The sequence below is a fragment of the Arvicanthis niloticus genome, chromosome 20 (assembly GCF_011762505.2).
Source record: "Arvicanthis niloticus isolate mArvNil1 chromosome 20, mArvNil1.pat.X, whole genome shotgun sequence".
In the NCBI taxonomy this organism is placed as follows: domain Eukaryota; kingdom Metazoa; phylum Chordata; class Mammalia; order Rodentia; family Muridae; genus Arvicanthis; species Arvicanthis niloticus.
Window position 1 is genome coordinate 43038808 of NC_047677.1, and position 284989 is coordinate 43323796.

Here is a 284989-nt window from a genome sequence, read left to right on the forward strand (position 1 = left end):
GCATCTACCGACACAGGGTACACCAGCTGGCCAGGGAATAGCAGTGTACCACACACTGGGTAGCTTAATGTCTAGGAAAGTTCTCTTTCACATTTCTACAGACCAAGTCTCTAAAATAACACGTTGGGCAGACCGGTTTCTCCCTAAAGAATCTGCTGCAGCCTCTGACCCTTGACTTAGAGGTCATTCTCTTCTGCTTTTGTTCCATCTTTCCCCCCTACCCCACCCCTTTTTTTAAAGAGTAGGTTTCACTCTGTAGACCAGGCTAGCCTCAAACTCACAGAGATGATCCCCCTGCCTCTGCCTCCTGAGCACTGGGATTAAAGGTGTACACTACCATGCCAGGTTCCTATCCCTGACTTACCCACCTTTTAGTTTGAGACAGGGGCTCCCTCCATGTTGCTCAAAATAACTTTACTCACTGTGTAGCCCAGGCTATGCTTGAACTCAAGATTCTCTTACCTCAATCTCAGTGCTGTGGTTACAGGTATGCATGCCACCAAACTTCCCTTTGTACCAGTGAGGCAGGACAGAATGGGAAGATTTATAGGGACGTGGGCTGGGAGAGGAACTCCAAGTTCTTAGAGTCTGAGACGCAAGAGTCCCAGCACCAGTGGCCTTTGCGATGAAAGTTGCCAACACAGAGATAATATTCCTTAGGCAGAGGGAGATTTCATGTTAAATAGCAAGGAACTAGTCCTAATTCCTGGCTCTATTATGACCATGGGTCGGGTCCCATCCTTCCCCTAGATGATTTCTGGGAATCTGCCAAGGGAGACTTTTTTGCCTGCACTCCTGAGACCTAGAGTCTTAACGTATCAGCTGTGAGCATGTCAGGTGTGCTCAGGAACCACCCTGTCATCTCCTTCAGATCCCTTCAGCAACCTTTTGAAAATACTAGATCCAAAACCCGCCACAATGGTGCGTGGGGTTATTCTGAAAATGGGAAGACTAGAGATGTCCACACTGCGCTCTTGGCTCTGACTTACTCTCTCCCCAATGCCTTTCTTCCTCTTAACTTTTTTTTTTTTTTCCCCCACGAGATGACGCGGGAGACGGCGGGACTCGAACCGGCACACCAAGAGACGGGGCGCCCTCTGCGGGCGGGAGCCTTAAGGGCCGAGCCACAGGCGGTTCGCTTCCTCTTAACTCTTGTACTTAAAATATAGTTTAATCTCTCTCTCTCTCTCTCTCTCTCTCTCTCTCTCTCTCTCTCTCTCTCTCTCTCTCTCTCTCTCTCTCTCTCTCTCTCTGAGACAGGGTTTCTCTCTGTAGCCCTGGCTGTCCTGGAACTCACTCTGTAGACCAGGCTGGCCTCGAACTCAGAGATCCACCTGCCTCTGTCTCCCAAGTGCTGGGATTAAAGGTGTGAGCTACTAACCCCCAGCTACAACCTCTTTTTAATAAATCACAACTCTCCTTCACATTGGCTCACCCTGAAATCCCTTCCTGCATGGAAACCCAACGATTTCGTTTTGTGCTTGGATAGCTTTATGAAGAGACTCCTTCAGACTGCTATGGGCTACAAGGTTAAGCTGTGACTATGTCCCTGCTGCTATTAACTCCAGTCAAACTGGGTTAGGGTCACCTTGAAAACCTCACTGAGGTTGTGTGCTGCAGTCCTGGGGGTTAGGACCTCAATATGTGAGTTTCCAGAGGTGGGAGGTATGGCAGGACAGGGTTTAGCCTGTGATAGTCAGTTATGGGCAAGGTGTGCCCTGGGAAGAATGTGATCCTGATCTGAAAGTCGAATTGTGTTCTCCACAGGACACTGGCTTCTCTAAAGGTGAGGCCGCTGGTTTGGCAGGTCAGCAGGGCGGGGAAGCCTTGCCTAATTGTGTGTGGTGGTGTGGGAAGCTGACCCTTTGGGAGAAGGAAGATCAAGTCAGAACTGATCACGAGATTAGAAGTCATGTGGTGAGATTAACGTCTGTATAAAAAAAAGAGGAAGAGTTTGGTTTTGTTTTGTTTTGTTTTGGTTTTTGGCTATTAGGAGAAGCAGCTAATTACACTTCTGGGTAGCCAGAGTTCTTCTTGAAGACTCCCCTCAGGAGAAGCTGGATCCTGAGCTTCCTTGAAGGAAAGAATTTGAAGATGAGTCCACTTAAAACAGAGTTACTTTGGTAGCGCCTTTAATGCCTGCCCCTTGGCAAGCTGTTAAATCCTTGTCTCCAAGCAAACCGAACCAAAACGCACAAAAACGTTAGATTTATTAAGAAAAGGTTGTAATGCAGATTGAATACTAATATTAAGCTAGTCTCTCTCTAGTTAGGCATAGTAGCAGCCCACGCCTTTAATCCTAGCACCCACCCGGGAGGCAGAGACAGATGGCTCTCTGTGAGATCAAGGCCAGCCTGATCTACAGAGCAAATTGCAAGACAGTCAGAGCTGTATAGAGACTGTCTCAAAAAAAAAATTTCTCTCTCTCTCTCTCTCTCTCTCTCTCTCTCTCTCTCTCTGAGGCAGGGTCTCTCTCTGCTCTCTCTCTCTCCCCAGTAGTAGTACATATGAAAGGGGAGGTGTAGGCTTCTCAGAGGGAGCATGGAGAACTGCATCATGGGAAAAACTTTAATGATAGGAGAATGATCCATGTTTAAGAGATAAAAAGAAGGGCTGGAGAGATGGCTCAGCTGTTAAGAGCACTGACTGCTCTTCCAGAGGTCCTGAGTTCAATTTCCAGCAACCACATGGTGGCTCACAACCATCTGTAATGGGATCTGACATGCTCTCTTCTGGTGTGTCTAGAGATAGCAATAGTGTACTAACATTAAATAAATAAAGTAAGAAAAGAAACGGGCGGTGGTGGTGCACGCCTTTAATCCCAGCACTTGGGAGGCAGAGGCAGGCGGATTTCTGAGTTCGAGGCCAGCCTGGTCTACAGAGTGAGTTCCAGGACAGCTAGGGCTACACAGAGAAACCCTGTCTGGAAAAACAAAAACAAAGAGAGAGAAAGAGAAAGAGAGAGAGAGAGAGAGAGAGAGAGAGAGAAGAAAGAAATGAGTGGCTTTTCTAGGAGCAGGGTTTACTCCTTCTTTCTGTCTTCATGTGGGATTTTCTAGATGCATCGTGGGAGAAGCAGGCAATTCTACAAAGTTAGCAGTCATTTCAGCAGGCATTCTCTTTGGCCATGTCTACCCTGACTAGCTTGGGTTTGTTAGAATGGTCTGCTATGATACAGCATCTTCCGATGTAATGCATCATTCCCAGGCACCTTGAAGGTCGAGCAGACAAGTCCCTCTCCAGGAATGGATCTGTCGGCACTTTGATCTCACACTCAGAAGCCTGCAGAACAGGGAAGGGATTTCTGAGGGTTAAGATGCTTCATCAAGCTGTATTCTGTGATCACAACCCCGGCTGGGCACTGGTCGGAACTGCTGGCCAAACACAAGGCCAGAGCATCACTGGTTCTATTGAAGAGGAGTTATAACCGTCCTTATGCCGATTCAGGGAGCATCCCAGTGGCTGGGAGGCTGTTGCTCAAACATCCTCTGGGTGTTGTATCCTGGTTGCACTTAAAAATGCAAGGGCACAGATTCTGTGTCATATCCAAATGCATCTCCCTCCCTTGCCCTCCCTAGTTCAACCACTTATGCCCCTCCTCCCTCACAGGGGCAAACTTCCTAAATAGCAGGAGGAACTGGGCATGTCACTGGGCATGGTGATAGTCAGATCTCTGTGAGAAGCCAGTCTAGCCTACATAATGAGTTCTAATCCAGGCAAGTCTACATACTGATTACAACAAACCAAGCCAAGAGGAATTTTCCCTCCACAATCCCATCACAACTTTAGTTTGGGTGAATCAAAAGACCTTGAAAGAATGGACAGGGAGGGACTGGAAATTAGTCATTACTGACATGTGCTTGTAAAAATACCTTCCTGGGTGGTTGCAAACAGAAGGTTTTCTTAAGCCATTACCAATCATTAGGTACGTGGCCACCGCCGTTGCCGGGCGGTGGTGGTGCACACCTTTAATCTCAGCACTTGGGAGGCAGAGGCAGGTGGATTTCTGAGTTCGAGGCCAGCCTGGTCTACAAAGTGAGTTCCAGGACAGCCAGGACTACACAGAGAAACCCTGTCTCGAAAACAAACAAACAAACAAACAACAAACAAACAAACAAACAAATAGATACATGGCCGCCATATCTAGTGTTTCCTGACCATTCTATTGCTGTGAAGGGACACCGTGACCAAGGAAACAAGCAAGCAAACAAACAAAAAGCACTAGGGGCTTGCTTACAATTTCAGAGGGTAGGTCCATGACCATATAGCATGGAGAACGGCCACAGGCAGGAATGGAATGGGGCTGGAGAAATAATAGCTGAAATCTTACATCCTTATTGAAGGGTAGAGGGCAGAGAAACACTCGAACAGACAGATGTCAGATGTTGGATCCCATTACAAGTGGTTGCTGGGAATTGAACTCAGGACCTCTGGGAGAACAGTCAGTGCTCTTAACCACCGAGCCATTTTTCCAGCCCCTCATGTAGGCTTTTGAAAAAACCTCAAATCTTAACTCTCAGGGACACACCTCCTCCAACAAGGCCACACCTCCTAGTCCTTCCCAAACAGTTCCACCAACCAGGACCCAAACACTCAAACACATGCACCTATCATTCAAACCACCATAGACTCCTTAGGTGAGTCTGTTGTGGCCCAGCTGAGATCCTTGAACATCGGTATCCAATAAGTATCCAATCCCTTTGGAACCTCAGAAATTGAGAGCAAAGGGTCCCCTTAGTCTAGCTGTCTTTATAATAGAGTCTTTGCTTCTGGGAACCCAAGTTTCCTGTTAGGAGCATCCTGGAGTCCACAGGCCTGGGCCACAACTTCTTAGACCTCATTGCTTTTTTTTCTCCACATACTTTTGTTTTGTTTTGTTTTGTTTTAAGACAGGGTTTCTCTGTATAGCCCTGGCTGTCCTGGAACTCACTCTGTAGACCAGGCTGGCCTCGAACTCAGAAATCTGCCTGCTTCTGCCTCCCAAGTGCTGGGACTAAAGGTGTGTGCCACGACTGCCTGGCCTCCACATACTTTTGATTTGCCTGGACTGAAAGGCTGGAGAGATGGCTCAGCGGTTAAGAGCACTGGCTGCTCTTCCAGAGGTCCTGATTTCAATTCCCAGCAACCACATGGTGGCTCACAACCATCTGCAATGGGATCTGACACGCTCTCTTCTGGTGTGTCTGAAGAGAGCAACAGTGTACTCACATACATAAAATGAATAAATAAATAAATAAATAAATAAATAAATAAAAAGGGTGCAATCCTTTGGGGAGAAGGTTACTTCTTCTTTTTCTCCCATTCTTTTCCGAGGAAGAAGAAAAGGCACAAGTTGCAGATTAAGGTGGGGAGGGATGAGGCTAGCTGCTGTAAGGATTCCTTAGACCCTAAGGACCAAGGGAACAACCTCAAAGGCAGGATGAGAAAGGGGCACTGGGGAAGTGGTTGGTGTCGATTCTTTCGCTCAGCAATGATTTGTAACCTCTGACCTCTTTTTCTTTCTTTCTTTCTTTTTTTTAAGATTTATTTATTTATTTTATGTATGTGACTACACTATCACTCTCTTCAGACACACCAGAAGAGGGTATCAGATATCATTACAGATGGTTGTGAGCCACCATGTGGTTGCTGGGAATTGAACTCAGGACCTCTGGAAGAGCAGTCAATGCTCTGAACTGCTGAGCCATCTCTCCAGCCCCTCTATTCCTTATTTTCAAAATGGTTCACCTTTTCTGGAGCTGGGATTAAAGCTAGGGCCTTGGTATGCATCCCACTAACTGAGCCTCAATACCCACTGCCTCTTTCTGATCTGCTCCCTAAGCAGTGGGGTCCCTCTTTTCTCTTCAGAGCAGATCTGGTCCCTAGTACTCCCATCAAGATACTGTAAACTTTACATGCTGGCCTGTACCACTAATCTGTGAACCTGGTGTGTCCGTGACCACAGGAGCTCCAAAGTGTAGGTTTGGAGATGGGCTGGGGGCTGGGGTAGGGGGAGTAGACTTTCCCCAGGACAGAGAGGATTGCCTGGGGCGGTGGGGGGTGGGGAGGTAGCATGAAAAGAGGGAAGTCAGAGCAGCAGCTTCAATCAAGTCTGATGTACCCATGGGTGGCTCTAAGAAGGTGAACATGAGCTCAGAGATCCCTGGGATACTGACAGGTGGCTCAACTCTGGGGCTCAGAGTTCGGACAGCCGGGCACGCGACTGAACGGTCTGGGATTCCACACAGGCCATGAGGCTGGAGGAGTCCACCGGATCTCGGAGGGAGGGTCTTACAGCACTGGAGCTGGGTGGGGGCTTTTAGACAACAGCATTTAGGAATGTCACCCATGAGAAAATCAGGGCCGTAGGCCAATGGGTTGGAACAGTGTGGAATGAATTAACCACACTGAGAAGCGTATCCCAGATGATATGGCTTGGTGCTAACTCGGATGTGCAGAGGACATGGTCGCCCATGTGCTGCACTAACATAGAGAAGAGGGTAGGGGTCAGTACCACAGAGCTCTTTTCCCTGGAGGGGCGTGGCCCGAGTGAGGCCCCGCCTCCAGCTCGCCGTAGCGAAGCCGGACTCTTAGTTCGCTGAGGTCCGAACACTGCGCCTGCGCGAAGGGACCGGCGAGCAGATCCGGAGCTAGTGGCCTGGACTGCCGGAGCCCGTAACACCAACTGTGCCCCCACCAACCACGGCCAGCCCGACATGGAGGGCGAATGCCGGGTGCTCTCTATTCAGAGCCATGTAGTCCGTGGCTACGTGGGCAACCGGGTGGCCATGTTCCCTCTGCAGGTACATGCTCCGCCACTTATATAACCCAGCCGGGCCGCTAGTGTGCAGGGCGGCGGGTTCGCGGCGTGGCCTCCCCTACTGATGACCTTGGTCCCCCTGCGGCCACCCTGGGGTTCCCATCCGGAACTGGGAGCGCTATGGACAGAGCCTGGCGCACGCAGGCTGGGGGCGTGTAGTACTCTGGAGAGCCTACGGTAGGGTAGTGCATGTGGCACACCTCTGCCCGACAGTGGTACACCTAAGGGTACCTGCTGCTTCAGGTTGCCTGGCCAACCGTGGGCCGGGCAAATCAAGTGATAAAATGCTGAACTGGGAGGATCCCTCCCCTGGGGATTCGGACAGCCTCTTGGTAGACACATGATCGCTCCCTGCTGAAATTCAGGTTCTGCTTCTGCCCACCCTGTGATCCTGGACAGGGGGAGGCTGAGTAAGGTCGCTGAGCCACACTGTGGGTTCGATCGCTCCTGGGGTGGCCTGTCATCTCTGTCATCTCTGGGATGGGGCTGGAACCACAGCCCTACACCTCCTTCACGCTTGCTTCTGTTCCTAAGAGACAGCACAGTTTGCTGAGTTTGGCTTTGGAAACAACCTGTTAGAAGGGCTGTAGCCTTGTCGTCTTCCCAGAGCCTCTCTCCTGTGAGGTGTGTAACGGATGAGGCTGTCTCTGATCATTTCTAGCAGGTAGTGAGTGCTTCCTGCTTGTGACCGGTTGGTTGCCCTTGGAGGGAACCCGGGTGCAGTGGGCATTAGTTAGAATGGGGGCCAGAGGCAATGTCAGGCTGACGGGCTGATTCCTTGCCTGGCTGATTCAGCAGGAAGGTTGGGCTGGCCTGGGCATCCAGGTGGTGGCCTCCTGCAATGTACCTTTTTGTCTGGTTACTTAGCAAGGTGGCAGGTCCCCGCTCCCCGTTCCACTCCTGTCCAGCCACTATAGTGACTCTTGGGAGATATTAGGGTGGAACAGCTGGCTACCATGGACATGCAGGAAGGATCTGGAAGGAAGACAGGTGGCCAGAATGGCATCTAAGGACAATGGAGGGCTGTCCTGAATCTGTCATGCTTGCCAGAAAAAAATAGAGCAAATGATTGTTATTGTACTACATAGGAGATCAACGTCTGTAGGCAAGGGCTGTTGCTGAGTGTTTGAGCCCCTATTGGTTGATAAGCAGAGGTTCACCCACACTGTCTAGTGTACCCATTCTTGTTGTACCCAGAATGCACCACTCTGGTGCTTCATGCTTTTTCCTTGTTATATATATGTTATGTGTATGAGTACATTGTAGTTGTCTTCAAACACCAGAAGAGGGCATCAGATCCCATTACAGAGGGTTGTGAGCCACCATGTGGTTGCTGGGAATTGAACTCAGGACCTCTGGAAGAGTAGTCAGTGCTCTTAACTGCTGAGCCATCTCTCTAGCCCGTGCTTCATGCTTTTAACCATTGCTCTCTGAGCTTCAGTCTCTTCACCTTGGGCAGAGGTGTGCAGGCCTGTGAGGCCCTGTATCTGGCATTGCTTGCCTCTTCTTCCACTTGCTGGTTCTCTTCCTCCACCTAGCACACTGTGCCTGGGTCCCCTGGCCTCTGTCCTCTAGACTACACCAAGGACTCAGTGTCCTTATTTAGGTTGAATTTATGGGGTTCCAAATACAAATGAAGGGAGCTCTTCTTAGCTTTCACCTCTAGAGGTGGTGCTTAAGGACCTGGGACTCCATACTGGTCCATGTGGGACTCTGCTACTCACCACACCTGCAGGGCCCTGGATAGGGAGGGGGAAACAGAAATGGAGAAGGACACTCTAATATAAAAAGCCTCAGGGAGCACAATGGGGCTGGCGCTGGCAGAGGCTGTGGTAGCCTGGGGCCAGCACTGTCCAGTCTTTGAGCGGCTGTTTCAAGAGGAACACCCCCCAAGTCCGGAGCTGTGCTCACTGGAGGCAGGGTGTGTATATTCTTACTGGACAACCTGGAGTGGGGAATCTCATTCACATTACTGAATATTGGAGGCAGAGCTAGAGAGGGAGAAGGTAGTCTTGGGCTGGGTCCCTGAACTTTGTCCCACTGCTAATCCTGGAAGGCCTCCTGGCAGAGGAGGCCGACTTGAGACTGACCCAGGTGCCCACTGGTCACACCATCAGGTGGCTGTCTATTCACACCAGAGGACTAGCTGGGGATGTTTCTGGACCTCCCCTGCAGACCCGTACCAAGCTCTAGATTAACTGGTACTGGGACTTCCAGAGTCCCTCTTGCTGGGCCTGCCTTATGCCTGTGGCTGGGGAGGACTCTCTAGCTTCTGCCATGTGTCACAGACTCACACACCTGGACCATCAGCCCTGGCTCCCCAGTGCTCCCTGCAGAGTCTCCTGGGCTCACCCTTCCAGTCTCCCACAGGCACCTGGGAAAAACAGACCCCCAAGGAGGCAGCAGAACCTTGCCCTGTTTTCATTTCTGCTTCTTGGCCCCAGGCCAGGCTATAGTGGCCAAGGGTGTCATGTGACCAGAGCCACAGGAGGTGGCTACCAGGTGGAATAATTCAAGATTTGCAGAGCAGGGAGAGGGTAAAGGGACAGTGGGGACAGGCTCCTGGTCTCCTGCCCTAACCCCTTCTCACTCAGCTCTGCCTCAGGGGAGTGCCTGGGAAGAGGGGATTTCCTGCTGGTGTGGCTCTAGCCTGTAGGGTGGGCAGGGAAGACAAGGGTGAAATCCAGTGTCTCTTGTTGCCTCCTCCCATCTGCTGGGCACCACCTTGTCTTGCTTCCTAGTTGTCTGTAGTTCTGAGGACTGAGCCCAGGGCCCTGGGAGTGTTAACTAACACTGAGCCTCTGCCCTTAGTCCTCTCTTCCCTCCCTTTTAAAACAATGTCTCCTCTTGTATGCCTGGCTGACCAAAGGTGTGGGGATTAATGATGTGTGCCACCATGCTTGGCTTCCTTGTTAAATGTTACTGGGGACAGAGCCCAGGGCATTTCTTACATAAATACATCCCCCTGTCCCCAGGTATACCTTCTATCCACTTCCTCCTGCAAGAGGCAAGCTTCAATAGCTTAAGGGTGTGTGAGCATGTGTGAGCATGTCCTCACATGTGTGAGCATGCACAGGAATGCACATGCATGTGCTGTGGGCTTCCTGCCTGAGTCCTGTGTGTATCTGCTGAGCCTTCCTGGCACAACGATTTCCCACCATGTTTCTCTCTCTCTCTCTCTCTCTCTCTCTCTCTCTCTTTCTCTCTTGATTTGTGTGTATGAGTGCTTTGCCTGAATGTTTATCTGTCATGAGCTTGCACAGTACCTGAGGAAGTGGGGAGCCTCCATGTGGATGCCAGGAGGTCCTTTGCAAGAATAACAAGTGCTCTTAACCACTGAGCCAACTCTCCAGCACATCCCACCCCTTTTATATGTATGTGTGGTTCGTGTTTCTATTCCATCTGCCTTCAGAGATGACTGTACCCTGCCTTCAGAGCAATCTGAAAATGGCCAAGTTTTAAGGTCTAGAGAAAGGCTGCAGATTTGATGTCTAGATGTCCCTTTGTAAAGGAAAGGAAGTGGCAGGGACTCAGGTCCCCAAGCTCTGCATATGGCTGTGGTCTTCTGAGCCATGTGGCTGTGACAGAGGAGTCATCTGGAGATGCCTCTCCTGCCCTGGCTTACCCTGTCTCCAGGAAAAGCAGTCTCTTGCATAGCTTAACTGAGGACAGCCCTGAGGCAGACAAGGCTTGGCCCACCCAGTGGCTGTGAGGTCCCATGGGTGAGAGCCAACCTATCCCCACTCACTCTGGGACATGAAGGGAGTTCATTCTGGGGACAGTGTGCAGGACGCCCTATGGTAGAGTGACCCTAGACCAGAGCAGGGGCAGAGCTCTGAGGCAGTGGCCTCTAGGGTGAACTAAGGCCACATTTTGCAACTCATATGGGGTCAGGATTGCTGTTTTGGCAGTCAGTCCTCCGGAAGCTCAGCCACTCCCAGCTGTCTGAGCCAGATGTGAGAACTGGCCAGCTGGGAGATGAGGTAATGGGATATCTCCTGTCCCTCTTGCTTCTCGGTGACCATCCAGAATGTATATTTGGGTTATCCAGTCTCAGAGTGACCTGGCAGGCTCACACACTGACAAGGTCGGCCTAAGGCTATAGCAGTGAGCTCAGCACAGCCCACTGCCCTTAGGGCTTCTTCACTGTGCAAACCCAACACAGGCAGACCCCAGCAGCTACACATGGTCCCTGGCTATGCCTGCCTAGCACTGTAATCCTGGCAGCCAGTGCTGTGAGCCAGGTTGGGGTGGATGCAGGACCTGGAGTGAGCTGGGTAGGAAGGGAGATGCTGTGTGTGATACTAGCTGTCTGGAAGCAGTTCAGCACGGACAGCAGAGGGCGTGGCTTGCCTGAGTCGGGAGGCTGATCAGTGAGCAGTGGTGGGAGGCAGGAAGGGATGTGTGACTTTTGACTGTTAGAATGCTCAGGGTGACAGCAGTCACAAGATGCTTGCCCAGCCTGCTTGCTGATTCCCATCTGTGAAAGGTTTAAGCATCAGCCTGGGACTGGTTGTCCAGGGCTGGAAACACCTGTGAGGCTCAGCCCGCCCCCCCCCCCTCCTCTCTGTCCTGTGTGTGGAAGAACCACACTGGAATATTCCAGAGCTCACCCTGCTCCTGCTGTGCTGAGCAGCTCCGCCTCCCTTGGGAGAGATTAGCTGAGCTGTTCCTCTAAGTGAGCCACGTCTGTGTGCGAGGCTTCAGGCTGCCTGTGCCTCTTTGCTGGAGGCTTGGTGATGCAGCAGTGGGGGCGGGCAAGGGGCTCCTGGATGTGCATCACTCGCCCACCGTAGCCACCCTAGCACAGGACACGTCACTGCTGGAGAGGAGGGGGCGTGGCGGGGGCGTGGCCTGAGGGTTGCAAGAGGGCTAGGGGGAGGAGCCTGGTCTGGCAGCCAAGGGCTGCATGAAGCTGGAAAGGCGAGCTTCCCTTCTTGTGTTTTGACTTTCACTTTCCTCGGTGCCTCTTGCACTCCTCTGGGGGCGTTGGTGTCCCTAACAGTAGGAGTGAAGAAGTCTAACAGGCTGTAGTGGGGTGCTTTACCTCCGGGGACAGCCTGAGGCTTCTCCACAGATAGTGCTGTCCAGTTGACCCAATTGCAAGTCTCATTCATAGGCAGGTCATGAAGCCCTGCCTCCTGCTGGCCACGCTAGGCTGAGAGGCAGAGCCAAGACACAGAGTCTATAACCAGACTGAAATTCACCTATTAAGCTAGGCAGGACACTGAAACTCAGGAATCCTGCCCAGAGCTGGAATTGTGGGAGAAAGCTCCCGAATACAATACTGACTGCATAATCACCCCAGCTTGGCCTCTTTTTTAAAAAATAAAAGGTTTTCACACTGAGTGATGACTTCAGGTAGACTCTGAGGTCCACAACTTCAACTTGGTTTAGTGAGCGGCTGGGTGCTGAGGATGAAGAGCTGACCACACGGAGACTCAGCCTCTGCCCACAGTGTCTCAGGAGGCCCGCGTGTCCCTTTTGGATGATTGCCATAAGCCTTATGAGAGGCCATTCAGAGCAGCAAGCGGCTCAATGAGGTTGTTCTTGGGGACTTCAGCCCTGACTTGAGACGCTCTTTCTCTGGTTGACAAGGAAGGAGGAAGAGTTTGCTAGCTCTTGGAGTTTGTGGTGTGGTAAGACTGCTTAAGTTGACCTGCCCAGCTGGGTCTGGCTCTCATACCATCAGGGGTGAGTTGGAGACTAACATGGCTTTGTTTCCTAATCTGGACAGACAGATGCTTGTGGAGGGGAGGGGACACAGGGGGGTTCTTTGACCACCAGTGAGCCCCCTGGGGTGCTCCATGAATCCTTCAGTGCACCCAAGCAAGGGGGAGGGGCTGTCTCCGCCCTGGCCTTTTGGGCAATTTTCCTGAGTTACTGAACAAAGGAGACCCAAGTTCAGGCATGTGTGGCCCTGAAATGCAAACATCTGGTTGGCTTGGGCAGGTTCCTACCCTGTGGCCCTCCTGCCTGGGGGTATCTACCCCCTGGCTGGTCTCCTTGTTACCCTCTTCAAGTTGGGACTCTAGTCATGGAGGGGACCTGTGCTCTGGGTTTTAGGGGGTCACAAAAGACACTGTCACACTCTTCTTCTTGTCCTGCAGGTTTTGGGATTTGAGGTTGATGCCGTGAACTCTGTGCAGTTTTCAAACCATGCAGGTAGGATTTCAAGGTGGTCACCATGGCAGACCTGAACATGGCCTGTAACCTGGCCCTGGGGGGGAATTTGCCACTCCTTGAGGTGGGTGGGGGTTGGGGGATGGGTCCCAGAAGGACCACTCTGTGCAGGGCATACCCTCACACCCTCACACCATGCTGATTTGCATGCCCACTGTTCTGGAGCTGGCAGATGGGAAACCTCTCTTTGCCTCAGCTTCCTCCTGTGCTAACCTGGCAGTCATGGCACCTGCTGTGGCAGGGAAGCTGAACAGGTAAGTCTCAGCGTGTGCCACTGTGTCCTGCTGTAGTCAGCTGGTGACCTGCATGCTTGTGTGCTTTTCCACTGCAAAACCTTGTGCATGGGAGAGCCCCATGTGGGTCTAGACTCAGCACCAGCACCAGGGGAAGTGTGTGTGTGTGTGTGTGTGTGTGTGTGTGTGTGTGTTCTGGGAACCCAAAGACAGCACTGCTTATTGCTAAAGGGAACTGTACTCAGAAGCCACTTGAATTGTTTGGTATAAGTATGAGCTCCCCACAGCCCTGACCTGTGGCCTCTGGAGTCCATGGTGAGTGTAGCTCTCCTGTTCTCTGTGCTGGCAAGAGAACAAAGCCACTCTGGTGTTTAATAGTGCCTGTCCTGACATTGTTCTGAGCACAAAGGGGACTTTGGGAGCTCAAAGTGTCCCAGAGCAGCCCAGCTGGTCACCAGCAGGATGTAAAGTCTCAGAGAATTTAGCACACTTCTGAGTGTAATGGGTTTTAGACAGGGAGGGAAGATGGGAGCCTCAGGAGCTGAGAGTGGGCCTCCATGGTCGCTGGCTGCTCAGTACTGGTGCCTGTGCCTTTGAAGTCCCAGATGGCCCAGGGCCTCCAGTGAACTGGGTGGCCCCCATGGACTCTTACTGCTGCTTTGAGCACTGTTATGTGTGTTTAAATGAGATGGCTTGGATGTTGAGCAGTGGGGGTGAATTTAGTTCTAAGTGCATGCTGTGTGGGATCACCATCATTCTGGGTGGGATCACTGCCATGACATGGGGGATCACAGTCATGCTGTGCTCCAGTTGGTGCTCCATGGGCACTGGAAACACCTGAGAACCTTAGCGGGGCTGTGTGTGTACCCGGAAGGCCGGAGATGCTTTGGTGATATTCAGGGTATCAGTGGTTGGCCCCACATGGCATCTATATTTCTGTAGAGTGGGTGCCCAGGTGTTCTCCATCTCAAGAAGGGTCCCAGATACCTGGGGTCCTGGGCCACATCAAGCAGAAGGGCAGGTTGTATATCTTGGCCAGACTCATTTCTTCTTATTCATGCTTGTCCCTTGGTAGATTTGACCCAAGACATATTTTGGCAGGGATTTAATTTGTGGGAGAGAGAGAAAGAGTGGGAGGGGACAGGGTGAGCCCTTACCTGCCAGGGGTGTCAGGTGACTGTGACCCAGCAGCTTACCTTTGGCTAGAAACACATAAGAGGAGACTGGGAACCAAACTGGGCTCAGGGGTAGGGACCGTGTGGGCTGCCCTGAGATGTGTTGAATAGAGAAATAACGAATTGTGTGCCCATGACTTCCTATCCATGTCCCATCTCCTGGGACACTGGGTCTCTACTGTCCCGGACTGATTTGATAGGAACCAGGCTTGGGAGGGTACAGACCAGTGTTCAGCCCCCACAGTGTAGAATCAGCGTTGGTTTGGCTGTTAGGATCCTACTGAGGCACTGGGCCCAGAGCATCCAGTCTGGGGTCAAGGCCAGCCCTCAGAAGACCAGCTCACTGGGTCTCCTCAAGGAGGGGATCTGGCTGTCATCAGCTGAGATGGCCACCAGAGAAGCCTGGGCTCCCCTCATCCACACTTAGCGTGTTTTCTTCCTGCAGGCTATGCCCATTGGAAGGGGCAGGTGCTGAAATCCCAGGAACTGCATGATCTGTATGAAGGCCTCAAGGTGAACGGTGTCAACAAGTATGACTACGTGCTCACTGGTGAGTGTCCTGAAGGTCCTGGGGCAGGGTTCCCATCCTGCTGGTGACAGGGATAGGCCCAGATTCCCCTTGCTGGGCTCTTCCCGGGTTCCTGCCTTCCTTCTGGAAGGTAATGGTGTGCCCTAGGCACTAATACACCTTAGCAGCATCCTGAGAGAGGAAGGAGCGTGTTGGAATACTGCCAGGTAGTTTGGTTGAGGTTGACGTGCTTCTTCCTAGAACATATTCATCTGTCAAGATTTAGGTTGTATATTCTAAGTGTTGAGTCTATGTATTTAGTGTGTGTAGCGTGTGCGTTTTCATGCTGGAAACAGACACCATTTGACCAAGGTAACTAGTGTAAGAACAAGATTTTTTTTTTTTTCGAGACAGGGTTTCTCTGTGTAGCCCTGGCTGTCCTGGAACTCACTTTGTAGACCAGGCTGGCCTCGAACTCAGAAATCAAGAACAAGATTTAATTGTGGCTAACTTACAGTTTCAGAGATTCAGTTTAGTATCATCAAATTGGGAGTATGGCAATGTCCAGGCAGACATGGTGCAGGCAACACTGAGCTGAGAGTTCTACCTCTTGTTCTGAAGGCAGCAAGGAGAAGCCTGGCTTACACATGGCTAGGAGGAGGGTCTCAAAACTCATCAGCACAGTGACACACTTCTTCCAACAAGGCCACACCCACTCCAACAAGGCCACCCCACCCCCAACAAGGCCACACCCACTCCAACAAGGCCACACCTCCTCATAATGCCACTCCCAAGGCCAAGCATATACCAATCACCACTTTGTGTGTCGGTGTCCACACAACTGCACACACACACACACACACACACACACACACACACACGATGCCACAGCATGCGTAGGGAGTTCAGAGTACAATTTGTGGGTGTTGGTTCTTTCAACTGTGTGTGTCCCAGGGATTGAATTTAGATTTTCAGATGTCACAGCAAGCATTTATACTCCATAAGCCATCACAATGGCTGCCATTTAGTTTCCTGTAGCAGGTTAAGAGTGCCATGTTTTGTTTTGGCTGGGTGTGGTGCTACACACCTAAAATCCCAACTGTTAGACAAGTGAGGCTCTGTAAGGGCTAGCCTAGTCCACATAGTGAGTTCTAGGTGAACCAGAGCTTCATAGTGAGACCCTGCCTCCAAAAATAAATGATTAAATAAAAGTTTGTTTATGTATATACATGTTTTGTGTGCATATACATCTACACCCCAGAGGAGGGCACTGTATCCCCTGAGAATACAATTATAAACAGTCGTGAGCTGCCATATAGGTGTTGGCAGTTGAACTCAGGACATCTGGAAGCTTAGCCAGTGCTCTTAACCACTGAGCCAACTCTCCAGTCCCTAAATAAAAAAGTTTTAGAGACACAGGGCCTGATGAGATGGCTCAGTGGTTAAGAGCACTTACCACTCTTGCAGAGGACCCAGGGTCAGTTCCCAGCACACACACACACACACACACACACACACACACACACACACACACACGATAGCTCAAAACCATAGGTAACTCCAACACCAGAAGCTTTGACACCATTGCTGACTTCTGAGGGCTCATGCTCACAGCCAGTGATGGACATACACTCAGGCACGCACACATACACATAAAATAAACATTTTTTTGGAATGATATGTCTTGGAGATTCAGTTATGTGTCAGTTATCTATTCTCCCATCCATCCAAGCACCTCACGTACTTCTGGGATCTTCCTGTCTTCCCTCCTTTGGGAAATTTCTGTTTTCCCTAACCACAGCATCTGGCCTGTCCCTGCACAGATGCATGCTTGATTTGATGGTACCTGTGACAGGAGATGGTCTGGTGGTCATCGTGCCTTGTTTTGAGTGGATAAACCTGGATTTTCCCTCCCAAGGTTACACGAGAGACACATCCTTCCTGGCCATGGTTGTGGACATCGTGCAGGAGCTGAAGCAACAGAACTCCAGGCTCATGTACGGTGAGAGCTGAGCCATGTTGTCCTTTTCCACAGTGTGCCCCAGGCTGCTCTTACCCTTGGGTTGGGATGGTTCAGTCTCCTGTCTTCTGGTCACAACCTCTAAGGAGGAGTGAGTACAGGCCTAGCAGAAGAATTGGGTGACCCTAGGGTCCATAAGAAGGAAGGGTCAAGGCCAGCGGTGATGCAATGCTCCTTTAATCCCAGCACTTGGGAGGCGGCAGATAGAGAGGCCATTCTCTGTGAGTTCAAGGCCAGCCTGCTCTACAGAGTGATTTCCAGGATAGCCAGGGTTGCACAGAGAAACCTTGTCTCAAAAAAAAAAAAAAAAAAAAAAAAAAAAGGCTTATATATGGTGAGAATGAGAGGTCTGATCATAAAGGGGATGTAGGTTGGGTTGATGCCCCCAGCAGGGTAAACTGTTGTGGGGGTTGAGGGGTGGTGACAAAGTGCAGACAACATATCTAGTTTGTCTGCATAGGATGGGTGGCATTACCCTGGCTACCAGGCAACACTAGTCTATGCACCACATGGAACAGACACAGTGTTACCAGATTCGTAGTCCAAGGCTGGATCCTGAGTGCCAGTCTCCTAAGTGTGCACAGTGGACCTGTCCCCGAAGGCCAATAGCCCATTGCTTTGTCTGTGCACTGCACTGTGGGCCAAACAGAATGTGCTTGAACCTGGGAAGATACTGTGAGACCTGGGTTTAGCATTCTCTCAGGCAAGGTGGAGGGCATGATGCCAGTCCAGGTGACCTGAAGTAAAGTGTTCTTGAGACAAAGGGGTGAGCAATAGTGAGTTAAATGTGAAATTACCCCAAGGACCTAATTGTCTTGGCAGAAAAGTACAAGATTCTAGGGAACACATTGTTCTGTCTAACCGTATGCATTGTAATATATATTTTTTAAGATTGAGGGACTAGGGGGCTGGAGAGATGGCTCAGTGGTTAAGAACACTGACTGCTCTTCTAAAGGTCCTGAGTTCAATTCCTAGCCACCACATGTGTTGCGGTCCGAGCTACCCCACACTTGGGGGCCAAAAATGTTGGGGACCGCTCTATCAGTGTTGGAACCTGCACTGCCAAAAGCCTTGGGGGCTAAGTTGTTAGAGCCCACACTGCCCCAAACTGCTCCGGTCTGCAGGTCGGGGTTCAGCAAGAGAGAGAGTGAGGACGGACTCGAAGAATGGAGACCAGACAGAGTGTGATTCAATCCTGTTTATTCTTCAGTCTCTCTTCCTAGTCCAAGTCCCAAGTCTTGAGTTCCTAGTTCCTAGTTCCTAGTCCCTAGTGCCTCCAAGCTCCAAGTTTCCAGTTCCAAGTTCTAGTGCCTAATGCCTAAATCCAAGTTCTTCCTCCAAGTGCCAAGTGCCTAATACCTAATAATAATTGCCTGTCTCGAGTCTCAAGTGCCTACTGTCTAATGCCTAGTTGCTTTCTTCTGTCTCAAGTGCCTAATACCTAATAATAATTCTGTCTGCCTCTGCCTTTTATATGTCTCACTTCTAAGCCATGCCTTTAAGTCACGCCTTTAATCATGCCCTTAGGTATAGTCTCTGAATCTGATCTCTAAGTCATGCCCTTAAGTCACACACCTTTAAGTCTCACACACCCAAGGGAAAATCCTGGGTATCTAAAGCAAGATATTATCAGAGTGTGCTCAGCTGTTGTAGGCTGTTGCAATCAAGTCTCTTGTCAGGGTAAATGGCTCAAGATGGCTTCAAGGATGATAGCCGCCTTCTGTCGGCTCCCCACACACATGGTGGCTCACAACCATCTGCAATGTGATCTGATGCCCTTTTCTGGTGTGTCTAAAGAAAACTATAGTGTAGTCATATACATCAAATAAATAAATAAAAAAAAAAAAGAAAGAAAGATTGAGGGACTAGGGATGTGGCTTGGTTGATAGAGCCTTGGATGGGGCTCAGCATATGTGAAGCTCCCGGCTCCATCCCTAGGACCACAGAAACGGAATGTGGAGGTCTACACTGTAATCCCAGTACTCAGAGTGTAGGAAGTTCAAGGTCAGCTACATAGTGAGTTCAAAGCCAGCCAGGGCAAAATGAGACCAACGGTAATACTTTTCTTGCAGACGCTCAGAGTTCAATTCCAAGTCCCTACTCTGGTGGCTCACAGCTGCCTGTAACCCCGTTACAGGTGATCTCATGCTCTGACCTCCTGTTCATCTGCACACATGCTGCGTGCACATACATACATGCAGGTACAGATGTACATACATATAGGCACAGACTCATACACATCAAATAAAGCTTAAAAATTAAAAAAAAAAATGAGATACTTGCACCATCTAGGATAGTGTAATAAAAACGCATAAAAGCAGTGGCAGAACAGAAACAGCAAGTGTTGGTGAGACTGTGGGAGCTCGGAGTCGGCACTGCCACTGCTGATGCGAATGTGAAATGGGCGGTCGCTATGGAAACCTGTCTGTCGGTTAAGAGAGAGAGTTGGATGTGGAGCTGGGCATGGTGTGCGTGCCTGCATTCTCAGTTACATGGAAGGCTGAGGCAGGAAGATTGTATGTCTAAGGATATCCTGGGCTACACACTGAGACCCTGTCCCAAATAACAAAGTAAAAGAAAATGCAGACTGTGCATATCTGTCGTTGGAAGCCACAGCAGCTGCTGACCAGATGTTCTATCCCCGCAGTGTGTGACCCTGTGATGGGCGACAAGAGGAACGGGGAAGGCTTCATGGTGAGTGGACGCACACCGCTGTTAACCTGTGGTCTGTCATCTGCTTTGAACCGAGTGTGGGTCCCCTTCCCAGGTAAACCAGTGTGGCCCCCCCCATACAGGCAGGTGTGCACCGTATGTGCCTGCATAGGCTACCCACATGTCTCTCTTCTGTACCTGATAATGCTGGCTGTAGGGTCCCTGAAGAGCTATCCTTCATGCTTGGTGGCACGGTGATATGTTCCAATAACTTTTTCCCAGAGTACCTAGATTCAAGATACTGTGTTAGGTTCAAAGAAGCAGAAGCCCTGTAGCTAAGCTAATAAGTTTTGTCTGGTTTTGTACTTGGGCGTCTAACCCAGGGCTTCTCACATGCTAGCCAATTAAATGGCTTGCCAGTGAAGTGAGTGCCTGACACCAAACATAGTCCTTTGAGAGCTTTTCGTGATTCCATGATCAGACCCGAGTCTAGGGGGTTACACTGTGCAGGTGGCCCCATTTATTATTATTTTCCATTTTCTGCCAGACAGTAGGTGTCCATCTGGGTAGAACCTTGAATCTCCAGGTTCCTCAGCAACTGGAAGCAACTCAGAACCCTGGACCACACACCAGTGCTGAAAAGCATCATGGGAGCAAACAATTATTTCTGTGTCACGTGGGACTCAGATGTCAGGAACCAGACAGTGGGCATCTGTAATCCTAGTTACTTGTGGGGCTGAGGCAGGAGGAATGGAAGTTCGAGGCCTGCCTGAATCCAATTTTTTTTTTCCCCTTCCCTTCTCCCTCTTGCTCTGGGCCCCACTCGATCCAACCCTGCTTTCCTCTAGCCCAAAGTACATGGTAGCTGTCTTCAGACACCCATATGAGGGCATCAGATCTCATTACAGATGGTTGTGAGCCACCATACAGTTGCTAGGATTTGAACTCATGACCTCCTGAACAGCAGTCGGTGCTCTTAACTGCTGAGCCATCTCACCAGCCCCTGAATCCAATATTTTTTCTCACTGTATCTTTGATTTATTCAAATAGACTATCTCTATTTGCTCTCTGGAATTTAGCAGATTTTAATAGTTTATACAGCAGGCTTCTTTTCTTCTGTGAAAAGCATAGTCTAGAGAGAATTACACAGGGGTTTTTTTTTGTTTTTTTGTTTTTGTTTTTTTTTTTTTTGAGACAGGGTTTCTCTGTGTAGCCCTGGCTGTCCTGGAACTCACTCTGTAGACCAGGCTGGCCTCGCACTCAGAAACCTGCCTGCCTCAGCCTCCCAAGTGCTGGGATTAAAGGCGTGCGCCACCACTGCATGGCATCCAAATTTTAAAGAGACACTTGGAGGTATAGACCATGCTTGCCTGACAGGCACAAGGCCCTGGGTCGATCCTCAGCATGAAAGTAATAAGAAAAAAAGTTAAAGATAGTTCTGAGCTGGCTTTGATAAGTCACACCTGTGATCCCAGGACTTGGAAAGGAAACAGGATTGCTGTGAGTTCTAGGCCAGCCTGGGCTACAGAGTAAGAAGCCAAATGGGGCTTGGGGGTGGGGGAGAGGTACTGTTTTGTGGAATTCTTCACTGATAACTTAAATCAACAATGAGATGACCAGGAGTGGGTTGGGTCACAGGCATGTCTTCCATGGGGATGAGACACCCCAGAACTCAGGCTACCAGAGCTAGGTGGGCCCTGGTCCCAGCTGGCAGAGCCTGAGGGCCTGTTGTTGCCTAAGTCATCCTGTGCTGTCCTGGGTTTAGCTCCCTGTCTCCCTTCCTCCCTTCTTGGTTCTGGTGAGCTGAGGCCTTCCCCTTTTGCCCCAGGCCCTTCTCTTCCTTGGTGACACCCTTCTCTGTCCCTGTCACCCCTGACTCGGGTCTGCGGGTCCTGAGTTGTGTATTTCCTCATGGTGGCAATGTCAGGTGTCCCCTCGGGATTTGGGCTTTGCGATTGTCCCCCGCTGGTCTCCTTCCATGTGAGTGAGCCTCCTCCTTTGTCTCCTGTGCTCTCCAGTATGTGCCCCAGGACCTGCTTCCCGTGTACAGGGACAAAGTGGTTCCGGTGGCAGACATCATCACTCCCAACCAGTTTGAGGCTGAGTAAGTAACCACATGGCCAGAAGGACCAGATGCCCGGGAGCCCTGCATATGTCACATGTGCCCTGGCAACCCCACATCTGCCCCTCATGCCCCTAGGTGGCCCTTAGAAAGCCTGGCCTGCACTAGACTGATCATGTCACCCTTGCCTGTAAACCTGGACCCTGACCCTGCACTGGGTCCACTGCCTGTCGGGAATGGCGCGCACTCTTTCCCTCTCGTTCTTGGTCCATGATCTGTTGGCCCACAGTGGCACCCTGCTGGTGAGATGCTCCAAGGAGGGAAAGAGGAGGTCATCCATGTCCAGCTGAGGGCTGATGTGGCTGGGATTCTCAGGTGGAGCTGCGGGCCCCAGGTCTCGCTCAGAGCTCAGCACACATGGCCCTGATTAGCTAAAGAGCCAGCTTCCAACAAACTGCCAGTTACCCAGCCTGGCAGGGCACAGGCCTCTCTGCTTTGTGAGCAGGATCTTGAAAGCTGTGTATGCACCCACTGCTGGCGGTTGTTAGACCGAGCAGCTGAAGGTTCCAGCCCTGAGTCCTTCCCAAGTAAGGGATGGCATCTCTTTGAGGGTCCTGTGCTGTCAGCCAGTCAAGGCAGGCGGGTGGGAGTGTTGATCAATGGGGCCATCAGAGTTCTAAGAACATTGGTTAGCTGATTGTTGCTGTCGTGGGGGTCACACTCTGGGTGTTGTAAGTGGCCGTTTTCCAATGGTGATATCTATAGGAATGCAGTTTGGAATCTCATCATGCATGTAATTTCCCTTATGACTATTGGTTCTCAACCTGTGGGTCATGACGTTTTGGGGTCGCATATCAGATATTTACATTACAATTCATAACAGTAGCAAAACCACAGTTAAGAAGTAGCAATGAAATAGTTTTATGGTTGCGGGTCTTCACAGGAGGAGCTGTATTAAGGATGGTAATGATTAAGAAAGTTGAGAACCTGTGCTTATAACACATTTGACCTTCCCAATGTCTCCCAGAATGTCACGGCCGCCTCACCTGGTTCTCATGGCCAGTATGTGCTGTGATGGCTCCCTGTAGGCCTGTGGGGATGTAGGTCAGGCGTCAGCATGGCTGTACTGTAGAGTCTGGCTCACCCCTCCTGTCTGGGTTCCAGGTTGCTGAGTGGCAGAAAGATCCACAGCCAGGAAGAAGCATTCGAGGTAAGGAGAGCTTCGCACACAGCCCTACTCACGGGAAGGAGACAGACCCTGTCTTCAGGAAGGGATGAGCATCTGAGGGATACTGACCTCTGACCCCGGGTGTGATAAAAACAACTTGTCACTGACTGATACCTCTGTCAGCTCTACTCTCAGTCCACCATATGTCTGCGACCTGCCGCTGCCATAGTAGAGTTCTCTCACAGCTCTGGGGTCTGAAAGTCCAAACTGCAGGGGCAGGCAGGGTGTACCCCCTCTGTGGCCCCAGAGGTCCTGCCTTTCACCTCTAGCTTCTTCTGTGAGTGTGCTGTATTGCCTTGTGGCTTCAGCTGCCTAGTGACACAGTCTACTGTCACCATGTTTTATAGGACAGAAGTCATCTTTCTAAGATTCTGAGTCTGCTGCCCACACAGCTGTGGCCTCAGCTTACAGTGTGTCTTTTCACAAATCAGCCCAGAGCAATTACTGTGTGTGTAGTGAGTGCCTACTGTGTGCCAGGCACTGTGTAAGCTCTAGACATGATCTCATCCATTGAGCCCCACAGCCCGAAGTGTGCCAGCCACCTGAGTCACCATCATGTCCCAACACTGTTCTGGTTACCTTCAGTCCACACCATCATACCCAGAAACAAGCAGCCGCCAGAAAAGAGCCACCCAGGAGCCTGTGGTGGCAGCTCCTCACTTGGCCTGGAAGTTACCTGTGTCCAGAGTTGATAAGACATCATCTATTTTTGATTTTGGGGTTTGTTTTGTTTTGGTTTGGTTTGGTTTGGTTTGGTTTGGTTTTTCAAGACAGGGTTTCTCTGTGTAGCCTTGGCTGTCCTGGATCTCACTCTGTAGACCAGGCTGGCCTCGAACTCAGAAATCTGCCTGCCTCTGCCTCCCAAGTGCTGGGATTAAAGGTGTGTGCCACCACTGCCCTGTTGACATTATCTTTTTTCTAAAGACATACCTATCTGTATCTTAGGCATGTTTTCCTGTCTGTGTATGTGTGTACCATGTGTGTGTCTTGTATCCTCAGAGGCAGAAGAGGGTATCAGATCCCTTGGCACTGGAGTTAAGGACAGTTGAGAGCTACCATGTTGGTGTTAGTTACTGACCCTGAGGCCTCTGCAAGGCAGGTAGTGCTCTTAAGTGCTGTTCCATCTGTCCAGCCCCTTGATGGGTAGCTTCAGTGTGAGCAGCTCCACACACCAGTGTGGCCACCCTGTCAACTCTGTGTCCTTAGAGACTACAGTGTGGCTGGGTGGTGGTGGCGGCGCACGCCTTTGATCCCAGCACTTGGGAGGCAGAGGCAGGCAGATTTCTGAGTTCCAGGACAGCCAAGGCTAAACAGAGAAACCCTGTCTCAAAAAACCACTCCCCCACCCCCCCAAAAAGAGACTACAGTGTGTGTGGTATAGAGTCCCGGTTTGTGGTCTCCTTCTGTGAGTGGGCGGTGCCTACATTCGCATCCTGATCCACTTGTATAAGCACTCGAGGGTGTGCCCTCTGAAAATGGCAATGCAGACTGAGGCGTCTGTCAGGTTTAAACCAGCTTGAGCCAGGTGTCAAGTCTCACAGTACTTAAAAGAAAGGTGCAGTGAAATCTCTCTTAGTTCAAGACCAGCCTGGTCTACATACCAAATTCATGTCAGCCGGGACTTTATAATTTAATATAATATAATGTAATATAATATATGACCCTCTGTCTCAATCAGTAAACAAACAGTATCAAGCAAGCCAGCTTAGAGAGAAGCTTGATCCTCTTTGGATAGGATGAACTTCCTGGGTCCTAAGGAGTTGGGGTGCGTTCCCCAAGCTTCCTCATTCTCCACCCTTGACTCTCAGTGGTATGGCTGAAGGTGGCTGTGCCCTGGCTTGGCTTTGTGTCTGCAACGTTCCAGGTTCTCTGGAAGCCCATCAAGCATTCTGGGCATGCCTGGCTGCTCAGTCTTTAGTTGTAGAGAGGACAGTGGCCTACCAGGGCCTGTCCTCCTGTCTCTCGGGAAGCTTGATCATCAGGAAGAGCCATGGTGTGTGGATGTGCTGACACTCTCCCTTGCTGCCCGCAGGTGATGGACTTGCTGCACTGTATGGGTCCTGACACTGTGGTCATCACCAGCTCTGACCTGCCCTCCCCACAGGGCAGCGACTACCTGATCGCACTGGGCAGCCAGAGGATGAGTAAGTGCCTGTCCTATGTGCTCTCTTGTGCTTCTGGGCCCATTGGTTTATATGGCCCATGGCATTCAGGCGTCAGAGGATGCTTGGGGCTCAGTAGAGAGAAGCTCATGCTCGGTCAGCAAGGGGCGGCGGGAGTTCCTCTTGCCCCTCAGGAGAGTCAGGCAGACCGAAGGCAGACTCAAGACAGGCCTCTGTGGAGCCAGATGGGGCTGGATGGGTTATTGGGGACATGACAGACTCACCCACCCTCAGTCACTGGATGCTCAGGTATCCATGCGGTGCTTGAATTAGCAAGTTCTCATGTCTCCTGAGCTACCATCCTGTGGCCTATTCCAGAGGCCAGCTGTGTCTGGCTTCTGCAGCCCAAGTGGCCAGAGGGTGAAGATATCTGTTGGGCTGTGGTGATTCCTTATACAAGCAGCACCTGAGTGAATTGTTTGAACAGTGTTACAATGCACAAAGCTGAGCCACAGGCTGACAGGATCCCCAAGTTCACACCCATTGCTCCAGTGAGCATTCTGGATGCAGAAGGGTGTAGGGATGTGTATCTGAATGTTACTGCACTGCACACATGCGTGAACACACTAGTGCATTCAGGCAGTCCCTGGCACACTGAGTGTGTACCACTGTGCTGGTGTCATCTTCTAGGGACCAGTGTTTCACTCCCCTTTGGGACAGTGGAGGCAGTGAGGGTTGGTAATGACAGTCCTGACACATGGAGTCCCAGAGCTACTGAAGGATGCCACACCACTTCTATGTGACCTTCTGAAGGATGGGCAGTGCTGACCTTCCTGTCACTTCAGAGATGTGGGGACAAGTGGGCTGACAAGTTCTTTCTGTAGGGGTCACCCTTGTCTGGCTGAGAAGTTTCAGACTCAGTGACCTGGCTTATGTCCTTCCCCAGGGAAGCCTGATGGCTCCACAGTGACCCAGCGTATCCGGCTGGAAATGCACAAGGTGGACGCTGTCTTTGTGGGCACCGGGGACCTCTTCGCCGCCATGCTTCTGGCGTGGACACACAAGCACCCAGACAATCTCAAGGTCAGTTGTACCTGTTGCTCCTCCCCACAATTCCCTCTGCTCTCCTGGTACAGAAATAGTGTACTATGGTTCTAACCTTCAGAGCGAGGACAGGGGTGTTGGAAGATACTTCATCTGCATACTTAGGGGTTAGGGACTCTAGGGGAAAATCTTATAAGGTCAAACAAGGAATGAGGCCAGATAACTGTGTAGGTAATAAATCCTTACTAAGGCTGACAGTGGGGTAGCCAACTTTCTAGTGCCAGGTTGGGAAAAGGGAGGGAGCCAACACCTGCCTTCCTCCTATGAGATATTAGGGTCGGCACTCTCCTTAACCATTCCCCCATGTATCCTGGCCTTTAAGGTCCCACAGCATAGAAAACACACAAAGTAAAAGAACACAAGGGCTGGTGAGATGGCTCAGTGGTTAAGAGCACTGATTGCTCTTCCGGAGGTTATGAGTTCAAATCCCAGCAGCCACATGTTGGCTCACAACCCTCTTATGGGTGTCTGAAGACAGCAACAGTGTACTTACACATAGTAAATAAATAAAAAAGAAAAAGAACACAAAGTTGGAACAGTTCCTACCCCCAGTGTTGACTGTCCTAGCCCTGAAGATGGCTACCCACAGCCTTGATGTCCCTCACTGTGAAGGACATGGTTGCATAGCTGGGTGAGGGCTGCCCTTCCGTTAGACTAGGAGGGGGAAGAGAGGATCAGCAGTCACCTAGAGGAGGCAGTTAGATGTGAGGACCTGAAGTGGGTTCCCTGGTCTGTCCCAACACCCTCCTACCCAGGTCTGACCACATCTCTGACTCCTTGTCTTTATGATGGAGAGGGAGACAGGCTCTCAAGTGTGGAGTCCTTTGAAAACCCCGAATTTAAGCCTAGCATGCTCACTCCCTTTTCCCTGTAGTGGCTCTCTGCCTCCTGCCTCCCTCAGGGCAAGCCAGACTTGCCCTGTTTAATTGGCAGCAGTCGGGGTTCCTTTGTACAGAGCAGCAGAAGTTTGGCAGCTCTCATCCAGAGAAGCCTCACTGTGGGGCTCTAAAGTCCAACCCTGGCTCTTCCAATCCCTGTCAGGGAACTCGAGTGTCTGGGTATTAGCAGAGTCCCCCCAGGCCTCAGGCCATGAGCTCAGGGTGGGCCAGAGCTCTTTCCTTTTTACAGTCTAAAACTAATTAATCCCAGGAATTGTAGTTAAGCGCCTGCTGTGTGCCAGGTGTGCCCAAAATTGACAAGTCCCAAGGTCAACGATGACCCATCCAATGATGCATCTCAGTCCACAGGGAAGTAGTTAATTAGCATACAGTACCTGCCTGGCTCTCTCTCCACTGCTGTAACAAAATACCTGAGATTCTTTATAAAGAGGAAAGGTCTCAGAAATGTCTGCCCCATATGAGCTTGCCTTGTTGCTTTGAGGCCTGTAGCTATGCATCATGGTGGGATCCAAGAAGCAAAGACCTCCCATCAGGCCCCACCTCCAGAAGCTGTCATCCCTCCAATAGCACCCCAGGTAGAGGGCCTAGCCTCTAGCATGTGTTATGGGGACCCTCCAGGTACAGCCTGATGCAGAAGCATCTGACTGGGGGCTATCCTGCAGTCAGGCCAGTAAGAGCCCAGTGGTGTCCAGTGTGGGTGTGAGGGACAGTGAGGCCAGCTCCCTGGCAACTGAGATGCTCAGCAGGTAGGCCACAGCCTCTGTCCTCTCCACAGGTGGCCTGTGAGAAAACAGTGTCTGCCATGCATCATGTCCTGCAGAGGACCATCCAGTGTGCAAAAGGTACCTGCCAGTGCTCTGCCTTCCTTGGGGGTAGTCCCTGCCTAGAGGTGGGCAAGAGGGAGGGGGAGCTCTGCCTCCCAGCCTCTGCCTCCTGCTGCCTGTTAGAAGTGAGGCAGCAGGGGGCAGTGTGGAGCCCTTCCTGAAGCAGGAACTCAGAACTGTGGGAGGAGGATGTCTCAGGTTCCATGCAACCTGCTCTGACCTTCCCTGTGTTCTGTAGCCGAAGCAGGAGAAGGACAGAAGCCCAGCCCGGCTCAGCTGGAGCTGAGGATGGTCCAGAGCAAAAAGGACATCGAGGACCCCGAGATCGTCGTACAGGCCACGGTGCTGTGAGGATCATGCACGCTCGCCCTGACACGCAGCGAGCTGAGGTGTCTGTCTCCATCCCTGTGAAAAGCTGTAACGTCTGCCTTAGAGCCGTGACTGAAACTTGACATTGTGTTCCTTCCTGAGGGTCGGGTCTCAGCCAGTCTCTATCGTGAAAATGTGCCATTGTGCTATTTTTTTTTAAAAAATGACAAAGCCGTTGTAGAAATATGTGATTCAGACCCATGGCCCCTTCCCCAAAGGCTCTGGGCCTCTGACTGCCTCCTGTTGCCTCATAGGTATGTGGAAGGTAGGTGGGGGAGGCCTGCCTGCTGCCTCTGGATCTTTCTTTCTGTTGGCCACTAGCTGCCATTGTCCCATGTGTCTACACAACCCCTGATTGTGTATAGACTCTGCTCCCTGTGTCTTTAAAACCGGGTTAGGTCTTAACCGTTGGCATCTGAAGAATCCGCCAAATATCTTCATTGCCATTTTGGTCCTTCCCTTGTTCCTGCATTAGAGTTTCTGTGTGTCTCTGCTGCTCTTTGGGTGACATCTCGAATGTCAGATATATGCAGCTGTTGGACTGTGTGGAAAGGTTTCCTATTCTCATGGCTGGGTAGGCTCACAAGCATGTGGTCACTGACAGGAACCTTGTAAGGAAGCAGAACATTCCAGAGCATCTGCAGCCACCTGGGCCTCTGCAGGTTCTCCTGTCACTTGGGAGCAAATTCTAGGAAACTGACCAACATGGTGTTGGGCTGCTGAGCGCAGGGCAGCTTGGGAGTTCAGGGAAGTTGTCCACACTGGGCTTGTGTGAGTGCTCACCCAGGCCTGCAGGGCTGTCCGCTGGCCGTGGACCTGCCACATGCTGCTGGACTGGACATTGCTGAACAGGGGTTTGGACAGACAGGGAAGGAGAGGCAGAGATGCCTCCTGCCCCCTGGTGGCATACTTAAGTACTGGTTTCTCTCCTCCTCCACCCCCTTTTCTGTATTCTGTGCCCACTTTATTTTGAGGAGCAAGAGGCCCTTACGTGAAGCCAGTTAGCTGTCTGCCTTCTTGGAAGGTCTCTACAGATCATATTGGCATTGTGCATGCAGGGGTGTCCCTTACACCCCAGCTGGAGACTGTGATATGTCCCTTTGCCTATACTGCTCAAGGGTGAATTTCCTGGCTCTGCTTCCCAGAGCTTAAGGTCCCTAGTCATGTCTGTGAGTTTGGGCTTTTCACTCACGATCTCTCTACCCACACCCATCTCCCTGCTCCTCAATCCTTGAGATGTGTATCCTCTGAGAAGCCTAAGGAGAACTGGGAGGCTGAAAGAGGTGGAGAATAGATCCTGCCTCCCTCTCTCCCAGAAGCATAGTGCCTCCATGGACCTCTGAGTGCCACAGCCTGTCACCCCATTAAAATTCCCCAGATAGAAGAGATGCTGGCCCATGTCACCTGAACCAGCCCATAGTCGGAGGTGCCTGTTAAGCTATTTACAACTTTGAAGGAAGCAGAAAACTGGTCTCTCTCTCTCTGTCTGTCTCTCTCTCTCTCTCTCTGTCTCTCTCTGTCTCTCTCTCTCTCTCTCTCTCTCTCTCTCTCTCTCTCTCTCTCTCTCTCTGTTTCTTTCTCTCACTGACACACACGCGCACAATGTAACTTTAAATGTTATTTTGACCATCAGTACCCCAGGCCAACATTAGCTAGCTCTCTGCTTGCCATGTGTCCAAGCCTGGTCCCAATGTTGCACCCCTGACCCCACAAAAAAGGAAAGCAAAGGCAGCAGGTTAAAGGTGAGAATGAGCCTCGGTTTCCCCAGGCTTAGGACAGAACAAGCCCACCACTGCCTCACAGAGAGCAGAGAACCCCTTGCCGGCAACTAGGGAAAACGTCCTTTTCTCTTCCAGTGTTGAGACTGAACTGAGAGAGGTGGCCCAGCTGGCAAAGTACTTGCTAAGCAAACACGAGGACACAAGTTCGATCCCCACCACCCAAGTGTGGCTGTGCAGGGAAGTAGGGAGGTGGAGACAGAGCATCCCCGGGGCTCACCTGACAGCCAGTGTGTTCATATGGGTGATCTCAGGTTGGATGCAGAGACCCAGTCTCAAAACAGAAAGTGGAGAGCAATTTAAAAAAAGACCCCACATGTTGAGCACAGGCTTCACACACAAGAAAGGGATAATGGCAGGCATGGGGCTGAGGACAGCCTGTGTGGGAGAGATGAGGAAGTACCCTCTGGCAGAGTAGAACTGCGTGTGGCCATTTTATATGTCTGAAGAACCACAACAGGAAGTCTTAGCCCAGAGCTGATGGGGGTGGGGAGGACACTTTCTTGCTAACAGCTGGCTGACTTCTGTGTGTCCCCCTCCTCCCATCCCTCCTCTGAGAACTTCCTCTAACCCTGGACTTTGGTGTCATCTCACTTGTCCTATCTGCTTTGAGCTAACAGGACAGGCACAGAGGCTGTGTCCAAGGCATGTGACTAAGAGGAACCCATTAGTGCTTTGAGCTCGGGCACTGGCCCTGGGCAGAAGGCTTTCCAAAGAACTGTCTGCAGCCCTGCCAGCCTGCAAGCAGAGGCCCTGGCCCCCCAGTATCCAAACCAGGATTGGCTTTTACTTTCACTCTCCAGAGTTCAGTGATGAAATAATGTGTTTGGAGATGAAGCCCAGTGTTGCCTGCTTCCTGTTGGGGATTTGATTCTGTCTTAGAACTTCTCCTTCAACCTCCTGGCAGACTAAGAAGGAATTCCCAAGTATGATTCTTCTTACATCTCTGCCTGCTCCTGTTAGATAATCCTCGGCCTCTGTCTACTTTTGCAGTATGTTAATGGTTGTGGAAATGTCCTTTTCTTTAACTGTGAGAGCCCACTTTTTAAAAGCTGCTCGATTTTTCAGTGGGAGTGGTCTTGGCTTTGTTGAGCAGAAGTGGGGATTTGAAAGTTGGGGACCATGCGCCCCACAGGCTGCGTTCTGGTATGACGTCACCACCACCATCTGAGATGCGATGTGTTAGATGAGGCTTTAGAGGTCAGGCTGTCTCCTGTCCTTGTTGAGGAAGGCAGGGCCTCTGGAAGGTACAGGTTGTCCAGAGCAGCGCTGAGGCTTTGCTGTGTTCCTGGGCAGCTCCTGGGACAAAGTACCCAGCTCCTGTTACTTCAGACCTTACACTGTAAAGTGAAGGAAAAGAGTAGTGAATGTATTTTTGTCTCCAAGCTCTCTGCTTCCTTACATCCCTTTAGGGAAATCACTAACTTGAAATTTTAAGCCATACTTAGGTGGTTCTTACATGCCAGATGACCACAGGCTGGGCCTACGTGCCTGTGCTAGCCCCTCCATGCACCTTTCTTCTGTGGCAGGGTATACACCTGGACCAGAGGGGGCACTGGAGTTTGAGTTGAGTGAACAGACAGGGACCCAGGCTTTGGTGGTGTGCCCTTCAGAGGGTGTCCCAGCCCAGTGCCCCTTTTTATTACTGCCATCTGGGGTGCCTCTCTTCCAGTCATCCATGCAGCTACCAGCACTGAGAGGCCCTGGAAAAGCATTTTCTCTCCATGTGACAAATGGGTGCTGACCACGGGACCCACCAGTGGATGCTAAGAAAGGGTGTCCCCGCCCCCAAGGGGCAGTTCTGTGTGAGGTTACAACAAATCTGTAGGCTCTGTAGGGACACCATTGAGCTAAGGAAGGTTTGAACCTGGTCCAGCAGGTCGGAATGAATGGCACTCCCCAACCCCCTGAATGATGGAGACGTGCCCTGGGGTGGAGGTGCAGCTGGACATGCATGTGCCAGACCTGTTGCTTGTCCACACTTTCTGTGACAGCTGCAGATGGCTGGCAGGTTCCAGTAATGTGGAACCAGAGAGGCTCCAGTAATGTGGAACCAGAGAGGTTACTGCCTCGACTTGCACACACTCTCAGCATCCACTAGCAGGGGGCGCAGTGGTGCAGGAGCAGTGTCAGAAGCCCAGGAAGATACTGGTACCAGCAGATTAAACAGCAGTCATCCTGCCAGGAGATTTGGTTGGTTGTTTTTTACTGTGTAAATCTTTCTGTTAGGACTCAGACTTAGCATTGTGCAACACCTCACAGTAACTGAGAGCTCAGTGAGTCCCCAGTCCTGCCTGACAATCCCGGAAGCCATTGTTTGGTCAGCATGACTAGAATTGATGGTTTGTAAATATCGGTGCATTTTGCAATGTTTGTGTTTTCTTGATGCAGATACTTTCTTTTTTTCTTTCTTTTTTTTTTTTTTTTTTTTTTTTTTTTTTTTTTTTTTTGGTTTTTTGAGACAGGGTTTCTCTGTGTAGCCCTGGCTGTCCTGGAACTCACTCTGTAGACCAGGCTGTCCTCGAACTCAGAAATCCACCTGCCTCTGCCTCCCAAGTGCTGGGATTAAAGGCGTGCGCCACCACTGCCCGGCGATGCAGATACTTTCTATGGAAAGATTAATATAAAATGATTTCTGTATGCCATATTTTCCCTTCACCGCACCCTCGTGTGTTTAATTTGCTTAAAACCTGAATTTAATGTGTAATTTTAGATTTAACAGTATTTAATTTTTATATGCTCATGGAAAATTTTTACCTGGCATGGTGATACGCACCTACAGTCTAGTACCCTAGAACTGAGGCAGCAGGATAGCTATGTAGTAAGACAGCCACACTTGAACACCCTCCCCCCCCCCCCCCACACACACGGAATTACCTCTGGAATTATTTTTTCTTTCCTTTTTCCTTTCTTCCTTCTTCTCTCCCTCCTTCCTTCCTTCTTTTCTTTTTAAATTTCTAGTGGAATAAACACAAATTTAAGATTCTCTACTATTGAGCCAGGCAGAGAATGTCCCCAGAGCAGGAGTCTTCATCTCCCACGTATTGCCTTCCCTGCCTGTGGCTGGGCTCTGCCTGTGCCAGCATCTCCTCACTCCTTCCCCTGGCTCACTGTCAGGCAGGTTCTGGTCTTTGTGCAATAGGATACACATTCCAGGTGGAAAGGTCTCCCTGTTGCCATGGGATCCCCACCCTGTCCCTGTCAGCTCTTGAACAGCCAGCTAAGGCTGCCTCTGCCCTGAAGCTACAGATGGGTGGAAACAGGAGAGAGCCTGCTACTCAGACTTCCATGGCTGGAAGCTCCCAGAAGGCCTTGGGTATAACCTTGGCCATACCTCACTGCCCATCCTATAGGCCAGCAGGCCCCATGAAGGCAAGCTGAGGTGTTGGGTAAAACCATGTCTGCACCTCACTGCCTGCCTTACAGGGCTAGGCAGTCCCCCAGACAGGCAAGTAGAGCTGCCTTCAACCTTAGTGTGACCTGGGCTGGTGCTCTGGAAGCCTCTGAGCTACACTGTCACTGCAGACCCGGTTCACGCCTGACATGAGGAGGGTGACAGGACACAGTAGAGGACGCAGAGGCCTAGCACATCCTTCTCCCTCATACACCACAGAGCAGGATGGCCGAGGCAGTGTCCACTCAAAGCTCAGGCCTGAGCGATTGCCATGAGACAGCCAAGACCATTTCCTGGATGATGGTGGTGTGTGTGACGTCAGTGTTTTGTGAATGAAGGTGAATTCTTCATGAACAGAGCTCTTGAAGGATGAGACACGGGCGATATCACAGATGCTCTTAGCTTCATAGTTGCCCTTCCTGATGCAGAGGGATTTTGCCCATGTGTTGCAAACCTGGACCAATTGGAGGATGGGCTGCACCTGTGGGGCTGGCCCGACCCTACTAGTCCTTCCCAGAGACCACACTGCTGTGGAGGCCCCTGGCCTTTAGAGCAAAGCACAGTTGTCCCCACAGTCCCTGCTGCGCAGGAGGGGCATGCTCTGGGCCCAGGTGGTCTCCAGCCCCAGTCCCCCAGCCCTGTGTACTGTCCCCTTGTCCCCTATCAATGTGTTTGTGGACATGAGCACCTCTCAGCACTGTGTAGCTGTGTCTGTTTTGTGCTGGTCTGTTGTCTTCTCTGACTATCCACAAATAAATATTTTCATTGTAGTTGTGTTGGTGTGGTGATTTCTCCCCAGAATGCTCCTTGTGGTTACTGCTCAGAAAGTGTGGCAAGGAAAGTGTGTGATCGGTCCCAACTATGGTGGCCTGCAGCTCACCCTTCACTGTCTCAATCTTCACAGTCTCAGGGGACTGTCTGGTGCTTTAGGGCCAACCCTGAGGCTTCCAGCTGGATTCAATGAGGGTGGGTACTTGGAGATGAAAGACCTGCCTAGCTGCTCCTTGCAAGGATCTGAAGACCAGCCATTGGCTAAAGATCCAACAATTAAGTTGTGTAATGACCCCTACTGTTCTGCAGGTCAGGGTTTAGCAATAGAGAGAGAGTGGGGGGAAGAAGGGGAAGAGACGTGAAGAATAGAGACAAGCCAGAGGATCTATAGTCAAGTCTCCTTTACTGTCTCCCACAGACTATATTCACAACTGTAACTGACCACCACACCTACTACTACTACACCACACCCTTACAAGGAAATCCTGGGTATTTATAAGCACAAACAGGAGAACACAGGTGAAAACATTTTACCACGTGCACCATACAGCTGAGTTCACTAAACAGCAAAACAAGCTATGTGGGATAAACAATATATTTATCAGAGTGTGCTTCAGCTGTTGTAGGCTATTGAAAAACAAGTCTCTCATCAGGGTATATGGTTCCAGATGGCTGCAAAGTTGATAACTGCTTTCTAGCCGCTTTTTTTTCTGCTTAAAGTCGGCTCCCAACAAAGTTGTTAGTGAGTTCTGGTGCCACGTGGCTCCTTGACCTTTGACATTGTTCAAAGGTCAAGTTTGGGAGTACTGTGACCATAACTATCCCACCCCTTAGGTGTAAGTCCTTGGAACAGTTCAGCAGTGAGTCTGAAGGCAAGGAGGGGCGCAGGGAGAAGAGATACCTGAGTGCTTATCTTGTCACTTATCTCCAGAGAGTATGTGGGGCTATGGTGAGACTGCCATGGACAAAGCAGAGACATAACCTGTCCATTGACTGCTATACTGCTTTCCATTAAAGGACACATCAGTTTTCAAATGGGGCATCAATGTCACCTCCTTCTGAAGGTACCAGGTATAAGAGATCACCACCTTTTCTGTATACACCAGTGAAGCATCCTTGGTGTCTTGTTACAGTTCCATTGTTGTGAAGAGACACCATGGCTGTAGTGGTTTGTATACACTTGGTCCAGGAAGTGGCACTATTTGGAAGTGTGGCCTTGTTGGAGTAAGTGTGTCACTGCGGGTGTGGACTTTAAGACCCTCGTCATAGTTGCCTGGAAGCTAGTCGTCTCCTGTTTGCCTTCGGAACAAGATGCTTAACTCTCAACTCCTGCCTGGATGCTGCTATGCTCCCATCTTGATGATAATGGACTGAACCTCTGAACCTGTAAGCCAGCCCCAATGAAATGTTGTCCTTTATAAGAGTTGCCTTGGTCACGATGTCTGTTCACAGTAGTAAAACCCTAACAAAGACCATAGCCATGGCAACCCTTGAGGTTTAGTCCATTATTGTTATGGAAAAAAAAAATTACAGCATGCAGGCAGACATGGTGCTGGAGAAGGAGCTGAGAGTTCTACATCTTGATCCAAAAGCAACAGGAGACTGTGAGCCACACTGGTCATGGCTTGAGCATATGAGATCTAGAGCCTGCCTCCACAGTGACACACTTCCTCCAACAAGGACATACTATTTCCAACACACACCTCCTAATGTGCCACTGCCTCTGGGCCAAGCATTCAAACACATGGGTTGATGGGAGTCATTCTTATTAAACCACCCCACTTGGCTTGTGGCCCTTCCTCTATGTTTCAGATCAGATGTTTCAGATCAGATGTTTCAGATCAGCAGCATCTTCCATCTTTCATGACTCAGACCCCTGGTGGGGTCTTATGCAGTCTGTTGCCTTCATCTCTGTGTGAGGAGAGCCTGAAGGCCTGGCCAGTGCCTGCTAATTCAGGCTTTCCAGACATTTCCAGGGTCTTGCCTGTCTGCAATCCCACTTACACTACCTCAGAGAGCCATCAGGAGCAGGCTAAGCTGGTCAGTGACACTGCCCCACTCCAGAAGCTGACCCAGGCCATCAAGGCTTCCCTGCATCATGGCTTTACCCACACAGGAAGTGTCTCCCTGCCGTGTCCAGAACCCAGCCACGGAGGCAGGAGAGGACAGAGGGTCCTGGCACCACCTCTCTGGTTCCTGGTTGCAATATCACATAGCACATCACAGTGGTTGACCCACTCAGAATGAGAAGTCAGGGTATGGCTGTAAAACCCAAGTGGATAGATAGCAAAATGAATTCTAGATAGATGTCTGTTTCCCTGGTGCTCCTGAACCTCAGGGTTGTTTCTGGTTTTAGTTTGTTTGTTTTGGTAAGAAGGTCTTTCCAAACATCACAGTTAGAATGAGGACAGGCTGGATTGGACCCTGCCTCATGTCTGGTGTCCTAACAAGAACGTGGCCTGTGACTAGTGCACTGCAGTCCAGAGCCATGGACTGCACCCCTGAGTTCCTTGGCCCCACCTCTGGAGGACTAGATCAATGGGTTCCTTTCAAACAAGGTCCCTGTGGGGACACAGCAGTCCCTGAACCAGGACAGGGCACCTGGAAGGTCTAGCCTGAGGTCTCCCTCCAGTCTCCTCACTGGGGAGAGTGCCGCACATCTGGGCTGTATTTGGGGCACAACTGAGGCCAACATCAGAGGACTGCACTTGGTCCCTGCAGATGTGCCTGCAGCTGCTGGAGCTCCTGGATCACCCTTGCTCAGATCAACCAGAAGAATAAGCTGTCCCCATACCCCAGGATGGCCTTTCTGTGGTTGTGGGCATGAGCAGAACCTGGTAGGTAAGGCCTCAGGACAGGCTTCAGATAGAAGCACCTCAGACCCTGGTATTCAATCTGAGACAGTGACCCAGGGTTAAATAGGTCCCTGAAAGGATGTCTCCATCTTAACAGCATGGGCCTGTGTACATGACCTCATTTAGAATGAGGCCGTTGATGGGGAAAATTAGTGGTCGCATTGGATTAGGTTGTAGGGTTCAACTGTGATTGGTGTCCCTGCAGAAGGGAAATTCGGAGACACAGGAGTTAGTTAGGATGTGGAGGCAGAAGACTGGAGGAGGGCAGCCCAGAGCCAGGACAGGAGCAGGAACACCAGTGTGTGTGTGTGTGTGTGTGTGTGTGTGTGTGTGTGTGAAAGACTGGTGTGCACAGGAAGCATAGCCTGATTTCTTAGGCATAATCACTTCTGTCTCTCCTGACGACCTGTGGCCCTGACATTCAGCCTTGTCTTCATCAGGCCTAGGGATGAGAGCCTAGCCTCATGGGATATGAGAGGATATTGCCACAGACAGACACGTGACTCGTGGCTACAGAACTGTCAGCTCCAGTCCCACACAGCAGGAAGCCACACCTGTGTGTCCTAAGTCCAACAGGTGACCCCCCAGTGACTGGGAGTTACAATGCTCCAGGTCCAAAGCCAGAGACCATCTTGGGATATTTTCACCTGTGTAACGGCAGTGTTTAACCTACCTCTGTGTGTGACTTGGTGTTCTTGGGGTTCCAAAGATGCTTGACAAAGTTAGCTACCAGGACATCTATATGAAGCCAACTCCACTAAGCTCTCTTTCCCTCTTATGTCCTCCCCAGGACCTTTCCTATCTTAATTGTAAACAAACAAACAAACATTAAAAAAAGGAAAAAAGAAAACTCACCATCACTGCCACCACCAACAGCAGCAACAACAACAAAACAATCCGTACAATGCTGGTACATGCTTTTAATTCCAGCACTCAGGGAGGTTGAAGCAGGTAGAGCTTTGAGTTCAAGGCTAGCCTAGTCTACAGAGCAGTTCTAGGACAGCCAGAGCTACATAGAGAAACCCTGTCTATAAACAAAACAAAACAAAACACTCAGAGTTTTTTTCTATTGATCTCACCCCCTTTATTAAAAATTTTCATTCCAAATTTTGTTACCATGCACCTTTTTATGTAGCCTGGAGTTTGGAGGGCAGCAAGGTATCTCAGTGGTGTAGGGCTTGTCAGGATTGTAATATATATAAATATATATTATATATATTTATATTATATATTATATATAAAAGGTATATATATATTTATATTATATATAAAAGGTATATATATATATATATATATATATATACCTGGTGTCCTATTGGGATTGTAATGTACTGTACATATACCTGGTGTCCTATTTGTATATCGATGCTGTACATTCCTGCTGCTGTAAGAACATACTCAAGACTATCATTGATTTAAATAGAATTTCCTGTCTTCAGAGCTCTGGGAGCTAGGAATCCCAGGTGAACAGGCTCTGTGCCTGGTCTATCTGTCTCCAAGATGGTGCTTCTGTGGTCTTCACATGGCTTTAGGAGAAAGGTGAAAGCAGCTTTCTGGAACCTTTGATGAGTCTACTAGTTCCATCCACAAGTCTGTAGCCCTCACTTCTTCATATGACCGCTGGACATGAAGTTTCAACATGTGAATTTATTTATTTTATGATTCTGGGGAAATCAATAAAGCCAGCTTATTCCAGGAGACCGAACTCCTCAGAGCTGGTCTGGCATCCACACTGTGCTAAGTTGGTGGTCACCCCATCAACATAAAACATGGTTGCTGTTTTAAGAGAATAAATAGTTTATTCTATGGCTGGAGGGATAGCTCAATCAATAAACTGTTTCAAAAGCACAAGGAACCAAACATGGCGGTATAAAGTGGAAACTTCTAGTTTCTTTGGAAAGCTACTTATGCCAAATGATGGTTTGCTGGGGCACACAGGTGAAAGGCTGCTTTCCTGAAGCAGACACAGGTGAAAGCATGTTTGGATACAGCAAACATGCGAAAGGACCCGGGAGGCAGGAGTATGAACATGACCCCACAGACAGTGGGAGACGAGCACTGAGCTTTGGTTTGGGCTTTGGGTTGGTTTGCTCCGCCTCGCTGTTCTTTGCTAATGACACACATGGATTGGTTCTCGCTCAACTTGTGATAACTCTGATATCGAGAGAAACGCACACAAGAACTGCTTGTGAGTTTCCAGGAGCGGCTTGCTGCTTCCACCGCCTTCCCTCAGGACAGTTGGTGAGCCTGGCGTTTTCCTCAGGATTGAACTATAGCTGCCTGGTTTCTGCTTGCTGAAAGGACTGGACTGTAGCTACTAAGTCACATTTGGTGTTTGCTACGGGACTGAACTGCTGTCAAAGAAAATCAAGCTCACCCAGAAGAACTACTGCTCCCCCATATCCTAATAACTTTTCTCTTCCCCTACCTCTGTGTGGTAGGCTAGGGATTAGTCTTGTTCTGTCCTGGAGCTGACATCTTAGAAGGTTGTGAGCAGCCCACCTGGTGGATGCTGGGAAATTATAAAGCTCCCCCCCCCCTCCTCTGCTGCTGCTGCTGCTTTTTTTGTTGTTGTTTTCTTTTTTGAGACAGGGTTTCTCTGTATACCCTTGGCTATCCTGGAACTCACTCTGTAGACCAGGCTGGCCTCGAACTCAGAAATCCGCCTGCCTCTGCCTCTCAAGTGCTGGGATTAAAGGCGTGCGCTACCACTGCCTGGCATAATCAGCTCTTTTATAAGCAAAATGTGTGCTTGACACCTGAGCAGTTGCTCCTTGCTCATACTGTAACCCAGGCTAGTCTGGAAACCACTATGTAGTCCAGGCTGGCTCCCAACTCTTCACAGTCCTCCTGTCTCTTCAGCATCTTCTGGCATGATAAGGTCTGACTATGTAGTCATGGTTGGCCTGGTCTAGATTGCAAGTTCAAAGCCAGACAGGAATACATGGTGCTCTTGGACAGTGCTCTTGAGGAAGACATTCAAGGCTATCCTCTGGCCTTTATATGCATGTGCATATGTACATGAGAGCCCCTCTCCCCTCCACACACACACTTAAGACATGAATTAAAAATAAAAGAGGAGGGCTGGGCGGGGTGGTGCACGCCTTTAATCCCAGCACTCAGGAGCAGAGGCAAGCTGAGTTTAAGGCCAGCCTGGTCTAAGTAGTGAGATCCAGGACAGCCAGAGCCATTGTGATGGCTAGTCTCAGTTGTCAACTTGACGATATTTGGAATGAACCACAATTCAGAAATGGTTAGCATACCTGTGTTCTGAATCTTCAGGTAGAAAGAAAGAAAAGCTTAGGTCAAGGCATAGTAGGTAGTACCTGCCTTTAATCCCAGCGCTAGGGAGACCGAGGCATGCAGATTTCCGAGTTCATGGTCAGTTCACAGAGCAAATTCCAGGACAGCCAAGCTTAGTCAGCGAAGGAAACCATAGAAAACAGAAAGCTGGTGAAGATGTATTGAACGAAGGGGGCCATGTTCCAGCCGCAGCAAGCCAGTCAGCAGCACCCTCCCTGCTCTGCATCAGCTCCCGCCTCCAGGTCCTGCTCTGCTTGAGTTCCTGTCCCGACTTCCTCCAGTGATGAACTGTGATGTGGAAGTGTAACCTGTTGAATAAACCTTCTCCTCTCCAACTTGGTTTTTTAACATTTATTTATTTTTATTTATACACGTACACTGTCACTGACTTCAGACACACCAGAAGAGGGCATCAGACCCCATTACAAATGGTTGTGAGCCACCATGTGGTGGCTGGGAATTGAACTCAGGACCTCTGGAAGAGCAGTCAGTGCTCTTAACCACTGAGCCATCTCTCCAAGCCCCAACTTGTTTTTTGTCTTGGTGTTTTATTGCAGCAATAGAAGAAACCCTGACTAGGACAGCTGTATGTATAGAGAGACTGTTTCAAAAACCAAAACCTAGCCGGGTGGTGGTGGCGCACGCCTTTAATCCCAGCACTTGGGAGGTAGAGGCAGGCGGATTTCTGAGTTCGAGGCCAGCCTGGTCTACAGAGTTCCAGGACAGCCAGGGCTACACAGAGAAACCCTGTCTCGAAAAACCAAACCAAAACAAAAAAACAAAAAACAAAACAAAAAAACCAAAACCAACCAACCAAATAAATGGATAAATACAAGAGACAGGAGCCAAGAGGCCTGGCAACTTTCCAGTTAAAACTTTTCCCTTTTCTCTTTAGTTGGGGCCTCTATTGCTATGACAAAAAAAAAAAAAAAAATTGCAAAAAGCAACTTGGGGAGGCCATGGAGGGGTGCTGCTTACTGGCTTGCTTTCCCTGGCATGCTCAGCCTGCTTTCTTATAGAACCCAGGACCATAGAACCCAGGACCACCAGCCCAGGGATGGCTCCACCCACCATGGGCTGGGCCCTCCCCCATCAATCACTAATTTAGAATATGTATTATAGGCTTGCTTAGAGTCCAATCTTATGGAGGTGTTGTCTCCACTCCCAAATGACTCTAGCTGTAGAAAGTTGACAAGAAACAAGGTAGCAGGCCTTTCTATTGTCTTTTCTTTTGGAAAGCTGTTTGTGGATGGCTGGACCTGAACTTGGAAAACATGACTTTCTTCTTTCATCTGGCAGCTGCCAACACTTATCATGTGATAGCCTTGTTTCTCTCTCTCTCTCCCTCCCTCTCCCTCCCTCTCTCTCCCTCTCTCTCCCTCTCTTTCCCTCCTTCTCCCTCTCTCTCTCTCTCCCTCTCCCTCCCTCTCTCCCTCTCTTTGAAAACCATAATAAAATCACCCCTGGTCTTCAAAACAAAAGAGAGAAAGGAAATAGTTTATTTTGAGCCAAATATGAATGCACATGTTCCAGAACTGTGGTTCAAGTTACTCTGAATGACATGTTCGCCTCCATGGAGAAGGGTCCAGGACCCTTGACAATTACAGAAAAGGAAGACAAGAACCTGTTATTGGTGGCACCACATTTAGAAGACAGTGATTTCTAGACCAACCTGGGCTAACAACAAAATCTTGTGTTAAAAATTGAAAGGCAGGACAGGATGGCAAGTGTGACCCCCTAGGCTTAACTCCTACCACAACCAAGACAAGCTTTTGGCCAGGTATTATGGGACAAGCCAGTAGACCTAGCACTTGTGAGAAACAGGCAGGAGAAATCACGTGAAGCTGGAGACTAGCCTGGTCTGCCTGTCAACCTGCAGGTCAAATCAGTTATATAGAGAAACTGTGCCTTAAAACATATCAAGAAAGCACATCGTTTAAATTACAAGAGCTTGTAAATCAGATTAAAGTAAAATACCCACAAAGTACTAGTTAACTTAGAGCAATTCCAAGGCTTCAGGATTGGCTGCCCTCCAGGTTCATTCCAGCCCCCAGCGGGGCAGCATTCCTGCATACCCAGAAAGCTGCTGCAGAGACCTGCAAAGGCTAAAGGAAGCCCAAACTCTCCTGCTGGAGGAGCCAGCCCTTCACTGGGGCTGGAGGGATCTGAGGGTGAGAGCCCCAGCAGCTGGGGTGGCCTGACACCCTGTCTGTGCCAAACTCAGTTGGCTCATGAACTTGGAAACCCACCAGGGGTCACAGGCATCTCCTAACCCCTCAGGGATGCAGGTGGAAGGCCCTTGGGAGGGGACAGCTCAGCCCTATCACTAATGCTGTGCCAGCACAGCACCTGAAGTTTCCCTTCTCCCTCCACTGCCTCTGTTCAGCAGGTCCTTCTTTTCTCTGATGCCTGAGTTGGGTCCCCTCCCCCAAACATCTCTCTCATGAGGTCTGTTCTGCAGGCTGCTGGGCACAGGACCCTGGCAGGATGAAGGCAGGGACATGTTCTGGGCAGGACATCCTCATGGACAGGGGACAGAATGAGACAGGACAAAAGCTCTGAATGTCACTTACATGGCAGTGCCCTGGATGGACGCCAGGGATGGAATGAGGGTGTTCTTAGTCAAGGAGACCTTGCACTTCAGAGCTAAAACTAGGAATGCTGTGGAGGTCAGAGGACACTTTGTGGGAGTTGATTCTCTCCTTCCACCAAGTGGAAGGATGGGGATTGAACTCAGGCTTAGCTGCAAGCACCTTTAGCCCCTGAGGCATCCTCCTGGCTTTATTTTGTGAGTCAGAATCTCCCCATGCAGCCAATGCTGATCTCCAGTGAATGATTCTCCTGCCTCAGCTTCACGAGTGCTGGGGTTATAGGTGTGTGCTTGCATGACCAGAAATTTTTTTCTCCTCTTCCTCCTCTTCCTTTGTGACAGGGTCTCACTGTGTATCCTAGCAGGCTTACAACTCACCAGGAAGACCCGGCTGGCTTTGAACCCACAAAGCTATGCCTGCCTTTGCCTCCTATGTACTGGGATTAAAGATATGAGTGGCAAATACATGTGCCTATTGCGGTGACTTGGACACTGCAGCAGTCACCTATGTGCCTGTTTTGGCGAGGAGAGGCTGGTGGGAAGCTGACACAGCTGACTGGCTTGTGGGTGACTGGGAAGAGACAGCAATAGCACTTTGAACAGTGGGTAGGGAGTGATAAGGCTGAAGAGGGCTTGCGGCTAAGACAACCTGAACTTGGCCAATCCTGTCTCCAGAAAGCCACCACACAAACACACCTGAATCCTGCCCCATCCCGGGCCCCCGCTTTGCAGCTTGCTTCTCAGCAGATCTCAGCACATAGTAATTTAAGACAGAGTCAACTTGTGTGACTGCCTTAGGGAGCAAATTGCATTCTGGGAAGTCAGATGAGTGACAGGCCACTGCGCTGCAGGGCAATCCATATTGCCCACCCGCTGGAAGGTACAGCTTAAGTAGGACTGCCATGTGGTCACTTCCGGTTGAATACCTCTTCAGCTTTTGTTCCTGAGACCTGACGCTGAGAAATAACGACAGGATTTAAAGATTGACGGACCCCGAAGCATTAGTCACCAGGCGATGAGTAACTCCAGGAAGAACTGAAGTAATTTTTAGCCTGGGTTCAGAAAGGCACCGAGTCCCAGGAACAAAAGGCATGTTCTGAGCCTGGGAGGAATGCCAGCGCTGTGTCCATCAAGACGCAGGTGGTCCAGCACCTGCTTGGTCCTCCCTCCTGCACAAGTCAGGGACACATGATCTGCTTCCTCAGTGAAACTTGTCCCTGTGGAGAGGTGGGTACAGCTGGCTGCTGGGGCAGTCCCCCACTGCAGCCACTAGACACAGAGAGTGAGGCCAGCTTTCCTACCTCAGCCTGGCTCCAGGACCTTGGCCTGCCTTCCTACAGCTGCTGCATCCCTATCTGCTGTCCGTGGACTAGTGGCTTCTGTGTGGTCTGGAAAGCCTGACTTACTGGAGGAGATTTCCTGGAGGGGTTACTATGGAAACAGCTCCATGTTTCAGAAAACCCACAAGTCCCTGTTGAGAGCTGTCCACCACATGCAGGGGGTCAGGACATCTAGGAGGCCATCCTGCCTAACAGGAAGGGAGGTCAAAGGCTGCCTACTCCCAGGTCGCTCTTTCCTCTTCTCTCCTTCCTCTCTCTGGTCCTTTATCCTTTCTCCTCACCTCTTTCCTCCTCCCTCATCTCTTTTTCTCTTTCTTTTTCTGAGACAGGTCTCACTCTGGCTCTGTAGTCCATACTAGCCTGGAATTCATGGCAATCCTTCTGCCTCAGCTCCTGAGTGCTGAGATTACAGGTATAGGTCACGTGCCCAGCTGCCCAGCACCCAAGCACTCAGGTGACCCATGACATTGTCAGGGTAGAAATGTGAGGTGATGGAGTGGTGGACACTTCAGTAGTGACCTTTCCTTTGTCTGTCTACTCCCTGTCATCTCCCCCAGCTACCAAATCAACCTTTCCCCTGCCTTCCTGGGTCCTCAAGTCCAGCTGTTCCTTCAGCTGGGACCCAGTCCCACCTCTTCCTGCACCCTCTCCCCTCCCCAGAGGCCACCACTGAATCCTGGAGTCTGGCAGTCTCTGAAGTGTCAGGCTCCTGCATGTTCCCACAGCCTGCCTGACTGCGCTGTACCTGGCCAGCCCTCTGTCCTCTGCTGCCCCGGGGCTTTATGCTGTTACCCCTCTGCACACCTTGCCTCAGGGTTCCCTCTGTCCCCACCCCAGCTTGTCACTGATTAACATCCTTTCACCTTTGGGGCATAGAGCAGCCTTGGGCCTTTATCACGGCTGTGAGCCACATGTGGACTGGTTCCCTGTGACAAGTGCCTGGGATGCAGGGGCATGTGGGTGTCTGAGACTGTGGCAGAGTCGCTGTGTATCGCCTCAGCTTTTATATGAATCACACGTTGAAATGCTGACTTTTCGGTATTTCAGAATAAATTTCAAGGAACATAGTTTGCCTCCCCCACTGTCCCTCAGGATAATCTTACAATGATGCCCAGGTTAGTCTTGAATTCATAGGTTCCAGGATCCCCCTGGTTCAGCTTCTTAGGGGCAGGAGACACAGGTCTATGTTCCTGTACCCAGTTTTTTTTGTTTGTTTGTTTTTTTTGTTTTTTGTTTGTTTGTTTGTTTGTTTGTTATAAAGTGTGCCCACTAGGCAATTGGGTCATGCCTGTCATCCCAGGACTTGGAAAGCTGAGACTGGAGGGTTGCCACAAGTTGAAGGTCAGCCTGGGCTACATAGGGAGTTCTGGGATAGCCAGGGCTACATAATCAAAGTGTTTCTAAAACCCTGAGTGAGTGAGCAAGTAAAGTATCTACCATGAAAATGGAGGGCCAGCAGGGGCAGTGGCTTGAGACTGTGACTCCTGTGGCATTGCTGGGGTCTGTCTTCATCCTGGGGAGCCTCTGTCCCTAGATCCTTAATGTCTTTCCTGTGTCTCTTGGTGCTTTTCACTGGGCACTTGGCAGGACCCAGATGTGTTTGCCCCAGGATAGCCCGATGAGGCCCTCTGTACTCACCTTCTACAAGAAGGGCTGTAGCTGCCACATGTCATCATGCCTGATGACCAAAAGCCCGATGACAGCTGGTATTCTCCTGCCTGAGAGGTGCCCTGCCCAGTCCCAAACAGTCTCTAGTGAATACAGGAAACCACAACAGAGCTTCTGGCAGCTTTCAAGGGCTCAGAGAACACAAGTCCAGTTACTTTCTCCCTGCAGCTTTGAGGGTTTTTGTTTGTTTGCTTGTTTGTTTTTGAAACAGTTCTGATGTAGCCTGGGGTAGCCTGGACTTAAGATCCTGCAGTCTTAGCCTCCCTAGTGCTGGGACCACAGACTCAGCTGCACTGTGCTTTTAAACTAAACTTTGGCTTGGCTCAGGTTTCATTTGCAGAGACACAGTATGCAGTTGGGAATGAATAACAGCAAAATTCCCTTCATGGCTCTGGGTACTTGCTGTACTAAAGCCTCTCCTGGCTGCAGCCTCAGGCTGTCCTGACCTCTCAGGTCCTAGGTTATATCCACAGCTTCAGAGCGGTCAGGTGAGTTTGTCCAGGGCATCTTGGGAATGGTGCTTTGTTGGGATGTGCTGTGTGCCCACAGTGCCTGGCTCCATGCCCTGACTGGGTGAGGACAGGCTCCTCGGTGTGTTCCTAGAGATCGTGCTGGCCTGTGTTACTCAGGGCTGCTCTGACCTGCCAGGGTTGCCTCTAGGGATTCACATCCTGAAGCTGGCAGGGTGTGTGTCTGTTCCTTACCGAGAAGTGAAATAGAGGCTTATTCTATGCTAGGTTCCTGAGAAAGCTGGAGCTGTCTGATAAGCAGGCCATCAGCAAGGCATTTGCTACAGAAAGGTCATGACCTCTGCTGGCCCACTTGCACCACGTGGGGCTACCAGAGTCCACCCAGTGGGTTATAAAGTCAGTGAGACTCATCAAAACGTCCTAGGTGTCATGGTCAGTGACCATCACCAAACTTTGGAGGCTGAGGCAAGGATGTGAGTTTGAAGCCTGTTTGAGTTGTATAAGGAAATTCTGGCACAAACCAACCCCATCCTCCAGGAAATGCCCTAAGGCAAAGTAGGGGACTCCTTCCTGGCTGAAGAGAACTGCTTTGGGTCTGATGGGGACAGGCTAGTTGGTCTGTGGCCTCCTGGAGTTACACTGCAATCCATGCCAGTCTAGAGAAGGCTCAACAATGTGGCAAAATGTGTCCCCTTTCCCTCTCCAGTGGGCCCTTCCTCCTTTTTATACAGTGAAGGCCAAGTGTGACTAAGGGAATCTCTTGCTCCCACTTTAAGATACACAACCAGACAACCCCTTAGGATTGTGGGTGGTATGTGGAGGGGTGGGAAATCTGCTCATGACTGCCTACAAACTAGCTCTCCACTATAGCCTAGCCAAGACTTATTTAAGACAGTATATTGGCACACAGTCCTGGTACTCCTTATGTAGATCAGGCTGGCCTCAAACTCATGAGAGGTCTGCCTCCACTTCCTAAGCTCTGGGACGTACTATCTATCACGTTAGGTCCAAATGAGTATTTTTGTTGTATGAACGGTTCCTGGTTTTCTGAATACTATGTCTCATGGAGGAGCCTTCCAACCTCCGTTTGGCACAATCCTTCCCGAGGCAAGCTGATAACCTGGGTCTCCCTCGTCTATGTGTCATTTTCTTCTGACTTTGAGTTTTGACCACGGCTATGGTGAAGATGGGGAATTGGACTCAGGACACAGATCCTCTGCTTTAGACAGTGAATGGCAGTGAGCTGTCCCAGGACAGGTACCTGTCGTGTCCTGCTTTCAATAACAACGGATGACTGAATTTTCCAGACCCTGACAGATAGTTATTCCCAGAGAGGTCTATTTTGATATACACACAGTCAACATCAAAGACCAACCTGAAGTTAAAAAAAAAAAAAACATTTCTTTTTATTGATCTTGGCTTTGATTTGTACCAACAAGCCCTGGAGACACCAATACAATTTGATCATTAACAAACAGTACTGCGGCAGTTAGAGAAAACATAGACCCACTTCCCAGGCAGTCAACTGCTTCCCAATCCCCCCGCCCCCTCATGCTCCTTGTGCTTCAGTTCAGAAAGATACTGTGTCCCAGCACTAGACAGGCTGAGGCAGGAGGACCACCAGTGGGGGCCCATACGGGATAGGATACATAATGAGACTCTTTTTTTTTTAAAGGAGAAAAAGTAACTTTGAAACTAAATTGTGCAGAACTGACCACATCCATATTAAGGATGGAGATAGTCTTTTACCAAACTCTAGCTGGGTCGCCGGCACTAAGATTTGCGTCTCTGGACTCGAAGAAATTTACCAGCAATTTCCCTTGAGAATCTGCATCAAGGACCAAGATGGCATAATGCAATCCTTCATGTGCTTTGTTTCATGAGAAATAGAATCTTTTCTGCCAGGCATGGCGGTGCCCACCTGTGACCCCAGCACTGAGGTCTCATCCTCCATCTCGGGAGCAAGTTTGGTAGGAGGTGTGCTCTGAGGATACTCGTGTCACTGTGGTGAAAATGGTGTGAGGTTGATTCTACGACTGCTGCCTAGTGTCTTGCTCCACACCAGTGGGCTGTATGACCTACTTGGCTATATTAACTTATCTTTAAAACAGGAAATGGCTGGGTACGTTGAATTTTTTAAAGAAGCAGCTAGGTGTTTGCTGCCTTGACCCTAACCGTTCTACACAGGTTTTAGTTTTGAATGTTTAACTGTCGAACTGAGCACGCTGCAACCATGCAACCCCAAGTTACACTGCACATGACCTACTGTGACATTAGCATATCACCACCTCCATTTCTACGGCCTAGAGATATACTTTATGACTGAGCAGGCAGAGGATAAAGTCACCACTTCATTCCTATTGGGAATGGCATTCAGGAGTCAGCTGGTTCAAGACTTGACCCCTTGACTGTGTGGAGTGAAGCCAGAGGCAGGTGCACGATCTCTGCGATCCCAGTGGTAGTGAACTGCCGTCCTCCACTGAGGAGCAGCAGTGAAAAGTAGGGCTCCTGCACAGGGCGCACAGAGTAGGACATACCCGGGGAGCACAGCAGGCAAACCCATAGGGCTTTGAGTGCTTGAGATCCAGGGCCTTGGTTCTGCCATGTCAAGCCTGCAGCTCCTGATGGTAAACCATCAGGTAACCCCGAGGCCTCTCCAGCCCTCAGACCCAAGGTAGTTTCCTTAAACAAGAACAATCGCCAAACAGGCTTTGCCCTAAAAAAGGAGCCCAATTTGTTTTGATGGAAGTCTGGGCGGCTTCCCTGGCTTCTAGCACTAAGCTAGAACTTATAAAACCCGTGGAGGCAGGTAACAGGCAGCTATGAGTGCACGCACTCCTGGGCAGCCAACTTCCCTGTCAGGCAAGAGCCTGGGGTCCAGACCCCACTGGTGCAGTCAGGGGAGTCCTGGGAAAACAATGTGCTAACGTGAGCAGCCTGGGGGCCACTGGCCCTCCTGAAAAGACACTTTGGGCTTGCTATAGAGGTAGGAAGACAGAGACAGGAACAGGCCAGGCAGAGGGAGAGCCACACAGAGAAGTGGCTTTCCCCCACCTCACACCTGTCCACCCTCTTGCTGGTCACCCGTAGAAAAGCTACATTACTGCCCATTGGATTTCAAGAGCCATGGCCAGGAGAGACAGCCACACGCCTGCAGTTGGGCCTGAAGCTGACATGCGTGCACAAGACAGACTGACACTGCAGATACCCAGAAAGGCAATCTACTGTTGCAGGTGCAGCAATGGGCACCGAGGAGGGGACTCCATGTACCAACAGCACTTAGTCCTTCTGGTGAGGGTGTGCGAGGACTCAGACACGAACCATGGGCAGCAAGTCTAGCAAGAGAGGCCTGCAGTCCAGTTCAGAACATTGTCCCACTCATGAATATTTGTAAAATAATTAAAAAGCACATTCAAAAGTTATAATTTATAGAACATCCAGTATAAAAGCAGTCTTCAAAAAGGGATTCTGGCTCTCAGAAGAAGTCCGCAGCCCTCGGCCTTCTCTTTGGGATGGTGGCTGGGAGCTTCATGGTCGATAGAGGAGTGCTGGCCGGGGAGCTCGTGGGGGTCTTCAGCACTCCGTGGAGTGGCCTCTGTTCCGGGTTGAAGGCCACTCTGGAAAGACCCGTGGGGCTGACCAGGATACTCTTGTCTGTCTTCTTAAATTCTGTCCCAAAGCAAAGTAAAGGCTATTTACTTATTTAGTTGGCTGTCATGTCTGTCCCTTCCAGGTATGCAGGGCTCATGGCTTACCTTCCCCAGGCCCCAGAAATGCAGAAGACACCTAGATACAGCGAGGGGAGCAAGTTCCAGTTTGGGTCCTGGGTTTGCTGTGGACTGTGTGTGCATATGCATGTGTGCTCGGCAGTGACTGCCAGCTGCCTGGGACCTGTCTTCACCTCCAGCTCTATAGGCTGGGCTGCTTAGCTTGAGGAATTTGCTCTTCACTCCTTCCCGCACCCTCTGCTCTCTCTAAACCCACGTGTGCTCACTCATGCAAACAGAGTGTTTGCTCACACCCATGTCCACACAAATAAGGTCTTAAATTCATGTTAAATTTAACTCGGCACTTGAGAGGAGGCAGGGGTTGTGAATCTTTGTGAGTTCCAGGCCAGGTGCAGCCACATACTTAGACTCTTCAAAACCAAACAAACTATAAACCAACCACACCTTCTTACAAGAGCCCTTTGCTTCCTCTGATCTAACAGTGAGAGCGGTCCACTATTTAGTGGGCAGTGCAGCTCCAGCTGAGGCAGCTATAGCTAAGGAACCAGGGTTTCCCAGCCTCTGAGACAGAACCAGAGAACACCTGGACAGATGCATCTCACCACACCCTTTTCCTGGTGGCCTAAGAAGATCCCAAGTAATCTCTCCCAACCTTAAATCTTAGCATTGAGGAGGCAGAGGCAGGTAGATCTCTATGAGTTTGAGGCTAGCCTGGTCTATATGATGAGCTCCAGACAGCCAAGCCAGGGTTACATAGATATTCCCTGTCTCCAAACAACCCCCCTCAATCAATCAATCAATCAATCAAATCAATCAATCAATCAATCAATCCTGCTTGCCTGCCTGAAATCTTTCCCTTTCCTCAGCAACCCACATCAGATCTGTGAGGAAAGCAACCCTGGCATTGCCTAACTCACTGACCCGGAAATAGACAGGAAAAGACGATGATCAACGATCTCTGGCTGCTGGGGAACCCCAGCCAGATTCAGCTGGTTGGTCCCAAGGAAGTTTTCCAGAAGGCCACCTACTCACCTGCAGTCATGTTTCTGTTCAGCCCAAAGGTGACTTTCTTGGAGCTGGAGGGTGTTTTATTCAGCTGCAGAACAACAAAGGAATAACCATGATGACACAGGTGCTCAGCCTCCTTGCCTGGCAGAACTTAGCCAGGGAAGGCCCTTGCAGTGTTTTTCCTGACCTGCACACACATAAAGGCTAATGGGACAGCATGCTGTAGCCTAAATAGACTTCAATACCAGACTTCTGCCCATGACCTTCACAAACTATTTTTAAGCATGCACAGATTTCCCAAATTAGACACTGTGCATTCCCAGTGAAAAACAGAGAAGAGGGGTAAGGATGTTCAGAATCCCAAATTTATCATCCAAAATGATAAGGATATGTCAGTAACACCTTTCTTTTTGTCCCAGAATTAAAAGAGTTATTTACTATCAGTGTAAACGATGTGACCCAGGGTGTGAACTGCCAGAAGACAATGTTCTGAAGTCACTTTCCTTCTTCTACCTTGCATTCTGGGGATTATACTCAGGTCCTCAGACCTGGGTGGGAGGTACTTTTACCAGCCAAGCCATTGGGCAGGCCCGGCATTTCTAAGCTGTTCTAAGCTGAACCTGCAGCTCACATACAACTGATTCAATTGGGTTTAAAATGGGGTCAATGGGCAATGGGTATGAATTGACAATCTTCGTTGGAGATCGCACCCAAGGCCTTGATATGTGCTAAGCAAATGCTCTACCACTGGGACCCCACCATAGATCAAACCTCTCAACACTGTGTAAAGGACTTCAAGTTGTCTACATATCCCAACTGTCTGTCCTAGAAGCTGGCTCACTGTAAGAGCTGGGCCCTTCCCGAGTATGCTGCGACGTTCTCCCATCTGTGTGTGCCTGGGCAGGCTGTCAGGAGGACGCTGGGCTCTGCCAGCCCCGAGCCCCACCTTACCAGGTGGACTGGAGCACTGCACCACAGAGCTCAGCACACCTGGCTTCGTGTCCCCGTGGAGGGCTCACCTGGACAGCAGGACCTTGGGGACGGGAGGCAGAGCTGTTCTTGGCTTTCCTGAAGAACAGGGGCTTTGGTAAAAAATGAGTGTCAAACTTCACAAAGTCGTCCTCTATTTTCAGTGGCTTCTTCAGAGTCCTGTTGATTCCCTGTGAGAAGGATGAGAAGCTGAGAGAAGAGTCCTATCCTGGCATCTTGCCAGGCTCGCACCAGGACAGTGTAGTGAGGAATCGCTGGAGGCTGACCCACCCCAAGCTCCTTCGCCCACAGCCCAGTGTCCTCATCAGCTCTGTCAGGGACTCTCCTGCTCAGTGGAGCAGGACCTCACTTCTGGCACCATGCCGTAGGGATGCTGCTATCTTTTCAGCAGTAAAGTCCCCCCCTTCCCCTTTTCTAACTTTGTGTTCTAACACAGGGCCTACAGTCTTAATAATTCTTCCTTTCAAGGTCCACCGGCTAAGTCAGAACTCATTTTTCTATTTGGGATCAGACACTATGTGGGCTGTAAGTCTGGTGTGGAGGATACAGCTGCTATGTGGCTCTGCTCAGGGGTCCCCACATCTGGGGAGCTGAGTGCAGAGCCACCATGTTGGCTGTTTGGTTGGAGCATAGTGGTGCTTCCCTTGCTGAAGCTGAGGCCGCCTTCTGGCACAGCCCAAAACAAGCCCCGCCCAGGAGCAGACAGCAGCCACCTCCCTAGACCCCAAGTGATTAGCAATCATCCCAGTTCCAAGACCGCTTGCCAAGGGCACGAGAGTCAGGCTATGAGGAAAGAGGTGCCTCTTCCAAGGGCAGGGCGGGAGGCTGAGATGATGTGCAAGCCGGCCCAGTGCTCTGCTTTCCCTCAGAAATCCTTGACTGTCCATGAACTCACCTGGCCAAGGATGGGCTTCAAAGTCACAGGCACTGCCAAGCAGTGTATGTAAGGACTGGTGCTGAACAAGGCCAGACATCTCCCCATAAAGGCAGAGAGTCACTATCTCGGTGGCTTGTGGGCCAGAGCAATGAGCACATGCTGCGGTGTTTGCTACACGTGCAGCCCGGCAGAGGCAGTATGCTTCCTAGACAGGCCACGAGGCAAGAGCTCGGGTCCTTTACAGCTCTAAAAGTCCACAGAAAAAGAAAATCCTTAAATTAACCCAAACGTTCTAAGAGCCCCTTGCCACAGGGGCTGCTGGGCAGTGGCCCAAGAGGGCAATGTTGGGGGCCTGACTCTGACAGCTTCTTAGCTCCATGCCTGTCCTTTCCTGTCCTAAGGGACATCGGGTGGGGGACAGGTGACAGCACTGAATGGAGCAGCTGCACCTGGCCACTGAGGCCGGAGCCTGTCATTTGCTTGTTGGTGAGAGCGGTTATAAAGCAGTGTACCGAGCACTGCTTCGCTGAGGTGTGCCTCTCCCTCTGCCCTATCCCTAGTAGACAGCCAGCGAGTCCTCCGAGCACAGCCACTGAAGCCCCCCCCCTGAACTCTGGGCCCTTCCCGTCTTACCAGAGCTTGGTTCTGCCCAGCGCTGGATTCCAACACACCGTTCGACGTCTGCTTCATTTTTTCCCTCTTTTTTGAGACTGCTGTTTTTTGACTGGACAGATCACAGGGTTCAAGGGTGCTGGATGCTATCTTCTTTTGTAACCTCTTGCACCAGGGCTGGGTAGTCTGGCCATCATTCCCCTCCACTGAGCTTGTTGGGGTACCTGCCTTCTGTACAGTGAGGTCACCACTGCTCACAGGGGGAGGTCCCAGTTTCCGTTTCCTTTTCCGGGCTTGGATACCTTCTGGGGAAGAAATGTGTGCAGCAGAACTCTGAGGATGGCTGCCGACAGTGTCATTCTTTGACATCTCCTCCTGAGGTAAAGCGGTAGATTTCCAGATCTCTCTGTGGGCCCTCAGGTTCTTCCTTTTCGGCCGCTTCCTTTTATTGCGGATGGGCATGACAGGAGTAGGTTCGGAGCTGTTCTCCCCGATGCTGGACACGGCCTCTGCTGTGGGCTCAGTCCCGCATGCTTGTGGGGCCTGCCTCTGGGCGGCGTCAGGCTCCCTGTCAGCACTCGGTACTGTGGGCGTGGCAGCGGCATCCAGGCCCTGAGTGTCAGGCTGGAGGTGGTTCCTCTTCTTCCTCTTCCTCTTCCTCTTGTGAATGTGGCCTCCACTGTCCTCTTCACCAGCAGGAGAGACCGTGCTTCCTACAAAAATGCAGACCAATAAGCAGAGCCCTGCTGGTGACCACTGGCAGCCAGGGTTTTGTTTTGTTTTTTAAAGACAGGGCTCAGGTAGCTCAGATTGGCTTCAAATCTGCCTTACAGCCAAGGCTGCTGTAGGAGCCCTGGTCCTGATGCCCAGCTCTCACGAATGACAGGATACAGGTGCACAGCATCACAGCACACTCCTTTAGAGGCAGGCTCTCACCACAGAGCTGCTCAGGTGGGCTGGGCAGATGGCTTAGGAGGTAAAGTGCTTGCCGTCAAAGGAAGAGGACTTGAGTTTGGATCTACAGAACCCATGTTAAAAACTAACTATGGTGGCATGCCCCTGTGACCCCGAGAACCATGAGACCAGTGTCTACACAGAAAATAACAGAACCTAGAGAATCTGTGGGTGCGGTGCTGCTGGCATAGCACCCCAGCACTCATGAGTTTGAGGGAAACCCAGGCTACATAAGATGGCTCTAACTCAAAGAACAAACCTCCCCCCCTCTCAACCCAACCAAACCGAATTACAAAATACAAATGACCTCAAGGGCAGAGTTACCCGGATGTGAGTGGGAGGTGACCCTCGTCAGCCCTGACTTCGGGCTTTGCGGCTTACCTTTCTCCCTTTCTAAGGCAGCTCTCTCTAAAAGCTTTTTTCTTTTCCTCTTGTGCCTTCTCTGACCGAGGGCTTGACCATTTTCCTCAGCAAAACTGAGTTGAGCACCATTGCCTGTAGGTTCCAAAGGCATAGGTCAGCTTCCAAGGCCTTTTGCATCTGTGGCAACAGCCCAGGCCCCGGGCCCCTCCCTGAACCATCCAGCTAAGACTTCTGAGCCTGACTTCAGCTCCATCACCTGCACTACCGGGCACTTTCCCAAACCAACTCAAAGGCTCCTGACTAGAATACACACTGGACAGTGACTGGTGGAATTCTCAGTCTAGTCAGCTTTACATCCCCAGTGGCCCCATCCAGTCAGGGCACAAGGAACAGAAGAGCTAGCTCACTGGCCGGCTCAGGTTTAAGCAAGACATGCGTCCCAAAGGAAAATGAAAGGTACTGAGACACCCGAATTTTCTTTTTAACAAAGGATTTTAATCTTCCTAGGCCAGTTTTGCCGGCCTGTATGTTGTACATCATGTGTATGCCTGGGGTCTACAAGGGCCAGAAGAGGGCACTGACTGGATCTCCTGGATCTGAAGTTATAGGCGGTTGTGAGCTACCATGTGGGTTCTGGAACTGAACCTGGGTTCTCTAGAAGAGTGGCCAGTGCTCTTGACCATGGAGTCACCTCTGCAGCCTTCCCTTCCCCCATTAAAAACTTAATTTTAGAAAAGCACCAATAAAATTTTAAATAAATACCACACAGGTATTCCCCCCCACAGGAGGCGCTGGATGGATGGAAAGTATGCACAAAGGGTCTTGCACTGTGGCATTTTCCAGGGGACTTGCTTAGGTGTGCCAGGTGAGCCCAGTGAGGGCGGCCGCCCCAGGAATCACTTTCCCTACACACCACGTCTCACATCTGCCAGGGCTGCCCGGGGTGGGGTGCATACTGGGTGATCACATCTGGCAGGGCTGCCCGTGGTGGGGTGCGTACTGGGTGATCACATCTGGCAGGGCTGCCCGTGGTGGGGTGCGTACTGGGTGATCACATCTGGCAGGGCTGCCCGTGGTGGGGTGCGTACTGGGTGATCACATCTGGCAGGGCTGCCCGTGGTGGGGTGTGTACTGGGTGAGAACAAGTCTTCTTACCTTCAGAGAGGTCCTGGAACCTGAAAAAGAAAAGAGCACACGGAAGTTCAGAGAGTTCACAGCTCAGGTTTTGAACATAAAGCAGGAATCTGGATTCTCAGTGCTTACCCTCTCTTCCACGGAAAGGTGAGGGGACAGGCCCACCTAGGGATTTGGAGTCAGGAAGGAAGAAGCCTAGGACAAAGGTGCCTTCCATTTTATCAGCTCTGCAGAGGACACAGTGGCACACAATACCAAGAGACCCAATGTCTTTCTCACTTGTTTCTGAAGGCTTAACACGCTGCTATATTCAGAGGTGTGCCCAGGAGGGTTCTCTTTATGCAGCGTTATCAGACCAAATTACCAAAGTTGAGGATATGAGAGATGTACATGTTGTTGGGGAGGGTCACTGGGGTGGTAGGCCAGCCCTAGAAGCCACACTGGAGTACCTGGCACGCCTTTAGAGGCCTAGCTATAAAACATGAAACTTACGGATGCCATCTTCTAGGGTATTCTTTAAGAGCCATTTTTTATGTTTGCATGTAAGAACATTGCATGTAGAGGTCAGAGGTTGATACCAGGTATCTTCCTCAGCCACTCTCCACTGGGCTCTCTCATCTGAACTCAGAGCTTATCAATTTGGTTAGTCTAGCTTGCTTGCTAGCTTACTCTGGGAGTCCCATCTCTGCCTCCCAACCAAGTGAGCTGCCTTGCTGCCTGGAACTTCATGGGCGCTGGAATTAGATATGAGCCTTCACACCTGCCAGGCACTTCCATAAGTACTGAGGATCCAAATTCTAATGTTCTCTCACACCGTGGCAAGTGCTTTACCCATTGGGCCACGTCCCTAGCTCCTTTCTAAAGGCATTCATAACATAAAGGATCACGCTCAGACCAGTACCTGCTAACCCCAGCAAAGGACGTGACCAGACAGCTGCTATGCAAAGTCAAAGTCAGCCAGAATACATCAATTGGCTTTCTGACTAGTCACCTGTATGTCACTGTGGTCCTAAAGACACCGATGCTGACTTATAAGATAATGGATTATCTGACTTTTTTGGTACAACTCTGCTGGAAGGCGAGGGTGAACATGACTTAACTGAAGCCCTGTGTACCTTGGCATGCCAACGGTGACATGAGAGGAGCACGCTGGCACCATTGCCCTACGGCTGTGTGACATGCTGAGCAGGGCCGCCTCTTCGTTTGCTATGTGGCTATGAATAAAGTGACAAAGGATAAAGAAGAAAAAGGAGGCAGGGGTGAGGTGTGTGTGTGTGTGGGGGGGGGGAGGGCGGGGAGAGAAGGCTGGAAAGGTGGCTCAGAGGTTCCAGAGGACCTGAGTTTAGTTCCTGGTAACCCCCACTGGGTGCATCACAACTGCCTGTAACTCTAGTTCCGTGGCACCACTTTCTTCTGGCCGCTGTAAGAATGCACATCCAGACACACACTGACACATTTAGCAGTAAATACATCTTTAATGTGGGAGAGCGCTGGCGTGGCCACAGGATCTCACTTGCTACTTACTTTCTGACTAGTCTGCAGAGTCGCTTCCTGTTGAAGGGCGGGGTGCTCTCCGAGTTGGCTATTTCCAGGAGTCGGTCAGCAACAGCCTTATAGTCAAACTACCAAGAAGAGACAGCAAACATGAGCATCAGTGAGACAGCCTGGCCTATCTGAGTCACCTAGGTGTTCCTGTCTTCTCCAAACTGGGGTCTTATGCCCAGAGCAAACTCTGCATGGTGGGCTTCTTCTTACGTGCACCCTGGGTTCTCAGTCTTACACGCTATAATAGTCTTTACTATTTCAAAGCACAATTGTGTATGCATGTGTGTAGTGGCACATGCCTTTAATCCCAGAAATTGGGGAGCAGAAAATCTTTGTGAGTTCAAGGCCAGCTGGTTTACATGGCAGAGTAGCCAGGGCTACATAAAAGACCTGGTAACCAACCAACCCACCCACCCACCCTCAGCTGGCGCAGTGGTGCACAGCTGCTTTCCCAGCACTTGGAGGGGCAGAGGATTGTTGAGTCCCACTCCAGCCTAGACTATATAGCAAGATTCTGCTTAAAAAACCCTCCCCCATACTAGGGCTGGTGTTACTGCACAGAGGAAAACAGACAACAGTGCTTAGAAAATGGGGTTCAGTGTCTTTCAAAACCCACTTCATTGACTATCATTTCTGATAGGATCTTTCTGTGTAGCCCAGGCTGGCTTCAACTCACAGAGACCTGTCTACCTCTGCCTCCTTGAGTGCTGGGATTAAATGTGTGCACTACCATGCTTGGCTTAATTGTTTTTTTGTTTGTTTGTTTTTGTTTTATCTTTTGAAACAGGAATTTACTAGGTAGCCCAGGTTGTTCTTGAACTCGAGACCCTCCTATGTGCTGACAGTCCATGTGTGCAATACCATGTCAGCCTAAAACCCCACTCTTTCAAGTTTGTCCCCTACAAGCTCATTCTAAGAACGGTGACATTAATTACAGAAGAGATTATAAAGGACTTTACATTTTAGGCCCTATGGCTTAATGAGCTCTGACCCTAATTCTCCAGCTGAGCCACCCCAGGTCAACCCACATTCTATAAAAAGCAAAAGCTGCCCCCACCTGGAGTGGTGACCCTGAATCTTTCAAGGCTGCACAGACATCTCTTTCTCTGCTGCCAACGACCCCATCTCTGAGGCATTCGTCCAGTGCTGCCAAAACACACCAAAGACAAAGACACAGTCTTGACATTCAGTCCCTCCAGGCTCTGGGTTCAATCCCATTACCAGGGAGACCACCAGTGACTGCTGCCCCAGGAGATACTTGAAATTAGTCTCTTAAAAATCCCAGCCTTTATTTTATATGCAAAGCTCAAAGTTTTGTCTGCAGTACCATCCCCACCTCTATAAAACAACTCAAGACTGCTGGCAGGAAGTGTGTGCTCCTGACTGCACGGCAGCTCTCACAGGCATGGGCTAAACACCTCACAAAGGAGGTGAACGTCTAGAAGGGACAGAATCTATTGGACTTCGAGTGGGTGGTGTTGGGTTTCTGCCCGGGGACCAACATGTGTCTCTTATATACCGTGCTTTATTTTTTTGGGAGGCCTATATTCAGTGAGATGCCAACACAATGCTTGATGAAGACTTAAAACCAGAAACAGAGGGGCCAGTAGGCTTAGTCAGGCAAGTACAAGGGGCCTGGGTTCAACCCTCAGAATCCACATAAAAAATGATGGGCATGGCAGTACAGGCTTCTTGGCTGAGCACAGGGAAGCAGCAACAGGTGTGTCCCTGGGACTCAACAGCCAGCCAGTCTAGCCTGTTCAGGTATCTTCCAGGCCAATGAGGAACCTCATCTCAAAATAAGGGGTGGGTCAAAGCTGAGGAGTGAGTCCCAACGCTGACATCTGGCTTCCACACGAAAGCATACACACATGCATGTGCATGCACACACACAGACAAAACTGGTATATACAAACAAGCAAAACCCAGGCAGCCAACCAACCCAGCAGAAAGGAAAGAGTGTAAGAAAAAGTCTCTCACCAGCCTTCTTCCCACCGACCACCTTCCTACAGGCCAGCTCGTTTGCAGGGAGGCCACCACTATCCTCTTTGGTTTTCTGCTCTTCCACAGACTCTTCAGGTACAAAGGCAGACTGATGTACAATGACTTCAAAAACACCCCTTGCTACAGTCTGTACCAGCGTGTGGCTGAGGGCAGAAGCACATTGGAGAGAATGAGATTAAAGCACTCGGCCTGGAGCCTGTGCAGACGGAAACACAGTGAAGAACAGCCAGGGTAAGTGTGTGCACATGCATGTTCCTGCCAACTGTTAGCAGGGACTCAGACACTCCTGAAGCAGGGCCACTCAAGATTCACATGCCACAGGACAGACAGACAGACAGACAGAAATCTGGTATGGGAGAGCATCCTAGATAGGCAGCCAAGCGCTGTTGACAGGGGCTAGAACCTCTGCTTTCTGAGCAGGATCTTGTGTAGTCTGGGCTGCCTGCCACTGTGCTGCATGACAGAACCCCACCCTTGGGCACCAATAAAAGTACTGAGAACACACGGGCCAGAGCCACTTACTCCTTAGTCTTGGCAGCAATTCTGCAGAATGGATCAATTAACTTGAGGTTCTGATCCGCTAAGAGCTGCAATTCAGACATAAGACAGAGAGAAAGTGAGAGAAGACAGCCTTTTCTCTTCTCTGACATGTTCTAGAACAGGAAGCACCTGTCCCTCTCACAGGTCACACGAAAGCCTGTCCAGGCAGTCCCAGACACACCGTAGGAACTGCCCAGGGCCTCACTCTGGCTTTTCTGGGTGTCTCAGTACAGAGACCCAAAGCACCACCAACTGGTCAGGGCTAAACTGCAGCACTCAAGTGGTTTTAGACACCTGGGTGTGACACCTGCCTAACAGAAGGCCCTGGCTAGCTACAGAACCACAAGGAAAATATGAATTCTATATGGATGCCGACTAAGAGCATGAGACAAAGCCATTCTTTATATTTAAACTTCATTCATTCGTTCGCTGATTCAGTGTAAGTGTATATGTGTTGTTCCTCTTAAAAAAAAAAAAACTTCATTTCTAAGTTCTTTTTATTTATATGTAAATAAATAAAACATTCACTACAGAATGTCAAAGTGAGCAGGAGAAATCGTTTATATTCCTAAACTGAGAAAATCATCTCTATATAAAAGTGTACCTTTTCTTTCTAGCCTTTTGTCTATTTATATTGGGTAATCTGTATAGTGTTATATAGTGTTATCACGCTGCCTTTCCTACACAGCTTTGGGAATACTCAATATACCCTGCCTTTTCTTTTCCCATTGGATTCTGTGAGTTGTTTTCAACTTTCTCTGCAGGGGGAGGAGGCAGGGTCTTGCTATATAGCACAGGCCGCCCTGGAACGTGAGATTTACCTGCTTCAGTGTTGAGATTATAGATGTATACCACCAAGTCTGAACATGGGGTCTTGCATTCCTAGCTCAAATGACTTTCCTGCCTCAGCTACTCCAGCAGCTGTGTGTGGCTCAATCCTACTTTGGAGGTAATATTTCGCAGGGTGGTGGTGGTGCACGCCTTTAATCCCAGCACTTGGGAGGCAGAGGCAGGCAGATTTCTGAGTTTGAGGCCAGCCTGGTCTACAGAGTGAGTTCCAGGACAGCCAGGGCTACACAGAGAAACCCTGTCTCGAAAAAACAAAACAAAACAAAAAAACCCCAAAAAATAGAGGTAATATTTCTAGATAAACGCAGAGTGTACAGTTCTGTTTACAAGTCTACTAGGTGTCTGGGACGGGGTCCCAGGAGGGGAGAAGTCACTGAGAGGCTGCTGTTTCTGATAGCACCCATAGCAACCCTGGGCATTGTAGTCCCACCCCACTGCTGGCTGGGCAGCACTGCTCCTCACCTCTCCCCCGCCCACCGTGGAGAGCTCATCCAAGTACACATCAATCAAGTGGGATCTCACTCCATCGGGAGACTGACTCTCAGGACTCAGGATCTCCTTCATCAGGATGTCCAAAAAAAGTGTGATTTGGCTGAAAAACAGGAAAAAAAAAAAAAAAAAAAAAAAAAAAAAAAAAAAAAAAAAAAAAAAAAAAACAACCAAGCACACAGCTGTTTTTTAAAAGACATACACTATCACCAATACCTCCCTCCTTCAAAGAACAGACAGACTCAGTAGTTTACTGTTCATACAGCACAGCAGTCAATGGGAGGCCCCACGGGAAGAAACAGTTCCTCTATCAGCTACAAGTGACTGTTTCAGGCCCGCTGCTGGCTTTAAACTCCCTGGGACCAGCATCTATTTACTTCTCATAGTACTAAATATGGCAGACATAGATGAGCCAATTCATGTTTTTGATGACCTAAAACCTCAGAGGACCCTATCAGTCCATAAAGATGCTGGGAGGGCGGGGGGAAAGAAGGATCAAAACTAGGGCCTCATACCCATTAGGCAAACGCTCTACCACTGAGCCATCTAGCAACTCTGACATGCTTTAAATGTCACCACATGTCAACGTAAATAGTTTACCAACCTTTCTTCCCAGGCATTCCGCTTGAGAACTTCAAAGGACTGCCTCAGGACCAGGCGGATCAGCTAGAGGTTGATATTTTTATAATAAAAGTAAAAAGTAGTGATCATCTTGGCAGAATGAGGACCCCAATTCTGGATCCCCAAAGCGAGATAATATCTTTAAATCTATTCAACTTCTGGATTAACAACATTAAGCCTGACAGTGGTATGTGCCTGTACCGAAAGCCAGAAACCAGCCTGCACAGCACACAGACTGCCTCCACAACCCCTAGAAAACAAACAAAACCAATATAAGACACGTCAATGTTCCCTAGCCTCATTCCCCGCAGCTCAGACAGGGACAGAGGCACCTTCAGCATATGACTGTGATTCTGCCACACCATGCCTGGACTTTCATCATTTTCTTGCTTGCATGGAGGCTAGGTCTGAAGATAGCCAGGCAAGGCAAGTCTTGTCTGAGACCCTCACACCCAGGTTCTTGGGTGTGGGTCACTTTCTTCCCAACAGCCTTTCTTTCTCTTAACTCCACTGCTTACAAATCTATAAAACCTCTTAGCAAGCTGGGTGGTGGATGCTTGGGAGGCTGAGGCAGGAGGATCACTTAGTTTGAGGCCAGCCTGGTCTACAGAGTGAATTCGGGACAGCCAGGGCTACACAGAGAAACCCTGTGTTGAAAAAGCAAAACTAACCAGTCAACCATCCAACGTTCCCTCCCTCCCCCAAAAGAAACCCTTTTTATCAAACTCTAACTCAGCTTCAAAAAGAAAAGAAAAGGTGCCAGGTAGGTGCACTGGCGCCAGGCTGCACCCAGCTTTCTGCTGGTCTTCAGACAGAACACTCTGTGTGTAAACTCTTCAAGCCAGCGTGGAGGATGCAGCACCTTACCATGTAGTACTTGTCCAGCCGCAGCTTGTCTATCCCTTGCCACTCTCGATTCATGGTCTGCCAGAAGGTCTGAATGAACAGGTGCTCTGCAGGGACAGGAGGCTCTCAGTGCTCTGCTGCCGAGAGCACACAGCAAGAAGGAAGACGGGAAACACAGCTAGTTCTCTTTATATAGCTATCTCAAGAAGTCTTGGACAGGTGGAGCTTGGCCAAGGGCTAACTAAGCTCACCGATTGCTTTACAGCTACATAAAGACATTACAATAGACCCACCAGCATCTGTCAGAACACTCCAAAGCGCTGTTCTTTATCCACCTCAAACCCACATTTCTGTTAAGTGTTCCCTGAAGGCACCCTGTGGCCCTTCCTACCACATCTTCGTCCAACCAACCCCAGTCTAGTGACAGCGGTGAGGAGCAGCCTTACAGCGAGTGCAAATGTAGGCTTTTCTGATGTTCTGTGCCATCTGGTGACACACAGCACATTATTCAATCCACAGACTCCTTATTTACTGATTTTTGAACACTCCCTTTGAATGTAGGGTCTGGCCGCTCCTCAGGCTGGCCTGGGACCCTCATATCTCCTGCCTCAGCCTTCAGAATGTTGGGATTAGAGATATAATAATACCATGCCCAGCACAATTTATTAACAAACGCAATCTTTATTATACAACAAACACAGACTCTTATGCAGAATCTTAGGTGTTGTAAGTCAGCCAGAATTCAGAGTGTGTCAAACAGAACTGACTGCTGTCCAGCTTCAGAAATCTGCACCTTTTCTTTTAGGTAGAGAAGGGTTACCTTACACTTTTATTACAGTGGTTCACCATCAAGACAGCTCTAATTTTGGCCAGTGTCCACCTGCCAGGCATGTACTGGCAAAGGCGTCCCAGCTTCTAAGTGTGAAAGTAAGCTGAATTAGGAGACTTTGGAGGAGAGCTGACCAGCCTCTGCAGTGTCATACAATCTCTGTTCAACACTAGAAGGACTCTCTCATGTCACAAATTCCCAGAAGACCAGAAGAAAAGCAATGACTATGTTTCCCAGGTAAGCTATCAAACCTGCTACCAAAGAAGTCAGAGCCAGGAAAACGGCAGGACTTACGAGCCTCCGAGCTGTTTACAACGTGGATGAGTTGGGAAATAATGTTCGCTAGTTCCTCCTGCAAAGGTGGGTTGGGGAAAAACATCAGTTATTAGATGGTCACACTGATAAGGGTACTGTGGGCTGCATCCACCTCCTGCACTGAGAAAGCCTGTGCTCTTGTTCTAGGTCTGTGGCTGACAGCCCAGGTTTTATTAAATGTGTAAATCCAAACTTCAATCAACTACTGGGCTAATGTCATATGTTTCTGGAAAAATGCTAAAACTATGTTCAAGAAAGCATCTCTGGTAAGAGGGTTGAATGATTCCAGGAAAATAATCTCCCTGCCACCCCCATCCCTTATTTTGGAGACAGGATTTTTCTACACAGCCCCTGCTGACCTGGAATAAACTCAGCAGGCTTTGAACTCACTGAATCTGCCTGCCTCTACCCCGAGCTCTGGAATTAAAGGTGCGCTACCATGCCCCACTCCATTTTTAAGATGCAAACTAAACTGAGTATACCATGAGTACAGAGCACAGAGCCTCCATGCTGGTGCTTGTGCAGTGGGGTCTGTATCCAGTCTCCTATTAGGCCTGGTCAGAGGAGGGCTGGAATGCCAACAGACTCATCAAGGTTGTGCTTTGGGCAAACTGCTTGTGACGCAGCAGACTCCATTCAGTAGAACCAAGTGGCTGAGCCTAGGAGGAAGCCTTCCATTTTCCTGCTACCTGAAGCTGGGAGCCCTTCCTGGCACTGCTCCCGTCTTCTATGCCCAGCGTTCCTTATTTGTCTTGAATGAACTCCAAGACTTGAAAATGATGTTCCTTTTTGCTGGTTCTCTTCCTCCACTAAAGCTGCTTGTTGCTCCCTCTGAATATAATCTTACAATATTTTGCTCTGCTATCCCACTCAAAATATGTTCAGTAGAATCAGCAGTGAACTGAGACAAGTCACTACATGTCCTGAGAAAAGTAGCAAGGTTTCACATACAAGATAAGTGCGAGCCAGGACTCTACACTGTGGCTCGTGTGTTGTGACCCTCACTCCCTTGCTACCGAGGTAGGTCTAGTTTCAGATATTAGAATAAAATTCTTCTACAGTAGTATGAGTGGCAAGCTCAGTGGGCAGGAATAAAAGCTGGCATGTGCATTCTGGGCACCAGGGCATCTCATGGTGCTTTAGCCACAGGGCCCGGGTGCAGAAACTGAAACTCAGCAGGTCACTGACCGCCTTACTTATGCACCAGGCCCTCTGGGACCTTCACTAGCCCACTGCTGTGCTTCTGACCATGCATTATCAACAACAGAAAATAAAACAGAAACGTTAAGAACGTCATGTAAAACCTACCATAGAAGCTATGAAATGACGAGAGCAATAGGGGATTATGACTTAGCGTGTCCGATATGTCTGAAAGCACAGCCTAAGTGCCCGCCGCCCCTTCCTGAGGGGACAAGAGCTGAGACAATGGCTCCTTGAAGCATTTACTTCCATCTGTTTGGGGATGGCAGCGGATTGGCGGAACGTAAACGGTCAAGTCTCTTATCCATCGTGGCAAAGGTCCAGGACCATGACGAGGGGACTGCGTTACCTGCAGAAGGGGCTCGTCCTGCACCCACATGCAGTAGAAGAGTCCTTTCCATATTTTTAGGAGTTCTTCCTGACTGAAACTTCCTGCAGGAGAAAACAGCACAAGCACCTTAGTTTACACTCTTTCCTTAATGTTTACAGTCACTATACAAGTGGCAAACCTACTACGTACATTCCCTTCCTCTGCACACCTTTTCCTAGACCTGAAGTACATCTCATGCTAATGGCTTACGTTCCAAGCAAGCCCGTGAAGCACCACACATGCATTGTTTGTTATCAGCCAAGGGAGGGTGGCCATGGGGGCAAGTCCTTATCTGCATGTGAGACACTAAAACTAACCCATGTGCCTGGGATAGCAGTTGCTGAGCACACACACGGCCTTGAACTTAGCCCTTGAACCGACAATAGAAGAAAGGAAGTTTCACTGTCTTCAGGAAGGAAAACCACAAATCCTATAAAAGATGCAAGAGTTTCCTGTCACAGAGTGTCCCTAGCAAAGGGCAGGACCATTCCTGATCCACCCCCAAAGACAGAAGTCTAGGCCAGCCTGAGGATGGGTCTGCTGCAGTGTACTTTTAAAAGGGTCCAGCCATGGGTAAAAGTCAACCATGCCTCATCTTCTGAATGTGCCAGCCATCACTTCTTAGGCAGCTCTTAAAATGGTCTTCGCCTGTTTTAAGTGGCATGCCCTGGAGGGGTCACTGCTCTGACCAACCACTTGTCTCAGGGCTGCCGGTTCATGGCCTACAGTTTCCTGGTGTCAGAAAGCAAAAATGACAGTGAATGATGAGGCTAGGGGACAAGGAACACCCTCGGCTCTGATGTGCCACACACAGTCTCTATCTATGTGACTGAGAAGCAACAGAAGTCTTTTCAGCACCACACTGGAACAAACTAGATGAATAAAAGCAAGACTTTCCTTTTTGCTGGTTTGTTTCCTTAATTTTTGAGACAGGGTCTTGCTACTTACCTCAGACTGGCCGAGATCCTCCTGTCTCTGTTTTCCACCTCACACAACTCAAGTATGTATTTGAAACCAGTGTGCTTATTAACTCTAAAAGATACTTTTAAAATGGCAAAGAACCATCGCAATAGACTCATGCTCCTATAGTATACTCACGGCCAATTTTATTTTATGACTGATTTAAGAGCCATCTCTGGGCTGGGGAGATGGCACAGCAGGTGACACCATCTGTTATGCACCAGGACCTGACTGAATCTTCAGCTCCACATAAAAGCTATGAGTGCTTTTGATTTCCAATGGTCAACTCAGCCTAGCAGAAACACTAAGCTTCAGGTTTAGTGAGAGAACCTGCTTTAAGGGAACAGGGTAGAGGAATCATGGAAGCTACCCAATATCCTCTATGGCTTTTACACACCCTCCCAATGCTCTCCCCAAAAGGTTTTTAAAGAAAGGTTTTTCTCCTGTCAATACCTTTGTAATGTTGCAGTTTGATTCTTTTGTGGTAGTTTTCTACTTAAAATGAAGACAGAAAGTATGGGAGTATATACCTTTAATCTCAGTACAGATGCAGAGTTCCAGCCGAGGCTACTTAGCAAGAGCATCTCAAACAAACAGTCCCCAGTCCCCAACACCAGGGTGACAGAAACCTTAGTGTAGTTCGCTAATCTAAGCACATTTCCTTAAGCGAGCCCCACACACAGCAGATGTGCTAGCCGGCCTCGCTCCGATAATATAAATATGGCACAACCCCCAGCACCTGGCTAACTGCAGCCACAACTTTCTTGTCATGGTAACTTGCTCCAATTTAATCATGGCCCAGGATTACACATGTCCCTAGAGAACTGTGGTTTTGGGTGAGGACTGGTAACTTCTGACATTGCTTCGGATTCCTTGGATCAGACCACACCAAACCATGAGCGGGAACTTATTACAGGAAATCAGCAACACAGACCAGTCGAAAGAATCATATAAAACCTGACCTGTACCTTTGAGTACTGGCATACAGAACACCTAGGGGGCAGAGATACGAGTTAAATAAGACTAAGGGGTTGCATTTTACAAGACTAATGGCCCACATTCTGTAACAAATAAACAGGATGGGTGGGGGGGGCACAAGACCAGCCAAAGGAGTCTTAAAAGATGGTGAGAAAAATCCAGCAGACTGAATAATTTCATGACATCAGACTTTATATTTGTATGATTTTCCTGAGAGTCTTACTATGTAGCCCAGGCTGGCCTCAAATTCTTAAATTTTTCGGCCTCCACTTGTGAGGACCCCTGGGCCTGGCTGAGATCTTTTTTATGACAGTCTTTTAAGGAGGTGAGGTTCTGTGGTTGTCAGAACAGTCCTTACCTTTGGGGACTCCATGTTGTAAGGTGAAAGGAAGTGACACATGAGGAAGGCTGGGCTGGCCGTCCAGTGAGCCACAGGGATCTGCCTGTCTTTGCCTCCCCAGAGCTGGGATTATAAGTGTGTGCTACTACATTTGGCTCTTTCTTTCTTTCTCTCTTTCTTTTTTTTTTTTTTGGTTTTTCGAGACAGGGCTTCTCTGTGTAGCCCTGGCTGTCCTGGAACTCACTCTGTAGACCAGGCTGGCCTCGAACTCAGAAATCTGCCTGCCTCTGCCTCCCAAGTGCTGAGATGAAAGGTGTGCGCCACCACCGCCTGGCTGGCTTTTTCTTAATATGGGTTCTGGGAACAAAACTCAGGTCTTAAGGCTTGCAACTGAGCGATCCCCCCAGCCCTCATCCTGCAGCTTTTAAGCCATGGGAGCCGACTCCTAGCAGAAAGCGCCTATCATCTTTGCAGCCATCTCGGACCATATACCCTAACAAGAGACTTATTTTCAACAGCCTACAACAGCTGAGCACACTCTGATAAACATCTTGTTTTTCCCACATATCTTGTTTTGCAGTTTAGTGCCCCCAGCTGCAAGGCCACGGCACACTGATATCCATGCCTGCAAGACGCACGTGGTATTCATGCCTACAAAGCTCGTGGCAAAGCTTATAAACACCCAGGATTTCCTTTCAATAAAGAAGACTAGAGACTTGATCAGACCCTCTGTCTTATCTCCATTCTTCGAATCTCTTCCATCCCCACTCTCTCTTGCTAGACCCTGTTGTTTGATCCCCTCAGACCAGAGCACTTAGCCCCCAAGTGTGGGGCAGTGGGGTCCTCTACAGGTAGTGACCCTATATGGACTCCTGCTAAGTGAATGTGGGGCCATGAAAAAAAATGCCAACAGTAAAAGCTTTCTGAACGCATAGCACAATTAATTCAAATTAAACACACAATGAATCCAGGGTGTTGCTGGCAGTGCTAGCGTGTGTATGTGTGTGTGTGTGTGGCCCCAGTTCTGAACACACACACATCCATTTTGTACTTTGTATGCCATCATGGCACAATGCCAGTGAACGCCACCTGCAACATCTTCCCTCAGATTCTTGACAACTGTAGGTGACAAACTACAACTTTGTACTCTCCACACAGTTTTCGGCTTTTAGACAAGTGTAATGGTTTAACTGCTGAAAACAAAGACTTTACTGTTTCTGCATGGTTCTTTCAGAGCATGTTCCATCAGATTGTTTAAAAAGTCAAGATGGTGGTGGTGGCATACACCCTCACTCATAGCACTGTGGGCTGGAGGAAGGTGGATCTCTGTGAACTGGACACCAGGCTGGTCTACAAAGAAAATTCCAGGAGTCTCTCTATTACGTAGCTCTGGTAGTTCTAGAATTTGCTAGGTGGTCAAGGCTGGCCTTGAACTCAGAGATCCACTTGCTTCTGCCTCTGGAAGGCCACCAAGACCAGCATAAGCAAGCACTTATTATTCTTATTCTGCATATTGTTCTCATTTTCAATAGGTGGCGAAGGTATATATGTACCAGAAGTTTTAAAAATAAAATTCTTTGATGTAATTATTAGTAAATATTTTGTTCGTAAATCTAGTTTATAAATGAATAGATCTGTATATTTAGTTTCTCAGGTAAAAGGGGTTGTGACTTAGAAGAAAAATTAAGAAGCCCTGTTCTGTTCAAGTCCCCCATTCTGAATATCTACTTCAAAAATATGTATAAGAACCCTGTTTTTACCTAAGAGTTTAGTTGGTAAAAATAGGAACTGATTTTAAAGACCTTAAAGAGGTATGGAGAAACACTGACTACCTGATCTCCTTTCCTTACTGAGGTAAGTATCTGAAGCAGCTTTATTTAATAACTGCGTTCAAAGCTCTCTTTTCTTCTTGGTGATAACTTTCTGAGACACTGGGAGTGAACGCAGGGTCCTGCACACTCCAGGCAAATACTCTGTCGATAAGTTCCTTTTCCTCTGCCCTTTATTTTGTGATGGTCTTTCTGTGTAGCCCAGGCTGGCCTGGAACTTACAATCCTGCCCCAACCTCCCAAGCTCTGGAATCACTGGTGTGACTATCATACCGGAATCACTGGTGTGACTATCATACCTGTCCAGGAGAAGCCTTTTTCTTTTTTCTTTTTTTGAAAAGGTTTCACCCTGAGTTCGAGGCTAGCCTGGTCTACAGAGTGAGCTCCAGGACAGCCAGGGCTACACAGAGAAATCCTGTCTCAAAAAACCAAAAGAAAAGAAAAGAAAAAAAAGAAAAAAAAAAAAAAAAAAAAAAAAAAGGTTTCACTATGTATCTCTGTCTAGCCTAGAACTCACTATTTAGACCAGGCTGACCTTAAATTCAGAGATATACACACCTGCCTCTGTTTCCTGAGTGCTGGGGTTGAAGGTGAATGTCTGGTTGAGGACGAATTTTACATCTTTATATAACCTAGTTTCTGACAGACAACAGTTTAGATTTAGTTATCCTAAAAAGAATGTCACAGATATAAAAGGTATGAAGACACAGGATATACCACTGCATTTTGAAAGACAACATCCAACAACAACCCTCTCCATGCAATGAACACAGGCGCTGTCTGGAGGGCGACACTGTATATTCCAGAGCACACCATAGTCAAAACACACACACATCTCCCTCTTCTGTAACTGTCTGGTGGAGAACCTTATGCCATCAGCAGGAAAGGCACTTTCACAACACCTACAGTGATTCAGCCACTACTAACCATAAGTCCAGTCATCTTATATGAAATCCAAAAGGAAGCTGGGGCTGGGGAAATGGCTTGGCAGTAAAGGTACTGGCCACACAAACCTGGTGGCCAGAGTTCCAGCTTTTGAACCCATGTGAAAACCAAAGGAGAGAACTGACTGACGTTTCTAAATGTGCGCTGTGGCGTATCTACCCCCTCATCGTGTGCACACTAATATTAATAAAGAAGAGGGCCGGGCGGTGGTGGCACACGCCTTTAATCACAGCACTTGGGAGGCAGAGGCAGGCGGATTTCTGAGTTTGAGGCCAGCCTGGTCTACAGAGTGAGTTCCAGGACAACCAGGACTACACAGAGAAACCCTGTCTCGAAAAACCAAAAAAAAAAAAAAAAAAAAAAAGAAGAAGAAGAAGAAGAAGAAGAAGAATAGGAAGCAGCGACACAAACGAAACTACCACAGGGTTGATTTTAAGATGTGCCATAGTTTTATGTTAGTGTTAAATGTTTAAGGATGAGAACTGCTCAGACCGGCAGGGACTGCCCGCTTGGTTCATTGCTCTATTCCCTAAACCAAGAACAGTGTACACAAGAGAACATGGCGCTTTGTGTTTGCTGCATTTATGAATGACCGTATCAGGACTCACTAGCCACCATAACTAAAACACAGTGACCGTTTCATGGCAGTAAAAACCACAGAGCTATTTATTTATGCTGCTGACAGACATAAGACAGTAAGTCTCTCAGAGATTCACTTCCCTCTATCTCCCGAGTGCTGGGGTTAAAGGCATCCGTCCCAGGCTTCCATTGTGCCTCTTTAATCTGCCCCCCACAAATGACCCAGGTCATTTTCCTAAAGCAAATCTCATTTTACCATGGCTTCCCTTGAAGGCCACAGTCTGTCAGACATGGTGTCCTCACCTGCTCTTCTAATTCCTCAGTAGTCAATTAAACTCTTGTAGGCTGAACGCATCAAGCACACTCTTCTCACCTCCTCCCCCTTGCATTAAGGCTTGTTCTACAAAGAATCCCACCCCTTCTGCCCTAGCAGTATCATATCTGAGAGAAATCCTCCTTCACTCTCTCTCCCGCCTCCCTGTTACCTCTAGAACTATAAAATATGTGTCCCTTTTATAGTGCTTAGATACATGAGGGGAGGAAGGGCTATTGGTTTTGAGACAGGATTTCCCAGAGCCAGGACTGGTCTCTACTAGCTATACTGAGAATGAATGACCTTGTCCCCAGATAACTTTGTTTCTGAACTCTATGGTTTGTATCCTTTCCCCCCAACAACACTGTAAGCTTCCCTCTGTCTTCTTAGCCAGCTTGGTCTCCAGAACAGGGCTGTAACACAGAGAAATCCTGTCTCAAAACCCAAAAACAAACAAACAAACCAACCAGTGAGAGCTCACAACTTTAATCCTAGCACTTGGCAGGAGATGTCTCTGAGTTTGAAGCCAGCCTGGTCTATAGAGTGAGTTCCTGAAGAGCCAAGGCTACACAGAAAGACCCTGTCTGGGGGGTAGGAGGTGGGGATCCAAACAAAAGGCACAATGGCATTAAGGGAATAGACAGGCCAGAAATCAGGGTAAAATAAAGGAACTTCTGGTTAAGGCAGAGCAATTCAGGTTATTGAGAAGGCAGGACAGAGATACAGTTCGTGCGTGTGTGCATGTGTAGGATGAAGAATCCAGGGCAACGTAGTAAGAAAAATGGAAGAATGAGATGCGCAGCCGTGGAGCAGCAGGAGAGAACAGGTGTTTGGAGGGGGAAGTAGATGCCATGCCATTGTTGGTACTGAGGCACTCAAGGGACAGCCAGGGGGTAGGCTAATAGCACTAATCTGAGCAGAGGACAGCAAAGATCCGGCTAGGCCAGCAAGTTAGGTTTAGGGACTACCAGCATGTGAATATAGGAAGCCTAACGATACGAGAATAAACTGAATTTCTCACACTCACACACACTCACACACACACACACACAATTAAGAAAAAAATATTTTAGTTTTTTATGCCTTTATTAGACTTCTCAAAAAGTCTCTTCCTTTTTTGGGGACAAGGCCTTACTTGCTCTGTGGCCCTGGCTGCCCTTAGCCATCCAATGCTGGAATTAATGGTATGTGCTCTCATCTGGGGCAGATTTCAATGAAAAACCATTTTTAAAAAAGAGTTAGCAGCCGGGCAGTGGTGGCGCACACCTTTAATCCCAGCACTTGGGAGGCAGAGGCAGGCGGATTTCTGAGTTTGAGGCCAGCCTGGTCTACAGAGTGAGTTCCAGGACAGCCAGGGCTTCACAGAGAAACCCTGTCTCGAAAAACAAAACAAAAAAAGATTTAGTTTAGATGTATGAGATTTGCCTGCTTCTATGTATGTGCACCACGTGCATGCCTGATGTTAGCAGAGGTGAGGGCAGGGGTGACTCCTTTCCAGGAGAGGGTTGTGAGCTGCCATGTGGGTAGTGAGACTTGAACCGATGAGTAATCTCTCCCGGCCCTCCAGACTTCAATTTTAAGCAGATCTAGCAACATGTAACTCAAACTTTAGCCAACTGGATGTAACCTAAAACCTCCACAGTAGGCTGCAATCTAGACTTTACGGATCCACTCAAGAGTTACAGAGCCTATTCTGGATCACTTAAACAAATCCTTGCAATGCATTCCACGGCAGTTAAAATTCAAACGAAAAAGCCGGTGATGTGGCCACACTGCCCCCAGGTTCAATTTTATCTCAACATGCCTTGCGCGCCAACTGATTTCTCTGGCCCAGGGCACACTTAGATCTCTCTTGCGTCTGCCTGGCTGGCTTCCTCCTGTCAAAAATCAACAGAGCACAGGAGGCGTCCTTTAGAGGAACTTTCTCCTGCACTTTTCCACACGACTGTTGCACATTCCCGCATTCACACACGCTCCGCTGCATTGCCATGAGTCCTGCCACCACACTGGTAGAGTTCCTCTCAGGGCTAACTCTCTAACGCACCCCAGCGCCTACAGGCATTATCCAAGGAAAGAAACGAGAAACACAAACGAGTCTCGGCGAACTGGGCCAGTGGTGAGCTCGGACTCAGGGCCAGGAGCTCCGCCGCACAGCCCGTAGCAGCGGCGCCCGCGCCCACTGGCGCGACCCTCGCCGCGCGCAGCGGCGCGGACCCGGGCCCTTACCTGTGTCGCTCTGCGTCCTTGCGCTGAGATACTGCCGCAGCTTTCTCACGGCGCGGTCGCGGACGCCCTTCTCACTGGAGGCCAGCCGCTGGGCGAACTGGAACTCGGAAGACTGCATGGCGGGAGCCATCGCACCCGCTTCAGCATCCCCGGGTTGCGCGCGTGCCGCTTGCTGCCAAGCAATCTGGACTGCGCCTGCGCATTGGCGGCGGCGCGCGGGTGATGGCGTCACCGGTGCGCCGCGCGCCGCTCGCCGCGCGCCCAGGGAGCCCGCGTGGCCCCTGTGCGAGTAGGCGCTGTAGCATCGCTGCTGAAGTACGTCCGGTGGGTGGTCCAGGTTTAGGGCGGCTGACCAGGCGGGTTAGTTGGGGTCAGATCTCCTCCAGCAGGACACCTACGGCTGGTTTGATGCAGTTTTAGAGTCTAAGCACAGCTGACAAAGGTCTGTCGGGGAAGCGGCTATCCTGCCACCTCCATTCACCCAATGTCTGTGGAACTCCGCGGGCTTCCCTGGGCAGACTTGAGACCCAGAGGGAAAGCTGTCATCTAGGCAGCCCGAGGCTTACGACAGCACAGGGACAGGGGACCCCCGCCCCGTTTGCCCCAGGATAGTGCCTTGATTCCTGATGCAACATTATAGAGGGAATGGCCCACCTCCCAATGTCCTGGGACAAGTGCAGAGGTGCAGCTTTCTAGGACAGGTGCAGGATTTATAGAGAGAGAACAACCCATCCCTGCAGCATCAAAGGCACTTACAGAGGTGTGGTGTGGTGAGCAATCCGTTCCTGCAGCAATCCGTTCCTGCAGCGTCCTAGGCTAGATCTCGGGGTGTGTAGTGGCTAAGAGAGCAAGCCTCCCTGTCGCGTCTTGGGACAGATGCAGGCTTGTTGAATGGGGAGTCAACAAACCCATACCCCACAACGTCTGGGTCAGGTGTAGGGATGTCCATTGTAGGGGAAAAACTTGAGGATCTAACTGGAAGGGAACTTGGCTCTGTCTTTTTTTTTTTTTTTTTTTTTTGATTTTTCGAGACAGGGTTTCTCTGTGTAGCCCTGGCTGTCCTGGAACTCACTCTGTAGACCAGGCTGGCCTCAAACTCAGAAATCCGCCTGCCTCTGCCTCCCAAGTGCTGGGATTAAAGGCGTGTGCCACCGCCCGGCTTGGCTCGGTCTTTAAATCCTCCTGCATTCAAAACACACAGTTCTGAGCAGTGGGTAGTGAGGTTTGCTGCAATGAAACACCAGGGCCAAAAAGCAAGCTGGGAGCGAAGGGTTTTTTTTTGACTTGCATTTCCGTATTTCTGTCACCATGGAAGGAAGCGAGAACCAGACCTCAAACAAGGCAGGAACCTAACTAAGGAAATGCCTTCAGGCCTGCCTACAATCTGATTTTAGAGACATTTTCTTTACTGAGATTCCCTCCTCTCATGACTTTAGCTTGAGACATAAAACCAGCCAAAGCGGGAACATACTAAACCCACATGAAAGAAGACTTTTAACTAACTTAAAAGTCTTTAAGTTGTGCTAACTTTAGGGACATCCAAAACTCTAGGCCATCAAACATATGAGAATTATTAGATTAGTATATTTTTCCAAGCTTTGGTTATTTAATTTTGATCACTCCCCCACCCCCATGTAGCCCAGGCTAGATTTTCCCCTTACTATGTAGCAAGTTGGTCTTGAACTCCATTTTCCACCTCCCAAGTGCTGGGATTACAGACATGTACCACTACATCTAGCTTCAAACCTCAGTCTCCTGACCAAAATAACTTCTGTGGATGCGAAAATACATCTCTTAACACAGAAGAGCCTGGGGCCAAGGGGCAACGAGGCTCTCCCTGCCCGGTTTCTCACAGCGCGTAGGTTTGGTTGCAGCATCCTCTCCTTAAACAGGGAACGACGGATTCTGCGTGACACTCAGGCCTCACTTTGCAGGTGACAAGTCTGAAACACAACGGAAGTAGGAGAGCTGCAGTAGAATCCGGGTCCCTTTCATCCCTGGACCCAGAAGCCCGAGAGTGAAACGCAAACTCGGGGAAATTTGAACCTCACGGCTCTCCGTATGGTCGGCCGTCTTCAGATTCCCGCGCTTTTTTGGGTGCGTGTTAGAGAGTTCCGCGCAGGCGCACGAAGCCGAGGCCACGGCTATGGCCGCCACGGTGGGCGAGGGTTCCGACATTGAGGAGGCCTGCCGGGTCAGTGGGTGCCCCACATATGGGAGCTGCTGATGGTTACTCCCCTCAGGGCGGGTCCAGTGCCTGAGATGTCCCTGTAGCCCTGAGGAGGCCAGGCCGGGAGCCGCGCGAGGGCGGGCCGGGGCCCGGGACACGAGGCGCGGTTCCCAATCATATGCCCAGGCCTTCAAGTTAAAAAGTCAAATTAAAAGCTCAGGTCTTAGGCCGGGAGGTTTCGGGGAGCCAGAGCCGAGGACTCACTTCTCTGGGTTCTGCCTCTGGTGTCTCTTCACGAGAGGGCCTGGTTGATGCCTACTCCCGGTGGACGGCCTCGTGTGGTAGCGTGGGTGTTAGGAGTCAGCAGAGGCCAAATGCAGCCGCAGGGATCCCATCCTGGAGCAGATCAGTTTGGGGCGCATTAACTTGCAGGCGGTAGGAATACGAGTTCGGTTTTCCCCCTTAAGTATTTCCATTCCTTCTTCTGCCATATTTGTTGTTACCGAATCAGAAGCTTGGTATGTTGCTCAGGCTGGCCTGCATCGCTTGGGCAAGCCTCAGTCTCCTGAGAAGGTAGGACTATGGGGGTGAATCACCACCCTTGACCCCGTCATTAAGGCCCTCAGTATGTAAAGCCCATACACACACACACACACACACACACACACACACACGCACGCACGCACGCACGCACGCACGCACAATACAAATCTATATTCATGTATATGTAACAGAAGGGATATTAGGTGCCAGGGGTAGTGGAAGAGGCCTGTAACCCAGCTCTAGGGAGGCAGAGGCAGGCACACTGCCGAGTCTACATAGTTCCAAAACAACCAGGGCTACACAGTGAGACCCTCCCTCTCAAAAAGCTAACAAAACCCTTAACACACACACAAACACAAAGGCACATATGTAAACACATTTGTGAGGCAATTATGAATGTAAGACGCATGAAAGAAGAGGCAGCAAGTTGATTCGGGATGCTAATTTTAGTCATTTGACGAGAAATACTACAACGCTAAGATCTACTTGTTCTTTTAGCACACAGAATCTAAAGAAGAATTTGTTAAAGTCAGAAAGAAGGACCTGGAACGGCTGACCACGGAAGTGATGCAAATACGGGACTTCTTACCCAGAATACTAAATGGGGAGTTACTGGAAAGTTTCCAGAAATTAAAAGTTGTAGAAAAAAGTGAGTCTTAACCTCATGTATGCTGCTTGTCTTTATGTGGGCAGGGGAGTCAGCTTTCAAATATTGAGCTAAGTCCAGGATTGCTAGCACTTGTCTGTCCAGATGTTTGACATTTGAGCAACATCTCAAATACTGATCCGGGACCCTGTTAAATATTTTGGGAGGTATTTGGAGCTTGAGTCAGCACCTTCCCAATTGGGGCTGGATTGCAATTTAATCAGCTTTTGGTGGGTAAAGGTAATTTCTCCAGTCACATTTGACTGCCCGCCCTCATAGTGTGCACCCCAAAGGCCCAAGTAATGTTTTGAGCTGTAAGTCCAAATAAGAAAGTATCTTTTCCCCCAATTATTTATTTACTTTACATCCTGATCGCAGCCCCTCTCCCATGCCAGTGTGGTGTGTCCTGTCATCCTGAAGGTATTGTCTTCTACCCCTCCCCCACCAAGAAAGTCTCTTTACTCAAGAATGTAGGTTTCTGAGCCAGACTTGATGGTGTATGTCTGTAATCCAGTACTTAGGTGGCGGAGGTATAAGGGTCAGGTGTTCATGATCATTCTTACCTACATACTAAATTCAAGCCTAACCTGAGAGTCAAGAAACAAGCAGTACCGTGATCTCCTTGGAAGAGGAGAGGGGCAACCAGGTTGCCTAAATAGCAAGCTAATAGGGATTGGAATATAGGTTTCTAGTTTGTGCATATGTACTTGGCCAGTTAACCAGCCCTATTCAGTTAGAAGGGTGAAGCAGGTAGAAGTTTGTGAAGCTCACAACTGTCTGGAACTCCAGTTCCAGGAGATTCAGTATTCTCACACAGACATGCATGCAGGCAAAATACCAATGCATGTGAACTTAAAAATAAGAAAAGAGAGGGGTAAATGGTTATGGTTACACAGAACCCTGCCCCATTCTTTCGAGTCTTCTGAGCCATTAACTTCTGCCTTGTACTATGTTCTGGGAGGTGGACCCCCTACAGACTGGAATGGGCAGGGCTGCTCAAAGAAGGCCTCCAGTGAACAAAGAGAGAGGGAGTGGGTGGGAGGGGCGCCAGACTGCCCTCTGCCCCTCTTGGTGGTTGGGTTGCATTCCTTCACAACAAGTGCCCCTCCCAGGGGCCTTCTCCACAGTCTACCTCTCACTGGGCTCCAATAACATGCTCTCCCAAGAACAAGTGACAGGGCTGTTGCCATTCTCTGGCTGTGTCACCGTTCTTTGTGGGGGCCTTACTCCTTCTGTCGCCAGTTATTGACTTCCTAACTGCCTCATTCTGCTCTCATGCTCAGCTGGCAAATTTTGAGACCAATTAGTGTCTGTGCATTTATTTCCAGAAAAGGGAAATGCTGCCTGGTAACAGAGTGCATTAGCCTGCTGGTTGCTTGTCTCACTGTAAAGCCATGAACCGGTGGTCTGCAAAACGTAGCAGGCTTTCATTCGTCAGGGATTAGACGCTAGTCTCCTTCCCAAGGCATTCTGGGGGCCAAACATGAACCTGGTAACTTGATAAGGTCAGACTGCAGGAGCTGTTTACTTGAGGTTTGTGGCCTTCCTGGGCTGTGTGTCCCTTCCCCATTTGTCTCTGTGATGTCTTCTCTGTCTCCTTTGCCTGTTCATCTCTCTCAAGACCAGCGGTGCTCACCCTCCCTAATGCTGCAACCCTTTAACACAGTTCCTCATGTTGTGCTGACCCCACCCCCCGCCCCAAACTTAAAGCTATTGCGTTGCTGCTTCATAACTATGATCTTGCCGCTGTTATGAATCGTAATGTAAGTATCTTTGTTTTCCATGTGTCATAGGTGACCTCTGTGAAAGGGTCTTTTGACTCCCGCACCCCCAAGGGGTTGTGACCCACAGGTTAAAAACTGCTACTCAAGAGCCTTTAGACAGTGCAGGTGCTTGAGGCCCAGCCTTGTCCTATTTCATCCTAGTCTCCCCAAGGCAGTCTCTGTACACATGTAGCTTTAGTCATTTTCTTGATGCCAGCGGCTACTGGATACATCCATTTCTCCAGCATCTGCCTTACCCTGACTCTTACTTGGCATCTTTTCTCACTTGTTCCTTGATCATTCAGACTCTAAATGTCCATCCTAAGCTAATCACGAAGCAGATCTGTATCTGACTAGATAAGGTTTATATCTCATTGACCATATATCAGAGGAATGGGAGGCATCTCACCAGGCCTTGGGGCCAAGCTTGAAAACTTAGGTGGTGTGGGAATGAAACAGTGTTTTATGTTATTCATTATATCCTGAATTCTCTGTGTATCCCAGGCTGGCCTCCAACTGTAGATATCCTGCTTCAGCCCCCTAAGTCCTTAGGCAATGTTTTGACAGCTCATAGCGAGGTGGGGCTTTGTGTAAAGAGACAACTAGAGGCTGAGCAGGAAGTGGACCCCGTCTCACTCGCTTGTAAACAGTGAAGTTCAAATAACTGTAGAGCACTGTTTAGACATGCCTTACCCGCACCGCGGAGGCCAGTGGGAAGTCAGGCTGTGTTTGTGTGCCACCGTAGCTCTTCAGGCCAGGTCAGGCTTTTCCTTCTGAAAGTGGAGGAGCCTTCAAAATGAATTCGATGAATAAGAAGTGAGTGGCCACTCCAAGAAAGGGGCATTGTGACATGTTCCAGTTAATGGGAGACATAACATTTTCTGTTTACTTGGCAGCTGGCTCTCTCTGTGCCTGCTATGGTAGCCTGACAAATGGCAGAGCATGTTTCCACTTAGTCAGCAAGATCATTTTTACTGTCTTCTGCCTGACTTGGACTGATCCCCCTGTGCTGCTTCTCACTGGCCTGCCCTGGTCCTCTCAGAGAACAGTCCTAGACCAGACACCTTGGAGCTGTACCTCCGGTGAGCTCTGGAGATGCCTTCTGACTTTATTAGCCTGTTGTCATCTCTGCTGTTTTGGTGGGGTCCTTGTACTTACCTCCTCTAGGCAGGGTCTACTGTTCCTAGCCTGGTCATTTTTGTCTGGTTCTATCATTCTACTGCTGGAGTTAAGCCGTTACAATAGCTGCTCCTTGTCCGTAGGTTAAAGACCAGCTAGCAAATGGCTGCTATGAATGCTAGGACCTAACTAGACCTTCCTGTGCCGGTGAAGCCTTTGTACTGATGGGTAAGCCTTGCCCAGAGCAGCTCTGACTACCCAGACATAAGACTACCTAGAAGGTGTTGTAGAACCTACATCTAGCTTTTGCTCTTGAATTCTCTTTCTTTTTTTTTCTTTCTTTTTTTTTGACAAGGTCTCACTTGATAGCCCTGGCTGTCCTGGGATTCTCTATGTAGATCAGGCTGGCCTTTCACTCACAGAGATCTACCTGTTTTTGCCTCCCACGTGCCTGAGCAGATGAGATAGGTATCAGATAGCATGCTGAACTTGATTCTGAGTTAGCATGAGTCCTGCCTGTGAGAAGCTGGGTAGGTAAGCAATGTCTTGTCTAAGCATCTTTAAAGAATCAACACTGAGGAAAAGGCACACTTTTTTTTGTAAAATATTATGATTTTATATGTCTGAGCATGTAGCTGGAATACGTGTGTGTGTGCCATGTGCCTGAGGAAATTAGAAGAGGGTGTTGGCTCCTCTGTTACTGGAGTTACAGTTGTGAGCTCTGTATAGGTGCCGGGAATTGAACCCAGGTCCTCCGAAAGAGCTACTCTCTTAATTCCTGCAAAACACCATTTATTTTAAGAAGGAAAAGGAAAGACGTGTGACAGTCACAAATGGAGTAAGGATTGTTTTTTGGATTCATCAGATGGTTTTCCTGCTTGTGGAGGACTCACAGACAGTAGAACAGTGGAGGTGGGATGTTTATGGAGGATGGGAGGGGTGTGGGTGAGGTCAGAGGCGATTGGAACCTCTAGATGGACTGACACTAAAATTCTGATCAAGTGGTGTGTTTTGGGGGATGGCTTGAATCTGAGCATCAGATGAGTTAGAAGGCTTGGTGGGGTGGAGAGTATCCCTCAGGGCAAGTCCTAGACTCCACTGAACTCCCTCTGACCAGATGGGTGGGATCATGAGAAAACATGATAGGTTCTGGTGATGAAGGAAAGGCACAGCCTTGTAGGTCGGGATCAAGCATGATGGGAATACGGATGGGCAGGACATCTGCGACATCTGTGTCCTACATGCTGACCAGCATTTCATTGTGTTTTCTGCAACAATAAATTACTCATCTGAGAACATTAGAGCACTTGCCTGGTTACATACCTGCCCCTGAGTAAGATCCCTAGGACACTGTTATTTCTCTCCCATAAGTCTCCGAGGATGTGGCAAGTTTGAGATGACTTAATCATTCTAAATGGTTTGCTTGGTACCGGTATTGTAGGAATTGTGGAGAAAGTGTTTTCCAGCTGGGAAGCTTCTTGAGCTCCTAGTGTGCTGGAGACAGTGTTCTGGCAGATTCACAGCCCAGCAGCTTCAGTTGTGGCTCAGGCACTATCACACAGCAAGCTTGGGATAACCTTGACTTGAGGTTTACTCAAGTCAAGCTGGAAAGTGTAAATATAAAATACTCCGTGAAGACATCATCAGTACTGGTCAGTGTTGAGCACTGGAGGAAGGGTCAGGTAAAGGAGGAGTCCTGCACTGTTCTTGATTGTGTTGAGGTCTCAGTTGAGACGGAGAGTGAGAGCACTGGGGTTTTCGGTTATCATCTGAGACCATCCGGCTCATAGGACAGAGACCATGACTGAGCTCTTCTATAGTTGTCTATAATACAGTGAGGACGGTAGAGAGTTAGCTGAGTCCTGGGCAGAGCCAGCGTCAAGGAGCAGAGCCTTCAGAGGTTAAGGAGCTTGTTTGGTAGTTCTAGCAGGGGGCACAGCTATTTATATGTCCTTGGCCGAAGAATGGTCTTCCTCGATCAGGGAAGGCTGTCCTCTTCAGCTGGATATTTAGGAAGGGATGCCCATGGAGTGGTGAGGAAGGACGTGCCTGTTTACCCAGCCAGATGACCATCCAGAGGGTGCGGTAAAATACCAAATCCAGACTGTCCTTACATCCAGGAGTCCTGTGACTTCAGATGGGACAGGATGGTTGGGATTTTTAGATACTACTAGAACATCCTGTGAGCTTGAGGATCTCAGTCCACAAGGGCCCTCTACTGGTTACTACAAGAACCTACAAGTACACCAGATGGTTGTCATTTTGGGGAATAATAGAAAAAAAAAGAAAGAAAGAAAAACAAAGACAGAGTAAGGGGAGGTGTTCACAGATGGCACCTAACCATAAAATTCCAGAGGGTTGGCTGGGGGAAGCCAAAGCAGCTTTATGAAGGAGTAGACTTAGGGGACAGTTAAGAGGCATCCTAGAAGTAGTTTATTCAAGAGAGAGGGGACAGCATTTGGTATGGTAGGCAAATGGATTTTAGTTCAGCATGTTGGAAAGTGCAGGTTGTGCAGTGTGCAGTCCACCCACCATGGAAATGAATTTAGACTAAGTTATTTAGGTCAGACTAAAGCAGTATTCAACAAGTAAACGTGTGTGGTCATCTTCTGTGGCTCACTGGATTATTCTGTGCACCTGAGATCCTTAACAGATCTTCTGGAATAGTGGCCCAGAGTTTGGTCTTTAGCTCTGGAGCCCTTGAGCTACTGCAACAGCTTATTTCTGGGAAACTTGTTGGATGTAGACTCATTCTGGAGGTGTCTGTTTGCTTTGGAGAACCATGTGAGTAGGAATGCCTCACAAAGGGCTGACAGTCTCAGGAAACCCTGGCAAGTTGCAGAGGTATCTGTCAAGTATTTTCCTGAAAAGATATCTTCAAGTATAAGTATAGTCCCCAGGTCCTCAGAACGGGACTTTGGAAAAGGGTAAAATGAGGCCTGTTGGGCTCTAGTCCAATATGAGGTTCTTGTCAGTAGAGTTTTAGATGTGGTCACAGAGAGGTCTGTGGAGATATAGGGCGTCCAGAAAGGGGAGAGAGTGTGAAGAACAGGCCGTGTGCAGGTGGAGGTAGGCTCTCTCAAAGTGCTTCCGAATCCAGGGAATGTGGGGCAGAAAGAGGCAAGGAACAGGTCTGCCTGTCAAGGTCTCACAGTGAGTTTGGCTCTGCTCACACCTGCACTTGGGTTTGGAAGTCTGCAGACCGTGAGACATACATTCCCTGTACTGGGAAGGGAGTACACCACCCAGACCTCAGCTCAAAGTAAAGATGGAGCTTGTCAGCATTGCACTCATTTCTCTGAGGCTTCCCGAGCGCTGGGAAGGGAAAAGCTAACCGTTAGTTAAAAGTATTTGTGTTTTCAGACAGCTCTTGTGGTTGAAAAGTATTTCACATTAATGGAAAACAACTGAAGACGTGCTATAGACATGCCAGGTAACGAGAAGAGAAACTGGACCCCAGTGTGATCTGAATGTTTTTGATCTGCATTCCAAAAACCAGCTACCAACACCACCAAAAAATTTCAAACTCAAACCTATCAGGCTATGTGTGGCGCACAACTGTAATCCCAGCCCTGGGGAGGGTGAGGCAGCTGGATTCTGGAAAATACAGTGAGACTCTGCTCTAACCCCCACAAACAAAGCCAGAGCTATATAAAGGTAGTTGTTCCAGGGTACTGCTGTTGAAATAGTCTGTGGCATAGATGGCTTCCCTATATTCCTAGTCTGTCTAGTGTGCCACCTTCTACCCACTTATGTCACCAGAGATTCTCCTGTTTTGAGTGCCAAAAGCAGTTAGGCTGGGTAACAGACACCCTGTTTTCATATAGAGTTTGTGTAAGATGTTTCTGTTCTGTGTATCAATCATTGCATTGTCTATATTATTTCTGTTTGTAGACTTAAAACATTTGCAAAGGCAATATATTTCTTGCGGTTTTTTTTTATGTATTGTTTTTAATGACTGTTTCAGAAATGCTGTGTAGACCAGGCTACCCGGGAACTCCTAGAGATCTGCTTTCCGCCTCCCAAATGCTGGGATTAAAGACATGCACTACCATTCCTGGCCAAAGGCAGTATATTTCCCCTGTCCCCTGACCCCCAGATAGGGTTTCTTTGTATAGTCCCAGCTATCCTGGAACTCAATATGTAGACCAGGCTATCCTTGAACTCAGAGATCAGCCTGCCTTTGTCTCCTGAGTTCTGGGATTAAAAGTGTGCACTACCACAACATGACTTCACTACCACCACCTGACTTAAAAGCAGTATGTTCTAAAGAGAGATCTTCTGTTTTAACTGAAGGTTTTTTTTTCTGACCAAGCAGAAAGGTGAAGAAAATATTAAAAAAGTGATACTCGTGTGAAAATATTTAGGTAGTGTCTACACCATTTCATATCCTTTTCTAAGCACTTGCAGTGCAGCATAAAACAGGATGATCTCATGGCCTAGCAGTGGTGGTAGGTTGCAAGCAATGGTCCCATCAGGCCACTAGGCGGTGGTCTGACACAGCTGATAGACTGGTGTAGGGATGGACAAAGTCTCTTGAGCAGTGCGGCCTGGAATTTTCTGGGGTTCCATATTGTGACAAGGGCCTTGTTGAGCCTGTTGCTTTGGTATGAAAACCTGCAGCAGTTTACATAAAGCTACACAGAGAAGAATTTACTATGATGAAAGTGTTGGGTGGTTAAAATTGGTTTCTATATATTTTTACATGACAAGGTTTGTAGAGATTTAATTACCTACCTCCTTTTGACTGTGTTTGAGTAGCAAAGTTTAATAATAGAAGCAGACTTTAGGAGTTAGTTGCAAAGAGAATATATCAAACCTACTGATAGTTTTAGTTATTTAGTTTCTGTCTGGTTATGTGGTATGCATTTCATAGTTCACATATATTTATAATGTACATATGTGTAGGTATAGGTAACATTGAACACGGTTACATGTATATTCAACAGTTATTTTAAGGCATAAAGGCCCATTGCTCTTTGGTTTCATGGGTGGTCAGGATTAGTGAGACAAAGGAGAGTTCATATGGTATGACATACCTGAAAAGTCAGGGAAGAGAGCTCTGACGTAGGGGAAAATAAATAACGCAGTGCGGCTTGCATGCTTCTAGGAAATGTGAAAGGGATCTTGCCAGCCAGTTTAATAATCTCCAACTTGTTGTTGATCTTTGGGTTCTAATCTTCCTTCTTGGACAGGGTCTCAAGGAAATGTAGACACTTTCCTTGTTCTTTCTCCAGAATGCTTGGGATGCCAAGTGGCTCCAGGCAGTCCCTGGGGCTTTTTGTGTAAGTGTCCCTTTGCCTTTTCAGACCTCTGGAGTACAAAGCCTGCCCCTCCCTTGCCTGCACATGATTGGTCATCAGCCTGTAAACCTTTTCTCCTTGAGGTGGAGGCATGTATGGTCTTCACATGTTCTCAGAGGTGCTCCCTTACTCGGGCACCGTTCCCTGCGTTTGTGCTCTTTCGTCCACTGTGTTCCCTTCCTGCTGCTAGTGACAAGAGCTGAGGCTGCTGACTTGGAGGAGCTGGGTTTGAAGTATGATTTCCTTAAAGCCTCACCTAGGAACCTGGTTAGAAAGTTAATTCCTTGGGCTGGAGAGATGCTTGCTGCTCTTGCAGAGGACTGGGATTTGGGCCCAGCACTGCTAACCCACAACGGTTTGTAACTCCGGTCCCAGGGGATCTGACACCCTCTCCTGGCTTCCATTGGCACCAGGTGTGAACACAGGACAGATACATATGTGCAGGCAAAACATGCAGAAAAGAAAGGATTTTTTTCTTTTATGCGTATGTGTGAGTGCTTGTATGTATGTTTGTGCACCATGTTCATGCTTGGTACTGAGGAGGCCAAAAGTGGGAGTCAGTTGCAGGAAGTTTTAAGCTGCCAGTTAAGTGGGTTCTGGGAACAAAACTCTGCAAGAGCAGCCACTGTTCTTAATCACTGAGCCATCTTTCCAGTCCCCACATATAAATCTTAGAAAAAGAAATGTACCTTCTCTTTACCCCTTCCTGAGGAGCTACTAGCAGCTATGGGTCTTAGGAGGAAGGGGAGTCATTCTCTTCAGTGGTATAGTCACTGGTGAGTCGCCTGTGCTCCATCTTCATACCACAGGAGTTAAACTCAGAAGGTCATAAAACCACCCAAGCTCAACAGCGGCCACAAGCCATGGGAGTAAGAGGAGGCTTCTTGGCAGTAAGGTGACCATCAGGAAGGGGAGGGGCATGAGAGTGGATAATGGGGGGGAGGGGCCAAATGTAGTAGATATGTCCATGAAAGCGTTAATAGGAAAGAATGACCTTATGGAAAAGAAATGTAAGTTCTGAGGTTCACCTAATGAACTCATGGAATCACAAACTCCACACACCAGGCCCAAGCCCCCTGGGATCCTAGCATATTAGGCATATATATATATATATATATATATATATATATATACATACATACATACATACAAAAAAGTTTGATTTCTTAGCCTTGAGATCAGACTCTTAAAATTTTGAATTAAGTACCCAGTTTTTTTCAACAGTGGTATTTCTGCAGTGTGACGGTATTTAAAGTTGATAATATGCTTCTCGTTGGTTTATTGATGTGGGTGTCTTTTGAGTTTTTTGTTGGCCATTTGACTCATAAGCTAAATGCTGGTGGAGAGGAAGTGTTACGTCGTCACTACCCCCTCACTGTAGTGTGTTCTTGTCTTGATCTCGGCTGCTTCCCGCCTCCATTGACTACTACTGCAGTTGTTCCATTGAGTCAGTCTGCCAGTTGGTGGGACTTGCTCTGTGAGTCAGCTCCTGCTGGCACCAGCCACTCATGAGATAGATGCCTTCTGCTTTTTATGGCACAGACACACGTTTGTGCCATGAGATAGTCAAACTTCTCAGCTCTGCCTTCAGTACTTTAAATAACTCATTTTCTTGAAGCTTTGAGTACCCGTCTGGCAGTAAATGAGGTCTTAAAATCACAAAGTAAGATAACAGGAGAGTTTCTTCAGAACTGGAGGCAGTTCAGTACCATGTTGTGCTTAGTGTGCATGGGATGGGGTTCACTCTCCAGCATCTATTCCCACCTCCCTCCCCACAACAAATACTTCTAGTATGGCTTGAAAAATGGAAGAGAGCTTAGACACAGAACTATAAGAATGTTGTATGTGGTTTGATATGTCTTAAGTTTTTTTCCTGTCTCTTCTAGACCTGGAAAGAAAAGAACAAGAATTAGAGCAGCTGAGATTGGACCGTGAACACTTCAAAGCCCGGCTACAAACTGCACAGGCAGAGAGTGGGAGGGAGAAGAAGGTAGGCTCTTGGGCAAGGTGACTGCAGGGGCTGGGTCCAGATGCTGTGGCTTTGCTGCCTTTTGCTCCTGAGGAGCAACTGATCTCAGTTGTTTTCTCTGTTAACCCTCAGGAGGGTCAGTTAGTTGTATATTTTGAGTAGGTTGAAGTAGGTGAACTCTCTTTTTTTTTTTATTTTTTGAGACAGGGTTTCTCTGTGTAGCCCTGGCTGTTCTGGAACTCACTCTGTAGACCAAGCTGACCTCAAACTCAGAAATCCACCTGCCTCTGCCTCCCAAGTGCTGGGATTAAAGGTGTGCATCACCACTGCCTGGCCTGTAGGTGAACTCTTAACAGAGTTTATAACCATTTAACAGGTAGATCATTCACTTCCTTTTAGTGTATTTTTTTTTTTTTTTGTACATTTAGAGTCCGTTGGTGTGAGAGACTGTGTGCTGTGAATGTTTGTGTGTATTATGCAGGCTTGTGTATGCTTCACTTTGTATAGAGCTCAGAGGACCACTTGTGGGAATTGGTTCTTTTTTCCCCATGTGGGTTCTGGGTTGGTGGCAAGTACCTTTACCCAGTGAGCATCTCACTGGCCACCCTTTAACTTTTATAGTTAAAAGGCTGCTTTAGCTGAACATGATGGCTCACACCTTCAATCTCAGCACTCAGGAGGCAGAGGCAGGTGGATCTCTGTCAGTCTGAGACCAGTCTGGTCTATATAGAGAGTTCCAGGGCAGCCAGAGCCACATAGGGAGACCCTGCTCAAAAAAAAAAAAACAAAACAAATCTGCTTTATTGTACATTCTTATAACATGGTAAGAATCTGGAAGCAAATAACTTAAAATTGGTGAGACACTGTTAGAAATATTTCTAATTAATTTGGTTATGACTTACTGATACTTAGAAAATAACTATGTTTTATTTTATTATTGGGGAAACTATCTTTTTCTTTATAAAAATTATTTTATATGTACAAGTATTTTTCTTGCATGTATGTCTGTCTGGCATGTGTGGGACTGGTTTCCCCAGAGGCCAGAAGGTGTCAGATCCCCTGGAACTGGAGTTCCAGGTCACTGTGAGCTGCCATGTAGGTGGTGGAACTGAACCCAGGTCCTCTGCAAGAGCAGCAAGCACTTTTAACTGCCAAGCCACCTCTCTAGCCACTATAATATTTTTTGAAAATATTTTTACAATATTTTTAGTAGATGACATATATTAATTCATCTACTATAAAACTAGTTCTGTGCTTCCACTTGTAGAATTTTGGGCTTGCATATCCTTGTATTTTAAAATAATAAAGCAATAGTAGTGCAATTACAGCTAGTATGTTTTGGATATCTGTTACTATCATGTGTTGCTATCACAGGTAAATCAGCAGGTATTACTGTTGTACAAGAGACTGGATATCTGGTCCAGGGCCATACTGCCTGTGTACTAAGGAATTCTGAATGTTTGTGACTGTAGTAGAGGTTTTGAAAACTGGTAGAGTTGGCTTATATTTTAATACTGAGCAAGCAGAATATGGTTTATTCTTAAGCCCGGATTAGGTTTTGTGTGAATTACACAAAGTTGAAGTTTTAGTTTTGCTATATCCCATATATATTATGAGATCAGCTCATAAATTGCAAGGCAGTCTGGTTAGTTTCAGACTAAACATTTTTTAAAAAGATTTATTTTATACATGAGAATACACTGTCACTATCTCAGACACACCAGAGGAGGGCATCGGATCCCATTACAGATGGTTGTGAGCCACCATGTGGATGCTGGAAATTGAACTCAGGACCTCTGGAAGAGCAGTCAGTGTTTGTTCTTAACTGCTGGGCCATCTCTCCAGCCCCAGATTAAACATTTATGGTCTAGATTTTGACTAGTAGGCAAGAAGGAATTGGTAGACATTTAAAACAGAGTCTACTTTAATCCCAACAGTCAGAAGGCAAGAGCAGGCAGACTTCTGTGAGTTCAAGGTCACCCTGGTTCACATAGTAAGTTCAGGACAGCCACAAACAGTGAGCCGGGTGACAATGAATTCTGTGAAATTGTGAGTGAAAATGAGTTTCTCCTTTTGATTTTTTCCTTCTAGGTATTTGTCACAGCAATAGAAATACTCTGCTTTACACAGAGTGTTAGTGCTTGCGAGCAGGGCCATTGCTGTGACTAAACCTGGCCATGCGGTTTGCAAGCTTTTGGAGCTAGTTTGTAAGAGGAATTTGGAAAACTGAACATATGAGCTTTTTTTTTTTTTTTTTTTTTTTTTTTTTTTTTTTTTTTTTTTTTTTGAGACAGGGTTTCTCTGTGTAGTCCTGGCTGTCCTGGAACTCACTCTGTAGACCAGGCTGGCCTCGAACTCAGAAATCTCCCTGCCTCTGCCTCCGCCTCCAAGTGCTGGGATTAAAGACGTGTACCACCACCACCCAGCTAAGCTAGAGAATCTTAAACACTGTGAGTTTAAACACCATGAGTAGAGCTTAGTCAGGGTTGTGGGAGCTGGGAAGGGACATGCAGAGCAAAGACTGCCGTAAGGTTGGCGTGGGAATTGGGGTCTCATTCAGTTTCATTATGACAGAGAACTTGCCTATCTTGTGTCTGTGCTCTAAGACTTTGTGAGAGCTGAGTTCAAAGGTACCTAGCTGAGTAATCTTAAAGAAGAATTGTATTTTTAATTAAAATATTGAAGCCGGGCAGTGGTGGTGCACGCCTTTAATCCCAGCACTTGGGAGGCAGAGGCAGGAGGATTTCTGAGTTCGAGGCCAGCTTGGTCTACAGAGTGAGTTCCAGGACAGCCAGGACTACACAGAGAAACCCTGTCTCGAAAAACAAACAAACAAACAAAACCAAACAAACAAAATTTGCATAATTTCCATTTTTCTTTCTTATGCTTCATCATGTCTCCCACCCCTGTTCCCTCTCAAATTCATGACTTGTTTTTCTTTAATTATCATTGTCCTAAACAAACACACACACACACACACATACGCACACACACGTGTAGTGGCTAAAATTAAATCAGCGGCACCCAATCTGTCTTGTGTTACAGAGCTGCCATATTCTCGACTAGGCTAGGCCTGAGGTCAGGAGCTCAGTTCTCGCTGCTGTGGCTTAAGCCACCGGCTCAGGCGGGCCAGAACACCAGTCCTGGCAACCATAAGACACCAGCATGGGAGATGGCTCTGCCAATCTTCCACACTGTTTCCACAAGGTTGGGCTGAGCTCAGACCATCCCGCCATCCACATGGTACCTGGTAGAAATGAGACTCTAATGCTTAATTAGTATCTAATAGCTTTATATGTTTGGTAATGCTCAGTTAACCAGATGTTCACACAATTAGAGGTGTTTCCCAATATCTAACCTAAATATAAGCTGTTACCCAGGACTGCTCCCAATACATGCGTGGTTTTCCATCGCTCCATTTCTGCCTCCCCAGCTCCTCCTCTTCCTTCTCCTTCCTCTCCTTACTCCTCCTCTTCCTCTCCTTATTCTTCCTCTTCCTCTCCTTACTCCTCCTCTTCCTCTCCTTACTCCTCCTACCTTAGCTCCTCTTAACTTGTGGGGAAAGTTTCCTGCTACACACACATATACATTTATAAGTGTATAAATGAATAAATATATAAATGCAACTTGCTGAGACTGTTTATTGTTGCTTGTATATGATTCTAGGGTTGACCACTTGGCATGGATAGTCAATTTGGGGTCTCTTTCCTGAGGGAGACTAATTCTCCCTCTCTCGGCACATGTAGGTTGCTTGTAGTTTTTCATTTAGGAGTAGGCACTGTGAACTTTCCTCATTCACATTAGTATGTCAGCTGATGTTGGAATCGTTCAGGTCTTTTTAAGGCAACCATCTTGTACGTACTACAGTGGTATAGCTTTCCTGTCATATTTAGAAGAAACAGTTGCACATGGTCTTTGTGGGTCTGCTGTTCTTACATTTTACCAGTCCCCTGGAAAAGGAAAATTTAAGACAAGTCTAGCATTCGGGCTCTCACAGGGTTTTGTTGCCTACTTTTAGCCTGATTTACAGTGAGCACTGAAGGCGAAAAACAGGGTAGAAAAATTTAAAAAGCTGGCTTGAAAAAAAATCACATTTAAAATTGGGACCAATAAATGGATAATCATTAGAGATTAGCAGCACTGTGTGTACCGGGACAATAGAACGGGTGCAGTGATGGCAGAGAGCACACTCACTCTGCAACCAAGAGGACAGCCTGGTGTCAATCTCAGCACCCAGGAGGCAGAGGCAGGAGGATCTCTGTGAGTTTGAGGCCAGTCTGGTCTACGTAGCACACACTGGAGATCAAATCTTGGTCCTTGTGCATGTTAGGCAAGCTGTAATATAGTCATGCCCTGCTTGAGTTCTTCCAACCTTAGTTACCCAGATACTCATAGTCCAGCACGGCTTAAGATTCTGTGAATATTACTTATGCATGATCCTGGTGGAGGAAGTCATAAGACCAGAATGACTATAGACACAGGGAAGTAAAGACTATGCTCAGGAGTGTTGAGATGGGATCTGGACTAGAACAGTCAATGAATTTGTCTTCACTGGGGCTTAGCTACATCTTAAGCTAGTGGTAGACTTTGCTGTCCTCCATCTGGTGCTGTGTATGCAAGACAGCTCATACAGGCTTCCACTCAGATTTCAAGGAATGCTGGGAAGGCTGGATGATGTGTGACAGAGGTGAGAGTACTTGGAGGTAGCCCTTGGGAGAGCAGATGGAACAGAGACTCCAGGATGCTGAAGACGCTACAAGTGCAAACTGTCTGCCGAGGGAAGCTCTAGACAGTGAGCAGGGCCAGTGGGGATGGGCTCCCTAAGCCTTTTGGCACCCAGATAATACCACCGCGTATCTCAGCCATGGAACTGGAGGCGTTTACATTTGCTCTGCTGAGTCCTATTTTGCTGTGGTCTCCTTGGTCCTTTTCTTATGCCCCTTTCGGATTTTTTTATTCTACTGTGTACTTGGGATATGCAAAACTTTCTTTTTGGCCTTATAGGGGCTCACAGGTGAGAACTTGTCTTGAGTCTCTGGAAACTGTATTTGTCTCATAGAACAGTGCTGGAACTATTGAGGTGCTGAGAAAATGAACTAAAGTACTTTAGAGTATACATAGGATGGTTCTGTTATGTGTTTTTAATTATTGCTATGATAGCCTTGTTGCTATCTTCGGGAATTAGGTATAGTTTTAAGAGATGTGTTTGGCCGGGCGGTGGTGGTGCACGTCCTTAATCCCAGCACTTGGGAGGCAGAGGCAGGCAGATTTCTGAGTTCCAGGCCAGCCTGGTCTACAGAGTGAGTTCCAGGACAGCCAGGGCTACACAGAGAAACCCTGTCTCAAAACACCAAAAAAAAAAAAAAAAAAAAAAAAAAAAAGATATGTCTGGGTGTTAGGGTGTTAGGTTGACAGAGGGTGCACTTGTGATAGTTAATCTTGATTGTCAACTTGGACTGAGAAATACCAAGGACATTTGGGTACATTTCTGCTGTGCTTGTGGAGGTGTTTCTAGTGATGATTAAGTGGGGAACGGCTACTCTGAATCCTGCTTGTGTCATATGACAGTCTGAGAACCCAGATAGACAAAAGGGCAAGAAAGAGAAAGCATGGGCCCATTCTCTCTCTCTGCTTGCTGGTGTCCATGAGGTGAGCAACTCTGCTCTGCTGTCCTGTCCTGTCCTGTCCTGTCCTGTCCTGTTCTGTCCTGTCCTGACTACAGCTGTGGAACAGTCTGACTGTTCTACAACTGACTGCCCTGAAACTGTGATGGAAAAGACATTTTTTTGTCCTTTTACATTGTTCTGTCAGGCATTTGTCAGTGATCAAAGACTAACAATTCACCAGCTCAGTGCTGAAAGACTGGTGGGTGGACACACTGTGAGCAGGCATGTCCCACTAAAGGGGGTGGGGAACAAGGCCTTGGTTCTGATCTCTGGTACTGAATAGAGTGGGCATGATGGTATACACCTCATACTTGGAAGTTGGAGGCAGGAAGGTCAGAAATTCAAGATCATTCTCTGTTACATAGTGACTTCCAGGTCTGCCTGTTTAAAAAACAAACACAGCAACAGCTGTGCCTGTACCACAGCACCAAGACCTTTTGCTGTTGCCAGGACTCCTCCCCTGGCCACCCTCGGCACTCTAAGAGCAGGTATCCAGTCCCAACTCTTTTCTTCCAGTGATTCAACCACGTTGCTGCATTGAAGGAGAGGAAGTGACTTCAGTACAGCTTTAGCAAAGCCCTGGATAAGAGTCCTCACCCCAAAGGGGCACAGGAACTGCCACTTGCTCAGCATGCTCGCATTTTAGATGCTATGCTTTTCTTACATATCAGGTTCAGTCATTTCTGTGTTTTCATAATGATTTTTACCCATACTGAAGTACTTACTGGCAGTAATCTAATTCAGTCGCCTAGTTGCTGGATTCTTTCCTGGTTCCTCAGCTCTAAAATAAGCTTCCAGTCCTGCCTCATGATCTGTACAGGCCTGGGCAGGGACCACAGACAGTGCTACAGAAAAGACAGCTGCAGGAGACAAGTGGCCTTATTATAGCCAGCTTGTTTATCCCTGATCAACCAGTGAACTGTTCAACTTAACTGCAAATAGAGAAACAGTCAAAGCTAAACCATCCCCTCATTTCCAATAAGGTGAGCGTATGAGCGTCCTATGGCAACGATACTACTTTGAGTGTTGGAGCCCTGGCCGTTCTGTCATGCAGTACAGGTGCTCACTGAAAGGCAGCCGCAGCCGCGCTTCCTCCTCTCGCTTATTTATTTTATTTTGAGATGGGGTCTTGCTATGGAGCCTGAGCTGCCTTCAACTCTGTGTAGCTTAGGCTGGCATTGAACTCTTGATCTTCCTGTCTGAGCCGGCCTCCAAGTGCTGGGATGAAAGGCATTCAGCAGCATGTTTGGCTCCATGCACCTTTATCTCATGCCGTGTACCTTTCCACATTAGCAAATCAGCCAAGACAGAGACTGTCAGTTTTCTGTTAATATTTTATTTTCTCTATTTTTAATTTATTAGGAAAGAGTTGCTACTTTTAGCATGTTAAAAAGGAAGCTGTTGGAAACATTAATTCAGTGATTCGAGAAACTTTTAAAAGTTTATTTATTTTTAAGTCTCTGTGTGTGTGTGTGTGTGTGTGTGTGCGTGCGCGCGCCTATGTGAGTTTATGTGCACCTTGTATGTGCAGATGCCCCTGGAGTCCAGAAGAGTGTCAGAGTCTCTGGAACGTGAGTTATAGTTTGTTGTTGTTGTTACACAAGAATGGAACCCAGGCCATCTGTAAGAGCAGTGTGTACCCTTAACTGCTCAGCCATCTCTCTAGCCTTTCAAGAAACCTCTTAAAGATAATTACCCAGTAGTATAATCCAGCTAAAATATGAAATGAACTATAGAGAAATTTTACAAGAGATCTTTATTTGATAATTGTTTTAAAAGTTAAAACAATATTTTATGCAATATTCATCCATGCATATAGTACATTTGGATCCAGTCCATCTCTGATTCCTTGGTCCCCACTTCCTTTCCTATCCCGCGGCACCACTTTGACTCCTAGCTTCATATGTGCTCTTGAGCTTGCACATGCTCTCTCGCTCTCATGCTGTACCCCCTCCTCTCGTAATACCCAGAGTCCCCTTAGTGTGGTCTCATGTGCACAGTGTGAGACCATCGACAGGAGCTTGGGTAGTCTCTCAGAGCCTTATCCCTGGAGAAAATGATTCTTTTTCCTCTAGCAGCCATCAGTTGCTAATAGCTCTTCAGATAGGGGTAGAATCTCATGAGTTCCTTCCCATCCATGCTGGGATTTTGGCTGACTTGACTTTGTACAAGCCTTGTGCCTGTAGCCCCAGCTCCATGTGTTCATAAATTCATGTGTGCAGCTGCCAGCAGATACTGTTGCGATTCAGATTCTATTCATCTAGGCTCTTAAAATTGTTCTGCTCTCTCTTCCACAAAGGTCCCTGAGTGGTGCGGGGTGTGTGTGTGTGTGTGTGTGTGTGTGTGTGTGTGTGTGTGTAGGGAATATAGATGTCCTATTTAGAGCTGCACACTCTACAGTATTCTGCCATTGACAGGTATAGGTCTCTGAATCAGTTGCCGTCTTTACAAAGAAACTTCTCTGATGAGGGCTGAGAGATGGACTAATCTTTAGGTATAAAGATAAGCACTTAGGGGCAGGATGGTGTCCTCCATTGCGTTTGTGCCACCTTACACTAGTGGCCTATCTTGACAGGCCAGTCATTACTGTAGTTTTAGGGGTCACAGCTGAGTAAGACTAATGACGTTTTTCTCCCACTGTAGTATTCACAGAACCCAATACTTCATCGCTGTTTGGTTGGATTATTTGTCCTCTTTCAGATACAGTTGTCCCTCAGTATCTGAGGGGAATCAGTTCCGGGCCTCTTGTGGGTAGTCCTAGGGTGTTCAGGACCTCTTGTGGGTAGTCCTAGGGTGTTCAGGATCTCTTGTGGGTAGTCCTAGGGTGTTCAGGACCTCTTGTGGGTAGTCCTAGGGTGTTCAGGACCTCTTGTGGGTAGTCCTAGGGTGTTCAGGACCTCTTGTGGATAGTCCTAGGGTGTTCAGGACCCTTCTGGGAATAAGTTTAGTATTTGCATGCAACCTACACATATATGCCTAATTAAGTTATTTGTGCTCTCTAATTCAATGTAAATGCTGTATAAATGGTTACTGTACTCCGGCTGGAGGATGGCTTGTGGGTAAAGTGCTTGCTGTATGAGCGTGAGGTACTGAGTTCAGCTGGGAGCACCTACAAAAAAGTCTGCTGGGGTAGCTTCAGGCCTCTGTTGGCTGACTCAGCGGATCTGGAACCGGTATGGTGTGCGCGGCAGGCTTCATACAAATTGGATGCAGTTTTTCTCAGCCTGTGGCCTCCCTCCTTTGCCCCTTGACAGAATATTGCTATATATTCCCCAGTTCTGTCCTTTGACTCCTGAGTGCTAGGATTATGTGTATACTGCCATGCGTAGTTGAAGTTGGAAGGTTGAAGTTTACCTTATTTTAAATAATGGATCAGGATCTTGTTGTGATATATTTTAAAGTTCTGCACTTGCAGTTTCAGATAAATGGGTTTATTGGGTATGTAGTAACCAAAAGGGAAAGAACCAAATAGCAAGTAACATATGACATCATCAAACATGACTGATGTGAGCCTGACTGAGAGCAAAGGGAGCATCATCCAGTGGAGGCTTCAACATTCAGAAGAAATGCAGCAGGGAAGAAGCAGCTAGCTGGAACCACTGGCTGGGAGGCCTGCTGTCTAATGCAGTGCCTGCCTTCCCAGTGCAGGCATATCAGCCTATGGGTCAGCAAGGACAATCTCTGTAGGAAAGCTTCACCTTCTAGCTGTTCTCAAGGACACAGTGTTTTTCATCCCTGTAGCTACTTGCTGTTTTTCTTTGCCCCTGTTACAGAGCTGGGGAGAGAGTGCTGACCTAGGACAGGGCATTTTGGAGGACATGTGACATAAACATGTTGAAGTCTGAGACAAGGGGTGGGGCTCTCCTTTCCCAGTATGCTTTCAGTAAGCTTAAAAAAAAGCATGACACTTTATCATCATGCTGCTGTGATGTGACACAGCCCAGAATTGCTGGGGAAGAGAGTAGCAGTTGTAGATCAGTTCCTATCTGTGGGAAATGGTCTTGATTGCCTTGATCTGTGTGGGATGGAGGACCCACCCTGAATGCAGGTGCTGCCATTTCATGGTCTGGATCCAGAACTGTAAGAGTGAAGGAAACGAGCTGAGAACAACCAGGTTCGGGTGTATTTATTACCTCCGCTATTGACCACGGGTGTGATGGAGGGAAGAAATGAGAACAAAGGGTAACCATGCCTGTAAATGCCATCATGACACCCATTACTCTGTCTTTCAGTGTCGTGACATGTGTCCACGAGTCCAGACTGCATGATCATTAAGTCAGATGTGAAAACCAGATACCTTAAACTTAGATTCTTAGAAGTTTTTAAATCGGTTTTTATTATATATGTATGGGTATTTTACCTGAATGTATTTATGTGTGATCCTGGTACTCATGGATGCCAAAACAGGGGTCAGAATCCTGGAACTAGAGTTATAGACATTGTTAGCCACAATGTAGGTGCTGGGAATTGAACCTGTGACCTCTGTAAGAGCAGTTAGTAAGCACTGAGACATCTCTCCAGTCCCACCCTAGTAAAAAAATCCCCTTTATTATCAAATATTGACTTCTTTAAAAGAAAAAAAAACCTCAATCATCTAGTATAATTTGAATTGTGGTTGAACTAATTCTCTTTGATATAAATGAATTTACCTAGGTTTTTATAATTTTTGGTTTATTCCTCCCTCCTTGGTAGTGCTGGGGGTAGAATCCAGGACCTCATGTATGATAGGCAGGTGCTCTATAACTGAGGGAAATTCCCATCCCTGTTCTTCTCTCAGGAAATGCTGTCTCCTTAAAGGGAATTTTAGCACTAGAGAAGCATGATCCAGAGGGAGGATGAGAACTCCTCGGATGTACTGACAAGAGGGCCATCAGGAGAATGGCTCTCTTCTTCCCTTAATGATACTGTGAGACTCTGGCCCAGCTGCAGCTGTTCCAGGGCTGCTGGAGGGAGGGCCAGGAACCTTCCCCGGCCTCCATGGTCTTGTTATCCATGTGCTGAGCCTGAGCATGTCTGGGGTACCCACCTTCACAGCTTTCCTGCCTGCTCTTAGGTCTTGTGTGTGATCCGATGTCATTTCACAGCTACTCGTGATTTTCATGTTTCCAGCACCTTTGATGACCCTCTCATGAGGAGTTCCTCATGATGTTTTTCTAGAACAGTGGTTCTCAACCTTCCTAACACTGCAGCCCTTTAAGATAGTTCCTCAGTGTGGTGGTGACCCACAGCCATAAATTTATTTTGTTGTTACTTCACAACTATAATTTTGCTACTGTTATGACTCATAATGTAAATATTTTTGTTTTCTTATGGTCTTAGGTGACCCTGTGAAAGTGTTGGTTGATCCCCCACAGAGAGATTGCGACCCACAGGTTGAGAACCTCTGGCCTATAGGGACCTTTTTACAATTCTTTTTCTGAACCCAGTGTGGTATCTGCCAGTTGACTGACTCTTTGGCCGCCACAGGCTCCCTGATGAAAGGTGCTGTGTAGTGCAGACTGTGTGTCAGGCTGCTCCAGTCTGCCAGCACGACTGTGGGTGTGCTCACTTGGCACCCAAGCCACGTCTAGTTTTCTCTTTACTGGAATGGATGAATTTAGCTCTTTGCAGTTATCTTTCATACGATGTAAAACAGCCATGTGTTCTTCTGTAAGCTTGGAACTTAATTAACTGTTTAGATGTGGACTGTGACACATAAGGGCTAGAATTCTGAATTCTTTCTCTCTAATAAATATCATTGTGAAAGAGAACAGTGATAGAGGTTTCTGAGATCGAATGCTAATATCTGTGGTGGTGTTCTATTTGTGAATTTAGGAGAAGCTGGCTCTTCGACAGCAGCTAAATGAGGCAAAGCAGCAGCTCCTCCAGCAGGCAGAGTACTGCACACAGATGGGGGCTGTCACCTGCACCCTCCTCTGGGGGGTCTCCAGCAGCGAGGAAGTCGTCAGAACCATTCTAGGAGGAGTAAGTTGTCTAGCGCTGTTGGATGTGCCTTGTGACATTGACTGCTGAGTCCTGCCATGCTGCAGATTTGTAAAGTTCACTCACCAGATGGTGGCCAGATGCCTGCTGTGTTCACTGTGTCACCTGGTGCTCTGGGGATATGTAAAATTAAGTACCATGTTCTGTCCCAGCACCCAGGAGGAGTTTTTGTATATTAACCACTTAACGTATGCATAAAAAGCTAACAGCATTCACAGGGCTCGTGTGTGTTTTACCTCATGGGTAAGACAGAAATTAAACATGAAACTTGACATATATATGTACTTAGTATATAGCACTATCTGTATGTATGTTAGGGACTTCCCATAAGGAGAGGAATTTGAAAAGGGCCTTGATGAGTAGATAGGAATGGCAGAAGATGCTAAGGACACTTTAAGAAGCATTTAAAGCAGAGGTATAGAGTGGCCTGCAGGGCATGGTAGCTCACACCTTTAATCCCAGCACACAGGAGGCAATGGCACAGGATCTCTGAGTTTGAGACCAGCCTAGTCTACAGAGCAAGTCTAGGACAGCAGGGCTATATGGAGAAACCCCGTCTCAAAAAACCAAAACAACAAAAACAAAAAAGGTAGGAGTGAGAAGTATGTCTTCCCTTAGGATAGAGGGGAGGGAGGTCACGTGACCGAGCGAAGCAGTGGGCAAGTGCTTTGAATGAAGAAGTGATGGGACACAGAGGTCACATGACCAGCGAAGCAGTGGGCAAGTGCTTTGAATGAAGGAGTGATAGGACACAGGCACACATAGGAAATTAACATGATGCTGAGTGAGTGAGGGTGAGGGCTGAGGTGCAGCCTCTGCAGGGCAGATGGGGAAGGAGGAGGCATGTGGAAGCCGGGTGAGGAAACGGGTGTGGTGTCAGGCACAGGTGACAGTGACAGTGACAGCTGAGGGAAGAGAGCACCTACAGCAGGTGAGTCTGACTCTGGGGAAGGCATAGAAGTGGAGGGAGGAAGAAAGCCAGAGCTACATTAGTCACCACTCAGAGGACACACAGTAGTAGGTCTTAAGGGACCCTGAGGAAGGTCTTAAGTGTCCTTTAAAATTTGTTGAGCTTTATTAAAGTGTAATTTTCAGGGCTGCGTGAGACTTTGCCTTAAAAATAAAGATTATTTCTATGTTGTAATTTACCCACTGGACTTAAATGGTTCACTGGTTTCTTAGAAGATTTCTAGAGTTGGGAGACCATCCCCACTCTTAGAATATTCTATCACCCAGGGCGCTCCTCTATGCTGTTCTTTATGATTTTGTTTTCTGTTTTTGCATTCTAAAATATGCCATGGTTTTAAGTAAATCTTGACAATTTTATACACACATACACACATGCAAGCTCAGTGTCTCTCAGTCACATAACCCAGGTCCTCTTCGATTTCCTATGTTCCTTTTTAATCTGTGTGTCACTAAGGCCATTAGTCCTGCCTGCATATGGCTGGGTGTAGGGCCGTCCACTAGAGCATGGGCCTACCGGTGCCCACAGTCCTGAAGAGCACTGACTCGGTAGCCATCTCCTGTCAGTTGCTCCTCTGTGAGGCAGGGCGAGGCACAGCACCTCTCAAGCCGTCTCCTGTCCATGCTAGGTTGTGGACTGGCTTGCTTTGTGCAGGCAGCACAGCTGCTGGGAGTCACAAGTGCAGTGGTCCTGTCATGTCCAGATGACGGCTTTTGTAGCATTCCTTTTATCCTCTAAGTCCCTCATCCTTTCCAGCCAGTCTTCTATGATGTTTCCTGAGCCTGGGTGTGTGTGGTCAATGCAGATGTCTCCTTAAGGGCTGAACACACAAAAGTCACTTATTTTGCTACTGTGGCCAGGTATGAGTGTCAGCATTGACTGCTTCCCTTCCTGGGAGTGTTGAGTGGTGGCGCAGGCTTCTTTATGAATGCTTCTGTAATTACACCCTGTCTCTCTTCTATATGGCTTGCCCATTCTGGTGGTGTTACCCTGGCTTCTGTGGAAAGATGTGACAGTTCTATTTTTTTTTTTTTTTTTTTTTAACTTTCAGGACAAAGCATTGAAGTTTTTCAACATCACTGGTCAGACGATGGAGAGTTTTGTGAAGTCATTGGATGGGGATGTCAAGGAAGTTGATTCTGATGAAAATCAGTTTGTCTTTGCACTGGCTGGAATTGTAACAAGTAGGTAACTTTTCAGACACAGTGCTATATATCAGGGTTGGTGATTACAGACGTGCGTGTGCATGTGCGTTCATCCTGGAGTCTATCTCGGTAAGCTGGGAGAGGTGTCAGGTATACGCCATATGGAAAAGCACCCCAAGGGCTTGTGGTCACTATCACTTACTAGAAATAACTGAGCTAAAGGAAACCCAGGTTTGGTTGGTTGGTTTCTGTTTATTATTTTGCTGTCAAAATGATCCTTCAGTCTGGCACACAGAAAACATTCTCCTGGTTCCTTTTCATCTTTTCGATGTTCTGAGAATTTGAATCAGCCCATGTGCAGTGAACATCCCAGCTGGGAGTGGAGCCGCACCCTCCTTCCATACTCAGCCTTCCACAGCAGCAGGCCTGCTGGCTTGGTAAACATCTGAGCTGCTTTGTTGGGATTGGCTTGCATGGCTTTGAGCATCTGCCTCAAGTTGAGTATGCTTGTCCCATGTGTCTGCCTGCAAATCCCAGTCTCTTTCCTTAGGTGCTTCACAGCCAGCCTTGGCTCTCTGATGTATTCAAGAAAAGCTGTGATGTCTTAGAATGTCCCTTCCCCTCCCTGGGGAAGAATGGAGAAGTTCCAGTTTGCCATAGTCTAAGCAGAAACTGGTATTAAATGTCTTCTGTGTGCAGTCGTTGTTCTTGTCTATATCATTGTCCCATTGCTGAGGAGACACCGTGAGCACAGCATGTACCTGGGGCTGCTGTGCATGTGTATGTTATATTATGTTATGGCATGACTTCCCGATGTGTAGTCACTCTGACTACTGTCAGGTCCTCATCCAGTACCATGTGGGCTCTACAAGCAGCACTGGGTTTCAGTGCTCATTGGTTAACTGCTCTGCTTGGATTTGTGAAGAGAAAGTCAGGCACTATACTATCTGCTAAGCAGACTTTTCCAGAATGTGAAGCACCTGTGACTTCTTAGGAAAAAAAATCACTGTCACCGTCATCACCATCACCATCACCATCACTACCATCAGCACTATCACCATCACCATCAGCATTATCACCATCAGCATAACCACCATCAGCACTATCACCATCAGCACTATCACCATCACCACCATCAGCACCATCACCATCACCACCATCAGCACCATCAGCATTATCACCATCAGCATCACCACCATCAGCACTATCACCATCAGCACCATCACCATTACTACCATCACCACCATCAGCACCATCACCATCACTACCATCAGCACCATCAGCACCATCACTACCATCAGCACCATCAGCACCATCACCATCAGCACTATCACCATCACCATCAGCACCATCACCATTACCACCATCAGTACTGTCACCATCACCATTAGCACCATGTTTGTGAGAGACAGCAGCAGAAATAGAGTGAAAGTGCAGTTGTGTTGATGCCATGATGCGTTCGTGGTGATGCGTGTGTGGAGGTTAGAGGGGGACGGGGAGCTGCTCCTCATGGTCTGCCACTGTGTGCTCCAGGCTGCGCCTGCCATCTTGACACTTTGTTTTGTCTTCTGCAGATGTTGCCGCCATTGCCTGTGGCCGTGAGTTCTTGGTGAATTCCAGCCGGGTGCTCCTGGACACCATGTTGCAGCTGCTGGGGGACTTAAAGCCTGGCCAGTGCACCAAACTCAAAGTGTAAGTAGATCGCAGCTCAGGCCCGCAGCTTGCACGGTGCTTGGAATATGGTGATGGAGCCTCTCTGTAAGTAAGCAGTTGGTCCAGCAAGCCTTACACACAGGAAGCAAGTTGAGGAGGACTTAAGGAAGGTGCTATCTCTTTGGATGATGTTTGATCTAATTTTATTTGCTATAGGGCCAATATGTAGCACAGGCTGGCCTTGAACTCATGTTCCTCCTGCTGGCTTTAGCCTGCTGGCTGTTGGGTTACATAGTATTTCAGAAAAAAATACCCCTTAGAGTGATCAGTGGACCCTAAGTGTTTCAGGGCTGTGTTCCTAGCTGTCTCAGGATGAGCTTCAGTAGGTGTTTGCTGTGGCAGTTTCTCACTGGGTACTGAACTTTGTAGCTATTTTTTTAAATCATTGTAACAAATCAGGACAGACTTCATTTAGTACCTCAGTGTGGTGGGTAGGATCCGAGTTGGCTTGACCAGGTCCTCTGCTGGGTGCTGGGTGTCTCATAAGCTGAAATCAAGGTGGCGCTCAGCTGGGGCCTTGGAGAAGGCTCTGGAAGAAGCTGCTTCCCTTTTCCATTCCCTCGGCTGAGTAGCTGGCCCACGAATCCTGCCCAGACATGACTGCTCTTCCTCACGTGGCCCCACTGTCATGCCACAGCGCTTCTTATAATTGGCATCTGTATTAGCTTCCTTTCTGGTTGCTGTGACAGAAGCAGTTTAAAGAAGGAAGGCTTTGTTTATGCTCACACTGTAAGGGTGCAGTAAGTCCCTGGTCCAGGGAAGGCATTGTGGCGGGAGTGGGAGGCAGCTGGCCAATGGCTTCCATGGTCAGGAAACAGAGAATGCTGACACTCAGCTGGATTTCCCCTTTTGAAAAGTATTTTTAACTCCTTATTTACATGTGTGCTCCTCATGAATCTGTGTGCATGGTATAGCATCCATGTGGAGCTCAAAGGACAACTAATGGCATCAGTTCTCTCTGCAATGTGGGCTCCAAGAGTTGAACACTGGCCAGTCAGTCTCGGTGGGAAATGTTTACCTGGTATACCATCTCACCAGCCTACTTTATCCTCTTCATCTCAGTCCAGGATCCCCAACCATAGAATGGTACCACTTATATTCAGAGCGAGTCTTCCTTCCAAGCTTTCTGGAAACATCCTCAGAGTTGCTTTTCCATGGTAATTCTAAATCCAGTTGAGTTGATAATGATTATCCATCACAGTGTGTATCACACTTTTTCTGTTGCTCCTAGCCAGAGAGGCAGCTCTGCTTTCTGTGGGCTCATGTGTTTAGATTAGGCATATTGGATAAACCTGTTTAATCAGCTCTGCGCCTGTTGATTAGTAACTCTGATTGCATCTGTAGAACCTCCTTTGCCATGTAATTTAACTTTATCAGAGTATGATGTATATATAGTCTTGGGGAGTAGAACAGGAAATCTTTTTTTTTTTTTTTTTTTTTTTGGTTTTTTGAGACAGGGTTTCTCTGTGTAGTCCTGGCTGTCCTGGAACTCACTCTTTAGACCAGGCTGGCCTCGAACTCAGAAATCCGCCTGCCTCTGCCTCCCAAGTGCTGGGATTAAAGGCGTGCGCCACCACCACCCGGCAGGAAATCTTTTTTTTCTTCTTTGGGGGGCAGTGCTGGGAATGGAACCTAGTGCTTTTCACAGCAAACATTCTTGTGCTAGCATATAGATCCATGGCAGAAAACTCGCGTTATTAGGGTTCTTCTTGTGAAGTGTTTTTTCAACTGTGTGCCTTATGCATTGCAGGTTTCTCTTACTAAGTTCAAGAGCCCCTTAAACGTCTGTGGCAGATACTTGCAGCATCTGTACCATCTTGGCCTTGGTGTCTCTTATATTTTCCCACAAAGTGGAATTTTCTTTTTCTCTTTATATACTGAATAATTTTTGGATTCATCCTGGGCGTTTGGAATATTATGTCAGAAGCCTCATGTTTAAAGTCTTTGGAAAATTCAACAGTCCATTTGGATTTGAACCACAAGTCACAGTGCTGTTTCAATATCAGCCCCATGTCTGTAATGTTTCAACCTGGTGTTTTCCAGGTCAGTGGAGCTGCCCTGTGTGTCTTCTGGTGCCACTCAAGGGCTGGTTAGAGGCCCAGAGATTTTGCTGTGTATGATGAGGTGAGGTTTGGAACTTAGAAGTATCTCTGTGGGGCCAGTCACTTCCTGAACTGCTGACTCTCCCTGATGCCTGTAGTGCTCTGGTGTCCCCAGAGCTCCACTCTGTAGCTTCATCTAAAAAGCCGAGGTTTGTTGTGGTCTGAAGTATCACTGTGGCTGCTGCTTAACTGCCTGCAGCTACCAAGGTCCTTCAAGGTAGGGAAACATCCCCTCTGCAGCCTCAGAGTTACCTGGGGCTCCTACTATCACTGCGGCTACCGGAAGAATCCCCCTTTCTTCTCCTTAGACGGAGAGAGCCTTCCGTGAAGTCTGAGTGCAGGCTAATCTAATGGGAGCTGGTGGTTTGGTACTTCATGCTGTGCTCCCATTTCGTCAGCTCCTGCACTGCTCAGCCATCGTGGATCTCAGTAGGTGCTGCAGCATTGTGTTGAGTGGAGGGAGGCTCCACGGTGATACCATGTGTGGACACACAGCAGTTTGCACTAGTGTTTTATGCTGACATGTCTGTGTGCATGAGCAATTCATGCTGTAATGTGACATGTAGTTTTCTTTGTAGCAGTGTTAAAACTTGTCTGTGGATCTGATCTGTTTCTTGGGGGGGTGGGTATCTCAAAAATTGCAGAAGTCCTAATATTGATATCACCTTTCTGTGCTTGAGGAGACATCTAGGATAGTTTTAATTTCTCTACATATACACTGCTACAATGAACACTTGGTAAATATCTCCTTGTGGACCTGTGTGCTAGTTCCTTTAGGAGTTTCCCCAGAAGTAGGATTTTTGAGAAGTGGCACTCATGCAGCTCTGTAAGATGCTGTCACTGTTCTGTCTCCTGCACCCCTGTCGGCATTTTGTTATTTATTCCTATAGAGAGTATATGTGTCATCAGTCAGCTAGCCATCCATCCATCCACCTGCATCCCTCCCTTGACTTGGGATACCAGCAAGGTTGGCATATGTTCTGCATGCTCATCCCATTAAGTCTTCTCTATTTCTTGCTAAGCTGTTTCCACAGTGCTGGTGTCTGTGTGGGCTCTGAGTGTTGATTCATTGCCTTCTTTTCTTCTGTGGTCTCTATAGAAGTATTCATGGACCAGCTTATCTCTCCTTCAGCTTCCCAGCAAGCTTTGTGTGAGGGCTGCTTCTCTGCCTCCCTTCTTTGGCCTCTGTTCTTATGGGTCTCAGTAAGCACATGTTGATGGCAGTCATGGTGAAGGCCCTGCTGCAGATCCAGCCATCACATTGGCTTCCTTTCCCAGCAGCCTTCCAGGACTGTACACAGTCAGCTCCTCTCTCTTCCACTGAAGTCCTTTCACTGTTGACCATAGCCTGAGTCCAGTTTGCTGTGCTATGTTGGGCTTTTTGGCATGCCTGTGATTCACTTCTCTCCTGGGGCATTTGCTCTAATTACTTTACTATCAAAGGATACTCATTTTCAGAGTTGTGCCTCAGGCCTAGAGATGGGTCCAGCCTTCTCCTGGCTGGTTTGTTTGTTTGTTTGTTTTGTTTTGTTTTTTGTTTTTTTGAGACAGGGTTTCTCTGTGTAGTTCTGGCTGTCCTGGAATTCACTCTGTAGACCAGGCTGGCCTCAAACTCAGAAATCTGCCTGCCTCTGCCTCCCAAGTGCTGGGATTAAAGGTGTGCACCACCACTGCCCGGCTTTCCTGGCTGGTTTTTAAGTGTAAAACTTTCTCTAAAAACTGAGCATCCTGGGCTGGAAAGATGGTTCAGTTGTTATGGTTATGGTGTTGTTATGGTGTTTTGAATGAGAATGGTCCTGTATGCTTGAATGTATGACCCCCTAGTTAGTGGAACTGTTTGGGAAGGATTAGGAGGTGTGGCCTCATCTGATGAGATGTGTCACTAGGGCTGGGCTTTGAGATTTCACAAGTCCACAACTTTCCCAGGTAGCTTTTTCTTTGCCTTGTGCTTATGGGTCAGATCACATCCTTCTATTCCATTTGCCACTCACTAATTGTAGACCTAGGTAAGAGTGATGGGCAGAAATCGTGTCACAACCTGAATGCTATTCTGCCTTCATGTTCCCTTCACCAAATGATTGCATTGCTTTTGAATCCAGCCTCTCTCAAGTTCTCAGGACTGGCACAATGCAGCTAGAGTGACTTTGTTGTGTTACTTTTTTTTTTTTTTTTTTTTTTTTTTTTTTTTTTTGAGATACCAACAAATGTCTGCTCACCCAGACAGGGCACTGACAGCAGACCAAATTACCCACTATACCCAAGTCTAGCTTAGTGAACGTACATTTTTTGGGTTACTTACTGAAATATGATGAGTCAAAGGCAGCCGGGTCCCTGAGTTCCGAGCCCAGTGTGGGCGGTGACTCGCAGGAGCCGTGAGCCTTCAGTTCCCTGGGCAACCTGGAGGCAGCTGGCCCATGCTCCAGCAGTTGTCAGTGCCGATGGAGCCTTGGGGAGAGGCTCTCCTGAGCTTCAGGAACTTCCCAAGAATGCCTTTGTTACTTCTGAGTTTTTCTTCCCCTCCTGTCATGTGACACGGGTATTTCCATTTGACCCTTGATGAAAGCAGGCAATCAAAACTCTTGCTTCATATTAGACATGTGAAATTCTCCAGCCCTTTAAAGGTGTATTCAGTTGACAAGCATGGGGGAGAAGCAACACACTCATTGGACACACTAAGACTGTGGCCTAGTTGGTAGAAGACCTGCTTAGCACATAGGAGGCCTGCCCTGTCACCATATAAATCAGGCATAGAGGTACACGCCTGTACTTCATACCCTAGAAATAGAGGTGAGGAATCAGCACAAGTTCAAGGTCACCCTCAGCTATATAGAGAGTTCAAGGCAGCATAGGCTACAGGAGATCCTGTCTCAAAGCAAACAGATAACAAAAATAGCAGCCCTCACTCTGGCTATTCCAGACATGTTGTCTTTGATCAATAAGAGCTTCCGTGAGAAGGGTCTCATAGCAATCCACACATGGCTGAAAGACACATCTTCTAGAGAGTGAGAAAGCCATGATCCAGTCACAGAGGTGGGCTGGCTCTGCAGGACATGTAGCTCCCATTAAGTTGGCTGTGAAGGCCCTGAGACTCCATTAGGCCAGTACTTCCACTGATTTCCACCCAGGTGATTACACTGAGGAGGATAAGAAAATATTAACTTCATGGAGAAGGACTAGGCAGATCTGAAACTCTGAGATGTGTTTTGCAGTTCACCATTCCATGACTAGAAATGGCCCTGCAGAGCCTGTCCTCCCTCCTGCCCTTGTCTGACTGACATGCATGTTCTGAAAACACTCTCAGTGAAACACTGTATCTGCCACTTAGGTGCCATTCATGGAGAGGGTGTTCCCTTTACCTGGCTTGCACCTCAGCCCATACCTGGGGTAGAACATTCAGCTGAGAACTAAGTGGTCACTTAGGAACAGGTCTTTTCCTGGAACCCTATTCTGTGTCATCTGTCAGGAGTCTCTCTTCCTTACAGGTGTGGGGGACTTTAAACTCAACTGTCAGCCACTCTTTTCCATGACTTCTGTCTTAGTGAGGGTTTTACTGCTGTGAACAGACATCATGACCAAGGCAAATCTTATAAAGGACAAGATTTAATTGGGGCTGACTTACAGGTTCAGAGGTTCAGTCCATTATCATCAAGGCGGGAACATGGCAGCATCCAGGCAGGCATGGTGCAGAAGCTGAGAGTTCTACATCTCCATCTGAAGGCTGCTAGAATACTGGCTTCCAGGCAGCTAGGATGAGGGTTTTAAGCCCACACCCACAGTGACACACCTACTCCAACAGGGCCACACCTCCTAATACTGCTATTCCCTGGGCCAACCATATACAAACCATTACAGCATCTGTACGACCTTACCTCTTTCCGTTAGGTTCCATTCTCTGGAAGTTTCACCACCACCCAATGCTGCCACAGGCTGGCATCCAGTTTTACCATATGGCCTCTGGGCAACACTGAAGGTCAAACAGCTGTTTTTGAGAAAAACTGATACTAAAGCACCACATGTGGATTTATAACCAGTGAAGCTGGTGCTGGTCTGCTCTCGTGTCACATAGCGATGAGCCTTAACATACAGACAGTGGCTTGCCGGGCGGTGGTGGCGCATGCCTTTAATCCCAGCACTTGGGAGGCAGAGGCAGGTGGATTTCTGAGTTCGAGGCCAGCCTGGTCTACAGAGTGAGTTCCAGGACAGCCCGGGCTATACAGAGAAACCCTGTCTCGAAAAACCAAAAAAAAAAAAAAAAAAAAACAGACAGTGGCTTAGAGCCCTGTCAGTTGTAAATCACAGTCTTAGGGTCTCACTTGACAGGGGTGGGGCCCCAAATCTAGATAAAGATGTAAAATAGTTCATGACCAGGGGTGAGGCTGGCTTAGTGGTAGAGCATCTGACTGCTAAGGATGCACTAGGTCCTGGGACTGGCCCTGTTCTGTAGGAAAACTTACCTCCTTGTTGTGTTCCTGTTTAGAAACAAGCAGACCTCTGACTGTAGGCTTCTGTCATGAATCAGCTGACCAGGACTAGGTGTGTAGGGTAGTGGTAGAACATTGCATACTGTGTGTAAGCGCAGGGTCCTATCTCCAGCACTTTGGCTAGAAGATTACACAGCTTAACCAGTTCTCTCTTAACCTACATGCTGTCTTTGATGAGAAGCTTGTTTCTGTGCCTTAGAATTGGTCAGTGGTACTGACTTGTCTATTGGGCTCAGCCAGCTGAGGATGACTGGGGTCTAGAGTCTGTGTCTGTTTGTGGTACCGATGGAGCAGGGCTGATGGAGCAGGAAGGTGGTTCATTTCATCATTGTCACCTCAGGTGACTCACTTGCAGGTCCAGCTGGTCAAGAGCAGGGGAGTACTTTCTGTCCTGTCTCAGCCTCCCCCGTTTCATTAAGCAGAATTGCTTGGGTGGCTTTCCAAGCTCACTCCTCCCACTTAAAACAATTTTTTTTTTTAAACCTCATGGTATATCAGAACACTTCCGTTACGGAAGATTTGTTTTACTAAGGAATCCAGGTTGATAGCTAAGCACTTTAAGGGCACAAAGTTAACAATAGACAGGACTTGCAACATGTTTGTTTTCTGTCCTGCCTTTATTCCTTGTGTTCTTAATGTCAGCTGTGTTTATAACAGGATCAGGGGAGCAGATACTGGGCCATTTGACAATCAGAAACCTGATACATCATTCACAAATAGTTTTTGTTGGACTAGAAATGTCATAGGAGGAATCATTTGCACAAGAAACAAGAGTCTCCTGGGTTGGTGTGGTAACTCTTTCATAACCTAGAGGTCTCTGGCTTCTGTGACATGTACCCTGGCAATGACACAGGGCTCAGGTCTCTCAAAATTGAATTGGTTCCATTTTAGCTTCTTAAGGACAACTGATCTGGGAACAAATATGAAAATTCAAAGACAGTTACGATATATGAGTAAATTTTACCATTTTGAGGTTTTGTGACAGTTAGTGCCAAATCAATACGACACTTTGTCTAGGTTTCCCTGAACCATATTCATCCTCATGTGGTAGCTCTGCTTGTTGAGGTCTAGAGGAGATTGGCTGGTTTATTATCATGCTATAAAGCAGAAGCTGGCAACTTTCTGTAAATGCGTTTGAGATATGTTTTGGGCTTGGTAGGTCACACCAGAGCTCTTACTATTACTAGTCCTGCTCTGTGGCCTTCAGCAGCTATGGGGCATCCTTTAAGGAAGAGGACTTGTGATTGTGATTTGAGATCTGAAGTAGAGGCTTTCCCCTTCTGGAGACCCAGGGTAGAGCCTCCAGGAAAGCCAGTCTCAGGGCTGACTTCTCTAGGAGCGCTACACCACATGTTTGTTAGGGTGCAGCTTTGTAATCCTTGTGAGTCTGCTAGTAAAACTCAGAAGGCTTGCAGCCTGTTGGGAGGTTGGAGGACTGAGAGTCCCTACCCTGCCGGTAGTTTTACGTCAACTTGACACAAGCTAGAGTCATCTGGGAAGAAGGAACCTCGATTGAAAAACTCTCCACAGGTTGACTGTGGGCAAGCCCGTAGGGCATTATTTTGATTGAGGATTGATGTGGGGGCCATTTCTGTGGGCAGTGCCACCCCTAGACTGGTGATCCTGAATACTATAGGAAGGCAGGCCAATCAAGCCAGAAAGAGCAAGCCAGTAAAGCGGCTCCTTAAGAGCCTTGGCATCAGCTGCTGCCTCCAGGTCCCTGCCTTCTTTGAGTTCCTGCCCTGACTTCCCTCAGCAACAGAGTATGACCTAAGAGTTGTAAACTAAAACCATTTCCTCCCCAAGTTGCTTTTGGCAATAGAAAACCTAACTAAGACACTGTTTTGGAAAGTGTTGGTACCGTTTGTCTTTCTGACTCCTGGCATTGCTGTAGCTTTGAAAATTGTCATGGAAATATGGGAAGAAGGGCGATTTTGTTTGTGTGCATTGTGCCCAGTTGAAGTTCTCAGTTGCTGGTGTGACTCTTTTTCTATATCCAATTGCTAGTCTGTGATATGGTAAAGACAAACCAAAGAGCCTGCCTTTCTCAGACTGAAGTCTTGGGGGAAACCTAGCATCCCAACAGAAAACTGCAGTAGGTGTTGTGTGTGCTATGTGCGCATGTGCCATCATTTCCATAATTAGTCTGTCAGTAGACTGCATCACTGTTCCTGATTTCTTCTTGCTCCAGGCTGCCATATGTTCTGGCATGGTGCTGTTGCCCATTTTACCTTAATTTACAAACTTGTAGCCTTTACAGAATTTTTATATTAATTATTATATAAAACTTATGGCCATAGAACATTTTGGAAATTGTTCAAATTTATGCCCAAAGGAAGTACTTAGCTCTCCACAGTTGACTGTCCCTGCTAGTTAAATATCTGACGGCCTGTCTCTTGGCCATTGCAGAGTATGTGTTGTGGGCCTCTAAGCTCTGCTGTATTTTCCTGAAGAGAGCTGATGCTCGTCTTAGCAGGGCCTGGCTGTGCCTCATCCTCAGTTTGCAGCACTCACTCTGCTCGGTGTCTTAGTGTCTGCCTCAGACTGGCAGGATATTCTGGCCTGCTATGCACTCAGGAGCTCTGTCATGTGCAGTAGGTGCTTCTACATTGGAGCCTTTTCATCTGCTTCGTCCTCCTTTGCCTACAGTCTGGGAAATCCAGGCTCTGTCTTCTAACTCATGCTGTGTGGACTTTCATGAAAGCTGCCCTCTGTGTCTCCAGCAATACTCTGCTTGGATGGGGGTGCTGCGCACAGATCCTCTTTTTTTGTTGTTGTTGTTTGTTTTTGGTTTTTTGTTTGTTTGTTTTTTTGAGACAGGGTTTCTCTGTGTAGCCCTGGCTATCCTGGAACTCTCTCTGTAGACCAGGCTGGCCTCGAACTTAGAAATCTGCCTGCCTCTGCCTCCCAAGTGCTGAGATTAAAAGCATGCGCCACCACTGCCCAGCAAAGAGACACTGCTTCCTGTGCTGGTTCTGACTCAATTTTTTTTTTTTGGGGGGGGGGGCGTTTGAGACAGGGTTTCTCTGTGTAGCCCTGGTTGTCCTGGAACTCACTCTGTAGACCAGGCTGGCCTCGAACTCAGAAACCTGCCTGCCTCTGCCTCCCAAGTGCTGGGATTAAAGGCGTGCGCCACCACCGCCTGGTCACACAGATCCTTTTAAGAGGGAGAATTTCTAACTACTCTAAGTGAGAGGGCTGTTGCCTTGCAGGTTGGGCTATCATCACTGTTGCTCAGTAAGTTTCAACTTCCCCTAAAACTGTGGGTGTGTGTTTCATGACTTTTATTTTAAAAGTTTATGCTATATATTCATTATTGTTTAGTTCTAACTGTTATCTGATTACTCCTGTAGTGGCCCAAGTAGCAAGAACCCCAAAACCCACTGAGGAGTCAATTTCAATGCAAACACATAAGGGTCTTTATTATAAGCTCGAGAGCAAGGACTCTCACCGACACCATCACAGCAGGTCAGAAGTGAGAGCCCCGAGTCTCGGGGTGTAGGGTATTTACTGTAGTTATAGCAAGCTTGGGGAATTTCCATATGGGTCAGCAAGTTAATATTTTAAAAACTGTATTTCTGGTGTAATCTTCAGGAAGCAAACACAGGGGCAAAACCACCTGACACACAGGATGGCTAGGTTATCTGTTTTCTGCAGGATGTCTTAGGTTATCTATTTGTACCTTGACCCTGCCCTTGTAGCCTGACTGGCTGTTGTTAGGGAAGGGGGTGCCATAGAATGTTTGCTCAAGTGGACTTTGTGGTTTTCCTCTTGGAATTGGAGTTTAGCGCCTGAAGCTTCAAAAATGGAGTTGGTTGGGCTTTATAACTCCTACTTAGTTATTTGGCTTATTTTTATAGAGACATTCTAGCCGGAGGAGAAGGTTATTTTTTAAATTATGAGTATGTGAATATATGCACTTGAGTGTGGGTAGAGTCAGATCCCCTGGAGTCCATGAGGATGAGAATGGCCCCAAGTGGTGCTGGGGACTGAACTCCTCTGGAAAGCAACAAGTGCTCCTAACTGCTGAGGGGTCTCTCCAGACCAGAGACATTGTTTTTATTTTCCAAATACTGCTTGGAGTCTTAAAACTTACTTTAAAAAATAATTTTAAGTCAGTCTGAAACAGGAGGATCAAAGTCCTGGCTATGTAGTCAGATCCTGTTTCAAAGCAATTAAAAATTGTTTTAAACTTAATTGCATGGTGAGTCAGAGAATCTGTGTAATGTACTAGGTACGTGAGAGCCTGCTGCTGTTCACTGGCTGCTTTGTGGTTCTGTTGATAAGCTCTTTAGCACAGTATATATTTAAAAATTATAGTTACATTTAGTGTTTGTGTTGTACATGTATGTACGTGTGTGCCATAGCATGCCTGTGAAGGTCAGATATCAGAGGACAGCTTCTGGGACTTTTGTTCTCTCCTTCCATAGTGTGGGTCCCTAGGATTGAACTCAGGTCATCAGATTTGCCAACAAGTGCCTTTATCTGTTGCACCGTTATGCATCTTCCTGCAAGGTTTTTTTGAGGAGCAAGTCTAAATGCCTGCCATTGGTAGAGTGATGGCTTCCTGGGGACCTGGGTGTTTGGCACTGCAGTAGTTCTCCTCAGTGTTCCCTCTCTGTCAGCGTTTGCTTGGTGCATCTTCTGCTGTTCCTTTACTTGCATCCTTTGTGTGAACTTTCATTTTAGATGTGTTGTATGGTTGTGATGTAAACCAGTCTAACAGTCTGCCTTTTGGCAAGATAATCCTGCCTACTAACATTTCCAGCTATTGAAATCCCTGGCTTTATTCCTTTCGTTTTGTCTCGTTTTTATTTGGATTATTTGATACCTTCCCCCCAATATCTCTACCCCCCCTTTTCTTTTCCTGTTTCTTCACGCGGCTCCTCGGATGCCTTTCTTCTCTCAGTTTACTTTCCTCCCAAGGGTATTAAAAGTTGACCTCTTCTCAGTGACTAGCTTCCCCTTAGAGCATGCTTGGATATATTTGGTGTCTACTTGAAAGTAATGAATACCTTTCTCTTTTGAACAGTACAGGGACCTCAGAATGATTTAGTTCTTACCTCCACATGTGTTTGGAAACAGTTCCTGCTTTGTTGGAAATATATTAGTCACAGTGTTAGACATTGTTATTGCTGCCTTTCCCCTAGTGTTTCCTTCTCTGTTTGCATTTCTGTACCGTGGTTCCCTTTCCCGTTTCTTGTTGTACCTCAGAACTTTCTTCTGAGGTCATTTTCTCTCTCTCTCTCTCTCTCTCTCTCTCTCTCTCTCTCTCTCAAGTTCTTCTTTTAAGATTTTATAGTTAAGGTTGTTTTGGGGACAATTCTCTTGAGATTTCTTTTGTATTATTTGCTCGAAATATTTTTTGATGGGTTTTTAATTCTGAGGTTACAGTGATTTTTCAGTTCTTTTGAGAAGCACACATTGCCTTCCCTCTGGCATCTATCTGAAAAAAAAAACTTTGTGTATAATTTGTGTGTACAGTGTATGTGCATGTTCATGTGTGTGGATGTAAGCAAGCATATTATAATATGTAGAGGTCTCAAGTGTTATTCTTTATCTTCACCTGGTTTGAGACAGGGTATCTTTTTTTCTTTCTGTTGTGTATGAGACTGGCCCATGCATTTAGAGATTCTCTTGTGTCTGCCTCTCGTCTCCCTGTAGGGATGATGGACTCACAGATTTACTGTTGCATAGGGAGCCCACAGCAGACCAAAGTACAGATACCATCAAGTCCAACTTGAAGACCCAATGAGTTTTATTGAGGGCACTTTCAGGAATATGGGTTACAAAGGCAGTTGTATCACCAGAGCCACCCCAGCATGTGTGACAGTACACGGCACAGCCTGCAGGCACTCAGCAGGAGGGAGAGTGTCCTTCTCAGGCTGTCAGTTGAGCTGAGCCTCTTCCATCAACCACTCTTTAGTTCTGTAGGTAGTTTGGCTAGTCTTGCTTCTTCCCGGTGCCTGGGCTGCTTTTAGAGTCATCTTTGCAGCTTGGCTTGTCTGAGAGTGACTCCCAGCACTCCAAATGTTTATGTACTCTTGGGGAAGAAAGGGGCCTAGTGAATCTGGCCAGTTTTGAGGGCTTGCTGAAGCTCTTTTGAATTTTTTGCTTCCTGTCTTAATAGGCTTCCCTGTAGGATAGAGTGTTTTACCCAGTACTCCCCAAACATCCTGTCTTTTCACCTCCTTGTACATATCATGGTCTAGGATATCCGAGTGTCTCTCTTTCCCTTTACAGCCTATACCTTTTTTTTTTTTTTAATTTATTTTATTTCAGAGAGATCTGCTTCTGTTCTGCTTCTTGATCTATTGCCTATGTCTTAAGAAATTTCCAAGTTGGAAGGTAAACTTGGTAAACTGCTGCACAGAACCCATATACTACCATGTCCAGCTTTATGTGGAGTATAGAGATCCAGACAGGTCTGTGGCTTGACAGTAAGTGGTTACCAACTGAACAATCTCCCCAGCCCTGGCTTCTGTCTTTGATGCTGAGAGTTCAGCTTTGGGGTGTCTTTTGTGTCATTTACTCTTACACTTGAAACACTCTCTGGTTTTGGTATATGGTGATTAGATTGTGATGTGTGTATATCTATATTTGTTCTAATCTGAAGGCTATTTCCTTATTTCTTGAAAAGTCTCAGCCTTACTTTTCTGAAACATGTTTTTCTTTTGTGTTTTTGGGGGATCTTTCACGGAGCACTCACTGGAAGACAGTCGGACTTCCTCTCTCTAGCTACTCTGATTTATCTTTTTTTTGTTGTTGTTGTTTTGCTTTGTTTGTTTTTCCTTTTCATGTGTCTAGGTCTTGGAATTTACAGTTTGTTTATTTTTAGGATGATTTTATTTTTTATTTAAAAATTGTGTGTCTGTGGTGGATATGTGCACATTAGTACAGGTGTCTGGAGTTCAGAAGAGAGTACTAGATCCCTTGCAGCTGTATGTGACAGCAAGCCATTTTACATGGATGCTGGGACCCAAACCAGGTCCCCTGCAAGGGCAGCCAGTGCTCATAACTGCTGAGCCAGCTCTCTAGTATTCATAGTTTAAAGTGGAAATCTCTGGCTCTTTGGAGACTCAGTTAGTTTATAATGAAGTTTTGCTGGGCACACAGGTGAAAGGACGCTTTGCTGAAGCAGACACAGGTGAAAGGGTATTTTGCTATAGCAAACATGAAGGGACACATGATGTTTAGAAGGAATATAAATATGACCCCACAGACAGTGGGAGCTCGGGCATTTTGCTTTGCTCTACCTCGCTAGTCTTCGCTGAGGACACCATGTATTCGCCATACATTGTGTTGCTGAACTTTGCTTGTAGTGACATCATAGCAACTCACCAAAGACCTTCTGGTGAGATTCCTGATGCTTCTTGCTACTTTCATGAACTCAGGCTGAGTCCTTGTGGTTTCTTCTGGATTGAACTGCCCCTGCTCATTTGTGTATGGTGTCTGCTGAGTGGACTGAACTGCAGCTGCTGGTTTTTGTTTGGTGTTTGCTAGTGGACTGGACTGAGAACAGTAAAGATTGGAATTGCCCCGAAGAACTATTTCTACTTCCCCATATGCTAATAATCTTTCTTTTCCACTATCTTTGGTGAATAGTGAGCTAGAGGGGAGATTGAACCCTTATTAAGGTAGGCTTTGAAAAATATATGCCTATAATAGTTTTCATTTTTATAAGGTTTGCTAAGGAGATTTTTTTTTCAGTGTGTTTGTATGTACCTGTGTGTGTGTGTGTGCTCGTGTGTGTGTAAGGAGCAGAAGTTGATGTTGGCTGTCTTCTCAACTCCCCTTTAGGGTTATGTTTTATTTTTATGTGCTTGGCCTTGAGCTCAGGGTCTCATGTTTGTATAGCAAGCGCGTAGCTGACTGAGACATCTCCCTGACCTAGGTTCTACTTGTTTTGTTCTGCCTGGTGATTCACAATGGTAGCCTTAGCTTCTTTGTCATGTTTTAGTTTCTCTTAATTTTTACTGCTGGAAATTAGTGGTGTACACTTTTAATCACAGCACTCAGGGAGCAGAGGCAGGTTGACCTCTTGTGAATTCAAGGTTAGCCTGGTCTGTGTTTCTGGTTCCAAGATACCCAGAACTACATAGTAAGACTCTGTTTTTAAAAAACAAGACAAATCAAAAACAAAACCAAGAAATAACAAAGTTTTTTTTCTAGCTAGTCAGCATATCTGTCTTCTGTTCTGGGGTTGATACCTCAAATGACTGAACACTGTTTGGTTCTGGCTCTGCCACTGTTCTTATGCTGGCTATTACTTGTTCCGTCTTGGGTTATCATGCACTATCCAGTAGTCTGTGATATAAACTCACATTTGTTAGGGCTCTGTGCTTCTTGGAAGACAAGGCAGATCTTTACTGTCTAGGAAGAGTGGGGAATCTCCCATTCTTGCTGACTGTATATTGTCATTGGTTTGTGAGCATTTAAGGTTTGCTGACAGTATGAGTTCATGCCAGGCTTGAAGTTTGTTATTTTCTGCTTCTCAGCAGGGTCTCTGACTGTGTCTATGTCTGCCCGGGGCTTTCTCTCTGTCTTTCCACATGAAGGCACTGTAATGGAAGCTCTCAGCTTCTGGAACCTGTCATGGTCTGTACTTGCCTCCCACTTTGGACTGGAACAAAGAGATGCTCGTTTAATTCCTGGCAAGCTCATTGGCAATTTAAAATGAAGTATTGAAAATAAAGAATTTGGGCAAATTCATATGGATGCATGTGCCTGTGTCAAAATGTTGTACATAAAATTACAAAATAGCCCCCTCCCCCAGGAAGGCCTTGGCATGCTAGGTAGTGCTCTACCACTGAAGTACACTCCAGCTGTTATCCAGCTTTGTGTGTGTTTGTATGGTATCTGTGTGGAATACAGACATGTACATGCTATAGAGCATGTGTAGCTGTATGAATGTGAGCATGCACGTGCCATGGCACACATGTAGGGGTCATGGGAAAACCTCAGGTGTCTAGCCTCCCCTTTCATCTTTTTGAGATGGAACCAAGGGTCCCTCGGTTGCTACTGTGGTTTCTAGGTTAGCTGGCCTATGAGCTTCCCGGGATTCTCTTGCCTTTACTTCCCATTCTGCTGCAGGAGCACTGAGATTATAGGTGTGCTCTCCTATGTCTAGCCTTATATAAGTTCTGGGGATTTGACCCAAGTTCCTGGTGCTTGTGTGGCAAGCACTTTTATCTAGGAAGCCATCTCCAAGCCTGTTGTCTGGCCTGCTTACTGCTCAGCAATACGAAGGGTCTGGGAGTCTCTATGTTATATGCACCCATAGAAACTAAAGATCTATACTGTATAGCTTCTAATGGACACTTGACTTGCCAGTTCTTCAAAACAGTACATAAACTCCTATTTTGCTGGGGCCGTGGCCTTGGTTGTTCAGAGTATGGGTTGTGATAGATTGGGATCTTCACGTAGTGTGTTATGCCATCTGGCCTGGCCTGGTCTGATGATGTCACATGTCACGTACTGTCTTAGTTACTTGTCTACTGTGTTAATAAAAACACCATGACCCAGGCAACTTATAAAAGGAAGGGTTTATTTGGGCCTATGGTTTCAGAGGGATAAGGGTCCATCACAGCAGGGAACATGGAAACAGGCAAACAGGCATGGTATAGAGCCTCATCTGAGAGCTTACATCTTAATCCACAAACAGGAAGCAGAGAACAACTAGGAGTCCTTTGAAACCTTAAAGCCCACACCAGTGACACACTTCGAACAAGGCCACGATTCCTACCTAATCCGTCTCAAACAGTTTCATCCATTCTGAGAACCAAGTATTTAAACATGTGAGCCTATGAGTTATCTCATTCAAACAAGTACATTCCACATTCTGGCTCCCATAGGCCCATGGCCATATATATCATAATACAAAAGGCATTTAGTCCAACTTCAAAAGTCCCTAAAAGTCTTAGTCTAACACTGTTTAAAAGTCCAAAGTTCAAAATCTCTTCTGAGACTCAAGGCAATAAAAAAGCAAATTATATACTTATAATAATATGCAGTGGCACAGAATATACATTACCATCCTAGAAAGGAGGAACAGGGCCTAGTTAGGAAATGGTGGACCAGAGACAGACTGAAACCCAGCAGGGCATACTTGAAATCGTGTAGTTCCATGTGCAATGTCAAAGAGCTGAGTCGTCTCCTCTGCCAGCGTTGGCTGCCTGTAGCACCTCTCGCTCACGGCTGGTTCTGTTCCCTGTCTGCAGCTCTTGGCAGATCCTCGTGGCTCTGACATCTCCATATATTGGAACCTTCAGTGCAGTCCAGGCTTCACTTTTATAGTTTCACATGATGGCCTTTGAGGGCCTCTGTGCAGGGAGTCTCCTGACACATGCCTGACCTAAGCAGCAATCTGTAACCACAGAGGAAGATTCCATGATCCCTGTGTTGGTATGTTCCTTATGACATGAAAGTTAGCAGCACATAGATGATACTGCCAGTGTGGGGTGAGCCTTGTCCCCTAGAGTCACATCTGCAGCAGCTTTGGTTTGTTACTGCTTTTTAGGAGCAGAAGTTCCTTAAGCCTTTTCCTTTCACAAGTTAGCAGCTTATCTGAGTGGAGTCGTGCCCTGAGGACATCCCTCCCTTTATTTCAGTGTGATTCAGCCTTCTTAACTTCTCATCTCTTTCAACACAAGCTTTGGCTCCCACAGTTTTCTCACTTTTCTTCAAACTATGCATTTTGTATTTCTCTTTGCCCTGCTTGTTTTTTTCCATAATAGACCTGCATAAGTGATTACTAATAAGCATAAGACAGAGTCAGTGACAGGCTGCCTTGAAATCACCTCTACTAAAGAAATTACTTACTTTTCAGTTTAGCCTCAGCCAGATTCTTAGAATGAGGGCCATTCTCGCTCAGGTAGCTGCAGAATGGTCTCCAGCCTAGTCGCTGACAGTGTTCCCTCCATAGCGTCTCGGGCCTGACCTCTACAGTCCCTGTGCACTCAGCACTGGCTTCCAGATTCCTGCTAGGATGTTCCATTAACCTCTGCTTACAGCTTTCAACCAGTTTCCTAGTCCAGGACTTCAGGCCTTCTATGTCCTCCAAACCCACACGGTCAAATCTGGCACTGCAGTCAGTCTACTCCGGTGTCACCCTGTGTCTTAGTTACTGTCTGTTGCTGTGATAAGGCAGCATGACCAAGGCAGCTTATAAAAAGAATTTGAGATGTGGTCCTGGAGGGATGAGAGAGAGTCCATCACTAGCAAGGTGGGGAGCATGGCAGCAGGCAGGCAGGCATGGCAGTGCAGCCTCAGCTGACAGTTCACAGCATCCCATAAACAGGAAGTAGACAGCACACTGAGAATAGTCCTTTGAAACCGCAAAGCCTACTCCCAGTGAGACACCTCCTCCAAAAAGGCCATCCCTCCTAATTCTTCCCAGATAATTCCACTAACTGGGGACCAGGTATTCAAACATGAACCTATGAACCATTCCTATTCAGGCCACCAGGAACTCTTTGGATAAAACCTATGATTAGTTTTTAGATGACTTCATTGAACCTCAAGAACACAGTACACTTATAAACTGAGGGCTGCTTGAATATAAATGCAGGCTTGGTACTACAAGGGCTGAGACATTGGGTTGTGAGGTTTCCCACGAGACCCTCTGCCTGTGGTTCAATACACAGAAGGTGATGTCACAACGCTACTGCTAAAGCTTCCCATTATCTTACAGCTCTCTGTAGATGAAACCACTAAACATGTCTTCCACTTTGTAAATGTTCTACCCAGATATCAATGTTGCACATCTGAGATGTAAAAATGTCTAGGTCCTTTAGAGTGGGAGATGAATTCAAGGTGAAATATATACAATGTGGGTAGCCTAGCATATCAACACTGTATTCTTTTGCATTTCAGTCTAATGCTGATGTCCCTGTATAATGTGAGCATCAATTCAAAAGGCTTGAAATACATCAGTGAGAGTCCTGGATTTATCCCTTTGCTGTGGTGGCTTTTGAGTGGTAAGGAGTCCTTTGCTATGTTCTTGTGTGGTTGTATGCTCTGCCCCCACAGCTGGAGAAGGTATTGGTGCATTAGAAAGCAGGAGCTATTATCTTATGATGTTTACTCTTTGAAAATGAATTTCCAGAGCAGCTTGGCAAGTTACAGGTTCTCTGTGTGGGGGTGGCTTCTGGGGATGGAAGAGGAACACTCTTTCATAGTGGTAATGTTCAAATCTGGGTACTCTCAGACATTGGCTTCTCAATGCTTGTCCCTGCTCCTCCCCCAAATGACTTCCAATTTTGGAAAGCCAACTGGTACATCAGTGGTTTTATAGTTATTTTTCTTAAATATTGATTTTAGTTTAGTTGTGACCTTTGACACAAAGGTCATTTTATGAAACATCAACAACATGGTCCTTCTCTGAAAGCAGAATAGTAGACAGGTGGTGCACACGGAAGGAGAAGTTCAGAAGTCTAGACAAAGTGAGATTGGAGACACGCAAAGTTCCATATGATTGTAACTTCAGAGCTGTAATTAAACAAAACTTATCTTACTGCTGCCTTTCTTGTTGATCTTTACCTAAAGTCCTGTCCCAATTTTACCATAATTGTAAAGCCTAAAAAGTATACACATCATTCAAATATTCAAGTGACAAAAAATTAATTTTTCATTTTTTCATAACTCAGATCTATTTTTGAACTTTAGTTACTGTTGATGTAAATACTTTCTTTTCTAATAGTTTTATTGAGATCCAATAACTATATATATCTTAAATGGAAAATGGATCATTTGCATATAAATATCTACCTATAAAATCATTACCATAGTTAAGGTCACAGACATCACCCTACAAGGCACGTCCCCTCTCTCCCACCTGCCTCTCCCTTTCCAGTGAGCTGCTCACCTCTTTTCTACACTGTTGTTCAGTTTCTGTTTTCTACAGTGATTGTATCTTACTAGTGCACTGCTTCCTGTTAAGCACTGCTCCGTTATGCAGATGAACCTTTTGGTTTGTTTACAGCTTTGACATGTTACAGACACAGATGCTGCAGTCTCCATGTGCAGGTCTTTGCGTTGAAGATGTGCCGGCATTTCTCTTGGGTATCTTCTAGGCAGAGTGTCTGGGTCAGATGGAAGATGCCCATTCATTTTTTTTTTTTTTTTTTTTTTTTTTTTTTTTTTTTTTTTTGGTTTTTTGGTTTTTTGAGACAGGGTTTCTCTGTGTAGCCCTGGCTGTCCTGGAACTCACTCTGTAGACCAGGCTGGCCTCGAACTCAGAAATCCGCCTGCCTCTGCCTCCCAAGTGCTGGGATTAAAGGTGTGCGCCACCACCGCCCGGCCCATTCATGTTTTTAAACTGCCAACTGTTGTGCCACTCACGTCTCCAGCAGAGAACACAGCATCAGCTGTTTGTCTTCATAGTTCTTGGTCTGCTTGTTCCACTTAGGTTTAGGTATTTCATTAGGGATGCCTGCGGTGGTGTACCACTGCTTCATTATTACTAGTGGTGATTGAGTAAAGAAGGAAATAAAAAGGAGGCCATGACCACCCTCTGGTATGGTGGAGGAGAACATAGTAGCTAGAGGTAGGAACACTGGGAACCCGAGTCCAGAGTGAACACAACCCTAAGCCCAGCCATTGTGAGGGGAGTCAGGAGACCAAGAAGCCAAACAAAAAGGAAAAAGGGTAAGAATAGGACCAATATAGCCAAACTGCTGGACTATATAGGGAACAGCAGCTTGGGGAAAGGCAGCTTAGCCCAGTCCTTGGGCTGGAGAATATTAAGGTAGGGGATTCGGTATGCCAGCCAGGACCCTGTAATAGGTAGGGACTGAGGGATATTGGGAAAACCTGGTAGCCAGGGTCTGATTTGATATGTTGACTAGGCATCTTAACTATTTGTCCTGGGTTTGAGACCTAAGTGTTAAACATTTTTTACTGTGCTTTGAACCAATCTTGATGGTGTTGCCTCTTAAGTACATAAATGCCCCAGCTGTATTCTTTTTTCTGGCTTGATTTGGCTGTTTCTAAGTCCTCTGACATGTATTTGCCACTTAATAACTTGTCACATAATACTAAAAAGAAACCCTTTTATAAAGTGACTCTGTTGACTCTGTAGTTCACTTAGGGGAGAATGCACACATTAACAATAGCGAGTTCCAGGCCAAGAGCCCAGGTATGTGGGGGTTCTCTGTGTCTGTATGTCATAGGGACAGGGTGACCAGGCCTCCTTGGCTTCTGGCCTCCTTTTGAGGGATGTATATAGTGAACACCCTTGTAGTGGGCACAGATCTATTCCCTCCATCCAGTACAGAGAATGTTTGGAATGAAGGTTATGAACTCCAGGGCACAGGTCAGGCACACTACTACCCATGTGAAGAGATGTGGCCTCTCTGAGCTTGGGGTCCCTGTGCTGAGGTGCAGTTTTTGTCATGTGCATGATCTGTGGCATTGGGTCTTAAACCAGCACAAACACAGATACTCTGGCTGTACTGACGAGTAAGAAGTTTTGTAACAGACAGGAGTGTATCTTCTGTTAGCATCCTTAAAATGTAGCATGTAGCTTGACAATCTGCTAGTAGGGTGATATTGTAGGCCTTCAACACCTTAGGGGCTGGTTGAGTGGGCTTTAAATAAACAGTTTTGTTGGGTGTGCTCTGATGTGGGTAGACTCCTGCCTTAATTTTGTGTCACAGACTCAATGGGGTGGATTCTAAAGTTTCTCTCTCTCTCTCTCTCTCTCTCTCTCTCTCTCTCTCTCTCTCAATGGGGTGGATTCTAAAGTTTTTTTTCTCTCTCTCTCTCAATGGGGTAGATTCTAAAGTTTCTCTCTCTCTCTCTCTCTCTCTCTCTCTCTCTCTCTCTCTCTCTGTGTGTGTGTGTGTGTGTGTGTGTGTGTGTGTTCGTGTTCATGCACACGAATACATGTGTTTTGAGACAAGGTTTCTTTCTGTAATAGTCTTGGCTGTCCTGGAAATCACTTTGTAGACTAGCTGGCCTCAAACTCACAGAAATCTGCCTGCCTCTGCCTCCCAAGTGCTGAGATTAAACACCATACATCAGCTCTTCTAAGGTATCTTAAAGTACCACTTTGCTTCTGGGGCTGTCTGACTTCCCAGGATTTCTTGTCCTTGAAGACAGTTCATGGTTTTTTGAACATAACAAGCACAGCCCAAACCTTGAGATCTGTTGCAAGCTTATCTCATTTGATAACTTTAAACTCATTCCTTCTACAGTCAAACAAAACGTGCTAGACTCAAGTCCTAGACACTTAACCACTGAGTTATGTACGCCCTGTTTTATGTGGCTCTGATGTTAATGTTTTAGAATTTAATGTGTTTTAAGGTTTGTTGCTGCTGCTGGTGCTCCTGCTGCTGGTGGTGGTGGTACTGCACCTGGGGCTCCCGGCATGCTCAGCAAGTCTGCTCCTGAGCTGCTTCCCCAGCCTGCCCTGAAGTTTAGAAAGCTGAGAATACATTTTATCATGAAGTAGGGAAACAGGAGTGTGTTGGCTTCCTGGGAAACTGTAATGCTGTGCTTGCTGCCTGTGTTGCTGCTCTCAGGACCCGACCTTCTGACCTCAGGCCAGGAAAGAATTTGAAGAGTGGCTGCCTGTCCTCTTCTGTCAGTAGGGAGATCCACTTTGTGAGATGTATTCAGTTTTGCTCAAAATCTCTAATACTCTTTGAAAGGTCTGAAGCCAGGAGCTTGCTAATTCCCAGAAATTAGTTTCTGCTTCATCATATAACCCCTGTCATGGAGCTTGATGTCTTTAAAGAGCACAGCCTTAGACTCACTCCACGGAGGTGGGAATCGAAGCTTTCTTACTGGTAAACTGATCTAATGTGTTGAATTCACTTCTCTGATCTGTACGGTGGGAACCACCTCAGGGTCTTACACCTAATACAGTAGGTGTGAGCTCTCTTTTATTCTGATCTAAGGATCTTGTACTTCAAGGGAAGCTTGATTCCTTTTTTGTTGCTTGACCTAAGCAGTTGCTACTGAGTTTTCAGACCCTGTGCTTCAGAGAACAGGACCAGTTGCTGCTGAGCTTATCTCTGGTAAGCTCGTCTCACTCCTTCTAACCTTTGCTGGATTTCATTTTCTTTCATTTGATCATTACATGGCTGCCTTTTTCCCAGGCTGGGTCCAGATTCTTCGCATTCCTCTTAAGCCACAGAACTGGCACAGGATTCTAGCAAATAGCTGATGAGGACAATGTGTATTGGGGTGGTGACCACATATTATGCAACCGCTAATGCAGACTAGTGTTAGACTCTTGCTGTGGCTGTGGTGCTGCATTCCCTGGATACACTGTCAATGTGCGCATGGCGTTCACACCCATCTTACATCTGCTTGGCTTCTCCAGTGATCTGAAGCATGGCGAACTTTACAGACCTGTATCTTCAGCTCAGACTTCCTCCAGAGCTCTAGACTCAGAGCCAACTCTGATGAGTCCACAGGCACACTGAATAGACATTCACATCCAGTGTTTACACCAAACTCCCAGCCTTTTCCATACCAGCCCTAACCACAGTCTGCACAGTCTCAGTGAACTTTCCTTCCCAACTTATCAGCCTGTTTTAACCCCCTCCCCACAGCAACTCTTGATTTCTTTTTATCTGTCACACCAAGATCTAGTCTGTTTGGAGGACTGCTGACTGTGCTTTCAAAACATACCTAGGATTAGCGCAGCAGCTGCTTCTTGTCCTGAGCCACCGGCACCTCATGTGGAGCCCCTGCAGGTCTTGTGGCCCATCTTTCAGGCCTGGTGGGGGAGCCAGGAGTAGGAGGGAACAGGCTACTGGCCAGCTTTCTTGCTTGAATCAAGAACCGAGAGAAAAATGTTACAAATGCTTCTTTGACTAGAACAGTGAATTGTACGTAAAGAATGAAGCTCAAGCAGGACAGACAGAGCTTAGCTGAGGACTGCTTGGTCTGTAGTCTACTCTGCTTCTGACTGTGATCCTGCCTCAGTCTACTGGGTGCTGGGAACAGAGCTGTGTCAGTATAACTGAGTTTCCTTCTCACACTTGACCTTCAGAGTCTGTGGCCCAGGGCTTAGAGGTCAGAGGAGAAAGCCTAAGTTTGAATCTCAGTAATAACCTAATAGAGAACTCTCAGAAGTACCTAGTGGAGTTGTTCCCCTAATTCTGATCATCAGAAAAATGTGTTTCTGTGACCTGTGAGTGTAATGGAGGAAATTCATTCAAAAATGAATTTCAAAAATGATTTCCTGCCGAGTTGAAGGCTTACTTCCATCGGCCTGGCTGGACCCTGTATGTCACCTTGACTGTTCCACTGTGTCCACACAGTTGTTAAACATTCACATACTTGGAAAGATGTTTGGAGGTGAGGTTAACTTTGCAATTAGTAGACTAGTGCAGTAAACTCTGCCCAGTCAGATGGAGGTCTGAGCAGGACACAAAGGCGGGCTGCTCGAGCTGCGGTATAGCCTTTCCTGCCTCACTGGAAATGCTTGTGCTAGGCTGTAAGTCTAGTGGCTGTGACCCGGAGCTGTGTGTTGTTTCTCTTGGGTCTCCATTTGCTGACTGTGATTTGGTACTGAGCAGTCTTCATTACCGTCTACCATTCTTTAGAGTTCATTTTGTTAGCTCTTGCTATTCATTTGCTAATCCAACCACTCATCCATCCTCACATCTTTTTGGCTACATTTCTCTGGAGAACAATTGAGAGAAAAAGTTTCCAGAAGAACTTCTTACTTCAGTTAAGTCCTTAATGATTTCTTAAAATACCCTTTCAGGATTAAAAAAAAAAATCACTTATTTGAGATGATAATATAATTACATAATTTCCTCCCTTTCCTTCATCTTAGTCCCTCCCATTTATCCCCCCTGTTCTCTTTCAAATTCCAGGCCTCTTTAAAAAAATTAATTGTCATTATATACATTTATATGTGCATGTATATCCCTAAACACCTAAGCATAACCTGCTCAGTTTGTATAATGTTAACTTGCTTTTAGGGCTGACCAGTTGGTCTGTTCTTCTGAGGAAGACTATTTTCTCCACTCTCATCATTTCTTAGTTGCTGGTAGGTAGTTCCCTTGTGATGCTGAAGCCTCTTGGGCTTCCCCTATCCACTTTGGCATTCTTTCATGTCTGTTGTTCTCCTTGTTCAGCTCATTTTAAAGCAGTCGTGTTGGTAAGACTCTATGGGTGTAGCTTCTGGCACTCCTGTGAGACACAGTCTTATACCAAGCTCTCTAGTCCTCTGACTCTTGCAGTCTCCAATATCCTTTCTGACTTGCATGCACTGCACACGTGTGGTACACACACACACACACGCACACACATACACTAAAAATAAACAATTATTTTAAAAAATAAACCACCTATTAACCCTTGAAGCAGGTGGATAAAAGGTAATGCCTTAAAAGAAATATCATGGACTGACAGTTGTCCCTCAGAACAGTAGTATGGTTTCTTTTGTTTGTTTGTTTTGGTTTTGGTTTTCGAGACAGGGTTTCTCTGTGTAGTCCTGGCTGTCCTGGAACTCACTCTGTAGACCAGGCTGGCCTTGAATTCAGAAATCCACCTGCCTCTGCCTCCCAAGTGCTGGGATTAAAGGCGTGCGCCACCACCGCCTGACAGTAGTATGGTTTCTTATTAGGAGAAAAGCTGACTGCCAGCTATGATCTATATACTCTCATTCTCTCTTGTGTTAGCTAACTGCTAGCTATGATCTATATACTCTCATTCTCTCTTGTGTTAGGTACCTTTCTTGTCACAGAATACTGGATGTAAGTGACTTAAAGTGAAGGAAGACTTATCAAGCTCATAATTTCAGAGTTTTTAGTTCTTTCTGACAGGAAGGGATGGCAGAGTAGCTCCCATAATGCCAGGCAGGAAGCAGGAAGAAGGGACCAGGGTTTGGATATGTCTGTCAAAGACATGCTCACAGAGATCAACTTGCTCCAGCTAGGCCCTAACTCTTAAAATTCTTGCTGCCCCTCTGCCTGCCCTACAAAAACCATCATCTGGGGACACATAAGCCTGTAGGGGATTCAGATCATAACACCCACCAAATATCTTTCAAGAACATTTAGACAAAACAAAACAAATAACCTTCAGCCTGTTGGCTGTAGGCCATTGGGAGCAATGGGCAGTTCTAAGGGATGTGCTTTGGGATGTGTGTGGTCTTGGATAGGAGGTCTGAGACACACAGGACAGTGATCAGAGACAGCAGTAAATGATACACTTGAATGATAGCATAGAGTCTCAAGAAAAACTGTGGAGAGTGTCAGAAATGACTCAGTGATGAGGGAGCTTCCAGCACTCCACGGGCAGTGACTGACAGATCAGTATTACCAAAACTCAGCAGGAATGTGAATCATTTGCCTGCTGATTACATAGAACACTGTGTCCAGCTAGACAATGTCTGTGTGTTTCCTGAACACATGCTCACCCACCAGAATTGGCGAGTTTATTGACTGTATATCAGGGAAGTTCCACAGATGTTAGACAGCCAGAGTCATATGGAGTGTCTTCTTAGTGTAGAGCAGAACGAAGCTGGAGTCAGTAAACTGCCTCATGCAGACACAAGTGAGAGAGGCAGTCATAATCGGAGCCAGATGGTTTGGGATTAAATAGAGTATTACATCAAAATGGATGAGCTACTTTAAATTTCTCTCTCTCTCTCTCTCTCTCTCTCTCTCTCTCTCTCTCTCTCTCTCTCTCTCTCTCTGTGTGTGTATGTGTGTTTGTGACATAAGTGCTTATGTCAAAAATGAAGAAAGTGCAAAATGAGTGAACCAAACTTGTATCATAAGAACTTATTGGGGGGTATGAGGTGGTGAGATCGATGGTTCATTGGGCAAAGATTCTTGTCACCAAGCTCGAGGACCCACACAGTGGGAGACAACCAACCTTGCAAGTTGTTCTCTCGTCTCCACACATGTTGTATCATGTGCCCTTCCAAAGAACAAATGAATGTAGGAAGAATCTTGAAAAAGAACTCACGAAATTGAAGCAAGTTGAAAGAACACAAAGAAAAAAGTAAAAGCAAAAGGGAACAGTTGGGCAGGTGGTAGAAGACACCCAGAGGCCTGCCTGCTGCGTGAGACACCCACCGCAGCAGAAGCCACTGTAATGCACGAGTCTGTTGTGGAGAGATGGCAGAGAAAGAGAAGTGGAAGGCTGAGCACCATGAGCAGAGGTGAATTGGAGACTTGAGGGTGAGAGGAACAGCCTGATGGGAGTAGCCAGCCTGCCACCTGAGGCTGTGGTGAAGTCCCAACCTGTGCTGCCTCTGAGAGCCATGTCTGGGTCTGTGGCCATGTCTGTGGGTCTTATCACCATCAAAGGTCATGCGGATGTCCCTGATCTGGGCCACCACCTGGAACCATGTTGATGTCAAAGGCCTATGCAGACATGGCCCTGGCCTTCACTGGCCCCACTCCTTGCCTGCTGCAGCACTTGGAAGAGTGGACCCTGTATCATGCCTGGGTAGCTCAGTGGAGCTGGGGCTGGTGACAGGGACACTAGTGAGCTAGCCTCAGGAGTGTGAGTGTAGAAGGCTAGCTCCACACCTTGTCTACCATGTGGTAGCATGGGTGAGGGAGAGATAGCCTCTTCCCCAAGCCCTAGCTGCCTGTGGCAGAAGGGAGAGCTGGCCTCAGGTCATGAGAGCAGGAGAACTGTCCATGTCCCTCACCTGCTGTAGCACTCAGGAGAGCAGGTACTACACCTCACCTGGTTAGCAGTAGAGCCGGCCCTGGTGGTGTGGGGTGCAGGTAAACCAACCCTGAGGGCATGAGAGCCAGAGAGCTGACCCTGCCCCTTGCCAGCTGCAGCATTGGGTGAGCTAGCTCTGACAGTCCTGGAAAGCTTCCCCTGGTAGTATAGGAATGGGAGAGCTGGTAGCTGACCAACTTAGCTCATACCCAGGCCCAGATCTAGGGCTTTGACTTAGCCCAACCCAACATCTACCCCATTTATGAACTGCTTGGAGATGGTCCTATGAATTCAGAGTTACAAGACTTCTGTGGCACAGGGCAACAACATCACATCTGAGAGGCATCCAGATGAGAATTCAGTATTGATGGCATAGCAGAACTCAGAGGTCTCGAACCAGACAATGACTCATTGCAATGAACATTTGCAAGTAAAAATGTGTGGTCAGAAGTATATTGTGGAACACACTGTGACACACTACAGATTCTAGAATGAGAGTTTTTTATTGTAATTTTTTATTTTCTTTTGTGGGGGATGATGCAAGGGTAGAATGCGAATGCGAAGGGAGGGAGATGAGGGACTGGGGTGCATGGTGTGAAGTTCACAAAGAATCAGTAAAAAATGTAAAAAAGATGTTTCCGGGTAGGCCTAGCAACAGAGCTGAGAGGGGTGGAAAGAATCAGCACATGGAAAGTTAATCAGTAGAGTATCCAGTCTAAAGAGTTGATCAAGACGAGACATGTGACATTATTAACATATACCCACAAAGGAAAAAAGAAAGGGAGTGCGGTAGAAAAACACACGTGCTGGGCTGAGGTGATCCGGGAGTTAGGAGCCCTGACTGCTCCGTCGGGGGACCACCTGCAAGTCCCAGCATTCATATGGTAGCTAATAACTATCAATAAGTCCAGTTCCGGGGGATCTGATACCCTCTGATGATTAATACTGTCAACTTGATAGGTTACGTCCAGGCCGCCCGGGCTCTATTTCTGTGTCTCGCATACTCTCTGGGGCCTCTGCTTATGCACATTTTCCAGGCTCCATGATGTTAAGGTAGCACCACTCAGATTGTTGTGGGGAGCCTTCTGCTCCTGTGGAGGGAGCACTTCAGTACCCAGGAGCCACAGCTCCCCCATGCGCTGTACCCAGCCATCAGCCACAGGGGAGCGCCGTCCATCTAGGAGCTTGGAGGAAAGCACTCAAAACAAAAGCCTGTGGCCTGTGAGACTTTGTGGTTTTCTTAGGTCACCATTTGTATCTGGGCAGCCTTGGAGGGGCCCTGATGTGCAATCAAGCTGTGAATAATTTACTACACCTGACTAATCAGCATATATGAATGTGCTTAGCATAATGTGCTATATTAGCATTCCACAGCAGATATTAGAAATAAGTATATTTCTCAGCTCTAGTGGAATTAGGACAGCGTTTATTTGGGCATATACTGTAATTTAAATTGGCATCTAATCTCCAAATGCTTGGATGTTTCCTGCTAGCCTTCTGTTACTGATTTCTACTGTAAGGCGGATGTGCCAGAGAACATTCTACAGGTGATTCCAGTCCTTCTGAATTTGTCAAGACTTGTTTTGTAGGTCATGGTATTGCCCATTCTATAACTGTCTCTAGTACACTCAAAGGAGAGGGTGTGTACCCTCTGCTGTTGTTGGGTGGGAGTTTTCTAAATGTTAATGCTTTCTTGTTAGTTGATGATGGATGTAGGATTTTTGTATGTCTTGGCTGGTTTTCCCTCCACTTGTTTAGCTGATGATTGAGAGAGGAGTGTTGAAATCATTGGACCATTATTTCTGTCCTGCCCTGCCTTTGCTTGTGACGTTCAGTGATAACCCCTCCCTATTGTTGTGTCCCTTTGATGAGTTGACCCTGTTGACATTTGTCAGTGTCCCTAATGGTAAATCTTGCTCTGAAGACTGCTTTGTTGTTGGGCTTATTGCTGGGTATCATACCTGCTTTCCCTCTCTGGACTTCTAGAACACCATGCTTCATAGTTACTTTTCTGTTGCCATGGCAACCCCATGACTATGGCATCTTATAAAAGAAGCATTTAATTTGAGGGAATCACAGTTTCAGTGTCTTAGGGTCCATGATCATCAGACAGGGAGTATGGAAACAGCAGGCAGGCAGGCAGGCAGGCAGGCAGGCAGGCAGGCAGGCAGGCAGGCAGGCAGGCAGGGCCCTGGAGCAGTGGCTGAGAGTTCATCTCCTGATCTGCAAGGGTGAGAGGGAGGGAGGTGCAAGGAGAGAAAGAAAGGTGCCAATGGGTCAGGCTTTTGAAACCTCAAAGCTACGACACACCTACTTTAAAAAGGCCACATCTTCTAATCCTTCTTCCAAAGTTCCACCAACTGATGACTAAAGTTTAAATACTTGAGTCTATAGGAGCCATTCTCATTCAACTCACCAAACTATAGCTCTGTTTAAAGTGTCCCTCATTTTGTACTTGGGACTTAAGTATTTATCTGGTCCTGGGAATTGAGCCAGGGCCCATATGTTTATACAGGCACTGTGCTACTCACCGCATATCCTCAAATCCTTAAAATGTTTAAAGTTTTGAATCAGGGCCTCACTAAGTTCTCCAAGCTGTCCTTGAACTTGTAATCTTCCTATCTCAGCCTTCTGAATATCTGGAATATAGGCTTGTGGCAGTAGGCCTGGCTTATTTTCTGCCTTTCCAGGTTTTCATTCCTTATTCCATTAAACTCCTATTCTCTTCTAGATTAATTTAGTTGTAGTCAATAGTAGTGTCTTAGTTAGGGTTTTATTGCTGTGAAGAGACACTATGACCAAGGTAACTCTTATAAAGACAGCATTTCACTGGAGCTGGCTTACAGTTTTAGTTCAGTCTGTCATCATGGCTGGAAGCATGGCAGTGTCCAGGCAGACATGGTGCTGGAGAAGGAGCTGAGAGTTGTACATCTTGATCCCAAGGAAGTAGAAGGAGATTCTCTTCTGCAGGCAGCTAGGTAAGAAGCTGTCTTCTACACCGGGCAGGGCTTGAGCACTAGCAACTCCAAGCCCAGCCCACAGTGATGCACTTCCTAACAGTGCCACTGCCCATGGGCCAAACATATTAAGATCACCACAAGTAGTAATTCTTTGTCTCTCCATTACTGGTTTATCAGCTTTAATTTTTCTCTTGGTGGCAGTTTAGGTAATAAAATTGGTCTGTTTGATGTATTGTAGCTGTATTCTGATGCTGTGACACCCATATGAACAGCATAAAGCTTACAGGTGTGGACTTCTGCTGCTGCTGTCATCATCTGTCTTCGTTTCGTTCCCCGTTGCTGTGATACAATACTCTGACAAAAACAACTTAAGGGCAGAAGGTTCATTCCGTCTACAGTTGAAGGAGTTCATTATGGTGGGAAGTCAAAGCTGCAGGAGCTTGTAGCAGCCCTTCCCAATTGCATCCACTGTCCAGAAGCAGGCAGCTATTGCTTGCCTGTTAGTGCTCAGATGCCTTCTCTACATAGTCCAGAGACAGGAGCACAGTAGAGTAGCCAGCAGTGTGCCAAAGGCCTCTCCTTACAGAATCCTTGCTGGTATTGACACCCCCTCCCCAGCATGACCCATCATGCTGGGTGAAGCTCCAAGAGAACTTTCTCCTTTTTCCTACTAGGAAGCTAATTCAGAGAACAGAAACCCTGCCTCCCCTGCCTTGCCCACCCAGGAGGCTCCATTCTTGGTCTTCGTTCCTCTGCCCAAGCTTATGCGTTTCTCTGTGCCAGGCTGAATTCATCAGTGAAACCTACATCTAATGCAAAATGTGAAAATTACATGCTGCCTCCGCTTTAATAGATGGCACACCGTTCTGAGAGCTCTGTGCTCATGGCATTTCTGCCCACTTGAATGTGTCTTGCATGTATTGGAGTGGGGCTCAGGCTCTGTACTGCATCAGAGTAGAGCCACCTGCCACAACAGTGTGTCTGGAAGAGCAGCCTTGTCCCTTTGCCTAGTTGGCTAAGCAGCGGCTCTGCCATTGCCTTCCCTGTGATCTGCTAACTGCAGTATCACTTGGAAAGTGCAGATTTTGCGAGCAGGAAGTGAGGAATCTGTTGCTAGAGTGCGATTTAGAAGCAGACAGCACTGTGTGTGGAGGAAGTCAGGAGGCTGCATTTTATCATAAGATGCTTTTCATTTATTTGAAAGTGTGAGGAATAGTGCTGTTTAGGGTTTGGGAAAGAAAACACTAAAATGTCTGAGTGGAGCAAAGACCAAACCATGCAGAGACCTATGAGCTGATCAGTAGGATGATGGGTGGGCAGTGGAGGGCTGTGAGCTGATCAGTAGGATGGTGGGTGGGCAGTGGAAAGGACCTGAGAAGCAGTGGGCATTTTAGGAGTAACTGGAGGCCAGTGTGGCACACGCGTGTGTGTGTGTGTGTGTGTGTGTGTGTGTGAGAGAGAGAGAGAGAGAGAGAGAGAGAGAGAGAGAGAGAGAGAGAGAGAGGAGGGATGACCAGAGCGATTGATGAGGTCAAATTACCTGTGAAAATTCAGGCAATACTCTGAATGAGAAGGCCTTGGCTATAGCTGGTTCTGACTACTGTGCGGAAGCTAAGAGGAGTCATAGGGACCTTGTAGGGTGAGGAGTCCAATATAGCCTACAGTAGGCAGTGGTTCTGGAGATTGAAGGGAGTTCAGTCAGGATGGTACCTAGGGATTCAGTTTTCAGTCTGGGTCATGGATAGTGCTATTGTAAGGAGCAGGAATAAGCCAAGAGTTCAGGTTAGTTCATTTAAGCCGAAGACATCTGTTAGCTATTCCCAGGAAAGCAGCATCCATAGCTGGGTCAGGGATGGAAGGCAGGGTGGGTCCAGAAAATGTACTGGGAGTACCTAGGAATCACTGTTACACAGAAAGGGCTTCTGGCCATGCTGCTCCATTCTCACTATGGCTTCTCTCATCAGCTCTCAGCTGAGACAAGGCTTTTGTTATGGCTTGAATACAAGTTCTTCCCCACAAGCATTTTTCTGAATTTTCATTTTTCTTTATGGATAAATAAAATTCCATTGTATATGTATACCATATTTAAACTTTTATTTAAAAATGTTTATTGCATTTACTTATTAATGCACACATGTGCATGTACACATGTGGACATGGTACATCTGTGGAGCCAGAGGACAATTCATGTGAGTTGTTTCTCTTATTTCATTCTGTGGGTTCCAGGGATCGAACTCCGGTTTTGAGGGAAGTCCTTTTGCTCACTGAGTCACCTTGCTGGCCTCGTACACCACACTTTCATTATCCATTCATCTGTTGTCAGACATGGAGCCCATCCATTTGTCTTGCTATTGTGAATAGAGTAGCAACAAAATGTATGTGCAAGCATTGCTGTAGAAGAATATAGAGTCCTATGTATATGTGCCAGGAGTGGTGGGGCCAGGTCATAGGAAATTCCTTTTTGGGAGGGCAGGAGGACTGCCTCACTGATTTCCATAATGACTTCCACACTGTTTTCCATAATGGCTATATCAGCTTCTATTCCCGACAACGGTGAATAAGGGTTCCTGTCTTCCACATCCTCCAGCACTTGCTGTCATTTGTCTTGTTGATTCATTTGGTTTGGTTTGTGAACAAGGGTTTTCTTTTAGCATAGTGCTCCTCTTCAGAGCTGAAGTCTCAGGCTGTTTTGAACTGCCTGGTGCAATGCAAGAGCATCAAGTGCCCTTAACCACTGAGCTATCCTCCTCAGCTCAAGGAGCAGCAGTCCTCTGTGCTCCTTGTCTCTAGACTAGCACATTCTCATTGGTATGTGAGGGCCATCTGAGAGATATGGAAGAAAATTCCTTTTCAATGGCTTTGTGTGCTTGGGCAGAGCATCACGGCAGTGAGGGCATAGCAGAAGAGGTTCTTCCAACTGACTTGGCCATCCCGATGCTGCTGATGGTGACAGTGGTGACCAAGACAGTGCCATCCTTAATACATGATTATTCGTATGTGTCTCAAACCACCGTGGTAGACACCAGTGGTTCGTGTCCTCAGTGCTGTGGAGACATTTGCGTAAGAAGCTGAGAACCTGATGTCCATCTGGAGTCTCAGCACTGTGTCACAGTTGTCAGTGCCCTCTTGTCACACCTGTTGTAGATCGCTGGCTTGTGTGCTCAGCCTCATGTTCTGCCCTCACACGCCCACGTGATTCAGACAGTGGGAATACCAACAGGGGAGCCTGTCCCATCTGAGGAGGAGGTGCATTGAGATTGAGAGGTGCAGTTTTCCCAAGGACTATGGAGAAAATAGCCCCTTAAATACAGGGGAAGGGGGTGACTCACAATGAGGAACCAGAGGGAAAAGTTACTCCATTCATTGATTGTTTGGGCTTTTGTAATAAAATCGCCTGTTTTGTTTTGTAATCTCTGAGTGTTACCATAGGGACATAAAGTATTTCCCCTAAGGCTCATGTATTAAAGGCTTGGCTCCCAGCTGGTCACACTATTGGTCCCAGCTGGGACGTTCTAGAAACTTTAGGAGGTAGGGCATAAATGGAGGAGGTCTCTTTAGGGCTGGGTTCCTAGGGAACTATATCTTGTTCTGTACACCCCCATTCCCCCTAAATTCAGGGCCCTAGGAACCATGTGTTGCTCACACTGCCTCACCACAGGCTCAGCTTCAGCTATGAACTATGGACTGAGGGTGTGAGCAAAAGGCCCTCCTTTAAGTTGTTCTTTCAAGCATTTTATTTGCAGCTGCAGAAAAATGAAAGTTGGTTCTGGGGGTGGAAACTTTGCTGTGATAAACATGACTTACGCTTCTTAGCCTTTAGAACTGGTGTGCAAGAGGGAGGGGGCTTTTAGAGATGAGGCAGGAGAGGCACCAGAGTGCTGCAAGCAGAGCAGAGCATCAGCATATCCACAGGATGCTGAGCTGCAGAGCCCTGTGCTCTAAGGCTTCTAATAGGAAGGATGACTGTGCTTGGGATTAGACCCAAGGTCACTTTTGCTCCCTGTGATAGGACTTGTCTGTGCTCTGTCCATGCTCTAAGACTTAAGGTAAGCTGAGTTCACAGGTGCAAGGTTGTGAAAAGAGCTTTGCTCACTGCTCTTAGCCAGCCTGACAGTGAGGATTAGGAGTAAAAGAGGGACTGGAAGGATTTGAAAAGCATTTGGCCAGAGAAGCAATTTTGAAGTGGGGACCAAAGTAAGAGTGTTACAGAAATTATTGCCCTTCAAAAAGTTCCATTTCACAAGGACAGTAGGAATGATAACAGGGGCATCTCAGGAGTTGGCTTCATCCCAGCTGTGGCAGGCTCAAAGGCATGAAAGAGTGAATTCATTTGAGACTTTCTTTCCAGAAGACAGTGCCTCTGACTCACGCTTCTGGAGTCACATCCCCTAGGACAGTGCTTCCCTCAGCTCCCCAGGCTCTTAGAGGCTGCTAAAGCTGTGGGTTACAGGGACATGGTTGTTTACTGCTTGATCCAGTGGCAGATCTTGATGTCATTCACCTGATGCTGACCTTTCAGACATGCAGAATGCAAGAGTAATGGGCTCATGGAGCTATCACTAGATTCACAGGAAAACCTGGGAGTCCAGACAGTATGTAGCACAGTTGGAATCCTCACAGGAAGCTCTCACAGGAGGCTCATGAGAGGATGGGGTGACGCCGAACATGAAATGGAGACTTGAAGAAGTTAGAGATGCCAAGTAGTAAAACCGGGATGAAGGAAAGCTGCAGGTAATGAGGTGAGCTGACCCTCAGCAGAGGCTATGTAGTCTGTGAGTGACAGGGCCATGGGGTGTGGCTCCCCAAGATTTCTGAGGCTCACATCCATCATCACTTGTTCCAGATGATAGACAGGACTTAACATTTCCCTTCCTGATTTCAGTCTTTGGTCAGTCCTTCCTTTCTGTTCAGTCTTCCTTCTCATCTGGAATACGAGTGTTCACTCGGTGCTGTTATGTCATGAGAGTGTACTGTGAGTCGGTCTTGAGTCCCAGAGGATGTTGAACTTATCCATCTGAACAATCTTAGAACTGTTAAGACCATGGTGGTTCTTAGAGATGGACTGAAGGTATTTTGTGTTGTGGTGGACCTGAGCCTTCCGGGTGCCAAGGGCAGAATCATAACATGTGAATGCCATTCTGAAGAGTTCAGAAGTTAAAAGAGCAGTGCTTGATTGGTGGCAGCCTGTTTTGGGAGCTTCTAGAAGCTTCAGAGGGTGGGACCCAGCTGGAGGAAGTGGTCACTGAGAGTGAGTTCTTGGCAGTGTATTTTTCTTCATTGCTTTCTGTCTACTGTGCAGTGAGCGGTTCCTGCCATGTGCTCTGAGACCACGATGCTCTCCTTCACCAGAAGCCCAGAATCAACAGCCAGGGATTATGGACCTTTGAATCTGTGTGCAGATTATATGATTCTTCTAAGTTATTTCCTCAGCAATTTTCTTCATAACTATAGAAACCAGTTAACACAGGATAGTTTCATTTACACAGTGTTCAAGAGCAGGTTAAAACGCAGCCCCGGAGCAGATAAGAACTTCAGTTGCTTATAGGTTAGCTGACCACAGGAAAGGGTGTGAGGGAACTTGGTGGGATAGAATTGAGTGTCAGGACTTGGTCAGCATCTGTAATTTCTAATTTTGCTTCAGTAAGATGACACACGAAAACTGTTCTTAGCCATCAAGGTTCACAGTGTACACACACCACTAATCCGTGTTCATGTGTATTGACTCTCAACATCTCCCCTAAAGCCCTGCTGGTCTTTCCTTCTCATTACTGCGCACCTTCCCTTTCTCTTGTCCAAGATTCCATTGCTACCCAACACTTCATTCCTGTTTCATTGCTCATATTTATAGAAAACTTGCAAGACTAGTTGTATTAGTCAGGGCTCACTAGAGTGGCAGAGCTGGTTGAGTGTGTGTGTGTGTGTGTGTGTGTGTGTGTGTGTGTGTGTGTGTGTGTGTGTGTTTTACTAAGTTGGCTTACAAGCTGTGGTCTGGATAGTCCAACAATGGCTGGCTCATGATGGAGAGAAAGGCCAAGAATCTAGAAGTTTTCCCATCCATGAGACTGGATGTCTTTGCAGACCCAATCTGGTGCTGGAGTCTGGGAGGGTACCTGGACAGCTGCTGAGTCTACACTGGGCTCCTGAAGAAGTTGGATTTAATACCAGTTGCAATAACAGGGTAGATGAACTTGCCATCAAGAAAGGGGGCAAGTAGACAAAAGCAATAGCTTCTATCTTCATGTTCTTTTATGTGGGCTGCCAGTAAAAGGTGTGGCCTGGATTTAGGGTGGTCTTCCCACTTCAAACAATTTGATCAAGAAAATCTCTCACAGGCATGCCTAGAAATTTGGGTTTTAGTTTATTTCAGATGTAGTCAAACTTACAACCAAGATTGGCTGTCACACTCGTGTTACACAGTGAGTTACAGAGTCCAGAAGTTAGCCCGGGTCTAATTTACTGCCTGCTTGTTAACCCTCGTTAGAGCGTGATACCATTTCCCCTGATGTTCTTCCACTGGCATTTTCAAAGTTTATCCTTGTTATACCGTGGGTCAGTACTTTATTCCTTGTTGTGGCTACGTAATGTCTACAGTTTGGATGTCCAGCATGTGCCCATTTGTCGTCTGACAGGCACTGGGGTCATGAGCTGTGACCCATGTTGCTGGAGTGTGCCTGCACAAGTCTTTGTGTTAGTCATTCTTTTAGAGGCAGCGAGCTTAGTGTTCCCTTACCTGAGCATGACTAGAGCTCCCCTTCATATTAAAAGACTGTTCCCTTGGAAACAGGTCTCTAGAACTGACAGTTCTCTTTTGCTCAGTGTGTGGGAGTGCAGCATCACTTCCTCTGAGAAGCCCACTACTTAGGAGTCATTTCTCTTGTGCTAAGCATAGATTTCCAAGGTTTGAGCATGTTCTAGATCGTACTGCATGTTTCAGTTGGTTTTCTGGCACTCTGTCTTTAGCTTAATCAGGTCCATGGGCTGTCAGTGTTTCCCAGCTACTTCCCACCTTCCTAGTTTTCCTCTCTTAACTACAGAGATGTGAACATTGTGTCTTACCAGTTCCCTTGGGGTTTTAACATCATCTTTCTCTTGCTAGCTCACGTTGCTTTATTCCATTTTCCTGTCTTCTTCCCTACTCATCTTTCATTAATTTGTTTTTCTGTGCTTGTGTGCACAGATATACATTGCCACCATGCTGACATGAACTAGCTAGCAAAGGTAGCTTTTTATGTGGATTCTGAGGTCACACCTGAATGGCTGGGCCTGCCTGGCTAACACTTTACTCACTGAGGCATTGCCCTGGTCCTCATGGATTTTCTTTGTCTCTCCCTTTAATTCTCTCTCTACAAACACCTTTGTCTCAGTTATTGTATTTTCAGTTGTAGCTTCGTTTGTTACTATGTATACCTTCTCTTTATTTGCTGAGATTTTTTTTTTAAGACTTTTCACCTTTGTTCATTGAGGAACTCTCATGGTGGCTGCTTTAAAACCATTGGATTGGCCTGTCACTACACTGAAATACCTGAGGCAGGCTAATTTGTAAATTCTAAAAATACTTATTTTGGTTCATGGGTTTGAGGTTCAATGACCTAACAGCCCTGTTCATGTTCCGGTGAGGAACCCTGAGCTGCATCATGTTGTAGTTGAGAACTTAGGTCTATGTGTGTCTTCATCTACTTTTAGGACCCTACCAGGGTTCAGGCACTAATGATTGAATCAGTTCCCAAAGGCCTTACCTCTAAAAGCAATGAATATATTATCTACACTTTAACACTACTAACAACTTATGACTGGCAATTAGATTCTCACATGAGTTCTAGGAAGGAGCAAGGCCTCTAAAAGCAGGGGTCCTAGAGACCCTTGTGAGCCAGTCCTAGCATGTCCTCTCTGTATAGTGATCTTTCATCATCTTGCCTTATCTGTCTCTATCTAAGTCCCTGGGTTTTGTGATTGGGACTGAGTTCTGTATTACTTGTCTATTTACATGGTTTATGATATTTTCCCTCCATGATCTGTCTCCCTTCAACTATTGTCACAGTGACTGAGCTCTTGCAGTGTCATCATGAGGTTATCCCTGTTGGCTGTACCCTTGGTTGCATTTATCTCATGACTCGAGTCTTATTTTATCCTCCTCAGGGGTCCACACAAGCTCTCTCTAGCATGCCTAGTGTAAGTGAGGGTGCAGTGCATCTGCCAATAGGCTGACACACTACCTAGACCACTCTACAGGTAGAAAGAAAGGTTTAGTGGGGAATCTAACTTTCAGGCTGTCTCAAAATAGGGGGCAGAACAGCAAAAAAAAAAAAAAAAAAAACAAAAAACAAAAAAAAAAAAAAAAAAAAAAAAAAACAAAAAAAAAACTGGGAGAGGTGTTGTTAGTTTTAAGGAGACAGCTAGTAGTGGGGGAGGCATGTAAGCCAGAACAGCCTGGGAGTTAGAGCAAGGGGAGGTCTGATGTAGGCCAGAACAGCCTGGAAACTACCAAGGGACTTTAATCTGTTACAGGTTTGTTTGAGTTAATCAGGAACTAGATGCCCCTGCCAGAGGCAGTTGGCTGTAAGGGAAGTGATGGCTTTCCCAACAAACAGAACCAACTTTACAAGGGTTCTGAGGAATGTAGAGTTTAGGCTTTTGTTTGCCCACAAGAGATCCTTCTGACCTGGTCAGAGTCCAGCCTGAGCTGAGGCCAGACTGTGTCATTCAGGACAGTGTCAGCAGCACTGCCATTTGGGGGCCTGCTCTGGACCCAACACCTAGTTATTTGTTCCTTCTGCATTTTCTTTACATTTGTGCTGCAGTGGCCTTAGCCACATAAAAGGGGATTTTTATACAGGGTAAATGAGCTTGCTGAGTGTTGCATATACAGTAGATATTTTCATTAATTTATATGTGTATTCATGTTACATCTCAAGAACAGCCTCCTCCCCCTTCTCCTCCAAGGTATACCCTCACAACCCCCTCCCCCCTCATTACTCCCTTCCTTTCTCCTCAGAAGTACCATGGGTACCAGCCTGCCCTGGCACATCAAGTCATAGCAGGACTAAGTGCATTCTCTCCTACTGAGACCAGACAAGGCAGCCCAGCGAGGGGAAAGGGATCCAAAGGCAGGCAACTGAGTCAGAGACAGGCCCCTCCCACCCCACTCCCCACTTCCACCTCAACTCCAGTTGTTAGGGGACTCACATGAAGACCAAGCTGCACATCTACTACAAATGTGGGGAGAGGGAAGGCTAGGTTGAGCCCATGTATGCTCCTTGGTTGGTGGTTTAGTCACTGTGAATCCCCATGGGCCCAGGTTAGTTGACCCTGTAGGTCTTCCTGTGGTGTCCTTGACCCCTCAAGCTCTTTCTACCCTCTGCCCCACCCCTCACTCTTTCACAAGACTTCCTGAGCTTGGCTGTGGGTCTCTGCATCTGTTTCTTTCCATCAGCTGCTGAATGAAGCCTCCCAGAAGACATAGTAAAAATGGCTGTCTTATCAAAAGCAATCTACAAATTCAATGCAATTCCCATCAGGTTTTCAACACAGTTCTTTCCAGAGCTTGAAAGAGCAATTCTCAACTTCATATGGAAAAAAAACAAAACAAAACAAAACAAAACAGGAGAGCTAAAAATCCTATACAATAAAAGAACGTCTGAGGTATCACCATTCCTGATTTCAAGCTGCACTCTAAAATAATAGTAATAAAAACCACATGGTACTGGGATCAAAACAGACAGGTTGATCACTGGAATGGAATCGAAGAGCCAGAAACAAAGCTCAAGTAGCTATGGATACTTGATTTTTGACAAACCAAACCATACAGTGGGAAAGGAGCTTCTTCAACACACGGTGCTGGTCTAGCCAGGTGTCTGCATGTAGAAGAGTGCAGATAGATTGCTCATATGTATCACCTGCACAAAACTCAAGTCCAAATGCACCACAGACCTCAACATAAAACTGGATATACTAAACCTAATAGAAGAGAAAGAAGGGAACTGCCTCAAACACATTGGCACAGAAGACAACTTATTGAACAGAACATCAATAGCTCAGGCACTAAGATCAACAATTAATAAATGGGACCTCATGAAACTGAAACGCTTCTGTAAGGCAAAGGACACCATCAGTAGGACAAAATGGCAGCCTACAGAATGGGAAAAGATCTTCACCAACCCTACATCTGATAGAGGACTAATATCCAAAATATATAAAGAACTCAAAAAATTTAACACTGACAAACCAAGTAACCCAATTTAAAAACAGGGTACAGAGCTAAATGGAGAATTCCCAACAGAGGAATCTCTAATGGTCAAGAAGCACTTACAGTGGATATTTTAAGTATTGGCAAGACAGCCCAAGCTTTGCTGTCATAAAGCTTTCAGTCTGCTGGGAAAAGAGAAGGACATTTTGTAGAAGTGGTGCACACTGAATATGAATGCCCCATGGCCCCTGTGTGCTGGTGCTAGATTAAGAGGGTCTGGGAATTTTGATGGAGAGGCCTAGGTGGCAGAGGTAGGTACGAAAGTAACTTCTTGGGAGTGTCTCGGCCCTGGCCTCTTTCCCCTTTCTCTGTTCCCGATCCACCATGAGGTTAAAAGCCTTTCTTCCCGTCACACACGCCCATCAACATGATGCTCTGCCCAAACATAGGACGCCGTGCCGTGGGCTGGGCATTCCTAAACCACAAGTCAAAGTGAATCCTTCTTCAGTTGTTTCTGTTAGATATTTTGTCATGGAGAGGAGAAAAGCCCTATAGTAAGTTTAGGGAATGGAGACAGATTGGCTGGTGAATGAGCAAGGAGGTGACGTGAGATTTGATGCATTCTTTGAGTTTCCATCTCTGTTTAAGTCCGTCTACTTTCAACCTTTTCTGTTAGAATATGCCGCGGTCTGAGTTGTGCTCTACAGGCTGAAGGCCTGATCTGAGAAGGTCACTGTACTTGGAGACAGGGTCTCTCAGGTCTCTCAGAGGTAATTAAGTTAATGAGCTCTCTGCGGTCGTCCTCTATCCAATCTGACTGTCATCTTTATGAGAACAGCCACAGACTCAGAGGGGCGGCCGTATGAGGACATGGGGAAGATGCTGGCTGCACGCTAAGGAGAGGCCTGAGGAGCAGCCAGCTGCTGGCACCTGACTCTCTGACTTCAGCCTCCAGGACTGTGATGAATAACTTTCTTTTGTTTACACCCCTTCTCTGTGGTGTTGCTGTGGCAGCCAGCGCCGCCCTGAGCATATTAATAAGCTGTGTAAATTCCCTGTGTGTCTGCATCTGTTTCCGATGCTTGGTCTCCACACCTTCTCCTTTTCGTTTTAAAGATCTGTTTTTCTTTTATCTCTTATAATTGATTTATTTTGTGTATGTCTGTGTACCTCTTACACACAGTCTGCTCTGGAGACCAGAAGGGGGCACCCGATTCTCTGGAACTGGAGCTGCAGGTGATTGTGAGCTGCCATGAGTGCTGGGTACTGAACTCAGGTCCTCTGCAAGAGCAGCAAGTGCTCTTAATGGCTGAACCAGATCTCCAGCCCCTTCTTTTTCTTCTTACTCCACCATGTAAAGTTTTAGTTGAAAACTGGGTTGACCAAAGTAACAGAGCAATGCTCCTGAATAATGACATTTATTTGAGACTAACAGAGACTTGTAGTGGAAACAGGTGTGTCCTAGTAAACTCCGGCATATTAAAGAGCTTGAGGTAAGGAGACGTTTTCCAAAGTAAAGTGAAGATTACGTAAGGTCTTGTGAAACAATACTCCTTGGCTACAAGGATCAGTAAAGTGGCGGCCATCCAAGGTTCTGCTGCTGCTGCAGGCTGTCCTTGTGGAAGTACCTTCCGGATGAGGCTGCAGTGACCAAGTGCAACCTAGTCCCTGCAGTCTGCCATGAGCCTTCATGAGAACCACCCCCTCATACCATCCAACATTCTTTCATTAATTTGGTTTGGAATTGACAGCTCAACACAGTAGTATATTTTGATTCTGACAGCTTTTGTATGGGACACACTTTACTGGATAACAGGAACTGATAGAAATAGGTCTTTACACTGAGATTCTCTGTTAATCTAGATGGGATTTGAGTTGTGCCTAATGTCAGGGCTCTTGTTTCCCCTCCCCCCCTGTTGCCTTTCAGGTTTCCTGAGACTTCTTCCTGAGTTGGGATTTGTGTCTGGCAGTTCTCTCAGCTGTAGACTCCCATGTTACTGTAGTTGGTATTGGTGTGAAGAAGTACAGTGTGGAGAGGAGTAAAAAGGTTCTGTCAAAAGACAAAAACCTAGTCTTAGTGGCATGTGTCTCTGGGTTGTAACTGTCACCAGTATTTCTCCTCTAGGTGAGTCAGGGCCACCCTTTCCTCAAGTGTGACCAGGCCCTGGAATCTTTTTCTGAGGATTAGCTTTGCTGTGTAGAGCACCAAGGGCACACTACATGACAGGGGTCTTCCATTCTCCCTGTCACAGCTTCTAGATGACCATGAGAACCTGGGGAGATGCCTAAGGCAAACCTAGTCCTAAGACCACAACCCCTGGGAGTTCCCCAAGGCCCCAGATGTTTCTTTTCCAGGGAAGTAGATTCCACAGTGATAGTACCGTTGGATGCCAGCCCTCTGATGGATCAAAAGTTTATCACTTTTGTTGTGAGGATGCAGAGATAGTTTTCAGGTGCTATGTGTGTCACTGATGAAACAGCTCAGCTGAACTTTGGAAGAAGAGCATTTGAAATAGAGGAAAGATGTATTGAATCAAAGGACAGATGCTTATTGGGGAAAGCAAGGGCAAGTCTGGCACACAACCTGAGGGAAGCAATAGAGCTGGTGGGTCAAGGCTTCTGCCATACACAAGGCTGTTTTTGTCAAAAGTGTGAAGCAGAGAGGGGTGCATTTTGATTTCCAATGAGAAAGTATTGTTGTAACAGGAAGATTTGGAAGTGGACATGTTAAATAAATAGGGCCTCCACAGCTCTGGCAGGAGAGCTCTGTCTGGGGTGTAGTCATTGTAGACTTAGGCTGTGCTGGGAGGAAGAGCAGGCAAGACTTCTGATGGGTGAGGGGTCAGTACCCACTTAATGAGAGGTGGACTTTGATGTTGTACAAGTAGATGTGGCATCAGACACCCACGGTGAGCTTCCCCAAAGCTGCTTGATAGGAAATCCAGATTTCAGAGAGAGGAGGATTAGGGGAACAGATGAGCAGCACTGGTGAGCATGGGTGAGGTCACCTAAGGAGACAAGTGGGGAGAAGGACACTGGGACAGAGGCAAGTGCATGAGAGGAGTGGTGAGGAAGACATGCTGTGGGGGCCACGGAGCAGGTGTCCAGTCACTCTCCGGGGCCTGGGAGGGAGGGAGGGAAGGAGGCCACTGTGTCACAGCACTGACGAAGAACTGAGCAGTACCAATGTGGAGAGCAATGGGGACTTGGAGACTGACACCTCAGGCACTGAGGAGTGGCAGTGTGACTGCAAAGTAAGGGAGCAGTGTGAGTCAGCGCAGGAATGGTAGCAACAGCAGCCAGACTCCTAGAGTCTACACACGCACGCACGCACGCACGCACGCACACGTGCGCGCACACGCGCGCGCGCACACACACTATCCTCTGAAGTTTGAAGCACAAGGCTGAGGCTGCTGCTGGAACATACTATGTTTTTCAGTGTCCATTGTGCCTTGGAAGTGGCTGAGGGTCCCAGAAGAAGATGACTGTACAGATGTGCTCCAAGAGCTTGGCCACTGTCTAGAAATCCTGGTGGCAACAAGTATTGTTGCAGTTGAAACAAATGCCCTTGCCTCAGATGAGAGGGAAGGTGTACTGGATTCCTCCAGGATAGTTTTAATCATTAAGCACATTGGACAGTTGAAAAGAATCATACACTATTACTAATATATGGACAGACATGATTTATTTTTGGTGATTGTGAAGAATTTTTATTACACATCATTGCATATTCTCAATTAAGTTAATTTGCATGTGATTTGGAATATGAAATCTAATATACAGAATATGTGCATAGAAATAGGATTCTCATTAAATTCATATTTTATTTAAAAGCTTTGTGCAAATTCATTTATTATTTTCATATTAGAGCCCTGCTGATCCCTGTCAAATGCCCTGTGGACACTGCTGGTTGTTTCTTATGGGTACTGGGGCTAGTCTACTCAGGTTTCCCCCGTGACAGCCTTCCTAAGAAGCTTATTTCTCAGAATTACTTGTTAACTCCTGGTAACAAAAGAAGAGAGTCTTCCATCATCCTACCATCCCAGAATAGTCATAGCTTGAGTCAGATTAACACTTTTTGCATTATTATGGCTGCTGTTATTCATACCTAAGTCTTAAATTATTTTCTTTTCTTCCAGTTTTTTTTTATTTTGGCAATAATTTTCTCATTTTGCATATTTTTCTTTACTACTACTACTACTGCTGTGTGTGTGTGTTCTTATATGTACACACATCTGTATATTTAGAGGCCAGGGATCAGCTTTAGTTGAGAGACGGTTTCTCCCGGAGACTCGTAGCTCACCAATAAGGCTAGGCAGGCTGGCTGGTCAGCAAGCCCCAGAGGTTCTGCTGTCTGTCTCTGCCTCGCTGGTGCTGGGATGACAGGTGTGTGCTCTCAGGCCTGGCTCAGCTAGCCTGGGTCCTACATGTTAATTACCTATCTAACCTTCCATTCCCCCCATTACTCAGTCTCCTCTGAAGAGGTCTCTCTATCCCAGTGTGCCCATAGTTGTCTGTCCCTTAGAGTCTCATCTGCTTCTGCTGTGCTCTAAAGACCCTCCTCCCCGCTGCCGCCTCCTGCCTGCTTTGTTGGCTTGTTTAGGTCGGACCATGCAGTCTGGTACCCTTGGAGAAGAGCGTGTGGTAAAGCTGAGGAGATGCTTTGTGTCTGATTTCTTCTCACCTGTGGGCATACATGCCACGGTAAAGGCATCTCTTCATTCTCTTCTGACGTCCAGTGTTTTAGAGAAGTTTTGGTGGTGGTGTTTTTTATTTGTTTGTTTGTTGTTGTTGTTTTTCTGAGAGGATTCACTATGGAGTCTTTGTTCCTGATGGTTTTTTTTTTTTTTTTTTTGAAGCGTGTATAACTTCTCTGTTTTATTTAAGGTTATGGCTTTCATAATGACATCTCCATCCTCCGTGCTATTGTACTTGGTTCTAGTTTATCTCATTCCTGTATTGTATTTTCTGAACTCCTGTATTTTATCCATTTTTAATCCATTTGTCTGAAAACTAAAAGGACTCTTTCAGTTTGCAAATGCATGCCCCTCACTTCTGAGAGCCTGCTCTGAGTTACTGAGTCACTGCACAGTGGCGGCTGTCCCTGTCCCAGCCTTTGCCCATCTATCTGGTAGCACTGCTTATGAGAGTTCCTCAACTCCATTTTCCAGACTTCCTGTTGAAGATTTTATTTCTGTGATCATGTTTTAATTTCTAAACTTTCTGGTTTTGGAGCATCTGATTCTCTCTCAGTGTGTGGCAGGGCATCCTGATGTCCTTGAGGAAGGTGTTGGCATCCTTTAGAAAGGGCTTCCCTTGCAGCGTCTCTCTCCTTCACCCTCCAGTCATCTGGGAAGGGCAGGCGTGGGGAGCTGGCCCAGGGTCTAACCTGCTGCTGTTTTGTTTTATAAAGTCAGACGGATTAGTTGTAATCTCCATGAAGTAGCATCCTTGGAGTGTCTGCTTCTGGATTCTTCAACCCTCTTCATTTATTTCCAGGTCAACCCCTTGGTAACTATGGGTCTGGGCTGTCAGTGAGCCACAGGGCCTTGACTTTCTTTTTAAATTGTCTCGGCTCTTGCAGTCTTTTACCTTTCCTGTAAGAGCAAGAATGGGTTGTTGATTTTTAAAACTGTATATATGTGTATATGTTTCATTCATTCATTCATTCTACATGCATGGGTGTTTGCATGTCTGTGTCATGTGTATAGTTGGTGCCTGCAGAAGCTAGCAGAGTGAGTGTATTGGAGTCTTGCAGCTGGAGTTATAGATATTTTTAGTCACCATGTGGGTGCTGGGAATTGAACCCAGGTCCTCTGGAAGAGCAACCAGTATTTTTAACTGCAGGGCTATCTCTCTAGTCCTGTTTTGTTGATTTTTACAAAAATATTTCCTGGGATTTTGGTTGGAATGACATTGCATTTGTAGATAAAGTTGAAGAGGCTTGGCATTGTAAGCTTCTTGAGACATCTTGTCCACAAATGTTACTATGGCCTCAGTCTTAATTGTGCTGAAGGCTTGGTCCTCAGTGGATGGGACTGCCTGAGATAAAGGGAATTTAGGAGATGGAGCCTAGTTGAAAGAATTGGGTCACTTCAGGGAGCTTGCTTTTGAAGGGGACTGACATTTTCTGTCCAGTGTGAGGTGAGCCGCATATCCTACCATGTACTCTAACTAGGAACTTCTGTCTCAACATTGGCCCAGAAGCAACCAGACCAAGCAGCTCTGAGCCTGGTCTAAGTTTCTGCTGAGGAGAGACCTAGTCTCAGCATAGGACAACTTCTTGGTTTTGTTGCCTCTGCTTTGTACTTAAGTGTCACGTGGGTTTTACCTTTTGAAGCTTCCATACATTTTATACAACAGTTTGCTTAGAGTTTATAATTTTTTTGTCATCTTTAGTGATATTCTTTAAAAATACTGATTTGCATTTTTTGTCAGTGTGTGGATAAAACTAATCTTTATGTGCTGACCCTGTTATCCTGAAACCTTGTAAAACTCGTTTCCAGTGGCTTTTTGAATATTCTTTGAAATGTTCTGTACAGGGATTCACATCCTGTGGAAATAGAGATAGTTTTAGTTCTTCCCTTTCAGTCTGTATGTCTCTAGTGTAGAGGCTAAAATATCAACTATGATTTGGATGGAGGTTTTAAGGATAGTGTTTTGCATCTTAGAGGCTTTGGCCCACTATTATGTGTGCTATTGGCTGCCTGTGTTTGTAGATGCCCTCGGTATGGTTCAGAATGTTTCATTCTGTTCTCATTTGCTGAGAGTTTTTATCATATGAACAAATACTAAATTTGCCAAAGGACTTGTCAGCATCTGGTTGAAAAGATAAATAATCCTTAGTCTGTGTTATAATAAGAAATATTTGCTTAATTTACAAGTGTTGAACCCATTTAGCATTCCCAGAATGCAAATGCATATTTATTTTGAAGTATTGTCTCTATATATTCCTGGATCTGACTTGCTGATATTTTGTTCAGGATTTTCACAAAAGATGTAGGTCTGTTATCTTCTCATAAAATGTTTATATGGTTTGGGCATCAGGGTCATTCTGGCCTCATTTAGAAAATTAAGATTTGTTCTTTCTTTCTATTTAAGATTGTGTGTGTGTGTGTGTGTGTGTGTGTGTGTGTGTGTGTGTGTGCTTTGTGTACGTGAGTGCAGTGTCTACAAAGGCCAGAGGATGTTGGATCCTCTGGGATTGAAGTTACAGGTGGTCGTGAACCACTTGATGAGGGTGCTGGGAACGGAACTTGGGTCCTCTGGAAAAGCATCCAGCACGGCTTGATCACCGACTGAGCCATCCGTCTAGCTCCATCTACTCCCTGGAAGTCTTATGCAGGATTACTGTGTCTTCTTTAAATGAAGCCATCTGGGTCCGAGTTCTTACTCATTGTTTAAACATTTCCTATTAACTTCAAATTCAATTTCCTTAGTAGATGTAGGGCTAATTTAGGTAATTCAACCTAAAGAAAAAACACAGGGAACTTTGAAAGTGCATTCATCCAAATTTTAAAATTATGGACACAAAATTGTTCATATCCCTTATTATTCTTAACTTTCTATAGATTTGTAGTTAAAGCCACTGTCTTATTCTTGATATTTCTCATGTCAGACTTTCCCCCCTTTCCACTAGTCTTGACTAGTTTTAGGAATTATTTTTTTTTAAGGGCCAACTTTTGCTTTTTTCAAATTTTCCTCCTGAATTAATTTTATTTATTTATCTTTTTGTTGTCCATTTGATATTCTTTAAGACAAGGAACTCACTATGTGTCTTTGGCTATCCTGGAATTCAAGGCACAGTTTTGCCTTGAACTCACAGTGGTCCTCCTGCCTTAGCTCTGGAGTTGCAGATATCAGCTATCACACACAGCATTTTTACTCTCAGCTGTATTGATTTCTGCACATATCTTTATTATTTTTTGCATGTTTTGTTTTAGCCTTTTCCCCTGAGTTTTAAAAGATTAAGGCAAAGATAATTAGAAATGATTTTATTTTTGATGCCTGTTTTAGTGTTTCTCCTTGCTGTTGTCTACTTGTGCCTCATGTTGGGATTTCTCTGTAGTAGTCCTTAGCAGCCACCCTACCCTGTATCTTCATACCTCTTACCTCTCCTCTACAATAGAAAGATTTCAATAGTCTGGGTTTTGGATAGTTCTGTGTCCCTCCTTCAATGAGGAACAGGTTTTATTTTAGCCTTCCCTAACTACAATCCCCACTTTTGCTCTATAAGAGAAGTCTATGGTTCAGGCTGAGGGAATAGTGTTCAGTCCCACTGACTTCTTGAAAGGTCCTTTTGAGTGAGTGCACTGCTAAGAAAGAGGTGCTGGTTGTGTGCATGGCTCCCATTTCAGTCCCCAGCCCACAGTGTGTCCACCAGAGAGGATAGTTAGAGCTTATCCTGGTTAAAGATTATAGCTTTGACTTAGGCTATTATTTTGGCTTACTTTTCAGTGGTTATTATAGTATAAGCAGGGTTATGAGGCTCTTTAACTCCTGAGGGGCCTTCAGATGGAAAGTAATGAAATACATTGTGGATCTTATAGGCTGGGTGTGGTGGTTTGCATGAGAATGCTCCTATAGGCTCTCATACATTTGATTCCTAGATGGTAGACTGGGAAGGATTAGGAGGTGCAACCTTGTTGGAGGAGGTCTATTTTTTGAGGTTTCTAAAAGCCCATGCGAGACCCAGTTTCTTGCTCTCTGCCTCCATCTTGTGAATAAGGTATGTACTCTGTTATTGCTCCAGCACCATGCTTCCCACCGTGATGATCATGGACTAACCCTCTGAAATGGAAAACAAGTTCCACGTTAAATGCTTTTTTAAGTAGCCTTGGTCATGATGTCTCTTCACAGCAATAGAACAGTAACAAAGACACTGTGACATTATCCATTTCAAAGTCCCTGAGGAAGCACTGTCTATGTTGTTGCTGAGGAATTTGTCACAGTTGATGTAAACTTGAGAGGTACTACCTTCTTAAGCAACTGGAGAAGTAGACAGTCCAGCAAAACCTAGGAAACCCCATGTCAGGGAGTTCTGCAGACTGTGATTGTCTCAAAAGGAAGAAAGGCTTATTTTGGCTCATAGTCTGAGAGATTTCAGTCTTTGGACATTTGGCCTTGCTGCTCTGGGCTGTGACAGCAGGATATGTCTATTTACCACATAGCAGCTAAGAAGCAACAAGAGAAATGAAGGGACTAGGTGTCCCAGTATCTCCTTGAAGAGCAAGCACATCCCTTGTGACCTAACTTCTTCCCATTAAGTGCAATTCTGCAATTCCGTAAAGTTTTCACCACCTCCTGAGAGCACTCTACACTGACAACCAAGTCTTCCACATGGCAGCTGCAAGGGAAACATCAAACTCCTGAGAAGCCCTGAGAGTTCTAGCTTAGTAGGTTTTGTTTTACGATTTATTTTATTTTTGCCAGCAGTGGTGGTGCACGCCTTTAATCCTAGCACTTGGGAGTCAGAGGAAGGTGGATCTCTGTGAGTTTGAGGCCAGCCTGGCCTACAGAGTGAGGTTCAGGACAACCAAAGCTACACAGAGAGATCCTGTCTTGACAAACAAACAACTCAAACCAAAACAAAAAGATTTATTGTATTTCATTTCACGTATGTTCCTGGTGCCCATAGATGTTAGAGGAAGGTGTTTGATCCCTTGAAACTGGAATTATGGATGGTTATGAACTACCTACCATGTGGATTCTGGGAATCAAACCTGGGTCCTCTGAAAAAACAAGTGCTTTTAACTGCTTTAAATTATGTAATCCTGGCCTTCTAAGATGTGTGTTTTCTAAAAGTGGTGGTGATTGTGTTCAGTCACAAACACAACAAGCTAGGCTTCTGTTTCTGGATTAGCCCATAGCTTTCCCACTGTCAGACCTGTCATTCAGAAAGACCCCTCCAGGGGCGGCTTCCTGGAGAGGCTTTGATTTTAACCAGCAGCATCTCCTCTTCCCAGATCCAGATGCAGAAGTGTGTCTTCATGCCCTGCGGCTCATCCAGTCTGTGGTTCTAGAACCAGACGTCTTCTCCAAGGTGGCCCCTGAGCTGCAGAGCTCCTTACCGCTGCAGCGCATCCTGGCCATGTCTAAGAGCCGCAACTCCCACCTGCAGTCTGCTGCCCGGGAGCTCCTGGAAGACCTCCGTGCCCTGGACTGTAGTGTTTAGATGTGCTTGGCCACCAGGAGCTTGGTGAAGATGCCAGTGGCCCTTCCCCTCCCAGGCCTCTACCTTCATTTTCAAAACTAGTTGTTACTGTATGTCATGTGTTAGAGATTGCAGGCCTTGATGGACTAGAGATGGGCATGATAGGTAAGCATCCTGCCTCTCACTCCTGGGAATGCACTCTTGTTAGGCAGCTGGCTAATCTTACCAGATCAGTGACCCAAAAAAGGTGGTATTCTCCAGAAAGGTCACTCTGAACGTTGGAAACTCTCACAGAGTTTTCTCAGAGTAGCTTCTCGCTGCCCTAGAGGCTGCCTACACCATGGGAGTTTAGATCACCATCTACCATGTGGTCAGTGTTTCCCAGAAGCATTTCTGTGATAGCCTGTCCGCTTTCCCTGGTAACTGTAACCCCACCGCACAGGCTAACCTTCCTGACCTTTTGTAACCTATTATTTCACATGCATTGGACACTTGATCTCTGTCTTGGAGCTTCTTTTATTTTTGAATAAAGTCGAGTCAATATCACATTCTGAATATAATCTTGGGGTTAGGAAGTTGGTGTCCTTTGTACATTAACTATGTTATTTGTTTGGGAAAGCACACTTTCCTTATTTTTTTCTGGCCACTTGACTATGAACTTAAAGCAGGTATGGGAAAATAGCTTCAAGATGAGCCATAGGAGATTAAATTCCATGAAGTGGTCATCCATCTGCCTCTGCACTCGCTCATGTTCACGTGCTTGTGCCTGTAGGCTCCTGTCTGTGCAGCCATCACACTGCCTAGCTCATGTTCTAAGATCCTGGCAGAGGACAACAGAAACCATGCTGCCGCTGTCCCAGGTAGTGAGGTGTGTGAGGGAATTCCATTGCCGTCAGCATACACCATCCTTTCTGTGGCAGGACACTGAGCTTGGGAGGAAGTGTCCCCTTGCAGTGGCAGCCTCAGCACACACTGAGCTGCTTCTCTGTGTGTGGTGTTGTAGAGTGAATTCCTTGTCTTTTAAGAGGATGTGCACTTTATGTTGAATGAAGAACTCACGAGAAAGGCAGGGCTGCTTGGATCTGTGGAGCGCTAACTCAACAGAGCCAGGGAGAGGGAAAGCACTTGGGATTCATGGAGGGGAGCAGACGTGGGTCCCGAGGAAGAGTGAGTGAGTGCACACTATCATGGCACCCCCCCTTCTGCTTGTTTAACACCCTAGCAAGGGGAGCTATTGTGATCTGCTTGTGCTTCAGGATTCTTGAGCTTCCTCTACCAGAGAGGCCTGGTGTCTTAGTGCAGACAGGAAGAGACCGCCAGCCAGCCAGCCAGCCAGGTGGCAGTGTGCACACCTTTATCTCAGCACTGGGAGGCAGAGGCAAGCAGATCTTTGTGAGTTCCAGGACAGCAAGGGCTGCACAGAGAAACACTGTCTCAAAAAACCAAGAAGGAGAAGGAGGAAGAAGGAGATGAAGAAGAAAAGAAAAGCAGCAGCAGCAGCAGCACAGGCAGCAGCAGCAGCAATAGCAGAGGCAGCAGCAGCAGCAGAGGCAGCAGCAGCAGAGGCAGCAGCAGCAGAGGCAACAGTAGCAGCTGCTGCCACTCGTCCTAAGAATACCAGGGGGTTCAGCAGTTATTAGATGGGAATGACGGTGAGGGCTTGATCATTCCGTCTGTTCTGAGTACATTCTAGACAAGTATTTCCAGGCACATTCTCCCAAAATTGCTATGCACAGGTTTCCTTTGTGAGGAAGTACCAAAAGACCCAGGCCAGTGACCCCACTCTTCACTGCAAGGCCAACAGGAAGTCATGGGCTCCTTAATTTCTTCTGTATCTAGTAACTTAAAGAAAACCTACTCGGCTAAAAAAATAAAAATATACATTGAGGTATATACCTTTTAGGGACCTAACCCTTATGAATTTAAAAACCAGAGATAACCCAGTAAAGCAATATATACATGTACTTTTAATTTAACTTTTTAAAGTATTCTTCTTGTATTTGTAGAGCTAAGGAGCTTGGTTTTTGGCACTATCAGCTTAGAAGAAGGTGGGAAACCTGGCAGAAGAGGCAGCCTGTTCCCACCCCTCCCCACTGAGCCCCTTTGGCTCTGTTATCAGCACTAGCCTTAGAATCCGCTCTGTCAAGTTTGAGAGCTGATCCTGGTTAATGCTCAGAGCCATGTGAGGCTGGGGATGGATTTGGAGACCTGCCTCTTCTCTTCATGGGGTACGACTGGGAGAGGCCTGTTGGGTAACAGCTCTGGGCACAGAGCTGTGCGGCCAGCCCGTGTACCCGCAGTTAAAGCGCAGACTCTCACATCGGTGGCCAGAAGAAAGTCACACGGCCAAGGAGGAGCGTGAAGAAGGTCAGAGGCTGCTGCTGCACCTGTCCTTCCAGACCTGCTGCTGTGTGCTGCTGTGACGTCACCCTACAGAGAGGGCTGGCAAGTATCTTTGCAGACTTACTGATTTCCCAAGAAGTCATGATGTCGACATTCGCTTTATATCTTCCCATGGCGTAGCTGCTTAGAGTGTCCCAGTAGGATTTCTTTGACCAATTGATGACCCTGAGTAAAGGTCCTGGGGTAGCATAGGATGAGGTGTCAGACTCAGTATCCTCCAGAAAGCTCTGAAGATTGTGGGGATCCACTGAAAGGTCTTTGGATACTTTCCCAGTCCAAGCTGGGGTGGGAAAGCCAGGAAACAATCACTATGGCCAGCTCTGCAAATGCTGCGACGGCCACGTCATTGAAATGTGACTGTCTCTGCTCCAAACACGCATGCATTTAGATTTGTGTGCACATCTCCGATAAGAAGTTAGCATGTGGCATACAATGAAAACTGTCTTTGTGGTTTGAAAAAAGTCACAAAGTTAAGTTTAACATAAAATCTTAGCATTTTAAATGTAGAATTCAGCGGCCTATCCATCACCACTCTCTGTTTCTAGGACTTCATCTTCATCTCAGATAGAAAGACCCAGTAAACACCGTCCCCTTCCCCAAGCCTCTGTCTCCTAGGTCTTGGTATGCTTGTACTGTTTTTGTGTCTGTGGATTTAGCTGAAACATTTGTCACACTTGGTCTTGCTTATTTCCCCTATATAATGTCAGGGTTTGTGTGTGTTGAGTGTGTGTCCGAGCTTGTTTTAATGGCTGTATAGCCATGTTTGCATGACCACAATGTATCTCTCCATTTGTTGTCGACTATTTGGGTTCATTCCACCTTTGTTTGTTTGTTTGTTTGTTTGTTTGTTTTTGTTTTTTCGAGACAGGGTTTCTCTGTGTAGCCCTGGCTGTCCTGGAACTCACTCTGTAGACCAGGCTGGCCTTGAACTCAGAAATCCGCCTGCCTCTGCCTCCCAAGTGCTGGGATTAAAGGCATGAACCACCACCGCCCGGCTCATTCCACCTTTTAGCTACTAGTAAATAAGTCTGCCAAGAACACAGTGGACAAAGGTCTGCTTGAGGCCCTGACTTTGATGCTTTGGGCATATTCTTAGTAGTGAAACTGCTAGGTCACGTGGTAACGCTATGTTTTAGCTTTTTTTTTTTTTTTTTTTTTGCTTGTATAAGTGTATGTGGCTGCACGTGCATGTGTATGTGTATTCAGGTGCAATTGTGTAAGTGTGAGTTTGGAGGCCTAAAATTGGGATGTCTTCCTTAGTTTCTGAGGTCTTTATACTGAGGTGGGATCTCTCACCAGACCTGGAGTTTAATGATCCCAGCTAGTCTAGTCAGCCAGCTTGCCCTGGGCTGCTGTCTTTACTGCTGGGTAATAAGGATTACAGGTAACTGTCACACACACACACACACACACACACACACCTGACTTTTACAGGGATCCTAAGGATACTGTCATGGCAAAGTCTTATCCACTGAGCTAAACTGTTGCCCTCAGAAGCTGCACAGTCTCTGTTCTCACCAGCAGCAATGCAGGGAGTCCTCATCTACACACTCCTTGTCCACACTTTGCTTTTCTGCCTTACCATGACAGACCATTGATGGTAGGAGCCATGACGCAGGTCTGTCGCCGTGGCTGCTGTGGAGGGAGGTCTGGAGAGGCCCCTGAGATGTTTTCCAGTTGAACTATTGTTTTTTTGTGGCAGGGCTGCAGGAGTCTCCACGTGTTCAGGATCCCTGATCAGACTGAGGTCTTGCCAATACTTGCTGTCATCTCATGGGGCTTCTTGGCTGTGGTGTCGTCTGACATGGAGGAGCTGTTCCTTTCCGTCACACCCAGCTTCTGTTTCTTTCCGAGATCACCACGTCTGCAGTCATGAGGGCGGCCCTCCCTTCGCTTTATGCAACTGTTCAGGTTTTATCTCTTTGCTTTGGAGCTTTCATCCACTTTGAGGGTTGTTTTGTTTTGTTTTGAGATGAGGGTCTCACTATATTGCCCAGTGTAACTTGGAACTCCTGGACTTAAGCAATCCTCCTGTCTCAACATCTTGAGTAACTGGGGAACCCGTCAGCACGCCCAATTCATGCAAAAGTCTAGGTGTGTGGATATCCAGTTTTCCAAACAGTTTGTTCAACGTTGTCGTTGCCATTTTAACACGTTACCACAAATGTGGTTTTTAGAGCTCAGAAAGTGGTGGTGTATATTTTGCCTTCTGTTTTTTTAGCACCCTAGCTTCATGAGTAGCCCTTGCTATAAAGATTGTAGGCTGTGCCCAGAGGGGCTTCCTGACTTACCTCTTGCCCTCTCAAAGGTGAGCCCAAAGTCCCCACCCAGCACAGTGACTGACAGTTGGAAAAGTGACCCCTGCTCACATAGTCAGCGTGTTTTTTCATTTAAAGCATTTGTATAGCTCCAGCTTCATGCAGGATGCTTCTGTGACGGTCCATGAGGAGCAGTCCAGGTATCCAGGAGGCAGAAGGCCAGCCAGCACTCGTGCAGGGCCTGCAGAGGTAGGGTGATCTGGAGTGCAGCTGTGGAGGACTTTGTGTTGGCTCTTGTATGACAGCTGACTGTTCAAAGGTGGGGCAGGGGAGACCTTGGGTTCACACTTAATAGAAAAGATCATGGTTTTGAGTATTAAATGCACACAATCTCTTTTGTGTGTGTGTGTGTGTGTGTGTGTGTGTGTGTATGCATGTGCGTGCCCATGTGCCTGTGCGTGGATGTGTGTGATGATGCTCTTTCCTATCCTTATACATGGTATGGTCAGAGACTATGATGTTAAGACTAGCAGTGAGCTGATGTCCACAAACACCTCCCTAGGATAAAGGCCTCTTCCTCCTTGGTACCCAGGGAACCAGCATGCTGATGAATGAAGCCCCAAGAAGGTACAGGGAGGGTGGGAAGGCTTAGCCCGGGCTTGGTGCCTCTTCTTTCCAAGGTGAATCACAGCCATGTGACAGGATTCTCCAAGGAGCCAGCATCACAAGTAAAGGCCATGTGCTTCAGCAGCCAAGGCTGTGGGTTCTGGTACACTACACATTTCTCTTCTTTCTCGCGTATTCCCCTTGCATCTGATGAGCCTGTGAGGCCAGGAGACAGGTTTACAGCCCTGTGTATTCTGAGACTATGCCTATATTACCAGTGTGACTATGTTTTGGATGTAGACCAAGTGTACATGGTCAGACACTTAACTGGTCAATTCTGCAGAAGTAGTGACAAGTTATCATTGTCCTGCAGGACCGACCTAAAGTTCCTACCTCACAAGATTCCAGCCAACTGCCAGTTAATTACCAGCGACTCACTGATCATGGCTCTGAGTAGAATGCTGGCCTCAAGTAGAGAACCATATCTTGCTGCTATCTCGGTTTCTGGCTTTCTTGCCTCCTAAAACTTCCCTTTTTATCTGGTGTTCTAGAAAGAATCTCATTTCTGGGAGTTGCCAGAAAAAGCTTTATTCAGGTTATGCTAGAATCTCAATGAAAACAAATAAACCCTGGGCCTAGACCTAGGGATCAGGCTTTGGGGTAAGAGTGGTGTCCAAGGTCCAGGCACCTGCCAACTGGCTAGCTCCAGGGGCCCTGTCTATCCTGTTGACGTCATTAGCACAGGAGACTCCCAGCAAGGAACAAAGCTGCCTGTACTCTTGGGCTCTTGATTCTATCATCTTGTCTCAGGAAACCCTTGACCAAGGTCCAGGCAGGTGAAAAGCCTTCCTGTTTGTCACACTCAATTCCGGGCCAAGCAGTCCCCTTTGGCATCAATCCCTGCCCTAGAAGGCGTCCTGCATCCAGTGTGGCTTGCGTAAGCCATGCTGCAGATTGCAGAGTGCCTTCTCTTTCCCGAAATCTGTTACCGTAACCTTCCTCAGCACACAGTTCATTATTTCCCCAGTCCTTCCAGAACATTCTGACCTGGGCCATGCATGCCTCAGGCTGTGGAGAGGTAGCTTTCACTTCAGAAAAGAGAAGAGCTTTTGTGCTGGGAGAGCTCACCGTCCTTCCCAGGGACTGCTGTGCAGTCCTCTCCGAGTGGTTGTGGCTGGGACTGAACTCTGGCCTTACCCAGAACAGGCAATGCTGGGCTTGATATGCTCGGCTCCCGCCACATGAAGTGGCCTCACCACCAGTGAAAACAAGAAAGACGGGCAGCATTTACGGTTTGGGGTGCCCAGGGCTAAAGGACAACCAGCAAATGTGGAGGTTACCTCAACTCCTTATAAATCTCCGTGTGATGTGCTTTAGGACGACAGCGAGCCTACCCATCACACCAGCCTTCTAACAGCATGCCTTTCAGAAAAGCAGAGCATTTCCTCAGACTCCCAGGCCGCTCTGTCCAGAGCCACTGGCTCCTGCACCACAGCTGGCCCAGTGACCCCCCAAAAGAAATATTCCTAAGACATCACTCAAGAGGCATCCCCAGTGTTGAGGATATGGCTTGCTCTCTCATGTTCTCAGGGAGGTCTGCCCTCATTGCCTGAGTGGTGAGTGGCACACGAGAGGCATGGCCTTCTCAGTGTGTGGGGGTGGGCAGCCCTCAGCAACCTCACACCATGGCGGTGGTGTCTGGAAGCCTTATCTGGAGTAGACTTGAGGAAATGGGGTGTGGACATACGTCATCTCATACAAGAGGAGGGCTTGGCCCTGCCAACCAGTGCCTCCAGTTCCTCAGGCCTCTCACTTTCCAAGCAGGAGAGTCTTTTGTACTAAGGAAATCAGGCGGCTCCCAGAGCAGCAGAACTGAAAGGCAGTGTAGCGCACACACCGGCTTTCCCTGGCCACCTTCGGAAGCCATCAGTTTTTCCCGACTCGCACTGTTTAGGTATTTGTTTAAAAAACTCTATCAGCATGTTGTTGGCATAGCAAACACAAGTACACAAGAAAGGTGGGAGTGGGCCTCCAGCCTGGCACAGCGCAGTGAAGGGATGTGGTCCACCCCGCTGCCTAGTCACGGATCAGGTTGTTGCCCCGTATCTGGCCTGTGGACGTTATTTGAGCGTTCACTCAGCTCCCTGAGGTATTGTAGCATCTCCTGGGGTGTTTCCGGGGTACTTGTGTCATCCAGTCTCAGTCCCCAGATAGTACAGCTGGGAGAGTTCTGCAGACTTTGGCTAAGCAGTTCAAAGACTGTACCCTAGAACTGTCCTCCCCAGGCCTGCAAGCGTCTATCTCTTATGCAGTGCCAGACACTCCTGTATCTGTTCACATCTCCAGCCATTCCTGTGCCCAGGTGGGCTTGAAGCTCTCTGGAGCCTCTTCTAGTTGTCTCCAATGGGGCAGGGTAGAGGGGGGCACCTCCACTCCCAGTCAGTGGTTTCCAAAAGGAGGCCCATATTTGATGCAAGCACCGGAAGTTCCCTGAAGACAGCCTCTGCTGACCACGGACATGGACAGCTGGATACCTTTGAGACTGGCCTCCCCTTCTCTCTGGTTTCCTGGCCCACTCCTTCCCTGGGATTTCCTAGGTGCAGCAGGGCTTCCTGTGCAGGAGTCCTGCCTCTGGCTTTGCTCTGGGGGAAGCCAGGTCATCTGAGAGAAAGTCAAGTTACATTCCTGCTTGTTGCAGGTCAGGGTGTGTGCGTTCCTGGCCATCCAGCCCTTGCTATGTAATTTCTACCCGAGGCAGGAGAAAGCGTCTGTGAGTCAATGAGTGAGAGTAAGGTCCAGTGAGCACGTGTGTCAGTGAGCCAGCACTCCAGCAGGCTGGACTGAAGACAGAGTGACTCAGAAAGCCGCCAGTCAGGCCCAGCGTGGTCACAGTGCTTCCCAAGAGCCTGGCATGTGGGCACGCCAAGCTTGCTGGAGCACTGGGCTGGTCTCAGGCAAGCCTCCCCAACCGACTGGCAAATAGAAGGAGTGATTGTAGTTGGGGAGGGAGCTAAAGGGTCAAGATCAAGTTCTAGAAAGACTGGGCTGGGGTTTGCTTCACATCCCACACGATCCTTGTCATCAGATGATACTTTAAGGGTTCACAGGGAAAGGGCCTAAAAGCTAGGTCATGCTGTGTGATGTCTTGATTTGTATTCTGAGAAATAAATAGAGTCTCCTAGTGACTCAGAGGATGGGGTTGGTGGGGAAAGAGTATCTTGGGAAGAAATGGGATGTGTTCCCTCATAGTGTCACAGGGTCAGCCTAGTGGTTTCTGTCTCTTCTAACCAGATTGACTTTGCCATCCAGGGTCTGAACAGACTAAGTACCAAGCCTCTCAGATGTTGCTGAACTAAAGTCATGTGGGTAGAGGTCAGAAGGTAGCCTTGGGTATTAGTTTTCTCTCTTCAGTTTGTTTGAGACTGGGTGTCTTAGATTTCTGCTCCTGTGCTATGTACACCAGGCTCCCTAGCCTGCAGGCATCTAGGGATTCTCCTGTCTCTGCCTCCCACGCCTCCATGAGTGACTCAAGCTCAGGCCCTCACACTTGGCGGTAAGGGATTTACCCACGGAGCCTTCTCCCCAGCCCATCTCTCCCTTGTGTAGTGTCGGCTAGATTTTGTGTTCTGGGAAGACAAGAAGTCTTGTGGAGATTGCAATTTTTTGGACTCAATCATACATGAAATCCATCCCTATATTCGGTGTAGAGGACGTGTCCTCTGAAAAGATTGAGGATTCTTGGGTCATCAGGTCAGAACGGGAAGCAGAGCAAGGTTATGGAACTCCCTTACTACAAGTTCAAGGTTAACCGGAACAACTTCCCAGCTCCTTCCTCCGGGAACCTGGTACCTGGGAAGCTTGGGCTGGTACACTCTGACAGGGCTTATGTGGTAGGAAGGATACAGATAGACCACAGGTGCCTCCTCTTTTACAAGACTTCCTTTAGCGTAAATACGCTTCCTATCAAAAAGGCCAAGCATAATGGGGTATTTGGCCCTGGCCCCAGGTGAGCACTGGCCACCAGGTTTGACTGCTGTTTAAGGGCCTTTGTTTCAGAAAAGTGGACAGAGGTAGCTAGCTTAATGTCACCAGTTCTATCAGCAGCCACGTGGGAGGGGCAGCATCTGTCTCAGGCAGCATCAGAACACTCTAACATTGCATCACAGGTCTTCCTCACTGTCCTTGGACAGGACCCTTCCCAGAGGTTGTCTCTCCTAGGAAACTTGCCATTGGAATTTTCTGGAAGTCTAGGTCTTTCTCTGTGGAAGCAGTGGGGGCCGAGACCTGTGTCTTAGGCTTAATGCATCTGTTCTCCAGCTCCAGTATCACAGGCTGACCCAGGTCGGTGGTCTCTTAAGACACTTGTTTCTCATTCCCCTGCATCCTGACCTTCCTCTTCCTCCCTCTCCCACACCCACTAGCTCAAATGTGCCCCCAGGTTGATAGAAGCTGGCAGAGGCTGACAGACACCTCCCAGAGGGGCCGTGCTTGCCTCATACCCAGCCGTCCTGGGGACAGGTTAGAGGGACATGGTATAGAGTTGGAGCCACCTCCAGGAGCTTCTGAAATGTGTGCGTGTATATGTTGTCACATACATACCCTTGTTTAGGTACATATAGAAAGGTGTGCATGTGTGCACACGTGAATGTGTATGTACATGTATGCATTGGCATGTGTACATCGGAACTCACAGGAAGACAGTCTTTCACTAGAAAGAGTGCCTTCCCTGGGAGTCTGCTCTTCATACACACTGAGGTGTGGTCTGAAGTGAGGGCTGTATAGGCACACAGTTGAGGCAAAGTGACCCTAAGTCACTCACCCTGTTCCTTCATGTGGCCAGTGGAAGTGGCTCAGAGAAGAAATACCCACTGCCCTTCCTGATCTGTATCACTGTGGCTTCTGCTATTTGGTGGCAGCGCTGGGATCCCTGAGCGATGTACGGGTGCCCTTTCCAGTTCAGCCTGCTCCTTGGTATGTCGTCCCTCTGGAAGACCTCATGAGCACACTGTCTGCCCGTTCCTGTCCTCTGCTCACTGGCTTTAGAATCCTCTCCAGCAAGCCAGATATCAGCTTTGTCTAGCAATGCCAGGTCCTGGCATAACATAGTCCTGTCCCTCTGGGCTGCTCCAAGCAGCTGGACTGCAGCTGGGGGCTGCTGCTGCTGGAACAGGGACCGTGGCCAGCCCCAGCACGTGCACCCCATCACTCTTAATTCTCTCCCTGCACACAGCAGCATCTCTCCAGCTCCCTTGTGCCCTTCACTCCAGCCCTGGGCGTCTGTCTTTCCTGTTTCCCCACCCCCCCCAAGTATTCTTTCTCTCACACTAACTTGCTATCTCCCTGTGCTTTGGGGGACCCTCTTCCATCTCTGGGTGTCCCAGTACAGACACTGTCTTCCCAAGCTCATGTCTAAGTAAATAACCCCCTCAAGCTGAGTCCTTTACCAGCACCCTGGGATGCTAAGTGGGGTTGGTTCATGCATTCTAGGCACTGGCCTCTGGATTGGCTGGGATTTCAGTCCTATAATGGATGGGACAGCTGGGGTCTGGGAAGCGAGGCGGAGGTGGAAGCCTGGTGTGAGGGGCTGCCTCCCTTCTCGGGGAAGCCTGGGGATGCTCAGAGCCTCTGCAGATTTCCGAGGACCTTCATTTGAAGCTTGGCAATGAAAGGTCCGGGACTCCCCAGAAAGGGGTCCACTTAAGTCACAGGATAGCACGCACCCAAAGGACACACGAGAGACCGTCTTGCTGTAAAGCACATGAGGTGGTTTATTAAATCAGAGCTCTGGGCCAGCCCATATCCCCATATCTCACATAGGGGATAGAGGGACTGACCTCGTGGCTCAGGGGCATAGCGCTTATATATGGGCGGGGTGGGGAAAAAGCGAACTTTCGCGCGGGTGCACAGGATTGGTTGTTTTACTTTTTTGAACACTAGCAGGCCGTACCATGGGGCAGGGTGTAGTTCTTCCCTTGACCAGTCAGTTTCTGGGATGTTCTTAACAGGCCTTTTGTCCTGTAACTCCCCCTCCTCTGTAACTAATTAGATGGACCCAAACCTGCTGGCAGGTGCTTTTCTACCCAAGGTCTAAGGCAAAAAATTCACACATATTTCATAAGATGGCCTTTATAATTTTTCACTCTACAGCAACTGTCCACATGCATCACTTGCCAGGTGCCTTCTAGAGGTGTGGCTTCCAGGTATCACAGGGTCAGTTGCTCTCTTTGTGTTTTGTTTGTGACACCAAGGATCCAGCCTAGGGCCTTATAAGTGTTAGGCAAAGGCTCTACCATTGCAGTTCATCTCCGGGCCACCTTTGCATTAGGACAGTGCCTTGCTGTGTTTCCTAGACTGGCTTTGAACTAGCTCTGTAGCTTAGCTAGACCTTGAACTCTCGCTTCAGCCTCCCAAGCCTAGCTCTTGGTCTTGTGGGACCAGTGCACCGGGCAGGATGGAGGGGAGGAGACGCCTTATACTTGGAGCATAATAGGGTAAGAAGGAACAGAGGGAGGCCATGGCGAGGCCCCACTTCTTCCTCCTCCCTTACTTATTATATGCTGTGCCAGAGCCATGATGTTTTCCTAAGATGGTCAAGCCGTTTAAACAGTAAATGCTTTGATGCTGCCGAGTGGGGCCAAGCCGGTGAGCACTCAGCCTCTCAGGCTGTGAAGGGGGAAGTGAGTCAGGCTGAGAGATTGCCACAGCAGTCACTCAGCAGGATGGAAAGGAACCATGACCTCTTTCCTGCTCAAAGCCTGCGTAGGATCCCTCCCCAGCAGGGGATGCTGTTGGAGGGTCTGAGCTGTTGGCTGGATGCCAGATGTGGCTAGGAACAGAAGGTAGTGCGCAGGTAACAGCTGTATTCTGAAAGTCCCTTCTGATTCCCAGGACCACCTGGACCAGGGCTTCTCCGCCAGAGGTTCTGGGTACAGCCCAAAGTCCTGCCCAGGAACACCATAGAAAGAATGACATTTAATCAGCATTAAAGAAACTACATGGCTCAGCTGGTGTGAGGAGTAGGGCAGGCAGCAAGCCCTGGCACTTGAGATGATGCAGGGGTGTGAAAGGACGGCAGGGAGTACACAACTTTGCAGTGGGGAGACCGGAGCCCCAGAGATGTAGGGAGACCATAGAATGTCTGCTAGAGGGGAGAGCGAGTTAGTGGATTACAGCACTTGTACAATGCCCCAAACAGGGTGTGGCTGACATGGGCAAGACTGCCTGCTCTGGCCACAGCAGTGCACAGCTCACTGATGGTCCCCAGATGTGTGCTCTGCACACACAGGCTGCACCATCCTTTACCCCAGCACAGAGTGAGGAAGGGTTACAACTGCATGAGGTCACAGGTGAGGCTGGGCTGCTGTATGTGAGTCACGCTGCAGCTCTGGGGCGGTGTGTGTGCCCCTCAGGTGGGCTGGGCTTCTGGAGGGGGCCGGGACCTGTGCTCCCTGTGGCTGGCACTTGCTCTTCCCAAAGTGCTGCAGCATAGAGTGGCTCTGAAGGGTGAGTGGGAGCCTGGCCAGGCCACAGCTGCCGCAGTGTCTGTCAGTTACCCGGGATGCTGATGCAACTGTTGCCAGGGGACTTCCATGGCGTCTGTCCTTGGTGTCTGGTGCCTTACAAGTCTGTGGGCCTGCTGGCCACATCCCTAAAGATAGGCTGGCCCTTTACTTCTAGGCAGCTCTAACGTCCCAGGGCTCTCTCAGGCCTATCCTTAGGGCCATACATCCTGCTGACTCGGCCAGCCAGCCCTACCCCAGCATTCTCTGCCTCTCCTGCTATACTGTGGCCTCTGAGTATTCCCAGCAATTCGGCCCAGCTCAGATACGGGTTCATTTGAGGGGAGCATCTTGAGCCCCCCCCCCCATGCTTCAGGAGGTCAGGGTCTTGGATTCTAGGTGTCATGGGGCAAGAGGGTCCCTCAGAGTTCTACTTGAAACCTCTCATGATAGAAACACATTCCACAAGTACACTCTGCTAGTAAAGGGGTTGGGGGTGGCCTATGTGGCCAGCGAGGAAGGGGTTGCCTTGGTTGACGGAGACAACAGGTTTATCGAAAATCACAAGAAGCAAGGACATCACAGGGCTGACGTAGGAGGATCGTGATGAGCCAGGCCGCACTTCATAGTGATTTCCGGACCAGTCTAAACTATAGAATGAGGTCCTGTCTCAGGCAGTTGCCACCTCCCTCACCTAAGGTTTGGGGAATCATTGTGGGAGAGCCGGCAGGAAGATTATAAGGGCAAGAGAAGCATAGTTGCCTGCGAGATCCTGTCTAGGAATGTCAGAGGCTACGCGCATGAAGTCTCACCAAGATGACTGCTTAAACATGGGCTGAACAAAGACAACAGCAGACAGGCTAACATGGATGGGGGAAGCCCGGGAGACCCCAGCCCTACACAAAGCGCTACAGGCCCCGAAGGCATGCCGAGAGTGGGAGACAGTCTTCCCGGGGAAGGCATGCCGAGAGTGGTAGACAGTCTCCCGGGGAAGGCATGCCAAGAGTGGGAGACAGTCTCCTGGGAGAGCACAGCAGTTGGTTATCCAATACCAAACGGTCAGCCCTGAAAGCCTATTTGTAAAACTATTGAGACTAAGCAGGTTGTTCTTATGTATTTAGCAACACACAGGGTGTATGGGAGGGCTTAGAGGGAGGAAAGGGAAGTGGGGAATGATGTCATTATAGCATAATTTCAAAGAATAAGAGAAATAAAATTTAAAAATTCACTCAAAGGGGTGCAGCAGTTGAAAGCACTTGCTCCTTTCCCAGAGTCTGGTTTTCAGCATCCTTGTGGGGTAGCTCACAACCACTTGTCGCCTTACCTCCAGAGGATCCAACACCCCTTTCTGGCCTCCAGGAGCAGCCCGTACTGACATGTGCATACACCCTCCCACAAGCACATGATTTTAAAAAATAATTTAAAAAAATTAAAACCAACCATGCAAGCAAGTAAGCAAGCAAACCATTACAAGGAAATTTGAAAAAAACAGGGTTGTAAAATGGAGAGGTTTGCTTTGAAAAAACAAACAAACTGACAATCAAAAACCGCAACCAAAAAACAATATATACACTTCTGACACTTAAAAACTGATGGGGCAAAAATATGCAAAATAAAAAGACCAATAACACAATAGAGAAATGGCTGCATTGCAAGCAGGCGTTGGGCAATTTGTTTCACAAATGTGGAAAGCGTCAGTCTGTCTCTGCTTAGGAACTGGCATATTCTGACCGTGATGGGAACTGTGTTACACCAGCCAGGTCTGCAGAAACAGGGGAAATGTTGGAGCAGAGGGAGGTGACGCCCATGCCCTGATGCTGGGAAGCAGCAGATGACTCGTGAGAAAGCCATGTGCCTTCCTGGGATCCCCAAGTATGTGCTCAGGTGTCCCAGCAGCCCTCTGTGTCCATTCGCAACCAGGCACAGCTGTGTGACGTCCCCAAAGGGAAGAGAGGGCAGCTCAAGGCAGAGACCTACCATGGCTCTGAGCACACATGGCCACACGCCCGCAGGTGCTGCTTAGTCATGGGAGACTGATAGGTAGAACAAGTCCCAAAAGATGTCCACTGTGGCCCACGACCTGTGACACAAAAGCAAGCGGAGTGCACTGTGTGCGTGCAATGAAACCTGTGGGAAGAGGAAGAGCTTGCCGAAGCTCATAGTCCTGCGGGTGGGAGGCTGGGACAGGAGGGTCAGGGAAAGAGAGAATCTCGGATGGCTTAGATTCGTCCAGCAACAGGTCTGCAGCGGGAAAAGTGAGCTAACACAATAAAAGCGAGAGATCTTTTCCCCCTGACTTAGCCAAGGCCGTCCCTTTTGTGCGTTCGGGTCTGTGGGCCTGAGTTAGGAGCTGCCTGCCCAATGCCCTGTATCAGGTCACCTGTGCACACCAAGGGCACTCTGGGCATTGAGAAGCCTAGCATCTGCCCTCTGCCCCCACCAGAATGAACAGTGAGTGAGTTCTGGCTGGAGCCTGTCCACTGGGCTTCTGACCTTCGCCAAGACCCACCTCTGTGTGTTGGAAGCTCATTATTCTCTGTCCTCAAAGCAAGCAGCCCAGCCAGGCTGCTGTGACTGCCACATAAAGATGAGAACCGTTGCTGGGGCTGTGCCACCTGGGCTGCTGCTAAATAGTGGCATGACCACTAACCTGGGGGGGAGGTACCTTATCCTGCCCCTCCCCCACACCAGGTCTTCCCGGATTCTCTGCAGCCCAGGACGTGCAGAAGTAGCAAGGTCGTCTCAGATATCATGGGTGTTACCCTCACTTACATTGGGTTTTGATTTTGGTAAAATGTATACGAAACGTACAATCAGTCATTCCTAAGGGTACCTACCGTTCGGGAGGTCAGACACATTGACGTCATTGGGCAGCTGTCAACCCATATGTCTGCAGATGCTCTCTGCATTATAAAATCGAAACTCTGGCTCCATTGAGCAAGCTCCCCTCCTCACCGTTGCTTTGAAAGCAGGCGGGTTTTGGTTGGGGCTTACCTGCTTACCTAGCAGGGCCAAAGATGGAAGCACACAGCGTCTGTCATAGTTAGGGTTTCTATGGCTGTGATAAAACATCATGACCCAAAAGAAGGATGGGTTTATGTTTATAATGCCCAGGTCGCTTGCTCCTCATGGCCTGTTCAGCCTGCTTTCTTATAGAACCCAGGACCGGCTGCCCAGGGATGGCTCCACCCACAATGGACTGGGCCCTCCCCCATCAATCACTACTCAAGACTCCACCCACAGAACGGCCTACAGGCTGATCTTACGGAGGCATTTTTCATTTTCCCCAGATGTGCTTAAGTTTGTGTCATGTTGACAAAACCCAACCAGCACAGCGTTAAAGCCGGAAGCCGGGCACATGAGAACCTTCGCTGTTTATTGCAAATAAATTGAACAGGTGGCCTAGGCCAGCCCATAGAGATAGCTTTGGGTTCCCAGAATGCTTCTGGTACTCCCTCCTAGTACTTAGATGGGCGTCACGGGAGCCTTTATAATTCTCCACAGAAACATAAAACTGAGTTTATGGCCAGGACCAGAAGAAATCAAATAAATAAATAAATAAATAAATAAATAAATAAATAAAAAAGTGCGCTGGGGCCAACACAGCAGAGGCCATTCCTCAAGGTGACGCTCTCTACAGTAGGTGCTGAGTGAGGGCCCAGGCTTGGGGAGATTGCCTACAGGCAGGGCCCTCAAAGGCAGACATTGTTTTGCTGACTCTAGCTTTTTGCTGGCAGCTGGGGGTTCTAAGGAGTTTCTGACCTCCACCTCAGAAACTTCTAAGACACAGCCCTCCTTTCAGGGGAGGAATTACCACCTTCCAGCAGCTGCCTACCCATAACAACAAAGACCCAACAATGGCCTGGACTGACAGGTCTTGATCTGTGAGGATGGGGACAGCCTTGTTCCTCAGTTCCTGTCCCTCATCTGCCTAGCCAAATCGACACGCTGCTTGGGAGGCTGAAGCGTATTCTTCTGTACCTGAGGGGCAGTCGGAGTGACTCTCCAAGGGCCAGCTAACCTCTAAAACATGAAGAGCTCACAAGGCCAAAACAGGGTGCTCAGGCCCACCCACTCCTGTCAGTAACGCTTAGACAGGCAAGTGAAGGGTCAGAAGGACTTCAAGGGACACCTTTCTCAGTCACCCTCCCCCCACACCTACATGGCCGCTCAGTGGACAGCGTGGCAAGTTGCTCGAGTCCCAGCCCCACGAACTTGGTAGAGAAGCACTGCTTTGTGGCAGTTTCCATGCCCGGGGGGGGGGGGGGGGGGGGGCTGGGCTGAGCTGATCAAGACAGGCCCTTCCTTGAGGGCTGGCTGCTCACACCACACCAGGTGTCCCTGGGAATGTCCCCACCCAGGCACAAGAATCTGTGCGCAAGGGAGGTACCCCTTGCTTTTTGGCTTGGTTCCTTCTGAACTGGCATCGGTGGAACCTGGGAACAGGAGAGTCTGCCCCTGGGGTGGGGTGAGGCCCAGGGGGTTTTCACCTGTCAGGGTTGGATTCGAAACTGAGGAAAGCACTTGCCAATGCTCAAACATGGCCCACAAGGGATAACCAGGCCTCCAGTGCAGCTAGTAGGCAGTGCCAGCTGCCTTTCCCACAAGTTCTTTATCTCTCTAGTAGTTTTTGGTCCAAGGACAGTATGCTGGGAACCTGGTTTTCCAGTCTGGCAGAGAGCAAGAACCAGGAAGACAAGACTTGTCCCTTCCCATTGGTTGAGAAAACCAGTGTGCAGCAGCAGGGCAAGCTTGCGCTCTGCCCTGAGGCTCAGGCCACTTTCGAGATTCTTTTCCTCATCTCTAGCCTGTGTTCCTGTGACTTGGGAACAATGAGGCACTCAGTTCTCTAGGGAGGTTTTGCCAGGAATCCCGTGTTCAGGAAACACAGGTCCATGCCAGAAGTAAAGTGGGGAGCAGCCCGGACTGTTCTACCGGGCTGCCTGTGACCTTACTGAACAGGAGCCCGCATCCCCGGCAGCTGATTGGTTAGCTGAGTCCTGTGCCTCCCGTACCCCAGGGAGCCGCTGCCTGGAGCTGCTTTCCCCGGCCCTCAGGACTATGAGCAGGTTTCCTGGAACTAGCCCAGGGAGAGCCATCCATCCAGGGCCTGAGGCTAGGCAGAGGCCGTGGGTGGAGGGCCCTGTCGGTCCCCAGGAGAGATAGCGAGCCTTCCGGAAAATCCCAGTCATCAAGGTTGAGTGAAACCCTGACCTCAAAAGGAAAGATTGGATTCAGGCTCTGGCAGGATGGAGGAAGGGTTCCAACGTGGGCTTGCCAGTCAGAATCAACTACACAGATCAGTCCACTCACAGGAAAAGCATGTGTGTAGGACCAGCTAGGGTATGCAGATAGATAGATTCCGGTCTCCCTCAAGGTTTTGTTCCCAATCTGTGAGGTGAGACATTCTCTGAGTCTCTGGGTCTCTGGGTCTTTTCCTATAAGGTTACTATATAGAAAGGATATAGGAGGCTGGGTCCCTGCCCAAGAGAGTGCCCCATCTGGGTCCTAGTGTTCACATGGGCTGTCAGGCAGGAGAGCCTCTAGTAGATAGCCAAGAGCCTTTTTCTCACGATGCTGCTGGTTCCTCTGTCCCCTGGTGGATATTATTCTGTGGTCAGTGTCAGAGAGGCTGGACAGGTGAGGCCTGGCCAAGGGACATTTGTCAGCTACAGGTTCTAAGACTGAGGCAGAAAAGCAACTTGACCAGGAGGAAGGGCCAGGGAGAAATATCCATGTAGAACATGGGTCACCTATAAAAGAGAGAAGGGCTGAAGGGGTCCCAGAAACAGGGGTCACCCAGCCCAGACCTGTGGAGACCAACGAAGCTGGCCCTGAAGTGCCTATACTTCAAGAACAACGTCCATATCTGTGACAGGTGTCCGGCTTCTCTGGCTGCCTCTCATCCTTAAATAGTAGCAGGCACCCCTGTGGGCACAAGGGACAGAGCGAGGCAGTCAACATCCAAATAGGATGGGGCCAGCAATGAATCATTCAGTAGTTCACTACTGCCAGGTGAGAGCTAAGGCAGGAACTGGGACAAGTTAGGGATGGCACCTGCGAAGGCCCCAAGGCCCTGAAAAGCCCGGGGCCTGGGAGACTGTGCCAAACTGGCAGGGTAGGAGGGGTCAGGCTCCCTTGTGGTGTTTGGAGCTCACTGCTGTCCCCATTACTTTAATTGTCAGGTGGTCAGCAGCAGGCAGGGTCAGTGACCTCCCATGCTAGCCTGGTGTGGCCTGATCCCCCCCACCAAGGCATGCAATTGACAACTGACTGATGATGATCTTAGTCCGTGACCAATGGCAGGCAGCAGCGGTCTCTCTAGTTCTCCAACTAGGAAACTGTTCCAGGAACAGAGACGCCGCCCCACTGTAGTTCCAGGCATGGGAAGGGATTGGGCAGGGTTATCTCCTTGCTGTCCAGGGTCTCAGAGATCCGGGAGTTATAAATGGACCAGAGCAGCTGCTGCCACAACATCCAAAGCAACAAATCCAAAAGCCCCATGGCCCCACCTGCCCTCCTGGGAGCTGGAGGCTGCCTGGGCCTTGCCCTTTTAAGGACTTCTCTGGCCAACTCCTCCATTGCTGTGGTTCCAGCTACAACGAGATCCCGGTGGGAAACAAGGCTCTCCTCTTGTGGAAGGAAGCTCTTCCTGGCTGCATTGCACTGCCTGATACTCACTCAGCATGGACTCTGTCCGATTTGGGAGTGGGAGACCGACAGCTCAGGGGACGCTGCCCCAGATCTGCAGAGGTGTCAGACACTGTGTGGGCCATACTGGTGCTGGTGTCAGAGGCTCTGAGCTCTGGAGAGGGTAGCTATCTGTCTGAAGCCCTAGGTTGGGGTCCAACACATGCCCCGTGACTGTCTGTGCACTCCTTGCCAGATACAAGACACCCTGATGGCTGGAAAGCCATGAGTACTTAGCCTTGCAGGAGGCCCTGAGGGGGAAGGAAGGTCTGGGGCAGCCATGTAAGAGGCTACAGCAAAGGGTGCCTTGCCAGACAGAACGCCAGTGCCTCATGATGCTGCACCAGATTAGTGGTGACAGAGTTACAGCAAGAACGGAGTTGGTGGGAAGAGATAAAGCTTTAGGGGGCTCTGGAAGAGCACTACCTGCCCATCCCCAACCCCAACACCCCAACACCAGCCAAATTCCACTGGCTGCCAGACCCTATGAGAGCTAGATAAAGAGGGCTTGTAGCTATGGTGGCTCCATGTATCTGGCCCATATTTTAGTTGTCTAACACACAGAGGAGTCACATTGCGTGCTGCCAGAAGAGCTAGCTCTGGAACGGAGCCTGTGGCTGTCTTGGTGTCTGCTCCAGCTGGGCCGGAGGTGGGCTGCACTTTAAGACCCTCTCCTTGTATCCCTCAGCCAAGGAGACATGGCAGAGCATGCAAACTGCCCAAGACAAGGAACTCAGAGGGCAGGGGTGGCTCCTCCAGTGTCCCTACCATTAAGCCAGGGTAGGGAATGGTGGCACCTGTTAGTGCAAATGCAGTGGCCAAGTTTGTCTGACCCAAGGTCTGGGGTACCAAGTGCTGCTGGGCACCTTTTGTTTTATTGTTTGAGAGTGTAAGGATCTCGTGTTTAGGGGGACCAAGAGGCACCCATATCTCTCATACCCTATGCTGTGTTGGTTAATCTTCCCAGTAAACTTGAGGTCTAGGACGTCAGTGAGACACACATTGGGTATGTATGTGAGCATGCTTCTGGACAGGAGAGCTGAGAGAAGAGGACCTGCCCTGGATGTGGGCTGTACCATCCCATGGGTTGGGGTGTTAGGGAAGCTATGGGAAAGAAGAAAGTGAACTGAGAGCCGCTTACTTCTATCACTCTTCCCGACCATGGCCTTATTCCGCCCTGTCACCAGACCTTCCCCTCCACAGTGGCTGCAACTGTGACTCTGAGTCAAGAGTCTCTTCCTCCCTTCTTGCTTGTCAGGGATTTGGTGGTAGCAAGAAACTGAAGGGTGGCCTCTCTCCTCTCTCTTCTTTTGCTAAGGATGCTTGACAGTGATAGACTGGGTGCTCTCAACCACGGGAAGTTGTCACAGTCTGGAGCTGTCTGAAACTGAGGCAGGCTGGCGGTCTCAGTTTGTGGGAGACTGCTATTGGCAGGCTTTGGCAGGCTTTGGCTTGCAAAAGCCCTGCACCGACTTCTGCCTCTGTTTTCACGATCTCCATGTGTGTCTGTCTCCAGACATCTCCTTTCTATAAAGACACCACGTGTATCAGACTGGGGCCTGATTTCCTCAATATGGCTCCATCTGTGCTAATTGCATCTACAATAGCTTCATCTCCAAACGAGGTCCCTCTCACATATGCTGGGATTAGGTCTACGGCAGGAAATTATAGGGGCCACAAGTCAGCCCATTCCAAGAGGAAGAGCCACACAAAGATGCCTGGTCTTTCACTGTGACCTCCACTCTGGATCCTGCTCTGAGTCACAGGGAAAGAAAGTGGTCCAGCTGGAAGGGTGAAAGCCAGCTGCAATGTCCAGATGCTGTCACTGGCTGCAGCAGAAGCCTTACACAAATGTACAGAAAACCCCTTCCTTGCCTTGGTAAACTGTTTTAGTTAGGCTAATGCAAGATTAACATATGAAAATTAGTCCATCTGCTCACTAGCAGCAAATAAGTCAAAGTGAATGCAAGGCCACTACCTTCTACGTGCAGTTTCTAGGGATGAATCTTCACAGAAACCGTGCAGGCCGACTGAAAGACACAAAGCATGACTGAGGGAAAGCAAAGAATGAAATGGAGATGCAGTCCAGTGACACGGCTCAGCAGGAAAAGGCTCTGGCTGCCCAGCCTGCTGGCCTGAGCTCAATTCCCAAGTCCCACAAGGTGGGAGGAGAGAACCGAGTCCTGCAGGTTGTCCTCTGACCTCCACGTATGTACCATGATACACTTGGTCACTCCAGATAGATGATAGATGGATGGATAGATAGATAGATAGATAGATAGATAGATAGATAGATAGATAGATAGATAAGCAGATGGATGGATGGATGGATAGATAGATAGATAGATAGATAGATAGATAATTGGATAGACAGATGATAGATGGATAGATAATTGGATAGGTAGATGATAGATGGATGGATAGATAGATTGAATAGATAGATGACATAATAGGTGGGTAGGTAGATAAAACAGATAGATGGTAGATTCATAGATAATAGGTAAGTAGGTAGATAGTAGGTAAATAGGTAGGTGTGTGATAGTAGGTAGATAGATAAATGATGGATTGGTATATAGATAAGCCAGACAGACAGACAGAACAAATGGAGAGAGGCTGAGTCTTTGGGTTAGAATTACAGTGTTAAATGTCTATTCTCTGCATTAATCTGCACAACTAAAGCAATCCAACCAGGATCCTAAGAGTCTTTTGTTGATGAGAGCAATGGTTCTCAACTCTCTAGGGAATATGAAGGGACTAGAATGACCAAATAAAACCTACTATGTGCCAAGTAGCCAGGCCTGGTGGTGTAGGGCCGAGACCTTAGCCACTCTGAAGGCTGGAGTTGGAAGATTGGAAGTTCAAGGCCTGCACAACTTAGTGAGATCATATCTCAAAAAGGGGTGGAGGTAGGAGGTGCCTACCTAGCAAGTTCCAGGTCCTAGGTTCAATCCCTACTGCTGAAAGGGGTAAAAAAGGACAAAATTCAATTTTGGAGGACACACATGATCTGACTTTAAAACTTAGTATATAAAACTAAGTCTATACGGTATGCTATTGGTGTGAGGACACTCGTCTACCAGTGGAATGGGACAGACGCACAAATACATGGACAGTTGCTGACAATAGTGCAAAGGCCACTCAGAGGAGAAGGACTTTAAAATTGACATCCAGTCAGGTGTACCGGTATACACCTTTAATCCTAGCACAGACATGTCTCTGTGAGTGCGAGACCAGCCAAGGTCGCTGGTTGTCTCAAAAAATAAGCAAAAACAAAAAACAAAAGAAAAAAAAAAGGAGGATGAGGAGAAAAGACAACCCCAGATGGGGAGGTTTTTGTAAAATCTTGCATCTGGAATATTGTGTAAATCCCTCAGTCCCACAACACCAAAACTCTCCAGCCTCAGAATGGGCACGGTGAGAGACATTTACCAGAGATGACATCTGGGTGCCAGTGATCTGGCAAGTTCAGAACCCTCAATCATCAGGAAGCTGCCAACGTGAGCCACGCCCAGAAGCACGGTTCACTGTTCAAAGCTCTGTGCCAGGCGTTGAGCTGCAGAGGAGCTGAGAGCCTTGTACCATGCTAGCATGGCTGAAACTTGGTAAAGCCGCTCTGGAAAACAGTGTAGGGTTGGGGAGGGAGGAGCTGGCACACGGCTCAGTCAGCAAAGCACTTGCAGCAGAAGCACGTGGACCTGGGTTTTGGTTCCTAGCTCCCATCTAAAAAGCCATGTATAACATGTACCTGTGATCTGATCCAGCACTGGGGGCAGGATCTCTGGGGCTCACCAGCTACATAGCCTAATTGAGTCGGTGAGCTCCTGGTTCAGTGAGAGACCCTGTCTGAAAATAAGGTACTAAGTGATTGAGGAAGACACCAGACATTGACTGGTGACATCAAGCACTCACGTGCATGCGCATGCACACTCACACTCTTACACACATACACACTCACACACACATACATACTCATGCGCATACTCTCACACACACTCTTACACATATACACACACTCACACACTCTCACACACATACACACATACACACACATACACACTCTCACACACATACATACTCACACACACTCTCATACACACTCTTACACACATACATGCACTCACACACTCTCACACACATACACACTCACACAATACTCTCTTACACACATACACACTCATACACACTCACACACACATATATACACACTCTCACACACACTCACACACATATACACACATACACACTCACACAATACTCTCTTACACACATACACACTCATACACACATATACACACACTCTCTCACACACACTCACACACACACTCACACACAGAGGAGCAACTGCACAGGATATGTACCACATGTACACAAAGGTCTGGAATTCTCTTTGAGAGCTAAGTGCACACAGCAGTTTGGATACAAAGAGGCTTCCGGAAGGTTCCTGTTGCCTCAGCTCTTGTCACCTTGGTTCTGACCCATTGGCGTCCAGAGGTGGAACTCTGGAGACTGATCCAGGGGGCTCCTCTGGCTCAGCTGAGAGCAGAGGCCTCCACACTCTCAGTACTTCTTGGGTCCCCTTCCTTTTCTCTAATGCAGTGGATGCAGGATGCTTCCTGGTCTCATGGCTAGCACTTGGGACTCCATTCCCATCCTACGGTGCACTGGTCTTGAAGACCCCCATACTCGGGAGACCCTTCCTCAAGTCTCAGGAGATCACGACCACCCAAAGATCACAAGAAACCATACCTGGATGCAATCAGCAGAGGCTTTATTAGGGAAATTGGCCGGTGGTCAAACCACAAGCTCTCTCTCTGAAGAGCAAGGTTTGGCCTCGAGTGGCGGGGCTAAGGGGTCTTTTATAGCATGGGGTGGGGAAAGGAAGGCATTTTCGTGCGGTTACACATGATTGGTTGCTTTACAAACTTTGAACATAGCACTGGAAAGACCAAGGGAGGGAGGGGTAACCAAGAACAGTGAAACATTCCAGAGAAACCCACCCTGAAAGGTTAATAGCCATGGAAATTACTCAGTACAATCATTTTTCTCAAAAATGTAGTCTTACCAAGTCACTGTCCCCTATACCGTCATTACAAAATATTTCTCACTTCCTCCAGTCACAGCCCCACCTAGATGGCTTGTATTTTTTTATGGTCAGGAATGTGTCTTCCTGCTTCGGGGCCCCCCACACCCACAGGTGGGCCTGCTGCCTGAGGCTTGAGGAATGTCAAGTGTCCTCTGATTCAGGGGCAATGTCCTTCACCCAGAATGTGTCCTGGGGTAGTGAAAATCTTACATTCAGTTCCGCTTTCTGGAACTTGCATTTTTCTGCCCAGGTCTAAGGGCAAAGAAATCTACACATATTTCATAAAATGGCCTTTATAATTTTTCACTCTACAGTCTTTAAAAGACAAAGTGCAGTTGAGGCTGTAGCTCAGCTCCTAGAGTGTCCACCAGCATGCATGAGGCCCTGGGTTCAATCCCCAGCAATATGTGAACTGGGTTTGGTGGGGCACACCTGTAATCTCACGGTGTGAGACAAGGTGAGAGTTCAAGATTGCCTTCAACTACATAGTGAGTTTGAGACCAGCTTGGTCTCTCTGTCTCTCTGTCTCTCTCTTCTTACTTCTTTCTCTTTCTTCTCTCTCTCTCTCTCTCTCTCTCTCTCTCTCTCTCTCTCTCTCTCTCTCTCTCTCTCCCCACTTCTCCCTCCCCACACCACACACAAAGGAGGCAGCCATATTTCCTAGAGAAGGTTCCCTGCCAGCAGTTTCTAGAAATGGGTCATAGAAGAAGCTGGGACACAGATGGACAACCAATGCCCTAGCTCCTGAGGAGAATCAGGGCTCCCTGCAGCAGGCCTCTCTCAGCCCTGGGCCCTGAAGGCTTGGGGGCAGACCTGTGATCTGGGGACATCTATGCATAAGGGAAGTGGGCAGAGGCCGCCTTTCCTGCTCTGTACCACAAGCCTTAAATGTCTGAGTGTTCTGAGCACAGACAAAAGGCAGTGACAGACAAAATGCACCGCACTGGACTCTCCCAAGTGGCACATGGCCAACTTGGGCCAGAGGTACCGTGACCAGGAAAAGGCAACCCTGGTCATCTGTGCTGTTTTCTGTGTCTGAATGACCCAGCCTGGCTGCCAGAATGAGTAGCAAGCCTCCGCTGCGACCACTGAGTCACCCCAGGCAGGTGGAGGGAGGTGGCCACACTGAGGACGATTGGATACTGGGAAACTGGGACCCCTGCCATCTGGCTTGTTAGGACTGTGTTCCCTAGCAATCCATGCGAGACCTAGAAGCAGGACAGATGGCCCCTGCAGCTATGCCTAGGCCACAAGGAATTAAATGTCATGTCCCAACAAGAGATGCCAAGAGACAGAAGCCAGTCTGGGTGGGGCACAAAGCAGTCTTCTAGAAATAGCACATGCCTAATATTTGCAACAGTATTAGGTTGCTGTGGTGAACCCCCCCCCCCCCAGGCTTTCTCTACAGCACCTGGCACAATATAAAGTTATATGTTCACTTGGGAATTTATCATGGGTTGGATCATATCCCTTCCTCAAAGATGCTGATACTAATACCCTAGGACTTCAGAAGGACCTTATTCAGAACAAAGGCTCCTGACAGCTGTGGTCAAGTTGGGATGAAGTTCCACTACAGTGGGCTAGACCTGAATCCAACATACCCAATGTCCTTTCAGCAGGGACTCTTAAGGGCCTGAGGAGATAACTAGTTGGGGCAAAGTACTTGCTTGCTGAGTAGTTTAGATCCCCAGAACCCATGTAAGCTGAGACACAGTATCAGAGCATCTGTAATTCCAGTGCATCTGTCAGGAGTGGGAGGTGGAGACAGGAGACTTTTGAGAAGTTTGGGGCCAGCTAGCCTGGTAACTCAGAACAAAGAGACCCTGTCCCAAATAAGTTGGAAGTTGAGGACCAACACCCAAAGGTCTCCTCTAACTTTTATACATGCTGTGGCACACGTGTGTACCCTCACTTACATATGTGAACAACACACATACACACACACACAGAGAGAGGGAGAGAGAGAGAGAGAGAGAGAGAGAGAGAGAGAGAGAGAGAGCGCGAGAGAGCGAGAGAGCGAGAGAGCTTTGGTGATTTGGTCCCAGACTTTATGCATGGAGACTGGGTAGAGTGCTGGGAAATTCTTTTAAGAGCCACCAGTTGCCTGAGGTTGAAATCAAATCCCCAGCCTCTGGGCAAGACCCAGGGCAGACCCCCTGAAGCCTCAGGAAGAGCTGGCTAGCCTGCCCTCACCTGCCTCAGACATTGGCCTCCAGCTCCGTAAGACAGTTTGTCTGTACTTTGTCAAGCAGCTGGCTGTGCCGACAGATGAGGACTCAAGTTCAGGCAGCAAGCAGCATGTCACTTTGTCATCTGGGCCTCCTTACTCCGTGGCCTAGGAGGCCACAAGAGTTCAGACTGAGTATGCTAAGTAAGGACCCTCTGCCTAGTGTCTCAGCACCCACCACCATCACCTATGGGCTTGGCAAGGTTGGCTTTAGTGAAGAGCAGTTGGGAGCCACCCATGCCTGGGGTCTCCATTGCTGAATCTGCTGAGCTGGATCCATTGCTAGCGTGGTTGAACCATCCCCACAACCAGACAGATATCACCAGTCAAGGGTAGAGAACCCCTATCTACTCCTACCTTCAGATCAGGGCTATTGGAGCCCAAGTGGCATCTCCATGGCCTTCTGAGACCTTGCCCCCATGTGTGTGCACACGTAGTTGAATGCTTGAGTTCAGGAGTGGTGGCTCTTTTAGGAGGGGTGGTCCCTTTCTAGCATCTCTGGCAGGTCTCAGTAGAGCATATAGTCCACACTGGAGGATGGAACAGCCTAAGGCCCCCTCAGGTGAGGACCTAGGGAGACCTGCTCCTGAGGGCTTCATCGAAAAGAACAGAGCCTCCTTCTGCCAGTATACAGAGGCCCTAACTCACTGAGTCTGGAGAGATGGCATGCATATGAAAACCTATTCCAGGTAAGCAAGGCCCAACATTTTCTAAAGACCGGTGGACAGTCACTCCCCACAGCCTCTCTTCCCCTCCTCTCCTCCTCTGTTCTCCTCTTCTCTCCTCCTCCCCTCCTCCCTTCCTCTTCTGGGTCAAGGAAGTTTTAAGGGAGTAAGGCTACCCAGCCTGTTGAGAGAGTTGCATGACGGGTCAGAGGGCTCTTTTCTCAGGCAGACATGAGCTGAGCGGGGACCAGGATTGGCTGTCACTCTACTATGATGTGTCTGAGAACTTTTCCTCCTCTCTCTTCCCTTCAGGGAGAAGGCCTGCCGTGAGACAAGATGAGTTTAATTCAGTGGCAAGGGCATCTCTGAGGGGCACCTTCTGGATGGTACAGAGGTCCAGGGGCTTTGCCCGGTGGAAATGGCAACCAGACAGTCTGCCATCTGCTGAAAGCAGGTGTGAAGTCCCCAGGCTAACATGGCAGACAGATCAGCTGGTACACGTGCTAGAGGCTACATACAGGTAGGTAGCCAGTCCTGGGCCCGGATGCCACCTGAAAACCTTTACAGATCCTGGTCCAGCATCCCCCGAATCGTCCCGTGTAGCCGCAATCACTTGATGTCTACACAGGCCACCCCCAGGTCAGGAGCGGGGGGGGGGGGGGCATCTGACCACTTCAACAGAATGCTCACTGCTGTCTGGCTGCCTGCAGACCATAGGAGTGAGCCGGCTACGCCTTCCTCCCTCGCCTTCCTCGGTGAGCCAAGTGTCAGGCAGGCCATCAGGCTTTGGAAACAGCAGGGAAGCCCCGCCTTAGGCTAAGAATTTCCTGCTCTTTGAAGGGACCTAGGTCCCAAGTTCCATGCCTGGAAGCGGAAGATCGGGGACACTAAGGGAAGGGTGAAGCATGTGAGCACGTGCTGGGGTGGGTGATCCAGCTTGCCCCTTGAAAGCTCTGATCTAGTGCCAGGGACAGCTACATTGATGCCTAGCAGGTCGCCAAGTAATGAGGGAGCCCAGGAGGCCCTCCCCACTATGGACGGCAGATAACATAGCTGGCTAAGACTGCCATGGGACTCCATCAGAACTAGGTTACTTAGTGGGGAGATGGGCAGCTGTGTGTCAGAGAGCTTAGATTTATTTTCTCGGGGTGCCCTGTCCCAGAAAGAACCTTCTATGTGCTGGGCACAGCGCTCAGACAGCTGCAGGCTGGACCCCTTCAGGACAGCTCAGCGCCACACAGAACATTTACCACAGCTTACTTCTCTTCCGGGGTTCCCGGACACAGTTCCTTACCTCCAACTTGCCTTCTTCTTTACTTTTATTTTATCTCGAGAAGTTTGGAAAGTTATTGCCGAGGAGCTCATACCCCACCTTGATCTCTGATGCATACAGACACCTTTCCAGTTTCACTCAGCTTCCCGGGTTGCTCGCTGCCCACTTGGGGGAAAGAACTCATTTTGTTTGAGACTGTAGGATGCATCGATGTCTCTAGAATCCTAGAAGGGCCCCAGGAGGGAGCCTGAGACACCCCCCTCCTGCTTTTGGAAAGATCCTGGGCCTGCTGAAGACCTGTACCAGGCTAGGCCTGCAGGGGGCCCCGTTGAGGGTCGGGGGAGGGGATAATTCTGCCAGTGCCCTCGGTCACCTGAACATTCCTGTGGTTCAATAGTTGAGGAGGTCCACACAATCATCTCACAGGCTGGCCCTGCGTCAGCGGCTCTGTGGCTTTCTGTCAGCAGCTCCTAAGTACACACCCCACCTCCTCTGCCCCACCTGGCTACGTCCGGTGCTGTTCTCAAGCCCCAAGATTGTCAGGAGCAATCAGCTGCCAAGAACAGACTTCAGAACTCACCCCACCCCACCAGGCCCTCAGTAGTGGTTTGGACACTTGTCCCAAGTGTTTTCCTGGCTCTCAGGGAGCACTTTAGTCTTTCCCCTCAGCTGCAGGATTGAACACTAGGCTTATTCCCTGACACCCGCCCTGATCCAGAAGAAGGCTTTGTGTTCTAGTCCAGAGGCCTTCTGGTCCCGGCTCTCTTGGTAGAAAGCGTTTGCATTCCCAGGAGGCTATGCGTATGTCAAATAAAGGCTTCAGGATGGCAGGGTTTGTTCTAGACTCCTGCTTGGGGCGTTAGCCGACCAGGGTAAAAACTGAAAAACAGAATCACACGCTCAAGTTCTACCTCTGCAAGCTGCTGTCTTACCCAGGTAATCAGACTGGTGACAGCCACATCTCCCCAGCAAGTCAGGGTCACCCACTTGGCAGAGAACTTTCCTCTGATTGAGTCCTGAGCAGGAAAAGCAGCCGAAGGTGACCAGGACCCCAAACCCCAGCTTCTCCTGGTCTCTTCTCCAGCCCTGTGAAGACTGTAGAGAACTCCTCTGTCACCCTCATGGATATCCTTAAACTGCGTCAATTTTAAGATCGGTGTCTTCGCATTTATGGTCATTTTGCCCCCTGGCATCCATCTACCTCTGCCAAGGTATCATCATTCAAACCTCAGTGCACAATGCATCTCAAAGCAGGGAGCCTGTGGTGACAGCAGATTTTATCCCGGCACAGACCGTATTGAACCCACTAATCCATGGTCACTTCCCAGCAGTGGTGTCTCAGACCCCAGAGCTCCGATGGTGGGGATCCCAGCTGCTCCCAGAAGGCCCACTTAAGTCCTCACCCAGGGAGTTTTGAACTGAGTTTTCACTAGCCCCTGTTCTGGTACTTGGGATCTGGTGGTGTGCGGAGGAGGCAGGGTGAGCTAGACCTGTCCACACCATATTAGAAGGTTCCTCCATTCCTAGCAGCCCCTGCTTGGGTGACTTTTCATGCTTCCTTGATGCCAGGGGTCGAGGCCACAAAGGCCTCAGAAGTACCTATTAGTCAGGAACTCAAGAAGTATCTCCACTGCCTGAGAAGCCCGGCTGAGGTAATGCTTTTTATACTCCCATCAGCCCCTTGGGTGAGTGCTCTGAGGGCAGGCATCCCAGACAGGTGCTGGCCCCTATGCTCAGACTTACTGGTACCCACACCCTGCCACTACATACATCACAGCCCTGCACTGCACTCTGGGTTGGGCCCCACCTCTTCTGACAACCAGACTTCTTTAGCTTGTACCTCTGCCTGATGTCCCCTGGTAAAGCGGCGTGACATTAAAACGCACCATCTTTATGATTATGTACAGCTTGGTTATGTTGTGCACACTGCACGGCCTCCTTCACCTTCCCAAGCTGAGACGTTGTCCCCGTTGACCAGCTTCTCCCTAGGCCCCAGCCCTCACTTCCTGCCTTCCATCTCCATTCCGCAGCTCTCCCTCAGTCATAAGTAGGTCCCCACAGCCCAGACTGGCTTATTTCACTTAGCACAGGGGCTTTATTGCCACGTGAGGCAGCACTTTGTTCCTGTCTTAAGGCTGATTAATACTCCGTTCTGTGGCCCTACATGCCGTGCGTGAGTTTTCAGTCATGTGATGGTGGCCCCTTGGGTGGCTCTCGCCTTTGACTGTTGTGAATACTGCATTCTGAGCCTGGGCGTACGGATGTGTTCAGGGTTCAGACCTCGAAGTGGAGTTGTCCGGGTCAGTGTGATCTGTGTTTTCCACAGTTGATGCGCTCGCTACTCTCTCTTCCCACCAGTGCAAACTGACTGCAGATCCCACCCTCAGTTCCCACCAGTGCAGTGACTGTGCCTTCCACACATGCTAAGTTCCCACCGGTGCACAGTGGCTGTGACTTCCAGATACACTCAGTTCCCACCAGTGCACACTGTGGCTTCCAGGCGCACTCACCAGCCCTTCTTACCTTCAGAGTCTTTGTAATCATCCTGTGGGTGTGAAGTGGCTTCTCCTGATCTTGTTTGTTTGTTTGTTTGTTTTTGTTTTTGTTTTTCAAGACAGGGTTTCTCTGTGTAGCCCTGGCTGTCCTGGAACTCACCCTGTAGACCAGGCTGGCCTCGAACTTAGAAATCCGCCTGCCTCTGCCTGATCTTGATTCTCACCTCTGATGATTAATGTTCCTGGCCATATTTTCCCGGGCATGTTGGTCAGTTTTATCTCTTTTTTAAAGAAAATATTTATTCAAGTCTATAGCCCATTTTTAAAAATTTCATATGGATTTTTTAAAAATAATTTAAAAGGATGGGTCTTTTCTTTCTTTAAACAGTGCTGTTGAACTTTTAGTATGTAGTTGCACTGAGCCTGTATATTGCTTTGGGTAACATTAATGCCTGTACCTCAGTAAGTCTTCTAATTAGTACTGTAATCCAGTGTTTGGAGGCTGAGGCAGGGGGATTACAACTTCGAGGCCAGCCTGGGCTACATAACAAGATTCTCTTTTGAAAATCTTCCAAGGCATGAATGCGGGCTGTCTTTCCACATCTTTAATTCCTTTAATAAACATTTGATAGTTTGGGCGTAAATCACCCACCTCCTCTTACGTTCCTAAGGGTTTTACCCAATTTGTTACCATCACATATGTAATTATTTCTTCCCTCTCGGAGTGCTCATGTGGATTTACAGGAACGCAGCTGGTGTTCGTACGCTGTGTCTCGAAGCTCCGTTCATCTGCAGCATCCAATGGGGTGTTTTTGGTCCTAGGGCTTCCTGTGTGTAACTGAGCCGCTCTGCTTCCCAACTGATGCGTCTCCATGGAGCCGATGTCAGTAACAGGGTGTGTGATAAGGTACATCATACACACTGACGTGCTGGGTGCACACGCATGAACACAGGTGACCCGTGACTGCAAGAGATAATGTGCACATGTGTGGCACACGTGTGTAGCTGGTACACATTCACACATTCACGTGCATGCATGTGTCTGATGGCTGTCGTGGGGCTTTCTGCGGGGTGAAGCGGGGTCCTGGCTGACTACCGGACAGTGCAGCCAAAGGACAGGGGAAGTAGCTGTACCTCCAGTCACTAGCCGGAGGCTATCATGGCAAGGGTGTTTGTAGATGGGTCTCTGTGTTCAGCAGCCAGCAAGACTGGGGACATAGTAAAGCTGCCAGACAATGTCACTGCTTCTCAGCTTGTGGCTTTTCACAACTAGCAGAGGAACCAGCCTCAGCTGACCCTCCTCCCTGGGGAGATACCGCCTGGCAGGGTTCTAGCCCAGCCTGGTATAGACACAACTCCAAGCACATCACTGTGTCTTCCTACACAGTGGGAATCTGGAGCCCGTGGAGACAAGATGGCCTGGAGAGCCAGAGGCTGTGCCCTGACTCAGCTGAGAACTCAGGCTGACAGCCCAGTCCTTGCTTGGCCTTCTCCATCACTGGCCCTTTGGGTGGAAGGGGTGTTCTGTACACCACAGAACCGTCCTGGGCAGGGAGCGTTTGCAAGTGATAAAGGTCTACAGGAACCTGTTGGCACATGGGCCATGCTCCTGTCCCATGATGGCCCCGTATACCCAGCGGGCAGGTTGGGGACCATGGCAGGGGTGGGGGTGGGGGTGGGAGGGACTGCTCAAGTGTCTGGGTACAAAGTGTGGCCATAACACGCTCCCTTCGCAGAACTGTGTTAAGAATGCCAATTATTTGGTGCCTAGGGACTCTCAGACCTGATGAGGCCATGTGTTGCCAGCAGGCCTCGCCTCCTGGTGTTCATTTTGAGTCTGGAATGTGTTAAAAGATTCCAGAGGCAAGTCCTCTCCCAGACTGCAGCTTCCCCTGTCCTTCCTGCCCCTCCCCCATGGACCCCAGGGGTCTGTGCCCTTCCCCCTTTCCCCATTTTCTAAGAAGGCTGAGCTCTGAGAAGTACTCCACACCCTCATGTTTCCACTACGAGCACCTGTCAGGGCAACTCAGGGCGAAGTGTCGACATCTGGGTGGAACCGCCCACGCCGGACATCCCTCAAACAGCCGGTCAGCAATCCCTTCACCCTCTGCATTGATCTCACCAGGCAGCTTAGCGCAAACTTGACCGGCCACCCAGTGGCCACGGGCTGCTGAGTCACTGAGGTAAACACACCTGTCCCTCCCAGTGCTCAGAGACTAGGAAACAAACCATTTTCTCACGGTTTTGCAAAGAGAGACAGAACGACATACATGGCTCCCTGTCGCCATGACACAGGAAGCCAGCAAGTGCCACCCAGTGCTGCTTGAGGGTCCAGCTTTGCTGATGACTGGTCCCCACAGCCAGGTCTCATACTTCTTCCCCATCTGGGCCAGGCCTCCAACACACACACGCGCACACACACACACACACACACACACACACGCACACACACATGCACACATACATGCACACGCACACACATGTGCACACATGTGCACACATGCACACACATGCACACATACATGCTCATGCACACACGTGCACACACACATGCAAGCACACATACATGTGTGAGAGCACACACATGCATGCACATGCATGCACGCACACACACACACACATGCACACAAACAGGTGCATACTCACAAATGTGTCAGAAAGGCATCAGAGACAAGAGACAGACCCCAATCAGTTTCTCCCTCCAGCTAGCTTACCTCCTGACATTTGTAGAGTCCACCACCTAGGGTCCAAGCATTCAGCATGCAGGTCTGGGGACATGTTCACACTCAAGTGACACACATCTCACACTCCTGACAGAATAGTGAGGTTTTGTAAGTGTAGCTCACTAACTCTTTATCTGCAGAGACAGATAGGGAATAAACCCGTTATCCTGTAAGCTGATAACTTCGATAAGCTGGAAGATTCGAGTACGTATCATTCATGCTGGCTAACAGTGATGGAAGAAAATTCAACATAGGAAGTCAGCTAAGCATCTGGGCTAGGTGGTGCATGCATTTAATTCCAGCACTTGGGAGGCAGAGGCAGGTGGATCTCTGAGTTCAAGGCCAGCCTGGTCCACATGAGCCCCAAAGGGATACTGTACACTAGCCATAGGTTTTCAGACGATAGAAGACTCTGCTGGCTAGTTTTATGTCAAGTTGACATAAGCTAGAATCATCTGAAAGGAGAGGCCCTCAATTGAGAAAATGTCTCCAGAAGATCCAGCTGTGGGGCATTTTCTTATTTAACAATTGATGGGGGAAGATCCATCCCATTGTGGGTGGTGCCTTCATTGGGCTGGTGGTCCTGGATTCTATAAGAAAGCAGGCTGAGCAAGTCATGGGAACAAGCCAGTAAGCAGCACCTCTCCATGGCCTCTGCATCAGCTCCTGCCTCCAGGTTCCTGTCCTGCTTGAGTTCCTGTCCTGACTTCCCTCAATGATGAACAGTGATGGGATGTGCAAGCCAAATAAACGCTTTTTCTCCCCAACCTGCTTTTTGGTCATGGTGTTTTGTCGAAGCAATAGAAACCCTAACTCAGACAAGGACCATGCTGAACAGTACCACAGGCCATGAGTAGATCTGGGAACTAGGAGAACATTCCAGCTTCTTCAACAAACACATGGAAAAACAAAAAACAAAAACAGATGTAGGAGACCTGGTGGCCATGTGCAGCCCTGGACACAGCCTGGACCCCAAACTTCTAGTGAAGTCAAACTGCCAACAGACAAAAAGCCACAGCTGTGACAAGCCTGGGGAGGGGGGGTGTTATCAAGCTCTAGTGTTAGTATGGTATTAGGATCGTTCTAGAAGGAATTGCCATCCTGAGATGCCTCTACCCAGTGATCATTGAAAGGAAGAAAGATGAGTGTATGTGTGTGTCGGGGGGATGAGGGCAGGGTGCCGCTGTCTTATAGAAGAGAGGCCACTGGTCCTTGGCTAGTATTGGAGATGGCAGGGGAGTTGGGTACAGGGTAGTTACTATATGCTTGTCTGTGATCGTGTAAGATAATTCCCTAATAAAAGTTAAAAAAAAAAAATCAGGATACAGAGAAGGCTCAGCTAGTCAAGAACTTTGCTGTGTAGGCAGGAGGACCTGAGTTTGGACCCCAGCACGAATGCTAAAAGCCATGCATGCCTGTAACCCAGTACCTCGGAGTGGGGCGGACACAGAGACTGCTGAGGTTGTCTGGTCTACTTCCAGGTTCTGTAAGCGAGCCTGTCTCAAAGGAACACGGCAGAGAGTAAGAGGGAAGAATGCCCGAGGGCTTCTTCTGGCCTCTTCAAACACACAGGCTTGGACACGCAATGTGTATGCACACACCACACACATGTACCTCCCCACCCTCACCCCCCCCTAAAAATAAAGAAAGAAAGAAAGTTAAAAATCGATTCCTGAAGACAGAGCAAATGGGTTTGGCTCCTCAGCTCCTCCGTTTGACTCTTTGCCCAGGCTGTCCCTCAGAACAGAAAGATTCCCAGTTCTGGCAGGCAACATGCCCTAGAAATCCAGCAGGATGGAGGCACAGTGGTGGGGCCGTGCAGATCTCCTCCTGCACAAGATCTAAGGCTGGCTTGAGCCCAGCCTCTGCCTGTGATTGATTGGGCCAGCAGCCTCCAGGCCTGCTTTTGTTATAGAACCACTGGCTTAGTTGGCCACACTAGGCTGCAGTCTGACCCAGGCACCCCTACGGAGGCCTCCTTAGGTCAAATTTAATTTGAACCAATCCAGGAGTCCATAGGCAGATCCCTGCCATCTATCTGTCTGGGGAGATGATATTATAAATTTGGGTCGTTAAGGACTTCTGTAACTTCAGGAGAATGTCAACACATATCACTTGAGCCCCAGGGATACCTCAAGACAGGCAGCCAGGCAGGAAGACTTAAAAATAAGTGTGGGAATGAGCAAGGAGCAGCAAACACCGGAGCTTCAGAACCCCGTGTGAGGGTGACGCAGCTCGGCTTCCTGGGCTAATTACATTTGTGGGTGTTTCTGCCGGTCCAGACTGTTCCAGACGCTGGAAGGGTTCAGAAGAGCCGCTCACCCGGCAGTGATCACGGTCGAGAGGATTTGGTGATAATCAAGGCAATCACCAGCCCAGGCAGCTGTGTGTGCACACGCTTCCCTTAATCCTACGTGAGGCATCACCCGAGCGCCAGAAAAGATAAAGGGACGTGCCGAACATCTCCACTTCATGTTTCTTCCCTTCTTTGTTCAAATTGTCACCCATCCATTAATCATGTCTCCACTGGGCTCTGTGGCATGAGATAGGGGCTTTGTCTCTCTCTATTGAAGGGAGAGCGGGCTGCAGTCAAGATGAGGGATCTTCTGCATCCTTGTGGACAGGATGCTGTCGGGGCTTCTCCCAGGTCTTTGCTACCCTGAGGGGCGGGGGTGGGGGGCAGCGGCATCTCTATGATGGCGAAGGGTATAGTCAAGCCTGGTACTGACCCTCTGTCAGCTTACCAGCACAATGCCCACAGATGTATTCCTGAAAGGCCCAGCCCACAGAGGGAGGGTTGGGCCACCGCACTGAGGCTCCAGGGCAGAGATGCCAGCTGCGGGCAATGGCGTCAGACAGCTCTGCCTGCACAAACAGAGACCCACGGGGGCTCCGAGACGGAATGTTCCTGCCGCAGCCAGGACGCTGGGTGCGGCTGCCCTGCTTGGCTGCCTTTTTTGTTTATTTGTTTAAGTTTTTCTTCTTTTGAGTTACAGAAATGACACTGAGGCAAGGGTGTTTGTTCTCAGGCTGCCGGGCACGGCCTAGGTAAATGCTGTGCAGCCCATCTGCCTTTCCGCCTGAATTCCTTTTGGAGGACTACTCACTTGGTGTGTGTGTGTGTGTGTGTGTGTGTGTGCGTGTGTGTGTGTTCAACCTGTGTGGGTGCGTGTGGCAGCCAGAGGCTGACGTCAGGGGTGTCGTCTTCCTTGATGGCTTTTCCACATTGTTTTGCACAGGGTCTGCAACTCAGCCTTCAGCTTGCCACCTGGCAGCCGTGCCCGTTTCTGTAGGTGTTGGGGATCTGAACTCAGGGCCGCGTGCTAGCGCTTCCAAGCCATGTCCTCAGCCCTCGGTTTTGTTAAGTGACTTTACTGAGGTCATATTTCTCTACCATAAAATTCACCTGGCTTAGGTATATTTGCCTGGTGATTTCTGTAAACAGACTGAGTCACGGAACCCGCCTAACCTACTTTAGAATAGTCATCCTCCAGAAAGATCCTCTGTGCCAGCCAATTCCTGTTCCGGCCCTGCCCCTGGCAACCACCAATGTTGTCTCCTCAGACTTGCCTGCTCTGAATATTCAGGGGCAGTGGCCTCCATGCATGGTGGGGACTTGTGCAGGGGTTGTTGCTTCATTCCTGTGTGACTGGCATCACCGTCGTTTGGATGAGTCAATGGTGTTTCTCGGTTTAGTAGTCCAGTCAGTGGTCACTTGAGTGCTCCTGCTTTCTGGTCATTGTGAATGAAGGGGTTGCACCTTTCCTTTTCTTTGTTTCGTTTCTTTGTTTCTTTCCTCTTTGTTTCTTTCTTTTTTCTTTCTTTTTTTCTTTCTTTCCTTTCTTTTCTTTTTTCTTTTTTCTTTTTTTTTCTTTTTTCTTTTTTTTTTGGATTTTAAGACAGGGCCTCTGTTGTAACAGTTCTGGCTGCCCTGAAATTTACTAAATAGACTAGGCTGGCCTCAAACTCACATCGATCTGCTGGCCTCTGCCTCCCAAGTGCTGGGACTAAAGGCATGAGCCACCGCACCAGCTCTGGGCCATTCTTAAGCTAGTCTTTAAGCGGACATGCTTTTTTTTCTCTTAGGTAGATGCTGGGAACTGATGACTTTAATTGAAAATATATTTTGGAGGTACATCAGGTGTGCCCAGGATACAAGATTTAAGAGATTAAGATTTATTATTATAAATAAATAAATAAATCCAACAACATCTATTACAAGCCCCCCTCCCTACACACACACACACACACACACACACACACACACACACACACAAAGCAACTATCTATCAGCAAAAAGGTGCTGGGCTTCATATGAGAGGAACCTGAGTTTGGGTTCCAGAAAGCAGAGTCAGGCTAGAATTAGAGTCTTGGTGGGTCTTTGGAAGTGACCCCGTGAAGCTCATGGAAACTGAAATGGAGAATCCAGGCAGTGAGTCAGACTGGGATCTGCTCAGCCCCAGGGAAGAAGGCTGGAGGACAGACCCTGGAGGAATGGGGAGGAAGGGTCAATCACTGAGGCCCAAACCTCTATAGGCCTTTTAGCCTGACCCTGGGTTGTCTGTTCTATTTCAGAGTCTTGCTTGCTTAGTGATGGTGCCAGTGTCTGAGAGCATTAGCCAGTGTTGTGGCTGTGTGAGCATCAGAGCTGCAGGCCGCTGGGGACTCAGACCTCATTGTAGATATAGCTTGTTATAAACACAATATGAATGTCAACACGTGGCTCAAGCATTAACTCACAGCAATGGCAGCTTCGTCTCATCATGGACAAATCTCCCCCGTCATATCCCCTTGAGTCTTGGGGATTTGTCTTGGGAATGCCCACCCCCCCATCCCCGACTCGCACAAATACACACTTTGAGACAAGAGCTTGCTGTGTAGCCCAGGCTAAACCTCGGACTTGGTATCTTCGTGCCTCAACCTCTTGAGTGCTGGGATTATAGAGGTTCACTATTGTGACTGGTTGTACCTCACTCTTAAATGGCTCATGGTGTCCTATGCAAGAACATGCTATAGTTAGTTTCCTGTCTCTTCTGTTAGTGGACATGACTGCTCTCATTATCTCTTAGTGACCTTGCACCAAAAGTCAGGTGGTTGGAAGATGTCCTGGCTACTTTTGTGTGTCAACTTGACACAAGCTGCAGTTATCACAGAGAAAGGAGCCTCCCTTGAGGAAATGCCTCCATGAGATCCAGCTGTAAGGCACTTTCTCAATTAGTGATCAAGGGTGGGAGGGCCCATTGTGGGTGGTGCCATCCCTGGGCTGGTGGTCCTGGGTCCTATAAGAAGGCAAGCTGAACAAGCCAGTAAGTAGCACCCCCTCCACGGCCTCTGCATCAGCTCCTGCTTCCTGACCTGTGTGAGTTCCAGTCCTGACCTCCTTTGGTGATGAACAGCAGTGTGGAAGTGTAAGCTGAATTAACCCTTTCCTCCCCAACTTGCTTCTTGGTCAGGATGTTTTGTGCAGGAATAGAAAGCCTGACTAAGACAGAAGAGTAGAGGGATGGATAGATGCTAGGTGGATGGATGATGGATGGGTGGATGGAGGGACGAATAAATAGAAGGATGAGTATGAGTGGATGGATGAATAGAGGGATGGATGGATGGATGGATGGACAGAGGGAGGGATGACAGATGGATAGAGGGATGAATGGATGAGGGATGGATGGATGGATGGATGGATGTGTGGAGGATGGGTGGGTAGCAGGATAGATGGATGGGTCGATGGCCGGAAGCATAAATGGCTGGAGTTATGGATACACAAGTGATAACTGAACTGAGTGTTGGGAGTTCAGGCATGGGTATATATCGAGCCATTGTTTAATCATTGCTGCCCACATGAAGAGTTCTGAATGTAAAATGTGAGTTAAAGGCTGCCCTGAATGACGGACTGTGCGTCCGTGTTTCTGTCATGGCCGCCATGCTGGGCGAACATTGAGCCCAGTCACCTGCCACCAGCAGCAAGGAGCACAAGGGAAAGTCTTAATGTGATTAGAAAGCTGTGAGTCCGGCACACTGGGGGTGGGGGTGGGGGTTGTTTACCAGCGTTGCCATGGACTGGTGACGGTGGAGACCTGAGACGCTAAGCCTCTCTTAGGAGTCTACCTGAGAAGAATTCAGTGGAAAAGGTCCCACCGAGGAGATGGTCAGGGTTTGGGATTGGCTGTGCTTGAGGAGCCTGGGGGACATTTCCTGAGGAAGAAGAGCTCAAGAAGGGTCCCTGAGCCTGTGTTGTAGAGTGAAAAATTATAAAGACCATTTTGTGAAATATATGAAGGCTTTTTCTTTGCCCTTAGACCTGAGCAGAAAGAGTGCAGGTTCCAGAAAGCAGAACTGGATGTAAGATTTCAGGCCTTTACTGTCACTGCCTTGGATACATTCAGGGAAGAGCAGCATTCCTCAGGCCTCAGGGAGGGGGACCCACCTGTGGGTGGGGAGGACACATTCCTGACCACAGAAAGGGATGCAAGTCATCTGGGTAGTTTCAAGAACTAGCTAACTTTCCACTGTTCTTGGTTACCCCCCGCCCCCTGAGGTTTTCCCGGTGTTACAGCCTGCTGATGTTCAAAATTTGTAAAATGCAACCAATCATGTGTAACTGCGCAAAAATTCCCCCTTTTCCCCACCCTGTGCTATAAGAAAAGCCCCTCAGCTTGCTGGCCTTTTGCCAAAATTCTGTTCCTGCGTGGACAAGCAGTTTTGACCTTTTGGCTAGCCAACTCTCCCCAATAAACCTCTGCTGATTGCATCCAGGTATGGTTTCTTGTGATTTTTGGGTGGTCGCGATTTCCTGAGACTTGAAGAAGGGTCTCTGGAGTTTGGGGGTCTTCAGTGTGACATCTAGTTCTGATGTCTGAACTCTGGTTCATCCGTGCTTCTGCTAGGCTTAAGCTCCTGAATTTAGTGTATGTCAAAACGTCTTCCGGGAAGAAACTCATCGGGCCTCCTGACAATATGTGTTCTGTGTGCAAGAGCCCACTGCAGTGAACATCCCCACATACAGGGGAAGGCCTGAAGCCTATAGAGGCTGGGAAGACAGGCAGAGCCCTGCCATGCCCCCTCCTGTGGTTCTGGTGGGCAGTTCTGATAAGGCTCCCCTGGGCTGGTGAGCCAGCTAAGCCATCTGGCTGCAGAGGGTTTCAAGGACCAGTAGGTAAGGTACAGATAGGAGGAGAACAGGAGAGAAGAGGAGAGGAGAGGGGAGGGGAGGGGAGGGGAGGGGAGGGGAGGGGAGGGGAGGGGAGGGGAGGGGAGGGGAGGGGAGACAAGAAGAGAAAGGATGTCCCCGGTGTGGCATTGGTGTTATCTGTGGAATATTGGCTTCAGTGGCCCAGAGGTGCAAGGGTTCATCTGGCAGAAGCCGCAGGAACTAGAGCCAGCCTGGCAGCAACCAGCCCGGATAAGGTCAGGGCTCTCCGAAAAGCCATGTTGATCTTGCCAATTTCAAGTTCCATGCCCAGGTCTGCCGGGTATGTCCAGGAAGAGACTGCCTGTGTAGGGAGTAGGGGTAGCCGCTCCAGAGGATGGGGCCAGATGGGGCTGTGCATATGCCAGTGGCAGGTGCAGAGGTGGATTAACAATGGGCACCGAATGCCAGACAGGCACCGAGTTATGTTGGGATTTGGGTCTACGGGGGGCACCCGTTGCTGTTGGCCGTTTAGTGAGCAACACCTGCTCTCAACAGGCCCACAAGATTTGAAGAGCTAAGCTGGACCTCTGAGCTTGGCTTCCTTCCAGGTTCTAAAATCCTTTCTGTCCCTGTGAGTAGTCAGGTGGGGACACAAGGTTTGCTGTGGGGGATCGGTAAGCACAGAGCTACAGATCTGAATGCCCGTGTACCCGCCCCCCCCAAATTCATGTATTGAAATAAACCCTCACCCCAAGTTGAAGGCGGTCAGAGGTGGGCATGGGGCATGGTAAGGTCATGAAGATGGAGCTTATGTCCGTGGGGTTAGAGCCCTTGTAGGAGAGACATCAGGGTACCCCACAGCCTTGCACCATGTGAGGACACAGGAAGACACCATCTTCCACTCAGGGAGGGTTCTCCTGTGGGCCAAAACCTGTGTGGGCAGGGAGAGGTCGTTGGGCAGCTGCCACTTTGAGCCCTGTGGCCCCTTCCGTCCCTCAGTTTACCATCCCTGAACAGCTCTTCACTCTGGGGCTGGAGCCAAAGCTGGCTACTCTGGCTCCCAAGGTAAGTCCTGGTCTACACAGGGGAGGGACAGGGCTTTGAGCTTCTCCATAGCATTTGGTAATACTTCCAAAGAGAGTCAGTTCTCCATCATCACGAATAAAGAAACCTGAGCCCCAGGCTCGCCCATCTTGACTGCCTACTGTGTGCTGCTTGCTCATTGTGAGTCCCCATCTCTTGTGTCCATCTGCATCCAGAGAGGGCAGCTGAGGCCCCAGAGGCCTCCTCCAGACTGCTCATTCCTGAAGCGACACCACACCTCCTCCCAAGGGCTTATGCCTCCAGCCTGTGCTGTGATCCTTACGTGGCCACAGCTGCCCTTACCTGGTCATTCCAGTCATGCTCTCCTTGGCACAGACAGAGGCTTCTGTCTTCTTGACAGAGGCTCCTAGTTGGTAAAATAGTGTTTCCTTCTCCCAGTTCTTCCAGAAATGAGGGGCCAAGGGGGAAACCCCCATTCTACCACATTCATGGCCCAGCAGCTGGAGATGCCTTTGTGTCTCCCAGGCCCCCATGGTGTCCGTGTTTATTTCTAGAGTGGCATCTGGCTTCAGAGTTCATGCATCTTGACTCCAAGGGCTGAATGACGTCACAGGTGTGAGAGAGACTATAACACGGTCACTGTACACACCGTACACACACTCCTTGGTGTACAGACACCAACTTCCAGAGGATGAGACCAGGAGGCAGGGGCTTCGGCAAAGACAGTTTTCAACAGCAGACCCATGTTCTTGTATCCATGCAAATAAACTTGCCTGGTGTCTCTGGGCATGAGGGTGCTAGACCCCGGCAGGGGTCTAGAACATTCCTGAGCATCACAGGTAGCTACAAAGCCGAGGCTACTTCCCCATCACATTCCCCATCACAGGTAGCTACAAAGCCGAGGCTACTTCACCTCTCTCCAGTGCAGGGTCAAACATCTAGAATCCCTTTAGATACAGGTGGCAAATTAATGTCCCCTTCAATGCCACCACAGTGCCGTGTAACCACTGAAGACAGCCCTTCTAGGTCAACCGTGAGATTTTTCACCTAAGATCTTGAGGGAACTTGTGTACATGGGCACAGATGTATGGGATGGAGTCCAAAGATGACACCAGCCGGTGTCTTCCTCAGGCACTCTAGTTTATACAGTGAGACAGAGACTCTCCCAGAGCTCGCCAGTCAGCTGGTCTAGCTAGCTGTCTTGCTCTAGGTCACTCCCCGTTTCTGCCGCCCGAGTGCTAGGACATACAGGTGGCCATCACACACGTCCAGCTTTTGTACTGGTTCTGGTGGGGAGAACTTTGGCCCTCACACGTCCACAGCATGCATTGTGGCCCCCCAAGCCAGTCCTCTCCCCCGGCTCCCCAACTTCTTTTTGGGGAGAATGCTCCCCATTGTGGACATGACGGTGAGCTGTTTGGAGTTCCCTTCCAGAAGGAGAATACAGGCAGTGTGGCTCAGTCCCTGGTAAGGACACCCATGCTCTTTCTCCACCTCCCTTACATCTAGTATCATTGTAGCCTCAGTGATTTCTGTCCTGAGCCCAGTGACACCCCACAGGATGCCTGTCCCCAGGATGCCCGGTGGCTTTCCCAATTAGTGTTCTGGCTTCTGTATCCCTTCCTCCTGGTCCTTCTGCTGCTGGTCAGCTCTTGGCCACCAGCTCCCAGTGTCCTTGACAGCAGTATCATCACTGTTAGGATCCTGTCCAACCTGGGACCAAAGGCCATGTGTCAGAGCCCCAGGGGTCACACTGAGAGACTATGTAAGTGTGTACTGAGGGGTAGGGGGTAGACTGGTTCTGATCTCCGGGGCCCTCTCTGCCCCCTTGTAAACTCACAAGTGTGCTCAGGAGACCAAAAAGGGAACTTCTAAGGGGCTGGGGGCTGGGCAGATGCCATGTCAGGTAGGATGCAGCTAGGCAGAGATCAGCCTTCCTGCTGGAGAAGGTGACGTGGCTGTGCTTCCTGTGGGGCCTGTGGGGCCTGTGGAGGCTTCCTCCAGGGCTTCTTAGGTAAGACGGCTTCCTGTGCACCCGTCTCAGGCCATGAAGTCAGCGCTCGGCATATCTGGCCCGAGGACAGAGAAGGCTTCCTCTTTGGGGAGTGAAAAGGAACGTGGCCTCTCAAGCTTCAGGAAGGAAAGCCCTCGCTTCCTGGTGCAAGGGAACAAACACAGGCCTTGACTCCAAACCCAGAGGAGCACGTCAGAGCCTGGCCGCCTGGGACAGGGACAATTGGCTAGCCTAGTCCTGTGGCTGTACTCTCCGATGTCCTGACCTTACGAGGCAGGCCTGTGAATCCCATGGGGATAGGAAAAGAGGAGGCTTTCCCTGGGGGTCACTTGCAAGCCTAGGTCTAGATGTCTAGGCTGCTGGGTCCTGCAGAGCCTGGGCCCCTGCGGGTGCTCAGAGATCCATGTTCGAGGACTGTGAGCCACAGACACTCTATCGATGCCCTTCTGGGGTGGCTCTGCAACCATCAAGGCCCACCCTGCAGTGGCTATCACCGGGAGGAGTCCAGGGAAGCTGGGCACAGTCCTCTCACTCTGCCTCAGCAGTGTTTCCCGAGCTTCTGCAGCTAGGCCTTGGGTATGAGCAGCCAGCCCTAGCTAGGGGACAGGCACCACAGGTCCCTTGGTTTTCACTGTTGGGAACATACATGTGGACTCTCTGCTCTCTAAGGACCTCTTGTTAATTCCCTCGGAGCATCTGACAGACAATTGGAGAAGTGGCCCAGTTTCCCTCCTGTCCCTATGTGGCGACTGACAAGAAGTGTGTCGACTTAGTCTCTGAAGCTCTGACAGGGTGACCTGGTCCTGCCCTTCCTTACTTCTTTCCTTCCTAAGGGCCAGGGGTAGGGGTCTTCACTATATAATCTTGATCCCTAACCCAGGTCTGTCCTGGGGATAGGGGAGCCACTCTAGCAATTATGTGCTGTCTGTGTTCCAGCTGTCTGTCAGCCTCCCCTTTACCCATGAGTCTTTTGGGCACCTGAGGCCACTGCCATCCAGAGAGGAGGAGGAGGGCCTGTTTCCTTGCCTGACCACTATTTATCTTTGGTTCCTAATACTATAAGCACTGGGCAAGGAGTTGGATCGTAGTGGGGGAGGGTTGGGGGGGGAGGAGGGGAATCTGTCCTTATGGCACCAAGCCAGCCAAGCAACTGGAAACTTTAGACAACACCTGGAGAGGTGGCGTGGCTGTGGCCAGCCCCAGCTTCTCCTACCATTCCCTCCCTCCCTGGCTCAGCGAGTCCAGTAGTTACATAAAGCTCCTTATATAACCGGGGCAAAGGCGGAAAGCCCCACGCAAGTCAAAACAACCCCGCATGGGGCAGGAAGCCCGGATGGACAAACACATTCCAGAAAGTGGTGAAGGGCCACGCTGTCATTGCCAAGAAAGGGACAGACAGGGCAGGCACCAGGTGAGAGAACAGTTGGGCAGGTACACAAATGGATAGGTAGATGGCAGAGGCTGGTAGTCAGTGCAGCCTGCAGGGGACGGGCTGGTCACAGGCTGAGGGTCTGAGCCGCAAGGATTTGTTGTGTCACGTTGCTGTGGCCGATGCTTCCACACTGCTGTCCTGTCTCATACCAGGTCCAATTGGCTGGGAAAAGCTTGTCCTGCAGCCCTGCAGAGAGGAAAGGCTGGTCCTTGTCCTTTCTGGCCCCTCCAACTGACTTGGTGGCCTCAGAAGGACACCAGGCTACATGAGGCTGTACGGCAACCCAGCTCCAAGTTCTGGACTCTTGGTCACAATCCTCCTCCCAGTCTTTGCCTCTCTTGACCCTTTTCCTCTAAAAACTCATCCTTAGATTTTGAGTCCAGGGTATTCCAGTATGGGAAGCCACGACAGTCTCTCACCCATCTGCAAAGGCCCCCTTTCCAGATGTCTTAGGGTTTTACTGCTGTGAACAGACACCATGACCAAGACAACTCTTATAAGGACAACATTTCATTGGGGCTGGCTTACAGGTTCAGAGGTTCAGTCCATTATCATCAAGGCGGGAGCATGGCAGCATCCAGTCAGACATGGTACAGGAGGATCTGAGAGTTCTACATCTTCATCTGAAGGCTGCTTGCAGAATACTGGCTTCCAGGCAGCTAAGATGAGGGTTCCAAAGCCCACACCTACAGAGACACACCTATTCTAACAGGGCCACACCATGTAATAGTGCCACTCCCTGGGCCAAGCATATACAAACCATCACACCAGATGAGCTGACATTTATGGGTTTTATGGGACATCTCTGGCATGGGAAGGTCCCCCTACCTGGGATGTCCTGGCTGTTCCTGTGAGCAAACCCAGTGCTGCTCAGAACAGAGCTGGAGTGGGGAGGGAAGCAAATGAAGAAGAAGAGGGGGAGGAGGAGGAGGAGGAGGAGGAGGAGGAGAGGGAAGAGGAGGAAGAGGGAGGAGGGGGAGGAGGAGGAGTAAAGGGAAGAGGAAGAGGGGGAGAAAGAAGAAAAAAAGAGGATGAGGAGAAAGAAGAAAAGGAGGAGGAGGGAGAAGGAGGAAGAGGAGGAGGAGAAGAAGAAGGAGAAGGAGGAGGAGGAGGAAGAGGAGGAGGAGAAGAAGGAGGAGGAGGAGGAAGAGGAGGAGAAGAAGAAGAAGGAGGAGGAGGAGGAAGAGGAGGAGGAGAAGGAGGAGGAGGAGGAGGAAGAGGAGGAGAAGAAGAAGAAGGAGGAGGAAGAGGAGGAGGAAAAGGAGGAGGAGGAGAAGGAGGAAGAGGAGGAGGAGAAGAAGAAGGAGGAGGAGGAGGAAGAGGAGGAGGAGAAGGAGGAGGAGGAGGAAGAGGAGGAAGAGGAGGAGGAGAAGAAGAAGGAGAAGGAGGAGGAGGAGGAAGAGGAGGAGGAGAAGGAGGAGGAGGAGGAGGAAGAGGAGGAGAAGAAGAAGAAGGAGGAGGAGGAGGAAGAGGAGGAGGAGAAGGAGGAGGAGGAGGAAGAGGAGGAAGAGGAGGAGGAGAAGAAGGAGGAGGAGGAAGAGGAGGAAGAAGAGGAGGAGAAGAAGAAGGAGGAGGAGGAGGAAGAGGAGGAGGAGAAGAAGAAGGAGGAGGAAGAGGAGGAAGAGGAGGAAGAGGAGGAAGAGGAGGAAGAGGAGGAAGAGGAGGAAGAGAAGGAGGAAGAGGAGGCGGCGGCAGCAGCTTGCAATCTCTGTGAAAACTTACAGGCTTAGTTCCTATCCTTTTGACACCTTTAGGCATCCTCATTCTCTACCACAAGGCCCCATCCTCATGGATCCCCCCTGGCTACCTTACAGGACCCCAGACTCCAACCGTTCAGCCGCTATTCTGATCAGGAAGAAACTGGGACCCCAAGGAGGGTGTGTTGTTTGCCTTTGTGTTCTGGTAGGCACTGACCTCAGCCTTAGCAGAAGCCTAAAAGCACCTGTCTCTTTAAGCCAATCTTCTAGACATGGGGCTTGTCTAACCCAGCCTGGCCATCTATACTGGCCCAGATGCTGTCATCAGATGCTCCATGTCCCGCCCCTTCTCTGGGGCCCTGGTGAAGGTGAGGTGCATACCAGGTGCTTTATAGTTCTCTTAGGGTAGAGTTTTAGCTGGAGTGGTGGCCAAGGGTGACCCTAACTAACACTTTCAACTCACCCAGCCCAGTCAGCAGGAGGCCTTGGAGTGGAGAAGGTGCTCAGGCACACAGAGGCGGGGGACCCCAGCAGGAGCCTCCCACACGCTCCCTTCCGGGGCTGGATGGGAGCCTGGAAACACTTATCTCCCACAGGTGGCTATCTGAGGAATGCTCTCAGAAGTCCCAAAAATAACTCAAAAAAAGCAGGAGTCACTCAGGGGGACCATGGAGCCAGTTGAGCAGACTCTGAAAGGCACCCCTTATCTCAGCCACCATGGAGGGGTGTGGGACGCTAAGAACCAGTCCCTGTGGTGTGTGACCAGGAGGCCTGTTTGTCCTCAAACAGCTCCTTCCTGTTTTCCTGGGTGCTGAAGTCCAGCTCCGAGTACTCATCCTGGGACGCAGGCTCAGGTGCCGTATGTGCCCACCAGCTTGATGCTGGAGCCTGGTACTCTGGCCCCTCCTGGCAGACTCGGCTTGGGATCCTTCTGTTTTCTTCTCTGTGTATTGATACGTAACCATTGGTCAGTCCTTGAGGTCCTTGAATGTCTTGGCAACAGCCTCGGCCAACATTCCGAACTCATTGGATTTAGACCCCTCACCCCGTACGTAATCACTGCACAGCGGACTCAGGTCCACTGCTTCAGTTTCGCCCTGCTTCCTTGTTTAAATATTTTCTCGTCTTCCCTATTGGCCTAAGTCTCCTTTTCCTGTCATCTTTTTAGTGGTTTCTTAAAGACTAGCCTTGACCTTTGTGCTCATCTCAGTATCTCTTTAAATAAGTGTAAAAAAACACACTCAGACCTGTCAGAGGTGTGTGTGTGTACATGTGTGTGCATGTGTGTATGTATATATATGAGTATATGTATGTTTGTGTATGTGTGTGCGTGCATGTGTGTGCGTGCATGTATGTGTGTGTGTGTGTATGTGTGTGTGGGAGTATGGGAGTGTGTGTATATATGTGCATGTGTGTGTAAGTGTGTGTGTGAGTGTGTATGTACTTGTGTGTATGTGTGTGGTCATGTGAGTGTGTATGTGTGTATGTGAGTGTGTATATGTGTTCGTGTGCATGCGTGTATATGTGTGTACATGTATGTGAGTGTGTGTGTGCATGTGTATGTGAGTGTGTGTATGTGTGTGTGCATGGGTGCATATATATATGCATATGTGTATGCATGCATGTGACTGTGTGCATGTGAGTGTATATGTGTGTATGTGTGAGTGTATGTGACTGTATGTGTATGTGTATGTGTATGAGTGTGTGTATGTGAATGTGTGTATGTGTATGTGACTGTGTGTGTATGTGTGTATGTGTATGTGTGTGAGCACGTGTATGTGAATGTGTATGTATATGTGTTTGTATATGAGTGTGTGTGTTTGTGTGTGTGCATGTGTGTATATGTGTATCTGTGTATGTGAGTATGTGTATGTGTGTATGTGTGTATATGTGTGTGTGCATGTGTGTGTATATGTGTGTATGTGTGTATATATGTGCATGTGTCTATATATATGTGCATGTGTGTATGTGTATATGTAACTGTGTGCATGTGAGTATATATGTGTGTGTGTATGTGAATGTGTGTATGTGACTGTGTGTATTGACTGTGTATGTGATTATGTGAGTGTGTGTATGTGTGTGCAAGTGTATATGTATGTGAGCATGTGTATGTGAATGTGTGTGTATGTGACTGTGTGTGTGCATGTGAGTGTATATATGTGTATGCGTGTGTGTGCATGTGAGTGTGTATGTGTGTGAGTGTGTGTATGTGAATGTGTGTGTATGTGACTATGTATGTGACTGTGTGTGTGCATGTGAGTGTATATATGTGTATGCGTGAGTGTGTGTGCATGTGAGTGTGTATGTGTATGAGTGTGTGTATGTGACTGTGTGTGTGCATGTGAGTGTATATATGTGTATGTGTGAGTGTGTGTGCATATGAGTGTGTATGTGCGTGAGTGTGTGTGCATGTGAGTGTGTATGTGCATGAGTGTGTGTGCATGTGGGTGTGTGTGTGTGTGAGTGTGTGTATGTGCATGTGTCTAACTGCTATAGTCCAGATGTGAAACACCTCACCCCAAGGCTTGTGTTGAAGGCTTGGCTTCTAGCTGATGGGCCTTAGGAAAGCAATCGGATCATGAGCCCAAGGGGGCCTCACTGTTGCTCATGTTAATGGCAGGGCTTGGTGTTACCCACTGGTGCTGGTTTTGCAAACATTCGGAATGCAAGGAGGTGTGGGGTCATGGATGCTTCCGCTGAACCGTCACAGGGAGGCCTGGGAAGACCTGCGTGTGGCACAGAGTCCCTGTGGGGGTTGGAATCTCCCAGAGAGTTGTGCTTGGAGCTGTAAGGGTGCTGTAGTGACCACTCCAGAGAGTTATGGATGCTAGGAACATGGTGTATCTGCTGAGGAAAGTCACAGGCAGTAAGCAGAGATAGCCCCAGGCAAGATAGACCAGATGCATCCCTCATGAGGATAAGCATGAGGCTTTGAGGATCAGGGATGCGGCATCATGCCCTGGAATAGGAAGTGTCCTCAGAAATCAGTCATGTGGTGAAGACTGGCTGGCAGTGATATGCTTCTAGAAGGTAAATGATCATGAGAGCTCCAACTGGCCGACTCAGAGGGGACCAGGTTGGAGGATGTACATCATTGTGGGTCTCCCCTAGAAGGTTCTACCTTGCCCGGGGTTCGTTCCTCGCTCTCCTTCCTGTCTGCTCTGAGGTGGGTTTCTTTCTTCCAGACTTGTTCCTTCCTTGCCATGATATCTTGCCTTCCCACTCACAGGCTCAGAAGCATCTAAGTCAGCTGACCTGGGTGCAAATCTCTGAATCCTTGAGCCCCCCAAGACCCCTTTCTCCATAAGTTATTTCTCAGATGCTCTGTCAGGTCAGAAAGTGACAGCTGTATCTGCAAACACCAAAAGCTAGCATGGAGTGCTGTCTTGCTGGCTCATTATGTTTCAAAGAGTTTTTACATCTAGCGTCAAAGTATCCACAGAGACGTAGGCATACCATGACTGCTGTTTCTCTTCCTTCACCCCTAAAGGTACCTCAGATACTCTCAGAGTATCCTCTCATGTATCTGGTAGTGAATTATCTTTGGGTCCTTTCCTGTGTCAATGTCCTTACTTGATTCCATCCCTGAGGGGTTTCCCCTAGCCATGGACATCTAGAATAAAAATCTTCAATTTTTTTTTTTTTGTCAAAGGTGACTACTATCTTCAGACCTCTGCATTTTGTTTTGTCTTTAATGCTTATATTTAATCTTTTCTCTCTGGTTTCTCTTTAAGGCTGTAGACCTGTAAGGGATTTTAGAATTAAAGAAAGATTAGGAAGACGGGAAGAGAGTTGCCGTGTGTCCTGCTCACAACCCCTTTGAGCCTTGCTTTAGGTAAGGCGTTTGCCTCGTTCTTGAACAACGATTCGCAATGTAACCATTGTTACATTGTAGCTCCGAGTCCACTCTTGGTCTTTTACAGCCTGTGAATTTGGACAGGGATGAAGTGACATGCACCCACTGCTGAGGCATTTCACCAGTATCTAACCTCTGCCGGCCTCTCTGTCTTTCCCTAACCCTGAAAACCACCATGTCGGAGTTTCTTTTCTCGATCATGTGATAAAAAAGGCTGGGGGTGGGGGGGGGCTTGAAGAAGGAAAAACTTGGTTTTGGCCCATAGTTCAAGGGGACATCAATCGTGTCAGGAAGGTTGAGGCGACAGGAACTTGAAGCAGTTGGTCATGTGACTTCCACAATGAGGATACACAGAGTGATGCTGCCACCCAGATTCCTTTTTCTATCCAGGCCACCTCGGATAACATAATCAAAATGGCCACCCCTAGGCATGACTGGAGCCCATCTCCCGGGTGGTTCTAGATTCCATCAAGGTGACAGTTAGCAGGAGCTGACCCTCACCGTCTAACCATTTCCAGGATGTCATGTAGTGAGGATCATATGGTTGGTGCCATTTGTGCCTGGCATGTTTCACCTATTGACATAAGTTGAAATTTCTCTCTCTCTTTTTTTTTCTTTTCTTGTGATGCCAAGAATGGAATCCAGGACCTTGGGCATGTAATTTGTTGCATGTCTTTTTGTGGCTCCATGGCTTTTATGGCAAAGGGGACTTGGAACAAGAAAAGAAGGACCACTTCTAGAAAACACACACGGGCACACCATGTGTAGAGTTCAGTGTAGCATCTTCTAACAGGCTCAAGATGCCCACCTGCCACTGCTGCTAAGGGGTATCTACCTGTCCCCTGCTCAGCAATGTCACTCCCAGATGGCTGCCTGTTGTAAGCACCAGCTCTGAGCAAAGTGGCTTTAGTGGGTGCCCATGCAGTTTGTCCCAGGACATCTGACTGAGGACTTGGGATTGTTGATGATGCTCTTGTCACCATGGAAACTAAGCAGATGTTGGCAGGTAATGATGGTTTCTGGAGCTGATAATTAGACCACACTGCTTTTATTCAGAACCATATCAACTCCCAGAGCTGTTTAAAGCCCACCACCCAGGAGATGCAGCGTGGACCGCAGCGTGCCGTGAGAAAGGAAACAGTTCCTCAGCAAACCTGAACACTGGCAAAAAGGCAGAAGGGTCATGCAGCTATGGCCGGGAGCTGAGGAGGACCTTGTTTAGAGCAGGAGAGGGGAAGCTGCATACGACTTTGTCTGTGTCTGTTGCCCAGTGGGATGTGGTCAGATTGTGGTATTAGCCACATGGAATCCTTCTGATGGAAGGGTCCAGTAACAGGGCTTACAGGAAGATGGTGTTCCACACCCCCAAGGTCCACACACCCCGTGTTCTGGACCCAGTGTGCGTTCTGGTCCTACCCAGTGGCTTTTCTTCCCTCCCCCCCCACACCCTTTCTAGGGTCAAGTGCAGGCATGGGGACTCCTAGGGGCTGAGGCACCTGGAGCCAAGCCCTGAACTGTGTGTTTTGAAAATAAAGGAGTTCTCTTGGGACTCTTGAGAGTTTTTAGTCGTGATGAATTTGGCTAATAAAGGTGGCCAAGTGCCTTCAGGGAGCCATGCTGAGGTCAAGGTGCGGTCAGTGTGTGTTCTGGCCCCCGGGAGCAATCAGGCCTGCTGTACCCAGAACTCTGGAATGTCCCAGGGCCCTGAAGTGTGTGTTGACCGCCTAGTTTCCTCCTGAGCCATGGGAGCAGACCTGGCAGCTGCAAGGAAATTTTAGCCCAGGGTGGAAACCACGGGGTGTGCCCAGCTCCGCCTGACCAACCACCCAGGAGTTGGGAGTCCTTCGCTGGATAGCCATGGCCTTGCCTAGCCACCTGACCATCCTCGAAGTAGAGTGTGTTCTTGCCAGAGACAAACTAAATCAAATGAGATCGACCCCTGCAATGTGGTGGGGCTACCAGACCAGGGTGGGGGAGACGTCACTCACAGGCCCATGGTTAATAAAATGCAAGTCCACTCTCTTAGTTTCAGAGCGGTGTCACAGCCATCCAAGAACTCACAATAGAAGATGCAACCACCACCTGCCAGTCAGGTAGGAGCAACCTAGGGATGCTCTCCAATGTGTCTAGATATTCCAGACTGACTGCTGCCAGCCTTCATGACTGACAAGTCACACCAGAGCAAGGGTGTTCAAGAATGCTGCAGTGGAGGGGAGGGGGTCCCTAGTGAGCCTCAGCTGGGACAAGATCTCACTGCAGATAACTGGGGACCCCTGTGGGAAGACACTAACACCTTCCTGGTTTTGCTCAACCACACAGTTGACGGGCGTTAGGCTCCAGTTTCTTTGGTTGATCAAGGGAGACTCATGGTATAACCCTGGTGTTTCTGTTCTCTCAGGGAAGCCATGCCCGGGACCCCAAGGCCAAGTGAGTAGCTCCAGGAAGATGCCAGTTTCTGAGGAGCTCAGATGATGGTGTGGTGTGGCAGGCGCTCAGCTGGCTGCCTGCTTTGTGGCCCAGACATTGTGACTGCAGCCTCACAAGGGCAGAGCGTGGAGTGCCACTCGGCCGTGACAGTTTGGGAATCTTGAGAAAGGTGGTGCCCAAGCTTTGTAACATGCTGCAGGCGTGTATGCATGTTTGTGTGTGTGTGTGAGTATGTGCATGCGTGCAAGTGTGCATGTGTCTGTACATACATGTGTGGGTGTGGGTGTGCATGTGCGTACACGCACAACTCACCTGTGTGTGCATGAGCGTATGCGCATGCATTTGTGCGCCCGTGTGCATGTAGTGTGTATATGTGTGTACGCGCGCGTGTGCAAGTAAAGTGTGCGTGTATGTGTGTCTGCATGTGCATGCGTGTGCACGCACACCTGTGTGTGCATATGTAGGTGTGTGTATGTGCATGTGTGTGTGTGTATATGTGTAACTGTGTGCATGTGCACATGCGCACGTGCCAGAGAACAACCCTGGATGTTGTTTCATAGGCACTATTCCTTTTAGTTGTTGTTTTCTGTGGCAAGGTCTTTCACTGGTCTGGAAATCACCAAGTAGGCCAGGCTAGCTGTTTAGAGCCCAGGGCCCTTCTGTCACTACCTTCTCAATGCCCAGCTCCTTCTTTGTTTGTTTTCGAAGGCAGCCTGGTCTATAGAGGGAGTGTTTCTGTGTAGCCCTGACTCTCCTGAAACTCCCTCTATAGACCAGGCCGGCTTCGAATTTACAGAGATCTGCCTGCCTCTGCCTCCTGAGTGGTTTACCCAGCTTTTTTTGCCCATGGTCTCTCAAAAGATTTCATTCAGTTCTTCGAGCTCACAAGGCAAGAACTTCACAGACTGAGCCAGCTTCTCAGCCTCTGTCCCATCCTCCAGCAACACAGTGTGAAGACCACGGTCCTAATATGTGTGCGTGCGGTTATTTTTAAGGAATGCCACGTGAAGAAATGTGCGAAACTATCACACGGGCTGTGAGGCGAAGGCACCGTTGGCATTCTAAAAAGCCGAGGTTAGAACTGAAGCATTGTAAACTGGTTTCCCTGCCACCCCGACACACCCCTCAGGTGGAGGCTTCCGGTGCCACCGCAGCAGAGTCGATCTGTGCTGCATACTTCAGGTTTGCTCCTCGTTGTGTGCATTTCTGGCCATACCTCTGAAACCTTTCGTGATACGGTTTTTAGACCCAGGGAACAGAGAGCGCGTGACAGCCTGTCACAGCGGGTCCATACTGCCTACCCCCATCCCCAAATTCTTCCTGACTTCTTTAAGAGCAACCTCTGACCCCATCTCATCAGGGAAACGCTGTACGGAAGAAGGGCTCGTTTAGAATACACAACCGCAGTACCGTTCTCATACCTAATATATTAGTGAATTCTTCCATATGCTCCGTCAGTGACTGCTGAAGTCCTGGATTGTCTGCTGCCTTTTTCAAGTCGATCTGTTTGCATACAGAGTCCATGGATACGACTCTGTGAGCCACACTCACCCTTTCCTCAGGCCTTCCAACCCTGACTCCGTTTCCTCTTCCTTAGTCTATCGGGCACCATGGAAGAAACCTGGTGATGTCCTTGTCCTTTAGTGTCTCCCACAATCAGGATGCTGGCTACACTCCTGTCCTGTTGTCCAGTGTGTCCCTCTGTCCCCAAGTTAGATTAATCCAGAAGTTTAATTATATTCCAATATGGCCATGATATTGATGATAAGAATAGTGATGATGGTAGTGATGAAGATGAAGATGGGATGATGGTGCTGTAATGATGGTGATGTAATGATGGTAATGGTGATGATGAGGGTGATGATGGTAGTGATGGGGATGATGATGATGGTGGTGGGGATGGGGATGATGATGCTGATGATGGTGATTATAGTGATAGCGATGGTGGGTGATGGCGATGATGTCATGGTGATAGCAATGATGATGAGATGCCTTCACAGATGGTGTGTTTTTCCATTAGGAGTAAATCATCTCTGGTTGATTTGGATGGATGGCTCCCTGTGAAGGTCCAGGATCACTGCTGTAGAAGTTGTCATTGTCCTTCTGCAGGACAATGGAGTTGCCCCGGGGGACAATCGCCTGGCTCCATATTTTACTAATTGCTTTGTTCGTTTGGTTGGTTTGGTTTTTCTGAGACAGGGTTTCTCTGTGTAGCCCTGGCTGACCTGGACCTCACTCTGTAGACCAGGCTGGCCTAGAACTCACAAAGATCCCCCTACCTCTGCCTTCCAAGGGCTTGGATCAAAGGTGTGCAGCACCACACTTGGCTCATTGTTTACTTGTTTTAAAGACGTATGTGTGCATGTGTCACTGTGTGGATGCTGGGATTTGAACTCTTGTCTTCCTGGTTAATCAGCGAATAAATGCTCTGACCACTGAGCTATCTCTCATATATATGTGTATGTGTATATGTATGTATATATATCCTGTCTGCAGTTTCCCCCCTCCTCCTAGTCCTTCCTCCAGCCTTTTCTCTGCTCCCCGCTATCCACTCCTCTTCCTTCTCTCTTTAGAAAAGGGTAGGCCTCCCAGGATATTGACCAACCCTGGAATATTAAGTGTCTAGTCTTACTGAAACTTAAGTTTCGTTTGTTTGTTTGTTTGTTTGTTTTTAATGGCCAACATAAGGCTTCAGTTCTGTCTACTGCAAGAGGTGTCCCTGCTGCAGGAGCTCAGGATCCCCGAACAAGAGCAACAGAAGACATCACAGGGGCTAGTCTTAACCAGGGTCAGGGTGGGGTGTCTTCTAGGGTTACATGCAGCTTCCTATGTTTCCCTGTCACTAGGAAATTTTCAAATGGCTAACTGCAACGACATCAAAGTATGACCTGAAGGAGGGCCCCGGCGAGTTCTCAGTTGGCCGTATACCAGCAACAGGGCCATGGCAAAGCCTTCCTGCCACAGGCCAGACCGGTCTACAAAGGACAACAAGCAGGTTCATTTCACTGAGTTCAAGAGGACCAGTAAACCTTGCTGGGGAGGAGCATGTATGTACATCCCTCCCATCAGTGGTCCAGGAGGAAGTATGGCCAATGTCCTGAGATGCCCCTGTGTTTCTTCCTCTCAATACTTAGAATGCAACAGCTCCCGAGTAACTTGGCACATGGGGGGGACTTGACTGCTTGATTGTTTTCTATAAAGCCTATTCTCTTCACAGCTGCCCAAGAAAAGCCGGTGAAATGAATTATGGGAGAAATGGATTTAGGGATATATACATGTCTGTCTGTCTGTCTGTGTCTGTTTAGAAAAATGAGTTATTAAGAAAGATGGGGCCTTGAGCATGAAATAGAGAACATTATTCCAATTCTCAAGGGGAGCAGGTCATCACTGTCCACTCACGCTGTGGGCACCTCAGGCTGTGACTCCCGACATGCTTACAAGACAGTGTCACCACCACTGACAGGACACGGCCTTTGCCGCCTAGGGCTAGCTGCTGGGCAGGAGCTCTGGTGGGCAGATGGCATGGATGCTACACCTCAACCATAGATCTCCTGGTCTTAGCCAGCTGGCAATCCCCTGTGGTGGCATCCACTAAGAATGCCAGAGCCACAGCATGCTGGGAGGGCTGGCCAGGGAGCCTTAGTCATCAGCACTCCAGTGAATCATGTCCTGGCACCTACAGGCTAAGTGGTGATCTGTCAAGGCAGCTGGAGACAGGCCCCAGCTGGCCGGCTGCCCCAGGCACAGCCTGGAGTCAGGGAGGCGAGGAGGCCCCAGGGGTGCCTCCAGATGAGGCCAAGAGATGGTCAGGTTTCAGGGTCGTCCTGAGAGCCCAGAGCACGGCTGTTTATCCAGACTCTGTGGAAAGAAGCTTCCCACATCTGCAGAGCACACAGGACGGGGCTCTGAAAGCTGCCCACACCCCACAGAGTTGTTTAAAGAAAAAAAATTGGGGTCCTTGGCCTGATGATGAGTCTCCTCTTCTTCCTCCCCTTCCGATCTCTCTCCTCCTCCCTCTCTTCCTCCATCTCCTCCTCCTCCCTCTCCTCCTCCCTCCTTTCCCTCTTTTTCCCTCTCCTCTTCCCTCTCCTCCTCCCTCCTTTCCCTCTCATACTCCCTCTCTTCCTCTCCTTCTCCCTCTATTCCTCCCTCTTCTCCTCCTTCTTCTCCTCTTCTTCCCTCTCCTTTTCCTCCCTCTCCTCCTCCTCCCTCTCCTCCTCCTCCCTTCTCCTCCTCCTCCCTCTCCTCCTCCCTCTCCTCCTCCTCCCTTCTCCTCCTCCTCCCTCTCCTCTTCCTCCCTTCTCCTCCTCCTCCCTCTCCTCCTCCCTCTCCTCCTCCCTCTCCTCCTCCCTCTCCTCCTTCTCCCTCTTCTCCTCCTCCCTCTCCTCCTCCCTCCTTTCCCTCTCCTCCTATTTTCTTTTTGTTTTATTATAAATTGAAAGACTCTATTTTCTTAAAGCAATTTTAGTTTTACAGAAAAAATGACAAGAGTACAAAAAGACTCACGTGGCCCCTCCACCTCCCTCCCTGTAGGGACCCCCTGTGACTGTCATCTTGTACTGGGAAGGGACACAGGCACATGAGTGAGTCGGATATTCTAGGCATTTAGAGAAATGTACAGCTGCAAGTGTCCCAGGTGACAGTGTCTGCAGAATCCCCGCTCTTCCCAGCTCTCGGCTCTCTTCCTCATCTCCACTCATGTCTCCCCACCACCCACCCTGCCCTGCGTCCCAGACAACCACTGACAGTTTACTGTCTGCCTGATCTGCCTTTTCCAGATGGCCTGTGGTTACAATCTCACAACGTACAGCCTGCCTGGTTCTTTTCAAATGACACTGTGTGGAATCCTAAAGACATTCGGGGTGTGTCAGTGTCTCTGCTTCTCTGGAGTTTTATTCTCTAGCGCAGGAGTGTGTACAGCCAGTCTTGTTTTCTCTTTGGCTTCCTTGACTGTCTGAGAGCCCAAGGCTGGGCCACTGTGACTCCTGAGACAGCAAGGAGTCAAAGGAGGTGCCTCAGCAAACTGTTTAGATAGGCAAGGAAAGGGAACAAGGCTTCAGCTCCTCCAGGGTCTCAGCTCTTCCAGGGTCTCAGCTCTTCCAGGGTCTCAGCTCTTCCAGGGTCTCAGCTCCTCCAGGGTCTCAGCTCCTCCAGGGTCTCAGCTCCTCCAGGGTCTCAGCTTCTCCAGGGTCTCATCATCTCCAGGGTCTCAGCTCTTCCAGGGTCTCAGCTCCTCCAGGGTCTCAGCTCCTCCTGGGTCTCAGCTCCTCCTGAGTCTCAGCTCCTCCTGGGTCTCAGCTCCTCCTGGGTCTCAGCTCCTCCTGGGTCTCAGCTCCTCCAAGGTCTCAGCTCCTCCAGGGTCTCAGCTCCTCCTGGGTCTCAGCAATTCCAGGGTCTCAGCTCCTCCAGGGTCTCAGCTTCTCCAGGGTCTCATCATCTCCAGGGTCTCAGTTCCTCCAGGGTCTCAGTTCCTCCAGGGTCTCAGCTCCTTCAGGGTCTCAGCTCCTTCAGGGTCTCAGCTTCTCCAGGGTCTCATCATCTCCAGGGTCTCAGCTCCTCCAGGGTCTCAGCTCCTCCAGGGTCTCAGCTCCTCCTGGGTCTCAGCTCCTCCTGGGTCTCAGCTCCTCCAGGGTCTCAGCTCCTCCTGGGTCTCAACTCAACCAGGGTCTCAGCTCCTTCAGGGTCTCAGCTCCTCCTGGGTCTCAGCTCCTCCTGGGTCTCAGCAATTTCCAGGGTCTCAGCTCCTCCAGGGTCTCAGCTTCTTCAGGGTCTCATCATCTCCAGGGTCTCAGTTCCTCCAGGGTCTCAGCTCCTCCAGGGTCTCAGCTCCTTCAGGGTCTCAGCTCCTCCAGGGTCTCAGCTCCTCCAGGGTCTCAGCTCCTCCAGGCTGTGTTGTGTGAGTGAGCTCATGAATGTGTGCAATGCAATGAGTGTGTGTTAGGCATGTTTCAAAGGTGAGGAAGGATGTGTCTTAGACAGGTATACACATGTGTGTGCACACACACACATACACACACAGTCCATGCGTTTGTGATGGGATGGAGATTTCCCAGATGCTGGAAGAGCAAGCTTCACCACCTTGGTGCCATGTGGTTGAAAAGCGAACTCTCCTTTCCAGAAGAGTTCCATGATGCGAGTGGTAGTAGGAGTCATAGCAGACAGAGTAAGCCTCCTTGCCCGCCTTGCCCGCCTTGCCCGCTTTGCCCGCCTTGCCCGCCTTGCCTGCCTTGCCAGGATGTGGTTATTCGGCTTGGGCTATTGCTTTCTGAACACTGGGGGGAGGCCATGCTCATGCTGGGCTAGGGGACTGATCCCCACAGTAGAATGTCTGTCACTAAATGTCTGACAGGGTTTCTGTGGTGGACAAAGGCTGACCCAGGGCCTTCTGGCGGCAAAGCATCCACCAGATACTAAAGACAGAGCTGCTGATGCCAACATGGACTTGAAGAAGGGCTGGGGTCTGCTCCTGTCTCCAGCCCCTGTCCTGGCCATCACTTGCTCAGGACACACATGGTGGTACCAGGGCTCTTGGGGCTTCCTCTCAATCTGTTAGTATACACCGGGACCCCAAGGGTCTGTAAGTTTGACGGCCATTTCACAGACAGGCCAGTGGACTGCCTTGCTACACAGACATGCTTTGAGTTGTGGAAAGAAAAATCCTGAAGGCCAGGGAGGAGGAGGAGGAGGAAGGAGGAGGAGAAGGAGGTGGCATCTGTTCAGCCCCCAGGAACACAAGCATCAATAATTCAGTGTTTCAAAACTTCAGAAATCGTCAGCTTCCCCAACCTCCCCCACTTCTTCTTTTGACTCAGGGTCTTAATGAAAGTCCAAGCATCCCAAGGATAGTTTAATATTTAAACAGTTGTCTTCACTCTGAAGGTCAGCCCAGCGTGCGGGGTGTGAGGCCGAGCGAGGGCTGGAAGAGGTGGAGGAAGGAGACGGGTGGGGGAGGGGTTGGGGCTCGGGGCTGGAGGCTGGAGAAGGACACAGTGACAGGGAGGGGGGTAGACAATCCCCACTCCATCCTGACTGGCCCAAGGCCAGAACCTTTTCTACTGCAGATTCATAGATGCGTCAGGTAAGGGTTTTCATGAACACTGAGTCCCCAGGGTCCCACCTGCTTCCAGGCCTTAAGCACAAGGTATCCCTGTGTTCTGGCCACATGCAGGGCTTCCCTGCTGGGTGCAGATACCTGGGGGGTGGGGGTGGGAGTGGGGGGGCTAAAGTGGTCCCCGGAAGGAGCTTGGAGGCAGGGCTCTCCCAGTTCAGAGGTTGCTGCCTGCCTGCCTGCTTGCTCAAGGCTGGAGTTTTGTTATCAGTCTCTCAAAGCAGAGCCCTTTGAGACAGACGTGACAGCCACACCAAGGCTAACCCTGAGGACCGAGTGAGTGGGGACAGAGAAGGAGCAGCTCTGGGGACACCTCCTGTGTTTGTGACGCTTGAGTTAAACTGCTCACTGCGTTTTCCAGTCAGCAGCTCCTCACCTGAAAGCAGGCTTTGCCGGGAATGATGAGCTGATTTTTAAGTGGAAGGGGCTTTATTTATTTAACTCAAGAGTGGTTTAAAAGGCAAATACTGACACAGGCTGAAAAAGAGCACACTCACAGGAAAAAGCGGCTTTAAAAGTACAGCCCAGGCCAGGCAGAAGGGAGGCTGTCCACCTCCAGGGTCTCTGGGGACGTTGGAATGTGGTAGACGATGGGGCACAGCTGATACTGAGGCTGTGTGATCAGGCCATGTGTGACCATGTAAGGTGTCCACAATCCAGAGTCTCCAAATAGAAAAGCATCCAGACCCCCAAACCACGTGGGAATGATAAGCCCGGCACCTTGACTGACCGTGAGTCTGTCAGCGTGCTCAGGCCTGGGCTTGCCATCTGCCGCTGCCTCGGTAGCTAATGTTTAGAAGGGCCCAGTGGCTTGTTCCCAGCAGGGCTTGTGGTGAGCTGGTGCTGTTTCACAGTGTCCCCTAGGCATCTCTGTGGACTCGGATGCTCGCTGGGTTGGAGTGTCCAGGGGTAGACACTTCACCTCTGATCTCAGCAGTGTCTCATGAACCTTAGGGCTGCCCTACTGCTCAAGTGTCAATCATTCACATTGCCCCGCTCCCAGCCAGCCCTCTGGAAGACTCTGTAGCTCTCACTAGCACCTTGCAATGAGTAATTTTTCCCTACCCCCAAGCAGAAATATCCACAGGGGTCTCAGAGTACCTTCTGGGGCCTTCTACTCTTTCCCCAGCCCACCTCCTCATCAGCACCTAGACTCTGTCCCACTGCCCATGACACCATGAGGCTTCGGCCATGCCACACACATGCACACAATGGCCGAGTGGTGCCAGCATCACCTTGGGAGGTGGAGGTTGAGGGAGGCAGCTAGTGCCTCATGGTTCTGCCTCCAGGAACCCCTTGCAAGAGCTTTCGGAAGGCTGGAGCCACCTCTCACAGAGCTGATTGGCCAAGCTTACTTCGGAGTCTTCCTGGGGAGTTTTGGGTTTTTGCAAAACAAAACAAAACAAACAAAAAAAACCTCTTGCAACGGGGTCTGGCTCACACTGTAAGAGACAGAAGCTAGGGGGTCCATTCTGCACTTTCCGTTTCACCTGCATTGTGTCCTGCCCCTCCTCGTGGGTCATTGAGTTAACATTGTCACAACTCCCGGTTCACCTGAGTTCCCCTTGACCCCTCGGTGTGCCTTAGGATGTCCTTTCCTCTGACCTTTGACACCCACTGCCTGTCCAACTCCTCTCCGTGAGTGTGTGTGTGACTGTGAGTCTAAGGCGGAGGGAGATGCACACAGCAGACTCCCGATCCCAGACCCCAGCAGTCAGAGAGCATCTGGTTCCAAGTGTCTGGCACCAGCCAGTCCCACTGGAAGAAAGGAGGGATCGTCACTGACCTCAGAGGGAGGCAGCTGCCTTCAGCAAGTTGCCGGCTGCATACCCACAGAGCCGGAGAGACATGTGACACACCAGCACCAAACAGGTGCTCGTCTGAGTGAGTCTGAAAGTTGGGCGGTCCCTGGGGGCTGTTCTGGCACCGCAGCTGTGGGGAAGTTCTGGACCTTGGTATCTGCTCCTGGGGCCACCGGAGAAGACCCTCATGATTAGGTAAAGACAAGATAAACACCTCCCTTCATCACGCACACACACACACCGACACGCACCCATCAGGACCCCAACAGCTCTGCCTCACTTAAAACCGTCCACAAGGTCACAGCATGTGGTGTGAAACCTGCGGTAGTGAAAGCTCTTCCCACCCTGTATTGAGTCGCTCAGATGACAGGGGCATCACCCACGTGGCTCTCTCCCACTGCCGTGTGATTATCCACAGTGCGGCTTTTACCCCAGATGGAGAGGACACTATTGCGCATGCGCCCGGGCGCGTGAGCGAGTGACGGATGCTCACACAGGGGCCGCCTCCACTTCTTCTTAGAATAGCATCGGCACCATTGGTGAGTTCTTGGGGTCATTTCTAGGTCTCCGGGTTGTGCCCTAACACCAGCAGACCTGTGACGTAGAGTACACAACGAGGTGGGACCCGGGCACAGGCGTTGTGTTGTGGACACTCTGCTCCCAGCCTTTGTGAGTCTAGTACAAATGATGCCAGGGAAGGTCTCAGGCCTCTCTGCTAGTCAGAGGAAAGACCCGCCCCACATCTGAAAGGACGACTGGAAAGATGAGAGCACTCCAAGATAGAGACCCGAGGCTGGCATTCTCGCTGCCGGCTCTTCAAGGCTCGTTCTGTCCCAGCTGGCCTCACTGCAGAACAGTGGCAGTGGGTTGTCCCCCATGCTGAGTTCCTAGGCACACGTGGCTCTGCTACACGAGCCCTGCCATAGATATAAGCTACACAGACCCTGTTTTATCTGTGAGGCCTGTCTTGGCCTTGAGGATGGGTGCCGTGCACCTTGGCGTGTGTCTCTGAGGTTCCGGGGCCCCCACAAAGCAGCAGAACTGGGAGGGGAGAATGGAGTATTCTGAGGTTGACGTCCTTATGGACTGTATAAGGAGATCGTGTCTTAATAAATCAACCAACCAACTTGCAAGCTGTATTAAGTAACTGTCTTAGTTAGGGTTTTACTGCTGTGAACAGACACCATGACCAAGGCAACTCTCATAAGGACATTTAATTGGGGCTGGCTTACAGGTTCAGAGGTTCAGTCCATTATCATCAAGGCTGGAACACGGCGGCATCCAGACAGGCATGGTACAGGAGGAGCTGAGAGTTCTACATCTTCATCTGAAGGCTGCTGACAGAATACTGGTTCCCAGGCAGCTAGGAGGAGGATCTTAAAGCCCACACCTACAGTGACACACCTACTCCAACAGGGCCACACCTTCTAATAGTGCCACTCCCTGGGCCAAACATATACAAACCATCACAGTAACATTCCCTAAAAATTCAGCTCAGAACCTCAGATGTTAACGCATTGGGAAATCAGGCCTTTTCGGAAGGGTTACTTTCAATGAGGTCACAGTGGAATGGGGTGACCCTAATCCAATGATCATGTCCTTAAGAGGGACATTAATTGACAATCTCACATGAAGAAGGAAGTGACAGGAGGGACCCTTCCTGGAGCTTTTAGAGGGACCACGGTCTTGCTCCTTAGCTCCCAGGACAACAGAGAAAACATTCCCGCTGCTTGGAGTTTCCCAGATGTGGCACCTTGCTCACATAGACACTTAGACATACAGGATTTCCTGAACACTGCTTCCCCCTGTCTCGGACATCTGAAGCATCTCTTTTACACAAGTGTGAAGCTGACCACAACAGTTACATTCTCCTGTGCTCGTCACCCACTCCCTTGGTACAGAGCCAGGCTTCACTGGCCCACACATGTCTCCTGAATGGAGCAGTCCCTAGAATGGAGCCTGGGGTTACTATGAGGGCCCAATCCCCGTGAAGGTGGCGGGGAGGAGAGCGACCTCCACTGGAGGCTGGACTCTTCCTTGCTGCCATACTGCACAAACTCTACTCCCCAGGCCAGCTGTCCAACAGCTATGGAAAGTTCTAGAAAAAAAAATTCCTCGGCAAACTCCTCGTGTGCCCATGGAGGGCAGTCCCAGACTTCACAACACTCACGTCATTAAAGTCAAGGAAACACACGGTGCTGAGTGGAATCACAGGGATCTGACACACTGGTGACGTGGGATGGGGCTGGATGGGGGCAGCTGAGGAAGAGGTCTGAGATTCTGGACATAGTCCCTCGACCCCAGCACTCGACAGCCAAATACACCACCACCAGCAGCCAGGTGACATCCACAAAGCAGTCCCACCCACAGGCACTGAACCCTGGGTCAACCTAAAGGCCCTCAAAGACAACAGATCTCGCTAGAGCCATGTGCTCACCCAACCCTGATGGGCAACACAGCCTTTCTGTAGAAAGAGTTTTCCATCTGGGTCCTGTAGAGCCCAGGCTCGTGGAGTCATCACCCACCCAGGAGTGGCCTCTCAGGAGTCTCATGCCTCCTGCCACCCACTACTCTTTGTCCCCCAAATCTGGAAAGTGGTCCCTGAGATCCAAGCAGGCAGTATAGGGGGAGAAGACAGGGCTGTCCTTTTAGAGGGAGAACACAGGCTGGGGGCGACTTGGGAAGCCAGTGTTGGCCTCTGGCTAAGGTCAGGCCCAGGAGTCTGGGGAAGGGGGTTGGCCATGGATAAGAACAGCTTAGGTGACTAGCCATGGAAGGTGTGGGATGAGAGGTGTGAACTGCAGAGCCGGCTCAGAGGACCGGCTGTGATCGTTTATGCTTCAGAGTCTGTGTGGGCTGGAAGGGAGGGGTGGCCAGGATGACAGCTGAGGAGGCCACTACTGACCAGCCAGGCTCCACTCTAGGGACAGCTGAGCAGAGAATGTGGGACAGATTAGAGCGCTGGACCTGTGGGAGTACTGCCCACCAGAATGTGGAAGTGGAGCCTTGTGATGGTTGGAAGCATGGCCAAGATCCTGCTACACCTCTGACGGTCATAGCTTAGGCTATGAGCATGTCTCACCAAGTCTGCAGCCAGCCCTGGGCCCTTTGCCCTTTGTGACCTTAAAAGAGGCCTAGATAGCAGCTCCGGACTGTGAGCAGCTCCGGGAAGCCCTGCACCACAGACACAGCCCCTCCGTGGGTGGACCTCTTGGAGAGCTTCAGGGTTTGCACAGCTGCTCAGCTGAGGCTATGGTCAGAGGAGCACATTGAGACGGTTGGGGATGAGGTCAGTGGAGTCCCATTGGGGTAATTCTTGCCCTAGCCACAGGGGGCCCATGTCTGCCTGGGCCAGGGATCCCCAAGATTTTGCTCCTGAATATATATGGTCACTGGGTTGCTCCTGGGGCAGAAGTTTCTGGTCCCTATTCTATTAGCCTTTATTTTTTTATTGTATTGCATTGCATTGCATTGTATTTTTAAGATGGGGGTCTTGTTACACAGCTCAGGCTAGCCCTGAAACTCACAATCCTTCTGCTCCAGTCTCTCGTGTGCTGAGAAGACTGTGTGTGTGTGTGTGTGTGTGTGTGTGTGTGTGTGTGTGTGTGTGCCACAGGTCAGACAAAGCATAGTGATTGTCAGGAGGAGGAGATGGTGAAGCCAATACCCCGGGCATGATTGTTTCCAATGAAATAGCTTGTTAGACTCTTGAGAGTAGCCATCCCCAAGGGAAGCCACACTAGATAGCCAGGAGCCAGCCAGGAAGCAGAGGGAGCAAGGGGAAGGTGGGAGGGGCCTCGTGTAGTTTCTGTGTGAGGGGACTAGTGAGGGCAGTCAAGCAAGCAGCTGAGGACAGGCTGGTGTGGAAATGAGAATCCTCCCCGGGTTGTGAGGAGTCCACGGGATGGTGGCCTTTGGCGAGTTGGGGGCTATGGACCGTGGTTGGGTAGTATTTGAAATACACCCTGTGGAGAAACGTTTAAGTGCTTCTGGGGAATTTGACTTAACCTGAGTGGACTGTCTCTCCAGGGGCAGCAGCCCCACCCCCACCCCCACTCCCCCACCCCCGCCAGGGATTAAGAGAAAGAAGTTATAAAATGTAGTCGGTTCTCTCCAGGACTGGGAGACTACAGTGATTGGAGGAGACACTAGAGTCGGGTGATTGACATACCCGTAATGGGCGTGGCCAGCGGTCACTGTGGAACAGACTTTCACCCGGATAAACCCTTTCTTTATCGCTTGTGCGGGCATCTGGTCTGGTGCTCCTGTGGCCCTTGCGCCTGTGTGGCCCATTCTCAGGCTCAAAATGTCTTCAGAGGATCTTGAATGGGGAGAAGTGAGTCTCAGGATTGACCCACCGAGAGCTTGGCGCGCCCACGCTAAAGACCATCCACAAGTGTGGTGGAGGGCATTTCCAGAACAGCGTGTTGGATACAGAGGGGGATCTTTCTAGTCCCCCTGACCTCCCCCTGAAAGATGACCCTGCCACCAGTTTTCTACTTCTCTGTCTCCAGGGCCTAGAAACCAGGCATGGTTGGATTAGGAGCGGGGCTGGATTACCCCAGGTGGTGGGGATGCCAGGCACACACCAGCAGCCGGTACACAGCTTCCCCAGGGACAGAGCAGAGGATCTCCCTCAAGGGGGAGCTTCCACACAGGTCTATGAGGAACACCCCCAAGGCATCTGCCGGATGTGCTGTCAGAGGGTTTCTGGAAGACAGATGGCCAAACGGAAGTTTGGGACGAGGTGCAATGGCGTGGGTGCGGATCCGCAGGACGCCCACTTCAGCTGAGAAGAATTCCTAGTCCTCTCTCTGAACCTCCATTCATTTTCTCCTCCCTCCCCTCCCCCTGTGAAGTAGAAAGGACAGCAGGCGTTCTCGTTCTCGTTAGAGAGCTGTGGAGATTGAGCGCTGAGGAGGCTGGGCGGGAGTAAACACCAGCTGCCAGTTGGGTGCTGCAGCAGCAGAGGCTAAGGAGGAGCCGGGGAGCCTGGAGGGGGATGAGGGGCTCTGCAGCATCGCCTCCGCCAGTCAGGAACAGGGTACATAGCAGAAAGAACATTGGGAACCAGCTTGGTCCTAGCTTCACTGGGAGGGCTGGGATCCCAGAACAGCAAAAGAAACAGCCAGATTGCAGGATCCAGCAGGCCTTGTGGACATGGGCCCCAACTGGGCAATTTCAATGGAGGAAGCCATTGAAACAAACTAGAGAAATCCCTGGGGATCACACATATCTCTGTATCCAGAAAGAAACTTCTGGAAATGTAACACACCCTCCTCCCATCTTGCCCCACCCCCTTTGTTCAGGCCCCCTTGCAGAAGGAGCAGACTCAGAGAGAATGGTTTGAGAAGCCAAAGGTGTCCAGCATCTGGCCCAGGAAGTTGCTGTGGGGGCCAGGCTGACACACTGTCCCACAGAATGTCCGTTTGCCTACCTAGACTCTAGCCTCAGCTTTTTACCCCCCCCCCCCCCGACAAAACACGGCTGATCTGGTCCTTGCATTGTGGTCCTGTATGAACGTGCTGGCTCAAATTGACTCCCCCACCCCCACCCCCCACCCCAACGCCATTGTGCAAAGAACAGTTTTCAGATAAAGAGTTTGGTATAACCCTGCTTTCTGTGGCCTCGACCCAGGGCTCTTACATGGCTGGCTGGCCTAGGTGCCTCTTCTGTCCGTTGTGAGCCCATTCAGTACCTGCCCATCGGTTGCATCGCCTTCACTAGCCTTAATAGAGTTTGTTCTTTTAGGAGAGCTGTTTGATACAGAGAGGTGGAAGGGGTATGGAGTACCTATAGGCTGGCAAAAACCACCAACTGCATCACACGTTTAATTTGATGTAAAGTTGGCCACATACAGTTGGCTCTGTCCTGGCAGCAGACAGGCCCATGGTAACCCTTGTTAGAATCCTGCTGGTGCCTCCAGCTCATCAGGGAGAGCTGAGCCGTGGCATAATGTCCAGCTTCTGGCCAAGGCCTCTTTGCCCACTACCACCCACAGCCAGAATGCATATCCATCTTCAAGGGCCACCATCACCACCGCAAGCTCAAGCTATATCAGACCCAAGAAAGCCAAAGCCCATACTGCACATCCCAAATTGGTCCCTGGGGAGCAAAGCCAAGGGACACAAGGAATGAAACGGCTCTCCATCAGCCTCTTTCTGGGAGTTCAGGAGCTTCCACCTACGTATTCAGTGGAAATGTTAATTCTTGCCCATAGCTGGACACATCCAGATCACAGAGCCAAAAGGGGAAATTTCCATTGGCTGTCACATGTGACTCCAGATAAGTCCATCTGTTCGAGACCATGTAGGATCACAGTAGGCAATCTAGAAATGGAATCTTCACAGAGGTGCTTGCTGTCTGACAAAGCTCTTAGGGTGGACCCAAGCCAGCAGGACTGTGTCTCCATGACACACAGAGGGAGGACCCAGTGAGGATACATCTGTGGGTGAAGGAGAGCTGTCTCAGGGGATCCAGCCCTGAGACAGCTTGACTTTGGACTTCCAGCCTCAGGATCCCTGAGACAGGGAACGTGATTGTAACCCTCAGTGCATGCTGTTTTGTTCTGTCGCCTCAGGACATTTGCACAAGTCTCCCAAGTGTTAGTTTCTGAAGACTTCTTTCCCTTGAAGCGACATCTCTCCCTCCTATGCTGATAGAGTCAGGGTGATGGACTGGAATGGATTCTATAGTCTACAAAGGCCTCTGAAGTCCCATGGGTGAGTTCCTTCATGGGTGGGTGGACTAGAATCACTGGCCTGCTCACTACACCTGGCTTTATGGCCATTTGTTCTGCAACCCCAGGAAGCTCATTTGCCATCTCAGTAGGGTGGTAGTGAGTGCCCAGACCCTGCCTCCTGCCACATCTGTCCCCTTACTTTCTGTGGAATTCACGATGACTTCTGCCTAATGTGTCCTGCCCCAGGGTGCTCTGCGAGTTCCTGGCTGTCAAGAATGCCCAACTATAGCATGGCTCAAATCGGTGGCTTTGTATGTGAGACAGCCTATCATCGGTCCCCTGAGGCACCCTATGTTCAAGCCATCTGATTGTCCCCTCGGAATGTAAAGTCAGGGCTACCCCATCTTGAGCCTGGCATGCCACTGGGCCCCGGCTGGAGTGAGTTGCTGTACCCATCAAAGAATGTCTGTTAGACCACACTGGAAGGGCTCTTCTTGGAAACCACGACTAACTTCTCAGGAATTTGCATTCTGTTTCGATTTAGGTTTTAACAAGCCAGACTTCCTCAGGTGGGTTCCCCCAGGAAACCCCAGTGGCCACACTGGAGGAGATGCAGCTGTGGATGGGATTTTCCCAGCATGCTCTGCTTGGCTGGGCCAAAAGACAGATAGTGCTATGACTGAGGTCCCTCTCAAGGCCTCTCTGGAGGCAGAGAATTACTTTCAGCAACCGGGGATGGCTTCATTACCGATCTGAATTCTAGCACATTCCACAGCTGTAGCATGGGTAAAAGAGCCATTAATTCTAGCTGACACAATTTCAAGCTTCACATGGGATCAATGGGTTCAGCCCTGGGAAAGCAAAAGACAGACAGGACTGTTTGAGAGTGGTAGTGTTAAGTCCTTGATAAGGGCCTTGAGTGGACAAGGGGCTGACTGGATCTTCATTTCTGCCTCCGTTGTCCACACCACCCATCTGGTCTCTGGATCATCCCTTCCTGGTAAACTTCTGCTGTCTGGATGAGCCAATAAGACAGAAGGAGAGGCTATCGCTCATCCCAGTATGGCCCTGCCATTGCCTTGCCTTTGGGGTCAAAACAGGCCAGAAACCAGGAGACCCATGTGGCCCTGTAACCCTCACTTTGCTCCGAGCTTTGCCTGTGCTGTCCACACAGAACTTAGCTTGGTGTGGGGTGCCCAAAGAGCAGGCCTGAGCCTGGACATGCGGTAAAGGAAGTTGTTTTTGGAGTCCATCCCAGGAATCCAATTGATCCCAATGGGCATGTGGAGATAGAAGGACAGAGAAGCTTCGAGAACAGCTGACTGCTGAGTGCCACGGTGTCTGCGCTCTGGGGCCCCAGGGAGAAGCTGGTAGAGCATGGGTCTGTGTTAATAGCCCTACAGACAAACAGGAGTGACCTTTGCTCTTGGGGGTCTCAGACTGGCTGAGTGAAGACGGCCATCAAGCAGGGACACATGGGCACAAACCGAATAAAAGCATTTTCTTTCACCTCGCTAGGAACACCTGGGCCCCTTTGTTCGGCTCTGGGTCTGTCTGAGCTGAATAAACTGCCCAGGGCTGATGGGGAGTCAGGGGAAGAAAGAAAGACACAAAGGATGGGGCAGGCTGGAAGCAGAGAAAAAGCTTCTCTGATCAAGGGGGGGGGGTGTCACCATTCCTTGGCCAAAACAGTACCTAGAATGTCCTGCTTTGCCATGCGGACCGGTCATTAAGGGGACTTTTGGCCTAGTTGCCTGGAGCTCTCCCTCCTCTAGTGTGTGTGTGTGTGTGTGTGTGAGCTCCATTGCCGCCACTTTCCTGGATCGTTTTATGCTCTGGAGCTTAGTACACAGTGCTGACCCTTGCCCTCCCTGCCGCTCTGTCACATCCAACATGGTGATCTCACCCTTTCCTGTTCATTTCCAATTAGGCTGACTCACCCTGACCTCTCCCCGGGTCACCCCAGCAGTTGGGTGCTCTATCCCAGGCTCCAGGGTTAAATAAAAGAAACACAATGCTGACCCATGGGCAAACTCATTCAGTAAGTACATTATATGCAGAAGCGCCTATACGTGGGGTTGGGTGTTTGTAAGGCCGGATATACACACGCAGGGAACACATATTCACAACCACTGACATAGGAGCCCAAAGCACACAAACAGTTCCGTGTGTGTACAAACATGCTCGTGTGCGCGCGTGAGCGGACACACACACACACATTCATGCATGCACACAGAAATACAAACACATGAGCATGCGCAGAGGTTCATCTGTGTACTGTCCATTAGACAGTGGCCTTGTAAGCTGACTAGGCTGCAAGCCAGGTGCAAACATAGCACCGTGGTGTGGACTGACATCCTCGGGGATGCCCAGGAAGCATCTGGTTATGTCTGGCCTTCCATGGGGCTTTCTTGAATTGAGGACCCAAGGTTTCCCCATAAAAGGAATCTGGCACAATTGGTGACACCTGCCACATCCTGTTGAGCGCTGACTTCCACAAGGAACAGAACAGTGGGCAGGCTGCTGGGAACAGGGGATCCTCTTGCGCTGGTGAAGGTACTTTTTGGGGGAAGTCATGGTGACTGAGTGTGCCATGCTCGTCCTACTGGGGACTTGTCTCCCCAGTGTCCCAGCCCCCAGCCTCACACTAGCTCGTGACATCCAGCTGAGTGTTTCTCTCTCTCCCATTACTCCTTCAAAGTGTTTGTGTTTTGGTGGCTTTAGTGTGGCATGTCTCATTCAGGGCCCCTCACCTACCGGGCATAGGAGGGCTAGCATCTATTTCAGCCCTATCTGGGTAGAGAGCAGCAGGGGGCATCAGCCCAGAGATCTGAGAGACTACAAATAAAATGAGAGAAAGGACGGACACCAACACTGAGGCTACCCACTGCGAGTGTGCTCCCCCCCCCCCAATGAACACGTTCCGAGTGTCTGTGCTTTGCCTTGCCCACCTAGAGGTGTGTGACTCAGCATGGGACCCACAAGGGAAGCCACACTGTCCCAGTCTCCCTCAGAGGTGACACTCTGAGAGAGCAGCTTGCTCACCTTTGCGAAGGAGCTCTTGGAAGCCTCCTTTTACCTGCTTCTGGCGCCACGTGTTTCTGTGTGAGCCATGGACGAGGTGTGAAACTGTGCCCATAGGGCATACTGTCATAGAGTCATAGAGTTCCATGTGAGTGATGCCCGGTTAGGTTTCTTTCTCCCTTCTCTCCCTCCCTCTCTCTTCATTTCTTCCCTATATTATTTCTTCATCACAGGAGACTCAGACACTCCTTCAGGCCGCACCAGTGCCCCTCCCCCACCTCTAACTTCTCCCTCTCTCTGTTGGTCACATCCTGTATTAAGTCACCTCCCAGGGCCTGCTGTCAGTCATTCTGACATCTTTTCTTCCTGGGTAATGACTGTGGGTGAACAGGTCAGTCCCTACAGCCAGAGCCAGCCAGCTCGATCAAGCTAGATCCTAACTGATCTATCTCTCCCTGAAGTTTGAGGGACACGGTTCCAGCATATAATAGGTCCACTTTCCCTGGGGATACTTCCCTGTCACTCTCTCAGTCACCAGAAACTATTCAGTGAGGAGCAAGTCCTCCAAGGGCCTTCAGTGACACTGCCATCTGCCTCTTTCTCTCAGAAAAAGGGAGAAGCCAGGTGCCAACAGAGACGCTTCAGAATCTATCCTGACCAGACCTATGACTGGAGGGTACACCATGCCATGCAGACTCTTCATTCTTTCCCTGGCTCCACTTGGCTCCTCCCACACAGGGCAGTGCCAGCCACCAGGAGAGGTCGGCACACCGCCTATTTGCCTTTAATTCCCAAGCTCGATCAAAAGGCTAGCCAGATCAAAGTTACATTTCTTATCGCTTTTTAAGATTGAGTGAGGACTTATGTACTGGGCGGAGCGGCCCTTGGTGTCTGCTCTTTCTGTATTAATATAGGAAGCTTTTAACGATTCCCTCTCCCACCCCCCAACCCCTGACCTTCATGGGGAGGGGCAGGCATGCCTTCTTGGCTCTAGCATACACCCGTGACGTCTGTGGAAATGATGGTAAACTTCTCGATGCCAACCACGCGCTGAAGCACTAGCTGAGTATTTTCTTCCCTTCAGTGGTATTGTTCATACCCAGTGAGCGTGGTCTGGTGACAAGCTCTGATTGTGTAATGAGGCTGTCGAGCAAGGGCATCATGGTCACACTGGGACGCGAAGGCAGCTTCTGGCCTCAGAGGGGGAAAAATACTCACAAAAACATACAAACAAACAAAGAACAATAGATGAGAAAGATATAAAGGAGCGATGTCCTTAATATAAAAAGAGCTCTCAGGATAAATAAGAAAAGCATTTATTTACCTCGGGCATCTCTTGATTTGGGTCAACCAAAAAAGTCTGGCTCCTTTTGTTTGGTTAATAGCTTCCAGGAACCAGCACTTCCCCTCCCCCCACCCCCCATCCCTGCTGTGTTTCTAGGGGTTGGGTGGCTGACCTATATGTCACTCTCAGAGTTTAAGCAGCTTTCCCTGGCTGATAACAGTCATCCCAGAGACAAACAGGAGCTATGGGTGTAGACCTCTCACTGTGACTCTTAAAGCCCACTGTACACTGCAGTGACAGACCCCCAGAAAGCACAAAGCAGGCCATCTCCAGGGAGCATCGGTCTCACTGTGTGGGAGGCTGGGGCATACCTATGTGCCAGCCTGTGGTGTCAGCCAGAGAGCAAGACAGGACAGCAACGTCGTCATCTTGGGAAGGAACCTCTGGCTAGTAACCTTGATCCATCTGTGTGGGAGATCCCATCATGAGACACCTCCCCCTTCTCCCCCACACTCGGCTTTGGGATCGGGTTTCAACACACACATTGTGGGAAACGCAGTGAAAGTGTAAACTTTCCAACAAAGGGAAGGAGAATGCAAACAAAGCCCACACCAGGAGCTGAGCTGAGGTGCTGGGGAGAAGGACTGAGCAGGACTGCAGGGTGTAGGGACCCCGGGTGGCTCAGCCTGCCTCACCCTTTGCTCCTGCCTGTGTTAAGCACCGATTGTCATTTTTAGGTGAAACGGGTTCAGCTGCATTTCAACGAGAAAGGCCTTGGATGAGATCCACTAGTGAAACCTGGGTAGAAAATGAGAAGCAGCCCTTCAGACTAACATGCAGCCAGCAGCGAACCTCCCGTCACCAGTGGAAAGCAATGGCTACCTACAAGGTCAAACAGGTGACATTCAGGCTAAACTCCATCTCCTCCAACCCCTGTGCAAACAGAGCTGTTTCAACTAGCCAAGATGAGGTCATCCTGGAGTGGTGAGGTGTCCTAAACTCAAACTGACCGGGCCCTCATAAGAAGAAAGAGACCGGCTGGGCTGTGGTGGCACACACCTTTAATCCTAGCACTTGGGAAGCAGAGACAGGCAGAGAGGTCTGTGAGTCTGAGGCCACCCTGGTCTTCAGATCTAGTTCTAGGATGGCCAGGGCTGTCTCAAGAAAGGAAGGAAGGAAGAAAGAAAGAAAGAAAGAAAGAAGAAAAGGAAGGGGGAGAGAAAAGAGATTAGCAAGGCAGAGGAGGAAGAAAGAAAGAAAGAAAGACAGAACGAAAGAAAGAAACAAAGAAAGAAAGAAAAGGAAGGGGGAAGAGAGAAAAGAGATTAGCAAGGCAGCCTCCCTCTCGGGAGGGATCCCAGGGACCATGGACAGGTCCTTCTGAGGCCTCCACACCCACCTTGGGCCTGGAGTTCAGGAGGTGTGTGTTATACCAGCTCAGTGATGTTCCTAACCGGCTCAGCATCCTGAGGAAACACATTCCAATGCTGGGGATACATTGTTGCGGCCCCAGAAAGTAAATACAGGATCCGGTTTAACATCCGAAGTTTGGAGAGTCCTCTTGGAACCTCAACTCTTAAATGCTGGCACACACCGTAAGGTCTGGAGAATCCCAGCTTTGAGGAAACCTCACGCAAAGGAAAGCATCACACAGGAGTTCAGCATGCTATAAGAGACACTGTGGCATTATTGCAGAAACTGCACATATAACATGCGTCTAACACAGGAGGATGCTGGGTAACTGTGAGGCACAATGAAATATTAGATATTAAACACAGTGCTTTCAACATCAGACACAAAGAATTGTCTTTCTAAAAATAGAAAGACAGATATGAGACTACTCACAGGGCAGAGAGGTGGCTGAGCCTGTAACGATGCTTGCTGCCAAGCCCGAATACCCAGTTCAATCCCCAGGACCTGAATAGTGGAAGGAGAAAACCAACTCTCCCACAAGTTGACCTCTGACCTCCACTTGCTTGCTGTGACACATAAGCCCCCAGGTCCCCACATGCATGTGCATATACTCACACAAATGAATAGGTGGGTAAATCAAGATATAATAAAAAATTTAAATTCTTCACATAAGGTGCAATTTAAATTTCTTTTTGAGAGTTCTAAAATATTTATATAATAAAATTTATATAATATATAATTGTAGTATATATAAATGTATATATGTGTGTAATATGGATATAATGTATGTACATGTAATAATACATAATACACAATACATATATACATGTACATGTTATGTATGTATATAATGTATATATGTACATATAATATATACACACATTATATATAATATATGTAATATATATATAAATGTATATAAGAGTATATAATTATATAAAATGTATTTATATAATAGAAACATGTATCATGATTACCATGCTTGGTTATAATCAGAACAATGAATTTAGATTGGCTTTACCATTTATTATTTCATATATATATGTTTCACAAATATATATATATGTATATATATATATCATAACTATATATTTAATTTTTCTTTGGAGATGGAATTTTGCTTTCTTCCTCAGGCCAGCTCTGCACCTGGGGGCTCAAGCAAGCCCCCTGCCTTAGGGTAGTTGGGACTTCAGGTGCCGTATCACCACCAGAAATACTTTCAGTTCTCTGTACTTGGAAACGCACACTGATCTTTGAAATTAACATGGAAGATACGAAGTCATGATAACCTTGCCTAACTCAGCCCCGGCAGACTCCGTGCGCATTTGGAGTCGTAAAGCAATTTAAATTTGGTAGCAAAGGTCTCATTATGGGCCGAGCGTTTCTAAGTGACGTCTGAGAAGCAAAACAAACAGTAAAGGTTTTCTAAACCCTCTGGGGTGTGGCTGTACCCCAGGCTCTGGTGAGCTGCACCTTTTCCCCCCGTGGTCCTTTCTGTACCCCCACCCCAGCCTATCGTCACGGAACTTCATCTCTCCCTTATTATCTGCATAACCTGAGAATGCCACAGAAGGGACGATTACACAGGACAGCGTTTACACTTGACAAGGTGGAGTGGCTTGTCCCAGGCCACGAAGAGGTTATCCACAGTCTATAGACAAGCTCAAACTGGCTGCCCTAACCCCACCTCCCAGGTTGTAGTCCCTTTCTGGAAGAGCAGCACCAATGTCCAGGGAAATGTGACACCAGCCTTCTGATGCCACCCCCCCTCAGAGGCATGTGACAGACCTTCCAGACATTCCTGACCCCTATCCCTCAAATGAAGATGGCTCTCCTGTTCTGAGGTTCTTAAAGACTGAGGCTATGGTAGTTACAACCTGGTCACCTGCTGTGGGGCAGGGCCAGCTTGCCGATTCACTATCCCCGCCCTCTCTGCCAGCATGAACAGGTGGGTGGGTAAGGCATGGCAAAGTTCCTCGGAGCCTATCTGGAAGGAAGGGGCCGTCCATCTTTGCCTCTTAACTGACTAGCCCTGCCAGGTGCCTCAGCGCCCCCAGGACCACCTTTGTCCTGTGGCAATAGATGCTGACCTGTCACTGCAGGCCACACTCAGAGAAGTTCCAGACGTTTCCTTGTTATAATACTGGGTCTCTGTGCCCAGCTATCCCCACTGGCCAGGCCTGACTGCCTACGGCCTTGCCCCCACCCCCACATAGGGTTGTATGAGGCAGTAAGGGTCTGAAATCTCCTCCCTAGTGTTGTGTGGATCTGCTGGGGGCGTTGTGATCAGTTAGGCTGCCATAGTTGCCATCCACTAAGACAGTCACGTGACCTAGCTTGGGTCAGTCAGGCATGACGCACACATTGCTAATGTGATCATTCAGGCTCTTCTGGGCAGATCTGATGTAGCACACACTGGGGGCCTTCTAGGCAAAGATGGCTAGAACAGAAACACCCTGGCCTCTTAAGTCTCGTCCAGGAGCCCTGTTCTCCAGAGTCCTCTCCGTAGCTGAGAAGAACATTTCCCTCCAGCCCCTAGCCTGCACCTACTGTGTGCAGAGGGGAGCCCTGATATTGGTGTGTTCCAGGTTTCCAGAATAACCCAAGAACATTTCCCATGAATCAGTTGGCATTTCCGGTGTATGAGTTGGGGATGTACTAGTTCCTGGGAGTTCTCCATCTCCAGAAAGGCCCCAGAGTAAGCCACAGATCTCTGGCCACACCTCCAACACCCACAGGAAAGACCCTTCCCTTCTGTCCACTCTCTGTAAATACAGCTGAGAGAAGCTAGGCGCCTGGGGTGCAGGGTCCTTTGGAGTCTGTCTGTTCAGCGTGAGTCTCATACGTTCTTGTGTTATGTTTGATGCGCTTGTGTTGCATGTATGATAAATTTGGGAAGGAAGACAAGAAGAAGGTGGCTGGTCCAAGCCCCGGCTGCACCCTCTATAGATGCTGAATGCCTCCCAACACTGCTAGTGCGCGGCCTCAGGCTATCATCCCTCATCCCTTGTCCTGGCCTATCTGCCTGCAGGGTGGAGCCCCACCTCAGTTCGCTTGGCTGACCTCTGCACTCCTGTGGCCGCGGGAGTCTGAGGATGGCACAGGGACTTCTGGGATATTTGGGTATTTTATGTTGCTGAACTCTTGGACTTAGCTTTAGAAACTTTTTACATTTCGGTGAAACACATAAAATGTAAATTATTCTACTTAGCCATTTATTGGTTGGTTGGTTGGCTGGCTGTTTTTCTTTTTTCAAGACCAGAGTTTTTCTGTAGACCAGGCTGGCCTTGAACTCAGAGATCTGCCTGCCTCTGCCTCTCGAATGCTGGGATTGAAGCAGTGTGCCACCATTGCCCAGCAATATTTATTTATTTATTTATTTATTTATTTATTTATTTAGAGATGGGGTCTTGCTGTGTAACTGGAGCTGTCCTTGAACCTGTGATCCTCCTACCTCTGCCTCCTGGGTACAGGGACTAAGATTATTGTACCACCACATCTGGCCACCTTTACCCATGTCTGAGGATACAGTTCAGCTGCATTGTGTCTGCCTCTAGAGCTTTCCCACCCATCCCCCCACAACTGAAGCTTTGTCCCATTGAACACCAGTCCCCCTCTCCACTCCCAGCCTCGGCCTTGCCACTTTGTCTGTCTCTGACAATGACGACGCTTCAGGGACCTCACGTGAGTGGAATCGTACAGTGTCTTCTTTGGGCTGACTTATCACGTGCCACCTTCACTGCCCAGCCATGTTGCAGGGTGTGCCAGAATTCCCTTCCTCCGTAAGCAGAATCGCGTTCCGTTGTGTGAGATATTTTTGCTTCTCCACTTGTCCACAGATGGGCACTCAGTTCGCTTCGACACTGTGGCACCGTGGACCCTTTCCAAGGCAGTGTCCCGTCGTCTTTCCCTCCTGTGCGCGAAGCTCCACTTAATATCCCATCCTTCTGTTCTTTGCCACTGAAGCTGCTCTCTGAGAGTCCGAACCTCACTCTTTAAAAGGGATGGAGATGAAACAGTTGGCGGGGTGGGGGAGGGGCTCCTTGTCCTTGCTCTGGAATCTTCTGACCCCACCCGATTCCCAGACCCCCCAGCTGTTCCTTCCAGTGTGGGAATGCGACAGACGGAACAGCCAGGCATCCCGACAGGTTCAGCCCACCGTCCTGCCCAGTAAGAAAAGCTGGCTGAGGAAGCAGAAGTCCTGTGTTTTAGTCACAGACTTTCCCTCCCTCCACCCAAGGTCAGCAAGTGAGGAAGGGGGCCCAGTCTCCTAGTGGCCCAAGACGCAAAATCAGCCTGTCACTCCTTGGCATCCTGAGTAAGAAGTGACAAGCAAGCCCTGTCTCGGCCTGCTTCTTTTGCGGTTCTACTTAGGCTTTTGAGGTCATTAAGAGTTTCTCCTTGCTCCGCCTTTTTCTCCTTTCTTCCTTTGGTTTTGGGGGCGGGGCTGGGAGAACATCCAGTCCTAAAGGGCTACAGTGGAGGTTGAGGTCCAAGAGAACGGGATTATACAGCAGGCCCGGGAGTCACAGAAAAAGGACAGGGGATGGAGTGGATACAGCGGACCAATCTTAGGACACCTTACCTCCAGGAACACTCCACTAGCCCAGTGCCTAATGCCTGGGAATTCTCTGTGAGTGGAAAAGACTGAGCAAGGAGCCTTGGAACCCAGCAGGCACAGGGAATAGGCGTCCTCAAGATTGAGCCCCTCTGCAAGCCCCACCCCTTTACTTTCCTCACGATCCTAGACTCTCTGTACCCTCCTAGCTCCTAACCTACCTTTTGCTTTAAGTTTGCCTATCCATCACCTTGTGCATTCTATCCCCACTCAGTGCTGTCTCTGGATTTAAAGTATCTTCTGGGGAAGCTGGCCCTGAAACACAGGTGTGGATTTATGATTTTGAGATGGAAGGGGACATGTACCCAGGCTTATGTCCTGTGGCCCTGTTACACCTTTGGTCCAGCTCATTCCAGGAGGCTCAAGCTGAGTCCAGACTTCCTGATCTAAGCACTAACACGGAGCCTTGAACCAGAGGCAATGTGTTTTTCCTTCAGGCCGGTCCTTTTCCTGTGTTTCCTGTGACTTCTCTAGACCACAGATGCAATGCCAGCCCCACAGTGTGTTCCGAGGTCACTGGCTCTGTCCTACACTGCTGCGCATCTTTGCATGATTCCTGGCTGACATGAGGTCCCTGTGCAGGGAGGGTCTTGAGGTTGTATGTGGCATGGCAGTAACGCAGGCTGATCCAACGATGCCTTCACCATCTCTTGACACAAGCTGGTGCATTACTCGTCTAAGCAAACAGCAACAATACCTGACGCCATGGAAACCAGGTCAGAGAAAATGAATACCCTACTGCTGGCCAAGATGGAAAAAAAAAAAAAAAAAAAAAAAAAAAAAAAAAAAAAAAAAAAAAAAGCCTGCCAACCCCTACAGCCTTCCCCACAGGCAGGAGCTGATCACCTTGGCAACTTAGGGACAGGCCTCCACAAGCTCAGTGGACTGGCTGTGGTGACAAGTGACTGCCAGCCTCAACCTCCTGAATTCTTTTGCCTCCAGGGACATCTTTCTCCAGAGAGTGCTAACTAACCCACATCCATTTTCAGTGTTTCCCCCGACTCTCAGACCTATGTTCTTAAGTAGTCTCCTGCGGATAGGGGCAGGAGTCAGAACAGTCTGGGAGCAATGGGAATTGGCACTGTCCCCTCAGGCCACAGGCCTATGCTCCAAATATGTCCTCTGCAGGAGTCCAGTCTCCAGGATAAAAAGAGAAAGGGCCAGCCTGACACCTCCATCTTCCTACAATGCAATTTTAGGGGTGGGAAGCAAGATTTTGATGATGCTCACTGGCAAGGCAAGGTGCTTTCTCCACAGGCCACTGGGTAAAGGCAAGCGTGAACCTCACGTAGACAGAGCGGTACTGCGGTCATCGATGGCAGGATGGGAAACCCCAACGGCGTCTCCTGTGCATGTTTTTTTCTCCATTTATTTCTGCATCTTTTGGCTTTTTGTTGCACATTTCCAGGAAGAGCCAGCCTCCCCTCTCCACCCCATTTCACTTTCATGATGTCTGTTACCTGTGGTCAACCTTAGCCTGGAAACACTACATAGAAATTTCTAGAAAGAAATCATTGCGCAACACCTGAGCACCAAGATGAAACCCCAGGCCATCTTGTTCCATCCTGTCCAAGATGTCAGGAATCATGTCCAACGCCTCCACCATGTATATGACGCCCACATACTTACCTCACTGCATTTTAAAGACTGTCTCAGAATTCTAGTGCTTGTATTGGGTGGGTGGGTGGGGTGGGGACATGCCAAATACCATCTGGTCACAATGTCTGGTCTGTGTCACTTACCTCACTATATTTCATTCCATGGGCCCAAGGTCATCGAATGTCACTCCTGTAGGACAGGTGATCACAGCCCAGTGGTATTTGGGAGAGGCAGAGCACGTTACATAGCTTGTATTTAATGTTGTTCTCCTGTAGTATGAGTTGCTCGTCTTAACCTTTCACTATGCCTAATTCATTAACCTTATCACAGGTCTATATATGCAGAGAAACATGGCTCTGTTATATACCGTTATTATTACAGGCAAGCCTACATGCCCCGTGATGGTTCACCTTGACCGTCAGCTTGGTACAATTTGGAGTCACCTAAGAGATAATACTTGAAGGCATTTCTGGAGAGATTTGACTGAAGAGGTGTCTAGGACCGAATCAGAAGGGAACAGGAAGAAAGCCAGCCAGAGTACCAGTCTTTGTTTCTCTTGACTTCCAACTGGATACAATGTGACCAGCTATCTCCTGCTCCATTGTCATAACTACAGCCTCTACCACAGTGATGGACCTACAGCCTTAAACTGAGTGCTTTTTCTTCTGTCTGGGATTTTGTAATAGCATCAAGGAAAGTAGTCAATGAGACACACACACACACACACACACACACACACACACACACACACTTGCACACACGCACACACGCACGCACGCACACACCCCGGAAAGGACATGGAGATACTGCTGGGTATACAGCATATCTGTGGCCTTGCACTTGGCTTGGTTTCAGGAAAAAAGAAGACCCTAGAACATCCCTTGTGAGCCGGGCAGTGGTGGCACATGCCTTTAATCCCAGCACTTGGGAGGCAGAGGCAGGCAGATTTCTGAGTTCGAGGCCAGCCTGGTCTACAGAGTGAGTTCCAGGACAGCCAGAGCTACTCAGAGAAACCCTATCTCAAAAAACCAAAAACCAAAAAAAAAAAAAAAAAAAAAAAAAAAAAAAAAAAAAAATCCCTTGTGCATGAAAAGAGACTGTTGTAATTTCATAACAAAGACCCATGTGCTTAGGGGCCGTTGTCTTCTCCCTTCATCAAGCAGCTGAAATCGCTGGAGACCCATCCAGAAACCAAGAGGCAAGCCAAACTCCTGGCCCTTAGGTCTCTCTCTGGCTATCCCTCCTAGAGCACTAGAGGGTTTTACTTTGAGATCATTGTGGGTCCTTCCCACCCCTAGGGTCTGGAGCTGTGAGAAATGACAGGGAATTGCTTTTACCTCTTGAGCTGCCAGGCCTCCAACCCTGCCCTCTCCCTCTGCTTCCTTCTGCAGCTTGCTTGCCAAGGTTAAACCCTAGTTTCTTTGTCTTTTCAATCTCTCCGTCAACCTTGTCAGCAATGCCTCAAGGCTCGGTAAATCTGAAGCACCACACCTGCCCTCAAGCGTCTCTGGAGAGGCCATGCAAACATTTGGGCAGCGCATTGCAAACAGACACTTGGCCTCACTGAAGGTCACCAGCGTATTTTTCCACCCTGAACTCAGAGCTTGTCTCAGACCCCATCCATATCCAGATCAGAATTTATAGGGAAGAGGCGAATGGGTGCCTCCTGCCTGCATCCTTGGGCCACACTCTGGCCTATGCCAAAGTCCACACCTCACAGGTCATCCAAGGTCATTGTTCCTGCCAAGCCCTGTTTTGCTGTCCTGCGTCATTGTCCTCTGCGAGTGGCTTGCTTATGGAGTCCTGTCTTAATTGCCCATCTTTTAAAAAAATGATATATTATTAATTGTATGCATACGGGTGTTTTTTTTTCTCTCTCTCTATGTATATCTGCACCTCACATGTGCAGAGGTCAGGAGAAGGTATCAGATTCCCTGGAACTGAGTTACAGAGGGTTGTGAGTTACCGTGTAAGGTGCTAGGAACTGACACCAAAACCTTCAAAAAGAGCATTAATGAGTGCCCTTAACCACTGAGTTGTCTCTCCAGCCCCTCGGTTGTCTGTCACCAAGGTCCTGGAAGATGGTGTGTGTGACACCCAACCCCAGAGCTTCCAGCATCCAACAATGCTACCACAGCTGGTACCTCATGAGCCTTTGGGGACTATCTGATACTGGACTTCCCGGTTCGAATAATAGTAGAATTGACCTTGACCTTGGCAGGGTGTCTTCCCGTCTGTCACCATTTCTTGGCAGTTGGGAGCATGTTCACTCAATTTACACTCACAGCATCTAGCACAGCTTTGCCACATTGTAGAAACCTGTATATATGTATTTTCCAGATGACTAAAGAGAACAAAAAAGCAAACCCAGCAGTCTGCTGTGTGCAAAGCCGGTGGACCCGAGAGGATGCGAACTGCCACTAAACATCTGTCATGGGAGTCACAGTGCCCTGTGCAGCCCTGCTGAGAGCCCAGCGGTAAAGCATAGGGCTGTCTCTGGGCCACTCTCTCCATATCTGTACAGGGCAGAGCTTCCCAGACTCTGCCATGTGGACAGAGTCAGAACATTGTTGATCTCTGTGCTTGTTGAATGTGTCCTCATTGTTGTGGTCATCCCCACCCCAAGGTTTGAGCTGTAAGACCCAAAATTCATCTACCCCCAAATTTCTATGTTGATGGTCTGTGGGCTTTGGGAGGTAGTTGGGATAAATGCACTCACAAAGAAAGGGTTCCCTGAGGCTGTTAGTGGCTTTATAGGAAGAGGAAGGCACAGGGGCCTGAGCTGGCGCACCTGCTGCTTGCATCAAGTTACAACGACCTTATGATGCAGGAAGAAGCCAGCATCCTGCTCCTGGACATTCCAGCCTTCAGACTCATCAGCCCAATAAACCATAAACCATAAACCAGCTTCAGTGACCAAAGAAGCTATAGCCAAGCAGCTCCCGAGTCTCCGGCATTTCGTTACAGAAACGGAAAACAACCTGACACTCCCCCAGGTGCCTGGTACCTCTGAAATGCAAAGAGCTGACATTCATGGACACAGTTCTATTCCTCCTGGAGGAGAAACAGAGAACTTCAGGCATGTCTCACCAGGACAGATGAGTAGTCCCAAGCAGGTGTTCCTAAACAATACCACCGGCTCCGTTCTGATGTTCCTTTTTGGCCCTTGCTGACCCTATGGACACTGGTCTCCTCTTGTGCTCATCTCTCTCCAGCTACCTCACAGTTTTGTAGCACAGGTTAGAGGCACAGGCATTCAAAGGCCACACAGTCCTCAGGTTCGGACCATCGAGCAAGACCATCTGCTCCAAGTACCCATGATTCCTCACTACGACTGGTGACTGGACTGGCAAGGTAGCTCAGTGGCAGAGCACTTGCCAAGCACGTGTAAGCCACCTCCCCACCCCCACCCCCACCCCCACCCAGGTCCCAGAGATAAACATAAAGAAAAGTAAGCTTACAGCCTTTGTTTATTGCTGAGCGGGACTACAAGATTGTGTAGCCACTGTGACATTTCATACTGAGGTGCTTGTCACTGCTATCATTAACACCTTGACCAAAAGCATGGTGGGGAGGGAGGAGTTTATTTTAGCGAACAGTTCTCAGTCCATGATGAAGGGAGGAAACTCAAGCAGAGGCCACAGAGACTCCATATACCTTCCATATACCACCCAGGACTTCCAGCCTAAGGATGGTACCACCCAAAATGGGCTGACTCCTCCCACATCGATTGTCAATCAAGAAAATGCCTACAGGTAATCTGATATAGGCATCTTCTCAATTAAGGTCCCCCCTTCCTAGCTGATTGGCAAAAACTAACCAGCAAAGAAGAGTTCTAAAACAAACAAACAAACAAACAAATAAGCAAAACAACAACAAACCCCTACGTGTGGAACTACCCTATGACCCAGCCTTACCATCCCAAGCCAGTACAGCACAGATTTTTTTTTTTTTTTTTGTATGTCCGAGTTTCTAGCTGCACTGGTCACGACAGGTAGGATGTGGAATCAACCTGGCTGTCCACCCGTGGATGGGTGGATAAGGAGAATGTGCTTCACGTGCCCAAAGGGATTTCATTTGGCCGCAAAGGCAGATGAATTCATGACATTTGCAGCAAAATGAATAGAACTGAATATTATCTTATGTGTTTGTGCTCAGAAAGACAAATACCACACACATTCTCTCATGTATGCATCCTAGATCTTAATTTCTATGTGTGTAACATATATATATGTGTGTGTGTGTGTGTGTGTATCATACATACATATATACATGTATGTATATATATGTACAGGTATTCAAACTAGAGAGAGGAAGTAGTGTCTTCTGGATAGGTTGGTGGGGAGATGACAGTAAGCTGATACCTGAGACTTGAAAGAGGAAGAAAGCCACCTGGAGGGAAAGGAGGTGGGGAGGGGAGAAGAGAGAAGAGGAAGGAAGAGAACAAACAAGACAAAGTATGAAACTCTTATGGTGAAGCTGAAAGATAGAAAAATCATAAGTTGATCCCCTGAACCCTACTCTTAAAAGCAAAGACATAAAAACCTGTAAGTCAAACACTGTGTCGCCTCAGTCCCAGGAAATTAGCTGACCATTTGAACAGATGGCCCTAACTAAACAAACCTTAAGATTCATGGTGTCAGGATGCTATGGGCCCGAGATTAGCTTGGCTGGGCTTTGAACTAGCAGCCCTGAGACAGTTGGTGCCAGGATGCTAAAAGTTTGAGATAAGCCTGACCCCCTTGAACTGGAGCTCATGATATATAGTGTGAAACTACTTCCAAATAGCCAATTATAAAGTGACACACCATGCATCTTAGGAATTTGAGATCAAATGTATCCATGACCTAGTGACCTGTTCTCCCTCCTTCCCCCTTCCCTAACTCCACTCTCAGCCTTCCCTCTTCCCTAACTCCACCCCCACCTGGTTTGTAGATGCCCCCTTAAAAGCTGTAAACTTCTTTTGTTCTTTTGCTGAATTCCGCTGCCCCTGCGCGGGCTTGAAGGAAAGACAGCCCTGGCTAGCCAGTAAACCTCTTGCAATTTGCATCAAGTTGTGTTTCTCGTGAGTGATTTGGGGTGCGTCTGCAGTTCTCCACGGATCGGTGAGGTCCTTTTCATTTGGGTTTTACATTTTGGTTCCCTGACCGGGAAACAGCAGCCACCCCCACACTCCCAGAAACAACCTTGGAGGTAAGGGGATCCCCAGTGTGAGTGAGTGAGTGCATGAGCCGGCCGGCGAGTCCATTGTCTGTTTGAGGTGTGTTTAAAATAATCTGTATTCGGTCCGAAATAATCTGAACTCGGTTTGGAGTATTCTGTAAAGCACCGGCAAGTCAGTTGTCGGGTCTGATTCTGTATCTGTACCTGTATTCTGTATTCGGGAAAGCGCTTTTTGGTTTTGCAGCTGCTTCACTGGTCGTAATGACTGGGAAGCTGTAGTCGGCAGACGTGCTTGGATGGCTACAAGCTGCCAACCCTGGAGACGTCCGGGGGGGTTAAGGAGGGCCAGAGGTGTCTGGTGAAAGCCTCCTATCTGAGGAAAGAGGATTGCGGTCTCCTTCTGAGAGGGGAGCCTCGCAACCCCCTTCCATCTGAGTCGGTTGTGTGGTTGGGGAGTACTAGGTGTAGCCAGTGTGTTTCAGGTTGTTTGGTTTCTGCTTGCTGTTTTTGTGTTTTGTCCGGCACGTGATGAGGAGACTCTTGACTGCTGGAAAAAGTTAGAGAGACTTGAGGGGCTGCAGGGCTTTACTCTGCAATATTTGGTGAAAGGAACAGAAAGTGAGTGAGAGAGAGAGAGAGAGAGAGAGAGAGAGAGAGAGAGAGAGAGAGAGAGAGCTAAAACAGTGTGCTCTCAGGCGTGTTAACAAAAGAAAAGGCTATTTCAGAGCCCTTCTGGGAGCAGGAGCAAATTAGGAGGTTTCTCTCTGGCTCCTACTGAAGAGAATTCTTAGTTATGCTTTCTCTATCTACTGTGTGTCCTTGGCGCGCCAAATTTGTCCACGTGTCTGTCTTTGTTTCGTCGGAATGAATAAATGTTCTATGTTTCATGTTTTAAAACAAAAAGGTTAAAACTTCTGGCTTGATTTAACTTAAAACTCTCTTAAAGGATAATCTTAATTTACACAATAGAAGCTGATAAATAAATTACCTTGCTCTGGGGCTGGAAATAAGGCACACCAGAAAGAACCCTGGCAGGTATGATTATTTGCATAAGCTGCTCTTGGAGGGGGCCAACAAGTTTTTTACTTCTATGGTAAAAAAATTGATGGCTGTTTTCCTAGGAAAATTTTTTTGTGACCGTGTTTATTAGCTTATTAGGCTCAACAAATGACAAGGTGCTTTCTTTTGAAATTACAGCTAGAAAAAGTAAGAAAGATTTGTTTGGATGAAATATATAAAATGTACATCTACTTCACTTTTGTTTCTGACTGGTTTTAAAGTACTAAATGTTCTATGTATCTCGGTTATATGTTATTAACCTATAAGTTAGTTATTAGATATGATTAAAAATTACAACTTTTGGTAACAAAAAGCTAGATTAAAATTGGTAACTCAGGGTTAGAGTCATTCAGAGATCAGATATATAAAGATAAGATTTAAAAACAATGTCTCTTTAGTGAGATATTAAAAGCTGCACTATCATACATTCAGATATAAAAACTGGCAGCTGAACTATGTAAGATAAAAGTAATGTACTTGCTGTTAATTAAAAAAAAAAAATAGATTGTTTACATTGTTAAAAATTGGTTTTGTTTCCCAAAGTTATGGTTATACTCTAATATTGCAAAAGAAACTTAAAAATATAAACTGCCAGTATTCCATTGAATTTTTGACTCACCCATGTTTATGGTTGAGAAGAGGATCGAACAGGTGGAGATGATTGCAAAAGTAATAAGAAATAAAAACAGCTGTGGCACAGTACAGGCCTGCTGCCAACTTTATTTGATACAGTGACAGAGGCAAATTTAGCCTCACCAAGATTGAAAAGGAGATATTATTAGAAAGTTTTGCCTCAAGAAATGGTTAATAGCTCTCTGAAAGGAGTTTCAATGCAAGTCTTTGTTCTCATAAAACGAGCTTTAAAATTTTGGGGAGTGCTTGTTGCTCCAGAAAACATTCAAAGGCAATATCTTTTCAATATTTGAGACACCAGTTATGTTCCTAAACGAATTGTGGCACAGAAAATTCAAAAAAAAAAGAAAAGATAGTTTACTTACTTTAAATGATTTCAGAAGCTTCTAGGAGATGCTAATTAGATAACAGCTCACCTTAAGCTCACCAGAGGAGGACTTAAGCCTCTGTTTGATGTTCTCAAGGGAGATGCAAATCTTAATTCCCCTTGACAATTAACTGATGAAGGAGAAATAGCTTTGCAGAAAGTAGAGGAAGCTGTTAGTTATCAATAGATACATTATACAGACTGGTCAATTGTTGGCTGTTTCACAACAGTTCTTTGGGAAAAGGGACCATTAATATAGATTCATATTTCTTTATCTCCAAAGAAAGTTTTAACACCCTGTTTTAAAGCTGTTGCTGTGTTAATACAGACTTGTAGGTCAGGGTTACAAAAGTATTTTGAGAAGAACTTAATGAAATATTCCTTATTCCAAAGAGCAATTAAATTGGTTATTAAAGAATACTGATATTTGGCCTATCATATGGCCAACTTTCTAGACAAATTTTGTAATCATTATCCAAAAGACAAGTTGTTACAATTTTTCTATACATGCTTTTGTATTTCTTATAAATTTACACATGCAGCCTATAGTGTGTGTACTCTATTTACAAACGGCTCATCTAATGGGAAGACAGTATATGTAATTGGATCCTCTTCAGTTTCCCCCTGCTTCAGCACAAATAATTAAGTTACGTGCTGTAGCCACTGTTTGAAATGCTGAGGAATGAAGCTTTCAATTCCTATACTCGTAGCCAGTAATATAGCTCATGGTTTATAATTGCTTGAAATTGTTCCTTATTTAGATATTGCTAATTCTCAAATTTTACAAATACAGTTTAATTTAAGAAACATGTACTTTTCCTTAATTTTATAAGACATTTGAAAGCTCATGCTGGATTGCCTGGATCCCAGGAAAATGTCACAACAGATTTATATACTAGGCAGATTATAGACATTCTTCCTTCTTCTTGTTAGTTCTTCTTGAGACAGTGGAGGGGGAAGAGCCTTGGCAGGGGTTAGGACCTTGTTTTAGGAGATATTTAAAGTTGCTAAATAAAAAAGTTTACTTGTCTAAGTTACTATACCACTGTGGCTGACCTGCTTTCTCTGATCCTCTGAAGCCAGAAAGTGCAGTTTCTTCAATTTAACACATCCTGAAAACAGCCAAGGATTAAATAAACAGCCTTTGTTCTATCAGGAACTGCTCGGTTCTAACTATGCCTGCTAGTCTCAGGTTGCAGAAAGAAAAGACATTTAGAAGAAGTTGTTGTAGAGTTTATTACTAAGTGTGAAAAGTTTCCTAGGAAAGCTGTTTAGGGAGAGAAGTGGAAAGATCCTAAGTGGAGAAAAGGAAAACATATACCGTAAGTGGAGATAGGTGAAAAATTCTATCCTATCTCTCCATTGTATCTGCCTGTCATCTCTTTGTCCTCAGTGCTTGTATATCTTTCAGAATACATAATCACGCGTGACAGGGTTCATCACAGGCTCACACCTTGGGTCAAATCATGGGATGAGGTGGAAGTTTGCAACAGAGAATGTTTACATGCACGTCCATTGGGAGTGATTGTCTGGCTGGACATCTATTGCCTAATAACAGTCCAGTTACAGAGAGCTTAATCATCATTGATATAATTTTAGAAATTCTTATAGGATCATCATTAGAACTAAGAAGCCATCTATTTGTCTATACAGCATCACCACAAGATATTATATCTTCATGGATCTGCAGAGATCTGCTCCAAAGGTGCTGTTGCTTGGTTATTGTTACACATGTTTAATTATAATGGCTTGAGACAGTAACTTGATATTTCTAGAGAGTATATAAGTCAAATTACAAAAACTTGTTCTCAGTGACCTCAATTTTTTTTTCATAATGGTGTTAATACTTGAGAACCTATGCCTAATCAATTATGACAAGTGGATGTTACTCATTTCTGATTTTAGAAAATTAACATGTACATGTGACTTGACACCTTTTCAGGCTTTCTAGTTACAACTGCTTTAACAGGAAAAACAACTAAAAATGTAATTAGTTATTGCCTACATTATCTTTCTATGATTGGTGTTCCATATCAGATTAAGATAGATGGAAACTGGCTATTATAGTCAGACATTTGAGATGGTTTGTTGACAATCTAATATTACCCATATTACTGGAATTCCTTATAATCCTCAAATACAAGGTATTGTGAAACAGATACTATGGAACTTTAAAATAATACCTTCATAACTATCTGAGAGTGGGAGGAGCGGCTACTAGTGCTTTTGCCCTGGTTCTTACAAGGAACACTGAAACATCAACTTTTGAAAAACCAAAAGAGGAGTAGTTATACACCCTGAAGGGGTTCCCTAGGGATATTCTTTATCATGCCTTGTGTGTTCTCAATTTTCCAAATCTGGTTGCACATGGCAAATCTGCTGCTGAATGCCTTTGGCACCCCGAGACCAATAAAAACTATGCAACAGTTATGTGGAAGGACCTTCTTACCTTTAAATGGAATGACTCAGACCCAGTTCTCATATGGGACTGAGGATTGATATGTCTGTTTGATACCAAAGAAGCACAACTATAGATGGCTGCCAGAAAAATTGGTGAAACAAATAGATACTTCCACAAAGCCAGACCTAACTATAGATAAGATAAATAACAATTGACATCCAGGGAAGAGAGATCTCCCTGAGAATTCCCTTCTTTTTCCTTTCCAGATAAAAAGGCCACCCGTGATGTCTGCTGTTGGAAGTTCTAATTCTGATGCCAGCTTCAGGACTTCTACCACTCAGAACTTCAAGGGGCCATTGACAAGGACATCGAGCAGCTAGAGATTGACATCACTAATCTGAAAAAATGCCTTGTTTTGCTGTCTGAAGTGGTCCCCCCACCCCCCACCCCCCCACACACACAGAGGGCTGGATCTGGCCTTCCTTCAGCAAGGGACTATGTTCTGTCCTCAAGGAGGATTGCTGTTTTTATACTGACCATACTGGGGTAGTTAGAGATAATATAGCTAAGATCAGAGAGAGATCAAAATGACAAAAGAAATAGTGAGAATGAGTGGGAGGGTGGCTTAAAAAACTGGTTCTCCGCCTCTCCTTGGCTTACCAGCCTTCTCCCTTCCATCCTGGGCTCTGTAGTCGTCTCCTTCTCCTTTTGACTTTCAGCCCTTGGGCCTGTAACAGACTCACTGGCTTTGTAAAACAACAAATTGACTCCTTGGCATCTAAACCTCTACAAGTATATTATTATAGACTTGATCTGGCTGATAGAGACTTGGCTGAGACTTGCATTGACCTATCTCCTTTAAGAACTGCATAGAACTCAGATCTATGCACGCTGGTTCACATGACATGAACACAGCGTGGGTACCTGCAAGGGGTGTGTGACGAAGTACTGCAGGGGGAGGACCCAAATTGTCCACATCTGAGTCCCCCGTGAAGCAAACCTGATTGCATAGAGGTTGGTGTTAATTTCTTGTGTCTCAAAGCTGCTGACTAGGACCCTCAATATCCTATGAAGCCCATGAGACATTTAACCCTCTCCTCCCCCAAAAGACACTATTTCTAATGATAATGGGAGGATCAGGTCAATCTTCCCCCCTCTGGTTAATGCCCGCTCATGTATCAATGAGATTTACAAATGTCTGCTTTCTCAGACCAGTCTCCTTAAAATTGTTTAAAAAAGAGATGCTGGGAGCCAAGACTTCCTTCTTCCTGAGAACTAATGTCAGCCTGAGTTAAAAGGACCTTATCAGCTACCCTGCCTGAGAAAAAATTAGCAACTTGAGCCTAACAAATGTTTTATTGCCCTCTTGCTCCAGAAAGTGGTTTGGGCTAAGAAAATGATGATTGCTAAGGATTTAAAAGCTGACATTGCCAATCCCCACTGGTATCCTCCCAGATGGGGCCCCTCCTTGTTCTCCTCTTATTACTCTCTCTAGGACCCTGCTTCCTAGATCAATCTGTAGCTTTTGTCAGAGAAAGGGTGAACACAGTACAAATATTGATACTCAGACAATAATATCAGTCTATACGTCACCGGGGCTTGCAGATGAATCTAGTGATACTACGAATTAAGATTCTAAGATTAGAAACTTACATAAAAGAAAAAAAATTGGGGAATGAAAGATAGAAAAATCATAAGTTGATCCCCTGAACCCTACTCTTAAAAGCAAAGACATAAAAACCTGTAAGTCAAACACTGTGTCGCCTCAGTCCCAGGAAATTAGCTGACCATTTGAACAGATGGCCCTAACTAAACAAACCTTAAGATTCATGGTGTCAGGATGCTATGGGCCCGAGATTAGCTTGGCTGGGCTTTGAACTAGCAGCCCTGAGACAGTTGGTGCCAGGATGCTAAAAGTTTGAGATAAGCCTGACCCCCTTGAACTGGAGCTCATGATATATAGTGTGAAACTACTTCCAAATAGCCAATTATAAAGTGACACACCATGCATCTTAGGAATTTGAGATCAAATGTATCCATGACCTAGTGACCTGTTCTCCCTCCTTCCCCCTTCCCTAACTCCACTCTCAGCCTTCCCTCTTCCCTAACTCCACCCCCACCTGGTTTGTAGATGCCCCCTTAAAAGCTGTAAACTTCTTTTGTTCTTTTGCTGAATTCCGCTGCCCCTGCGCGGGCTTGAAGGAAAGACAGCCCTGGCTAGCCAGTAAACCTCTTGCAATTTGCATCAAGTTGTGTTTCTCGTGAGTGATTTGGGGTGCGTCTGCAGTTCTCCACGGATCGGTGAGGTCCTTTTCATTTGGGTTTTACAAAGCCTATTACTTTATGAGCTAATCGAAAAACAAAATAAAAGAGAAATAAAACTTAAAACACCCCAAAACTGAAATTGTAATTAATGAATTAATTTTCCCACTACAAACAGGAAGCCTAGTGCTCTGGAATCAGGGCTAGCTGGTCATGGGTAAACATGTATCGACCTAGGTATGTGCACAGATGCTTCTCCATCTGTTTTGTCCTGGGGCACCTCTCCAGAACCCAGACACCTCCCACTCGTGTTCAGAGTCCCCAGAATCTCCACCTCTCTCAGTTGGGAGCCAAGCCACCCCCCCCACCCCCCCCACCCCCCCCCACCCCGCTTGATTTGTTGCTCGGTTAATTGGTCCTTTCTGGCTGATCCTGGGAGGCAGGGCTCCCTGCCCAGGCATACACTAACAACAGTGGCATTCTAGAGCAAGTGCCTCCGTGTACCTGGGATGCTGTCAAGGTCAAGGCCAGGCAGATGATGGGTGGACCTGCTCATGGAGCTTCTGCCTCATGACTAGGGATTCCTCAGTCTTAGGTCTCCTTCCTGCTGTCATCCCAAACTTGGGCTGTGACTCCTGCCTCAGCCCACACAGCAGCTTGTCAAAGTTCAGAAGTAAGGTGGGCCCAAATAAACCAAGGTAAGTGACCAGGCTGGGGTAGCCCACTTTTCTTGATCGCTTCGGAAGCCACCAGGTAGAAGCCACACAAAACAAAGCATGAAGCTGAGAGAGAGACTCAGCTAGAATGGCAAAGAGGCCCTTCAGTACTAAGTGGAGTGGGCCAAAGAAGAAGGGTGCCTTGTGCAGCTCTCGGTGATACAGGAAGCCACGCTTCTCCTCAGAGGGACACCAAGGTCTTCATGGCTCAGGGTAGCAGGCCCGGTCCCACTTAACCTCAGAGATAGTGCAGAACTCCAGGCTCTGTGCATGTTAATTTAGGTCAGGAAGGTAGGGCCGTGGTACAGCCCAGCATAATCATGAACAATTGAAAGACCCAGCAGATGGAACTTCTCGACTCATGGTCCAAACAAGAAAACCAACCTCCGGCACCATGACACTCCCAGGACAGGTGTGATGGGAAACAGAGCGGTTCCCATGGGTCAGTCAGGAAGGTCTCTCACTGACACGATGAGGCACAACCCTGTGCTCCCTCCCCTGCTCTAGGTGAGGAATCCCTGAGTCATTTGCTCACGTCTCCAGAAGCACATGCCTGGTGTTCTCTTCCTTCTCAAGTGCCAAAACATTACCACAGAACCCAAGAGAAAACAGGGTGCTGGAAGAGATCGTTTCCACGGATCAGTGACACAGAGCCACTTGGGGAAGATGGGATTTCAGGAGCGTGCCAGGTACCAGCCCTCCTAGGTGGGCATATGCCTCCCCGCTCTCTGCCTCTGTGGACACAGGAAACTCCTCCTCTAGGATCTGGGAGGAACAGATACGCGAGATACAGTCACTGCTGGCACAGGACAGTTATGGGAGGCGGATGCTCAGGAGGGGCCAGACATCAGGCTTGCCTGGATCCAGGTTTGCCTCTGGGGCAGCATCCTCCACTGGGTCTGGTCCCCAAGCTTTTCTTTGGTGCTGACTGAATGAAATAGCGGACATGACTGCTCTTAGGTATGGTTGAGGGGAAGGTTTTTTGTTTGTTTGTTTGTTTGTTTTTTATATTGTAGATATGAGGGAGAGAACAGCCAGAGGCATCTGGAAGGGTCCAGATGGAACATAGCCAGCACAATAGACTGGACCACGAGAGGAGAGAGAGAAGGGGGGAGTAAAAGGGGAAAAGAAAAGAGAGGGAGACAAAAGAAGACTGAGAGAGGGGGAGTGAAGAAGGAGGAGGAGGAGAAAGAGGAGGAGGAGGAGGAAGAGAAGGAGGAGAAAAAAGAGGAGGAGGAAGAGGAGGATGAGAAAGAGGAGGAGAAGGGAGGAAGAGGAGGAGGAAGAAGAGGGAGGAAGAGGAAGAGGAGGAAGAAGAGGAAGGAGGATGAGGAAGAGGAGGATGAGGAAGAGGAGAAGGAGGAGGAGGAGGAAAAGAAGGAGGAAGAGGAGGAAGAGGAGGAGGAGGAAGAAGAGGATGAGAAAGAGGAGGAAGAGAAGGAGGAGGAGGAGGAAAAGGAGGAGGAAGAGGAGGAAGAGGAGGAAGAAGAGAACACACAACACCAAGGGAAAGAGGACCAAGAGAAGAACCAAGAGAATCCATGGCCAGAATGGTTAGCTTACATAGGAATCAGAAACCTGAGAGGACCTAGGCACTTTGGATGCTGAGAGATACTTGCAAGTGTCAGCTCTGATAATGCTAATGGACACCTCAGCCATTTGTCCTTTGAGACCTCACACTGATGACAGGTTTGCAAACACCTCAGACCTTTCGGGAAGGCTCTGGCTAGGCCGAGGCCAATGGGTTAACAAGCTGGGAAAGGATGGGGGTCCAATGAGGTAAGAACAAGGGGTTTTCCTACCCTCTGCTCAGCTCTCTTGGGAACAGGGCAAGAGGTTAGGATTCCCACAGGCGAGGGGAACAGCGGTAATCTGCTCAGATAGGAGACACTAAAAATACTACCCTAAATCTTGACTTATGAACCTGGGACAAACCAGGGGGGAGCATGTTGGAAGACTAAGAGATCCTGAGATGGCTAGTGTCCTTGAATGTCCTTCAAAACACATGAACTGGGAAAAGCAGGGCAGGAACTGGTAAAAAAAAAAAAAAAATCCTTGTTGGGATGACGTGTAGTAACAGTGGTACATGGCTGGCCCCCTTGTGTCCTCTCTCAAGCCAGCCTCCACCATCCGCCTCTGCCCAGGAAGTCTTCCTCCGTTGAGGAATCAATTCTGATGAATTCTGAATCAATTTTGATTAATCACCCGCCCAGTGCTAGTTTCTCTCTCACACAGGAAGCCACGAGGAAGGGAGACACAGAAGTTTAGCTCCAAACTGCCACCTTCCTTGCCTTTGGAGAATCGTCTGTCCCCTCTCCCGCCTGCCCTCATCTTACTTTCTGATGAGGTGTGAGGGAGCGCAAACAGAAGGAGTCACACACATGCCATTTCCACTCTCTCCACACTCCGTCTCCCCTTTAATGGGCCCTGTTTCCGGCAGGCATTCTTAGGGTCAGTCCCAAGGTCCCAGCCGCCCTGCGTCCTATCTGTTGTCTGGAAGCAGCTTGGGGACAGACAGGGTGGGCCAACTGGCAGACAGCAAACGAATGGGCAAAATGCCCAGTCCTCCAAGGGCCCCACCTATCAGCCCTGAGGAGGGGTTGGGTCCTTCCGCTGCCCGTGTCTAAAGCACCCGTCCCATTCAGCTGTCGCAGGGCACTGCTGGACCAGAGTGGTGAGCTACTGTTCAAGGTGGCCCTTGAAGCAGGAGGCTTCGGGACCATGGGTCGCGTTTTCTTGCTTCAACTTTCCAACTTGCTGAATAGTTTGAGGGTTTTTTTTTTCTGTAACAAAAATAAGTGGCTTTCAACTGACCAACAGTTTCCTAGAGCCAGGCATTCTTGCAGCTGGCCCTCTCAGGGATGAAGGGAGGGTCAAGGGGCAGCCGCTGCTGGCTTGCACATCGAGTGCTCAGCATAGTAATCAGTCTAGGGCCACCAGCCCCAGAGCCCCACGCCGAAAATCCTGCGGCTCTATTCCACCCTACTGCGTCCGAAGGGGGCACTGAGCACCCACGGGGCACCGTACCCACCATGAAGCCCCCGGGAGAGGTCCCGAAGCAGTCTCAGTCTTCTGGTCGGTGGGCTACAGCAGTGTCGCCCGTGCCCGGCAGGGGGCGCCGGCATCCTCGGGCGGCCGCTGAGCCCGGCCCCTGACGTCACCGCCCGCGGTCGCCATGGCGACGGCCTCACCAGCGCGCGCGTCAGAGCCTCCAGTCTCTTGGCAACCGCCCGATCTCCGCTCCCCCTCGGCAGGCACCGGGCCGCGCGTCGCTCTGGCGTCAAAACGACGTCAATGGGTTGTGCCTGCCGCGGGGGGCGGGGTGGGGCGGGACTTGCGCGGGGCGGGGCCGGGGCGGGGCGGGGCGTTGCCGCGTGCGGCCGGCGGCGGCGGGGCGCTGACATGCGGCGCGGCCCGGGCGGCGGCGGCAGCGTTGGCGGTGGCGGCGCGAACGGCGGGCGCCGGAGCAGAGCGAGCAGCCGAGCGGGTGGCGTCCCGGGTCGGGCGCACGGAGGGCGGCGGAGGTGAGCGATGGCGCGGGTTCGGGTCTCCGAGGCCCGCAGGTACGCGCATGGGGTCGCGGGCAGGACTCCAGCCCCGCGGGCTCCCCATTGTTGTGGGTCGGCGCCCGGAGGCGGGTCTGCGAGTGCCCGGCTGAGGAGCCGAGCGCTGGCTCCGGTGGACTGGAGCGCGGTGAAAGCCCGGGACCCGAGGGTGTCCAGGGACTGGCGTGGGGTCCAACGCGGATGGATTGCTGGCGCGCGCGCCCGGCCAGGACCGGGGGTCGGGGGGAGCGCGTGCGTGGGGGCTTGCACTGAGGGAACCTGGGATCGAGGGGGCGCGCGCGTGGGGGGCGCGGGCTGGAAGCCCGGGATCAGAGGGCTCAGGCTGGGGAATTCGGGGTAGAGGGGTGCGTGCTTGAGGACTTCAGCCGAGGGGACACAGTGTCAAGGAATGAGCGAGTGGGGGTGTGAGCTGCGCTCCAGGGTCGGGGCCACACTAGGAGCCTCGAGCTGGAAGAACACAGGGTCGAGGACGCACGCGTGGTGGGCTGGCGGACACAGTTTCGGTGGCCGGGCTTGGCGGGGAACGGGATCGGGACCGGGCCAGGGTCAGTCGGTCGGTCGGTGCTGAGCGCACTCCTCGCTGACCCGCAGGTGCGGCCCGAAGCCATGGTGATCATGTCGGAGTTCAGCGCGGTCCCCTCAGGCACCAGCCAGGGCCAGCAGAAGCCCCTCCGGGTGGGCTTTTACGACGTGGAACGGACCCTGGGCAAAGGCAATTTTGCAGTGGTTAAGCTGGCGCGGCACCGAGTCACCAAAACGCAGGTGCGCGCGCGTGTTGTGTGTGTGTGTGGGGGGGGGGGGTGAACTAAACCAAGGGGGTGGATCCAGCCAGGAGGTGGACCCCTGTGCTGATTCAGTCCTGCAGAGTTGATTGTCACAATTGTAAACGATGACAGTGTTTAGTCTGGTAAAGGGGGTGGGGGGGAAAGCTTTGTATTATGCTTCTGTATAATTTCTACAATTACTAGGGAACAGCAAAGATAATAATGACCAGCAACCACCCCCCTCCCAGAGAGAGAGAGAGAGAGAGAGAGAGAAAACAACAGAAATGAGAGGCTCCTTGTAAAGCTAGCTGGCCAATACAGGGTCTTTAATTCAACTTCTATCCCTTTAAATAATGTTAGTGGCTACTTTTATTTGTTTTTCCCTACTTCTTGTGACCTCTCGAAGACATCAAATGTTTGAGAAATTCATTTGCCCCCCCCCAAAAAAAAGTGCAAACGAGGTTACTCGAACGTTTATTTACCCCCACCCCCTTTTCTTTTTAAAATCTGTAGGTTGCAATAAAAATAATTGACAAGACACGGTTAGATTCTAGCAATCTGGAGAAGATTTACCGGGAGGTCCAGCTCATGAAACTCCTGAACCACCCAAATATCATCAAGCTTTACCAGGTGAGCCCGGGGAACCTCGATGCTCTGTGGACACTTCCGTTGCTTGTCACGTGCCACACCCTGAGCCTTCTTGGCTCCCTGAAAGGAGTCCAGGGGTTCGAGGCTGTGTGGGAACCGAACCTCGGGAGTACAATAGTAAATAGGCTGACCTTCACGAGGCTGGCCAGCTTTATTGACTGTTAGTCTCTTGCTCTGGGTTCTACTTGATTGTGCCTCGTTCGAGTTTTAGCGAGTATTGTAATTTGTTCCAGTTTTGGACATGCGGAGGTCTGTTGATGAAAGTCCTATCACTGTGAATATAGCCATGTGCATGTACGGTCAGGCTTGAGCGAAGGACAAACTTGAGCAAAACTCGAAACTTCCGCATTTGCAGAGGGTTGCTAAATGTTTAAAAAAAAAAAAAAAAAAAAAAAAAAAAAGCAGCTGTTCTCTCCCAGGTTCTCCTTAATGTATCTTTGGGATGCAGCAGCCCTCGGCTGGCTCCTGAGTGTAACTCAGAGTGCTGAGGGAAGACGGGGAGAGACTTCAACCCTAGGCACTTGCCATTTTATCTGGACTGAGGACGTGCCCTCATCCGTTTGTCTGTCTGTTGTTTCCTGCCGATCGTCCTCAGTCTGCCTTGTGATAACTGGCCACTTCTGCTGCCGTGAAATAGCTCTGTGTGTTGAGGAGCCAGCCCTTCCTTGTGGATGTTGTTGTATCTGTTTCTGTTGGCGTGTAAGTCCCGTCAGTGACACTCAGGATCCACACGTGCCTGGGGTGACTGCAAGGGACAGTTGGAAAAGCTGTGTGTACCATTCAGGAGGGGAGAGGACTGTAATTTAAAATTACCCCCCTGGCCAGTCTTTCTCAGAACAAAGGCAGACAAGTCTCCGGAGCTTGTGTTTGGCCTGTGGTGACAGCTTCCTCCGAATCTCTTATGCACAGAGCTCAGGGCTGTGCGCTCAGGGGTCGTACATTATTTCAATCTTCGGCTCTTAAGCTGTGCTGGAAGACAGGTTTTCTCCAGGGCCAGTGCTTGAGAGAGGAGGCTGGGAAGGGTTGACTCCTGTGCTCCTGCCTGTTTGCAGATGCCAATCTTAGCACCCTCTTCCTGCCTTCCACTTGCCCACCAGGTCAGACTCATACCACCGAGGAAACGTTACCCAGGCGATGGATGTCAGAGTGGATATTTTAGCTCCTGTCTTCAGTGACTCAGCTTTCAGGACTGGGTGGGCTGCTGAGGCCAGTTAGTCCTCTGGTTTTGATATTGGTGTCTAGCATTCATTCAACTAGCCTTGGGACCTAGAGCCCTGCTGAGGCATCCCATTCTCTCCTTTGGGTGGGGGTAGGGAGTGTCTGTCTGGTTGTGTCTGTTGAGATAGGGTCTTGCAATGTAGCTGCTCCAGCTGCCCAGCCCTGGTACTCTCTGTGTCCTTGATGGCCTTAGACTTGTGGCAGTCTCCCTGCTGTAGTCTCTGAGGCTAGATGTCTGCCACCACAGTTGGTTTATTTTGGGTCTTAAAGGGTTAAAAGATGTAGCCGTTAAGTTTGTTTTCCTTCCCCTTTTCTTTTGTCAAGAGAAAGCAGAGGTCTTCTGCTGCACAGTGGGGAGGGGAAAATCTTAGCTGAATTGCTAGGGTTTTTAATAACGTAAAATTTACGACTCAAAAAACATCTTTAAAATATCTTCTAAAGGAATAACAGTATGTCTTAAACCCAAAGAAACCTTTCTTTCTATTGGAATACAGTCTTTTTCTCCCCCTGATGTGTTTTCTTTCTTTATTTGTATTGAGACAGTTTCACTACGTAGGTAGACTGACTGGGCTAGGACTTGCTATGTAAACCAGGCTGGCCTTGAACTGCCGGTAATTCTGCCTCTGCCTCTGCCTCCAGAGTGCTGGGATTGTATGCCACCACCATACCTGGCTCCCCTGGAATATTTAACCTATGCATATGCATAAGTGTATTTTTGATTTGTATCAGAACCAAAAACAAATAAGCAAACAAACCTGAATCTTTGTTGCATAGTTATGGTTTAAGTAACAAAGTTGCCGATCAATAAATGAACTCTGAAGGTCTATATTGACATTGACCATTACTGTTGACACATGCCAGGCTCTGCACTGTACAAAGAGCAGTCCCCTGTAGCTTACCTGGCAAAGCAGTGTTCTTAAAGGCTTAATGTCTTGTCAATAAAGCGAGTGGGGGTGGGGTATTTGTATTGATCACTCAGGCTGTTTTTGGTTTTTGTCCACGGGGCTTCTGAAAGGACACTCCCAGGATTCTGGCACCCTTGGCCTCCAGAGCTCCCAGGAGGCATGCGAGCCAAATGCTTGCCCTGTACAGTCTTGTCTGTGGCTCTCTCCCTTTGAAGAGGAGGGTTGCCAGGAAACACAGGACCGGGAGATGGCGGGGCGGAGGGGCTTCTCCCAAGGTGTATAAAGTTACTTCTCTGGGTTGTGAGATTTTTTTTTTCTCCTCCCTCTCTTCTTTCTTCAACGATGCAGGCAGTTTTTGGAGAGGTCAAAGGTTGCTTGGGGTTCAAGTGAGACCATCACAGCTTCGGTGTGAGCCTTTCTCCTCTGCTTAAGTTTTCCTTTTTTGTTGCTGTTGTTTCAGGTTATGGAGACAAAGGATATGCTTTACATTGTCACAGAATTTGCAAAAAATGGAGAAATGTTCGGTGAGTCACGGTCGTCGTCACAGCATTAGGTGAAACCCGCCCTCTCGTGTGTGCTCCATCTCCCGTGGTTCTCAGCTGGTCTTTGCCCAGGTCCCAGGTAGGCTCCGCGTCTCCTGGTGTGACTTGGTTTTGTCCTTCCCTCAGATTATCTGACTTCCAATGGGCACTTGAGTGAGAACGAGGCCAGGAAGAAGTTCTGGCAGATTCTGTCTGCCGTGGAGTACTGCCATAATCATCACATTGTCCACCGGGACCTCAAGACAGAGAACCTGCTGCTGGACAGTAACATGGACATCAAACTTGCAGGCAAGCGTGTGTGGTGGTGGTGGCGGAGGGGTGGGAGGGTCCCTGTGGGATGCCTGCTTCTAGTGCACCCTGCAGTCACAGAGCATGCCAGTCCCAAACTGATGGCAGTGCCTCTCCCTTTGCCTCTACAGATTTTGGATTCGGGAATTTCTATAAGCCAGGGGAGCCTCTGTCCACGTGGTGCGGGAGCCCCCCCTATGCAGCTCCCGAAGTCTTTGAGGGGAAGGAGTATGAAGGTCCCCAGCTGGATATCTGGGTAGGGACCCTTTTTGGACCCTGCTGCCTTGCCAACACATCCCTGGAGCTGGGCAAGCAGGGTCCCAACAGGAGCTGTCTGGTTGGTCATTCACAGAGCCTCGGCGTGGTGCTGTATGTCCTGGTCTGTGGCTCCCTCCCTTTCGATGGACCCAACCTGCCTACGCTGAGACAGAGGGTGTTGGAGGGTCGCTTCCGCATCCCCTTTTTCATGTCCCAAGGTGGGTGAGCGTGGAGCTGGTCTGTCCTGGGAGCCTTGGGTCGACTGGGCGGTGGCTTTAGGGAAGAGGCAGGGGGTGGGTCTTGGCCATGCCTGCCCAGCTGTCTAGCAAGTCTGCAGTCAAGTCAGGGCTCAGGGCTGGGTGATCAGGGCTGTAAGAAACTCAAGCCTCAGGTGCTTTCCAGTGCCCTACTTACAGCTCAGACAGGAGCCTCTCCCTGTAGTGTGTCTCCTATGAGCCTGTCTCTGCAGTCCCCCCCACTAGCCAGGCCCTTCATCTTTGCAGTAACCCCCACCATCGGGCCCCAAGATGCCCCTTTCACACACAAGGCTTTCTGTTTTATAAAGATGCCTAGACTCATGTAGTGTGGAGGGCGAGTCTAAATGGTTTTCTACAGGGGGTACTTAGAAAGATAGAGTGTCTTCTCTGGATCTGGTCGCCAACATGGTGGCTCTTTTCTGTAGCAAGGGGGAAGACTAAAATGGCAGCTTCAGACTTCTCAACTGTCATGGGGGCGGTTTCTGCCTGTGTAACGAGCTCTACAGGGGGAGTAGGAATAAGCCCCCAGGCCCAGTGCCCTGTCCTCAGTGTGAGTCCCTCACTTCCACAGACTGTGAGACACTGATCAGACGTATGCTGGTAGTGGACCCCGCCAAACGCATCACCATCGCCCAGATCCGCCAACACCGATGGATGCAGGCTGACCCCACCCTCCTGCAGCAGGACGACCCCGCCTTCTCCATGCAGGGCTACACCTCCAACCTGGGTGATTACAACGAGCAGGTGCTGGGTATCATGCAGGCCCTCGGCATCGACCGGCAGAGGACGATAGAGGTGAGCGTGCCGCATGACCTCACTTAGCCCTTACATCCCAGGATGCTGGTGGGATCCAGTTTCTCAGGCAAACGGAGCACTTGCCTGTGGAATTTAAGGACCAGCTTGTCTAAGGATGTTCTTGGCTGCCCGGGAGTTACCTGGAGTAGTCTCACTGGGAGGCCTAGTGGCTAGGGAGGCTGAGGCCTCATTCTGACCCTAGCATCCCTGCTCCCTAGTCTCTGCAGAACAGCAGCTACAACCACTTTGCTGCCATTTACTACCTCCTGCTCGAGCGCCTCAAGGAGCATCGAAGCACCCAGCCCTCGTCCCGGCCCACCCCTGCGCCTACCAGACAGCCCCCGCTCCGAAGCTCAGACCTCAGCAGTCTGGAGGTAAAGACGAGCTCCCTCTCAAAGCCCTGCTCCCGTCCCTTTGACATGTCCCCTCAGAGCTCAGAGTCCTGTGCTTAGTCACGGCACTGACTCTCAGGGCCTCATTGCAAGCCTAGTTGTGCTTCAACCACAGGCTGTGGGAAGTGGAGCGTGGGGGAAGCTATGGCTACTCTGGGCCAGGCCCTGCAGGCTCTTGTTCTTGCGCATGCACGTGTGTGTACACACACACACACATACACATACACACACACACACACACCAGTCACCTCACAGATGAAGACTGAGCCCCTAGCACCATCAGCTAGCATCTGTCTGGCTTCTGTCCGTTTTACCTGTAGGACCAGCCAGCTGCCACCGGTAGCTGACCCTGGAAGTAACTCCCTAACAATTTTTCCTTCCTTTCTGGCCCCAGGTTCCTCAAGAAATTCCCCCATGTGACCCTTTCCGGCCCTCTCTGCTGTTCCCGCAGCCCCAGGCCTTGGCTCAGTCTGTCCTGCAGGCTGAGATAGACTGTGATCTCCACAGCTCACTTCAGGTATGTGCGTGCTGGTCCTCTGTGGGTTCCTTCTCTCTCCTGTTGGCTTTGTTTCACCGGGATCCATCCTAAGAGCCCCGGAAGTGACCGGCTTTTGTCTCTCCCTTGCAGCCCTTATTTTTCCCCCTGGATACCAACTGCAGTGGAGTGTTCCGGCACCGATCCGTCTCCCCCAGCAGCCTGCTAGACACAGCTATCAGCGAGGAGGCCAGGCAGGGTCCCGGTTTGGAGGAGGAGCAGGAGGTCCAGGAACCCCTGCCCGGCAGCACAGGCCGGAGGCACACACTGGCTGAAGTCTCCACCCATTTCTCCCCGCTCAACCCTCCTTGTAAGTCCAGAGGCCCAGCACCCAGGGTGAGGGCCAAGACCACTTGAAATGGGCCCTTGACCTGGTGCCCTCCCTCAGGTTGCCTGGCACCCTCCCTCAGTTAGGTTTTGTTTTGTTTTTAGTGACCCATGGTTCATACTTAGGCTCGAATGTACTCATCTCAGTGGCAGGCCACCCCTTGGCTGTCCCAGGCACTGGAGGGCAGATGTTTTGCCTTGGGCCTCTTTCTCTTCTGGGGTCTGAGCCTTGCTGGTTAGCTTGCCCTCTGCCCCTTGTACCTATGGGCTCTTAGCCAGGACCTCTAGGCTCTGGTGGTCTAGATTAAGCTGGAGTTGGGGAATACCATACCCTAGCCTCACTGTTAAGTGAGGGGAGAACAAGTACCTTGTCCCTCAGGCTGCACATTAGAGTTTGAGGTCTCCTGCTCAAGTATTCGATCTTCCCACAGGCATAATTGTCTCCTCCTCTGCCACGGCGAGTCCCTCGGAAGGAACTAGCTCCGACAGCTGCCTCCCCTTCTCTGCTAGTGAAGGCCCCGCGGGGCTTGGTGGTGGCCTGGCCACCCCAGGGCTTCTGGGTACCAGCTCTCCAGTCAGATTGGCCTCGCCCTTCCTGGGATCCCAGTCAGCCACCCCTGTGCTCCAGACTCAGGCAGGTCTGGGCGCAGCTGTCTTACCTCCTGTCAGCTTCCAGGAGGGACGGAGAGCGTCAGATACCTCTCTCACTCAAGGTAAGGTCCCGCTCTGTGCCCATCCCTCCTGCCTCACAGGGTGCTACTGTCCTGGCAGGTCATCTCTGTCCTTGACGGGAGTTATATATGTCTCATCCCCAGCCAGAGCAGGGTCATTGCGCTTCTCAGACAGGCTGGAGGTGCAACCCCAGTTCTAGGCAGCCTGGCTTTCAGGGTGAACTCAGACCTGGCCCTGAGTGCAAGGGAAAACCATTCTGGGCAACAAGCAGGAGGGCCAGGGTTGAGGAAGGGACCTTTGTGAAACAGTCCCATGCCTGCTTTAGGTTCTTCTATGCCACTCAGGGTCGGGGTACCTGTGAGGCCCTCTATGTCTGTGTCAGTCTAGGCAGCTTCCAGAGCCGAGGGCACCATACACTTCTCCACAGCATCCCCAGACACACCTGTGGGAGAGCCCACAGCCCCAGACCTAGAAAAAAGACTGGGCATGGAGGAGGTGTGGATTTTGGACTCAGGAGCTGGCAGCTGCCAAGTGAGGCCTATAGGAAACCTTGGCCATAGCTGCCCAGTTATCCCCTCCTCCTCAGGGCATGGAAACTCCAGCAGACTGAAAGCTGTCGGCCATAACCTAGAGCCCAGCCTGCTAATCCACTGCTTTTGTCTCCATAGGGCTGAAGGCCTTCCGGCAGCAGCTGAGAAAAAATGCGAGGACCAAGGGGTTCCTGGGACTGAACAAGATCAAAGGATTGGCCCGCCAGGTGTGCCAGTCCTCCCTCCGAACTCCCCGGGGAGGGATGAGTACCTTCCATACCCCGGCCCCAAGCTCAGGCCTGCAAGGCTGTACAGCCAACAGTCGGGAGGGCCGGAACCTGCTTGAAGAGGTGCTGCACCAGCAGAGGTAAGCCTGACGTACCATCCCTGTGCTCTTGGCCCTTTCCTTTAAGGACCCCATAAAACAAACATTCCCTGTGTGTTGAGATGTCCCCTGTCATGTGGTTCCTTAGGGAGCTTTTTGTCAGGGAGAGAACAAGGAGGGGCAGTGGGTAGGCTTAGTAACCTTGAGGGCAGTGGTGACCAAGACTCTCCTGTTGAGCCTGACGTCTCTGAGTTGTCACAACAGCCAGGACGTAGGGCAGGATGGCTCGGGGATATGTCACGTCACACACAAAGCTATGTGAAATCCCATCTGCTTTGAGGTGGGCGGGACCCACCTGGGCAGTGTGGATACCAAAGAGCTACTAGGCAGAGCCAACAAGGGTGACCGACCTTGTCCCTTCCCCCGTCTCTGTTCTCCAGGCTGCTCCAGTTACAACACCACACAGCCACCTCATCTGGCTGCCAGCAGGGCCCTCAGCTGTCCCCCGTCCCCTACGTGCTCACTCCCTGTGATGGCCTCCTCATGTCTGGAATCCCACTGCTGCCTACGCCCCTCCTCCAGGCTGGCATGTCCCCTGTGGCGTCTGCCGCGCAGCTCCTGGATGCCCACTTGCACATCAGTGCTGGCCCGGTGGCCCTCCCCACTGGGCCTCTGCCACAGTGCCTCAGCAGGCTGTCCCCAAGCTGCGATCCCACTGGGCTGCCACAGGGGGACTGTGAGATGGAGGACCTGACCTCTGGCCAGCGGGGGACATTCGTCCTGGTACAGTGAGGGTGGCTCTGCCGCATCCCCCTCCCCACTCCGCCGTGGCCGACTGACTCTTCCAAGCAATAATTACAGAGTATGTGAAGATGGTTTCTGGACTCAAACGCCAAGAACTCTCTAGACGTGAAACAAGCAATATGTTTGGTGTATGGGCTTTTTAGGATTTTTTTTTTATTTTTTTGTTTTTGTTTTTGTTTTTTTTCCTTGCACTGAGTGACCTCAATGATAAGTAGGGACTGAAACTTTCTGAAGAAAAATAATAATTGACAGTATGTCATGTGGGCGGGATGATGGGGGAGAAGGACAATGAGAGGAGAGAGGCCCTCGAAGCTGGGGTGAAGGAGAAGAGGGGCCACGCTGCTCAGGGACCTACACTCCTGTTCACAGTCCCGTCCGTCACTGTAACGTGACAAGCTTGGACATCCCTGGAGTGGGCAGCTCGTTCTGTGGCTCATACCTGTGAGTCAGTTGGCATTGTTTTGGGTTTGAGTTCATGGCTCTCCACTTCTGAAGCGCTCGTGCTTCAGGCAGAAACCGTGAACTTGCTGCTTAAGGTGTGGGTTTCAGAATAGCCAAGCATCAGCCTAGGGGAAGGAAGACCTGGAGCGAATTCTTGGAGTGCATTCTCGGGATCTCCCCGTCAGCCAGAGGACCGCCTTGTCGTGTCTCAGCTTGAGTTTCTGTAGCTGCTCAAGTCAGTTCGCCGGGCTTATTCAGAGGACTGGAAAGGGGTAAGGACCGTGGTCACTTGGGCCAGAGCCCCTCACAGCGCAAGGAAGCCGAGAAGTTCCTTCCTGCCTCGTACCTCGACTCTGCTGCTAATTATCAGATTTTTACGCATTTCATTATCAGGGTCCCGCAAGAACACCTGACTTGGGGAAAATGTGCAATACCAAGAGGATGTGACCAGAGGGACCCAGGAAGCCAGCGGGCATCTTGGTTATGACCACCTTGCCCTTGGTCTGGGACCTTTCCTGGTAAAAGCATACCCCCTCCCCAGCCCCCCAGGCCTGGGCTCTGTCTGGCTTGCTTTCCAGGAAGATCATAAGTATAGGTCAGTGTTTGAAAAGTTTCTTTTTAAAGCAAATACTGTACATGTATATAAATAGGAGACAGACACTACTTATTTTTTTCTATTTTGTATACACTTTTGTGTTCCTGGCTTAAAAACCTCCCTTGGTCACATTAAGAAGTTGTCCCCATGTTTATGGTGAAAGGGCCGTAGGCTGCCCACCTCCAGCACAAGGTAGAGATGTCAGGGAAGGAGTGGCCCCACCTGACAAGTTTACCTGGGCAGGTAAGGCCCAGGCAACAGCTGTGCCATCCAAACACCTCTGGAAGGAACCAGGGATGTCAACCCTTCCGACTCGTTCCACGTCAGGCATCTGTCCCTCTGCCTCCCGGGTGACTTCCACCACCGCAGCTCACCACGGCAGTATTAACCTGAGGTCGTTAAGGGAGAGGAAAGGAGACACTTTTCAAAAGCCAAAGATTGACCGAGTTACCTGAGGCCAGGAAGAGGCAGCACTCAAACCTGATGTCACAGCGTCGTCCTCCCTGTTGGCCCCATGGCCCATCCTATACCGCTTACCCTCAAAACAGGCGAAGGACCTTTCTTCTGGGTCAGAACCGGTGCCCTCCATAGAACAAACCAAAAAGTGTCCCTCCTGCCAACTCACCTGATGTGTGGATCAGGGAAGCACCCAGTATCCTGAACAGCCAGCCCTCTTCTCCCACAGTTCCTGTCCGGATACCACAGATCAAAGGCCTGGGCACTGCTGTGTGTCAGAAGCGACAAGCACTTTACTTTCTGGCGGTTTTTGTGTCTTCTAGTCGCTGTCGACCCTCTGGGGGACAGAAATGTCATGGTTTTTAGTTTTTGGGTTTTTTTGTTTTTTTTTTTGTTTTTTGTTTTTTGTTTTTTTTTTTCGTGTGTGCTGTGTTTTTGTAGATCCTCACGGCCCTGTACTGGACTGTAATGGAATCACCTATTTAAAGACACTACGTGATCTCAGATGTATATAATGGTTTTCTTTTTGGTTTTTTGTTGGTTTTTTTTTTTTTTTTACTATGATGGAATTGTTTCATTTCTCATGTTAATGTGGGACGTATGCCAAATGATTAGTTGCTGTATTTTTTTTAATTTAATATTTAAATAAAATATTTGGGGGGAAATCTTGACTTTCCCTTGGTTCACCTCTGGGAGCCCATTCCTTTGAGACACTATTGGGAGGCCCCCAACAGGCTGAGCTGTGTCCAGGCCTGCCACAGTGTCCTGTCTTAGCCCCTAAATCAAGAACAGGCATTTCCTGGCTTCCCTCCTTCCAAATGTACTCGAGATCCTTTTGCAAATTCTAGAAGAATTTCACAGGGAAGCTTCCCTGGCCTGAGTCTTCACTACCTTTGGGGAAAGAAAATTCTTCAGTATTGCTGTGGAATAAAACCCCTGCAGTGGTGAGGAATGGTGGCATAAACTTCACAGAGGATAATGGAACAGTCCTACCCACTTTGGGTCTATACCCAAAAGCTGCTCTCGGAAATGTTTATACAGAGATATTCACAGCACAGTCAAGAGGTCAAAGTTTAGGGGCAAGCCCAGTGTCCATGGGTGAATAGTTGGGCAAAATGTTCTCCCTCCCTGTAGTGGAATACTTAACCTTCACAGTGGAAGAACTGTGGCAGAAGCAACTCCCAGGGGTATTCAGTGAGATAAGTGAGTAACAGACAGGGGCAATCACTGCTCTCCTTCAGGGACCTTAGAGTGGTCGACCTCAGAAAGTGGCATGGCGACTTAGGGACTGAGATCCAGCTTGGGTCAGTGAGAGCCTTCTAGAGGTGAGGTCTGTACAGACAGACGTTATAATATCGCTGAGCTGTTCGTTCCAAAAGCGGGGCGGTACATTTCATGTTGGGTCTGTCAATGCCATAATAAAAATAATCGAGAGAAAGACCCAGAAGGAACCATGGCAGAGGACAGAGGGCTGGAAACAGGGATATGCCACTGCAGGTGGTAAGAACCCGGAATCTTCGCCAGGGCTCTCGGATGTGTAAGGAGCATTGTTCCCAGGGGGACGGGCCAGCCCAGCCCCTCCGATTGCTAGACAAGGGGTGGGGGTGGGGAGCAGGGCAGAAGGCTATAGGGGTGCTTTCTTGGATTCCAGTGGGTCTTGATGGCTCATGTGCTCTGTGTTTAAAATGCCTACCACATCTAGGCTAAACCAAGCATCCTGAGGAAAACCAACTCAGACTTTACCTCCAAGGAAGTTGGGCAGGCCAGCCTCCAGCCATGCTTCTCTTGTGCATGGGGCCTAGGTTGGGAGGGATGGCAGGGTCACCTGGGTTTTGTGTGCTCATATCACAGGACAGTAGGCTTGATTTCAGGCATATGCGGTGGCCGTGTGCTGGGAGAACACTGCTTACTGAGTGGAAAGTTGACCAATTCCAGATGAATCTTGTCTCTGGGCCCTTCCTGTGCATTTGCGGTTCACATATGTTCTTTCTAAGTAGTAGACAGACAGATGTCTCAGTTCCCACCTAGGTGGTTCTCTCCTAATGAGGAACAATATCGTGGTGTCCCAGAACGACTGAATACAGTCCCTTGTGTGTAGCCCCTTAGGAAGTGGGTGTCAGCTGTACTGCAGTCACTTCATCTAGGACTTGCATTGTGCCAGGGGGTGAGGATGGAGATGGTCAAATGTCCCTCAGATCTCTTGGGTTGGAAATCAGAACCTGGGGAAACTTCTAGAAACTTGGTGGGACACTCCCCCCCCCCTCGTAATTCTGTCCTGGGCTAGTCGATCTCCTCACAACCTTTCCCAATTTTCTGAGGAGGAGCAGCTATTGTTGCTAAGAAGCCTTCTGTCGAGTCCCTTGTCTGTGGAGAGATCCCTTCCCAGCCCTGCCCAGGACTTGCTGCCAACATTTTTGTTCTGCAAACTCCCGGGGAGTTTCACAAGATGTTTACATCAGGGACGTGTCCGTTCCTGTCCTGCAATGAGAGAGGCTTTGACACACCCCTCACCACACAGCTGCACTTCTGAGAGACGGGGTGTATTGGGGTTCTTTAGATTTCTTCTTCCTGAAGCTTCTGGCCAGGGTCCAGGCCTACCCGGGAGCGGTGACCACTGTGGAGCAAGTGGCTGTTTATGTCCTCGCTGCTAGAAGATAGAGCCATGCCCATCGGGTCCAGCACACAGTGTCTCAGTGGCTAAGAATGAGGTCTTCACTGTTACGTGCCTGCCTGTGTGTCCTAGCTCTATGGCTTCCCAGTCCTGTGACACTGGACGGATGACCTGGATGGACTGTGCATCCGTGTTCTCGTTTGCAATGTGGTGTACTGAGCCATGGAGTCACATCTTAGGACTGTCGTGGGTTCTGACTAGTTTATGACACACAGAGACGAGACGGCATACAGTCTGCCTGGATGCAGCGAGCCCTAAGCACAACACGGTGGTATCCCTCAGCATCTGTGAGTGAGGGCAGGACAGGATACCCCTCCTCCCACCTCAAGAAGGAGAGTTGTCAACTGGCCACCCAGCTCCAGGCCCACCTACTTGTCCTAACTCTCACATAGAGGGTACCAACTCTGACAGAAGGCAGGGGAGGTTTAACCCCTAGTTGTTCCTTGGCCAGACCTGACTAGGTGTTTTTATTGCTGACCCATCTCAGCAAAATCACAGGTAGGAAATTGTCAGTCTCTAGGGGTGGGACCCTCTTCTTCCTCTGTATCCCAGCATGCACTGGGATGTAAGGGCGGGGCCTTCAGGGCAGGAACTGAATCTGTCTGAGGAGGAACTGAGTCCTGGGGGCAGAAGAAAAAACAAATCTACAAGTTTTGCTTCTAGAGTGAAGTGGGTTGGGAGGGGCGGGGGATGATAGGAGACACCCTGGTGAGGAGTTGGGCAAGTACTGCCTTGAGGAAAGATGACCTTGGTCTCACAGCGTGGGCCCTGAAGAACATCCAGTGATGGTTCTTTAAGGCCTGGGAATCTGGGCTTGGCTTGTGGCTAGGCAGTAGCATGAGTTGAGTGGAGGCATTTCCACTCTCCTTCTGCAGAGAGAACTGCTTGCCTGCCTCTCCATCCACTTTCATTATTGGTATTTGGTTTATTCGAATGTGATTTCTCTAAAATACTGAGGACTTTAAAACGCTCCGAAGACCCATTGGCCAGCCCTGGCACCTCTGGTTCTTTTCCCCTTCTCCTTCGAACAGCTCCAGGGTGGGGGCCTTGTTTCCCCAGTAGGTCCCAGGAGTTTTCTTTGCAATCGGAGGGAAAGATGTATTTTTCTTTCTTACTTTTTTCTTTTCTTTTCTTTTCTTTTCTTTTCTTTTCTTTTCTTTTCTTTTCTTTTCTTCCTTCCTTCCTTTCTTCCTTCCTTCCTTCCTTCCTTCCTTTCTTTTTTTTTGAGACAGTATCTTGTCTTGTTAAAGCCATGCTAGCCTTTAATTGCCCATGTAGTCAAAGATGACCCCAAACTTCTGTATTCCAAATGCTGGGGACCAAACCAAGGCTTCATCCTTGCCAAGTGAGCAACTGAGCTACATCTCTAGGCCCCCCCAAATGTGCATTTTGAAAAACTCTCCAGCCATCAAGAGGTTGGATAAAAAGCAAGAACTTCCCCCACACCGCTTGCAGAAGGAAGGATAAAGAAGCAGGCACCCACAGAGCCCCCTTGCCCCCCGAAAAGAGATTCAAGACTGAGGCCACACTTACACTGCAGTCCCAAGCCCTTGCCTGACTCCATGTTCAAGCAGTTCGGACCACAGATGGTCCAATAGGACATTCCTATTGGGCAGTAAGACCTGCTGTCCCCGCCCCAGGTGCTAGAGGACCTACTTGCTGTCACTGTGGGCTGGTTGGCATTTTAAGTTTTCTACAGAGCTACAACAGTGTGGCTTTCTGGATTTGGCTTTGTTCCTTGGTGTCATTGGGTGGAGACTCATGAAATGCTCCATGGGTCACTAGCTCACTCCTTTAATAGCCGAGTGGCATCCTTGACGTACATACATCACACCGTGTTTACCCAGCCACCTGGCAATTGGCATGTGGTTGGTTTCCAGCTCTGGGCTATCAGAAACGATGTTGCAGTGTTTGTGTGTCTGAGTTGGGGATAGTTTTGTTTCTCTTGGGCGATAGAGGTCAAAGTGCAGCAGAGAGATGGTACATCGTGCCAGCTGCCAACCTTTCGTGAAGTTGCCACACCGTCTCTAACTCAGTCCTACCCTGAGTACAAAGTTCCACCTGGTCACATCCTCAGCCGCATTTGACACCACTCATCTCTTACCCCTTAGACACACTGTTCCGTCTGTAACAGCAACCGTGCCTTTTCAGATTTATTTAAATTTACTTGCTACTCTCCTTCCATGTGATCCTAAGGTGTGAACCAACCCAACCCCACACATGCCAAACCAATCCCTTCTCTGCTTCTGGGCCACACCCCTTGCTTCTTGCCAGTATTTCATTGGCTAACCTGAGCCCTTATTATTGAATTACTGGAATTCTTTATATATTTATTCATATATATATATATATGTGTGTGTGTGTGTGTGTGTGTGTCAAGTGTCTTTGTTATGTGGGTGTGTGTGTATACAAATACATTTATAGGATGAGAGAGAAAACAATCTTTCAATGTGTGGCTTGCCTTCATCTGAAAAGAGTTGAAGTTTTTTTTTTAGTAAATGTTAATTTGTGCACTTGGACACATTTCCAGGTCCTTTGTATCTTTGTATAAATTTTAGGTACATCTTGCTAGTGTCTGACTTGAATTTAAATGCTTGAATAAGTGGTTTTCTTCCTTCCTTCCTTCCTTCCTTCCTTCCTTCCTTCCTTCCTTCCTTCCTTTTTCTTTCTTTCACGTTTGGTGGAATTTGTCACCAGAGGCATTTCTTGGTAGAAGACTTTAAACTTTAAATTCAATTTAAGAAATACATCTAGAGCCATTCAGAGTTTCAATTTCATTTCCCAGTAAGCCATGGGAATTTGAGGGCAGGGGCCATGAGGTTTGCCAGCTCTTCTCGTATTTTCTAGGTTGATACTCCTATAAGATTTGTTTTGAATGGCCACCCCAAGGATAATACTGAAGAACGTTTTAAACCCACCAGCAGACACCATCAAAAGGCATGGAGTCAAACCTAGCATGCTCTGTCCCTCTAGACCCCAGCTGGGCATAAAGGCTGCCCATGTATCCATGTAGTTTTTGGATCCTCCAGCTATAGGTGGAGTGTACACACACATGCACACATGCACATCAGGCAGAGCTGCAGAACCCCATCCTGCTACTCCTGCCAGCCAGGAGGCCATAGCAGCAGGTACCCAGCTGCCTGAAGGCAGGCCATCGCAGGCCCAGTAGATTGAGGTATGGGAGAGCTCAGAAAACTTGAGCTGTGTTGTGTATCATAAAGCTTGCCCTATGACACACATGGCTTGGCTTATGCTGATCACATCAGTTCCTAATGGGCAGCAGTAGGGCCAGCAGCTTGGGGCCTGGACTTGGCATTTCAGGCCTCGGTGGCTGAACTTCTTCAAAGCCCTGACCACCTTTCAGAGACCTCAGATAACCTGGGGATCCTAGGACCTCTGCCCGCTTTCACCCATGCCCAGAGCTGCAGGCAGACTGTGCTGGGCTTCAGAGCAATACTCCTAAGACATTTCATGGGCGAGCTCCCCTTTAGCATGGGTATAATTATTTTTCCTGAAATAGCGTGGCAGCCCATTGTCCCTGCCGCCTGAGTCAGACAGAGATCACGGCTTCTCACAGGGATGGCTCGCTATTGGCTGCTTTGGAGTCACACTGTTCGAAGCTCTCCAGGCTGACCATGACTGAGGGTTAGTCATGACCAGTAGTCAGAATGGAACAATGAGTGGCCCAGTGTATTGGGATGATGATTGTCAGCTGCTCCCCGCCCCCACCTGCGTGAGGACACAGCCCCGGGCAACTGCTTCTGCTTTGAGCCAAGTTTTTACCCAAATCTTGTCATTCAGTTTAGTTTCTCATGTGTGTGAACTGCACATATGAAGGTCCCACTTTGTTCCCTTAAGCTCCGGGTCCCTGTGGTGTCATCAGTTCAACCCCACAGAACTTAGGGCCTCCCTTCTGCTCCAAGGGGCAGCTTTTCCTGTCAGCACTTCGTCCACTGCTTCCTGAGCTCAGAGGCCAGGTTCTCTCTGACTTCTGAAGCTGTGAACTCAGACGCTGTCCCCTAAGCCAAGGACACCATGATCAGTGTCATCAATGCCACCATCTCTAGTCCCTGCCACCTTCTACCTTGAGGCTTTCATTGATGACTCCTGTTTTAACCATCAGAAATAGGCAGGGGGCGGGGAGCCTGTTTCTGAGGCAGGGCCCGGGTTGTCTTTGTTCCCAGTCCCTTCTCTGGGAGAAAATGTCCCTAAATACCATGGGTCTGAGGGGCTGGAATCCTGGGGCTGGAGATAGTGGGGTACATCCACTCCCTCATGGATGATCAAGCCTGCTGCCGTAATATTCCCTATGACCTCTACGTGGAGATGAGAAAACTGAGCTTAGCAAGGAATTGCAAAAAATGATAAGTCTACAGAGACTGAGCTGCCGTCTGGCTTCTGCAGGCCAAAGAGATACGCCACCCTCGCCCTTAGTAAGGAAGCAGGTCCTGTGGCTATGGGTTTCCTTGACTGTACCCAAGAGCCTCCTGGCTGCCCTCTCGGAGAAAGAAGCCGAGACAGGAGCCTTTGCTCACTCAAAAGGGTCCACAGCAGACAGAGAACACTCAGGGGTCTCAAGGCTCTGTGACAGAGATTGGGCTTATGACCCTGGGCATGGCAGACTCCTGATTCTCCTGACCTTTCAACTTAAAAAGCCTCCTTAGCTCCAAGCCCTGCCTGGGACCACTAAGCTTAATATATCCGGTGCCTTTGAAAGAGGCCGGCTGTGTAAACAGACTCATAGTGATAAGGCCTGGTGAAGGTGGAGGCGGAACAGGAATGATTCTGATAGCAGCCAAGGACCACTGTGGGCCACCAGAAAATGAATGGGAATGCAGAACAGACCCCTCCCCAGCCACTGAAGGGGCTCGGCCTGTCTACAGGCTTTGCTTTCAGACTTGTAAAACTCAGCAGAAACAAATCTTCGTAACGGCAAACTCCTAGGTTTGCGGTCACTTGATTTGGGATACAAAGGCCCAAATCCTGGAGTTCGCAGTGTGAAGATCAGCGTGGAGACACCAAGGACTCTTTCGGTGTGGTATTCCAGCAGCCAGCTGGCCCTGACCCTGGTCTGGGAACCCAAGCATGAGGACCATAGTATGCCCTCTCTGGGTTTTCAGTGGCTCAGTTGAAGGCAGACTTCAGGGTCCTCATTGGTGAAGAGGAAAGACTTTCCCAGTGGAGAGACTTCCTCCTCCTTCCCCACACTCCTGTGTTTCTGCTTGGAGACAGACTTCTGCTGCCAAAAGAGACATTTTTAAACAAACACACCCTCCTTGTTGGAATAGACAAAGGCAGATGGAGCAAAACAGAGCAGCTGACGCCCACCTTCCCTTGCTGGGCCCTGCTGTATCTCCCACTGGGGCCAGAGAGCTCCTGTCCCACGGCCATAGAAATAGCCACTCTCCTCTTAAGTTCTCAAGAACTTGAGAAAAATAGGAATTTTCTTCAGCCTCCAGTCCCTCTGTAGACTTCCCCTCACCCTCTGCAGCCTGGGGGGGGGGGGGCTGCATGGTATCTGTCTCTCTTTGTGCATGACCCAGTTTCACCCCAGGAAGTAGTTCCCTCTGAGAAGTGTCCCCAGCCTTGCTGGGACCTTTACCTAAGAGCTATAGTGACAAAATGAAAACCTGAAACCTTAACACTTGGTCAGAGGGCAAACATGTTAGCCCAGGCTAGGATAAGTTGTCCTGGGGTAAAGCCTGGATATGGTGAAAAGCCAAGTCTCTGGAGAGTCGGGATGGTGTGGTAGAGATCCAAGGCAGAGCCCACTCCATCCAGTCACAGGAGCAGGCAGATCCACCCAAGGCCAGTGAGTCAGGCTAGCTGCTGAGTACAGGGCTGGGTGTCCCGGGAGATCAGGAAAACTCTAGCCATTGTATGCAGAGCCATTGCTGGTAGCTGGCAGTGAGTTCGTAGCCACTATGTAAGGGCTCAGTGGTGGGAACAGAAAGGCATGTGGTGCACCTGCACCATGCTGGATACTCTTCCCTTTGCCCTTCAGCTAGAGGCCAGGTTCCATTGACATAGGTCCTGGTCTTGCTAGACAGGTTCCACAGGATGAGGGTCTCCTGAGAATTGCAAAGGGAATAGTTGGGGAGGCTGTGAGGAGATACCCACTGGTCCATGTTGCCTCTGGGCCTGTAGAGGAGGAGTGAGGCTGGCTGCCTGTCCTCAACCCCACCCCTGCGCTCTCTGCCTAGCTCTCTGGGCAGGCCATTCGGTGGAGATCCTTTTGCCATCTTCTCCGAAGCTCTGAGTCTTAGCTGTCCTTATCTTTCCTCCAGTGGAAGGATTACCTATCCTAGCCTGGGCTAACAAGGGTCAAGGTTTCAGGTTTTCTTTTTTTGTTTGTTTGTTTGTTTGTTTTGAGACAGGGTTTCTCTGTGTAGCCCTGGCTGTCCTGGAACTCATTCTGTAGACCAGGCTGGCCTCGAACTCAGAAATCCGCCTGCCTCTGCCTCCCAAGTGCTGGGATTAAAGGCGTGCGCCACCACTGCCCGGCAAGGTTTCAAGTTTTCATTCTGTCCCTATAAGCTCCTAGGTAGAGGTCCCAGCAAGGCTGGGGACACTTTCTCAGAGGGAACTCTGAGGGCCTGACTGGTTGAGGAAGTGTGCCTGTGGCATACCTCTATAGACCCTGCTGAGGGCTAGCCACCATGGAACTGTTGCACTTCATGTCCTTCCTGCCTGTGGTCAAGGGGACCCTCTCTTGAACCTCCACAGCATCTACCTTGCCTCTGGGCGGAGGGTACCAGTGCCCTACTAGGGAAAGGGAAATGGAAGAGAGAAGTAGTTTGCCACAAACTGGGGTCGAGTCCGTGGCAGAGGGACATAGGGCACGACGGTGGCAAATGTGTTCTCAGGCTGTGGTTATGTTCCCAAAACCTGCCCGCCCTTGAGCAGAACATGCTTAGGGTCCCAAGAGTGCTTGTTGGGCACTCTCTGGCAGCTTCTTCACCTTCCACTTCCCTATTGTCTCATCTTGGTCTCTCAGGCCCTCACAGTATGAGAATCCACCCCTCAGAGACTCTGCCTTGTGAAACTAGAAGGGTCAATCACCAGCAATTTGTGGGTGGCCGACAGTGTACACAACCCAGGCAAAACAGAGGAAGCCTAGACCCAGAGTGGTGACAGACTATCGAGCCAATCTGGCCTAGCAGTCATACGCTCTATGCTCTGTGGCAGAGAGTTCTAAGCATCATCAGGAATGGGGGTCCTGAGAGCTCCTCGAGAAAACCCATGGTTGCTACAACCTGTAGCTCCCAGCTTGCCTGCCCTGCTGCTGAGCCCAGAGCTGCCTCACAGCCAGAACCAGCCTGGCAGTCAGCAAGGGGCTCTGGACCCGCCGCATTAAGGACCTTTAATGGCAGTCTCCCTGCAGCAGGCCCTGCAGTATCCTGGGAAGAGCAGAGGCTGGCCTTGGGTAGGACCAGCAGGAAACAGAAGTGATATACTGTGTGGGCACCTGCCCATGCTGTGCTTGCCTACCACCACCAGTGGCATGCAGGTCCTATCAGACCCTTCTCTCCAGAGACTCATGGGACTGGGAGGGAATAGCCTGGAGCAGCCTATGAACTCAGTCACCAGTGGAGACCTTAGAGATGCACGAGTTTGCACACACTCAAGTGCACACGTAAAACCTGGAGACACAGCACAAGGGGGGTCAGCTGTCTTCCCTCTTGTTCTGGCTTGCTCACTGCAACAGGGTGAAAAGGCAAACATTTTTTTGTCCCTGTATTGTGGAGGAAGCTGAAACTCAGGCACAGAGGAGTGACTCAGAGCAGATCATCCAGCCTGCCAGGCAAGGCTGGCCATGTGACCCCAGGTCAGGTGCCTGGGAGCTGAGGAGGGCCAGCTTTGGGGGGTGGTGAACAAAGGCAAGAAGGGCTTCTTTCTTCTGGTGGTTAGCATGAACCTGGGATAGAGGTGACCTGGAGGACTGACCACAGGGAGAGGTGGCCATAGGAAGTGAGGTGGGTAGAACAAGAAAGATATCTGTAGATGGTTGTCTCCCGGAGCAGGTGACCCCAGGGGATGATCTTGGAATAAGAAATGGAACCACGGGGAGAAGTGGCCACAGAGTGAGGTGACCACATTGAACAAACAATGCTTGTCCCACAGGGCCAAATGGGATGTTTCCTGTGTTCTACCTACATAAAGGCCTTGTGTGCCAAGCAGCTGAGGCAAATACTTCTGTGGGTAGGTAGCACATGCTGCCTCTCCCAACCTGCAAATGCTTAAGGACACACGACTATTATGGTCTGGAACCTTAGAGCTCCCAGCTCTTCTGCTCCTGGTCTTCCACCATGTCCAGTAGTTTTTGTACCTGTGGTGCAGGTGTGGTACACACACACACACACACACACACACACACACACACACCAAGAAACAAAAGAACCCAAGTTACAACCCATAACTGCCCAGTTGCTGAGGACAGAGCTTTGCGGAAGGGTGTGAATGTTAGCAAGGCTCAACTGCTCCATGGGAAGCTGGCTGGGGTTTGTGTGGACCGGGAAGGCGGAGGGGAGCCACTCAGTTTCAGAGACCAGCGTGGACTTTCTGTTCTCCTTCAGTGGTATCCTGCATGTCCAGGCAAGAGGCGCTTTGAATTAAAACCGGCTCCTGCAGCCTCTGAATCCTCCAGCTCTTGTCACAAAGCCTGCTTGTGAGAGGCCCCTGTGGGGAACCGGTCAGCAGAGGCTCTGGAGAGGGCAGCTTCCTGCTCAGCCAGGGGGGGCAGGAGGAGCTTGCTTGCAAGTCCTAGCTTCTGGGTCTGTCCGAGTTTGATTCAGACATGTCTACCCTTAAAAGCACACGGGGACCAATCTCTCAGCCTGCTTTCCTGCTCCCATCCCCCACCCCCAAGCCAGGATTGGGCTGTGGGCCAGAGGGACAGAGCTGGGAAAGGAGGCACCTGACTGGACACATGCTATTAGTGACAAGGCCAGACTAAGTCTGAAGGAAACTATGTTGCTCGCTTCCCATAGCTCTGCTTGGGCTGTGGAATGAGTTTTCAGCTCTGGCTTTGGTTTAAGGGTATCGATAGGCCTGGTGGACAAGGCCTGTAATATAGGGGCCATATCCATACTGTACTACGGGTCAGCTAGCAGCCATGCCTAACTCCCAGGACAGCTTGGCGCCACAGGAAAGGTCTCTGTGATGTCCTGGGGACCCCAGCTGGGCCTTCCCTCACTCCTGGATGTAAACCACCCCCCTCCCCGAAGCTGTTTCTTGTTTGGGTCCCCTGTCCAGTGCTTTGTCACTGCCCTCCAAGAGGGTTCTTATTTAAAGACTGAGCCTGTAGCCTGGGGACGTGGTAAGGGCAAAGACTCTCAGGTGGTCTTCTCCAGACCCCGCTCTGCTCTTCGTTTGGTGGTCTGAATGGAGGTTGACCCAGTTTTGCAGTAGAACAGACCATGAATGAAAGGTGGGCTTCCCTAGGGTCTTCTCACAGTCTTCACTCATCTTTCAGCCAAGAGTCATGGCCTGGCTGGGTAGATGGCTCACAGGGTACCTTGCTTGCTTGCACGAGGGGTTGAGTCTGATCTCCAGCACATATGTTTTAAAACACTGGATGTCTCAGCATGAAGCTGTAATCCCAGTTGTCGGGAGGCAGAGACGGGGACCTCTGGGGGCTTGTTGGCCTGCTTCTAGCTAAATCGGCATGCTCCAGGTTCCGTGAGGGACCTTGTCTCAAAAAATTATGTGGAGAACAATTTAGCCAGTTACCCGATGCCAACATCGGGCCTCTGCACCACCTATCCACCCCCATTCACATAAGCTGTAGTGTGCAAAGTCCATTCTCAGAACACTCGGACAGCAGGTTTGAAGTGGCCCTGGACACTGGTAGCCACGATCATCGAAGCCAGCCTGGGCAGAAGGGCAGAGTCTTGAGATTCCTGGATCCCGCTGTGCCTGAAGCTCTGCTCTTGGAGAAGCTGTTAAGCCAGTCACTCCTCTTTTGACTCTGCTGTCTCACATGCCACAGCATAGGAGCCAGTGCGGGCAGACTACGCAGGCTACATGAAAATGTCTTTCCCAGCATGCACCACAGTGGGTGAAACATACCACCTCCCCAAGGTAAGCAGAGAAGAGAAATGAATTTGGTTCCCAATGAGCGGTGGTTTTCTTCATCCAGGATCCTACCGGTTCTTCACAAGCTGCTGAACCAGGACTCTGTCCAAATGTACAATGACAGAAATGGCTGCCCTATGCCAAATCCAAGTCACTGTTAACTACTGGGAGGAGCAAGAACCCCGGCTTGTGCCATGCACGTAGGTCTTCGGCTCGCTCTGTCTCTCTGGAGCGCCCTTCGTACCTCTCCTCTTTGTTTGCCATTTACCCTTAAAGCACACACAAATGCCGCAGTTTGACCTTTACACAGCACAGATGAGAACAAGAGAAGCCAGCCACACTGGGGACAGCACAGAACCACTGGATTTGGGAGGGCAGGGTAGCTATGATCAGTCAAACGTCTCTTAAACTACTCTTGGGGCAGATTTCCCTAGTGTCTGGTCACTGTGTGTGAACTCATAGGTGCATGCTTGTGTGCGCGCACATATGTAGGCATGGATGCTTGTCCCGGTGAGGGTTAGAGACCAACCGTGGACTGTATTGCTCCTTAAGACCGATCCCTCTTGGTTTTTGAGACGAGTTTGGTCTGGAGTTAGGCTGGACCAGCAAGCAGGGAGCTTCAGGGATTCTGCTGTCTGGGCCACCTCAGAATTGGGATTACAAGCACACACTACCATATTTATACATGCACACACAAACACATGCACACACACATACACACCCCACCCCACAGGCTCTGGGGATCAAACTAAGGTCCTCCTGTTTGCACGGTAAGCAACTTACCAACTGAGCCATCTCCCTAGCCCACAGCCAGGTTGTGCATGGTTCCAGTTTTAACTTCTTATCCACTCCACTGGAGATGGCCTGGAATCCCTCCAGACATGGTGCCGGAACAGAAGCAGGATTGCCTTTGCCCTTACCTCACACCATCTTCTAGGCCAGCCTCTTCAGGCTCCCCGCCTCTGTAGACTCTGCCACTCTCTTGCTCACACAAAGGCTGGGGCAGCTGTGGGCCTCGCTGAGGAGTCCCTTCAGGGGAAGCTGGCTTGGTGGGATTCTTATGAAAACAGGGAACAGTGCTGGGGGCCAGCCATAGCTTGGCATCTGTGATCTTTTGACTTTCTGGGCTCTAGTAAAATTCAAGACTCCGTGGCCACTTCCGCAGTGGCCCCAGGGCTCAACACCTGTGTTAGTCACAACCATCAGGTCCTCCAGGAACACAGAGCCAACCGGATGGTAGCTTACGATTACAGAGACGGGGAATTCCCAGAATCAGCCACCTGGGAACCTAGGAGAGGGTATAGGTGGCTTCGGTTCAAGTCTGAAGAGAAACAAGATGATGCTCCAGTTTGAAGGACTCCCAGGCAGAGGGTGAGGTCCTCCCTGACTCCCGACAGCCAGCTACTGGATCTACCCAGGATCCCAGCAGACTGAAGGAGTCCTTCTGACTAGGAAGCCTGTACCTCTCTCAGCCACCAACTCCCAGCTTATGTGGCTTATACCACCCCCCAACACATCCCTACCAAAGCAGGTACCTCCTGGCTCAGGCAAATGAATACACAGTATGCCACACGTTATAAGACTCTAGCATCCGCGGGGCCGCTGCTTGGTGTGATGATGGTGACGGCCACCAAAAAGTCACACATGACTGATTTCCACCTTGCTCCCTCTTGGATTCCTTTGCAGAGGGAAAGTTACTCTTTCTTATGAGGAGACCCTATGGAGATGCCTTGCACCCCTGTGGCCAGGGGCTGAGCCATCACCATCAGCCAGGCTGAAGCCTCCAGCCAACAGTGGCAGGCGACACTTCATAGAAACGGATTCCCAACCCAGTCACATGCAGCTCTGCCTAACTTCTGGGCTACAAGCTCATGTTAGCCTCTGAGCAGTCAGGCCTACTGACTTCCAAATCCAGAGCAGTGAAGCCAACCGACTTGGAGGAATTTGCTTTCCCTCTCCCCTCCCCCTCCCCTCTCCTCCTCCTCCTCCCCCCCCCCCCGCCCCCCTGCCAGTGTTTGGAGGAAAGGCAGTACTATTTGCTAAATATCTACCTGTCTTTTTCCACACTCCCTAACCTCCCTTGTGGTTAGATTGGGATCACAAGACCAGCTATAGCCAATGAGCTCTGAACAGAAGTAATATGTGTATCTTCTTGCCAAACTATTCCTGGGCTGTAGGCCACAGTGCAATCTTCTACTCCCACTGTGGGCCTCTGGAAAGTATGTCTGTGGGGTTGTATCACAAATAGGGGGGACCAGTATCCCCATGTCCCCCATGCAGGAAAAGCTGACCTGTCCACATGGCCCTTTGGAATGCATTGTGCCAGGACGGAGCCATAAGCTTGGAGGTATTGGTTACCGAATCATTACCAGACTCTCCTGACTAATCCATGGCAGGTTACAATGGTCACCAAAGCCTGCTGCTGCATGAGGCCCACAGGAGATGCTTCATCAGGAAAGCAGGCTCAAACAGACCAGAGTCTGTCTTTAGCAAGCGCTCTCAAAGCGGAGGGAGGAAGGCTGGCTGTGCCAGCGACCTGTTCCATCCCTGCATTGTGATGGGTGGGGTGTGTGCATGAGGCAGGAGCCTGGTGGGAGACCGGTGAGGGAGGCAGGAGCAGGCCCTTGGGGCTCTGACGCAACTTATGCACTCAGGAGGGAAGACAGAGGCCAGCTTTTATGAGGGAAGCACAGGGTGCTCTCCAGCAGGTGACCCTGACCTAAGTGGTCCTTATAGACCCAGAACTGTAGGCCAAGCCTCTACTGGAGACATTCTTCCAGGTGGGTCTGAAGTGAGCCCCTATGTTCCTGGGATCATTAACCTTTTGCGTTGACCTCTGTCTAACTATGTTGTGTGGTCCACCAGGCTGTGGAGACAAGCAGTACTTAGTCCCCACTCTCTGGCTTCCTTGGTACCAACAGGAAAGGCAGATAACCCAGGACAGGAGAGGTAAGATTGAGAAACAATGACTGATTTCATGAGTCTTTTAGGCCAGACTGTAGTCCCCGGTTATTAGTCAGATGTTGTTTGGGATACTATGGTTCTCACCCGCTGTCAGTCAACTCCAGGTAACTCCAGTGGTTGTCTGGGTGTGGCTTAGTCACTAGAGTCCCGAAGAACAATCCCCAGGCTTCTCCGAGAAAGAGATTCTGACTTTAGATTTCTGCCATCTCCTGTTCACCAGGCTGCCCTCAGACAGTCCTTAAACAGGTCTCATCTCCTATGGTTCAGATGTGTATGCTGTCCCTAGGTGTCAGAGATTTGGCGTCCTCATGCCCAAGAAGTCAGGGAAGGAGGATGCAATCGAGTGACTGTGGCCAGGCATGCAGGCTTTGTTTCCTCAAGCATACTGAGCCGTGCAGGCTGACATCGGGCTTGGTGTTGACGCTGTGTGGAGTGACCTTCAAAGTTCGTGGGCGGCATGTGTAGGTTATGAGCAAACACCGCCATTTTGCATGTATGAGTCCAAGTTTGTGAACCCACTCACAGACAGGGAAAGCCACTGGAGGCTTGTTGTACTTTTCCATGGAGGTCCTTGCATTTAGTCTGCACTCCAAGGGCTTACCAGTGTCCTTTCAGGAGAAGCCATAGCTGCTCTCAGAGGTCTCCTGCTCTTGGTTTCTGAAGCTCACAGGTCAGCACTTACTCCCTGCCCCCTCTCAGACCTGAGTCCCTCGAGTCCCTTGGCTACCCCAAGCCCTCCATACAGGCTCTTCACAAAGAGCTACTCAGTGACCCAGTATGAACTGGGTTTCCCTGTCTGTTCTCTCTCCAGTCTTGTTCTCCCCACAGGCCAACTGCCATGGAGGGGACTTCCCAGGCCTCTGAAAGCTGTTGACATCTGGAAATAACTTCACTCTCCCTCCCCGCTATCCCAGCGATTGATGGAGACCTTTTAACCAAGAAATCCAACCAGAGTCTTAGAAATGCTGCTTGGCTTTCTTCCCACAAAAGGCTGCTCTCCACAGAGGCTAAGAGAATGCAAGAGGAAACAGAAAATTCGGCACCTTCCATGTTCCTCCAGGAGGCAGAGCTGGGGGCGTGGCATGGGATGTAGGAAGGTAGGGGTTTCCAACTTGTGCCCTGGAGACTCTGTTCATATCCAAATTGGGATGAAGCCAGCCCAGGTCTGACCTGGGAAAGCCCCTGAGGGGATTTCCTGTCACATCCTGGCATGTGTTTCCTGGGGGAGGAAGTCCATAGCCTCTTCTTAGAGGGATTTCCCTTCCTAGGGACACCTCATCGACCTCCCTAATCTGATCCCTATGGAAACCGGCTTGCGGAGGTGGGGCAGGTTCCGCCTGGCTTCCCTGGGCCCTGAGGCCAGTTTGGGGTGTAGGCTGAGAGAGTAGAGCATCCTGACTTGCTGAAAGGCTTGAGGTTAATCATCGTGAATTGTGCCTTTGTTCTGATTTTGAACAGTATTGTGCTAAGATATTGTTGATCGTGATTAGTGAGGATTTAGTCGCTTCGTATTTTGTCTTGGACAAAGGCCTGGTCTCTTCTTGTCCTCTGGAGCAAGGCAGGGCAGGGAGTGGGATCTCTGGCATTTACCCTGGATGAAACCTTGGGGTGTCTCTGACATCGATCGTGGCTACTGGGGGACAAGGACATTGGACATGCCGAGGCCCCCTGAGCTCATAGAGGTTGTGCTTGAGGGTATCAAGGTGGGTTCTGAACCCTGCTGCCACCAACACTGGATAACCCCCACATATGCCCAGGAAACAGAAGTGGTCACAAGGAACCTGACCAACACTAGATAGCCACCACATATGCCCAGGAAACAGAAGTGGTCACAAGGAACCTGACCAACACTAGATAGCCACCACATATGCCCAGGAAACAGAAGTGGTCACAAGGAACCTGACCAACACTAGATAGCCACCACATATGCCCAGGAAACAGAAGTGGTCACAAGGAACCTGACCAACACTGGATAGCCACCACATATGCCCAGGAAACAGAAGTGGTCACAAGGGACCTGACCCATGTAGCAGGCTGGGACAGCTTGGTGTCTCAGCAGCTGTGGGACAGAAAGGGGCACCCTTTCTGTATGTCACAGCCCACGTTTCTGAGGCAGGGGAAGACTGGGGGCTGGGTTACACCCTCACAGATAAAGTCTCAGCCCAGTTTGGACAGAGCCCTGGACCATCATTTGAAAGGCCCTCTGTGCAACGCCCCAACCTGGTCTCAGGCCCCTCACCAAGAAAGCCTCATGTGGAGTGGAGGCTCTCCAGCAGCTATCTTCACATGGCAGATGGGCTCTGGGTACCTAGAGGACCCCTCCCATCTTGCCAGGATGCAGCCCCCATGGCTTGGCCTAGCCTGCAGAAATTCCCATCTGGAAGGCCCGGCTTTCCACTGCTTAACTCCTCCAGCCAGGAAAGCCCCTGGCAGGGCTCTAGAAGAACCAGGCACCAGGCCAGCAGAGCTAGCGGGGGGGGGGGGGGTGCTGGAGGGGGGGCATTTGTGCAAAGAGCACAACACCCAAACTCCACAGACAGATAAACTCCACTAACACACAACCGGGAATACACACTGCAGATGTGCACACCACAGACACACAAACTTCAGACATACAAATTCCACACACACACACACCAGGGGAACATACACACTATGACAGCTTCACGAACACATACAACCACACAGCATGTTCACACGCCCGCAGACATATTTGCACACTGAACAAGCACCAGTTCATAAGCACACAGTGTCTCACATCACACACACACACACACACACACACCACAAGAGCAGGTCACCTCCCGTGCTCTACTCACAGCACGTGTGTTCCGCTCACACCCAGAACAGGCTTTGGACCGCAGCCATGCACACACAGCTGGGTCAAGTGTCTGCTGATTTCATCCCGGGCCCAGGTGCAAGGCTTTCTGGGAGGGTGTGTCCAGCTCTTCATGGTAGACCCTGGCACATGTGCCAAGGCTTCCTGAGGCAGTTGGGGGACAGTAGCACGTGGATACATGCAGACTCACTGAGGGCTCTCTTCAAGTCAGGAAAAGACAAAACTCCAGCTAAGCCCAGAGAGGTCAGGCACTTGTTGTAGAATGCACAGCATAGGAAGGCCTTCAGCATACTTCTACTGACCTTGGGCTTTTCTGGACATGGGCCGGATACTTATTTGTATTAAGTTGGAGCCGAAGTCTCCTGTCCCTTCTGGGTCCTTCCTGCTTCCCAGGGCTGCACTGGGAAGGTAGTAAATGCTCTGTCCACATTGCCTGGGGCTGCTGTGCAGTTAGCCTGTCTCTGTTCCCCGTATTCCAGACTATCTGGTAGAGACCTGGGGCCTATGCTTCACCTCCCAGAATCCCCTGCTATCCAAGCCTCTTATACAGCCTTTGCTGTGCTTTGCTGGGCTGCTTCTCATCCCAAAGGTAGATGCCTCTGACACCTTCCAGGCCTCTCCTTTCGCACTGTTATTCTGTCCCTTGTGCTGCAGCCTTTCTGAGGTGGCTGTTCTCTCCTTGAGGACTCAGGTACACCCTCTCTCCCCTCCCACGCTAAAGGAGGTCAAGCTGACAACCGGGCCAGCACATGTAAACCTTGCAATGTTTTGCCCTATGGTCCGAGCTAGATGGGTCACGTGTGGACCTCAAAACCTTATGGCTGGACCCAGAAAGAAAAAGGAAGCTGGAGAAGTCAGGTGGGGGCTTTGCTACAGGATGAGGTGGAGGTGATCTGGGCCCACGGGTGAGCTATGTGTGGGGCCTGCCATCATTCCTGTCCTGACCCCTCCAGCCCCCACTTCCACCCCTCCTGTATGATGTTTCTAGAATCTTCTTTCGCCAGTCTCTACTGGAATATTTATGGATGAAGTGGCACACGACTCAGGATGGGGAGAAGCGGTCCAGAGTGAGGACCACAGCTGTTCAGAGAGGACTCTGGGCCACTTCCCAATACTACCATTTATGCGGTTGGTTACAAAGTGTTGTAACCACTGTAACTGTTGTGGTGTTGAGTACCGCTACCACTCACGAGGTAAGTGCAGCTTCCTGAGAGGCTCAAAGGAAGCTGATGAGCCCTGGGTCTTGGCCAGAACAGAGCCCTGAGCTCACTCATCTCCAGGCATCGCTAAAGGTGAGGGCATTCCTGTAGTTGGCGTTACTACCTGGGAGCCAGACTTCATTCTTTACCCCACCCGCTGATGCATCATCCCAACTCCTGATCAAATGGAGTTGTCTAGAGGGAAAGCTGCAGGAGAATGGAAGAGGTAGGTCCAGATCTGCCACATCCCTGGGCACACAGCAGGTAGCCTCTTGGGGCCTATCTGTTCTCCATCTTAACATTGACTATGAAACCTAATGGCACCCTAGTTTTGGTCTCACCCCCAACCAGCAGTTTGTCCCAGGACATCAGAATAGAAATCTTGTAGCGACTTGTACCAGGTGACAAAGAGATGTTACAGGACATTTTTACAAAAGAAGCCAGGGCTCCAAGATCCATCTTTTCCTCAACTTGAACCCTTGAGCCCTGGGGGCCACCTCAGCACCCAGAATGGATACTTATGTATGTCCCCAAACCTGCAGAGACCATGATGGCCAGGTGAGAGCCCTGATGTCACCTTTTACTGTCACATCATGGGACAGTTTACCTGTGACAGAGTGGAGAGACGAGGAGAGCTTGTACGACGTCTTCACTCCTGCCCCCAGCTTCTGAAACTTCAGAGCTCAGCTCCATATGGTTAAGAAACTGGATATGGAGGTTTCCAAAACGTAGTGACCAAAAGTCAACTCAAAATCAAACACACGAGAAATCTAAAAGGTTGCTGGCACTGCCTACCTGTGCTGTGGATGGACAGGTGGATGGATGGATGGGTGGGTAGACGGGTGGACAGGTGGATAGATGGATGGGTGGGTAGACGGGTGGACAGGTGGATAGATGGATGGGTAGATGGATGGATGGATCAACAGGTGGCTGGCTGGTGACATCAGGGCTCTCACCTGGCCATCATGGTCTCTGCAGGTTTGGGGATATACGTAAGTATCCATTCTGGGTGCTGAGATGGCCCCCAGGGCTCAAGGGTTGGCGTTGAGGAAAAGATGGATCTTGGAGCCCTGTATCCTGTGACCTCACTACAGCTTTGGTCCCCAGTCGTAGTGTGCATGCCGCACTGCATGCACACCACGCTGTGGAACGAGGTATTTTTAACGTGCATATAAACTTTTCTGCCTCTCACAAAACAATCACAGAAAACAAGGACTTTTAACACCACCACCACCACCACCCCCCACACACATTATTCTCCAGCTTATGCATACACGTTGGTACATGTCAGGGCTGGATTGGGATAGAGTGTTTGATTTTTACAAACTGCTGTTTGGGCTCCTGATTTGAGTTCTGTAGAATTTTTCTTGGGTAAAGTCTGACTTGGGATCAGGACAGGATTTTCAGGGATTCCTAAAATGGCCTTAAACATACCCCTGCCATTTTTTTTCCTACATGTCTCTAGGACACAGTCCTCTAAGCATGGAAGGTCACCACTTTGGCCCATGATTTAATGCATCCTGTAGCCATTAAACCAGCGCTTTTGGCTCAGTGTGCAAATTGGCCTTTTGTCTTCAACAACTGGTTCATCAGATCTATAGCAAAGAATTACTTTTAAGTGAACCCCTTTATGACTTATTCTCAGTGTTCAATGTGTATACCCATTTTCTATACATTCATAGCCTGGGGCCATGTAAAAGTTTCTTTAGTGGAAAAGGTTTTACCCTTCCCCTAAAGGCCTTCACTTTGGGGGATACTTTCTAAGAGAGCACTATATACTGTTCCTGTCCCCAGCCCAGACAGCACCTCTAGACCAGCATGTCTGGGGTCACTACAGTGAAAGACTTCTCACTGCCTTAGCTCTTCATGCTCTCTCTCCTTCCCCTGGGGGCTCTTTGCCTAGGTAGAGACACTCAGTAGAGTTGATATAAGCCCAACTTTGGAGCCATGCTTTGTTAGCTCTGAGGCCAAGCCACCATGTTCATGCTGTGTACACACTGACAGGGGCCAGAGCCAGCTCTTCCCAGGAGATCAATGTCCACCCAGGGAGGCCTTGCTACCTTCTAAATCTCCAAACTGCTCACTGCTGTCTGGTCATCACTCAGTAGCTCTGCTCTGCCTTGTGGCTGTCTGATGACCACATGGGCCAGGCCTGATGATCCCTGAGCTATGGGGTTGCTTCGCGGTCCATCCAAGGCTGTGAAACAAGACGGAACATGAGGGCATGGCGAAGGTAGCAGGCTTCCCAGAGGAGGTGCATGGGCAGTGTGGTCGGGAAGAACACCGACTTGCTCAGGTGAAGGGGAGGCGTGGCAGGCAGAAGGGGTTGGGGGAGGGGAGTTTTAGAGATGAGACACTGAAGTTTGGAATGCACAAGCACCTGGAGATAGAAACCAGGCCACAGGCCTGCAAAGGCTACTGGGTAGGTGTGATATCGGTAGGATAGGACCAAATCCACGTGAGGAAACATGGCCACTTGCTGTTCAGTATCAGAGACATGGATGCTTTTAATTGGCCCCAGATTTTTGGCCTGTCCAGGAGGACGGGATACAGAGTGGTTGCCTCTGTGTGGCTTGGCCAGTGTTGCCAGGGGTCAGGGCATTCTCTTAGCCACAATGACCCAGGGGCCAGCTTAGTGGGGAGGGTCAACTTAGCACCTCACATTCCACATCCTGCACTGACTGGTGGTGCCTTGTCTCTTCACCAATGCCTTCCTGTATCCTCCCATCCTCCTGTCCACCCGTCCATCCATCCACCCATCCATCTACCTGTCCATCTACCTGTCCATCCATCCATCTATCCATTCATCTATCCACCCATCCACCCACCCATCCACCCATCCATCCAACCCATCCATCCATCCATCCACCCATCTCTTCACTCATCTATCTGTCTAAACATACATATATTTATCCATCTATCCACCCACCCATCCATCCATCTATCCATCCATCCATCCATCCATCCATCCGTACATACATACATACATTTATCCACCAATCCATCCACCCATCCTCCCATCCATCCACCCATTCATCCACCCATTCATCCACCCACCCACCCATCTGTCCATTCATCTATCAGTCCATACAAACATACATACATTTATCCACCCATTCACCTACCCATCCACCCACCCATCCATCCATCCATCCATCCACCCATTTGTACATACATACATACATACATATATACATACATACATACATACATACATTTATCTACCCATCCACCCACCCATCCATCCATCCATCCATCCATCCACCCATCCATCTGTACATACATACATACATACATACATTTATCCACCCATCCATCCACCCATCCATCTGTACATACATACATACATACATACATACATACATACATACATTTATCCACCCATCCATCCACCCATCCATCCACCCATCCATTTGTATATACATACATACATACATACATACATACATACATACATTTATCCACCCATCCTCCCATCTAACCACCCATCCATCCATTTATCCTGGGAGGCAGTGGCTGAGACCATGAGTACTGAGAAATGTGCTGGACCAGATCCTGGTCAATTCCCTGCTTGTGTTCCTTATTTCTGCCCACTGTCCGTGAGTTGAGGAGTCCCTCAGCATCCATCAGAATAGACGTCCTATGAGGGAAATACATCTAGATGGCTTTAGGCCTCTGCGGTCTTGGTGCTTTGTCATCTTAGCTGACCTTGCCTATGGGGACAAAAGGCCCCACTCTCCCCAACTTGTTCCGGAAAGGGAGAAATTGTTGAGTCACATGTCTCTCCTCATTTTGCACCTGGTATAGACAGAGCCACCAGAATGAGACTTCCTGCAGGTCCTTCTAGCTTTCCCCACAAAGGCTTCTCCATACAGTATTTGAGTCAGTCCTGACAACCACTAGAGCCTGCCTCTCTGTCTGGCTGACAGTTCATCAGCCCAGGGGAGCTAGGGCAGAGGGGCCAAGGGACCCGCCCA

At 49.0% G+C, this 284989-nt stretch overlaps 4 protein-coding genes and 1 long non-coding RNA gene across 13 annotated transcripts; 4 read left to right on the plus strand and 1 right to left on the minus strand.

Annotated features, from left to right (window-relative positions):
- Window positions 1–6605: 6605 nt before the first annotated feature.
- Window positions 6606–34100, plus strand: LOC117724891 (pyridoxal kinase-like). Its single transcript, XM_034524865.2, has 11 exons — window positions 6606–6782; window positions 12910–12964; window positions 14836–14940; window positions 16817–16900; window positions 19566–19612; window positions 21589–21674; window positions 22797–22842; window positions 24893–25004; window positions 25909–26045; window positions 27741–27807; window positions 28028–34100. The coding sequence occupies exons 1-11, from the start codon at window positions 6696–6698 to the stop codon at window positions 28138–28140; spliced, it is 939 nt and encodes a 312-aa protein (XP_034380756.1). The 5' UTR covers window positions 6606–6695; the 3' UTR covers window positions 28141–34100.
- A 13603-nt stretch (window positions 34101–47703) lies between these two features.
- Rrp1b (ribosomal RNA processing 1B) lies at window positions 47704–73966 on the minus strand. Of its 2 annotated transcripts, XM_034524208.2 has the most exons (16): window positions 73772–73966; window positions 65581–65663; window positions 64011–64068; window positions 62909–62994; window positions 62025–62086; window positions 61394–61523; window positions 60065–60129; window positions 59519–59685; window positions 58596–58684; window positions 57518–57615; window positions 56015–56034; window positions 54878–54991; window positions 53564–54255; window positions 52083–52223; window positions 51088–51151; window positions 47704–49996 (listed from the first exon to the last, which is right to left on the minus strand). In XM_034524208.2, the coding sequence occupies exons 1-16, from the start codon at window positions 73899–73901 to the stop codon at window positions 49803–49805; spliced, it is 2193 nt and encodes a 730-aa protein (XP_034380099.1). In that variant the 5' UTR covers window positions 73902–73966; the 3' UTR covers window positions 47704–49802. The 2 variants fall into 2 exon arrangements, with proteins under 2 accessions (XP_034380099.1, XP_034380100.1); XM_034524209.2 differs by lacking the exons at window positions 65581–65663; window positions 73772–73966 and adding an exon at window positions 65340–65572.
- Window positions 73953–153851, plus strand: Hsf2bp (heat shock transcription factor 2 binding protein). 8 transcript variants are annotated; one of them, XM_034524211.2, is made up of 9 exons: window positions 73999–74086; window positions 75706–75868; window positions 76983–77133; window positions 87202–87305; window positions 98765–98914; window positions 100951–101083; window positions 102619–102736; window positions 121215–121318; window positions 153104–153851. In XM_034524211.2, the coding sequence occupies exons 2-9, from the start codon at window positions 75833–75835 to the stop codon at window positions 153310–153312; spliced, it is 1005 nt and encodes a 334-aa protein (XP_034380102.1). In that variant the 5' UTR covers window positions 73999–74086; window positions 75706–75832; the 3' UTR covers window positions 153313–153851. The 8 variants fall into 8 exon arrangements, with proteins under 8 accessions (XP_076772847.1, XP_076772848.1, XP_034380102.1 ...); XM_076916734.1 differs by having other exon boundaries at window positions 74010–74095; XM_076916736.1 differs by having other exon boundaries at window positions 74031–74086; window positions 75664–75868.
- Window positions 153852–198693: 44842 nt separating this feature from the next.
- LOC143435240 (uncharacterized) lies at window positions 198694–209251 on the plus strand. Its single transcript, XR_013105368.1, has 3 exons — window positions 198694–198811; window positions 207808–207994; window positions 208833–209251. It is a non-coding gene; the product is annotated as an uncharacterized LOC143435240 (long non-coding RNA).
- Window positions 209252–250329: 41078 nt separating this feature from the next.
- Sik1 (salt inducible kinase 1) lies at window positions 250330–261948 on the plus strand. The gene is made up of 14 exons (XM_034524537.2): window positions 250330–250468; window positions 251102–251272; window positions 251788–251904; window positions 254506–254569; window positions 254714–254875; window positions 255007–255131; window positions 255228–255351; window positions 255962–256185; window positions 256404–256559; window positions 256972–257094; window positions 257206–257422; window positions 257871–258152; window positions 258780–259008; window positions 259407–261948. Exons 2-14 carry the CDS (start codon window positions 251117–251119, stop codon window positions 259756–259758), a joined length of 2331 nt encoding a protein of 776 aa, XP_034380428.1. The 5' UTR covers window positions 250330–250468; window positions 251102–251116; the 3' UTR covers window positions 259759–261948.
- The last annotated feature ends 23041 nt before the right edge of the window (window positions 261949–284989 follow it).

Coding starts and splice junctions, on each gene's coding strand:
- Sik1 (XM_034524537.2), top strand. CDS start 251,117: ATGGTGATCATGTCGGAGTTCAGCGCGGTCCCCTCAGGCACCAGCCAG. Junction 251,273..251,787: donor ACCGAGTCACCAAAACGCAG/GTGCGCGCGCGT, acceptor TAAAATCTGTAG/GTTGCAATAAAAATAATTGA. Junction 256,560..256,971: donor CAGACCTCAGCAGTCTGGAG/GTAAAGACGAGC, acceptor TTCTGGCCCCAG/GTTCCTCAAGAAATTCCCCC.
- Rrp1b (XM_034524208.2), bottom strand. CDS start 73,901: ATGGCTCCCGCCATGCAGTCTTCCGAGTTCCAGTTCGCCCAGCGGCTG. Junction 58,685..59,518: donor GGTCGGTGGGAAGAAGGCTG/GTGAGAGACTTT, acceptor GTGTTTTGGCAG/CACTGGACGAATGCCTCAGA. Junction 54,992..56,014: donor GTTCCAGGACCTCTCTGAAG/GTAAGAAGACTT, acceptor TGGAACCTACAG/GCAATGGTGCTCAACTCAGT.
- Hsf2bp (XM_076916732.1), top strand. CDS start 73,994: ATGGCGTCACCGGTGCGCCGCGCGCCGCTCGCCGCGCGCCCAGGGAGC. Junction 74,096..76,982: donor TCGCTGCTGAAGTACGTCCG/GTGGGTGGTCCA, acceptor TTGTTCTTTTAG/CACACAGAATCTAAAGAAGA. Junction 102,737..121,214: donor CAGTGCACCAAACTCAAAGT/GTAAGTAGATCG, acceptor TTTGCATTTCAG/TCTAATGCTGATGTCCCTGT.
- LOC117724891 (XM_034524865.2), top strand. CDS start 6,696: ATGGAGGGCGAATGCCGGGTGCTCTCTATTCAGAGCCATGTAGTCCGT. Junction 6,783..12,909: donor TGGCCATGTTCCCTCTGCAG/GTACATGCTCCG, acceptor CTTGTCCTGCAG/GTTTTGGGATTTGAGGTTGA. Junction 25,005..25,908: donor ACTGGGCAGCCAGAGGATGA/GTAAGTGCCTGT, acceptor GTCCTTCCCCAG/GGAAGCCTGATGGCTCCACA.